Source organism: Grus americana, chromosome 1, assembly GCF_028858705.1.
Source record: "Grus americana isolate bGruAme1 chromosome 1, bGruAme1.mat, whole genome shotgun sequence".
Classification (NCBI taxonomy): Eukaryota; Metazoa; Chordata; class Aves; order Gruiformes; family Gruidae; genus Grus; species Grus americana.
Genome location: NC_072852.1, coordinates 199,286,740 through 199,522,711, shown reverse-complemented (window position 1 = coordinate 199,522,711; position 235,972 = coordinate 199,286,740). Strand labels below are relative to the sequence as shown.

The window sequence follows — 235,972 nt, the reverse complement described above, 5'->3', positions numbered from 1 at the left end:
AAGCTGTAGAGAGTCATGAGGTCACCCCTCAGCCTCCTTTTCTCCAAACTAGACAAACCCAAAGTCCTCAGCTGCTCCTCATAGGACATGCCTTCCAGCCCTTTCTGCAGCTTTGTTGCCATCCTCTGGATGTATTTGAATACCTTCACATCCTTCTTAAGTGGTGGGGCCCAGAACTGCACACAGTATTCTAGGTGAGGCTGCACCAACACTGAATACAGTGGGATAATCACCTCTCTTGACCGGCTGGTGATGCTGTGTTTAATGCCCCCCAGGATGTGGTTTGCCCTCATGGCTCCAGGACACACTGCTCACTCATACTGAGCCTGTTTGGAATCAACTCTAAGAAGTGCATGGGTGTGCTAGAACATGGGAGCACTTACAGGATCAGAGTGGTAAGGAAGGGGGTTACAAAACTGTACATAGTAATGCAAGGGCTGTTAAAGAAAGGGATTACAGGAGAGGGAGAGAGCTGGTGGAACAGCTTGGTCTGGCCCATTCCTAACGGAAACGGCCAGGGGAGGACAGAGCGGGAAGGCATGGGAGGCGTGACTGGTTACATGCATGGAATCTTCGTTATGGGGACTAGTCACTCTAGAGAAGTACTAACGAGGATAGAGCAGTTCAGATTTAATGTGAACTAGGAAAATCTTAGGGTGATGTGCTGGTTAGCACATCAGGGATATTGTTAAAGTATTCCAACTCCTCTAATCTTCATTCTTTTTGCTAAAGGTGTAAAAACATGCAACAGCTCCTGTCATACGCTTTCCCTCAAGATCTCAAGGGAGTTTTAACATTTAGCCTCAAGACAGTAGAAACAGATTTAAATGCTTGGGGTCCAAGTAATGAATATTTGTCCTTTTAGAAGTAACCAATTTTAGCTTTAAAGGGGTATGGAATGAGCAAAAATGGAACCAATAAATTAGTTTTTTGGATCGGAGCACAATATGGGGCAGGTGCAGAAGCTTCATGGAGTCTGCGTGGTACCTTTGCAACCAAAGTAATACTAGAAGGATCCAGTTATATCAGCCTACATATGCTGCAGGTTAGTTTGGAACACTGAACATGTCCAAACAAAGCCTGGCATTAATCCTATAATATATGGGATGAAGTTGGGAATGTCAGAAATATGGAATGAAATATGGAATTGTGGTGGGTTGACCCTGGCTGGAGGCCAGGTGCCCACCAGAGCCGCTCTCTCACTCCCCTCATTCACTAAACAGGGGAGAAAAGGCATAACGAAATGCTTGTAGGTCGAGATAAGGACAGGGAGAGATCACTCACTAATTGTTGTCACGAGCAAAACAGACCGAACTTAGAGAGGGAATTCATCTAATTTATTACTAGGCAAAACAGAGTAGAGGAATGAGAAAATAAAATCAACTCTTAAAACACTTCCCCCCACCCCTCCCATCTTCCCGGGCTCAACTTCACTCCCGGCTTCAACCTTCCCCCCCCTCAGCGGCACAGGGGGACGGGGAATGGGGGTTACGGTCAGTTCATCTCACGGTGTTTCTGCCGCTTCTTCATCCTCAGGGGGAGGACTCCTCTCATCGTTCCCCTGCTCCAGCATGGAGTCCCTCTCACGGGGTGCAGACCTTCAGGAGCAAACTGCTCCAGCGTGGGGTCCCCCACGGGGTCACAAGTCCTGCCAGCAAACCTGCCCTGGCGTGGGCTCCCCTCTTCACGGGTCCACCGGTCCGGCCAGGAACTTGCTCCAGCGTGGGCTTCCCATGGGCCACAGCCTCCTTCAGGTGCCTCCACCTGCTCCGGCGTGGGGTCCTCCACGGGCTGCAGGTGGAATCTCTACACCCCCTCATTCTTCCTCCATGGGCTGCAGGGGGACAGCCTGCTTCACCATGGCCTTCACCACGGGCTGCAGGGGGATCTCTGCTCCGGCGCCTGGAGCACCTCCTCCCCCTCCTTCTGCACTGACCTTGGTGTCTGCAGAGTTTCTTACATCTTCTCACTCCTCTCTCCGGCTGCAAAAGCTCTCTCTCTAAGTGTTTTTCTTCTTCTTAAATATGTTATCACAGAGGCGCTGATTGGCTCAGCCTTGGCCAGCGGCGGGTCCGTCTTGGAGCCGGCTGGCATTGGCTCTGTCAGACACAGGGGGAGCTTCTAGCAGCTTCTCACAGAAGCCACCCCTGTAGCTCCCCCGCCACCAAAACCTTGCCACGCAAACCCAACACAGGAATGTCAGAAATGAATTATTCTGGAATACATTCAGAGCGTGCCTCTTCTGTGCTGCCTGCCTGGCAAAACTTGCCTGGCATACTGAGTGCCTGGCAGACCTCATGGAAACAATACAGAAGGTATGCAGAGAGTCTTGTGTCAGGAGGGCACCACAGGAGTGGTTCCAATTTTTGTCTTGGGAATGGGATGGATCTTCAACAATGGGATGGTGGCTTCAGGACGTATTGAAGGAGAAGCATGAACAGTGGGATATAAAACCTTGCATTAGCCTACCAAAAGTATTGGGTGCGGGGCTACAAGACTGCAGAGTCACATGCATGTTGACATGACCTGCTTTTAGCACGTGTCAGTACCTACCTGCAGGGACAGCCACCACATGTGGTTTGGAAGGAGTCCGACACTGGCAAAGCTGGAAGCTGTGACCTGGTCAGTATTTGTGTCTGGGTCAAACCGATGCCTTAGGTAGGACAGAAATCCAGTGACAGCTGCATAAACCTAGGACAGGACAGATGATTTTTGCCCAGCTATTGTCCAGTAACATTTCTGTGTAATGTTTCCATACTGACAGGAACTGAAGTGAAAATGAATTAAACAAGGACAAGATCAAGGTTGTGAGGTGGCAGGGAACTATTTGTCCCAGATAGTCCCTCCACTGAGGAATTATGCTGCACGAGGAGCTCCTTGGCATAGCTGGCAGGAACCAGTATCCCCCACTTCTCAAAGCCATCTGGGACGTTTCTACAAGGACCTCTTGAGCAGAAACCAGCTCCTTGAGCAGAAGCCAAGCAGGATGGAAGGAAGCTCTGCTAGGAATCACTGAGTACCTGTTTGGCTTCAAATCGCCACACTGCAGCTCGTGCAAACTCCACTGCCTCAGATGTGGGGAGGGACAAGTGATGACACTTGGAGCAGGTGCCAAACAGCAACTGAGAATGCCATGTTGTAGGAATGGCTGCTCACCTCACTCGCATCTGATCCTGTAAGTGTCAAATAGCTAAAAAAAAAAAAGGTGAACCCTGTCCATTTTCACATTTCACACCTCCATTTCTGGCTGCCCACCTGCTTTAGCCACAGAAAGAACTGCATGAGAGAAGTGAAACATTTCCCATTGCAGCCTCAGCACTGGTTAGGGTCTATTGCACAGTCTTCCAGATTATTGTTGGGTTATTTGCAATCAATAGTTGGTGCAGGTTGGAAGGAACAGGTGGCAAAATTTATTGCACTGTAAATTACTGTATCAACCCTTTCAACTTTTAAATTAAAAATACAGCTATACTTGGAAAGGTGTCTTAGAACAAGACACTGCACACTCCAGTTTTTCAGAATTTCTCTCTGTACTATTTAGACCTCATAATTTACAACCATTTCATCTCCATTTTGCTTCTGTATTTTGTTCCTCTCAGAGTAGCTCATCTTAAATTCCAGGAACAAACAATCCCCGGGCAGAAGCATCCTAACAGCCTCTTAGATGGAGACTGATGCAAAATGATAATCTGTCTCATTTGGAATCCTATTACTTGCTCCTGGTAATACCACTCCAATCAATTTTTTGGAGGCTTCATGTTTCTGATATACACATAAACCCAGCTGAGATTGTGTAAGTATTTGCTCTTCACATTCCAGTACAGCTCATGTAATCTTGTATACACCAACTGTGAGCGATTAGTGGCCCTTGTTTGTGTTAGGTCAAATTTCTGAATTGTGAAGACATGCTTTTGCTCAAACAGCATCTTGAAAAATTTAATTTCAGCCATATCGATTTATCCCTTGCTTTCCTAGTGTCCTTTTGTTCAGTGATATCCATGTCTCCTAAATTATCATTTCTTCTAATAGCATTTAAAAGAGCTTTGTTTCTTTTAACTTTAGGACCTGTAATTTAATTAGTCTCCTTTTCTTTTGAAATCCCCTTTTCTAAAGATGAGTGGCAGAGCATCACATTTTGGTATCCTTCCTTTTTAACAGTGAATATAGTCATCTGTCCTGTGACTCAGCTACCATTCCTCTAGGAATTCTGTGCATTATTTATGAGAGGCACACAATGTTTTTAGTAATGTTCACTCATACTATCGATTTCAAAGTAGATTAAAACACAGTAGAATGCCATATAATCTTAAAAAATATGTATCTTGAAAAAAAAGAGGAGAGATTTTAAACACTATTGACAAGTTTTAAAACCAGTTGGGTTTTGGGGGGTGATTTAGAGCTACTAGTTGCTCCGTGTGTTAATATTAAAACTGACAATTTTTCCCTAAAGCAATGGACCTGAGGCATGCAGTATTGCAGTACAACAGTCCTGTAGCTCTTCCTTTTGCCAGGAAATTGCTTGCTGGATGGTTCCAATTTCAAAATGTACTTTCTTAATGCCCAAATTTGTGAAAGTTTTAAACCAGCTCCTTTCTAAGAGTTTTCACCCTTCACATAAAATTGCACTTCAATTTAAAGAAAAATGTCCAAATGCAAGTACTTGTATTCAGAGACCATTAAAGATGATGAAGGCAGCGTTCACAAAGGACAAGTTTAGTCCAGTGAAGCTCATCATGGAGAAAGACAAACTCCTCCAGAAGATGTTTCAGAGCAGTTAGCTGGTGTCTGAAATCACATGAGGAAAAAAAAAAAATCTCTACATTGACTACAGAATATCCCATCCTCCCAAATTTTCAGACCTGTGTGTCTGAAATGGGGCCAACAGAAACCCTACATTTTGCGAGGTTTCCATGTTACTTCCACCACCTGCTCAGCGTGAAGAGGCAGGCCACTCCCAGCCAGGGCCAGAAGAGGAAAGAACAAGCTTCACATTGGGAACGTGGGTGTGGAAAAGCATGCCTTTTTGCTTTTCAGGGCACAAGGCATTCTTTCTAAAACCACGCAGGTGGGCGCACTGTTAAGCGTCTTCCCTCCGGAGGCCAGTGTGCAGGAGCAGCTACGTGGCTCTGAGGATGGCGAGCAGAGCTCTGCGCTAGGGCACTCTGGCTAATGAACTGAAAACATTATTAACTAAGCCAATACCAGCCTAATGGGAAATCTGTCTCCGCATATGTTGCATAATTTTTATATTATTGAACCAACTAGGAGTTATTTAATCAACACAGCCAGCAGGAAACCATCAAATAGCAGGAGAGTGAAGAGACGTGCACTTGTTTGCTGATTAATTTTGTGCATGCTCAAGCCTCTCAGGTTTCCCGTCCTGAATAGGGCTTTCCACTTCCTGTTGGGCCACATCTTCAGTTTCTCTTGGAGGAGTTTCTGTGGTCAGCTGAGGGCTAACGGTGTGTCTATATCCACCACTTTCATCTTCATGCTTCCCTTGAGACCAGCTGCATTACAGGAGCTGTTGCTCGATCAACTTGGATCTCATTAATAATGACCACATCATCATTTGGACATGTATTTTCTGTTCAGAAGGACTTAAGATTTTTTTTCTGCATTGAAGTAGTTTCCTGACCCAGCTGTGACTGTTTTATAGTTAAGATTAAATCTGAAGGCATGAAACATGCTTGCACTCTTCCATGAGAACTCTTGCATGAGAAGAAAACTGTGTTTTTAAATTCTGATGTACATTTATTGATCCATTTCTATGCCTAAGTCAAAGTATGGTCAATATGCCTGAATTTTAAAACACTTCCTCTGAATACCTGGGTTTGTTCCCATTCTAGTTCTTTATTGGGCAGTGATCATCTTTTGTTAAATGTACTGCACACGTGAAGTGCCATGAAACCACAATCCGTGGCCTGGCTTGTTTATCTTATTGTTTTATCTCTGCTTTCAAGATAACCCAAGTGTAATCTGCAAACTTTTCCGAGCCAGGACATGGTCTGATATCTACACCCAAAATTCTATGAGCTCTGAGACACCTTGGAGTCCAGAGACAAAACGTTTATAATTCCTAAAATTATAAAACCCTCACATATTCTCCCCTGAAAGCTTGACATTAAGAATGAACATATTGTTCACCCTTTTAATAATACCTGGTTCAACAGACGAGCCAACACACCCTGATGATACCCGAGTTCAGCTCAGGCGCTGGCATCTCTCCAGGCTCAATCAGTGGCAACCTGTCTGAACCCTGAAAGGAGACAACACACTGGAGGAGATGGAGTAAATCAGAGATTTGCTTTTGATGCAGCCATATAACACCATGATAAAACTTTTATTTTTCAGTTCTGATATGCAGGATATGTGCTCCTCGTTGTCGCTTATTTTGTTAAAACCCATGAACTTGGTTTGGCTGCAGAGGGAGTTTTGCTTTTAGAAGGAGGTTTGCATAAATTGATACACCAAAATTAATTTCTAGAAACAACCGATGAGTTTCTCTTAGTTCTGCATTTTTGCCTTTGCTTCTTTTAGAAATGAAGAATAAATGTTCTTAAACAATTACCTTAAACTAAACAAACTGAAAGAAATTTTACATTGTAAAAATTTTACATTTTACTTTTTACAAGTGTTGTTATGGGGATACAACTAAAATTCTGTACATGAATTATATGCTGTAAATGACTTGTACTCTTGTGTATCCTTTTGAAATATGTTAAATCAATTTTTGAGACTGCTGCAATGTGCAATGTATTCATCTTTATTCCACATAACATTCAGACACAATGTTGGAGATTTTTTAAAAATCCAATTTTATTCAGTTTTTCTACATGTTTCTGTTCAGAGGAAGAGTTCCTAACATTAAAAAAGTCCTAATTGATAAGTTTAACTGATAGATTGGCAGCTGGCATAAACTTTCAACTAAATTGTGTTAAGTGATGCTGATAGACAGCTTGCAAATACTATAAAGTTACTGAAAAGAACTGAAAAGAACATCTAATGCAAAAACTACCATGGATTCCTTAAAAGACAAGGTCAATCTAAACATGTAAACAGCTCTGTCAATCTAAGATATTTAATATGAGAAATTATTTTAAGACTGTTTCATAAAGCCTTTTAGTTAAGACAAACAAAAATAGACTACAGATTAAACACAGTCTGATTCTTCAAGCCTGATGGACAAGTCTTTCCTGGCCTTGACAGTAGTTCCTTCCTGCCTGTACTTTCAGGATAACTTCTTCTAAAAATGTTTCGCAACTGTATTTGAATTCCTAATCAATCATCTAATTTCTTTTTTACTACAGCCACAAAGTTCATCTAAAAATAAGCGTATCTCTTTTCTTTTTCCTCTGAACTTGACACCAAAGCTTTTGCTAAAAAATAAAGCTTGAAATCCCATTTTTAGTAACTTGCTGCCGAAAGCAGATACTGCTGATTGCACAAACTCAAACACAAATGAGCAATGAGGAATTAAACCTCTAGATACACTAAAGCTAAATGAATTGATTTTCCCAAAAGAAAACCAAAAAAGCTTGTAGGAAGCAAGTAATCAGTAAACAAAAGAAACCACAAAAGCAATAAAGAACATCGTAAACCTATTAACATTACACAGAGTCAAATGTTAAAGAATAATCTCCATTCCAAAGTAAAAATCATTTGCCAAAATATTAACAGCAACAAGTACAAGGCAGCCTTGCATTAAAGCCAAAGCTGGAACAAAGCACACTTTGGGTGAACTCACACACTTTTGCGGTACAGATGCGCCTTGATCGATTGTGTCCTTCACTATTTGGTGATCAGTCCCATTGCCCCACCTCTGCTGCCATTAGCTGTCTCTTTCTCACAGCTCCCATCACCATCAGACAGAAGCAACTTCCAGACACACAAAGTAAACCAGCTATCTCATTTCCTGCTGCTCCAGAGCAGTGCATCACTTCCGTTTGAGGCGGGGGGGGCTGAGGCATTTAATACATTTTATTTCATTCTGATTGTTTCCTGGGGAAGTAAAGGGATCCTTGGTGGTCACTGGTGCCTGATCTTCTAGACAGTCTCAGGACACCCACAGAGGCATGCTGGTGGGTTGACTGCAGTTCTGGTGGGTGACTCTGGGTGCACGTCCACAGATGACAAGAATACGAGCATTTTCTCTTTAAGACAATTTAAATTAAAGCTCCAAGTGAAGACCATGGAGGGAAGAGTAGCAGCCAGGCTGCTGCTTTGCTAGCTTCTCACTCTATTTCCGTAGCAGAGACCACCGTGCTGAGGCTCAGGAGGGAGGACTCCTCCTCAGCACAAGCCTGCCTGATGGCTACTGACATACCAAATACATTCTCTGTAATCTCAGTACCCCTTACGTGACATCTTTATGGTCTCCTAATGCAGCCTCTCCTGCCCCTCATCTGAGTGAGGGCTGCTCTGGTATCTGTCATGGAAGGTTCCCCTCTTCTCAAGGCTCCCCCAACTAAAACCCCAAGAAATTACAGCAACACACCTCCTATTGAGCTTATATACAACTTTGAGAATAACACAGCTAGTGTCATGCTTAAAAGGGATGGATACTTCCTCACAGAGTGGTGAGATTTCTCAGTTGTTTTTCTTGAGACATTTCCCCAGTCCACCTTTTGAGACAGTTATCATGAACTCAAATCATTCTACGATTCTATGAACCTGTCTCGAAAGGTTAAGCTTTCACCCCAGCCAAGACAAGTCAGACAACTGGGAGAGGGAAAGAGGAAGAACCTTGAGAGCTTTACAGATAAGTCTGTCTCCTGTATATAGTGGCCAACCAGGAAGACTGACGTGGACCTGGGACTATCAGCTCCTAAGGTTGTGAGAAAGAAAAAACAAGTAACATGTAACACCTGTTGCACACTATGTTATAGCTAAAAAATGTTCATCTATAATTGCTAAATGTTAATTTTGATCTGTTCCTTGGTTTACTGTTCAAGATCTTACATCTAACTTTGCATTTTGGAGTGATAAACATTTTTATTTATTTTTCATTGGACGTCTTATTCCTCCAACACTTGCTTACTATAACCTTGAATTCCTGAGATACTGCAGCATTCCCTGTCACAACTTTAGAAAGATAAAGGAACTATTTGTTACATATTCACCTTCTGCATTACAATTAAAGCAAAATAGTTACGACCCAAATTTTAGCTACCGCTGTTTATGATAGAATGAGGATTTTGCTTCTCATTTATACTATTTGTTGAAGAGGTCTGAGAGACTCAATGCACATTCACAGATCAATGTAAAACATTTAAAGCCTGTATCAACAGTCTCGTATTTCCAGTTTAACATTATCATCATGAAGGTAGACAAACCAGACATCCACACAGTATCCAGTGGAATCATCTACCAGGAACTAGCACACAGGCAGTTCACAGTACTGAGGGTGTGAAGCATGTGAATTTTTCTTTTTGATCTACGATAACTTGATTTGCATGGATTGTGCAAGTGGTTTCACCTTTTGGACCTCTATCCTTGCCAGGGAAAGAGAACTGCTGTGTTAGTGGCTAACTGAGATGATGTCCACTCTTCCAACAGCAGATGATATTGCTGTGATGTTCCTGCCAGTGGCCACTATTAAATCCTGTGTATCCTGCATGCTACAGCGCAGGGTCAGACTCCACAGAGGAGTAAACACCACTATTCCCTAGAACAAGAGTACTTCCGTATGGAGGTCAAAAGTGATAACAGTTCTGTAAATCAAACTGATTGCACGAGAACAATATAAAATTATTGCATTAGAAACTGGGTTAATTAAAGTTTAACGATAGTAAAAAAAAAAAAGAGTGTTTTTGATTCAGCTATTATGTAAACAGGACAGACAAACCCCCCTAAATAACAACATTTATAGCAAAAGAACAATGGACTGCTTTAAAAAGGACTTTTCCCAGTTTGCTTCCACACTTCTTTGGCTCCTTTAATGCTTTCTCTTTTCACACACTTCCAGTAACCTTGAATGCCTTGCTGTTGTGGCACCTGTTAATAAAGTTAAAGTATGTTTAGCATTTACAGAAAAAAGACTCTTATTCGCAGACTGTGTAAATATAATATGTAATGCAATGCTGCTGCTCCCATAGTTCACACGCATAATAACAAGTTGTCGGTGGCAGCACTCCTTCCAGATTCATAAGCAGTAAGGAATCTTCAGTTTAAAATATAACTTCTTTCTATTCACTATCTCTACTTGTGTTTCTATGAGCATTGACAAGATAGTTGTAGCAATCATCTGTGGTATTTAAAAATGGTGATATTAGCTTGTTACCCTCAAGCCTCGATGAATTCGGTTCCTCAGGACTCCAAGAAACTCGCCGTGGCTGAGGCAGTCATCTCCATCCAGATCAAATATCTTGAAGATGGTATCCAAAACATTATCTGAGAGCTCCTGTCCTGTTGCCACTTTCACTGCTCTCTTGAACTCAGCTAGTGAAGACATAATATTACATCATAGGTGACTGTGAACTTGTAAAGAAATTGGAAAGCACATAAATAGCAGGATTCTGGACAATTTACAATGTCTCATGGGTATCCTAACTAGAGGACTTGGGATGTGTGAACTAGTAAACTATTAGGACTCAGTTCACGTGTTCTTGAGCTTGTTTCACCTTTCCTAACACTATCTTTATTCACTGTAGGATAAATTTTTGAAATGCACTACTTCTCCAGCAACAGTAAGAGTGATCATTTTTGCTAGAAAGAGCTGCATGCTGAAAACTTACGTACTTTTGGGTGATACCTGTGCATATGGATGGTAAGCATTTGCCTCACTATGCTCTCATAAAAAATACTACTATTTTATCTCGAACCAGTTTCATGCCAATTCATTCTGCAAGAAAACTCTTCTCAGAGAACAGTATTTTGTTATACGCTCCACCTCAACCCACAATCCCCTCAGCAACACTGTAGAAGAAACACAGACCATCAAATACTCAACACACTGTTTATATCACATGGCTTTATATACCTGTAGTTCTGGTTTTTAAAGAAGTAGGCTACCTTCTTAAATTATGATGGAAGAGTTTACGAGGATTTATGGCAGAAAAAGCTGTCATACCTCTCTGGAGATCTACTTTCCTCTTCAGCTTTTTAGCCTTCTCTCTTTACACTACCATGTGCATTACAGTAATACCTTCTATCCCCACTTTTGGTCTTGGGGTGTAAAGAACTTGGAGTTTTGACTCAAGGAAGATGAGGAAATTTGGGGGGGTGCCATAAAACAGTGGATAGTAAGAGTGAAATTATTATTATAGCAAGTGCAATCACAACATGTGAATTGGATGCATTTTTGAAGGCATCACAGAAGTGTGAATTTCAAGGAAGGACTGGAGGTTATTAAAGTATAGCAGTATTGTAGATTATGACAGCAAGTTGTCCAACTAAGTCAGAAATATAGTAATAATGCGGTTCTGCTTTCATAAACAAGTGCTGTTTATAAATAGCATTATAAATATGATTAGTTTTGAAGCTTACTAGAGGAAAAAGCACTCCTCACTTAGCTCTCATCTTTGCCTCTGAACAATTCCTGTATAAATGCAGTTAATTTACAGTTGGTTTAAATATAATTAAGTTAAAAATTCTGCAAAAGAATATACCATGATTTGAAATGGACATGAAATATGAGATGCTTATAGTAGAATCTTCATCTTGTCTTTAAAAAGATGTTAACTGTTTCAGCTCTTGAAGCTAAATAGAAATCCAGAGATGGCACTGCACCACTTTTTGGAACAGAACATGAAGGAGAAAGATCTTCTAAAATGGTGGAGCACAATAATCTTCAAAGCAAGAAGGACCACCTTATCAGAGAGAAAAGATGAGCTGCTAATTTAGAAGAAAAAGTCTAGAATAAAAGGAAGGACTAAAGGACTGTCTTATTTTTAGCTAAATATTCATATGTGTGTGAATACACACATGTACACCCATGCAAACAGCAAGACAAAGAACTTAGTGAGATTCAGGAAAAGATTAGACGTGTACATGTAACATCCGTGAGTTACCTCAGAAGCTGACTGTTTTCGATCACAGTACGGTTCAGTGAATAAACAGAGTCACAGCTGCCTGTTGGTTAGGAATGAGTTTTTACAAGGAAACATTACCAGAGTCAACACCAACTGTTGGCTGCCTCATTCTTTGGCACTTAAAATTGTGATACTTAATAGAGAAGTGAGTTAAACTCTCATATCTCACTTATAACTATTATTTCACCATTAATTCATCCTCTTTCCTCTCTGCTCTTTCTACACCTTACGCAAATAAATTCTGTCTGCCCTCACAGAAGAAAGATGTCAAACCATACAGGAGGACCACGAACCCAGCTGGGAGCTGGAGCACATGATGGAAGAAGAGAAGGTGAGGGAGCTGGGGAGAACAGAAGTGTAAGGGGGGATCTCGCTGCAGCCTTCAACTACCTAAAAGGAGTTAAAGAAAAGAGCGCGCCATGTTTTTCTCAAAGGTGCATGGAGGGAAGACACATCACTGTAAGTTGCAGCAAGGGTTTGACACAGAGAAGTCTTCAAGATGAGAGTGGTTAAGCACTAGAACAGTTGCCTGGAGAGGCTGTGGAAATAAAACTCTTCCTGAAGGATGGACTAACTAGTGATGAAAATCGCAACTTGTAAACCCCCTCACTTTTGGCCGCCTTTGGTTCAAACCCCATCCAAACATTTCTCTCTCAAGAATACTGAATTCTCTTCCTGTCTTCTCACATCTCTCTCACCTTTTTCACAGGAGCCCATCAAATATTTATTTCAATGAATGTTAACGTCTCATCAAATTTCCTTAGGAACCTTTTACATTACTATTTTTGAGTAACTTACGAGAGCTGTCTTTCAAGTATAACAAGTAACAACCTCAGGATTACAACAAAAAGCATTTGTATGTCCATGAAACTTGTTGCATTGCTCCTATTTCTACTAAATGGGAAAGAAGCAACTTCTCTTCTCCAAATCTTTATTTTAAAACCCGCTTTACTACATTGTTTTTCATAGCCATGATTGCATAATGTTACTTACGCACATGGAGGAGGCAGTTTGGAGGCATACGTAAAACACAGCAAGATGCTAAAGACCCTCCAAAAGAAAAGATTTCTATCATTTAGTTTCCTCAGAAAACTAGTTTCACTATGAGGAAGAAGCTTTGTTATCTTGAACTGCTACTAAAGCATGTAGTGTTTCAATAAATCCTTCCTAATCTAGAATTTAGATTGGACTGAGAGCAGCCCTATGGAGAAGGACCTGGGGATACTGGTGGATGAAACATTGGGTATAAGCCGGCAGTGTGCACTAGCAACCATATCCCGGGCTGCATCAAAAGAGGCGTGACCAGCAGGTCGACAGAGGTGATCCTGCCCCTCTACTCTGCTCTCCTGAGACCCCACCTGGAGTACTGCGTCCAGATCTGGGGGCCCCAGTACAGGAGAGACATGGAGCTGTTGGAGCGAGTCCAGAGGAGGGCCACTGTGCTAGTTTTGGCTGGGATAATTTTCTTCACAGCAGCTAGTACGGGGCTGTGCTTTGGATTTGTGCTGAAAACAGTGTTGATAACACAAGGATGTTTTCATTACTGCTGAGCAGTGCTTACACAGAGCCAAGGCCTTTTCTGCTCCTCACACCACCCCACCAGCGAGTAGGCTGGGGGTGCACAAGGAGTTGGGAGCAGACACAGGCGGGACAGCTGACCCCAACTGACCAAAAGGATATGATGTCATGCTCAGCATATAAAGCTGGGAGAAGAAGGAGGAAGGGGGAATGTTTGGAATGATGGCGTTTGTCTTCCCAAGTAACTATTATGCATGATGGAGCCCTGCTTTCCTGGAGATGGCTGAACACCTGCCTGCCCATGGGAAGTGGTGAATGAATTCCTTGTCTTGCTTTGCCTGTGTGCAGCTTTTGCTTTACCTATTAAACTGTCTTTATCTCAACCCACGTGTTTTCTCAGTTACTCTTCTGATTTTCTCTCCCATCCCACTAAGGGGGGAGTGAGTGAGCAGCTGTGTGGGGCTTAGTTGCTGGCCGGGGTTAAACCAGTACAGCCATGAAAATGATCAGAGGTCTGGAGCACCTCTCCAGTGAAGAAAGGCCAAAAGAGTTGGGGTTGTTCAGCCTGGAGAAGAGAAGGCTCTGGGGAGACCATATAGCAGCCTGAAAAGGGGCGTACAAGAAAGCTGGAGAGGGACTGTTTACAAGGACATGTAGTGATAGGACAAGGGGGAATGGCTTTAAACTGAAAAAGGGTAGATTTAGATTAGATATTATGAAGAAACTCTTCGCTGTGAGGGTGGTGAGGCAGTGGAGCAGGTTGCCCAGAGAAGCTGCGGATGCCCCCTCCCTGGAAGTGTTCAAGGCCAGGTTGGATGGGGCTTTGGGCAAGCTGGTCTAGTGGAGGGTGTCCCTGCCCATGGCAGGGGGGTTGGAACTAGATGGTCTTTGAGGTCCCTTCCAACTCAAAAGTATTCTGATTCTATGGTTTAGTCTGCTGTGAGTGGTTCAGCATATGATGGCACATTGGAACTTACAAATAAAAAAATTTTGGGAACTTTATATTATTATTTCTTCATGAAATAGAATTAATTCAGAATAAAGAGGAGTATAATATTTTTTTACTTCATAGTGCTACTTTGGGATAACTTATTTACATTAATTCTGTACCAAAAATGCATTTTTTCTTTTTTAAAAAAATACATACAAAAGATGTGCAGCACTTACCCCGTTTAACAGGACGATTGGCTACAGTAAACATCTGCATGGCAATAGAAAAGTCTTCCAGGTTGTTTGTAAACTTGCAAAAAGTCTTGAATTCTTCCAAACTGATATTCTAGAGCATAACATAATTCAGATGATATATAATGACGAATACATTCAAACACCAGTAAACCTGTTTATTTAACTCTGGCAGGACCTAGTGTTTAGGTGTGATTGCTTACTCGTCGTCAATATTTGTATTTCTCAGCTGGCACATTATCACTGTTCTTACTGGCATAAAATTCAAAAGCTGCAATAATTCACTTGGAAACAAGTTACATTATGAGATACTAATATTCAAATGAAAACCTGTACATACAAATGAGGAAGCAAACCAAAGCATGCTTTATGGACCAACCTCTCCTGCCTCAATTCTGTCCTTCACGTTCTGCCAGTAAATTTCATTGTTTTCCTCATCGGTGAAGTACAGTAACCATTCTGCGAAGTCTTCTTTTCTCATGACATTCAAACCCTTTGAAAACTTTATGAATTCCATTTCTTGGACTTCTGTTTGCAGATTTTCCATGAATCTAAGTGTGAACAGATATTATCCAACAGTTGATACTTGCATCACTGTCTCACTATTACTACCTTAGCTACTAAATGCAATAGACACTAATGCAATCACAGATTCTATCAACATCATTGTTTAAAACGTCACTAGTTTAATCTTACCTGTACTTGCAGATTTGTTTCCATGGCTGCATTTCAATAATGACACCAGTAGGGTGCTCTCTAAGTCTGCAGTCACAGATTGCTCCTAAGATAATTTACAGGTCCACTTGGCATATAGTTTTTAAGAATGTTTAAAAATGTGCAGATAATGAGATAAAATGATTGGTAAGGCAGTATTATGATGAATAAATGAAAAAAGACATGGTAACTAAAGGCCTGACACATGATTTATCAAATTTCCTATTAATAAGAGAGGATGACAAGGTTGGAAAGTGCCTAGAACAATGAGACCCTAATAATCACAAAGGTGAAAGAAAAGAGGAAACTTGAAATCATCACTGCAGGAAAAGGTGACTAAAAGCCTCAAAGATTATAACTGCAAAGAGGGGTTTGGCAAATCAGTTCTGCACTCACTAGAGGATAGATTAGAGAAGATTACAATTGACATGTACAGAGTTCGGAAGAGCACAGAAAATGATGTTGCAGGTGTTTGGGAAGCTAAGAAGAGAGCTGTCTGAAAACAAAAAGGGTGAACATCAAGGGTTTTAGGAGACACACACTCTTTTAGGAAGAAAAAAAAAAAAGTAGCATGAGAAGCAAGTAACAACCCGCAAGTACAGAGCTAGAACTGTAAGCAGAGTTGTGGCTTTGAGTTTCCTGTCTGGTCTATGAGACCATTATAATTTCTTCTGGCTTGATATGAATTTCAAAAGTACAAGACAATACTGTGCGATCCATTTGGTAATTTCCACTTCAGGAATGGGGCAATCCAAAAACAAGTGATAATTTTTAAATATAAAAGCTAAAACCACAGTGATGCTTGCCAGAATCCCTTCGGTACTTCAAAAGAACCCTGCTTTATTGAGTTACAAGAATTATTGACAGGAGGGAATGAAATGCTCCTACATTGTGACAAAGCAATTAGCTGGAGAAGAGGACAGCTAAAGGTCTATGTAGCAAAGCTCAGTAGAGGCTCATTTGCTCATCAGTGTTTGCACGGCCTCACTGGATTTGAGTTCTTTCCCCTGAAATTACGGCATTTTAGCCCGCACAGCTATCTTTAGTTCTTTAATGAGATCACTTGGACAATTAGTAGCTCGAAGCTCTGTGAAGTCCATAAGGGGTTAGCTGAAGACTGCTGTTGCAGCATAGGATCTCTCCTGTATTTTTCCCTCTAATAATTAGAGCTGCACATGCAAATAAAGGGCCAACAAAATGCTGCATGGCTCAGGACACGCAGGCAAATGAAACCCTGACAGTGGAAGTGATTTTAAGTTTCAGGCTAGAGTTTTATTAGGGTAATACTGAGGAGGGGTATGACATGTTCTCACATTTTATATGGGCATTTTTCTGGTCCAGTAAAGGGGGTTACAAGGGTTCCACAGCATAGGCAAACACTGAGGTATATTCCTCCACAGTCCACCTTAAGACCTGGCTCACTTTCAAGTCCCTTGACTCTCCCTCTCACAAGGGGATGAAATACCAAAGGACCTGTTTGTGCCACCAGTGTGACGGGGAGGCCCCTTGTCTTACAGACCAGTGAGAGCCTACTTGCACAGCTTGCAAACCACTCTTCAGCTTTCAGATGCAGCTCCTGTCCTTGTGACCCAGGAGGTGACAGCTGCCTCTGGCAAGCGCGGGCTAGCAGCAGCAGTCCTGCCGCACCGCCTGCAAGAGCCTCCTCGGATCCTGGGAAGGGAGGTCAAGCTGCAGGGGGAGAGGATGGCATGGACCAGAGACCGACTAGGGCCACTTGGCTGCATTTTGGGAGTGGCCATCAAAGGCAAGGAGTAGATGGTATCTGGGATGTGTGGCTTGTGCTTGGCTGGAAGTCACAGCAGAGACCATGCAGAACTGCATCTTTGACTGTCATTTCCAACCCATGTAACGTCCGGTCTGGGGGAGGAGAAGCTGCTGAAAATGAGGTCACTTACATAAATATGACTAAACCGTGGATGTAGGGAAACAAGAAACCATGTGTTTCATTTTCTTGGCCTTTAGTCTGTGAAAGGTGAAGCCATTCTGCAACAGACTTAAGGTCTGGTATTGAAAGTAAGAGTAACTTATCTTGGGGAGCTACCTCTCAGTCATTTGCTTTACTGGTCAGTAGCCACAGGTGATGACAAATGGCATATTCTTCCATCTTTTCTAAATATTGCATTTCCTTAAGCAGAAACCCCTCGGTGACCTGCCCTCTAGCCATACCCAGTAAAGGCAGGGCAGCTGAAAGACCGAGCATTTCCACATGCTGAGGGAGGAGCAAGTGGCCCAGCCAGCCGCACACATCAGCCAGCTGAAAGGTGCAGCAAAGCCAAAGAGGAAAGCGAAGGGTTTGGCTGTGGCATTTGGGATGTGTTCTTGCTTCTGCACCCTCTTCTAGTCGGACAGCAAATGAAGTGTTATGTTTCTCCAGCCCCACTGTGGGTTTTCCACTGCCTTTTCTCAGGCCTGGGTTCTTGCCCTCTCCAGTTGCTTTGGGGCAATAACACTGCACCCTTCCTGTGGCGCGACAGCCACGCATCTTGCTGCACTATGCAGATAAGGGAGGGGAGAGGGAATTACTTATTTAAGTACAAAAAATTTAGCGGAAATTTAATTTCAACTTGTAAGCTTGCTCCTGGCAAGCCAGAGTGGGAAGATTTCCTGCCGTACTAAATGCTACTTGGAGCAGCAACTGAAATGTGCAATTTAAAATTTATATGTGATAGTCTCCCATATTACAAAAATTAAAATACTATGAATCATCGCATCAGCATTCTAGGTCACTCTTATTCCCAGATGTGAGAGTTAAAAATCCTAATGAGGTTTTTTTCCAAGTCAAAGTTATTAAAAGTTATTAAAAATAACTTTCTGGTTAGGAAGTAAAACTTGATACTTAAATGCCAAGACACCACCAGGGATACTTGCTTTTGTATCTTCTGGATCATGGTGCGATGAGTTTCAGCTGGAAATTCCTTAAAAATTTCTCCAGATATTTGGAAAAACAAGCATAGGAATGAAATTCCTGCTCTCCCAAAGTCAGTGGGAGCTTGGCCGGGGACTTTGAAGGGAGCCAGAATTCAACTACAGGAACAGGATTCTGACAGTAGATGTGCTCTACAATTCAAAAATAATTACACTGGGAATACTCTTATGCTATAGTAGCTTGAAAATAAAAGCAAGCCGTAAGTTTCCAAATAACAAAAAGGAAAGGTAAATAATAAATTTATAAGATGAGGAAAAGGCTAGGAACAGACAGTACTTTCTTTAAGATAGCCTGTTTTATCCACATTCTCTAAAACACCCACGTTGAAGGCCAATGGCCAAATTCGTCACTGTGTTACAACAGCATCCAGAAACCTTATCAGGATTTATCCCTCATTTTGTAATGTGCTCTACTATAGAAAGAGGGAGTCTCTCAAGACTTTTTGGCAACTCAGCTTGAATAGAAGTGAACATGTAATAAAAGCGGGGAGACCTCAGGAATGCAGCTATTCCCCCTCCAACCTGCGATGTTGCAATGAAGTGCCAGCGTTGTATTCCTTACAGCACACAAAGCAGTAGAATGAAACACAAAAGGAAAGGTTAGGGAAAGTTTTCCTTCCTATAGCTCTTGACCTGAACTGAAAGTCTGTGCAGAGCTTTAACACTCTAATACGGAACTGACTAGTTCTTGTCACACTGATTTATAGGAAGGAAACTTAAGAACAAAGATAGTGGAGGATATACCGCCCCAGCATTTGCACTCGGTTTTGGCTCCTCTTTGGACACTGAAGTCCTTTTGAAGACTTGATAACCCTCTCTGCACCAAAAGACTTGCAAATCAGCTGCAAGGTTCCCTTTTTGCAATCTGACTTTCAAAACATAATATAGAAAATCTAATAAGGGCTTGACCGTTAACCTTTAGAGAACATTTAGATCTCTGCCTGTAAATTCAGTTTTGCAAGCAGTAAGACAGTTAATCAATCTCACTACTTTCAGAACTACAGGCAAAACCCTCTTTGATTTACTGTCTCCAATGTTTCCAAACCAAACCACTCCCTTTCATTTATAAGCATTCTGTAGAAACTAATCTATTCCTTTGCTAAGTATATAGGAAAGGAAGGAACAGAGATTCTTCTAAACATCTTTACTAAATACTTGGGAAATATTCAGATTCAGTTACGACAGGAATATACAATCATGAAGTCAGATTTTGTTCCCATCTCCACTTCTTCACTGTCTGATCCTGGTTGCACGACATGTAATCTCTATGTGTATTAGGGCTCTATATACATATACACACACACAGATACGAGTGTAGGTACAGAGACAAATAAGGAGGCAATCATACTCTATTTCTGCAAAGCATTTCCAAATCCCTAGATGAAAATCTCTGAAAAGGTACACATTATCATCACAGCAAAGAGATTCTGCATCCATGCATTGGCACAAACACAGAACAGGACCAGAAAAATGTCAGCACTGGCAGTGTGGTTCAACCTGGATCATTCTGCTTTCTTAAATGAAAGGTTTCAAATGAAACGTACCAAGGAATTCAAAATACTGAAGGAAAGAAACAGGACAGGTAGGGAAAAGGCATGTTTTGTGTAGGGTTATACAATTTGTGACATTCAAGCTAAAGCAGAAAATAAAAAAGAAACCATGATTAAAGAATATTTCTGGTGCAAAATTCTATTAACTGATGAGAAGTTTGGAAGCAACAAATCAGGTAAGAAAATGCCTTAGACTGGATTTGAAATGTTAATTTTCCTTACATGATTAAAAGATGCCCATTGTTTAATCATACTGGGAAGCACAATTTGTAAGCCATCCCAGGGAAAAAAACACAACAATCAGAAAGTTTTCTGAATATTCTTTCCATACTCTCTGCACTTTTACTTTTTTTTTCCCCTTCAAGGAGATTGTGAGAGATTTAAGCTTGCTTGGGGACAGATTACAGAAAAAAAATCATAGCAGTCGTAAACTGTTTAGGGAGTGAATTACTGTCTCCTCTTTTATTTGGGATTAGACATACTTAAACAAGATCAGTAAGAGACTTTTTTCAGGGAAAAAACCCAGTGGCTGTCAAAAAGAAATATTTGCTATACCTAAAAAATAGCATGCACGGTATAGCTGGAAATTAAAGTACAAGTGAAATATTTTTTGGAAAGAAAAGACCAAAAATTATTTCCATCCCCAAAACCAGGAGAAACCCATGCAAAAGAATAAAAAGCCTGGAATCCCGGACCTCATGTTTGTAATCTGACATTCTCTAAGATGGGTCCTGATATTAGAAGATGACATTGCTGTTGAGGTGAAAAACTGAGTAGTGGTCATCTGAAACAGAAACTTGTTCAGATCTTCTGAGAAGAAAGTCTCACCTGGTTACAGCTTCTTGTATTAAATCTACCCTTCTTTGTTACATGATTTTAGGCTTGCTGCATATTGGTTTATATTTTCTTAAACTGATGCAGGAGAATAATGATTCCAGCTGAATTTGACTAGGAGGCAACACCTTTACTAGTGATGTACATAAACATACTCCAGAACAATTTAATTTAAATTTCCTAACTTTTGCCAGGGAAACAAGCTGTCACTTTTGAAGCTGTAAATTATTAGTAGTAATTATCATATTGTCCTTACGTTACGAACAATACAACTGGCAAGAAATCATGTAGCAGTCTGGAGCTGAACATGTGTTCCTTGAGTCCAGTTGTAAGATCTCTGAAACCACCTTGTTACTATGGGAAAGACATGGGATGGTGTGCATCCTGGATTGCTTCCACTTCTAAGCCGTCCCAGGAGAAGCTGCAGAACAAAGCGGGAGTCCCACCACTGCTGCTCAGCAGAGAATGAAAATGAACAGCTTTGGTTGCTGTTTTGACTATGTTCTGGAGGATAGTGAGAAAAGAGCTTGACTGGTGTCACAAAATACCTATGAAAAGGTTACTTCTTCACTTCCATGCTCCCAGCAGCCCAAGAAAGGCTGAAAAGTGATCTGATATTCTGTTTCATGGCCTCATTCTTTATGTCTGGTAAAAGCGGCCTAAGGATTGTCCTTGTGTGCATCACCCAGCTATGATTTCCCAAGAACCATGCAGCAGCTGGAGACAGAGGGAGCACAGCATGCTTAACCATCTTCCCTGCCTATAATCAGTGTGCCTTCTGCGTGCGGGGCAGTGGGGAGGCAGGCACAAGAGCTGGCTTACATCAGCTCCACGCTGCCTGCAGAGATATAGACGGTTTCCATTTTCTGTGTGGCATGTGAATGCAAAGAAAGAACAGGGCAACTGAATTGCCCTGATATATTGACTGTGGCTGTCTGACATTTTTTAAATGTTTGGACTGTGGGCTAAAGGGGTCGGACATCATCGGTGTACATGTAGATACAGATGGTTGCATGCTTACAAAAGGATTTTTTAATGTCAGCCAAACTGAAAAGGAGGAAGCATGATGAAAATATATATAAGTAATGAGGTGAGAACACTAGTCTCGGCTTTCTGAATTCCCATGTAAGTCCAGTGAAATGTCACAGAGAGAGCATTCCTGCCTTGGTTTATTTATTTATTTTTAGTTTCAAGGACTCTACAGCACAGCAATATCTGTGTATTTAACTAATGTGACAAGTTTTAGTGTGTCCTAATCAAACCTAATCACCCCTACTTTCTACTAGGTACTACACTGATCAATGGAAAAGCTTTCTAGGCAAGAACTTGGAAAATGATAAAAGCACTTACCATCATTATTTTCTGCTTTTGACAATGATCTATGTCTGTACAGCTCATCAGTCATCTCTTGTAAAAACAGCGTGGCACTTTGATCAAACAGCCAACAATAGCTTCCCGTGTAAGGTAAAATGTTATGAGAGGCCATCAGATAGAAATCACATTTTCTCTGAACAATAGGAACCCAGAAATGATGTGCTTGATTTACTTGCAAATAAAATCATGTGAAAGCTGATATCTTCACACAGGTTAAAAAACAGTGATCCTTTTATTCACCTTTCTGCATGTTAAACAAACTTCACTGTCATGTTGCAACTGAGATGGAGTGTCTACGCAGTGATAAAGAGGCACATTCCAGCTCCACGAAACATAACTGCCACTGTTGAAAAATTACCTGCATTAAACCTTACACTTATCCCACAAATTTTAAGACCAAGATGTGGGAGTTTGATTTTGATTACAGGCCTCTATCTGTGTGGTAGGCAAAGGTCTTTAACCTACACGTTCTGAATGTACTAGGTACATAGTTTCATCAATGTCATGCCTCATTGGGTCAATGTAGGATTTTATCTAAAACCTGAAGCTTTTCAGTTTACACTGTATATGCAAACACCTTTTACTGGTGCTCTCTGCCTTTTGTTTCATTGAGAGGATCTATGGTATTTATAGAAAAGGGAGCTGGAGGCATCTTAAACTTACTTTACTCACTTAGATTCCTATTGAGTCGAGGTCTTCAAAAGGGAAAGGCTGTTTATTTGAAGACTGGTGGGTGCCAGAGCCAGTGGAGCCAAACACTTAGTGTTAGAAAAATTGCCACTCTTCCTTTTCTACTCTGGCTTTCTCCAAACCTCTACTGATTGCAACAACATTCATTTTTAAGAGGGCCAACACAGATTCTCTGCTTCTGAACATAAACTGAAGTAAAACACATTATCCTAATTTATTTTTGCAGTCCGTAAATTACTTGATTACTTTTGTAGACAAGGTAATACTGATGTAGTTAATCTTCTCTTGATGTCATGCTACAAGACGTGTGTCAAGATTCACACAGGTATTTAGGCACTTAACTTCCATTTATCTCAAAGACAGACTGTGAATTTGGATTCTGAGCCCAAGTTCACAAAGCAAGATGCGTGTGGAGTTCATACTAACAGGAGAAATTGATCTCCCAAGTAACAGAGAGTTTTAACCAGTTAAGTTGTGATGCCGTGTGGGTGGTGGTCATCATTACTGATCGAAATAAACATTGGAAGAAAGAATCCCATTCAATTAAAACACTAACAGCTGATTCCTGGTCGGGTTTTCAAGTCGAAAACCACAGCAGAACTTCATACATGTATATGACAGATAAACTGAACGGTTCCCTACACCAGTCTTAGAACTTTCTATTAACTTCTCATTTTGCAAAGCTTACAGTGAAATAGATGGGTATACAGCGCTACATTTCCAGGAATAATGGCCGCTTGGTATTCCACTGCATGTTCGGTCTGATGTGGTGTTTCCTGTCTGGCTCAATTCTCGGTTCTGACAGAAGTGCCAGGAAGTATCTGCATAGTCCCGTTGCAAAAGTAGTTCAAAGGGTAAAGGAAAAAGCACAGGCAAAGTTTCAACCGAAGCTGGAATCTGCAGCAAGCAGAGAAGTTGCCTGTAGCCTACCATGACAGCTGTAATTGGGAGGGGAGTGTCTCAGCTCAGAAAAGCTTTTTTAATTGATTAGCAGGCACTTTTTTGGTGATTTGATCAAGAAAAATACTCATGCATCATATTGTCTTAAGGTATGCCATCACACAGCTGCCAAGAATGGCCCTCACGGCCTCCAGGCCCATTGCTGCTTTGGAGTTACGGTGCTCAACTCTTCCTGCAGACAGCAGACTCCAGAAGCTAAATGAGAAAAGTAATCATGCAAAATCATGAATAATCTCCTGCTTTATTACCTGCTTAACTTTCTGATTCAGCTCAGTGTGAGGTCAGATTAATGCCAGTGCTGGTGCAAAGTAGAGGGGGTAAGGAACAGGACTGGTTGCTGTTAGGCTTGCCTAGCTGAAAAAATACCTGAAAAACTCAGAATAGCGAAGTTTGTCCTTTCCTTCTTTTCCAAAGAAATGTACCAGCAACATGGTATTAACACCACAGCTTTCCAGTTCTGCTCCCTATAAAACAAAAAAACTGCATGATTAATTATTATGCATTCTATGATTATTAATATCTATTCACCACAAATCTAGAAATATTTATTTGAACTAGAATTTCACAAGAGACATTTGCAATTTAGTTACTGTTTCCAAAGCTATCACACAGGATCTCAGAGCTGAATAATTCTTCCACATCAACTGGTAACAGTGTATTATATGTTCTGCTTCTGAATAGTCTGTATGAAAGATGAGTACAATTTACAATGACCTTCAGTGTATTTTATTATTAGAACTGAGAAGGTTGCTAGTTAAATCTTTACAAACCTTCATGCTTAGGTGAATAGAGGCTTTAAATAAAGTTAACATCTTTGTAAAAAAGTTTTTAGTCAGGTATTTCTGATTTGTTACAGTCCTTTAAAAACATTCATGATAGTGTAAGAAACAAAACTAGAAAAATACAAACATTCACAGTGCTCTGTTATAAAATGGTCTACAAGGCTTCTTGCAAATTTTCAATATTAGTGACTTTTCTAATTATATTTTTTAAATCTGACAAAGAGATTTCTGCAGAAAAAGGATGCACATTATTTCAACTCACCAGCATCTTTAACGAGCCTAAAACCACACATAATGCTGGATTTCTGTTCTATTCTTCTTTCAGCACTACCATACTGGCATTTCTTTGAACACAACAAAACACTAAGCAACATGAAGAGAAGGGTTTTTTTTTTTTTTTTGTAAGTCCGGAGGGATTTCAACAAACTATTCTTATGACATCTAAATAGCCTCTGTGTCTTTTATCTGGTTGAAGAGGTAAGATGAAAGAAAAGAGTCTATTCATAAGATTTAATACTAATGGTTATTTAGCTTTCAGCATCATCAATAACAAGTCCCATTAGTCCACTGTGTGTTTCATGCTTACTGCATATGTGACACAGTTATTTTATAGTTAAAGAGGCAACATTCCTCATTTCTACTGCAAGGTACAATTCACTAAATGCCAGTGATACGAGTTATGTATGAGTGAACCTAGAAAAAAAACCACTTTTCAAGCCATATGCAAACTGTACTTACTGAACTTTTATCACTTAACTGCAGGCAAAGAATATTTAAATACCCACAAGATCCATCCTTCTAAAGTATAAACACTTCAGATTACTGTGAAGACTGATGCATAAACATTGGTATATGCTTTTTTGAAAGTCAAAAGTCAAACATTCATGTACACTTATTTGAAATTCAAACCCAAACTATTTACGTCAGAATGCAAAGTCTTCTAAGAAGAAACAGAGAAGAATCCACACATTTCTCACTGCAGTGAGATTCTAATCTGCTTTTTGTGGGTTTTGCTTATATGTTTAAGGAGACTTGAAAAATGCAAGAAATAAATTTGCTGATATAATTTTAAAAACTGAACTCATGATTATGCAATTTAATGCTTCCAATTTAATTACTCCACATTAAAATCAGTGTTGTATAGAGAACAAACTGAAAAATGAGGTCTAATATAACCTTTTAAAAATTAAGTCTGTGACAGAAAAAGGTTTTTTCTTCATGTTTCTCTAGTTATAAGCTAGAAGAAGACATACAAACAATACCTATCTCACCTTATCTAAGATGACAAAGAAGCCTATCCCTGGATTTATAACAAATATGCACCTACTTGTTGGCTACCCTCTTTATCAGTTGAAATTCCAAAGTGGAATTGGCAGATGTCCAAACACTATGTTAGTGAGAGTTAAATGTATTTTAAAACTACAAGACAGTACATTTTTTTTTAAACAGAATATGCAATAGGAGACCACAGAGACTACAGCTTAAGGGTAAAATTTCAAAAAATTGCTTTTCCTAGAGTTAATGCTATTAAATTAAAGTACATGTTAGTACATAATTCCTTTTTGTCCACAGAATCATTAGGAGCTTTTACTGCTGAACTGTATAAATTAGTACCAACATGACAAATCTTTGTTAGAAAATAATGAGAGCTCTATTAATATTTCCAACACCTCACCCTCCTGAGCTTAGGTAAAAGAATAACTTACATGTGGAATGTCTCTCTTGACAATGAGAATGAAATGGTAACCTAATCCTGGAGCTGTAAAAAGGTCCAGACTGGCAGCTTTGAGTCACAGAGCTACTACCTAAATGGCGTGAAAGTTTATACTTTGGTGTATCTGGTAGCTTCCGCCCTGGGAGGGTGCACCATAGCACCCTTTTGGGCTGTGCACTTTACAGAAAGCTGAGGCACAGAGTGCAGAAAAGACGGTGATGATCTGAGTCTCATCTTGATACAAGCACAGCATGGAGCAGGGACATGTATCTCAACTGGGGAACTCAAACATGTTCCAGGGTCCATTGATTCAAAGAACCCAAAGACCAAGCTCTGACGCTACGCAAATCTATAGGAACTAATGAACATGCATGTACATATTACAAACACAGGCTTATTTTCCTACAGTAATATTAACACCTCGTCTACTTTTCAAAAGCACCATGAACTGCTGAATGATGCAACTCTTCCTTTTTAAGCAAGATCAGATAGCACAACATTTATCCTTTATTACACAGACTGTTAACACAGAAGCCTGATGCTGCAAACACTGAGTCACGGGCACAGACCTACCTAATCCTGTAGCTCCCCACTGAGCTTCTGACACTTAGGACCTGATACTGCAGCAAGCTGCAACAAGTGCCACTGAGAAGAAACTTATCACACAGTGAGACAGGATTTTCAGAATAATGTACCTACCTGATTTTCAAAACTCATCTGAAATGTTAACAGACTTACTGTCTCTAGATCCTTACCACCTTTCATTGCAGAATTTGCCTGAGGCATGACTGGAAAGCATTCATCATGATTAAAATCTGTAATATGTTCCTTGTTCTCATTCTTGCTTCCTGGGAGATGGTATTGGCTGTGCGATGCCTTGTTTTGATAGAAATTGTAAAAATAATACATATTTTGAATTGATTTTTTTTTGTTAAGATAGGAGGAGAATGAATAGATGAAAAACAAGGGCAGAAAAGAGAGGAGGGTCAAGGAGAAAATATCTTAGTTTCTGTTTGCTAGTGATGTCCCAAATCTTTCCAAAGGTAAGACTAAATTTTTGCAATTTTTTCTGAGTCCACTTCTCTCAAATGCTCTTTGTTTTTCAGCTGCTAGGTCAGTCAATTCATCATGCCAGGCTTCTATCCTTGGAGGCAATCTAGACTTCAATCTAAGCAGCCTAGCCTCAAACATTGCTCAAAAGTATGCAGCTTTCTGTCACTTTGAAAGTCTCCAAGATGTTTGGATATATCCTACAATTCAGTTCTGGGAGGAAGGTTTAAAAGATGTATCCATTATGAAATTAATCCTGCCAGGTACAGCTAGTCAAAAGAACTGTGAACAGGCAAGCTAGTGGGACTGGGAGATCCAGGTCTCCAAAAGAAGTCTTTTTTGGCAAAGCCTAGACAGCCTCAAGTGGACGTCAGAATGAACAATATATCATATTATGATGAATCAGCTTTAATCACGTAAATCCATACTAAAGTTTTTAATGTTTTGCAAGGTACTTTCTTAAGAGATAGGATTCAAGAATACATTGGGTCTGATACAGACATGGTAAACTCTGCACATTTTTTTTCTACAGAGGGTATAACAGATAATATCTGAGAAGAAATCAGATGGAGCGTTTTCTAAGCAATAAACAGCTTATATTTGGCATTCAACAACATCCAGCAGTCCCATTACCTGGGGATTAGTTGTTTTTTAATGACAGCTACTGCCATGGAATTGCTATGCTGTACTGTCAGTGCCTCTAGCAAGGAAGGAGATGTAACTTCATGGGCGTCCTCAGCTTTCAGTGTGTTACCCACAGTTCTGCATCAATTCATGAGGAGGTACAGAATAAAAACAGTTTCCAGCCAAGTGGGCTAAAGCTAATCTGGGAGCAGACACTGTAGGAGACACTTCATGCCAAAAATTGGAACAGGTTCAAACTAGTCTTGTTGCCAGCAGGTTGAGAGGGACCAGATCCTGCTGTGTCAAGCAGTCAGGGAATGGCACTGTTGCACTGTGAAGCCTGAGGCTGCCTTCTATGCACAGTTGGGGACAGTCCCTCACAAGAATTCAGGCCCTGCCTCCCTGTCATGCCATATTTGAAAAATGTTAATTTCCACCAAAAGTAGAGAATCTGTAATGAGGACCCCCTTTAGGAGGTATGAGGTTCAGTGAAGCACGCTCTTTTATTAATGTGGACTTGGCCTCAAAGGCAGAGCACACCATTCTCAGCATGCATAAACCTCCTTGCTCTCGGCCCTAAAACCGAGTCAGATGGACTGTGATCAATTCCCCGACTCCGTTGTCCAAACGTGTCCCCACGCAGTCCATGCTAGGGCTGCCATCCCAAGTTTCAGTACCACAAAATACCAACTGAGCATGCTTACGTGCACCATTTCCAGTTTATTCCAATTAATTTTACAAGGTAAGGCACTAGGTAGCCTTCAGAGATTGTGACCAGATTCTTACTCTTTTGAATCAAGGACTAGAGCTGTTAGTGCAAAGCCAAATCACGTGTCTTTCCTGGCCTGTCAGGAGCCCACCTGCTATCTGGCTTCTCTAGCTATAGAATTTGAATTGCTTCAGACTGGGTTAAGTATCAGAGACTAAAGGGGTAGCCTTGCCTCATGCATCTGTGCAATGGAAAGCAATGACCACAACGGGCTTCCAGATGAATTCCTCATTGGAAAGACTTTTGCTATCCAAGAAAAATTCAATGTCCTTGCAGAATAGGTACCTAGAAAGATGTCAGAAAGCATGTTTCTTTGTCTCTCTTGAGGCTATAATGTCAGATCACGTGGAAAAATAAAATAATTTCCTTCTCTGTGAGGTAAACAATGACCCAGTTGTTTTTTAATAGCTTAATATTTTGATGCCACAAGGCTTGGTTCTTAATGGGGTTTACCTGCCTGGAGATCTTCCTTTAAAGCATGCAGGAACACTGCAGTGCTCCTTGATTTAAAGAATCTAAAAGCTTTTCAACAGAATTCAATGTTAATCTGCTGATACAAAACATACATATTTATGTTGGAGAAGACAGGTCAATAAAAAATGTGCATTCCATCTGAACTGAGAGGTAACAAGACTAATAACACACTCTTTTGGGGAGGGACATTAATTTTAGTCTTGGACCAGATTCTTGGAAAATTCGATGTGCTGCACCCTGTTACGAAGTATTACTGCACTAGAAGAGCATAGCTCCCAACCACCATCTTCCTACCTTCAATTTAGGCAGTTCTTAGTTATTCTGGGCCCAGGGCTCTGCAGACTTTGAAGCTATGGATAGAAAACTTTAAACTAATTAGAAATTCTAGGGAGCAGATGGGCAGGTTAGAATGGCCCACACAGCCTCTGTGGCTAAGGAGATGCATTGCAATGCTGCAATGTCTGAAGGTCCAACTGATACACAATCAATAGGAAAATATTCATGTGTGGGTCTGAAAGCATACTGCTTACAGTCAGACTGAATTTTGGTTCAAAAGTTTCTGTTTAAAAAAGATTAATAGCTGTGTCCCAAAGTACTAGTTAAATGTTTAAAGAAAATGTAAATGAGATACTTTGTATGAAAATGTGTTCATTATGGAATCCAGAAGCATGTTTAATCATTTGGAAATGAGACAATGCACATATTATTTCCCAACATGAATTCAATTTTAAGAACAAATATAGAACATTCTGTATTGTCATTCCTTTCCTAACAATAGCTGAAATTAATTTCTAAGTTTAGCTATTTCATAAAATATATTAAATTAGAGTTATTGAATCATAGAATCATAGAATAGTTCGGGATGGAAGAGATCTTAATGATCATCCAGTTCCAACCACCCCTGCCATGGGCAGGGACACCCTCCACTAGACCAGGTTGCCCAAAGCCCCATCCAACCTGGCCTTGAACACTTCCAGGGAGGGGGCATCCACAGCTTCTCTGGGCAACCTGTTCCAGTGCCCCATCACCCTCACAGTAAAGAATTTCTTTCTAACATCTAATAAACTAAATTTACCCTCTTTTATTTTAAATCCATTACCCCTTGTCCTGTCACTACCCTCCCTGATAAACAGTCCCTCTCCAGCTTTCTTGTAGGCCTTCACATACTGGAAGGCTGCTCTAAGCTCTCCCTGGAGCCTTCTCTTCTCCAGGCTGAACATCGCCAACTCTCTCAACCTGTCTTCACAGGAGAGGTGCTCCATCCCTCTGATCATTTTTAGTGGCCCTCCTCTGGACTCGCTCCAACAGCTCCATGTCTTTCTTGTACTGGGGCCCCCAGAGCTGGACGCAGTACTCCAGGTGGGGTCTCACAAGAGCAGAGTAGAGGGGCAGGATCACCTCCCTCGAACTGCTGGTCACACTTCTTCTGATGCAGCCCAGGACACGGTTGGCTTTCTGGGCTGCAAGCGCACACTGCAGGCTCATGTTGAGCTTCTCATCAATCAATACCCCCAAGTCCTTCTCCTCAGGGCTGCTCTCAATCCCTTCTCTGCCCAGACTGTATTTGTGCTTGGGATTGCGCCGACCCACGTGCAGGACCTTGCACTTGGCCTTGTTGAACTTCCTGCAGTTCTCACGGGCCCACCTCTCCAGCCTGTCAAGGTCCCTCTGGATGGCATCCCTTCCCTCCAGCGTGTTGACTGCACCACACAGCTTGGTGCCATCGGCAAACTTGCTGAGGGTGCACTCGATCCCACTGTCCACATTGTCGACATGAAAACTCCTTGATAACTCATTAATCTAAATTGAAGGGCCCAAGAGCAAAGTCCCTGATCTAGATGACTGGGCTGTACAGTAGATATTTGCAACCATTAGCATTGCTTTCACTACCAGAACGCTAATGCACGTGTCACTATTAGAGAATGCTTTTACGGAACTCAGGGCATTAATACAAAAGCAACTAGTGCTGTTCACTGGGCAACATCTTTTTCAAACTACACCAAACTCTTATATCTCATGAATTTTCCTATAATGTTCTACACAACTTTGAGACAAGGAGTCTGCCCATCCTCTTCCGTGAAGCATGGTCAAATGCTCAGCTGGATGTCTCGGGTGAAACAGAACTGTTATGCAGGGAAGCCAGGTGCAGCATTTCCTTTGGGCTATAGGAAGATGGCTGAGGTGAGATAGTCACTGCCTCTGTTGACATCTGCACCATTTTCTCCAATCTAGGTAGAAAGAACCAGGTTGCCAGTCCTGTAAGTCTGCCCGCATCTCTCCTTCACTGTGTGCATGCCCTTGCTTTGAGTAAATCAGACTGCCTGCTCTGCAAATGTCAGCAAACAACTTCCCAAAAGACTGGGCTGGTTAAGGCTGGGCAGATTTTTTGGTTTTTTCTTCCAGCACCAATAGTATAATATTGGAAAAAGAAAATCCCTCACTTGAAATACATTTATCTGGATAACCAAGTCCACTGCAATCCCATTCAAAGGCCATTACTAAGTGGTGAAATTTTGAATTTTAGACGTGTAAGTCAAAGTAAAGAGTAAAAGAGGCAGAGATACAAGCACCCTGGGAGCACAGCCAACAAATTGCTTTTTCTTTTCCTAACACAGTATCTCAATGAGTATGCAGTGGTATCTCCATACAGTAAATGAATGACTGGGATCTCTGTTTACACACTGAACAGGGAACATACCTGGATATACCTGCTGGTTAAATAAAGTTGCAGACCACCATTTATACCATATTTTCATAAGTCAGTGACATTTTCCATCTGGTATCAGAGACTGGGATTACTCTGAAAACCAGCAAACTCTTATGCAAATTGTAAAAGTGTTGTGGAAATAAACAACTATCCTAAACACCAAACTTCTGTTGCAGTATCTCAGCTTTCAAAGAACATAGTCAATTTTAAAAAACCATATTTTTATGCTTTATCTGCTTCGCTTGAAAGTAATACTATGACTACTGTAATTATTAAAAATAAGGGGTAAAAACATATGCACTGACTACCTTGCATAGTCATATTCACTGCTTATAATCAACTACTTTTGTTAGAGATAGAGGCAGGAAAGAAAATAAAAATTAGAAGAGAAGTGATAATTTGGACTTTGCCAAATAGAAATATAGAGATCAGAAGAATTTCAAGATAGCTGTACTCCCCAAAGCTATTTAATTCTTCTTTTGAACAGACTATAATTCCATTTATAATCTGCTAAGAAACCGTATTAAATAATATTTTCTGGGTACAATAACTTCAGATTTTTCTCAATGGAGAATTCTGAAGACAAAATTTGAAGCAAGATAAAATAAAGACATTCAGGCTCAGGTATCTAATTAGCTCCCAGTAAGCTTATGTGTTTATAACTAAATCTGTCCAACTGTATCAAAGTTTCTCTGGAAATTTTATACTATAGCTGTGCATTCATGCAGAATAAAGATCCTTTTTCTTTCACTGTCATGGCAGTTAAGTCTCAGTTGAAATTGGTTTTGAGGACCAGACAATCCTATTAATCCCAGCTATTTTAATCTGGTGACTGATGAAAAGATTCAAAAAAGGAGATGGTTGTTAGTTAGTCAAACAATTTTTAACTGAACTCTGGATGCATACTGAGGGACCAAAACCTTTATGTGTCAGAAGACAGTTTTTGTTTATGCCTAGTACATATTAAAGGTGAAAAAGTAAAGCACACGAGCTGGACCAACTCTTTGTAGAAATTGCTGATGCATGATAGGTTTATACAGCAGAGCTCTCTATAAATTTTTTATTGAATGCTTCCAACACGAGCAGTGGCTGCCCCATGCCTAGTTACCCATTTTCAGTTTATCACTGAAAGCAAGTTGGTAGTAAGAAAAATATCCTTCAGCTATACCATCCAATTTAAGCATGCAACAAAAGGCTTTGGGCAACGTGGTCTAGTGGAGGGTGTCCCTGCCCGCAGCAAGGGGGGTGGAACTAGATGATCTTTTGAGGTCCCCTCCAACCCAAACCATTCCATGATTCTATGAAAAGTAGTGCTGCTGATGCAGGCAGCATCTTAGAGTAATAGATGGAGATAATCCATCTGTACTCTCCCCCTCCTTCGCCCCAGCTCATCAGCTGCTTCTGAGCTGCTTTCAGTATGCTCAGGACTTTCTCCTCTCTGTTTTCAGTCTCATTCAGTCTCATCCAGGCTATAGAATATCTTGTCTCTGTGCTGACTACAGGCTGAAGAAGAGATGGCAGGTGGCAAAGACTCCCCTTGGGGAAGAAGGTAGGTTGCAGTGGCAGGACGCAGGGGAAAACAAACAGAAGAGAGCAGGAATTTACCCACCCCTTTCATTGACGAGATGTATTTGCCGTTTCCTAAAGGTCTGCAAGCCAGTGAAACTTCTAACCCAGTTGGAAGATCGTACTCTAAGATCGTTTCTTCTGGTCTGCATCTAGGCCATTTCTTTCTGGAAGTGGACCTAACTAAAGTAATCCTTGCCTTTCTCACCTCAATGACAGTAATTACATTTCAAATCAACTCAGAATAAGCTGATATTACTACAACAGCAGCACTTAGGTAAATTTAAGGTATCAACTTCTGTTTAGAAAGCTATTTTTTCTCACATAGCAATCCAGAGTTTTCTCTGAGTTTTTCATAAATAGAAGAGAGTTACTCTGAAACAGAGGCTTACAGAAAGTAAGTAACGGAGTGATTACACAGTAATGAAATACATTACTTGCATACATTTCGTCAGGAGATTCAGAAGTGACAAACATTTTTCTTCCCAGTTAGAAAGCAGTTGAAAAAATCACACACTTTCATTTAATTGAAGCACTAATACTAATGCTTATATACTTATCTAACAACTCTGAAAAAATAACAAAGTTCACGGGAAATATGACAATGCTTTTGTAAAGAAAAATGTATCTCTGTATCATACCCGAAATACTGTTTCGTCTCCAGCTGTTTTCAAATCATCTTCCTTCCCAATGATTCTCTGCAGCTGCATTTGTTAAAAAATGAAAAAAGAACACAGGAAAGTGACAAATTTGGTCTTATAAAAGTCTCCCTTCAGACACTTGCATTAATTCCACCTTTTCTTTATTATAAAGTCACTACATTTCTGCAAGGTTCTCTAGTAACAACAAAATATTTGCATACTTAAGGATATTTTGCTATTCGGACCCACTTTTTCCCAGGAATTTCTTATCTAGTGTGGTTACTGTAGCCAAGCAGAGCATATGAATCTATCTCTTGCAGCCCAGCGCTTACTCTATTTTTAGAGGAGATTTTCTTGCACTGGAAGCTTAGCATTCACTCCATAAGATTTTGAAACTCAGGGGTATAATATCAAGGGTAATTCAGGAAATAAAAATTATCCTGTGATTTTCATGCTGCCCTCCTAGACAGCTTTACATAATTCTGCTACAGATACCATCTTCTAGACACGAAAAACATACCTGTTCAAATGAGGTACTATACAGCTAACAACAAAGAATAATTTAATTAAATAAGCAAACATATTTTCAGAACTCGCACTAAGCAGAACATGATTTGAGTTTCCCCTCCACCCCACAAATAAATGAATCTTGAATGTGTTAGCTAAGAAGATTTTCAGAAGTACTGAAATGACTCACATATAAAAACGTAACTTCTACTGTCCCAAGTAGAGCTTTAAGGTAATATAGAAAGTGCATGAATTTGCAGCACCTCAAGTATATCTCAGCTGTGCGGTTTCTTTGTATTTTAGCTTGGGAGGTCAACACTGCCACAAGAATGAGTGATTTAACACAGCATAAGGTATACCTACCTTTCACAGGCATTTGCATGACTCCTCAAAAGGACAGCAAAAATGAAAGAACAAGGGATTTATTACATTTCAGGTATAGATATGGACTTACACTGATCACTCTGGATTTGGAGACTTTAGGAAAGATGCTTTTCAAAGCTGATGGTTTTTGAAGCTGCTGGTTTGCTTCTCAAACATTTCTGAGTGATTCCTCACCCTGCCCATTAAAACTGGGAATACAATCCATGACTGAATTTGCATAGCTATTATTTTGTGGGGTTTTCAAATCTCTTCTTAGGGCTTTATTTTTTTTCCTTTTTTTGTTATGTTGTTCAGAGAAGGAATATGGCCTGGCAATTAATGAGTAGGAAAAAATCCACTAACTGTTCATGTTGCCAAAGGTCTTCCCTTGGCATTCAAATTTTGACTAATTCACCTGTTATGGGTTTTTATAGCCTCAGTTTTTGAGTTCTTCAGGATAGTTCCTTTCTATTATTATTTTTGAATGGCATGCCTTGATAGTATTTATCAAAATAAATACTGTAAAACAAGACAATGAAACAGTACTAGTTCTTCCAAGTTTTTCCAAATTCTTTTTATTTTTGATCACTGAGAAAATAATTGACTAGTACAGTAAAAACATTATGAATTTCTTCATAGCAAACCAGCAATATAGAGCTCTGGATAAAAACACAACTACTTGTCCACATTCCCACTGAAAAATTACATTTTTTCTTACCTGAAAAATCCATCTTTCGCTCACACACAAGAAATACACAACTGCAAATACTTTCCAAACAAGACAAAATATGATTTTTTTTCTTTGGAATTTTATTTTTAAATGACTCAAAAAAATCTGCAGAGACTACTAAAGATCACAGCTACACAGTGTAATTTTTTGTTTCACAAGTATTCTGGAAAATTTAGGTTATTGTTTCTCACATTGTGCTTGAAACTAATTCCAGTAGTTTGCAGATTTTTTTCCAGCACAATGCAGCAACTACTCACAGAGGGAGAAGAACTCTGCCCTTGAGAAACGGACTCTAATACTCAACTGCTCCATGTAACATTTATCTATATTTAATATTTATATCTGTTCATCACTGGAAGATACTAATGGCTAATTCAAAGACAATGAGACCTCTTATGCACAACTGATGCCTCTTTACTAAAGACATACTAAGAAGTAATATTTTCTAAGAAGACAAGAAGAGAAGAGCTGGCAGAAAGGCTATATAAAAAAAAGGTGATTTTGCACCTTCTGGTTGTTTAAGAGAAATTAGTGCTGGTGGATGTTGTGGGACTGCAGAGGTGTTCTGTACCAAACCACCACAACTGCTGACAGTTTCGGGTCGGGTGCTGTTTCTTTCAGCCCTAGATGAACCTCTACAAGTTTTCTGTGGTATCTGCTGTCCACGACCAGTGTATAAAGACAGTCTATTTAGAAAGTCTAAATCACATTGCTCTTGCATGAGCTACCCTACTTCCATTCCCAATAGTTTTGAACTGTCATTAATTTTACTTAGAAATCTTTCATCAGGACAGAGTTAGGGAAATTCCTCACTTGCTGGGGATTTTGGGATCTTTGGTAGCCTTATTCTTGATGGGAGGTCTCAGATTAACATGCATGGGTTATTATGTGCATGTTTGGAAATCCCCCTCACCAAGTCTCACATGAATGTCTTGGAACTGCAGAGTTCACAAAAGTATCTTACTGTCCTCACAAAGATGCAGATAACATGGCTGTGAGAAATAATTCTTTGCAGTCTGGCAGGGGCTGATTAAAAGGTGGCAACTAACATCTGTGAACATGCCATTTCTACCATGTCTTCTTCACCCTGGAGCTGAAGGGCAAAGCAGCAAATCCTTGTGGATGTCCACCTCAAAATACAGATTGCTGTGGCTCTGGGCCCTCATGCTGAAATGTTTCTTGCATTGTGAATGTTTACCACTGAAACATGGATGAAGCAGAAATTAAAAATACAAAGAAATAGGGAGGAGAGAGAACAAGAGCCTGTCCCTGGGAAAGGACAGACTTTTAACTCCTACTGGAAAGGAGGAAAATGTGTAGAAATGGAAAAGCTGTGGAGGACAAGATAAACTCTCTCCTTCAAAACATGAAACTGCATTCAAGATCTCCTCTCCTGAACATTCAGTTATGCTAGTGAAGAGCACCAAATCTACTGGGAAATCCTGCATCTCACACTGCTTCAGTGTCTGATCCATACAGGTCTGACCAGCCTGTCTCCATCACGTGCTGCAGGCACTAAGGACTTGGGTTGTAGAGTCTGCTTGTCACCCTTCTCCCTTTCCTGAATGATTCACTGACACATCAGTGCCTGTTTATCCAGTAACATGTGAGAGTTGAGATATACACAATTCAAAGAATGATGAACATTTTGCAAACAAAAAGGCAAAAAGTTCCTACCTCAAAGAATTTACAGTCTAGATCAACAGATAATGACAAAGCAAGAGCAGCACTGAAATTTGTTTTCCCATCACATCCTGCTTACAGTAACTATCTCCTAATTACTGCCTTTTTCCACTGCCCTTTCCTTACATACGTTTCCTGATATTATTGTCAAATATAGTGTGGAAATAACTAATAGAATAGTTCAGACGTATTTTCCTGAGATGCCAAGTGGGACAAGAGAAGTGACAGATTAGCCACACAATTTAATGATTTATTAGATATACAGAAACTTTCTGTGATGGATACAGAACTAGAGTATACAGAGACTAATGCACACACATTTTTCAGAATGTTACATTCCAAAAGTTTTATTTTTAAACCTAACCTATAAAAATCAAGTTTTCTTTTAGAATAGTCACTGCTTGTAAATTTTAAGTAAAAAGTCATGTGAGAAAACTCATCTTTTGACTAGCTTGCATTTTGTGGGACTTCTTTGACTTTAATGATTCTTGTGAGTTGACATTGCAATTTATATGGGTTTATTTTACCACTCTATTAATTTATCAGTACTGCCCATAAAGGAAATGCAAAGTAACAATCTAACTAGAATAATTTAATTTGATTGCCTCTACAGGAATCAAATTATTTTTAATGATTTGTATAATGTTTTCACCTCTACTTTGGATGACTTTCTGTTGTTCATACTGGCTGATTCAATTAGAATTACCTGAAATGGGTAATGGATATTAAATATATAACATACTGTACATCTCCCAAAGAGAGTTATGCTGTATTTCTCCAAGAATCTCCTTATTTGCTTAACTGACACAGTACCTATTTAAAGGAAGTACTGCTAACACAGCATTTTGGTGCAGAGGCGCTACACGCTGTACATGTTCGCTTGTGTTCATGGACTTACTTTCTCCTGTAACATATGTTTTGTAGATGAACAATACAGTCATAACAGACATATTTCGGTGATCAGGGCACTGCTACTCTGATAACAATTCACTAGGATTGTACCAGGTTTAGTAGGTTAAAAATAAAGGGTTTAGTTAGCATTTGATTTCTCTTTAATCAGCAGAATAATTAACATTTTAACAGAGCAAATTCTTCAAGCTTAAAAAATTTTGTGTAGCAACAAATGAGTGCAGGGTACCTGCAGGCTTAGTTAGGGGCTTCTGGGGACATTGTCTTGGGAAATGGTGTCATTTCAAGTATTATCTTCAAATAATACTACTAAGTCAAAAAGTATTCAAAAATATTTTAAAATATATTCAAATACAACTCATCAATTCTAATCTTGCTAAGAGACAATTCACTGAAAAAATGGCTACCAGTGCAAAACACACGCTAACAGGTATTGTATCATTAGTTCAGAGTTTAAGGCTATGAAAGTACATGTAAATAAATTTTTTGTAATTTCTCTATCAACAGGTGCATCTTTATAAGTTTTAGATTCTGTGGTTCTCTACAGTTGTTTTATTAACGACTATCTTTATCCTAGTGACATAAAATAATTTGCACTGTAGTAGCCATTTCAGCTTCTTATAAAATTGTCTCTCTACTCACCTCCAATATGGATGAAGGATCTGAATTAAGCTGAGGGAGTCTATTAAAAAACGTTTGTTAAATTTCGACTTTTGACATGAAGTATTTCGTTAACAGTCTCCTGTTAAATACTTAAAAGTTGAATAAGCTATATAATTAAGTCTGTTCTTCTTTAAAACATCAGAGCAAGATTTTCTTTGTTTTTTAAGCATCAGCTTTTCTCCCTCATATTTTGTACAAAATATGAGGAAAACCTGTTGTTACCCTACAAAGTGTGAATTGGTAAGAAACCTGTGCAACAGCAAACAAAATTAATAAAAGCCAAGAGGGGATGGTGAATTAAAAAAAAAATTTAGAAAATAAAAGATTTTTCCAGATGATTATTTAAATTAGCTCATGGGATTAAGGGATGTACACCAACATCTACCTTCGCAATGACAGATTTTTAGATACAAGTCAAAGGTAACACTTAGAAAAGTGGATTCAAATATAAGAAGTACTTCTATAGCAATGCTTTGGTATGTGCTTCTTTCATATAAAGTATTTTAGTAATTATGTGATCATAGATTGGACTGAAAAATAGGCTTAAAGATTTTAATGAATCTTAATTTAGCAATTACAATCCACAGAACTATTTAAATGCTTTAAAATTAATATGCATATAAATACACATACCTTAAAGAATTCTTTCTTTTCAACTTGTTCATTGCCATCTGTATCCAACATTTTAAAGGCAATCTGAAACCCAGTCTGGGGTTCTGTAACAAATTGCAAAAGAACTTTATTGTAAACACACACACACACACACTCTAATACTTAAATATTTAATGCACAAGGAATATTGCCTATGGTTCAGTTCTCCATTGTTACGCATGTACATGACATTTCCAGTAAACCATATGTACCTCCTCCAATATAAGCAAACTTTTAAAACACCTTTTTACTACCATTTCAAGGGATAATTAATGCAATGGCAAAGCAAGAAATGCCAGCAGTGCCTAAATAGAGCCACGAATGTCCATCTGATCCCAATGACTCTCAGAGCGTTGTATGTCTTACTGTCCTGGTCCTATATATTCTCTATAGATGTCTCCATAAGCCCATGTCACTTCTGAAGTCTAGCTCTGTCTTGTTTATTAGAGCTCCTTTTCAAGTGAGAAGACCTGGAAAGTGCCTTGAGAAACCAATAATTATTCCCAAACTGCGTGAAAGAGGTAGTGTACTCCTCAGGTACTTCTTGTGTGCATGACTGTGTGCCAGTATTTGCAGTCTTCCCTCGTCTTCCCCAGCAAACAGACTGATCTTGTAATCGCGGCCAGCTCTCTCGGCTCCTGCTCCCGCTGTGTTAGCCCCAGGCCTTTTTTTTTCTTCCCTTCTCCTCCCTCCCTAAACAATGTACTCAAATGTTACTGAGAAGTAATAAACCACTCTTTCTGGCCTTTTTGGACAAAAGCATGTTTTGTATGACTCCCATCAAGCTGATTTTTTCAGGAATTTTATACAATTTTACCCTGCATTTCCTTCACTGAGTGGATGTTTCTTTTCAACACAAAAAAATGTAATGAGTTCTGAGTCTTGCAGGCGCTATAAAAACACAGTGTGTTTTGAGCTCCTTCCCACAATTTCCTGATCTTACTTTACTTACCGGAGGTGGCCTTGCTCATTAGCAAGCCCACACAGGAGCAGCATGCCGCTGAAATGTAGTTACAGCTCACTGCAGTAGCAAGCACTTATCCCAGTAATTTCTGGAGCAGGTGAATTAATTCCACAACCCAGTCAAGTCAGGCATTAATATGAAAGCCACAGAATTATCGTCTCTAGAATATATTCATGTTTCCAAGAACAATGTTAGACTCACGAGGGCAGTGAAGCAGTATCTCTAAAAAATTCTAATGCTTCAGAATTTTTCTTTTGGAAACATATTCTTCCAGCACCATCTTGTAAAGTTTTAAGTCTTGCTTTTTTTTTTAGAGAATTTTTCTGCAAAGGGAACAAGTTAAAGAAATATCCTGTTCCTTTTAAGAGATAACAAGATAGTTGAAGAAAGTACTATTTTTACGTTTTAGAAATAACTACATCTCCAGCAGCCAACTATCGTTCTCTGCGGAGCAACCTTGTGATGCAGGGATATTTTATAAATACTGTTGCAATCTGCATAGCAGAGCCCTTCCCCAGGAACTGGATTGTAATAATCAAAACTGGTTTCCTCTCCATGGAAATGACTCACGCTAAATTTGTGTTACTAGTACAAAAGCAAGAAGAGCCTATCCTATAACATATTTAGAGAATAAAAGTAATTGATTTATTTAATAGTAATTCATACCATCTGTGTTGCAATTTTCAGATAAGAGAGCTGTTACTGAAAATATAGGACCTAAAGCTGCTTATACTGTTCAGAGATGACATACTTATCTGATATGATGTAACCCCAAAGGTATGTGTTCGTAAAATAAGCATAGTTCAAAGACTACCTCAGATATATTTGTATTTAATTAGAATCAGGCAAAATTCCAAAATCTGAACAGAAAAGCTTCATCGTAGCTGTGAGTGCAGGTTAGACTTAGGTGCTTCCCCTGCAACCATTCCTACATTGACCAAGCTGTCAACTAGTGTGACTGGCTAATTGAAACGAAGCTTTGAGTCAAGGTGACAACTTCAGTTCCTGGGCTCCTTCACCAGATGCTCCATTAACCAATTGCTGGAAAGTGAAAATTGGAAAATTGGAAAACTGAAATTCAGTACAGCACTGGAAGAAAAAAGATAACGATGATACAAGGCACACAGAAAAGAGAAAAGGGGATCAGAGGGAACAACATATAGCCTTTGTCTGCTGCAAAACTACATTTTCAAGTTCAGTGTTGTTACAGACGGTGCTTTTGTATGACAGGCAGCATGGTCTGGTCAGCCGTGTCCTGGAACCGGGACTCTGGAAACCTGGTGACTCTTTTCCTGTTTCCCTATTGCTCTGTTGCTGACTTAGAAGTCGTCCTTTAAATATTAATGGCTGCTTTAAGAAATTTCACATTAATTCTTACTAGCGAGAGAGACAGGTTGTGTAACTGGGGGCTGACTGACACGGGATACTTGTTAGGCAAAGACAGAGGCACTAACACTTGTTGACATTTGCTTTCAAACTGATCGGTATGATAACGCTCTGTGTAACCAAAGCAGCGACATTAGCACTGCATTTTTATCCTGCATCAAAAGGTGCCTTTGTTTTTGCAGTTCAATACATTCCTATATAAATTCTGTGAAAAATAATGTTACTTGATTGTCTGGAGAAGTGGAACAACTTACTCTGATACCACTTCAATTTTCTAATTGTTTCAGCCAATAAATCAGCATGAATTTACTTTCAGCTGCCACAGATTTTTAAAGAAATAGAATCTTTGGCACCTATTTCTGCAACTTTAATTAAGTTATTCTTCTGAAGTTATAATGTGGTTGTGCTTTAAAAAAAAAAATCCCTCTTTGAGTTGCAACAAATATTTTTAAATCAGCTTTCTAACTGAGCTAGACTCTTATTTCTGATTTTAAAAAGCATTTGAACACATGGTATAACTCCTGTTCAAGTTGTGTGTAGCACTGGACAGTCACTACTGGTGAAACAGTACATCTGTATGGTACATAGGTTATATTAATTTATATATACTATGTAATATTATGTACTAGTTGAAGTTCCCAATGCAGTTCTGCTGAGAAATGACGTAAGTTGTAAAAGTTCTATCTAAACTGTGCGAGAGGTTTGTACCAACAGTCATTGTCTGTGAAGACTGGACTCCGGAGACCAACACTACTTGTTCTCACTACACCATGACAGAGCGTATTTCTAGAGCAAGGAAAACTTGTTAATTTGGTTACGCCCCTGTGATGCACCTCGCAGCCATGGAAGTGATGAGGCTCAAGCATCTACAGTCCATTGGGATAAGAACGACTGCTTCCTTCTCTCCTTTCCCCATCCACTGATACCATGAGACCGAGCTCACTTCCACGCACAAACAAGAAATGTCTGCTGTTTGCAGATAAAAAAAGTATCAAACAAAAAAGATTTTTAAAAAAGTGTCTGATACAGAAAAAGCAAAGGAGGGGGGGCAGAAATACAAGGAAAATACTTGGAAGAAATAAAATCTAAAGGAACAGAGCAAAAAAAATAAAAAGGATTAAAAAGTCAAACAAAAAGATACCACAGAAGACTGCTGTTTATGTATATCATGCATTGCATAGCTGATCACATGAATAATAGGCAACAACTTTTCAGACACCACAACAGCTTTTTACACCACTGCATGAGCTATAGTGTTAATGTCTCATTGTTCAAAATGACTAAAACTACTATCCAGAAGACAAATTACTGAACTTCCTCCAGTGTTCTTCTTCCCCTTATTATGTGGTCCTGTAACCGACGTCTCCCCTCTCTCAAAGTCTCTTCAAAGACTTTACTGATCCCATGGTGCAGGGATTATCACGATTTTTAAAGTACTGCTATGGACCAATGATGGCACTATGGAAGTAAGTTGCCATCAATTCAAGTTACATCCATTTATATTAATGCCTTATCACTCTAAATACAATAGTTCTTTATGTTTTACTATAATGTAGAAATTCAGAACTTAAAAAAATCAGAAAAAGTTCCTGGAAAGCTGTTAGTAGCTGAGGATTTACACATACGTATTTTAAATATACAATACTTACTTGTAAGGATTGTCAGCAAAAATAGGTACTCCGCATAAGATATCAACCCTGAAATAAAAGAGTTAAAGAATGACTTGCAAAAAAAACCTCACAAAACTTACAGCAAGACTTGAAAGATCAAATCTTATAAATATAAAAAATGTAGTTTAACATAGTCTTAAATAAGTTATTAAAGTAAGCCACATTATTATTTAATAAAGGTTTTACTTCTGTTTTTAGTGCTGTGAAGGTAAAATTCCCTATCCAGAGACTCATCAATGTTCATGTCTAATCACGAAAGTAAGGTTTATTTGGTATTAGTAAAAGGCCTACACTAAATCTTTGGATTCTCACTGAAAACATTCAATGTTTATATAAAAGGCAAATAAATTAAATGTGCTTTGTCACATTTAGTACCTGGGAGGAGAACTACTCTAACGTTACCCCGAAGGATCAAAGTCCTCCATCCTTTGGCAGGCTCGCGAAGGCGGAGAATAGCTTCCCTCTAATTCTCAAGGGGAACATGGCAACACGCAAAGCTGCCAAGCTGCTAGATTGTGCTGATAGTACCGCTGGGCTGCGTGCCAAGAGGAGGCTGCCTCTTTTTTTTTTTTTTTTTTTAAAAATAGGAACATGTCCTTTCTACAAGGTGAAAGTATTTTCCCCCCTTTTGAAGGAAAATTCCAGTGTTTTCCTTTGAAATACCGCCTTAAGTGAAAAGCCTGAACAAACACAAAGATGTGATAGCGTCGAAATAGAGCGTACAAGCTAAAGATAGAGAGTGCATAACAAGGGTGGTTAAACAACAGAATCTGAACCATCTGCCCTGCAATAATGTTTGGAGAAAAAATGTAAAGGGCTTTTTTATAAATCACTTTTCAAAATAACTGAGCTACTTTTAACTTGTGAGCTAAACATTGTATAATGCTGAAGCTGCTTAAAATAATGAAGTTCAAACATGCCTATCTGTGCAAAGATAAACTATTTTTTATAATTTATATTTAGTTAATTGATAGATAAGGAATCCACTTAAGCTTCAGTGATAAACAATTAACTTCTGATAAATTACTGTGCAGAGCCAACAGCATTTGTATTTGACCTCAGACAGTGACTTAACACTTTTAAGTACCAGAGTTTAGAAATATTAAATTGCTGAATGCAAGAGTCTGAAAATCTGAGAACAAGTCTTAGCTAAAGACAGGTCTAATGCTGATCCTGTTGCCAACTCACTCTGGTTCCATATCTCAGCTTTCCTCTCCATCAAAATAAGGCTATTATCCAGCAAGCATCATGTGTAAACCAGCACAGTACTGGAGTCATACAATACACTGGAAATGAAAAATATTTTCATCTCAAAGATTTAGTTTTGCTTATAAGTTTTAGGGTTACTGCCGTTGCAAGAATGTAAATTATTATTTGCATTGCTGTAAAACTTGGAATCGTGTTCCTAGACAAAGTGTCCAGGATTCTACACATTTGAAACCAGAGAAAGAATTCCTACCCCATTTTTTTAGCTTATATACCTAAGTATAAGACAAGATTAAAAAATGGATAGAAACAAATAGAGGAGGAAAAAAAATCAAGCAAATAGTGTGATGGGCAGTGATCAAGATTCCTGCTCCCTAATTTTGTTTTGTGTGTGACACAGCAGAAGAGCGTTTAAAGGAAGAAAATAAAGGAAGACAAGGAGGTAACTTTTCAAGTCTATATAGAAAACACCTCCCAGTCATGGACTGCAATGGTATCAGCACAAAGATCCCTGCCTGAAAATTTAACCAGCAAGTGATGAAGGCCAGCATCACTGGCCAAGGAGAAGTGGGAGTCTGCCTCTTGGCTGTCTTGAGATGTGCTGCACAGGGGTAGTCTAGGGAAGACCTGGAAAGTGAAAACAAACAGCTTATGCTAGATAAAATGGAACAAGGAGAGCCCAGTGTTGGGATACAAAAGAAGAGATGACACATTGAAAGGAGTCATATAAGAACAGCATCGTTATCAAAGCATTTGAAAGGATATTAACATGTCAGATTATGCTTGTCATAATAACTGAGATGATACAAAATGCTGAGTGCCTGGAGAGTTTTAGGTATATGGGTAGACAGGGAACATTGTACCTTATGAAATTTTGCAGAAAGAATCTGCAAAATTTATATGGAGATGGTAGGATGTAAAGAAAAGACCAATTTAAAGACAACACTCTGCTTTTTGGCTCAAGGGAGAAGCATGATGGCTCTATTCACTTGAATTGCAGAGGGCTGGAAAGAAGAGCCTTGCAAGAAATGGCAGAGGCGAGACACAGACTCTGTTTTCATCACCTTATCGTAACCTGATTGAAAAGTTGCTACAGTAAAATAGGTAAAAAGGGAAATATAATGAAAATATGTAAAAAAAATCTTGATTGTTCTTTAAAACCTGTCTCAGTGTCTTAAAGCAAATCTACAGCCTGTCTGACATTTTCTGGCAGACTGATTATATTAAAATAATGTGAGATAACATTTTTTTTAACTTGTGGACCATTTCCATAAAAATTCTTCTTTTAATTTTATTGTCCTTTTACTACCTGTAGTGAATGGCCAATTTACCTTATCCATAAAGTACATTAAATTTTTTGGTAATTTTCTTTTTATTCTACAGTAATCATTGCAAAGTTACTCAAATTAAAAGATGCAATGCAATAAATTTAAATTAAAAAAAATATTAATGTCCAAGCAAAATTTAAAAGATAAAAGCTTCACATGCTGTTGAATGACTCAGCATACTTGTAGCCAAGTATTTGCAGTTAGCATTGGCAAAATGCTGTCATTTTCTAACACTAAATGAACCTTCTCTATCTCCCCCTGGAAATCTCTACCCTCAAATTTTAGAGCAAATGCTGACAGTACAATATTCTTATTGCTGAATAAATCATAAGTATAGCCACAAAATATGACATGAATTTTAAAACTGCCCACTAGAAGGCAGAATTCCCTAGTGTTACATTTTACAAACTGGACTGATGACAGTTTTCCCTCTACTTGATATTTAAATAACAATTTGAAGGTAGTTAAAATAGTCTCGGCTAAACAGTGGAACAGGTGTAGATTTATTATTCTGGTACTTGTAAGAGCAGTATTTAATACATAAATATTTACATTTTTGAAATGTAATAATAATGCATCTCAAAGCAAAAGCATCGAAGTCACTAAAGAGGTATCATGACCAAAAACTGTAAAAACTCCATGTGTTGTGGAGACATGGATGACTGCACTGAATGTTCTTGCGTTGTCTCAGACTCCTCCCTGACCTCTGAAGGACAGAGCATATGGACCCACAGTCCCAAGCAAGGGGAGATCAATGCCTTGTCCAGAATGCAAAAGACATCAGGCTGAGACATCACCGACGCCACTTTCTGCCAAGCAGTCAGCTGGGAGAGGTGCAATAAAAGGAGGCTGCGCTGATTCGCTATGTTTTCACTTTCTGTTGGTGGATTCCCTGTTTTCCCAGGCAGAGTGCTTTTGGAATTTGCAGTGTCAACCACTAGCAAAAGAAAGGATCTAAAAAAGCAAGGCTAGAGAAAGAGTATCCAAGAATTTAAAGACTGAGAATCCTTTAAACCCAATCCTGAGAAGGCACATGATGACTAGTAATTTGAAAAGGCAGCGAATGACTATCCAATACAAAATCCAGCCTTCCCTAGGATAGGAAAAAATTGTTCAACTTGTTCAGAGAAGTTTCAGGGCTGCTGGAGTGTGCTGGGGCTTGCAGGAATGGACTGACAAGCACAGCACCCAGCTGAAGACCCCTCCACATCTGCACAAGGATGCAAGAAATGAACCGCGGTCAGAAGAGACTGTGAGGCCAAAGGGCAGATGAAACACTGCGGGCTGAGATTGAGGGCTGCTCTGCCAGCCATGCCCGTGGATCTGCTGTGCATGGAGAGAACGTGCCTCATGCCTGCCAAGGAACTGCACAGTGCAAAGGCAGCTTTATTTTCCAGAACTGTCCATGGGATAAGGGATTCAGGCTGAACTCTACAATACAGAAAGTTTGTGAATAGACGCTGTCGGTCTTTCTCATTAGTTTGGGGATTTCAGTCTTTGTTACTGGTGAAATGGTTAATTGCTCATCTATTTGGTTTCCTTGATCCTCTTGTTTGTTTTCTCCCTTCAATTAATTTATGTTAATGATGTGTTTGTTTGGTGTTCTTTAACTCCCTGTTGTTATACAAACAATATCCCGGCTCTCAGAGTTTTCTTGATGTAAGGTGGAAATGCTGGGTGAAAAGAAACCAAAGCACATCGGTTCTGTGAAGGGCCACTGAACTCCTGAAGAGGGAGAAATAAGCTCAACTGCTCTTGGAATCAGGGATGCCACTTTACGTAACTAGATACAAATTTTATTTTTATTCTTAGTTTCCATGCATTTAAGTTATATAGTGAAACAGCAGCTTATTAACCACAAGTCTTAAAAGTCCATTTTGTGCTGAAGTCATCCCTTTAGCCTCTTTCTTTTCTCCAAGCAGGCGTTCCGATTTCTTTCATGTCTCCTCCTGCACCTCAGAAGGCTTTGAATGCCCAGTCCTGCCTCTTTACTCTCTCTTGCATAACTGAGAGATTTGCCAAGGAGGCAGCTACTGGCTAGATGGGGATGAAGTCAAATCCATGAAACCTTCTTTATAAATACATTCAATTCATACCATATAATGAGATCAAAAGCAAAATGTATTTTTCAGTATCAAAAGTGCTCATTACCTTTATCACCAAGCTCTCTAAAAAAGGTCGGTCCTGGTTTAGCTTTGGCAACACACAGCAGTGCAGCATCTACCTCCTTTAAAGACACAAACAAGAAAATATAAAGCCAGTTTGAAAGAGAAGTCTATGCAGTTGAGTAACAGAAAGAATGCAAGTTCTTTTGAAGAAGGAAAGGAACATTTTGCTTACCTTTTTTGTCAGTTTCTTGGCTGAGGCTTTACCTATAATAAAAAAAAAATCATTGTCATTCAATAACAAACTGACTTTAAACTTTGATCAGGTTCTGTGGCATTTCTTCAGATTTTTATGGGAAAATACTAAGTAATACGAAACAGAATATTTTGCTGGAGGCAGTTTGTTTCTAATTCCCACAACGATCAAGAAAGGACAACATTTAAAAATAATATGACCAGTCTGTTCAAATGTACTTGCAGCCTAGATGAAACCACAGACCGCTTTGGTATCTATGACTGATTTACTAGTGTGATTTTGCATACTGTGAGCTACACATGTAGTACAGATTCCAAAACAAGATTATACAGTAAGAAACAACTCTAGTATTTACAAAGGGATTTGCATGCACACATAATAACCCATCAAGTGCAGACTGAGTATGCAAGAGCTAAGAAATACTAAAAAAAGAGAAAAAAGAATGAAAATATTGATGTTTCTATTAAGCAGAAGTAAATTGAACAACTCTGCCTCCTGAAACAGCATCAGATGAAACCATGCAAATTCCTAAGTGTTTATTAGTAGGTTCAAGTCTATTCACTCGAACAGGGGAGCCACTGGCAGCAGTATAGGTCGTATTCCTGTGTAAATCACCCGTCTGAGGAGCTGCAGTGGAACGTTTCAGCTGGTTAGGCAAGGATCACAGAAATCCTGCAGTCAGGGACTGGCAGGAGCTGTGCTCCATCCCTTCTCAGTCTATCTGCCCTATCACACCAGTCTGTCTCCTCAGCACTTCTCCTCACACGGTTCTTAAACCTCTGTGTCCTTCACTCTTACTAGTCTCAGCGCATTGCTCCCTTCCTTCACCATCAGCTCCTCTGGATACCAGCCAGCCATCCCCTCCTATTTATTCACGTTGTGTAAGCACAAGCCGAGCTGCTTGCATTTGCTCTGAGGAGCAGTGCCCCTGCGTGCAGCAGTCTGCTTTGCTCCATGCTCAGACTCCAAGGCGTACTCTGCTGCTTCATGGGCATCTTGTATCCGAAGGGTCACCAGCACAGAATCGCTGTGTGGAAACGGCAGCCGGGCGGGCAGCTGTTAACAAACTTCTACCAAGCATTTTCAGAGGCCCATAATTTATCCAGATGGAGGTGCATCCTCAGTAAAACTGAACTTCCATAATGCTGGCAAAAGACATGCCCAGCTGCAGGGGGTCCCCACTGGCAACTTTTGGCTTCCAACAATGGAAGCTGCTGGAACATCTCAGTCAGCCACAGTTCATTTTTCAGCACAGGCAAACCAGTGCCCTGGCCTCTGCTCCCTGAACTGGCAGTAACAGTTTTGTTGATAAATTCCTCTCCCTACTCCCCTCCCCCAAATCAGCCTAAGGCAGACACCTGGCACATAACATTGCAACCCAAATGTTTAAGTTTGACAAAAGTTATAAGCAACTAAAATTAGGGTTTTAATACTGGAGTGTTGAGTGACCCCAGCAACAGGTGTTGCCAGCACCACCTGTTACTGTGGATGAATACATTTTTGTGCAGTGCGTGAACATACATTTACACACGTATACACACATATATAAAGCTACACAGACAGATACCTTCTAGCTCAAAGGAAGTACAAAATCCTCTACTTTGAGATACAAGAAGTCAGACTAATAACAGCCTGGGAGAGCAAGTAAAAATCCCTATATCCAGCAAGGCTGAGTCCTGAGCAGTGAGATGTAACACCACAGTTCAACACTGTTCACTACTGCAGAGCATTTTAATGAATGGCTATTTAGCAAATTAAGTGATTCAGATCTCAGCTTTGAAATGTCAATGGCTCTGTACAGCACATTCAACGTGGAATTAAACTACAGCAGCTGTTTCGGCTCTGGGAGATGCACACAGTGAGGAGCATTACAAGAAGGAATGAGTCAGGCTGTAGGTCTGCGAAAAATAGCATCTGAAAGAAAAAACGGAACCCTCCCTTGCAGTGATTTTCCCTGCAAATGCTCTCCGTAGTTGTCTGTTTTGAAGCCAGCCATGCACTCTTATTTGGTTAACAGTGGCTCCACTCATTCCTTTCTCCTGGTGGCCCCAAGAGCGTTCACATCTGGGACAGCAACTGCTACCGCAGCGCTGTACTGGGCAGCAGCCTTTTGCCAGCATCCAGGAGGATGATGAAGGGAGACAAGCTGAAGTCTGCGAGCTGGTACAGCAAAGGCATGAATAATTGATACAAGGTAAGGAGAAAGCACTGGGAGCTACAGCTGAGACATTAGCTGGCCAGGTTTGTGGGGCTCTACACTTTGTTAAATCCGTGTTTCTCTTCTTCATGTTGTATTCAGCACAGTAACTCTGAAACACTTCAGCTACCCAGTTTTAGGGAACATATCCTCAATGAGAACTACCCATGACAAAAATTAAGAAAGGGAAGGAAAATCTGTTGCAGACATGTGGACCATCAGCCCGCAGTCACAACTGCACCTGCCTAGAGCTCATACAAACGGCTGTGGCAGGCATCAGCATCTGCCCCCCTGCATTCAGCTATGGCCACCCTCCAGAGGATGTTTAAGATGTTGACACACCGCCTGACCCATTTCAGAGATGAAAAGACAGTAACAACAATGGCATCCTTGACTGGGAAATCTTGGCATGGGTGAAAGGACTAGCAGAGGAGAGGAGCACAGTCACATCACCCCTGGACGTGGCGAGGGGCTGAATGAGGCGGGCGAGAGTTGCTCCCTACCACGGCTGACTGCACAAGGGGCAGCTGCTACAATAAAAGAAGAAAAAAGGCAGGAGGGAAAGGGCCAGGTTGAGAGAAAAGCAAAGATATTTCTACTTTTCTAAGTAGTAAATACAGCAGAGTAATAAATGTGGAGCCTTTTAATGGTGCTCTTCTCAAATGGGCTTCAAAATCAAAAGATTTAATAACCTAGTCAAATGAAAATGGCATACAGATGTCAGCAAGCATGTGCACTGGTAGGCCACGAATTTTTTTGAAACAACCTGATATTTGGGACACTAGTGTTGTTTTTCATACAGCCATTTGTGTAAAGTATTAGAATACAATCTTATAATAATGTAAAAATTTAAACTGTAGAGTGAGTTTCCTCCAATAATCATTTTACAATTTTCTAAGAATTAAATCCACTAATATTCTATGGATACCGTCACCACATAAAATCATCTGTGAAAACTCAAATCTCAGTTTTCACTTGGAAACATCGGCTACTTTTATCGTAGCACTCATAATGCTCCTTGAATACCAATTCAGCTCTTGGTGCTTATTCTCTCCATTTATTCTCTTCCTAACAATAAGATCCCTTTAAACACAAATAAGGAAAGCTCTGTTAATATTGCATACTACTATGTCAAATGCGCAGCCCTCTGAGGAACCAGGTCTTTTAAGGCCTTGTCCACAATAATTAGGAAAAGAAGGTTAACTCCTCTTCGCAGAAAATGCACTGCAAAGGTATGAACAGTTTTCTTAGACAGTTTGGACACTGAAAAAAAAAAAAAGCATCTTCCTTTCTATCAATTAAATCTCGGTTCTGTCATTCCTGACATGACTACAAATATATCAGGATCTAAGTCTCTCTCTGAGGAATACAAGCAATGGTTATAATTATTAGGAACTATTTCACCTACTAAGTAAAAGATCTGTACGATGCACTTTTCCATAGTTTTATTCTTTTACCTCGATAGATTCTTACTAATAGGTAAATTAATTACATATTAGAAAACTTGTTTGTAGTAGTAAGAGTCCTACTTTTGTATCAGAAAAAGAAACTTGAAATTTTTATTGTTTTGAACTTGAATGAATGAGAAGAAAACAACTTTTCTTTTCCTACAGACCTGCCAAGACTGTGATGGAATTCTGACTTAAAGGACAACGAGTATTTTCAAGGTTCTCTACATATTTTACAGATGCTATCATCTAATTTTCATCATCTATAGCGGATCCATGAAACAACAACGAGGTACAGACACACCTTTCATGGACAAAAAGCCATTTTAGCTTTTTAAGTTGAATGAATACCAAGTCGACTTAGGAGCACACAAATTCTGCGCTGTTAGCCAAGAAAGTTAGCTGACAACTACAATTAAGAAAACACTGCCAAGAGCAGCTACGTCAGCCTTAATTTGCCCTCAGCAAACCTGGGTATTTTGTCACATACATTTCTTACAATAGAAGTGTTTCCATCATCTATCAGTTTTTTACACTAAGATGTAGAATGGACCTGACATCAATGTTAGGATTAACATTAGGAAAGGGCTGAATTAAACAAGTACCCGCTTGCACTCAGTAACACCCATTTACACCTGTACAGCTAAGGAAAGGCTTAGATCTGACAAAAGACGTTTAGAGTCCAAGAATGAACAAAATCACTACGATCAACCATTATAACAACAATAATCAAATGACAAAGCAGAAAAGTTACTACTATGTGCAAGAAAGCACAATGTTACATGTCTGCAAGATTGCTCTATTTTTGTAACATGGAAATTAAAATTAATTTTTGAATCAATCTTCCTCCACAGCCTTAACTTCAAATGAGAACAGTATAAAATAAGTATCTTTTCCCAGGCGGACAACAAACTCCTGTCCCTTTTATCAGCAAAGTCACTGAGATGGTTTGACCAGGATCTCTTTGACCAGGATCTCTTTTTAGCTCCATTTCAGATAGACACAGTGATCAACAACAACAACAAAGTCTTCTCAGTTTTTTAATTTTAGATGGCAATCACTGCTATCTTTGCTGAGGCTTGGCAAGTTCAAAGTCATACTGGGGTACTAGGAAACCACTAGTTTTTTCATGAAAAATTAAGAATAACATTAAGAATGTCACAACTCAAACTCTGATTCTGCAAAATGTTGAGTGAAATGAATCATTTAAGCTGGATGGGATTTTTCAGCAGTTGTACTCTGAGGATTGGGGCATTTTAAAAACTGCGCGCAGCTCATGCCGCAACCTTTACAGCAGAGCCCAGCCTGCAGCCTTGCCTGCCACAGGAACAAGAATTTGGATTTCTCCATGTTAGCTGGCTGCCAGCTTTCACGTAAGCTGAACTCTGAGAATCCTGCCCTTACACCCCAGCGGGCTGGGTTAGATAAGAATCCTGTGTGTTGATTTCCTTGGGGAGATCCTGTTAAAATTTTTGTTTAAATTAGCCTAAAATAGAAGTTCATTGAAATTCAATAGCTTCTATTTCATTCCCAGCTCTCTCTCAGATATTTTTTATGATACGAGTACCTTATCTCAACAAGGTGTCCTTTGTGTACCTGCCTTATTTACGTTCCGAGCTCTTTAAAGCTCTTCCATGCATTTATAAAGTACTTACTGCTCATTAAACCAATAACGTAAAGGGCAAAAATTTAAGCCAGTAATTAGTTCTTTAAGACCCCCTTTGGAAATACTGGTGATATTAGTGATACTGGAGATAAATCAAGGATAGCAAAAAAAAGTTAAGGCTTTTTGAAAGAATGACAAACCAAGCGGTCAGATTCCTATGATAGCTCCTGGCAAACCAATATCTGAATAATAAATGAGCGCGCTATTTAAATGAATTAAGAATCCACTTCAGCTAGAAAGCTTTTATTGAACTAGTGCATTGCTCCATTGAAAGATAATTGATAAAAGTCATTTCAATCACACGAATTAGCAAATTGAACCACCTGAATTAAAATCCAAGTATGCCCAGTGGAAAAGGCAATTTGCAATAATAGAAGCTTCTGATATGCTTTACAAAACGAGCTTTGCATCTGTCCTTCTTTATTTAGAGCAATCGTTCCTCTGAGGAAATGAGAAATATACAGCACTGGGCTGAGGCCAGCGCTGGCAAATCTCCATTTCAGAAGAGCAGTTGCATCAGAGCCAGTCAATACCGGAAGGTTTCTACGTGAGTAAGGCAGCCCGGGGTAAAAAGGGTGGGATGCTGATGCAGGGAGAAAACATCAAAGGATGACACAGTCTTTTAAGAAACTGAAACAGACTGAAAAATTAAGATAAGCCAGTTTTCAAAACCTGCTGTAGAAACCATGGCACCAAGTCATCAGCGGTGCCAGAACTTCCAAAATAACCACAGGCATCAGGGTAAAAGCAAATTCTGTGGTGCTGGCTAAGGAGCACGCGAGCAGCTCGGTCCTCACTGGGACTACAGCAGCAGCCTGTGGGGATGGCAGGGAGAGCAGGGGAACAACTTTTCCTTAGGTATTATCCAGGGAAAGTGATATGCTCCCAGATCTGCTCTTTTTCTAATAACATATCCAAACTGCAGATAGGAAAAGCTGCGAATAGGTTCAAACTTCCAAGCTCATCACAAGACGTGCACTGCAGTGATATATAGCATACAGAAAGTTATTTCTTTCAGAACACCAGAAAAGCCTAACGTGTAACGCGTAACGGCAGCCCTTGGCTGCAAAAGGAGCATGAGATGCGAGTTCAGACTTCACATGTAACACAGAAGTAGCAAGAAGTCAAGCAGAGAGCGCGATGGCACAGGAGCATCTCCCCGGCAGGAGAGGCCGCCAGCACTCTGGGGTGCTTCTGAGGACTGGAGGCAGCATCCAGAGGAAAAATGTGTCATGTGAAACGCAAGTCCTTGAACTCCCAAATAAGCACCTCACACTTGGTTCCTCTGGCTTCATTTAGATGTTTAAAAATTAGATGCCTAAATCTGAGTTAGTGATCTCTATGGTGCTTTGCTGTAACTATGATGGTGTAAGGACATACGTAAAAAAGGGTTTATAATTAACTTTGAAATCTGCTGCTCTTATTTCAGATCTGAAGAAGAGCTCATACGCCCAAAAGCTCATCTAATTTTTCCAACTTACAGCAGCTGGTCTAATAAAAGATATTATCTCGGTCTACAAACCTCATCCTGACTAATGACCCCAGGCTCTCTTTATAGTCAAGGAGAGAAACAGACACAGCAAAAGAGCAATTTATTCCAGGTTGTGATAGGTGTCTAATACAGGCCTTGGACTTACCTGTTTCCTTCCATTAACTTTGAAGAGACTCACTCTGACCTGACATTCTGTCATCTCCTATTGCTAACAAAGACTAGTTTTTTAAATACTATAGTGTCAGAGCACATGCTAGGTTAAGGTACTAAGAACAGATGAAGATAAACTATTATGATAGCCTCGTAGCACTAGAGGTTTAATTCTGTTCCTCTACTACAGTGTTAGAAGTCATGATCCCCGGCCTAAAGGCTCTGTAATCTAGTTTACGGCTAGAGAAAATAAGTATAAGAAAAATTAGAAGAACAAATAAAGTAGGATAAGGATAAGAACAACAACATTCAAACGACACAGTTAAAAATGTAACTGCATGTACAACTTGCACAAATTGCACCTTAATTGTAAGCAGAGATTAATTTGGATTCAGAATGAAAATGTGTGCAAATTAATCATCCCACAATCAAAATGAAGGAAGGAAAGGTCAATACCTTAACAACACCAGAAATTGACTCTTACTTCACTGTGTAAGACTTGATTTAAGCTTATGTGCTCAATATACAGCCACCATCACCACTGTAGCAACTATCCCTATTGTATGTCATTCAGCCACTTCCTTTCTAATTTGTATTCTTCCACATATCTGCAGATCTTCCCTACCATGACAAACTGCTACTTTTCACATGCATCTTACAAAATGTAAAAAAAATATAATACAGTTAAAGACTACGCACAGGAATATGAAAGATTGTTAACTGTTAATTGTTACAAATTGGATTCACTTGCTGGCAAATGTAACTGCGGTCCAGATGAAGAATTCATCTTTTGAGTGGGAATTTATCACTAGCATAAAGCTACATTACTAACCCTGGAGTAAGGAAAAAGAGGGCATGTGTCAGAGAGGACTATCTTTTTCACCTTCTTGCTTTGATGCAATTTATCCCCTAAGCAGGAACTGCAAATCATATCAAACTGTGTCAAATTATATGAAGTAACTGTATGGTTTATTTATTGCACTTTGATATATAACGAACACTCCAACATGCAAGAATTACAGATAACGAGGCCAGAAACAACTATGTGTGTCACCTACTTTGTCCTGTTGCTCCCAACAGACTTTTGCTCATGCATTATCTCATCAGTTTATGTGTACACAAATACATGTTCACACATTCGAAAGATAGTATTACTACTAAACTGTAGTTTGGGAAATGGCCTCAAGTTGTGCCAGGGGAGGTTTAGATTGTATATTAGGAAAAATTTCTTCATCGAAAGGGTTGTCAAGCACAGGGAAGTGGCTGAGTCACCATCCCTGGAGGTATTTACAAGACGTGTACATGTGGTGCTTAGGGATATAGTTTAGTGGTGGCCTTGGCAGTGTTAGGTTAATGGTTGGACTCAATGATCTCAAAAGTCTTTTCCAACCTAATGATTCTGTGAATTGGGTTCAAAAGACAATAGTGACATTAGTTCAACTGCTTTGTTTATGAAATTGTTTGCTTTTTCTTAAACTTACTCATCCAAATACAAACGTCAGGGTACTGTTGATTTTGCTTATTCCTAGTGGAACAGAAAAGAAAAAGCAATAATTTGATATAACTTAAAAATTGAACCTGGAAATATTTTGTGAAAAAATTGAAGTTATTCATGGTATCAGCATGAAAAATGCAGTTCTGTTACCATAATTCTGTTCAGATGTAGGGCATTTATAGCACTTGTGTCCAAGCTGTAAATAGATGACATATTAGTGCATCAAGCCAATTTAAATTACTGCAGTGGGTAAGTAACTGGGAGCACTGACATTTCACATAAATTGAGTGGGTTCTCAAGAGTCCTGTAAATATAAAAAGCTATTTAGATCCAGTTTATATAGTAGCTCACTTTTTTCCCTGTTTCACCCTATCACATATCAAAATTATTTATACCATCATTAATGCTTTCTTTTTGTTAAAACAGTATTTTTCTTCTAAAGATTAATTTACTTCCACTACAGCAACACACAGTAAAAGTTCTTAGAAACACTGCAAAAAAGTGTTCCAAGAGGTGACAGCTGACTGGAAAACTATAATGGAATTTTGCTAGAAATATCAGTTTGGGAAACTTTTGTTCATCATATCCCAGCAACCCCTAGTCAGACCTTTGGAAGAAAAGAAAAAAAAAAGAGAGATGGCTGATGTCCTTCTGCACTGCTATTGTGAAATCTGGAAATCTCATCAGCAGGATGCTCGATTTTTATTGCTGCACTACTCTAATGATGGCAGTAATCATTGCTCCTGTTTCATTCTCCTAGTGCCTTGTTCTTCCAACAAATGTCTAGAATTTGACTTCTTCAAGGCTGCCCTAAACTAAACACATCCTTTCGAACATCTTATTGTTCTTATTTCCTTCCCCAGTAGGGAAGAAAATTCTAGGGAATATAGCACAAACAGCACCTTTTCGGTGATTGCGAAAGATGGTCTCAGGAGTTTCAGAGAAGCTTGTGGGAAGACCTATGAAGTGAGGCTCCCCAGTGGTTAAGGGAAATTGCCTCACTGATGGAAAGGCTGAAGTTGGAAGGGAGCTCTGGAGACCATCGTGGTAATTGGAATGTCCTTATCTTCTCACAGTGACAACTGGAAAAAGCTCAAAGCAGGGTCAGTCAGGGCAGGTTGTCCGAGACCATGTCCAGTTGGGTTTTGAATATGCTTGCAGACATTTGTTTCTAGAAGGGCTATGAATACAAGATGCCTCTCTAATTTAATATAGTCACTTGACCAACTTCGCAATAGGAAAATACCAGTTTAGGTGTATTGTAACCTTTACTACCACCAAATGCAAGCAATAGTTGGTAGGTTTCATATGGAGTTTTAGGATTTTTTCCCCCTGCTTATATCAAAGGCAACAACATTCTTATGCAGTTGAAGACTGTATCTTGGCTTCAATTCTCCCTGATGACCTATGAAGGAAGAGACAGCATTTTGGCCTTATTTGTCAAGACATGAGAATACTAAGTACTGGATTTAACAGTGAATTTGGGCATTTTATCGAAATGAAACAATTCTATGTTGGTAATTTCATTAATGAGAGCTCTGTATTCAGAAGTATGGTAAAGGCCAAAAAAATTCAGAACCTTATTATACTTATCTTCCAGAATGTAAGCCCCATTTGTGAACATGCAATTTACAGTGATTAGGTGTATGAGGGCATTGCTATTGAGTTTACAGAACAGTTAATTTGTAAAATAGAACCAATATAAATTTGCTTAGGAATGAAAGGATTAAGTGAACACCCACTAGATGGTGTTCAGTTACTGCATAGGGTGACCTGGGCTCGTTACAGCTCTAGCTCCTATTCTGCTTTGCAGCAGACTTTTCTTGATATTCGTGTAAGAGGGAAAAAAGGGATGAAATCACCCTTTTCACTAGAAATTTGGAAATGCTTTAGTAAATTAATTACCACCTATGTTGAATGTGGGTAAGTGGAATTTCTAGAACATATAACTAATCTAAACAAAAGAAAGTACACAAGATTGTTTTGGATCCACTTAATAATATTCTATGGTTTTACTCAAGATAACTTGTAATTATGCAATTGGTGATATTACCCATCTGTTCCTCAACCTCCCAAGCTCTCCTGACATCATCCATTGAAAGAAGAGGGTGAATAAACACTCACCAAAGAAACATTCATTTTGCTATTAGTTTTATTAAAAGGATGAACTGAATTGCTGGGTATCTATTGTAGTAGAACCTAATGCATCACTTCCTTTTTCAGCAGAACTGTAATAATTGCAGCTAATATCCTTTAGTGATTAGTGAATCAGCATAAGGGGAAAAAAAAGAATAAAAGTGCTATTTTAGGGGATGAGACTTTTGGCATAGGTGCAGTACTATAGCACTTCAGATATTTTAGATTCCTGGAGATTACAGGGATGACTAGTGATAAAGGGAATTGCTATTCAGAGCTGAATTAAGCTGATCCTGTCATGTCAGAATTTCCAGAAGGAACTGTTTCCCTTTATAAGGCTCTGAAGTGCAATCTTACATGAAAATTTTAGGAAGGCCATTTGAATGCAGATGACCCCAGTGATGACATTACTTTTTCCAATTGCCACCGTGAGAAGATAAGGACATTCTAATGACCATGTTTGGGAATTTTCCTACAGATGACTCTGCCTACTGCTTTGGGCATTTCACTGATCCTGCGCAGCCCTACTTCATTATTTCCATAACTCTCCAGGTTCAGGCATTGTTGCAATCTCTAGCTTTCCTTCTTTCCTTCTTTCCTTCTTTCCTTCTTTCCTTCCTTCTTTCCTTCCTTCCTGTGCTTAATCAGAGTTCCTTTCAGTGGCTGACTTGCTTTCCTTCAGTTGATGGTCCACGTCATTCTCGCTTTTACCTTTAAATTAGCCAGGAGTTTCTTTCTACTTCTAAGATTAGCTCATTCTGTTATTAGCACATACAGAAGCTCTGAGCAAACCAGTAACAGCCCCCGCCGAGTCTGACTTGTTTATACATCATTAACATCTGTCACATAGCAATTAACAGATGTTTGGGAAGTTTTCCTACAGCAGGGGTTCCAAGGGTATGTAAGTGATAACAGAATGCTCCTGTTTCTAAGCTAAGAAAGGTTTATCCCATTTTTGCCACACAAAAAGACTACTGGAGCAATCTAGTTTTGGCTAGTTTCTGAGAGTACCAGAATGAAGAAAGTTACATAAACCTAATTTGAAATGTTGTCTTTATTCAGAAGATAAGGTGGTAGTGGAAGGAGGAACAGGATCATGGAAAGTCTGGGAACTCCCCTAAAGATCAGAAAGAACTAAAGTAATGAGAAATAGAAGAGCTTAAAACCAGATGTTAATTGTACCTTATTGCAGTGGCCAAAATGGTTTGGTTAATTGCAAGTTAGAAAAAAATAAATGCTGCCAATAGTATGTTTAATAATAAATTACTGACATGATATCCATCAGCCTTCCCTATTAGTAGAAAAGAAAGTCTCGTGCGTGCATTAGAACACCTCCTGCGCTCTAAGGGTTCAACTTTGGAGACTGAATAAGAGAAGCAAAGATAAGCTGTCTCTTGATCCTGTGACTTCAAACTCCTCACATTCTAAAGAAAAAACTTTGGCAGAAAGAAAAAAAAAATCTAGACAAAGAAGATCAATAGTCTCTTCCAAAAACTGCAGTTATTCTTTTCTAGAGTTGTCTTATTTCCCCAGGAAAAAAGCTTTCTCCTCTGAATTCAAATCATCTGATGAAGCAAACCTCAAAAGTACATTTGGCTTTACTCTGGCTTTAATTTTATATTCATGTTTTCTAAAGAATTCTGATCTTATTAAGCACCAGAGGAAACACTGTATTAGGTCTATCAAACCAGAAATAAAACAGGAATATTTGTTCAGTAAAGATAACGGAGGAGACAAATCTAAAAGCATAAATACACTTTACATCAAAATTCCCACTAACATATTCTCATTTAACTTGTATCAGCCTTCAGTATACCTGGCTTCTGTGTCCACTGCCTCTAATTATCCTTGCATTATCTCCATCCTGCCATACTCAGCTTCTCTGACAAAATTAGTTGCTCCTCCAAGAGTAATCTTGGGCTGAAAAAATGATCAACTTTTCCTGTTCTGTGCAAAGGTGTACATTACCTGGGGGCATCAAGCCCTTAACCTCCCAAAAGGATATTCTTTGCCAGATCTCTCTTTTTCTTTGTCCTAATCACAATTCTGTGTTTACATTAAAACTTTCTTCACCTAAGAAGAAAATCATTTGCTCTACTGTATACCCTCAGCGTAGCAGACACATGGAGCTACGAATGAAGACCAAAGCACCTACAGTGCTGGAAGCTGTTCTGCATGTAACAAGTGTAAGTAAAGCACAGGCTAAATGAGTTTAAGTGTTTTGCTCTAGTGAGCATTGCTTTGTACCATTTTTCTCCTTGCCTGAAGCTTCAGTTTGACAATTCAGATGTTTCAGCAACAGTATTAATTTAAAAAGTTCCTGACTTCAATCCTTGTTCCATCCCTTAGGCTGTGTAGTGATTGCTCGCTCATTGTGCTGCAAGCCAGGGAATGAAGCAGGCTTTATAAGAAGAAATCAAATTCAGAAATGCATGGAATAAAGCTACTTACATGAAGCTGTGGAATGGATGGCCTCACACAGGCAGAGGAGATAAAAATAAGCTTCGGTTTGCTTAACCTAACAAGACTAGCACTAAGTGGTAATATAATTATCTATAATGCATCATGGGGTTAAGATTCAAATGGAAAAAAACCCCTATTTTAGGTAATGGGAAATGTTGTCACAAGAGCAAGTGGGTTTAAACAGACAGTGATTAATTTTAGGTTGGATATCAGAAGTTTTCAAGGAACAGAGGAGATGCTGTGTCACCATTTTCCAATATAAGCAGTGGTTACAAATGATTTCAAATTGAGCATGAAAAAATTATAAAAGTTCTATATTTTACATTTTTAAACTGCTAAAATAGAAGTTGACTTTTAGAATATATATGATAAATTTTGACATACTTAGCCACGAAATGCTAAAAACAAGTGCTCACCCTAATAGAGAATACAAATCCTTAAAAACACATTACAAGATATTACATGTTAACTTAGGTGAGCTGTGGTAATAAATACAAGTGTTCTTACAATGGTACGACTAAGCTGATATCCTTTTTCCTCCTTGCAGCAGTACTGGACATAAAGAATAGGGACTGTCCTCCTGAAATCAGCATTTATTGTAACTGCAGAGGAAAGAGATTGAACTGAAATTTGAATCAAATTTTAAGTAGGCTCTTTACAATTCTCAAAGTGGGTGCAAATGAAAAGCAAACAATAGGTGGCTTTCTTTTAGTGAAAGAGTAAAGTCATTTTATGTTGCCCACTGTACTTCTAAATTGACCATACTGGTTTAAGAGCCCCTCTTACGTTTTCAACAGCAGAGACTGCCTTTACCACCATACACATCACAAAAAATGTTGTTCTTTCCTGCTAAATAGTCACTTTCTTTTGCCAATTTGAACAAAGCCAGAGAAGCTGATGAAATTTTTGAACATTAGGTTTTATATTTTCTCTCAAGAAAGTGACAGCAAACCAGAAGTGAGTTCTCACATTCTTATCACCAAAAAATCCATGGAGAAGAAATAATTGCTATGTCAGGATATGGGTGACTGTTCAGAAGTGGTCAGACACAGTAAATAAACACAGTCCCAATGGAAAAGTAGATGTCCATCCACATGAGACAAAATGACTAATTTTAGTATTCTCTATTATAAGAATCTGCCCGGTCAGGCACACAACTGTTTGGATCCAGTCCACAGTTAAGAACAAACACACCTCACTCTTCCCCAGGAAAATCAAAACCAAAAAACATTTGGAGAGGAACAAAAAAAGACAAAAGTCATCTGTTTTCTGGAACTGGCAGTTTCTGCAGTGGGATACGTGCCTGACTTAGCGCTTGCCCATACCAATGCAGCAGCAAGACTCCACTGTCCCAGTAGTTCCAGCAGTATCAGAGGTATTGGTGCAAGGGACATGAATTCAAGACTTGAAAAGAAGACTAGCACTTGGAAAATGAGCTGTATCATACTGAAGACTTCAAATGTCAGCTTTTCTGAAAGACAACTGAACTAGTCTGGATACAGTCCAACAGCAGCTGGCTTGGCCATGTTTTATATTCAAATTTCATACAAGGAGCCCATGTTTTAATTTTTATTAAGCCAGGTAGGATTTCAGCTCTTGGTGAACAAAGTCGGAGGATACAGGTGTTTTCTATATACTGATAAGCTAACTAGAAAAACCAAGAATGGCCAATTAGGATGCATTTGGACCTAGTAATGATGCTGAACTACCTTTTGTTTGGTAAGAACCAAGGCAGAACTTCTTGGAAAACGTGCTATCGTTTGTTAGCTATGGCTGAAAAATCCTTATGCTTTCAGGTGCACAAGCCTTTTCCAGGTCTGAGAGGAAAGATATTTAACTACAGACCTAGCCAGCAGAATGACCAGGTGCTCGCCGGCATTATGGATGGTGGTGTGAGGACCAGAGCTCTCTGATGGACTGGACAACGTTGGAAGATTGATTTGATTACCAAGAGTTGGCTCTCGGCTCTCTGCAGTAACGAAGCCGGTAAGCCCAAGAGAGGGCACTGCCATGTAAGCAGGTGGCTCTAACAAGAGAAACCTGTGTGTTTTATACATGGAAAAAAGTCTTTGAGCTTGGTATTTGCTTTTGTTTCCCCGTAGATGAGAAAGGCTACTGAGCGCAATCTGTGCTATAACCCACTGCAGGTGCAGGGCTGGGGAGTAAAAAAAGAGAGCATAACCCGGGTACTTTCTCCCTCAGGAAATCGATGCCAGTGTTTTCCAAACAGGGAGCAGTGGAACTTCTCAAAAGTCTCCCTGGAGACTCCAGCCATTTGGCAAGTAGGGACAGCTCTTCTCATCTACCAAAGCAGGCTGCACACCTTGCCTCCCATTATTGCCTAGAAGGAAAGTGATTGATATTCTATGGTTCTACCTTAGATATTCTAAAAAAATCCCATAATGTAACATTTCTTATGAGAACATGCAGGGGAAAAAATCAAGTCTATATCAACATTACTCAAAAAAGGATAAATCATATGACTAACATAATAAAAAATCAGCGTTGGCCTAAGGAGAAGCACAGAACCATCAGCACCAAAAGAGTTACAAACAACTGAAAATGTGAGGCTAGAACGCATGCTAGATTTTGGCAGGAGCCTGACCTGCACTCCTGGCACCTGCTATCATCCACTGAGGGTCCGCCAGATCCTCATCAGTTCTAAATATCTGAATGCAATCCAAGGAATTTTAAAAACAGATTGTACTTCTTAGGTACAAACCAATACCTGTCTGTGTTAAGGACATATGTTGCAAGAAATTAAAATACATTTAAGAGTGATAAAAATTCATTGAGTCTGATTTTCACGCTACATCTGTAAAGACTTAATTGCCAGTTAAGCAGGATGTTTCAGAACTGATTAAATTCCACTGAATTTATTAAAAAAATAATACTGAAGTAATCTGTCAAAAAGTATTCAGAACGCGTGGCAGAAAAAATCCCAGAGATATTTTCTGTGGTATGATGACAGTATGTTATAATTGTAGTTGAAATAGTGTGTGGTGTTCTACAAAAAGAAAAAACCTTTACAAATAGGAAAAATATTCAGAGACCAAGAATGATTGTACGAATTCTTGAAATTTGCTCATATGTATAAAAAAAAAAAAGTGACTTCTCTGTTAAGTATTTTAAATATCACAGTAGCATGTCACAAAACTGGAATACTTGACTAAAGCAGAAACTGTTGCAAGACTTCTGAAATTCTAAGGCAGCCGATGTTTATACAACAAGCAGACTCCTGTTATTAATAACGAGATCTTTCCATTACTTGTACTACAAGTATTCTGTATGTGGACAATATATTTTCATTCGTTTCAAGGAATCTGTTTTCCATTCAGATGCCATTAAATAACCAATAACTTTCACACTTTAAATAACTAAATCCTTCAAGATGTGTGTTGAGACCACTTGCCTCTTGCTTGCAACTGTGCTGAAGCCTGACCAGTTTTATTATTGATACTATTTTTGTGCTGAGTTTTAAAAAATTGCTTTCATTCACTGAGAAGTTGCAATATATCTTTTCATTAACAATTGTTTTCCAGAAAGCTAAATAGCTAGTAATGTATTTTCAAAACATAACATCTTGCCAAAGTTTTTACCTAGTCAGTAAGCACTGCAGTCAATCAAGATAAGAACTCTGATTCTGCGTCATTCTCCAGCTAGTCAGCAATGCCACAAAGGGAAAAAGAAGAATTAATCACAACAAAGCCACAAGCTTATTATAGCCTTACTGTTGTCTCATGCAGACATAACCACAAAAATATAACTGTAATTGATACAATCTCAGTATAATTTTAAGGATCAAAAATACATTTTTTCTGTTTGACCTTATAAAGAATGTATCCTAGGTACCTTCAGCACTGTCTTGTAACATGGAAATGGAACAGGGGAAAAAAAGGACACCTTCCCTCTGTGCAATGACATGCTAAAACCTGCTTCTTCTTAAGTCATTTTGCTCCATCGTTCCCTTTCCTCCAAGGAACTCCACCGCTCAGTCCTTTCTCCTGCTCCCCCATCCGACCGTGCATGCTTCCTCACTGCTGCAGCGCTGGAAGCCAGCTCTCGCCTAACACCTCTGCTCTCTTTGCAGCACCTCTTGCCTCTGTTTCTAAGACTCTGGATCTAACAAGTTTTTCTGAAAAACAAGAGCAAACAAATACATCAGTGCAGTGGCCAGTGGTTAATACACCAAAAACGCAGCCTGGCCAACAGACCAGATTTGATTGCTGTGGGGGGAAGACCCCATTTCCCCTCAAGAATCCCATCTCTGATTGTGTTATGTAGTACCTTGTGATGCAACCGCTACAAAAATGCATTAGTCTTTATTTTGATTTCACAACAAAGCTTATGCCCAGACATAAATACACATTATTAAGATTACAGGAATTTCTGCTGTATTTTTACTGTTTCTAGATAAAGAACTATTTCCCTTCAAATAATTTTTTAGATAAACCAGTCCCATGAAGATCACGAGTGTTGTATCAGACAGCCTATGTAACTAAGTTATCAATGTCAACATACTATTGCTGAGGAGAAAAGAAGAAAAAAATATAATCTTATTTATCTTATCTATTTACCAACAATTGGCTGAGGCATAACATTTTATCCAAAACGATCTAACATTTTATCCAGAACATAAATTTTAATGTTGTATTTGGACACTTAAGGGAAAAGGCCAAATGTATACAATATGCTACTTAAAAGACTTTCTTAGGGTTGTGGTAGGATTTCCTAACACTGTTTGGGTGATGACAGATAGCTGAAGATGAAAAATTCACAGTATGGACGGGTTACAGAAGCAGAAATTTTCAGCAATCTGCTTATCTTTGCTTATGTATGCAGATCCCTCAACAGGAACACTACTTTCTTTCACTCATAACCCCACTTTAAGAAAAGAGTAAACAATGATGACTAAGCAGCTTTGGCTAAAAATGGCTGATTTAATTTCATTTTTCCAAAATTCAGAAGAGATTCATATAATGGCCTCAAACCATCATGCTGCTGCTTTGCTGTTGCTTTACTTTACCTTCCATCTAGCACTGGGCAAGGGGTCATCTCTGTCCTGCACATCCCAGCTTGCAGAGTTCTCTACTGTGTTTGGAGGATTTAAGGAACAACAACATATCAGTGCTAAAAAAATACTAAATGCAGAGATAGAGAGAAAATGATCTCTTTGTTAACACCTTAGAAATTCAGAAGGATTGAATTCTGTTTCCAGCTGTGCCAATGGCTCCCCGTATAACATTTCAATCCTCACTTCCCATATGGAGCTTCACCACTTAGACAAGCTTAAATCTTAGTCTTTGACTCTGAATCCTAGGTTTTAGATCTGACACTCATGCATGACTCACATCAGTCTGATTAGTTATTGTACATGAAATTCAGGTCAAAATGAAGACACTGAAGTACAGGCATCTGAACTCCCACTAGAGGCAAAAACTCAACATCCAGAAACAAGACGACTGACTCAGCTCATTCTGAAGTGCACATTTACCGGCTGGTCCCACCGACTGCACCAGCCATGATCTCCACTAAGGACAACGGAGAACTCCGTTTTCTAGCCATCGCAGTCTTGCACCGTATGCTTTCCTCAGATTCATTCACAGTTGTGACCATGCTGACGCTGTAGTAGCATGAAGCCACATGTCTTATCAAACCTGCAAACACACCACAACCTTGCGCCAACCTCATTTTCACAGAAAATTTAACCAACTCCAATAACTTCTCCCAGCAAACTTAAAACACACTAATACTCACTGTCAGGTAGGACTCTACTGTGGAAATACTGCCTGTGGCACACTGATGCCACAGAACACAGGAAAATCTGTTTTACCTTTTGGAAAGGACCACTGGTAAAGTAGTGGTTCAGGATGTGAAGATGCTATGATACATTAAATCTGGACCGAGTACATACAGAGGATCAAGATCTTTATTTACCAGGTACCAATTGTTATCAGACAAGCTAACCTGAATGTATTCTACTTGAAAGAAGAAAGTATTTCTGAAGCAGAATAATCTCCAGAAAAATGAACTGTATTGGGTTTGTGTGGCAAGGTTTTGGTAGCAGGGAGGCTACAGAGGTGGCTTCTGTGAGAAGCTGCTAGAAGCTTCCCCCCATGTCTGACAGAGCCAATGCCAGCTGGCTCCAAGATGGACTCGCTGCTGGCCAAGGCCGAGCCCAGCATCAACAGTGGTAGCACCTCTGGGGTAACAGAGTTAAGGAGGGGAAAAAGCCACCAAGAGCAATTGCAGCCAGCGAGAGGAGTGAGAAGATGTGAGAGAAACAACTCTGCAGGCACCAAGGTCAGTGCAGAAGGAGGGGCAGGAGGTGTTCCAGGCACCGGAGCAGACATCCCCCTGCAGCCCCTGGTGAAGACCATGGTGAGGCAGGCTGTCCCCCTGCAGCCCATGGAGGATGATGGGGAGCAGAGATTCCACCTGCAGCCCATGGAGGACCCCACGCCGGAGCTGGTGGAGACACCTGAAGGAGGCTGTGACCCCGTGGGAAGCCCACGCTGGAGCAGGCTCCTGGCAGGACCTGTGGCCCTGTGGAGAGAGGAGTCCACGCCGGAGCAGGTTTGCTGGCAGGACTTGTGACCCCGTGGGGGACCCACGCTGGAGCAGTTTGCTCCTGAAGGTCTGCACCCCATGGAAGGGACCCACGCTGGAGCAGTTCATGAAGAACTGCAGTCTGTGGGAAGGACTCATGTTGGAGAAGTTCATGCAGGACTGTCTCCCGTGGGAGGGACCCCAGGCTGGAGCAGGGGAAGAGTGTGAGGAGTCCTCCTCCTGAGGAGGAAGGAGCGGCCGAGACAACGTGTGACGAACTGACCACAACTGCCATTCCCCGTCCCCCTGTGCCGCTGGAGGTAGAGAAATTGGGAGTGAAGATAAGCCCGGGAAGAAGGGAGGAGTGGGGGGAAGTGTTTTAAGATTTGGTTTTATTTTTTCATTACCCTACTCTGCTTTGATTGTCAATAAATTAATTTTCCCAAGTCGAGTCTGTTTTGCCCGTGACAGTAATTGGTGAGTGATCTCTCCGTGTCCTTATCTCGACTCACGAACCTTTCGTTATATTTTCTCTCCCCTGCCCAGCTGAGGATGGACAGTGATAGAGTGGCTTTGGTGGGCACATGGTGTTGTGACAGGGTCAACCCACCACTTGAACACAAACACAGTTCGGATTTAATGTCTCGCAAAATCTTCATTTTCTGAAGGATTCTCTATCTGTAGTCCTTTTCTAAATTGAATACAGCTTTTCTCATATATTCTACAACAACGGCACACCAGAGATGATATTTCCATGGAAAAGCTCTAGCACAATATTGGCTGTATAATCTTGAATATGAGCCTAAGTATACACGACTGTTTAAAACACAAATTTTACATGAAGCTGGAAGGGTCATTTAAAAATATTCCTACATTGGAATGAAAATTCAGCATAAGTCAGCTGAGCTTTATCCTTCTTATACCTGCTATCTTAAAAAATGCTAGAATTTCTGATGCAACACAGCAAGTTCATATATTTTATTAGATATTACCAGACATTGAGAAGTTTTTACATCATGATAAGGAGAGCAACAAAACCCACTTTTCCACTAAACTATCATTGCATCAGATATTACAGTTTACATGAATATCCCACAGATTACCCAGAAAAACTTGGCTGGTTTTGCAACGGTTTGCCACACATCCCTGTGGTAGCATTGTTTTAATACAAGATTACGTGGCATATAGCCATGAATCCAAAAAATCCCAACGGTGCATTTATTATGCAGTGCATGAACTGGTACAAAACACTGTCACAGGTGTTTTGTATGGGCACACAAATGCTGTGCCACACCACCACATCTCAGTTACTGTTTGCCACTGTTTATAAAGAGGTGGCTGCTTCCTTCCATAAAATAACTAACGGTAATAGAATTAGGCAAATATTTACAAAGGTAATCCAGTGTGAAACACTGCATGTAAAAGCAAGCAAGTTTTTTTGGACGGTGTCTTTTTTCCTTTAGAGGGTTCTTTACTTTGCAAATATAAAGAACAAAATAAGTCTGTCAGGAAACTGCATTTGTTATCAGCTCATTCTCCTTAGATGGCAGGACTGTAAATATTTTTCTTCATTATCACCCTGACAGTAAATAACTTTGCAGGTGTGATTTAATCAATAGGAATGCCAAGATTTCACAATTTTTGGCCTACCTTAAAGAAAATGAGTAATAGAGAAACCCATGTACCAGGAAGCAAATGAGCAGAACTGGTGAACTAAGGTCTATCAAGCAGGGTTCAAGATCACTTGGGTTGGATGACAGTTGATATATTTGCACTACAGTTCATCTGTTTTCTTATCTGGGAAAGCGTTCTATAATAAATCATAATTTATTGCATGTTTTGCAACCTTGTCAAAGGGCACACCTAAGATTTTTGCTTCAGTAATAAATTCCACCCAACTGCATACAGGAATTCGCTTGACAATCTGGACATAGCTAAAATATTTTGGTATTTTTTAACGTCAGCACTTTTGATCTAGCACCAAGAACCCAACTACTCATCCAGTTTACACAACACCACATTTACTTTCTTCTAAATTGAATTATGCTTAAAAATAAACAGGAGATTTCAAAGTAATTCTCCAATGACAATCACCAGCGAGCAAAAAACCCCAAGGCTGTTGGACAAGGACCCCTATTCCCAACCCATAACTGCTTCTCATCTCTCTTTTTGCTTGCTTTTTGCCCCTTTGGGAGTGTTTATCTCTGAATAGGAATAAAGCAACAGCATGTTGTGATCTACCTCAGCAATACTTCTTGGTGTACACACCTAAATTGCTCATGAGGCTGGTCATATGTTCCTGCCTATTATCTGCAAAAAAGACAACAGAAACAAAACTTCAGAACAGCCTATGGAGTGAGCTAAGACTTCCATATTCTTATAGACAGCAACCAATTGGCAAACTCCATTCATTTGTAAGCAAATATTTGGGAAGATGAATGGTTATTGCCAGGGTGCTTCAAATTTTTCTGAAAGGGGTTTTTTTTTTATTAGTGATTAATCTAAAATAGGTAGAGAATAACCAAATCATTACAGCTTTAATTTCAGCATTATAAGACTCACCATTTGTATGAAGTATCACATCTTAAAATTCTATCTCAGTATGCCAGGAAGTGAAGGACTTTTTAGGATTAGTGGTGGCATTTCTGTTTTCCTTTCTAAAACCACTGTTCAGGGTGAAAGGGAATTAATTCTATGATATAAGCAGAAAGTTTTAAAAAATAATTGCTGCTTTGCTATGAAGTTCATGATCTTGTTATACTCTGAATATACGTGGACAGATGCTTGAGATAGGTCAGTTTATTTTTCTCGTAGGAAACTCTTCTAAACACAATGAACAAACCACTGCCTTTAAAATACTTAAATCACTGTATTTCTCTGCCAACATATGCTATGTCTGTTTGTAGTTATAAGAAAACCTAAAATCCCAAGCAATATGACTTAAAGAGAAGTGCTTATGCTACTGGCCAAAGAACCCACACCAGTGATGTTTAAAAAATTGTTTAGGAGCATTAGATTCAAATACTAACATTTTTCTACGAATTGTCCATGATGCTATTGTTGTAAGCCTGACCTCAATTTGAAATGCTAAATATGCAAAGTGCAAAATTAAATAGTGCAAAGATTTTTTTTTGTTCACGTGTTTTTTTCTTGTCATTATTTTTTCTTTTCTGTTTAACGCTGTTTCCTACTCATATTAGCAAAGTAACTGAAATTAACTTGGCTGCATTACAAATAAATCTTACCCACATACCACTTAATTAAAAATCTGCACGTGTACTATTATAGTTGGAGTAACCAATTAATATGTATGAACTGCTAAGACTGAAAAACACTTATTTCTCTAACCTTGCTTTCACAGACAACTGTCTGAAACCCACACCTTCAAAACTGAAAATTTCAGTATTCGCTGTCTCTCAGTGTTTCAGGCTGGAAAACTCAAAAGAAAATTCCTTCTAGGTTTTTAACTTAATGACCTAAGTTTTGAAGGGGAAAGAACTCTTTCCATTAGCCCTATATTAAAAAAAAAAAAAAGTTATTTTGAGAGTGTCCACGACTCTCAAGGTCATAAAGTCCTTCTAAGGATTTATATTCAGCTTTGTATAATATTAGAAATTGTGTGTCAGCAGCGAAGCCATGTATGCTTATCATCTATATATTTTTGGCAGACACAAGAAAACTTCTTTTATTACAGATTCTTGTGTCCTATTCTTTGACCACCTGCAGCTCAATAAGCTCAGTTCTGCCCCAAGTTTCCCACAGACATCACAGTGTGTTCAGGTCTCTTGTCTCTCAAGTCTTTCCACATTACCTTGAATTCCCTTCTGTATTTCCTGCTCAGTACCCCCAAGTCGCTTGGATGTTTGCTGCTAGCTGGGCAATGGCTTTTGCTAGACAACAGGCTCTCCTGGTCAGTATGTGCAGACTGCAGTAGAAAATGATCAAAGTTTGGATTTCCCCCTTTCCCTCAGCAGACGTATTAACAGAGTATTTGTCCTCTGAATGGCAGCCCCCTCTGAAACTGGGAGAACTTAACCTTTCTAAAGCAAAAAAAAATTATTTAGAAAGCTGTAAAAGCCAAATTTTTGGATAAACAACTTATATTGTTTCTAAAAATCACTCTAACGTGGAAATTACAGAAGATGATACAAAGATAGATAACAAAAGCTTAAGGAATGGGGCAGTTAATGAGGGCAGAAAACCAGAAAGAAAGGAGGACAACCTATGCACTTTTTATTTGTGTGCTGGTCCTATCTGCTCCTCAGAAAGCATGGTTTTAAAAGTACTTTTTAAAAAACATGCATGTGATTTTGATTTGTTCTTAACTAGGTTTTGTATAAACCAGAGGAGATTTGAAACCAGAAACCTAGAGCTGAGCTCAATGTTTTATTACACTCATTCAAGTCACTCCCATCACTGCCTCTTCTAAGAAAGAAGGTCAGAGTACTTACTGGTGAAGTGGGTAGACAGATAACGGGGCCAGGAACGGTATGAACACTAATATATTACAGTCCTACTATTTTCTGTGGCATGTAAGTAATTGAGGAACTACATACTGATCGGAAATGCAAATTATGCAGAGATGTAATGTCATCATCAGGTCACCAGATTTGTAAATCATCAGCCTCACTTCATTGGTGTAAATGGCAGTGGTGCCTGTGAGAATCCGTATGTACAACATTTACAAATTGGCTTCTGCTGATTTATGTCAGATAAAGGATCTTATCTCAGTGATTTGCAAATGACATCTTTAAGGGCACCTGCAATTCTTTTCCTTCACAAATACAATGATGAGAAAACAACTTACGTTCAACTTGATCAAACATTACTGAGAACAAGAAATCTCTTGGTGTCATGTAATATTCTCCTTCATATTCCAATGATGCAAAATGCATGAAGCGATACTTCCGAAGACACAGTCTTTCGTCCCTTTCCCCATTAATGACATCTTCCTTCTGAAACAGAGAAAAAAATCCATGCAGAAAGATGGTTGCATTTGTAGACCAACTCTGAAATTGGAAAGAATCCTATACCTGATCTTGATTAACCTCAATGTTTTGTGTAGCCACAACAAGAGACTACCAGGAATTAAAGCTTTTATTGCACAGTCTTTATGAATGACATGCTTATAGGACATTCAAAGTCTTTTTCGGCTTCACTGAGAGCATGCCTTAACACCACAGCTGGGCCAAATGAATGGCTTGGCGTCACCAAAGGCTGCCCTTGTTTCCCATCCCCTGCTCGTGGCCATATGGTCCTGCACCCCCTCGTTTGCCAGCTCTGCTACTTGTTGGACTCTTGCTCAGCCAAATTCAGCTAACTCAACAAACCCCAGTGACCAAACAGCAAATAGTATCTTGCCAGCTTTGTGACTGGCTCAGCAAAGGTTGAAATGTGCTCTGCATCTGTGCAAATGATCCACTCCTGAAGTTAATTACTGAGTTGTGGAACAACTCCTAAGATGGGAGAATTATGATGTAGTTTAAGTATAGGCCTATCTTTCAGAGAAGTTAGAAAAACGGGAAAAGCAATGAAAACACCACCAACAGTGTCAGAGATTGTGTCACCAAACCCAAAGATTCAACTACTCAAGCGATCAAAAACCTTCCAACTCTTTGCCCCTTAAATATTCAGAGCCATACCAATTGACAACACTCTGATGAGCAGTAACAGCACTTACTGGCAGCAAGAGAGGACACAGAAACAGTGAAAGAGAGATGTTTGCATTTTAGGATTTCAGAGATAGTAAGTGACAACAGGAAAACAAGACACTCCAAAATTCAGAACACGCTGTGTGTATTTGAACATTAATCATGGAACAATTTTACCACCAGCAGCGTCACTCAATTTTAGTACTCTTCAAAGATGTCAGGGAAGGAAAAGCAAGAAAATCCAAGGCTAAGTACCAAGATCCCAACTCAAACATACTTGAAACAAGTCTGTAAATAGCAAAATGGATCTGCAGCTAGGTCAGCGCCTGTGGCATTACTCGGTGTGTGATGCAGATGAGTGGGTACAGCCAAGGGTACGGCCTGCTGAAGTGCTGCATCACATCTTCCAGCAAACTATCACTATTCGTTTATGCAGTTTTCAGTTTCTGGATCATTCCTATGGACTGCTTGGCATTTGAGCAGTCCAGTATAGTGCTGGTGTATGCTGCATTTTGCACATTGGGTTACTCCTGAGGCAGGGCAGTGTAAGTGGCTCCTGGTTACACTCAGACCAGCTGCAGGTGCAGTGAGGGTCTCACCAGTTGACAATAAAACACAGGGTCTGCTGTGCCGAGTGTTTTCATGGGGCAAACTGTGGGACCCAGACAGGCAGACAGGATGCGAATAGAGGAGGGGGGAGATCAGTGGGAACACCTCGCTTGGTTTTGCTGAAGTCAGCAGTGGTTACAGCCATACACAAGGTAACAGGCACCCAGTTGCACAGGGTTTTGTTATAAAAATCAGGAACGTCCACAGATATCTGCAAATAGTGTAGCAGGCAATGGGGCATCTGTGTGCTTGTGTGCACACATCCAGGGAGTGGGCAAGTGAAAAGGGAATGGGACTCTCTGAACCATTTAAAAGCTGTGATCAGATTTCTGACACTTTAGTTTTAACTTGCTATTCCTCCAGGACTGGGACCACTAATTCAGTTTCTGCAGAGTTTGAACAATTGCAGTCAAGCGCTAGCAGTCACGTTTCCTCCACCCAGCTGACAACATGCCAGGACTTTGGTATGAAGTGGCAAAGACAGCAGGGGAGCTAGCTGATACAATGAATGTACAAGCTATTTTGAGACGATAGCTTCTAGGTCTCGGCCTGCGCTCTGAAGTTAGAATAAAAAACATCAGGTTTAGTGTCAGGCTTATGAGGCAGAGCAAAGAGATTGAGAACTGCTATTGATATGGGCAGGTCCAAATAACGGGACCCAGTGTGATCTGAGAGTAATGACCAACCCCTTCGATATGAAGCGCTCCGGGAACAGGAAGGTGGACGTCAAGCTGTGGCCAATACCCAGCCCATTGAAGAAAGTGTGAAAAACCAGTTCAGTGGACAATGAGACATCAGAGAAGAGCATGGAGCATTTCAACTTTGTGTCATTAGGCTTCCTTTTTCTCTACCCACCATGGTCCCTAACCAGATATGAGGACCATACATTCATAGGATGCGGGGATCTCAAGACAATGGGTACAACTGGCAAACCTATAGCTATAGCCTGGATACAATTATTACCATCAAGCATAGCCAGCAGGTTGAGGGAGGTGATGCTCCCCCTCAGCTCTGCCCTGATGAGACCCTACCTGGAGTATTGTGTCCAGCTCTGGGGTCTTCACCACAGGAAACACCTGGAGCTCTTGGAACAGGTCCAGAGGAGGGCCACAAAAATGATCGGGGGATGGAGCACCTCTCCTATGAAGACAGGCTGAGAGAGTTGGGGCTGTCTCCGGGGAGACCTTATTGCAGCCTTTCAGTACTTAAAGAGGGCTTATAAAGAAAGATGGGGACAGACTTTTTAGTAGGGCCTGTTGCATTAGGACAAGGCGTAGTGGTGTTAAACTAAAAGAAGGGAGATTTAGACTAGATATAAGGAAGAAATTTTTTACAATGAGGGTGGTGAAACACTGGAACGTGTTGCCCAGAGAGGTTGTAGATGCCCCATCCATGGAAACATTCAAGGCCAGTTCAAGGCCAGGTTGGATGGGGCTTTGGGCAACCTGATTTAGCTGAAGATGTCCCTGCTTATTGCAGGGTGGTTGGACTAGATGATCTTTAAAGGTCCCTTCCAGCGCAAACCATTCTATGATTCTATGATATGACTTCATGATTATATCATACTAAACTTAATTATAGTTCTAAACAGAAGGCTGGAACTTATCATTTTATCCCATGCCTTGCACCTTTGTGTTAGCATTAAGCACTTGTTAACATACTTCACTAAATGATACGAACACCTTGTTATAGTCAATTTTAGTTTCCCCTTGCAGCTTGTTTGCTTCCCCCAAACCTCGGGTTTCAATGAAGGCGGGGGGGAGGGACCAACAAGAAAAAACCCAAAATGATCATAATTTAGAATTAAAACAGTCATACTATGATATGCAAGGAGAATGAGGGCTACTTCTAAGTATCTGAAGCCAAGGTTTGCTTTGTTTTAGATACAACCATATCATTGTTCAGCCTGGAGAAAAGAAGGCTCTGGGGAGATCTAATTGTGGCTTACCAGTACCTGAAGGGGCCTACAGGAAAGATGGTGAGGGACTGTTTATGAGGGAGTGTAGTGACAGGACAAGGGGGAATGGGTTTAAGCTGAAGGAGGGTCGATTTAGATTAAATGTTAGAAAGAAATTCTTGACTGTTAGAGTGGTGAGGCACTGGAACAGGTTGCCCAGAGAGGTTGTGGATGCCCCCTCCCTGGAAGTGTTCAAGACCAGGTTGGATGGGGCTTTGGGCAACATGGTCTAGTGGAGGGTGTCCCTGCCCATGGTAGGGGGGGTTGGAACTAGATGATCTTTAAGGTCCCTTCCAACCCAGGCCATTCTGTGATTCTATGATTCTATATCAATATCACTGCTTTAAGCTTCTTATGTAGTAGGGATCATCATCATGGCCTACAACACAAGCTTCACTGCTGCTGTTCTCTGATTCAGATCTGTACATTCTGGAAAACACTGTTTAAAAATAAATCTAATGTAATGAGAACTTTAGCTTTATTCTTTTTAAAACTTTGGGGGACAAGTGACTCCATAATTGCTTAGTTAACAAGATTCAACAAACATTGCAGATATCAAATGAGTAGTTCATGGTTGCTGGGTATTAACATGCAGCATTCGTATTAAAATCACCTCCTCATAACAACATGAGCAATTTTTGCCCGACGGCAGATTTAAAAAAAAAAAATGGAAAATTGCTTCACAGTTGTTCTTTAACTAAAATTATGGAATGAAAAGTAATCTTTCTGCACAAATACAAAAGTTTAGACAAGAAGAGCTAATCTTACGATATCTTCAAACCAGCTGAATTTTAAAGTTTCTTAAGTCTTGCATTATTTGAATTCTGTCTAAAGCTAAACTTGTTAGAGATATCAAAGCACTGAATTTCAGCAATCCACAATTTTAATTGAAATATATAGGTACAAGTTCACATACTAACTCTGAAAAGTGCCTTGTATTTGGAAGAGAACATAGCCCCATAAGAATTTCAAAAATGCGTGACTAGAGAGTCATCAAGCCCCTTTTTTTTCATGAAACTAGCATCCCTGATTTGCAAAACAGCCTTGGGAATGTGGGTCATTTCTTATGAAAGTCAGCTTCAAATACTAGCACAAATGAGGTGAGCAAACCTTAGGGGATGAAATGCATCAGCTGTGCCATCCCCTACTTTGTTTTCAAAGCTTTTGCAAAATTCCTGACATCCTGTCACAGTATGAGAAGCTCGGCATCTGCTAAAGGTGCTCTGATCCCTTTGGACACCAGCACGAGCTCAGCATGAGCTACGTTAGAGTTCAGCTGCTCAGGTGTAACTGCTTACTACTTCTGAACAGCATGTGGCCCTCAGATTCAAAATTCATGGCACTCCAATGGCAGTAAAACAATTTATACCAGCTACAAAACTGACCTGCCATCTTTATGCTGACAGATATCTTTATTTCTGCTTTCCCCTCCACATTTTTGTATGGTTACTGTGACAGTCTTCACTACATACCACACGAATGTTAATGTTAATGGAAAAAAAAAGACTATGCAACAATCAGGAGTTCTGAAATATAACATGAAAGCAAAATGTTTGCAATTATATCCTATCTCATTATTTTGCACTTTAATTTATAGAGAAGCACAAGGCAGACCTCAGTGAAAGTCTAGGAGAGAAACATGTACAGACCAAATAAAAAACCTATCAAAATATTTCAAAATATAAGTTTTACCCCCTCAACAGTTACGAGAATAAAGACTGAAATTTCCCCAAGTGACTCTGCAATCTACACAAAACCTAAGAAAAAAAAAATCTGAGAATTTTTATTAAAATCATTTTTACTGCAGAACATCTAGAAGCTGAGGGAACTGGGTTTTTCAACCTGGAGAGGAGAAAGTTTCAGGGGGAGCTAATAGCAACCCAACAGTGTCTACGGGGAAGTTAGCAAGATGACTGAGCTGGGCTCTCCACTGGAGCTTCATACAGCTACACCACCAGCACCTCCATTAAACGTGGTTAATTCAGGCTCCCTTTATAACTAGTGGTGAGAATGGCAGTTCCGGAGTGCAGTAACAGGGACTTTTTTAGTTGTCTGGACAGACAGTTCAGAAGACGCAGGGAGGGATACAGCACCACAAAAAAAGCTGACCTCCCTTCACACCAAACACGTTTGCACAATTTTATTGTATAAGAGAATGAAAATCTGGGCAAACGTAACTGGAGAGTAGAAGCTCAGAGGAGAAGAGGTGGTGGCAGACGCGTTACATGCTTCAGCCAGAGCAGAAAGTGCGTAAGGAATATGGAGATTTTTACTGTCCAGAGTGAAGGCAGGTAGCATCAGTGGCCACATACTCAAACAGCACATCATGATGACGTAAGGCCTTTTAATTGCCATTTTTCTCACAACATTTTCCAAAACCAACAATAATACTGTTCAAATGGGTTTAATACCAATTAAGGACTTGAACCTGCTACATCTGGCATCAGAGACTAGAAATTCAGTCAATTTGTAATGACATCAAAAAAGTGATGACTCTTCAGGTGTAAGCCATATAATTTATAATTTGACAAGAACATTCAATACAGTTATTTCTGCAATTTTAATTAAATTGAATGTAGCTGGATGTTTGCCCTTCAGAGATCAGTACTGATGATCTTATTCTTACTTTTCTTAATTTCTTCCTTAAACATACTGCCAGCCTTTAATTAAGCTTTGAGTGACATCTTTCTCACATTTTGGTCATCACACTTCTGTTAGCCACACTGCCAACTACCACTCTCATACTGCCTCAGTTCTTCATTTCACCACACAAAACCACTCTCATAACCTAAATAAACAATATGAGCATAACACTTTACTATGATTATTCTCCAGATAAAAAGAATAATTTCAGAAGGTGTTCTGGAGCATAATTATCAAACTCTTTGCTTTAACTATATCACTTCTTTCCACTAAATTGTTTGCTCTTTCTGGACTAATTTCAAGTTATTCCTGAAACTGTGGTTTAGAACAGTCCCTAACCCTCAGAAAAATGCAGATCTATTGTCTCAGAAAAGGGGACATGGGCATCCTGAAGCAGGTACAGGCCATGTCATGTAGCTAAGTGTAAAATATAGACAAGTTTACAACAGCAGCTTATATGCTCTTTTAAAAGCTGTATCCCTCCTCCTTCACCATTGTTCTCTTCACCAATATGTATCTCTCCACGTCTTCAGCAAGCAGGGATGCCAGACCCACCGAAAACAGTTGGTAAAGGATGGAAATACATGGGAAGAAGTAGAGAGCTATGGATTTTTTAAAAAAGATTAGAAGCATACTCTCATTTGCTCTGAGGAGGGATAAATGACTGAGTAACTATTCTAATCACTATTGCAAATGCCTAACCAAAGATTGAATAAAAATGATGTTTTGAAGAAAAGACTGATTCAATCACTTAACATTAAGATTGATCTTCTTTTAAAGTACCAACTTAAAGCATGCATAGGGGAGCAAGCTCGCTCTCAGCCATTCAGTAATCTTCTCACTTCAATTAAGTCCTGCCTAATTTCCAAGTACTTTTTCCTGAGTCATCCAAGAAGTCCTTCAGATAAAAAAGATTTGACATTCCTGACATTTCTAAAAACACTGTCAAAGCTCATTTTGCTCATAAAAATGCATGTACAGGGCAAAAAGCAGAGTTTTCCTCTTTAATTCTATTCCACAAAATGAGTTTCAAGTAAAGACAGGTATACTGTAGGAAACAATTATGTATTTAAGGCTGGACTTCAGATATTAAGATATCTGTAATCTAACACCTCAGCAGTTTTCAACAGTGCAAACTCAAAGCAGGCAGGATACAAACATTCAAATTTACTGAGAAGAATCTATTACTATTGCTTGCACAAGATTCTTGCAAGCATAATTTAAAATGACTCTGAGATTGACTTGGGCTTATTTTTGTCTTTAACAGAGCCATGTAAGAAGAAATCAAACCACAAAGAGCTACGCTGCATTAATGTTAAGGGTCGGGCTGAAATTCCATCCTTAACTTGTTCTATTGTGTGTGGGTATAGCCAGGGCTTCAAACGCTGGGTGTTCGTTCCCACATGCTCCACAGCACCTCTGCAGAACCGAGTGAATTAAGAATGAAGTTTCAGCTTTAACTTGGAATTTAGTTGCCTCCAACACCAATTTGAGAATATCCGTGGTAAAGCTATGATAGTTGATGGTAAATTAGAATTGAATGACATAAAAATGGCTCTGGAAGGATGCAAATGTTTTCCTCTGCAGTCGACATGGTAAGGGATCAGCAGCTGACCAGCCGCTGGCGTCTATAAGCATTACCAAAGACTATGGTTTCCTTCTTGGCTTCCTCCACTGAGAAATGCCTACGGGCAACAACATTACTTCTTACAATTAATCTTCAAATTGATATAATTAATTTGTTTATCAGTCTCTTAATTCAGGATGCTAATAAAGAATTCATGGTGTTAAATTTTTGGCTTTGATTATTTTTTTCCTATGAAAAATAGCAAGCTTAAGTCAAGTAAAAACCTTAGATTTACTATATCTTTGAACTTTTTTAAAAAATACATTACATAAAAATAAAGGGTTACATAAATAAAACCTTGATAACCCTTACCTGTGATTTTTTGTAACACTGCTGATCACTGTGATGTGATTTTCTTAACACTGCTAAGCAAATTCTGCATCCATTCAAAATACTTGTGTAAATACTTGTGTACAAACTCAAATATTTGCAGCTGATTATGAGTCAGAAATTACTTAAGCATATACTTATCTCTCCTTTAAATTTAAAAGTACGTCCCTCACTTTCATTCATTTTGCTTTTCATCCCTTTGCACAGAATTCTGTGTTTTGATGTGCCTGCACCTTTTACATGTTTTTCATCTTAATTTTTTCTGCTTATAGTCTACATTTTCCAGTTAATTTTTCCCAACATAATTTTTCTTTCTTCACTCTACTCCTTTCCATATAATCTACTTATTTTGCCTCTTTGTATCCTTTCATTGCCTTTCTTTCTTCCATCACCTATACACCTTCTTCCACTCTCCCTTTCCCTTAAAAAATAAAAAGCTAAAAGCCTTTTTTTTTTTTTCCCCTCCTCTGAAAAGAGGATCAATACTTTTTTTTTCCTTCCCTGATCTGGAAGAGTTAACTTGCACCACTCATTTTACCTGCTATAGGGATAACTAAACCAATGTGTGGGATGTAATTAAAATCCAGTTGGTGCCAGCAGGCCCTCTGGGAGCCTTAGGTTTGGATCCATTAATTCACACTAGATCTACAGATGGATTTAGCAACTCTATATCAAATTTCTGTAAGACTGACAAAAACTTTGCAGTTAACTCGTGTCATTATTGTATCTCAATTTCAACTCAATCCAATCTGAAATGATCAAAATAACAGAAAATGTAACTTAACCTCAAACCCCGCGGCATATATAGACATACCCAGCACGCATGCTGAATGCACAGAGGATAATGCTTGGAGCTCAAAGTTTCATATGATGCAATAATTGATAGATGAAAAAGGGTTTTGACAAGAAATCCGTTTGAGAGAAATATGTGACTTACAGAAAGCTCAAGATTGTCATATTTAAGAAAGCTTGTGTAGGTATGTGTAAAAGTAGTTTGTGCTTTCACAATAAAGAATGCGAGCCACATACGATGCAGTCTCAATCCAATGCATCAGTTACCAAAACCAACATCAAGTTAAAGACATAAGATCAGAAGCAAAATGTTCTTATGAAGTGAATTCATCTGTATGACTTTTTTCAATGTTATATTTTTTGACCTTGCAGATCAAACTGCAAGCCTGAACATAAAGTAAGGCAGCAAAGAAGAGGAAAAAAAAGCACTGATTTCTGTTTGGAAATAAGTTTTAAGTATTTGAATGACTGTTTAGCAATGTGAAACTAAATAAACAACTATGTTAGTAAAACCTCTAACAGCCTTGAAATCCCTAAATATGAAATGGAAAAATATTAAAATACCTTCTCAGGAGCTACTTCTGAGACAGAGAACAGACTGCTAAAAGAAGGACAAGTGGAGAATGAGAATGAAATAGCCTTATGTCTGGCAACTCTTAACACTGCTGAATATAAATACTCCAAAATTAGATGAAGCCCTTTCTTGCACTAACAGGTGCCACTCCCCTTCTTTCTTTCAAATAGCTGCTCAGGCAATTCTGCTGTGCTAGTACTGATCAGTGATGGTTACGTTTGAAGCAGCAGCTGAACAGTTTATTTGCATCTAAACCCCTGACGGTTTTGGTTTTAATTTTTCTCTCCCACTCTTTGGATTTCCCTGAGTTCAGACTAAACTGGTGCACACAGAGCAGATCTTCCACTGCTACTAGAACCCATACCAAATGGAGAATTAACCCAAATATAAGGATAATACAGAAACCAGTCTCCATTTACAAGGTTTTTTAATTTCACTATTCAATTCTAGACATTTCAGCCTTAGTGGAGCTTGTTAAACTTAAGAAGTCATCAGAAACTAACACATTTCCCCTAGCAGAATATAACAAAGGCAGATAAGGTGCCCAAGCTCTAACAAGCCAGAGAACCAGTTCATTTAACAAACCATACATTTACACCTCAACTTGCAAGTTATCACACCGCCCTGCTTACACATTCCCCTACAGAGGCTGACACACTGCTCCAACACACTGGTGCACAAGTACTAAATACATACAGAGCGGCAGGGGGACCACATAGGCACCTCAAAGGCAACGCGCCCAGGAAACATGTTCGTACAGCTTTCTGGGAAAGCTCATCACACTGCTATTGTATTTGACAGTCAGTGGATTTAAGTGAAAAATGTGTTGTACCTACTTCTCACTGATCTTTTTCAGTCAATCACTGCGCATTAAAGTGCAGATAAAATGTGAAGACACGAATACATCTATCTTTAAAGGTAAGAAGACCTAGATATTTTTGAAAGATGCTATGTGCAAATGAGTAATCAATACATGGAGCTTAACTATCTGCCTCTAAAATGCCATAATATCTTTTTTTTTTCCTTCCTCTTCTCAATTCAAATGATGCATGGAGTGTCTCTTGGCACACCTTCTCAGGAGGAGCTGGGAGAGGCTCCAAGCCATCTGAACTTTTTGCTTACCCTGGCCTTGCAGATCTCTAGGACTTTTCAAGTTAATAGGAGTTTACCTCTTACGTGTGCTTGTGCTGTAGAAGAAAACCATATGCCCTTTTCAAATAGCTTCTTGCTTTGTTTGGGTAACTCAGATAGTAGCTCTACTTGATTTGTTCTGAACGACATCAAGAGATAATCCATTTATTACATGGCGGTTCAGTTTAACTGCACGCCCTTCAAGATGGGACTATATATGTCTGAGTTTGAGAAGTACGACTTCAAACTGTGGGAATTTTTGCAGTCCAACTCATGCCAACTGCACAGTGCTGTATATTTACCTGATGCTTTACAGTTTTAAAAGCTTTTTACTGTCATACTGCTTGGTTCTGTAACAACTGTAGAGACAGGGAAAAATGTTAACAGCTTTAATACTAGGTGGTTGAATGCTAGACCAGATTTTGTTCTGAAACAGAAGCCAAATGAATTCTGGACTCAGTGCTTATAAGTAAGAATTTAAAGGAGAAAATAAAGTGTTTAATGGTAGATGTAGTAGACTGACCTAAGCACAAGGACCTAAGAGAATGCATGTCCAAAACCAAGACTGGGAGAAGATGACAAAAAGGGAGGATGACTTTTCCATAGGTAAACTAAGCAGTACAGGTTCAAAAGAAAATTAAAGAGATAAAAAGCTGAGGACAAGGGAGCTAGATTTGATGTAGCAGTATGTAAGAAAACAGTCAAGAGTTACATAACAAAAATCCAAAGTGGTTAAATTTTAATTAACAGATTATTTAATTAATTAATTAAACAGATGTGTTGTGTTAGCATTATAATGGTTGTGCAGATTTAAATATATCCATGTCCATGTATGAATAAGAGACTAGAAGGAAGATGGCTACCATAATCTGTGTAAGCGCTGAGCAAGAAGCAGTAAATACAATGGAATGGGAATTAAGATAGTAGGTAGTTTAGCGATAATGGGAGGAGAAAAGGTAAAAAAAAAAAAAAGCAAAAATATAGCAGAATTGGTCTTAGAAGCTTTTTTAAACAACTTCAAAGTGCCTCTGTCAATGGTTACATACACTTCCAATAGTTCTGTACACCCTACGTTTGCAACAACAGGCCAAAAGCATTCCTGAAAAAGCATTAACACTGGCATGATATTTTACAGACAACATATGTGCTTCAAGGGAAACGCTGTGAAAGAAACTGCCTCCCTGTCATCAGAGGAGACTGTTGGTTGCATGTTTTCGAAACATGTTTCAGAATATCAATCTTGTTTAAGCACTGCTGTTAACATGTTTGCACATCCAAAATGTTTTAAACAGTGGCTGAATGCACGGTGCCTTCCATAGAAGTAGATTTAGAACGGCCTTAGATTTCCCTGTCACTCACTGAAACATGCCACATGCCAAATACAATTACACATTAAAATGCAAATCCTATTAATTTTTAACCTAGGTGCTTTGGACTTGCCCTGCCAGGGAATTTTCATCACAACACTGGGATTGCATTACAAGAAATACACCCTGAGTTGCAGTTGCCGACCAGGCTAATGCAGCACTGAACAAAACCAACCATGCAGCGGCAGAACCTATGGACTTACAGCTACTTCTCTACCAAGGAGAAGCACCCTAAAGCAGAAATATCCTGTGATTTCACCTTCTTGGACTAAGAACTATGTTTCTGTACAGAAGAGTAAATACAACTCAAACCAAACAAAACTAAATAGGATGCCTATGAAAGGCTTAAAAATGCTTATGTTATTTTATGTTATGTTAGATTATCAGAGAATGAAGAAAAAGATGACAATCTTAAATATGCAAGCATCATATATGCTAGCTGTCATCAGTCTCTGTAAATGAATGTTTCTATTCAGTCAGCCTACAAATACTTTAAAAGAAACTTGTAGTTGTTATGAATTTATCAAAATTTCAGTGTCTCCCTTTCTGAAGGCTTTGACATAAAGAAAACTCAGATAGTTCAAAAATGTGGTGAATCTCAGAAGAAAGTTCTGTTGGCTGGTGCTCTGAGACAGGAGCCCTGAATTTATTCTTCATGGAAAGAGAGATCTCCTGGGTCACAAAATCTCCAAGGTGGGGCTTTAAGGCTCATTTTAATCCAGACAAATATTTAACAGTAATACAAATCACTGTACATCATGCCAATGCACCTACCAGCTGTACACTGCTATGATGACTTTACACAGCAAAGCTACATAGAAACATTTACTGGTAAAGGAATTAGGAATTTCACAGTTTGTGGGTTTTTTTAAACAAAAAACCCCAAACCACAACAAAATAGAAGAGAGCATGCAACTACACAAGTGCTTGCTATTAATATTCTGAAATTAAAGCAATAAAAAATAAAAAATTCACTGTTTTAAGTAAAGAATGGCTTAAATACTAGGCAATACTAAAAAACTATTGCTACCTTAAGAACAAATATATAAGAATCCTAGATGTGAGAGACTGCTGGAAAGACAGGAAAATTGTGTTGTGAAAGAGTCAGAATTCCCTTCTGTGATAATGTGAACATTACAAAGCTAATCACATTACTGCTCCCACAGATGCTTGACAATTTCCTGAGGAAAAAAAAAAAAAAATTTCTAAGCTTTTCTCCAGCCCTTTTATAACACAATTTTCCAAGTTAAAGATACATGCAAATGGCAAAAAGAATGGTAGAATGAAAGAAAGAGCCAGACAAGCTCCAGGTTCTTCTGCATAAGCAACAAAATTGAAAACAAAATAAATACTTAGCTGAATCTGCCCCAATACACTCTTTACCCTGGGAGCGGCGGTGAGGGACTCTGGAGCGCAGGTAGTCTTTTTATCGATCCTCCTGGTCAAAGGGAGGGGGTTTGAAAGGACCAGTTGAATCTGGTGAGTCAACAAATGGTTACAGGACTGGTGCCACAGCCAGGGCTTTGGCTGCTTAGACCACGGGACTCGCTTTGAGAAATCTGGTCTACTGGGGGTTGATGGGCCCATCTGTCAGAGAAGGGGAAGAGCATCTTTGGTCACAGGCTTGCCAAGCTGGTGAGAAGGGCTTTAAAGTAAATTTCCAGGGGCGGGGAACCTCAATCCATCCCACTCCTACCAGTTTGATGCCAGTGCCAGCGCTAGATGCCCAGAGCCAGGAGAAGGATCACAGGTCAGCAGGAGAGCACCTGAAGTGCAGCACAAAGGAATTCCAGCCACTCCAGCCAGTCAGTCAGCTTCATTGGGGGCCTGACTGAAATTCCTCTATGCAAACGCACATAGCATGGGGAATAAACAAGAGGAGTTAGAGATGTGTGCACGCCTGCAGGGCTGTGATCGTGGAGACGTGGTGGGATGGCTCTTATGACCGGAGTGTTGGGATGGAAGGGTACAGGCTCTTCAGGAAGGACAGATGAGGAGGGGGTGTTGCCCTCTATGTCAGTGACCAGCTGGAATGCACGGAGCTCCACCTGGGGATGGATGAGGAACCAACTGAGAGCTTACGGGTCAGGATCAAAGGGACCGCAGGGACAGGGGACACTGTAGTGGGGGTCTGCTACAGGCCACCCAACCAGGAAGACTGAGCAGATGAGGCCCTCTATAGACAGATAGGAGCAGCCTCACGTTCACAAGCCCTGGTCCTCATGGGGGACTTCAATCACCCCAATATCTGTTCGAGGGACAACACAGCAGGACATAAGCAATCCAGGAGGTTCCTGGAATGTGTTGATAACTTCCTTCTCCAAGTGATAGAAGAGGCAACGAGGAGAGGTGCCATGCTGGACCTTGCTCTCACCAACAAGGAGGGGCTGGTGAGGAATGTGAAGCTCAAGGGCAGCCTTGGCTACAGTGACCATGAAATGGTGGAGTTCAAGATCCTCAGGGCAGTGAGGAGGGCACACAGCAAGCTCACTACCCTGGACTTCACGGGAGCAGATATTGGCCTTTCCAGGGACCTGCTTGGTAGAGTCCCATGGGACAATGCCCTGGAGGGAAGAGGGGCCCAAGGCAGCTGATTAGTATTCAAGGATCACCTCCTTCAAGCTCAGGAGCGATGCAGCCCAACAAAGAGGAAGTCAGGAAAAAACACCAGGAGGCCTGCGTAGATGAACAAGGAACTCCAGGACAAACTCCAACACAAAAAGGAAGCCTACAGAGGGTGGAAGCAAGGGCAGGGAGCCTGGGAGGAATACAGAGAAATTGTCTGAGCAGCCAGGGATCTGGTTAGGAAAGCTAAAGCCCTGATAGAAATTAATCTAGCCAGGGACATCAAGGGCAACAAGAAAAGCTTCTATAGGTACATCAGTGATAAAAGGAAGACTGGGGAAAATGTGGCCCTCTCTGGAAGGAAATGTGAGGCCTGCTTACTTGGGACATGGCGAAGGCTGAGGTACTTAACTTTTTTGCCTCAGTCTTCACAAGCAAGTGCTTGAGCCACACCACCAATGGCCAATGGCACCAAGCTGCATGGTGCAGTCGACATGCTGGGGGGAAGGGATGCCATCCAGAGGAACCTTGACAGGCTGGAGAGGTGGGCCTGTGTGAACCTCATGAAGTTCAACAAGGCCAAGTGCAAGGTCCTGCACATGGGTCGAGGCAATCCCAAGCACAACTACAGGCTGGGTGGAGAAGGGATTCTCCCTGAGGAGAAGGACTTGGGGGTGTTGGTGGATGAGAAGCTCAACACAAGCTGGCAATGTGTGCTTACAGCCCAGAAAGCCAACCTTATCCTGGCCTGCATCAAAAGCAGTGTGACCAGCAGGTCAAGGCAGGGGATTCTGCCTTTCTACTCCACTCCTGTGAGACCCCACGCATCCAGCTCTGGGGCCCCCAGAACAAGAAGGAAATGGAGCAAGTCCAGAGGAGAGCCATGAAGGTGTTCAGAGGGCTGGAGCACCTCTCCTGTGAAGACAGGCTGAGAGAGTTGGGGCTGTTCAGCCTGGAGAAGAGGAGGCTCCAGGGAGAGCTTAGAGCAGCCTTGCAGTACCCGAAGGTGCCTACAGGAAAGCTGGAGAGGGACTGTTTGCAAGGGCATGTAATGATAGGACAAGGGGGAAGGGCTTTAAACTGAAAGAGGGTCGATTTAGATTAGATATTAGGAAGAAATTCTTTACTGTGAGGGTGGTGAGGCACTGGAACAGGTTGCCCAGAGAGGTTGTGGATGTCCCCTCCCTGGAAGTGTTCAAGGCCAGGTTGGATGGGGCTTTGGGCAACCTGGTCTAGTGGAGGGTGTCCCTGCCCATGGTAGGGGGGGTTGGAACTAGATGATCTTTAAGGTCCCTTCCAACCCAAACCATTCTATGATTCTACGCTACAAAAAGTCTATGAGATTTTAAACCCCATTATTACCTATGTTACATCAAGACATTTTCTCAGTTCTCAGAGAGCCTGGTACTTAAAAAGGTGCCATAAGCGATGGGGAGTTAACTGATTAGGTTGCTATAGAAAAATACTACCACCATGAATCCTCCCAAGGCATTCAACAGCATCTGGGAAGTGTGAAATTCTTCACTTTTAAATACAGTGAACTAACACCATTAGATAAAACTTCCACAGTGGTAAATTAATCAGAGAATAACAATATGCAAAAGAAAGAAAACAGAATCTCTTTAAAGCTTTCCTCTCTTTCTTTTCCTTTTTTTTTAAATTTATTAAAGGTTTAGTCACATAGATGAAAAATGGCTAACAAGTTAAGCTCTTTAGTAGAGGGGTCAGAGTTATGCTCAGAGGATTTAGCAGGTCCCAAGAGGGACCTGAAACAAACATCCATATGTCCTGTAAGATTAATACAACAATAACAACAAAGTCATTGCAACCACAAGAAATGTTTATACTGTAATTAAGTTGTAAAATTATATTTATTTCTCCATAAAGCTGCTGACTTCACTTTTAAACAAATGATTTGTTTTCTGTAGGAGTCACTGATCTTTTGACAATGTTATGTGCAAAACCTGAATGTCTTAAAAACCACTATATTTTCCAATGACCAGACATTTTTTGTAGACTTGCTTATTTTTTTAAACTTTCTACCTATGTGGAATTTTTCTTCTAAAGCATTTTCATTTAACACAGGGATTACACATGGAATAGACTGGAAGAAGACAGACAGCTAAGACAGTTCTGCTGTGCCACTTGTTCAGAAAAACAGAAACCACAGTGAAAGTTTTATCTAAATTCTGGTATTCCCATTTACTAATTAAACATTTTCATCAACATTCTTTTCTAAAACTAAAACATTCACAATAAATTCAAAATTCTTGGAACAAGAATTCAGAAATCTAGAATTCTGCTTATTCAAATTGAGTTACTTTGAACTAAGCACGCATTATTTAATTGGAGATATGTGTAATATTTTAAGTTTTCAATAGATTGCAAAACATCACACTCAAAATTGGTAAGAATGATCATAAAAATTCCAGCACATTGCTGTGTAGATCAGAACTTTTAAAGTCAGTATTTAACAGCCTCTAACGGAAAAAACACAGAGAACTGAACAGATGAGACAAGGGCACCATGAGAAGGTAACAGAAGCTTGAATTGATTAAATGCATTAAATTTATACACATGCTTAATTTGCAAAGAGAAAATATCTTACTACTTCTAAACTGGGCATCAAGGAGATGATTATCCAGGATATTAGATTTACACCAGAGAAATTACATTCAGTAGTTTCAATAACAGTTATCCTGAAAGTTGAAATGAATTCAGTAAGAAACACTGTGAATAAGGTAACACTGACAAATATTTATTTTAATTGGAGCCATTACAGAGTGTAAAACTAGTGTATTCCTGATTACAGCAGAGTTGTAATGACCTTTCATTTTTTACTAGTGTTTATAAATTCCATCCTCTAATTTTGAACTTTCCTTCTATAATGAAAGTTCAAGTATGTTTTCTCAGTCCTCCCTTCAAAGCCCATCACTGCTGCACCTTCAGCAAGACTGCAAGGTCACAACGCAGCACTACAATTTTCTTCTCTACAGCATCTGAATCTAGCAAAAACCTGTACCTCGTAGGTCATCCATTTCTTTGTGCTACATTCCTCTGTACCAGAGATAAAGTTGTTTTCAGTCATCCTGGCTGCAACTTAAATGGCTTTTGTAGAGGTTGTAGTACCATTTAACCAGGTCATCAAGCATCTGCTGATTTTCTTGTTCAAGACCTCGGTGGTTATCAGTGTTGCTTCATTTATCAAAGCTGCCATATTCTTGGAAGCAGACCATGCTATTAGCACAAACATTACATTTCTTTGGGAAGTCCAGAACTCCATCTGATGCAATTCTCCCTTCTCCTCCTCTTCAAAGTTTTTAAGATTATCTTTATCTCAGACTTCTTTTGTGAAATAGTTTGACTACAGCATTTAATTCAAGAAGGATGAAATTGTGTAAAACCCAGATTGAGTCAAATTAATGCTATATTTGTCCAACCTCTTTTCTCTTAATAAAAAATAATTTCTCCTGCATCCTGAGATCTCAGGCATGCCTACATTTTTTAGAGACAGACTAGACTGCCTATTTGTAAATGTTTACAGTAGTAACTAAAAATAATGCAAGCTGGTTTTCCCCTGCTTTGCTGGAGGAGATTCACTAGCCACCACCATAATTTAACGATTTGAAAGCACAAATTGATGACTTGATTTCTAGCTAGTACTAACCATCATCTACAAAAACCAGATTCATTCTGGATCTGTAGCACTGAAGCTGGTAATGAGATGGATAGAAACCAGTTTCAGGGTTGTTCTCACTGTGTTTAGGAAACACCTTGTTCATTTCAAAAGACAATGAAAGAGAAATGCACGTTTCTTAGGTCTCCAATGCATCTAAGGCATGAGTTCAACCAAATTAAAACTCTCCTTGACCTCTGGGGAACATCTGCAGTGAAGAACAGGGTCCCAGGGTACCCTTTACTGCAGACAGACATACAGGGTTGCATAAACTCCGTAGCTAGCTTGAATGTCATCATGTCTTAATATTTTTATTGCTCATGTAAAATAGAGTGAAAAGAGAAGTCAGCCCAAATAAAAGTCGGTTGATAAGCTCAGTGATATTTAGATTTTTTTAATGGGGAAATCTTTGGAGGATATATATTACATTAAAGCTTATTCCATTATAAAATATTCATTTAAAGTAGTTACGCAGATACCCTGCTTCTAACTACCTTTGTCCAAGGCTCTGTAGTGCTCCAGAGCCTTGACTTGCCAGTTGGGATATTTCAATTTTGTGACCTGTTAGCAGACATACAGCTTTCAAAAGCATTTCTATTCAGAAAAACAAATAGATGCACACATACAGTGTAAGATTTAAGGTCATGTTCAGAGCTGAACTCATGCGTGTGTCTAGCCCTATCTTGAAAGTATTTAGAAAACATTTAAATGTCTTCCTGAATTTGGTCAGAAATGGTTTCAGAAGAATGAAGGAATGACTGAGCTGGGTCAAAATGATATCCTTTCTCCTTCCTTACAGCCTGTGGCTGCAAGGTTAGAGCATCTGAATGAGTCAGACGTACTTAAAATCCAATAGCAGTGTGTCTGCATCAATTCAAGCACTGGGCATAAGCAAATGCTTAGGAAAGAATATTCCTCAGTATTAATCTATTTTGAGCTCAGGGACATCCTGAGCTGGATGTGGTTTCTATGTATTTAAGAACCCTTGGTTATATCACTTTCTGGCACTTACCCAACATCTCCTTGAATCCATGCAAACTTTTAGTGACTTTAATGACTTTTGGCATGGAGTTTCACACATCTATTGCCTATTGTGAAGAACTGCACAAGGGATAATAGACCCCGGGAATGTCAAGTTCATGTCAAATTATATGCTAGTTTTGTGACTGAGGCGAACTTAAATATAGCTGATTATTTCCCTCTCCAGGATAGATGTTTAACACACATAAGTTTTTCAGCGTCACAGCAGAGGTGAAAAAACCTCCGTATGTACAGTTTCCACATCACTTCACAAACTGTACTAAATAATAAGATGATATCACCACAATCTTTTTCATTAATGACCTATCCAGGGACATAAAACTTTACTTCTAGGAGAAAATGCTATTTCTCTATTCCACTAACCAGTCCTTTAAGAAAATTCTCTTTTGCAGGCCACCTCTTAAGTCCTTTCTCATCCATTTTAATAAACATTACTTAATAGCTCTGCACACTGCCAAAATCCATTATCTTAAGCTGTAAATTGATAGCTGGAAAAAAATGCTTTAACTTTAGGCTGAATAAAAGCATTGTGCTTGCTATATATTTTGTTTTCTGCAAAACTGCAGCTGCACATTTCAAATTAAACTATACATGTTTTTACTCAAAACTGATCTATCTTCTCACACTTCATTGATCTCATTGATCCTGCTATAGCAGTTTTATGATTGCAAACTGTTTTTAAGGTAACGTCTGAAGCTCTTCAGACCTGAGTCTAATGATTATGCGTGCCGCTCTTCTCTAGCTCTTGGAAACAATCTGAAATGATGTTACTTTCAAAAATGGGTCAAAAGCAATGTTGTTGAAAAACAGGTTTTCTTAATTATTAAAGATTAACATTTTAAAAGGCATCTTTGGTTTAGATTTGTTCTGGAATTCAAACACTGATTGGGAGAGGTGTTAATACTAGAATACCTTTTTGATATCTCAACTGCAGAGATTCTCAGCAGAGTGACTTAAAGACCAGGTTCCTCAGTTACGTATCTAAATGTAGATTAGTAAAGTAGCGTGAATCTCCCACGCAGTACCTCTTTATGGCAAACTTCTGCAAGGCTTTGACTACACTCTGGAGTATCAGGATAAACTCACCAGGGGAACTATATCTAAAGGAGCAGTTCTAATTCAGTGTTGTGCCTGCAAGAGCATGAACAGATTAATATGTTCCCAGAAGGGCTCAAGTCTTCATGTAGGAAATTCTTGTTGCCCAGAGATGTTTTTTAGTTAGAGTAGTGCCGACCAGCACGGGTATGGCCTTTTGGATAGACCTTCCCCAGGACTTGGCAGGGAAGAGGCAGAGCTTGCTGAAAGCAAGGACCCGTATGCAAGGACACAGAAGGCAGAGGAGATCTGTGTACAAATATGTTTGTTTTGTCTCCCCTAGTTGCTTGATTTTTCTCTGTTTAAGTTTCTAGCTTTCATTCAAATAAAGTCAGTTTCCTCTTTTTGTGAAGCCTCCTACGGGAGATGTTGCAGATGGTTCCCTCAGACCATGCTTGAGTTGCTGTTCCATCATTGCATACTAGTAAAGATACTGAATAATTAAAAAAAGGTACCACTGGCTTGACTTTGCTTCTGGCAAGTCACAAAGTTTTTAATGACCTGCTGTAAAGTGATTCTACCTGTATTTAGAAATCCATATTGTAAAAGCTGCTGGTTTAAAAAATGAGAGGAAAAAAATGTAATAGGAATTGGGTTATATTAACTTTATCCTCAATCCTAAAATCAAACATTTGTATATATGAAACTACTGTAAATATGATCTAGTTGCTGAGACTGTCTTAATATGCAGCGCCAAGTTTTCCCCATCAACAAACTAATTTGCTGACAGCCCCTGGGCAGATGACTAAAAGCAGATTTCTGACACGGCAGAGGAACAACACTGGGAAGCAAACCGCTCAGGCTACGGGAAAGTCAAAATGAGCTTTGTACTGCAAAAGTGACACCTTGCTTACAATACAGATGACAATGTCATAAAGAACTTTCTTCATGACATATATTAAGTCTGGGTCAGCATTGCAGAAAGGCAATATATTTGGGTTATCTTTGAGGACTACACTGGCAGTTTAGGAGCCATCACATAAACGCCCTAAGCCCAGCTCTAGCCAATGGTTTTATTAATGACTTGGATGATGGAAAGAGAAAGGGAAATAAAACTGAAAGTACTAAGTATGTCTAGAAACCATGATCTATGAGGAAAAGCTGAAGAGCCTTTACACTGCAGATAGCAAGGTTGCTATTTAATTTTTTAAGTCTTTCAGGTTCTGTTTCTGCATGCTGCCAGGAGCCACCTAAATCTGCCTTGCCATAAGCAAATTGGTGTCTGTGCCAATGCCACTCCACCCCAACTGAGATGAGTGAGAAGGCACTGCCAAATCCCAGCAATCAGAGGAGCACCCGGGCAGAGTTTTGCTGACATACCAGGACTCCCATAGAGCTGCAAGACCATAGCATCATAGAATCATAGAATGGTTTGGGTTGGAAGGGACCTTAAAGATCATGTAGTTCCAACCCCCCTGCTGCGGGCAGGGACAAGATGAAGCAGTTCTATAACCCCACAAGATCTCTTTTAACGTGCACACACATACTGCTGCATGTCAGCACTATGTGTCTGGCAGGCTCTTTGGTGGGCTGGAAGTCAGTGGGAGCTGAGAAGAAAGGATCAGCTGCCTTTCACAGAAGTCCAACACCCAGCGACTTGCTTTAATGAGGCTACCTTCCAGCTTGCACTAAATTATCATTCAGAGTTAACAGCAGAAGCACTACTGCCATTCGCACTGGTTTCATTTTGCTGTCTACAAAGCTTCCAGGCTTCGTAACTCCCCTTCTGAGCTCCTCCACTCCCTTGGCAATGTATATGGAATGTATATGGAATTTGGGCACCTGTATCAGAGGTACTCTATTCCAGTCTCATGAGTATCTATCTAAAAAGTAGAATTACAACATCAAAAATTGAGTGCTGGGCTCCATTGTGTACCTCCACAGAAATCTTGAGAGAGAAATGGCCCCAGCATATTGAACACAGACTACTGCAGAGCTGTCCTTATCACGGCAGCCGTGTGACAACAGAGAAGCAGTTGGGACCAAATAACTCCAAAATTTTCAAAGCAGGGTATCAAAATGGAAAAGGTTCCCAGGAGAAGTTAACAATTCACACCAAGTTTGACAAGTTGCTTTCTCAAACTTCAATCCAGTGACTCACTGAATTTGGTTTAGATCCAAAAATGCAGATAGCTAAGTTCAAATCTGTGGAGCAATTTTCTCCACAGAACTGAAGCCTATGGAATTATCCCGTATATTATTCACATGCTGTCTTACTGCTCCTGCAACAGCTAGCAAGGCATTAAAGAAGAAAAAAAAAAAAGCGCTAAGCATCCCACCCAGCCAAGTGCTGAATCCTGAAAAAAAGGTAGTTTTATTACTTAAAATATTTTAATTGCTTTAGCATGTTTTCTCATCTTAACTATAATTTTACTACTTACATAAACTCTGAATGCCATATTCTTTAATATGCTTGGCTTTCTCTCCCCCAATTTTTCTAATGGAAGAACTGAGGTTGACAAAACAGCAAATGCTCTAAAACACATTTCCAAACCTGTGGCATACTAAGTGCATCCTTATCCTGAAATGGCATTACAGAGGCACTACACAATCAGCCTTAACTTCTGGTTGCAGGACTTTGAAATACAGAAAAGCACAGGCAGAACGAACACGTTATTCCTAATACACAGCAGGAAGAATTTGGGTGTTCCCCAACATACTTAAAAACAGTCTTAGCAGGCACAGAAACATAATTCATAGATACAAACTGTGTGCCCCCCCCAGTTACAAGCTGTAATAAGTCTGAAAACTATGGTCATCCAAGTCGTGAACCTTCAAAAGGAGAGGGAAGGGAAAACATTAATGTGCCTGCCTTCAAATTTTAAAACTCAATCACAGATTTATCACTGTTTGTTACTCCCTTTAATTCTCCTTATGAAGTCTATACAATTTATGTATCTCCTGTATACCAACAGACTTTCTGAAATAATTTATTCCAGATCCTTACCACTCTATGTAGTTCTAAGTTGTCCATTTCTATTTCCCCATTTTTAAGATTAGTCCTAATTTTTAATCTTGTACAGAGAAAAGGATATATGTATCTGTTTTACTAGATCATCTTCCCTGATCTTTAAACATAAAATATTTATCTTTATTACTGCTTTTGCACTGTTTCTCGGACAATATCTTCGTTGTGTGGCATATTATATACAGTATTCCAGATGGAGCCTAGCACTCCTGTAACTGTATCGCCTCTTATTTTGTATTTTATCCCTCTGATACAACCTAGTAACTTACTTTCTTGCAGCTGTGCACAAGCCTCATGGTTTCAATGATTTTTTCCACAATAACCTTCAAATCCTTTTCCTAGTCAGTGTGCTGAATGATTGTTCCATTGCAGCACACACTGTGTTTCCTTTGGTTTCTTGCTCCCAGACTAATTATTTTACATTTTTCCACAGTGAACTGCATTTGCCAGCTGTTGGCCCAGTCACCTAAACAGTTCTAAATCCTTTTATATCTGATTGTATCGTTCCTAATTCACTGCTCTGAATTTTACTACCAAAAAAAAGGTGGTGGGAAGGATAAATCTCTGTGCACAAATATACATTACTTATATGGGGGCCATATGCATGTGATCAGTGTAATTTATCATATGGTTTTGCAATCTATCAGGCAGCTTTGCCCACCTCACTTGCATTTTTCCAATAATCCATCTCTGCTGGGACTACTTTGAACAGTCCACACTTCTGAGCAGCTTCATACAGCTGCCATGAAAAAAACCTGCCACAAACCCCCCCCCCTTTTATTTTCCCAAACGTAATCCTGCCACTTCAAATCACACTTACCTGAAGTTCAATATTCACACTTGAATAGTCAGTGATATTCTGTCTGGGATCTGAGAGAGATTCATGGCTTCTTGTGAACCCTTGAGGATGGATGTGGGAACTAGGTTCACTAAACATCCACAAACTCTACCTATTTAAGCATATACCCACCCATCAGCTCTTTCTAGATTCTAGTTACAAGAAAACTACCAGAATTTAAAATAACAACACTGTGTAAGACAATTTTTAGTAAGATTTAAAAGATTTTAATTTTCCTTCCTAATTATACTACTGATGTAATGTTAAAGGAGTTTCTGCTCATCTCACACCAACAGCAACTCAGGACACTGACCAACTCAGCGTGCGTATGTGGAGAGGACAGATAAATCACATTAATTGGTAGCACTCGTACAGCCTGGTCTTTCTGTACGTTTGCTCCTCCTCTAAGGAAAGTCCTAAATTGCCATATCCTCATGAATTTTTAAACTCTGGAAGCTTGATGCAGAACTTTGCATTGCATTAGTGCAAAAAATATTTCCATTTCAAAGCTTGTGGAGTTACAGCTGATAGTTTAAATGATGCTTTACCATCTCCTACCTCAATGGGCAAGTCTACTGAACTCACCTAGTAGCTGAAAGCCTCTAGCATCGGTGTATAATCACACTTTTGTCCAACGTGAGAGAATAAAGTTGAAGCACCTTCAGGCTATCAAGTCAGCAGCTGTTACTCTCTGCGCTATCAGCTCAGAGAAAGCTTTAACAGAACTGCAAGTTTCCGTGATTTCTTCCATCCAATCCTCGTTCTCTGCCATTAATTCCTCTTTCATAAAACAATATTGCTGTTGTAGTTTTACCTTTGAGACCATCAAAAGCATGTTTTAAAGAACCATAAATGATATGTTTGCAATGCCATTCCTGTGGCACTACAAGAAAATTATTTTAAAAGAACAAATACTAGTTAAATCTAAAACCTGATATAAACTTGTACTGATTTGCTGACAAAAGTGGTATGGGATATGAATTAGCTTTGAAGAGAGCATGCAGTGGAGCATCAGTATCTGGCAATGTGCTAGTTCTATCTGCGCTACAGAAATGCTGCAGAATAGTAATCATTGACTCCCAAATTAAATGCGCTCTGCTTTCTATTTCTAGAAATTTGAAATAGCAGTCTGTGCTTAAACAGACTGAAAAAAAATGACTTCAAAGTTTTTACTTTAATTATAACTTCTGGCTTCTGCCAGAAATCCATTAAGGCTAAAGAATCTCAGCTGTCTGACTATAATTCTTGTCAATTGGCTGATATTTGATGAAGCATTTTTCTTTTCATTTCAAGTACGTTTTGGTTAGTTTTTTTAAACACAGGAAAACATGAGCCAACACTTCCATGTTTTATTAGAAACCACTAAATATAAGTTATCTCCAAACAGAAGAAGTTCAACTACCCCATTATAATAGAGAACACCAATGAACAGAGATGTTGACTGGTTAACATCTCCTTTTCACTCCCTCTCAGTTTACAAACTGCAAAGAGCATTTCCTCTGGCAGGGGCACTGAAGTGTTACATTAGTGCCACTTTTTAAATTACTTGTGGCGTGTTGAAAGGAGTTGAAAGTCATACTGAGGCAGAAGCCTCACTAGAGACAGATAGATAGAAATTAATTTCTCAGAAAATAAGGAAAGGAGGTAGAGCCAGTCATTTCCGGCCACCACAGCAAACAAGGAGACATGAATCAGTATGATTTATTAGATTAAATTTCTCTTTGGATGTCAAAGAACAGTTAAGCAAGGTAGGTCTGGGATGATGGACTGGTCCTTAGCTCAAAGGCCCCAGAATGCTGTTCACAGATCACTGTCTGCGTGCTCATGACAAATTCACAGATCCAGCCTAAAAAGTAAGAACTTGGTTACCTTAGACTCCTCCTGGCTTCAGCAGAGAATGATGTCTCTCCTCATAGTATGCGGACACCTAAAATTTGATTTATCCTCTGTTAAATCTATGTCTGACTTAACTCCTTCCTAATCAGGTGTAGTAAAAAATGAGACAGAGCACGGAAGTTGGCAATAATAATTATACATAGGCTATGCCTCACATGAATAACTCCAACTGCCTGGGAAAGGCAGGAAATCTTTGTTGAGGAAAATAAAAATCCTAAGCACTATCAGTTTCTGGCCATAACTCAGGAAACAGACTAGCCAACAGCTCACACCCAGGTCACAGTAATCACAACACTTGTAGCTCTGCAGGCAGGGAAGAAACTGGGAATGTCTGTTCCAGCCCAGTTCTGCATTAAAAACTAGGTTTGCTTTTCTTTATGGAAGTGTAAATTGAGGATGCATTCCAGAAGCAAGAACTACTCAATTATGAATAAATGTGGTCAAAACCCAAAGGAATTGTATCAGGAATTAATGTTATCCTCTACTTTTCCAATCCCAAAGTTATAAAAAAACCACCAGAAAAACCTGCATTGACCTCTGCACTCATTATCCAGAAAAAACCACAGAGGTTTGATTTTTCTGAAAGGTGTTTTTTGTTGAGTTTTGGGTTTTTTTTTTAAACTATGCTTTTTAAGGTCATATACATGCAAAATTTTCTAAAAGTCTAAAATAAACATATGAAGAATTATATGTCGACCACTAGGATTATTTTGCTTAAAATGAAATAGTAGGTTATTCACTCTTTTGTAATTCAGACGCTTGATACCCTACACCCCTGACTAAAAAGAAAGTTGCCTTCCTTTTCATTACTTTATACCTTTCGTCTGGAACTCAGAGTAAATACAACTTTCTATGATGGTCATCAGCTGCAACTCCGAACAAAGTACTAGACAACTACATGTTTCGTTTCTGACTGCATAGCTGGAAGTGTGAACACGACCCATTATACCACTGTAAAAACACATCTCAGCAGAACACACTGATGATGATTGTCCTTCCAAACTTGAAGATGGCAGAGAACTGACACAATTGGAGCCTGCTGTTACACACAAAATCATTGCACCCTGCTGAGTACTTCCACCCAGGGACCTGGGCAATGAAAGGAAGACAGATCCACTGACAGACAGGTGGTACTACTACTCACTGTCCAACGGGACTCAGCCCCATCTTTGCTGCTAAACAAAAACCATGTCGACTGCAGACACTGGTTTGCACCCAGTGTTTCACACTATGATTTCATAACGATGAACAAAGCAGCTGTAGAGATTTCAAGCTTCACCTATGACTGACTTAAGGGACTTTTCAGGTCCAGCTATTGAGCAAGCGTGCTCTAATGGTTATCTGCAAACGAAGAGACAACATTCTGCTGTTACACTTATGTCACTATCAAAACAGGTGCACTTACAGCTTATTTGGAAAAGAATCAACTGCTTTAAAGAAGATGCTGTTGAAAGCAGAAAACTGGCTTTGAAATACTTCACTTAGCAGGACATTGCCTCTCCCAAGCCTCTAAAAGTACACACAACTATCAAATCATACTTACTATGTAAGTGTGCTTTCACTGGGGAATGTGTTTTAGAATGCACCATAATGATTATTGTAAATAGCATATTTTGTTTGCTTTTTAGCTCATCTTTGATAATGACTGCATTTTCAAATTTTAAAATCTGACAGACTGTGCATAGTGTAGAAAGCATACCTTCTTCCAAAATCCCAAGAGACAAAACTAAAATAGACATGATAATTCTGTTTAAATTCCTTTCTGTAGCCAATTAATGTTTTATAATGGGTGAAAAACTGGAGAGGAACTCTTTCTTTGTTTAGCATAACACCTTGCAAGCACATCTCTGTCTTAAAAACCAAAAACCCCACAAAGAACCAAAGGAGCACAGTTAGGTAAGATCAGGGGGAAAAAAAATCCCACCTCCATTCTACCTTCTGAAGCATTTCTAGCAAAAGGAGAAAAAGAAGAAAAATTTAACAGTGTAGAGAAACAGAAAAATTAGGAGCATATTGGATTGGACAGGACCTCTAAGATCATGAAGTCTAGACCTTTGCTTATCTTTTTCATGAAGTACTAGGTGCATCTGAAGGAAAAGTAAAAATGGGCAACATGGGGTGAGTTTACGTGTGTTCAAAGCACAATTATCTTCTATGATTAAGTCTAGGGCTCCTGGGGACTTCATTAAAAAAAAAAAAAATCATCGGAGTCATTACAGGACTTGCACTCTCTCTAGTTGCTTTGATCAGCAACCACATAGTTATCACCCACACTTATATTTTCAGCATTCAGCACTTCATTTAAATGACTAAAAGACCAACCATTCCTGCAGATTTATGCTTTCAGAAAGTCTAGAAAAATGAAAGATAAGCGGAGCATTGCTTATGTTTATATTTGGAGACTTTCTTCACAGCCATAGGAGATAGAAATGAATGCTATAGTTTCTGCCTTATCTGTGGAAAAGGTGCTTTGACTCTTCATCTGCAAAGACAGAGATGGTGTTATACCACATCTTTTGCAACAAATTGCTACTTAAAATTTAATAAACATTTCACTACTTGAACACGTTAACAAGCCATGACACTATCGCTTTCAAACTTTATTTCAAAGAACTTTATCTGGAGGAGTAAAGAATACTTTACAAACTCTAATGGTATCAGCACTTGAAAATAAATCTCAGATAACCCTCACACTATATGATGTAAGAAGCAATGAGGGTAAAGAAAACATGACGAGGAGGAAAAAAAGATCAGCTACCAGAAGGGGACATTTTCAGAAAGATATGTACTATGATAAGCCCCTCTGCACCCACATACAACTTAAAGCAGTGCTAGGCAGTGAGATGTTTAACAGAAGACAGTGAGCTGCATATTCAGAACTTGTTGGCATCAAGGTAGCATATTTAAATGCTGAATTAGCTCAATAAACTCAACATAGTGCTGAAGGGCCCAACCTGACAGATGTACAGCACAAGTGGTAGCTGGACCATTTGAAGTGTGTAGCCAAAGCTTTTTTTCACACTGGCAGCTACCACCCATCAACAAATGAGGGTGAGTACGGGTGCATGAGTTTAGTCCTGAATTTGAAGGGTAGGATGCTCATGGGATGGAGTAACAAGTCCCTCTACAGGTGCCCACAGAGCAGCAGAAAGCCAGGAATTCCTCCTAAGGGCACTGGTATCTGAGTTTCCATTGGTATGAATTTTGGGAACCCTTCATGTAGTGGAGTATATATTATAAGACACTGGCAGGTCATTACTTGAATATTTTAATGCAGCAAAAAGGAAAGCAAACATTTCTCATGCATTGCAACAAAGGAAATTTCACTCTGTGATAGGAAAGGTAACAGCAGATGATTTGTGATAGATATGACCCTGAGCATGAGTGCTGAGAAAGTGAAAATCAATTTTGCTGAGTTTTGCATACAGTACTTTGAGAACAGACATACAATGTGTCAGACAGCTATTTCAGCTTTTCTATACTGGAGAGATTCTGCTACATCATCAGTCATATATTATGTTTCTCTAAGAACAGTTTCTTTATTAAATTGTTGTGCAACGAAAGTAGAAAACCATAAATTTTATTTTAGCAAAGAGTTAAGTCTTCAATTACAAAACTGGCAATGCAGTTACAATGCACAAAGTCTGAAATAAGAAAGCACAATCTGGAAATAAATTTGAAGCTAATCCCTTCTCTGAGCATCTGTTAGCTAGAAGAGCTCAGATCCTGTCTCAAAAGGTGGTCTGCTCTGGAAAGACAAGAAGATCAAAGTCCCTTTTGTCCCAATTACACCTGATGGCTATCACGACGCTATACTGTGTGAGAGCAAAACTTCAAAGCAGTCTTAAGGGCTCTTACTCTTTTTTCTAATAAATTTAACAAAACTCATTGTGTTAGCAGTTTTGATTACCTCTGGATTTCTCCAAGAATACAAATGAAACAGTTTCATGTTACACATAATCTGCACAATCCTTTACAATGCCCAGACCCTGCACTATGCTGATTTTTTTCTCTATCCATCTTCCTGCTCGGGCAATGAAAGGACCTATCCTGTTATCTGACTGCTCCAAGCAGGGTTTCTCTGTGGGGTTTTCTACAGCTTTATCTCAACTCCCTTATTACAGGACACATTATCTGTATCATATTTTGAAATCTCAGAATTCAACACACATTGCTGGGTTTTTAAACAGGGCACATGTAGTTAAAGTGTCTCAATTTCCCTTTTTAGGAAATTGTTGTGGTTTAACCTGGCTAGCAGCTGAAACGACCACACAGCCATTTGCTCACTCCATCCTGCAGTGGGATAGGGTAAAGAATCAAGAAGAAAAAAAAAGGTAAATCTCATAGGTTGAGATAAAGACAATTTATTAGAAAAGGAAGATGATGATGATGATAATAATAATAATAATAGAATATACAAAACAAGTGATGCATAGCATAATTGCTCACCATCCACAGCCAATGCTTAGCTAGTTCCTGAGCTCAGCTGCTCCCCAGCCAACCCCCGGTTATATACTGAGCATGACATCGTATGGTATGGAATATCCCTTTGGCCAGTCGGGATCAGCTGTCCTGGCTGTGTCCCCTCCCAGCTTCTTGGGCCTCCCCACCTTCTTGTTGGCAGGGCAGTATGAGAAGCTGAAAAGTCCTTGACTGCTTGGCAACAACTAAAACATCATTGTGTTATCAACATTATTCTCATCCTAAATCCAAACCACAGCACTATTACAGCTGCTAGGAAGAAAATTAACTCTATCCCTGCCGAAACCAGGACACATTGCAAACGTTCAAACTAAGAGAAACTCAATAGTTATTTCCTGGATTGGCAAAGTACACAAGCCAAAATTGCAAAGAATTGAATCTCAAATTCCTACTTGATTTTATTTTTTTAACATGAAAGCAAGAATATATCCAATTCCAACATAATAATATTAAAGAAAGCTACCCACTACGTGCAAACTGAAACAGGTACTTCTTAGTAGAAAAGTAGCTAGAGAGAGAAGAAAATTGGGGAGGAGAGGGAGATAACCCTGGAAAAGTAGTAGAACGAGAAGAAAACAGCATATGTTAAACAACGGCATAGCTTAATCAGCACTAGAAAAGCGTATTACATGGATATTCCAAATATAACTAGATGGACTGATAATATTACATCAGACTGAAATAATGTTTAATATAACAATTCATTTATATTTCATTTATCACAAAATCACTTAGGAAAAACTTTTTTAAATATAGAAATGTTGTTTGCGCTGCTAAAATGATTCAAGTTTTTGTGACTTCCTTGGGAAGCATTGCTCTGTTCCACTTTGAGAGGAAGTTAAAAGTTGAAGCCAGCCAAGGTTGATTCACTGTCATTTACTCTGAATAAGCTGAAATTTCCAGTAATTCCAAGTGGGAAGTAATTTCTGTTAACTATGGAAAAGTTGCTGCACCTTTTTTTGACCTACTAGGAAAACAGGAACATACTATGTTGGGATACTAAAGAGAGTCCCCTTCACTCAAGAGAAAAGAAGAAAAAATTATATGTATGTGTTATACTGGATCTCTTTTTATATGTCTCATATGTTAAATATTATATTGAAAAATGCAAATGAAAATCCGTTTTTCTGGATTAATTTAGTTTCCATTACTAACAGTTACATTAGGAAAAAAGCTAGTATGTTTTACCAGCTTCTAAGAGCCCAGTCACCAACTTGTGAATTACTCTCCAAATGACTGTATAGTTTGGCTAACTAAAATTTGAATGATTTTTAAAAACCTATCAAACCAGTGTAATATCCTGCCTGAAAGATTAATTTTTTAAAACTTCAAGTAAGACTGAACTTTACACATAGTGGCACAGTAAAGAAGGCATTCTTTGCAAATAAGAGTTTGATTTTGAGCCGCACACCTCCACGTGCCCCATGGAAATGTGGAAACCTGCCTGACCAGCAGGAGCTCACCCCAAGTTTCTTGTGCCAGTGGTTGCAGCTGTGGCAGGACAGCAGATTTGACAAGCATTGCAGGCCCCACTTTGATCCTTCTCCTGTCCTGTGAGACGAAACCAATCCCAATCTTCCAGTGGTTCATAGCAGACACAGGCAAATACGGCGTATCGGAAACACTGTAACATATTTTTTTCTAATTTATTAAATCCATTCCTCCCAAGCCTGTTGGGCAACTAATTGCTTTCTCATCTATAACTGAAGGTCAACATTTGCAGTTTGTCCTACATTTGTGAACAGGGATATAAAAAGTTATTCTTGTAACATTCCAAGACAGAATGGTTTATTTATAAAACAAGGGACAAAAACCTCCCAGGGACTGATCGAGCCAGGCTTTAATCCCGTTAGTAAGAGATATTGTAAGAAGTGAAAAGGTCCCTCGTCTTGCACACTTATCTTCAGGCTTTCCAAATCCTGGATCAGAGCTAGGCAGGAGATGGCCTTACCCGGAAGCAGGTAACGAGGATGGGCAGAAGCCCCAGAGTAACTGCCCAAGGTGGGGGAGAAGGGCCCTGTGCTGAAAAGGGCACAGGAGAAGAGGAGCCCGACAAGCAGCACACCTCACAGGCACAGCGCCTCCCCCAAATGAGCTCAACACTTTTTTAACCTCCTACAAGCAGGGGAAAAAAAAAAAAAAAGACTGAAAAACTAGTTCTGATGGACACATACCAGAGTCCCTGCTTCTGAAGAATATAGGAAGCTAAGTTAAGTATGAGAGAAGTATAATAGATATTTTTCAAACATATTATGAAAGCAAAATTGATGGGCAAATAAAGATCCAGCTTGGAAAATTAAAAAATAAAAATCAGACACATGTGCCTGACAGACACCACTGTATTTCCTTGTACATATCAAAAAACATAGTATCATTGCAAATAAAGAACTCCAAGCGATTCACATCCTTTCCTCCCTTCCTTGCAAATAATTTTTTACCTGGGAATTGTTAGGACTCTTTTCACACACTACCACTATTTATAAGAATGATACACTGCGCTCTAGCAGAATAAAAACGTACTGAAGTACAAAACCTGGCAAATAATCACACTGCATATGCAATGTATTCTTCTGTAAAACAGAGGAAAAAATATTCCGCTTGTCATCAACAGTAAAGTGAATTTCTGCGCTGATGAATCAGTTCCCACCTTCAATATCTCAAGTTGGCTTTCTGAATGTTTGATAGGAAGTATTTAAAGTGTAAACTTGACACTGCATTAGCTTGAAAAAGAAAGTATGTCTGCTTTAATGACGCATCAGACTTCTAGAAATGTAAGATCTCTAAGAATCGGGACAAAATACACCTCACCACAGCAGAAGCTATTTTGTAATTTGACATTTTAGAACAACACCTTGTGAGAAGCGGATGCAAACTTCCTACGAATGCATCTCACTGAAAATGAACCAAAAAAGAACACTGGTTAAAGTCAGTTCCTTTATGTAGATTTGTGATTTAGTTCATCTTAGCAGGAGTCACCTAAAGACCAGAAGTCAACTGTGTAAGCCCACACAACTGACTCTCTAAAGACAAATTTCTGTACAGGAAAAGGCCATCGAGCTGTCTTTATAATTCACTCAAATTACTAATGGGATATTGTAGCTTCCATTATTTTCAATACCCTACAGCAACATAGTTACTTTCAAAGAAGTTTACTAAATTATTCTGAGTTACATGGCAAGTTAAAAACATACAAGATCCCTCCCTTAAGACTATTTTTTAAGACATCAAAGCACATTTTCAAACACACACTTTATTTTTGCACAGAGGGGAAGAAGCTGTATGTCACAGATCGTCTCCCTTTTCTCAGAAGCATCATTCTGCAGCACAGATCCATCAACCAGTGAACAAACTGAAACAACATTTGTTTTAGGACGATGAAGGTGTGTAAGATTTCTTTCTGGGGCTGAGACAAGGAGAACTGGTTTTAATCTACAATATAAAATACTCAAAATGCATGCTATAAAAGCCTTGTACTTGGACTAACATTTATACCTGTATCATGTTTTATTTTAAAATAAAATTGTGTCAGTGAAGTCCTTTGATCCTTCTGTTATTAAGAGTTAAACTTTTGGGCTGATGCCTTGCATACATTTCAAGCATATTATGACTACTGTGCTATTTAACTACACAGGGATTAAATGGGAATTATTACAGGAAGTTTGATCTTTAAAGGAAAAGCAAAAATTCAATCACCTTTGTAGAATTGATTTTTAAGGTTCAGGTGGATTTCTTTTCTTTAGACAATTTTCAACATACTTTCTGTGAATCTTGACTTAGATTCACAGAAATGATCTGGCAAAACCAACTTTAATAAAAGTTAGTCAAGATTGAGGTATGGTGAAAACTGCAGAGTAAACTTCTGTACCAAACCAAACATTTATGAAACATGACTAAAGGGAATGCCAATGTACAAATTTGTACTATTAAATATTTTACATTTCAGCTTATAGTCACAATTACAATAGAAAATAAGTCTTTTTTTTAGCAGATGCAACACACTATTTAAAAAAACATGTATTCTGATTTTACAGCCTGTTGATGGTTCAGTTTATGCTACCAGGCTGTAAAAACTAGTGGAAGAAGCATGAATGCTATATATATATTTTTTTTTTCCACCTTTAAGACAATGTTAGCCTAATTGTCATTTGTAACAAAAAAGGAAATAATAATCACCAAAAAAAAGGACAAGTGCATTTAAATTCACCAATAACAAGGCTTCTCAAAACCAACTTCTTGTACACTACAGTCCCAAATTAAGGGGGATTGGTTTATTGTCAATTTTTTTTTTTTTTTTTGCAACCGTTGGTCAGTTACTCCAGCCATTGCATTAACATATTGTAAGAATGATAGGATTATGTAAAAAGAACCCTTGGCCCCAGCTAGAGATTAAGTAGTCATGTCACACTCTTTCTATTCTGCCACCTTGAAAACTATTTCAAAGCCATTCTAAATCCATGCTAGGATTTTAAATACAGAGTGCTTTCAAAAGCTGTCTGCAAAAGAAAGCATGCTAGAAATAAGCCAGCTAGCTATTTTAAAAATTTCTGTGATTATTAATCTTCAGACACTCACAAAAGGCTTCAGAAAAGCTCGACTCTAACAGCTATTTACAAAGTAATTAAAAAAAAAATCAGTACTTAATCTAAAGCCATAAGCAAGAATCCAATTTGATAGCCAAAAAAGTAAAATATCAGTTAATGATGTTCACCTGTTCTGAGCTTCACAGTTATCAGTATTTAAATCTTTACTAGAGGTTACTTCATGCCTGAAACTATACAACAGCAGAATCAGTGCTTGTAATCTTGCTCAATACTGATTAATTGGAAAGCAATCCTAGAAGTAAGAGAAGCCTTGCAACTTAACCAAACCTTCCCTGAACAGACAGGAAACAAAAGGTAGATCTTCAGAGTTATCAAGAAAGGAATTATGCTAAAGATATTTCAAACAAGAACAGAGCATACAACCGACTGGAAATACATCGCAGCTTATTCATATTTTTTCCCTTGTAATTTCAGATTTGAATAAGCTGTGTAGTGGTTTATTTTAACTCCAGCAGAGCTCAGAAAATTGAAGTAACTTTATGGTTTCCACCGCACTAGTACATGAGTGCAACTCATGGGTGGGAGTCCAGTAGGACTTAGTGCCAAGCAGACATCCTCTTCTTTTATCACATCCGCAAAAGCCATTCTTCACACACCCTAAGCATAGAAATCAAAGTCCAATCAAAGATAAACAACTGTCTTTTTCTTCAAACTCCAGAACAAACCTGCAATATGCCATTTCTTGATGGATCACCTCAAGAATGACTTTCTAAGTAACTGCACTAGCAAAATTATGTTATAACCAGAACACACAAAATTACTTTCTCCATCACCTGAATCAAACCCACTAACTTCCTCATTGATTTCTACTGCAAAGACATCAACCTCCTCCCTTCACCTCTGATACAGTCCTGCTCTAAGGCACCTTCCTAGGCACCACAACAGACACACACAAAACACACCACCTTGCTACCGCAAGCAAAGAGCCCACAGTCCAACACACTTGCCTACATAAACCCAGCAACTTTATCACTTCTGCTCTGAGTAGAGCCACTCATTACACCCTAACCAGCCTAAGAATAAGCTTTGCCCAACAAAAATACTCCCAGCAGGAAAATATCTTGTCTTTGAACAGGACGCAGATATTGCCTAGTAACCTCCTGCCTCATGTGCTTCCTGCAAGTGTGCCCCTACTTGTCAACCTGCCCCATGCTGGAAACCATACTGGGCAAAAAGCATCAGAAAACAACCAGTACATACTTGGAAAAGGTTGTATAATGGAAGGTATGTTTTCCAAACCCCATTCTTACGACTTCTTCAGTCTTACCTAACTCTTTATCGGTAGGAAATCTCCAGTGGTTTGTGGAATGGAACAAGATCTTGCAAGAATTAACCATTCTTGTCGTCTCCACAATAATCACTATAAATGCCTCCTAATACAGATTCATAATTTGCATTTCCTATATGACTACCTGTCAGATACAAAAAATTGTTTCATGGAGACCAGAAAATAAAACCACTAAGCAATACACTGCAGAACGAACTGACACAAATGAAAACAGAAACAGCCAGTTGCCAGCAGACCATTTCTCAAAAAAAAACCCCAAACCCCAAACCAAACCAGAACCCCTCTGTCTCAACCTTTCAGTCTTCACCTTCAAATAAGATTTACAAGATATTTCCAGAAAGTGAGCTTGCAAGCTAAAATTATAAAATTTTACTAAACACTAAATAGGACAATGTTGATATCAACACTGGTCTTATGACTCTGTTATGGTTGTGTTAACTACAGGTGTAACTCACTCCTTGCTTCTCTGTTAAAAATTGGCCAATAACACTCTCCCTGTCAACATGTCCCTCTGCCCTGCAGGTACCAACCACTCTTATCTTCATTTGTCTAACTGACGTTTTAATGTTATATTCAGAGCAACTGCTCTTCAGTCATCCTTCATTTTCATCAGATCTGAGGAATGTTGCACCATCAGCTAATGCACTGATAAGTACCTACTACCATAAGCAAAATGATATTTAGGAAGAAAAATGGTAAAATCCTCTCATCTTTCTGTACTTGTCAACAGAAAAACTGATTGTCAATTGAGTTAACCATGTAAGGTGAAAATATTGCTGTAATGAAAAATCTGTATATCCCTGGCACAGAAAACACTCCTCTGCTCAAGAGACAAAAGTTAAGACATTTAAATCAATCTACAGTCAGGATGAAAAAGCAACAAATGAGTTGCTTTTAGTGAGGCAGACCTAACCCACAACTTTTGCCTTAGGAACAAAGAGAATCAACAACCTAATGGAGATGGTCACATGTCTTTAACTGGAACGACCAAATGAAAGAGTAGGGTCCAAACACAGCTAACAACAGAACAAAGGATTTGTAACTATAGTATTTAACAACTGGAGTCTGTCTTCTCATTTGATTTGAACATTTAGATTCTCTTACGCAAAGATCTGATCATAGCCTGAAATTGTCTTTTGTCTAAAACAGCATACTAACACATGGAAAATAGAGGTTTCTAGTGTGATGCTTCAATAAAAAGCATTTAGCTGCCAAAACTAGAAACAGAATGTAGTTATCATAACAAAGTATTCTTGAAAGAGAAATGTGAGTTTTAATAGACTGGTTACTCTTTGGAGATATAAATCATATCCCAAAGCCTTTGTGTAACCAGCTAAAAGGTATTCTTAATTATATTGTGATGTGAAGTGGCCTTTGTTCCTAAACACTGTTTTTACCACACAACTATTTTCCTATCAATGATGTATTAACATTTTTGACAAAGCAGGATAGGTGGACAAGGTACAAAGTGATAAAAAGCTATGTATGTAATGGCTGTTCTGTAAGCAAAGGTCAACTTGGGGAGCCTGGAAAAGTCTCAGAGTTTGAGAAGCCTTGCTCAGTACTATCTGCAATGTTAGTTGTAGCGAGTGAGCAGGCTACTGCCTGCAGCCCACTTGGTGAGGTCTGTCCAATATAGGCAAGGTGGACACTTCTCTGTCACTATCGAATTACCATGTCCCTCCACTCCTTTTTAATTAAATACTTGAGCTACTCTTTGTCTATTGTGTCTTCAGATGTCATGGTATACTGATGATGCATAAATTACCTTTCTGCCACTACCCTTGACTAATTCAATCCACAGCTCAGTCCCCATCTCTGATAGCCACTCTTGGATGCCTATCCATCTTCTTACAGGTGAAATGACTCAGACCCAGCTCCTTCTCTTTTTATATGAATTCTACTCCCTACTTCATTCTTTGCACTGTTGTTATCAACTCATTGTTCAAATTTTCAAACAAGGTGTCATCCTCTAGATCATCTTTCATGTAATGCAACTATGTCTTTTTTTCTTTCTACATAGATACACTTTAGAGAGGACTTTATCCTTTAACATTCAGAGGCGCCCAACTTCCCTCCAGGGAAATGACTGCTAAGATCATTAATTGTGCTGCATGCTTCATTTAGTGTCATCTTCTACTCAACTCTTCACTTTCTTTTTAATTTAAAAAAACCACCACAGTTAATTGAAGCTTTGCCCTCAATTTCTGGACTACACATTTCTACTCACTATATTTTATACTGTAACTGGTTTTTATCCTTCCAGTGGCACTATTTTCAAGCAGTCCACTTTGTTGAATGTTACAGCCACAAGATCAAGGACTCAAAAATATAACTACTAGTTCAATTGTAACTTAGCCTTCCTTCTTATGTATATAATGTAGTGATATGACTCTAAAAGTTCTTTCAATTGTGTCAGCACTCTAAAATAGACCAAAACCCCCCAAGTTCTGTTATATAGCATCATCTTTACTCTGTAACTACACTTACTTCTCCCTACAGCATGTGCCACCACCATTAGAGCTGAAGGAGTAATTGGTAGATTCAATAGGATCTTGAGTGAGTGAGGGGAATAAAATCCCACACTTCATATTTTACAGACAGCAAAGGAAGGTACCAAGACCAGACTTCCCAGAACCCAGGCTTGGCAGAGACTGTCCAGCCCCACTTACTGCCCCATCCCCACTGCCCGATCCTTCAGCTGTTCAGTTCCCCCTTTGCTAATCCCTTCGCCGACCCCGCAGCTACCACCTCAGCAGCTGGTTTTATCCTTCCATCTCCTGATCTGGGTCTGCCCCATTCCTGTCTCCTGCACCCAAGACACTTCTCTGAAAGTGCCTGTACCCTCCATTTCATCTTCACTGAGCAGTTTCAGAAAAATTCAACCTGAGGTTGAGTCTTGTCACAGAGAATTTCAGAGTGAGCAGTTATGTTTTGACGATTGTGAACAACTGGCAGCAGGCTTGTAAAGAAAAAGGTTGAGTAACCTTATCTATCAGCAAAGCCACTGGAGCTACCTGGAAATTGTAAGCATCTATGACTTCAGAAGCCCATTAACTTTTACGTTGCCCCATACAAGTCTTGGGGCACAATGGTTGCCCAAGCTCCTAAAAGCACGCATATATGTCTACATATGTATCTGTGTGCATGTAGGTACATAAATAAAATTTCACATTTTATCTGTCCTCTGTCCAAGCTAAATATTTATGGGCAAGAAATGTCAAGTATTTTACCATGTTGTATCAGAACACCAGGGTTTAACCACGGAGGCACTAAAAGTGCATCCCATTCCCATTTCTGTTGGGTGTGATATAAAGCAAAATCATTAAATCACCGGTAAACAGTTATGAGCAGATAAGGATGCAATGCTTTCACAAACTAATTGCTTCAGCTAAACATGGTTTTGTGGGGAATCGCTTCTTTATAGTGGAGAGGTGCAAACATTATGGTGACTATTTCAAGATGTGGTAAGAGTTGTCCATACGGATTCATCCTTCTAGTGTCTGTCAGCACATGATACAAGTGGTTGTAACAATCTCTTTCATGAATCCCCAAAGAGAATTGTAAGTATAATGATTTCAAAGTCCATACAACACTCTTTGTCTGAGCTACCTTATTTAATTAGTTGATAATACAACTACTATTGCTAACAGCTGCTTTACAAGATAATTTCAAGGGTTTATGACAAAACAAAGACGAAGTTCAGCGAAGACCATGCCTTTCAGAGATAAACCTCACTGTTTCTTGGACTGCCACTGTGCACACAGATGGAAGGCTGTTTCAGAAACATCAATGATACAGAGGCAGTTTCAAAATAAGACAGGTGAAACACAAGGTGTTTGCCTGGTCCAGCAAATAAGTTTATTTGTAAAATGCAGGACGCTGAAAATAAGCATCTTTTGCCTCTGAGGGGAGTGTCTGTTTTGGGAGACCAAAAGTAGCCTGCAGTCACTCTAGTTTAGAAAAGTGAAGGCTCTACCCCAAAAGCGTGTTCAAAATACATCTTTTGCAGCAATACATAAAGTGCAATGGCTCACCACTGCCACAGGGTGTCACAAGTTTAATAATGTTTAACAGAATTCAAAACATTGCAAGTGACGATGACAGGGAGAATCCAATTACAGCTTAACACAGGCTATTACCTTAGTTAAATCATCAACAGCAGCTGTGAAATTCATTATAAATTTTAATGATCAACAGCAGCTACAAGCAGGACTAGGAGGCAGCGAAATTACCATGTTTCCAATATGTATCCACTTGAACCAGTTACTTCTACTAAAATATTCTAAATGTCTTACTCCTAGCTAAGCTTTTCCTCCTATTGAGTCCGGAAAATGCTAACATTAAAAATACAAAGATGTGCTTCTTCAGAACAACCACCATTTCTTACTTCCAAAGGTCAAAAGTAAATAAATAACTTATATACTCCACAAATTATTAATACTATTGACAGTTGCATTACTTTTGCAAAGCAATCACCATTGGTTTCAATACTTGCCCTTTCTTGGACTAGATGTATTTCATTTGGTGATACAGAAGCATGAAAATACTTGGGGCTGGGGATGGGAAGGAGGAGATGAAATGGGCTCAGAAGAGTGAATTTCAGTTATTCAAAGAAAAAACCCACATATCCAGTTTGGGATTTTCATGGGTGTGTGTATATATATATACACCCCACCCCACCCCCCGTGTACTGCATTTTGCATATATATACACAGAGAGAGATAAAGAGAGAGGGGGAACATTCAATACAGGTTATCAGTTTGATATTTGAAGGAATAGTATGATTCATCTAAACTTCAAATTATTATAGTTTTTCAAGTTTCTTGTGAATGTAGTCCCAACTACATGCCTACCCATCACACCATTTCTCCAAGCAAGTCAGTAGGACCGTTTGCCCACATCAAGATTCCCCAACAACTCTAATGCTTGTGTGCAATCACAGCTCCCTACGTTTTCTTTTAGAGAAGGATTTAAATGTCAAAGAGGGTGAAAATGATATTAAATTCTTCTATTTTCACTCAATAACTTATTTTGTACTTCGCTCTGTACATACTGATGTTAGATGATGGTAATTTAGCTGAGAAGTGTGAGGGCAGCAGTTTATAGGAATACCACACGCTTTGCCAGGTTTCCATTTCTGCTTTGTAATACTACAAAGGCAGCCTACTGCTACAGACTGTGAAGGGAACGTAAGACATTAAAGCCAAACATCTTTGACCCTACACCTCTAACCTAACAGACCGTGTTTTTATTCGACTCAGGAATACAGGTAAGAGTACTCAGTAGATCACAGCAGATCAGAACATTTAAACACATGCAAAACTTGTTTAAGTCTCTTTCCATTTGAAAAAACACTTGAGTCTGTGCTCAGCTTCAGACATATTTATGCTCAGTTAGTTTAACCAGAACTTAAGCAAACAGGGATTAAGCATAATTTGAAGATCTCTTTTTCAAAAATGTCTTTTAGTCTGCTTTCTTAGCTGAGTTGTTTCACCACATTTGAAAATCAAGTATAAAAAATGATGCGCTGTGTATACACAGATTGGTCTCTCTAAATGACACAGCCCAGAGAAATTCCTAGGCCATTTTTGCATTTTCCCCATATTCTGCATTCCAATGTTAGGTCAGGGAGCATGATTTTCCAACTCGACTTTCTGCTTTTTCATATTTGATCTTCAAAGTGACTATAGGACATTTTGATTTTGTCCCACCTGCCTTCTCCTACTTTTTGCTATCCAGTCTCTATTCAATTTTTCTCTTTAGTAAACCAGGTAAAGCTAGGATAAATCAGAAAAACTCAGATGAAGTCATTGGATTTATCCTGATCACAGATCAGTAATCTATTTCATTTTTATTAATGAAAAAATTACAAGCCTGACTAATTTTGAAGTAGTACTCTGAGACTACTGAGCACCGGTCTTAGCTACAACATACACATTTGGACAAGCACGGATGCTTTTATTTTAATAAATATATATACACACATATACCCACACACATATACATAGACTATTAAGGGAAGATAGAAAAATAATCCTAATAGTCATAAAAAATAAACACATGGTAAATTAATTGTGGATTTTTAAATAAATACTGTAAGCTACTGTTTGAATTAAGGAGGGATTTTTTGCTTGTATTTTCCATGATTAAACTATTCAATTACTTCTAAATTATAAACCTGTTTCTTCGTTAATGCCAAAAATATGGAAGTAAGAAATTGTAAGACTTTTCATAGCTGCCTGCCATAGGTTTCTGTTGCTCTCTAAGAGGTTTCTGCTGATGAGGCCAGCTATTTCACTCTGTGAAGTTACAACTAAATTCTCTTCCCTTGGTGCAGTTTTGAAGAAGCCAGTGACGTGATCAGGCTTGTGTCACTAAGCTTTTCTTACAAAACGCATGAGGCTTTTGGTTTTTTGTTTAAAACAGATTTAGGACAAGTGTTGCACATTCATGGAACAAGAGAAATATTTGTTACTACACAGTAAAAAACTCCTCTTCTACCCTTTACCATTAAGACTAAGAAAAGTCACAGAACGAAAAGCTCCTTGAAAGCTGAGAATATGTACCAAAGCCATGTGAAACACAGGCAAACTTTACGTCTCTAATGTCAGAGACGCTGGATTTCGGTCTTTTTTGCTTAAGTTCTCTGGGGGGGGTTGGAAAATCATGACAGAAAAATGCTGTAACAAAACCTTGTTGCAGCATGGTCAGAAGAGAATAGATTCTCTCTTCCCTAACAATAAATCCTCTCTTCCCCCAAATCATAACCCTAATCAAAATATTGGACTGACAGCTTTCACAAAGAAGGAAGAACAGATGCACAATAATGAATTTCTAATCTCCTAGGAAGCACAACACAACTGAAGAAAGCCAAAAATAGAAGGTCAGGCCATCAAGGTATCACTAGAGATGGTTACTGTTCACATTTACAGCAATCTTTCCCTAGATTCTGTGAAGGACTGAAGTTAATGGAATGCAAACGATGGCCTATTAAATTAAAGATAACTCAGTGAAAAAGGCTTTAGTGATTTGCATGGCCAATAGAAAAGCATGCTTTGGGGAAACTTATTTTTCTTCCCTCAAATTTAGACTTCCTAGAGAGAGTTTATTTTCTATAATGTTTCTAAATTTGTCTCAACTTTGAGGCTCTAATTTTTCATGCTCATCAAAAAGCTTCTACAACACAAGCCACCTCCAGGCAGATATAGGAAGGCATGATTGGCTTTTTATTCTTTTATTCTCTGAGAACTGCCACTTTTCCATGAAGACAAAAATGCAATTACACCATTGTCATTTTCTAATTAACGTTATGGCATCTAAAGCTTTTAATAATCAAGCTGATATAGGAATGCTCAGAGAAAGGAAATAATTGCAACCTCTACAGCACATGATAAATAGTAATATGATCATAAGTTCTTACTTCAAATCAGCAGAAAAGCTTTGGCATTCACTTAAAAAGAAAGTATAATAAATTGAAAAGCCCTCGCACTCCATTAGTTCATCTAAACAAAATATGTTAAATTAAGATTGTGTATTAACTGTTCTTCTGAATTCAACATTTATTTCAAACTGGAACAACATCCATGAACTAGCACAAATAATGCAATAATTGTTTACATGATATTTTAATAGAGAAAGCCAAGGTATTAACAGTCTTTTGTGACAGTAAGGATTTAATGCAGTTCCTTTTAAGAACTATTTTTTTTTCCGATAAAATAAAAGCATAAATAAGAAATCCCTCACAAATAAACCACTGAAGAGATTCCAGCTCCCCACCCCAAAGCATTCTTGCTCTCGAGTCAGACAGCATTTTACAGGGAAGATACAGAGCTTCCCTTTGAGTAAAAAGGAAAGAATGCCAATAATTAGCCACCCAGGAGGCATTTGTTTCACAATATTTTTGTTACTCCATGGCTTCCATTGTGATAGGATTTGTGAAGACTTACAAGCAGGCTTGGAATATAGCTTCTAATTCAACAATGCTGGCTTGCCAGAAGTAACCCTCATTTGTTTGTCAGAAATCATCAAGGTCATTACATTTTCCTCGACACTTTCAATGGCCACAGAAAACCCCAAAATTTTATTTGTGGTGCACTCCAGAAATTTGAGCTAAAACCAACAGCAATTATATAATGCTGTTCTCACTTCCATTTAAAGAGATAAAATTTGTTATTGTTTTCAAAAGCAGAATAGAATACTTATGGCCTACTTAATACTGGCAGATACAAGTAACTGAGTAAAATGCTAATTCTGAAAGCTGATTTTTAAAAAACATATCATAAACTCAGATGCAAAAATCTCATGAGAAATCACCAGGATTCTGTCTAAAGACACCCAAAAATAAAAATTACAGAACTACAGGAATAGGTGAAATGACAGAGATGAATAGAGATGCTTTCTTTCTGGAAGGATGAAAAAAAATGTTCTCATAACCATAACAAATAAAAGGTTCTCTGAAAGGACTATTATCAGTACATTTTTACTGTATTCAGGGTCACAGTCTGGAAACAGAAAACACTGACATCAAAGCACGAGAAAGCCAAGTTATAACCTACTGAAAAAAAACCATGGCACAATTTTCATACAAAAGTTTATGTTTCTAAAACAGGACAGGATTTTTATTTAAACAAAAAAACCCTAGCCCTTTTGTTAACGTTCTCAACAGGAAAGGCAGAGAGGGAGCAGGTAAGACAACCACAATTAGGTAGGTGCTTCCTCCATGGCAGGCACATTACTGGGACAATGTGAAAATGCCATGGGAAATTTCCTGCCTTTTTTTCTCACCAGGTTTCCATGTGGAAGCATCAACAGATATATAAATACACATACATGTGTGTGTGTGTGTATATATATATAAAAGGTTATAGATTTTGCTGAACTGTCTATATAGTACTCAATTTAGTATATGAATGTTCTGAAATAAATCACATCTTGGTTTTGCACAATTTCATTTCAAATATCTAATTTTATTAAAAATTTAAAAAACTGGAACCCTTCACATAACCCAAAATTCTCTATTATATTTGCTAGACAGTTTTGAAAATGCTTATCTGCCCCAGAACAATTTTGGGTTTTTTAATCAGTACACTTAAGAAAAACTAAACTATATCTCAACTATAACACTCCATACCTAAAACTTTAAGAGGATCAAATGCATCCTTACTCAAACTTTTATGGCACTTTCTCCACTACTAAAACTGTAATGGAAATGCACATGTAGCATTACAGAAAAGAAGATAAAATGAAAAGAAAAACCACATGAAATTATCCTAACAAAAACTTGAATTTAATCAGTAGACATTAAATTGTACTCATCAAATCCACAGCTATGTGAAGTGGTAAAAATAAGTTAGTACTGAGTCACAATTAGTAACTCAACCACACTTCTGCAACTCCCGCTAGTCTCCTCAAGCACACACCTTTCGTTCTTGGGCCTAAAACAATTAAGGCTTCCCTAGCAAAGAGTAACTTAACTTCTTACACTGGGCCAGGGACAGCAGTCTCTATCTGATATGATGACCTAAGCAGGTCTGATTTACAGCAATCATCATCTTTTGGAGGGAACTGATTTGCTATGACGATTGCAGCCGCTGACCTAACTGCACTCTCCAAGTACCATTTAGAACAAAAGTGCTTTAAAGAACACAAATCTGTCTTCTGTCATTTCCAGATGATAACATCCCCATACATTCTCAAATAAAGATGTTATTACACTTTAAACAAAGGCAAGGCTTTGACATCCATCACATTAATGACTCAAAAAACCCAGACCACCAAAAAGAGACAAAGAACTCCAGAATTGTATAGACTCCAAAGACAGAATGAGTAGAAAGAAATATTTTCCTATCTATAAATTCAATGTAATTACAGCTCAATATTTGAAAAAGGATAATTTATCCATTATTCTATTTTTAATCTACATACACTTCTTCCAATCATTATCAAAAAAATCTTAGTAACCACACATCTACATTAATATTGCAATGTTTTTTTTTTTTTTAAATAACATAAGTTTCTAAGCAAAGCTACAATTCTGCACACAGGGAGTCCAATTCTCCACCTTAAGGCATCTTCCTAGTTCTCAACAAGTAGCAGCACCTCAACAGAGTTAAGAGGACAATGGAAAAAATCAGTTTTAATAGAGTACATCACTATTATACTGTGTATATACCAGTTTAGGAAGAAATCACACGAAAATTTCACAGCTGTCAAATACCAACACTTCAGATGTATATAATGGCATTTTTTTCAAACACTGGAAGTCATACTAAAGTATGCTTCTAAATTCCCACTTCACAGCCTCATTTTGGAAAGAAAACAATTCAATTCAAAATTATTATGCTTTAATTTGAAATGGTTCCACTCAAAAATAAGCAAAAAAGTTTTGTTTTATATACTGGAGTTAGAGACAAATCTCACAAACTCATTCACCTCAAACAGACAGAAAACTTAGAAAAAAGAATTTTCAGATTTTTTACCACAACATAATGAATTCAGACAATTAACAGGCAAATCAAATTCTCTACAGTAAGACTACCTGGAAGTCCCAAATAAATTATTAGTCATTCCTCCAAAGTCACACAGACTTGCTGGGTTTGACCTAAAGAGCTGCAGAACAACGCTGTCTGGCTAGGAAGCCACGTTCCATGCACTTCCATCCTTCTGCAAACCAGACCGTATCAACGCAAAGGTGGCAGCTGGCATGACCGGAGCGGTCACGGCTTTGCTGAGGCTCAGAGGAGGTCCATGTACCGCCCACCTCACATCCCCACTGATGTTGGCTGGTATGGGAGACGGTTCAGGTGAAAATAGAACCTGGCTTAAGATAGTCCAGAGCGAGCAAGGACCTCAGTTCTGACAAATCTGGAAAGTTGAGAGTCATGAAAGACGTTTATAATTAACGGGGTGGAAAGGGGAAGCAAAAGAGGAAAGAAAATAATGATCAGAAACACAGAAGGAAAGACCGACCCTAAGCTAGGGTACACTTTTATGATGACAGGCTGGGCTTACAAAAACTTAGAATTGATTTTGTTAACTAAACATGAGTTGTCATCTGGTTAGGAGCGAACAGTGCCAGCAGTTCCAAAATTGTGATAATTTTCAACAAGTGCCAGCACTTCAAGAACAGCAACAACTGCGAGTAGATATTTGGGCTCAAGAAACAGATTTAAACAAGTCTGTCTGGAAAGCTCAACTCACAATGCTAGTCACAGAAAAGACAATGACCTGAGCCATTCGGAGCACGGCTCTACCACTTGACTTATGACAGAAGTACAGGTCACATCTTTTTATTCCACTGCAGTTAGAAAATGCAGCTTAAAAGCTACAAAGAGAATTAAAAAGTGGATCTTAGTGGGAGGAAAAGAGGAAAACAAAAGGCCTTTAAGTAACCGATCAGTGTGAACCATGCTTGCAGAACTCTCCTGGAGATCAGCATTTTCTGAGATTATATATGAAACATTCACCTAGGTGTCACTAACAATATCCCATTTATCAGAAAAGATAATGATCAGAACACATTTAAATAGAGTGTTTTTACAGGTAAGGTAGAAGAATGTGCATCTTCCGCACCTGTTGAACATATACAGCATACAAGGTTTTCTAAACTTTTCTTAAAGTCTTAAGGCTGCAGAAATCCTGTGATGATGTGGAAAACTACTTTAAAACCTGTCTACAGGCATCTACTTTTATAACTACTAAATTACTGGACCATTACTGAATTTCTGCTGAAAGTTCTGTTCTTGTCACATCCCACAGGGGTTTGGAATTTTACTGAATCCCACCCAATCTCGACAGAAGTTACTTCAGCAGCATCCTGTTCATACACTATGACTTTTCATTTAAATCTTCTGAAGAGATTTTAAAATACTGACAGCATGGGCAGAAGTTGAAATAATACTGTTTGAGGATTTGATTTTTTAAATTTTATTCAAATAATATCCCACATAGGCTTCCAGAAATTTTAGCCAAGCATTTTAGCTTACCAAAATGTGACCTCTGAAATGAAATACTTACATAACTGGTTTTATAACAAGATTATTCCTTTAAAACCAAAAGAAGCTACAGACTTGCCAAATCCTTTTTCCCAATATAGCCCATAGCAGTTCTGGAGTGGGACATAACACTGAGAGGAAGAGAGGCACAGAACAGTGTCAGGAGTGATGACACTGGGGTGGGAGGAAGGAACCTCACCCCTCACCCTTGAATGGACACAGACCCCTAGAAAGGAAACTGCAGCCCCCCTGGCCCAAACAGAAAGGAAGTGCCTGAATCCTCAGAGAAACCTTTTCCTCACCAGGGAGTTTGTCCTTCAAGGTAGAATTCATGAAAAAGGCTTCATGAACTGGAAAGACGCCTGGAAAGAAAGGGGTAGATTTATGCACTGCAGTAGAAGCACAGGAGGACGCCCAGAGGAGGTGGAGGGCCACCTCATGCCACCAGTGAACACTGACGTGCAACCACGCTGCAGCATTCAAAGAAATCATTTGAGAACTTCTGAACATGTCAGACTCGAATTTCAAATTAAAAGGAGACATTGAAAAGAAAGCAAAAATATATTTAGGTCAAGATTAAAAGGAATCATACTCATTTTTCATTTTGTTTCATGCATTTTCATGTATAAGAGAAACATAAGCTTCGGCAAGTGGCTTTGCACTGCTGGAGCAGTCAATTATTGCATTGCATATCGTGGATTTACAACCTTAAACATGTAATGTAGGTAACCAAAAGGTGCTCTGCAAGGGTATTTCGCATCCCACCAAATAAGAGCTGTGAACTTCACATTGGAGAGATTAAAACCACACATCAGTACCAAACCTTGTGGTAATTTCATAAAGACACAGAGAATTTAGCATGTCTAATTACAGTAATCATTCCTAAACAGGAAAGTTTAAAAACTAATACCTGCACATATATATAGCCATTACTAAAATCTGCAGTTTTTGCTCAATCGATTGTTTCAGTTTCTTTGCAACATAGAAAGTAAAAGAAAATACTACTTTTAAATTTTCACAATGCATGGCAGAAAGAGATGGTTGTAAAATAGGTTTCAGCACTGAAAATTTGATGTCTCATGCAGAGATACCACAAAACAAAGCCAAGAATCAATTAAATTAAATTATTTAATTAATAGCAATTTGTTCTACAACAGTTTAAAATATGGATGAGACAGCCAATTATGCAGCTGCTAAACAGAACAACTCATTAAATAATTTAATTGGATTATTAATTTTCTAGTTTTGATGTAATTTACTTGGATGACATAAGTCTGTCATTTATACTCAAGGTAGAAACTAATTTTGTGATTTGGTTGAATTTTTCTCAAATTATTACTTTGTAGCTGCAAGTGTTTTATACACACTCAGCTTATAATTATTTTCAAGTACTAGGAAGGGCAAACTGACTATAGTACTCACATTAGAGGGGACCAATATGCATGCTGCTTTCAAGTACTTCTTGAAAAAAAAACCTAGGAAGGTTTGAAGTGGGATGTGCCCGTACTGCAATTCTGTTATACAGGGACAAGAAAACATAAGACAACCTCTCATTCATGAAGGACAAATAGCTGTGCCAAAAGCACAAATTACACCTAATTACAGGGTATAACTCTGTCATCTTTCTTTTTATAACCTAGCCGTTTACCCACTTTGATTTTTGACTTCCATTTGGGTTTATTAACATCAAAGCTTTGTCATCACTTATCTGTTTCTACAGACTTTTTTACCTGAGGCCATAAATAAAAACTTCTTTGCATTTCAGCTTTTCGGATGCAAGGAAGGTTTAGTCTACATTGTTCTTATGATGTTTCATGCTTATTAAACTCTCAAATGTTGTTGTAAAGTTTATTGCCCTTGGCATACCAATCTTAAATGTACTATAATTAAACCTACTCTCATTGCATATAAATGCATTAGCACTATCCTACCATAAATTTTATTCTTACTGTTAAGGCTATTTTTCATGTAATTACACTGCCTTGTATAAAAGTGTAATGGACAATTTAGTCTAATGCATTGTTTAGCCTCTTGTCAAACATAAAATGGCAATGAATTTTTAATTAAGCTATACAGGTCTCCTTCTGTATATACAGATTACAGCAAAAAAGCACATAGATGACCACCCTTGAAGAAATGGAGAAAGCAGAATTAGTGTTAGAAGGCTAAAGTAATCTTGACAGTCATGTTGAAGAGATCCCTCTCAAATTCGAATCAGAAAAAGGTGAAGGACAGACTTCTGCCTGAAAGCTATGATCATGCAAACAAAAATGTATTGTCTAAAACTAATCTGAAGATATCAACCACTAGAATTCAAATTCTTACTACAGCATTAAAAAGATATTTCAAAATAAAATGTCTCTTAAATCAAATACATTATGTTTGAATGAAGAGAAGAGTTTATCAGCTTGGCCAATATGAATAAGAATCTTCCTGAAAGAAAGAATATTTCTACAGTTTGGAGCAACTTCCTCCCCCTCCCCATTATAATGAAGACAAGAAGGTGAATTCAAGCAGGGGGCCACGTAAATGTAACTGCTGATGTTATCTTGCCTCAACTTGAATAATTCTGTTCCAGGCAGTCATTCAGTCAGATACTTTTAGAAAAAAAAAAAACAGGTTAAAGGAAACAATTTAAAAAAAAAAAAATGCATTTCCACCTTATTCTCAAAAGTGGGAAAAACTATAGCTACACATGTCTTTAGCTCTTGATAGCCTAACAATGATACAAATTTAAATCCTTCTCATGCAAACTGTTTTATTACTTAATTAATCTGACATTCGGAAAGGTTTCTCTAATACCTCCTTTGAGTCTGTCTTGGTTGAGTTTGAACCCTTTTTATTTATCATGGCCACCACTGCCACAAGAGATTATTCCTTTATTTCTTCTGCAATAGCCTTTTACATATTAGGAAACCACACTCTCCTATGTCTTCTCTTCTTCAGGCTAAACAAATGAAAATGGTTTACTCTTCCTCCAAGGGTTACTTCCTTCAGTTCTGATCACCTGTGATACCTTCGTTCAGCCTCCAAGGGGTCCAAATCTTCCCTGAAATGTGACTCTCCAAGTGGAATACAGTGTTCTAGCAGAGACTCCAATAATGCTGAATTAAGGTGGAGGTTGACTTTGCTCAGTTTACTGGCTATACTTCTAGCTGTACATCCCAGTGGATGGGTTACCTTTTGATACAGTATAGTGCTATCAAATAAAAAAACCTGCAAATCCTTTTCTGAAGGACTGCTCCTCACGAATAAGTGTCACGTCTTCTCATTTCCACTGAGTTTCACCTACTGGTTTGCAGAGTCTTTTTCCAGTTTTGCAAGATCATTCTAAATGTGATCTTGTTTTCCAGCACAGTCCCTTCCCAGTTTTGTGTCATCTGCAGAATGACTCCAGTTACTCTCTAATTTTGTCATTTAGTTCACTAGGTAAAAAGCAGAAAGAATGACCAGACTCCAGGCAGGTCTCTAAAGAAAACCTGCTCAATATACCTTTTCATTTTGAGAGCAATTCATCAACAATTAAGCAATAGCAATACTAATCCAATCAATTTTACACTTACTGTACACTAGTTTCTCCTAGACCCCATTTCTCTGCATTACTTATGAAAATGTTACAAAAGACAGTCCTAGTAAAGCCTTTAAATAAAGTCAAAATACATGACAACTACTGCTTTGTTTCTATTCACAAGTTCAACTGTTTTATCATAGAGAGAAATTAAACTAGTTTGACATTATTTATTCTTGATAAGTCCATGCTGGCAATAATTCATCTCTTCATTACCTTGAAGGTAAATAAAAATAGTTTGATAAACTTTTCTTTTTTTGTGGGGGTGGTGTGTCAGTATTAAGATGACTGCACTCTCACTTCTTGACTCCTCTCCCCTCTTTGACAACTGGTACATTTATCCTTTCCAGTCCCCCAGTATTTAATGCATCCTGCACCATTTATCAAAGATAAGGCTGCTATTAGATGACTTAGAAGGTGATCTGGTTAACTCAAGTAGCAAATGTTGGCAGCACTGCCCCCAGACGAGTTAATATGGCTTTATCCTTCCTTTTCATATTTCCTACCCAGGCACTAACTGGGAAAAATCTCAAGGAAGGGAATTTGGAAGCCAGAACTTTTCCAAGGAGCAGTGTATTTGCCTCCATACCTCCAATAAACCCCCCTGTAAAAATATTGCATTAGTCTGAAGTTATCTAAACACGATAAGTTCCTTGTGTTTTGTCACATATCTCACCTGCACCTATATTCTTAATGACATTTTTCCATTTAAGTTGCTTCTGAAAATCATAAACTGGTGAGGTAAATACAACAGGATTATAGCCACCTGCACCACTTTTCCCACTAAGTTCCAGCATTAGGAGCATCCAGTTAGGTACCAGGGGCATTCACACACAGATTATTCTGGTAGAAGCATATCAAGATCTGAACTTCACTTCCATTTTGAGGGTGCTAATACCTATAGAGACCTTCTGCATTTTGTATCACATATTATGGTATTTTTCTAATCTAAAACTGAGACAAAAATTTTCAAGTCCGTTTTAGCCAAGTGTTTCATTTCAACATTTTAAACATCTCACATCAGCCTTTTCATTGTCTTCAGATAGGAGCATCTTTAAATACTTTTCATAAAACTTATTTGCCTGACACCTAGCATGTCTCACTATCCCCTCTGACCTTCCATGTAGTCAAGCTCCTGCTCTACTCTTTTGGTTTCCGAGGTGCTTATATTTTCTCTTATGTTTGGAGTCCTTCCCTGGAAGTTGTTCTTTCTTGCTTGGTATTAAAATTCCAATTATTTTCTGTGCTTCCTCCATAACCGAGCTCCTGTGCTCTTAAATCACTGCTTTATTTAATTTCTCAAAGTTTGTGTTTGAAATAGAAACAAACCAATACTCATATGCATTTTTAAAAATTTTATTATTATTTTCCATTCAAACTTATTTTTACATCTTTATACTGTTAGTCAAGCCTCTACAATGTCCTCACTGACCAAGATCTAGTCTACAGTTAGCGTATTCCTTTGTGGGCACACAGCTATTTTGTGAAAAAATGTGGCAGCTCTTACACTCAAATGCTGTTAGCATTTGTTTGCCAGTTTATATATGGGGAAAATGATTCTATCGTGACTTCTGTTAGCATCTCTTTCTCAAAGAGATATCTCCATTCAAATCCAAGTCATACCCTGAGGGTCTAAAGCACACTTTCTAATGTTATAGGTGATGAGCTGAGCTCTGACTATGATCAGGAGAAAAAAGAATGTATTGAGAGAGAAATATATTAAAGAAGTTTGGCAAAACTAAAGCTAAAACAGATAAAACTGTTCCATATAAAAATATGAAGTAGTGAGGGAAAGGTATCAATTATTAAGAAGAATGATTATAGGTTTAAAAAATGTTAATGTAAGGGCAAAACACTGACCAGAAAAGGTAGCTTAAAAATAAGACAGTCCCAAACAATATGAAATTCTGAAATAGTCTTCCAAGTGAAAGATTAGGAAAATAAATCTACAAGCCATAATGAGTTAAAATGGAGGTTCAACATTTTGTGTCTTGAATTATATATGATATGCTTACCTGCTACAGAAGGGGTTTAGATTTGAGGTCCCAAAGGATCCTACTCAGCTTAAAGGTTTTTAAAGATCTACTGATCTTTCCAAACTGTTTTACTTTTTCTGCCATTCCCTTTCCTTCTCCCCAGTTTGTGTCTTATACACAAAAGATAAATTCATTTTGTACCCTTAGCAGCTCCTTCTTTACCTGATGCAGTAGCTCTAGTTCTATTTTCTTGACTCTGTGCTTTGGTCTATGGATATTGCGGGTGTCTCTTTTGAAATGGATACAGTGCCATTTCATTAAGATCACAGACATCCGCTCTGCAAACAGATGTCTCAGCTAAAGGAGGCTATTTTCCTTTCCTCTCTTCCACTGTTCATTACTGTTTTATCACCAGTGATATGCACTAATATAGTCAATTTTGCCTGAAGCAAGATGGGGAATGCTCACACAGTTTGGCTGTGGGGAGAGCAATCGCCAGCTGATGAATGGTGAAAAAATTATTAGAGGTGGTCACATTTCCAACAAACTTAGTACAGAAGAGAAAGTCTGCCCATGAAGTAAATCTTACCTACATATTGCTTCTATATTTTCCTTGTTATCTGCGATTTGTGCCCTACTCTCATCTGCTCCTTTACAGCTATATTCTCATTTGTTTTATTTCTTCCTCCAGGATACAAAGACCAGGCAAAGAAATTTCTATGTCTTTCTCTCAAACTTTCAACTTATTCCTTTCTCTTAGTTTATATTGGACCTTCTGTCCCAGAATCCAGAAGCAACTTGCCTTAGGCATTTACTTGGGACACATCCATCAAAGAGTCATCTTCCTCCAACTGCTTTCCAATAACTGAAGAACCCCAAACCTTCGTCAATGACTTCTTGACTTTGTTGCATCTTTACCTTCCTTCTCTAAGATGTAGGAGGAGGACAGAAAGTCACCAGAACATTTGTTTCTGACCATCGTCCACAATCTATACTAGATTTGCTTCATCACTTCAGCAGAAATTTGGCAGTGTCACCTGTCACAGCAAGAGGTAACTAAGAGACTTCCACCCCACACACATAGTACAGTGGTTTTTTTCCATCTTGTGTCCATATATACTATCCTCATTCTGCACAAACACTATCCCTCTCTGATTTTAAGTTTTACACCCATTCACTTCTTCGTATCTCATACTGAAAAGTTTTCTGGCCAGGACTTGACATTTTGATTCAGGGCTTATTATAGATATTTTGCTGAAAGTTATAAATTTAAGATTTTCTGCCAATAGGAATTAAACAAGAAAAATCCTGACTAGGAGTATGGATACCACGTTGCCTTCACACATGAGCTCATGAAACCACAAAGGCTTGAGTTTAATTTTGGAACTCATTTAACAAAAAAATAAAAGCAGCAGATAAGGTTCAAAGACGAGCTACAAGAATGATTCAATCTTGTAAAACACATCTAAAGCTCAATCTATTTCTCCCATCTAAAAAGATCAGAAAGTAATTTATTTTAGTGTTGTTCTTACCTAGAAAAATATTAAAGCTTCTTTGTTTTGACATGTATAATCTACAGGCATAACAAGACTAAGCAACAAGATGATGCAGGTGTCAGATTGGGGAGGGAGTGTAAACAGGTGAAGTGACAATATCTGTAAGAGCAGCGAAGATGGCTTTCTCAGGCTCTACAACAAGCAAGTAAAAAATCAACAGGGTGTTGAAGATGGCAATAATATATACCTTTGCTCTGCTCTTTCATGCCTTGCAGAAATAATTTAAGACAGGTAACACTGGAAAAGACCATCACTGGAACTGGTTAATGTGCTTAAATTCCTATAAATCTAGAAGGCTAACGCACACTAGCTGACCACAACCAGGCATTTGAAACATCAAGCTTCATGCACATAAGCTGATCACTGTACGTAATGTCAATGTTAGATGCGCTGTGTTACTGAGAGCCTAAAGGCTGAACACACACAGCTGGAACCACACCAGGCAGCTGCCTTAAGCCGTACCTGGGAGTATACTTCCCTCCCTCTCACAGTGTATGAGAGACTTTTTGAAGCTTGTGTTTTCTCAGATCTGACAGAGTGCTTATATATGTGAAAATTATTAACATAATATAGAGATGGGACCTCAGGAACTAAGGGCTTGGGCCCAACCTGGGGTCAGAACTGCTTGTGAGAATAAAATGCAACATAATCTCCATTCAAAATTACATGCATGTTAGTTGTAAAGAAATATGTAATGATTTCCCTTTCTTGTGACAAAAATCACAGCTATCTTATTCTGCGTATGTGTGTACATGCACAAACACAAGCACACGTACACAAAGAGCTATAGATAAACAGCTGTACACAGTATTCTGTTAACTGGAAAATAATGGCACTGGTATAAACAAGGAACTTACGAAGTACACAGTGTTAAGTAATTTTCTGTGTAGTTTTTTTTTAATTGAAATTTTTTCCACACAATGCAAAATTTAAAAAAATGGATATTTAAAAATATCTACTTGCCTTCTAATTACCCCTTGAAACAGAGCAGTAAAATTCTATTAGAAATAAAAATTATAGAAGGAAGTGCAGAGAGAGGTTATATTGATACTATTTCTTTATAACTGACATTTGGCAAAACATCACTTGATTTTTAAACGGACTCTACCTATATTGCTTTGGCATACATAGACAAGCAAATTAGATCATTTTTTTCACCCTTTTGTTCAAGGGAACGAGCAATTTCTTACTCCCAGACAATTTGTGTTGAGAATATTTCAAGCTTACAACAGCACCATACCTCCAAGCACCAGCAAACACACAATCCCGCAGAAACCAGTAACCTGGAGATCTCCCTGTATAGTTTATCTGTATTGTCTTCTCCACTTCACTGTAGGACCAGGTAACTTATATATTTTAACTACTACAAAACTGCTATAATCTTACACCCCAAACTATAGACTTACGTATCATTTTCTCCAAAGACACATACACTAAAAATAGCAAATGGGCAAGAAAATATGTTTGAAACATTACTTTTGTTGAGTGATCTGTTCATAACAGATAAGGGTCTAGAAAACAACCACAGTAACAATGACAGACTAAATGTACTTAAGGACCATAAAATATTATATGAAGATACTAAACTGTCTTTTCTTTCTTTGACTTCTAACACTGGGAGTGCACCTATTTTAATGTTAACCACTCTAATTTGATTAAATCATTGTCATTGGTGAGCAGGAACTGCTGGAGCACAGAATTAAAAATGGCAATAACAATTCCAAAAGCTATAAAGAAAAGCAGTAAATCAGACCAAACAATACTAGAAAGAGAAGATAAGTGGAAAAATTAGAAGTCATTGAGGAAGAAAATATACCAAAAATATGAGAACAGATCTTTAGAAGTGTTAGGACAGATCTCGAGGGAAATACAAGGGAAAAATTAATGAATTGCGAGTAATAGGAATAACTGAACAGTAAGATTCTATACAGGTAGGAAACTAGTAGACAAATACATGAACACTGATACATATTTTTCCTTAAAAATTTTAAACACAATAGTTCTAAATTATAAATAAAACACTCAACTGCAACAAAACATTGTATGGCACAAGAGGGATACCAGAAAAAAGAGAATCTGTAGGTAGTGGGTGGCATTCATGGTTAAGGAATGGGACTAGAGATGTAAATGTCTGAAATTTCACAGGTCATAACCCTTACCAGCAACGTAAGCTCAGTCAGGTTCTTCAACTCGGATAATTTTGGCAAAAAACAAGCTCCACACCAGACTGCAATAAGGACACGGGAGTTTGAGACACAGGAATTTTCTAATGCCCCCCGCCGCCCCAAGTTAGGTCTAACTGTACGTCAAGCAAAAAAAAAAAAAAGTTTCTAATAGCTGAAATCCAATATAAATAAGCTCAATGTAGATTAACCAAGGAGGATGGAAGGAAGTCATGCATAAAACCAGACAGAAATAAAAAAGTGCCAAGAAAAGGAGATGCTAAGTGATCTGAAAGAACAAAGAGAAAGTTCACTAGGGGTCACCAATAATACAAATTGCTAAACCCAAGGACTGATTTTAACTTAAAAAATTAATACAGGTAGAAAATTCAAGTTTTTTTATTTTGTTTACTCCTCTATTTAAACACAATAGAGATGTGATACATTATGAAAGTTGTATGCTACCAACTAATCAGGACCTACAAAGGTATGCTATTCTCAAACTGACCGGAACTACTGCAGCACAGCCATGCAGCCCTCAGGAGCTGATTGCTTCCTAGTAAGCTGTGATTCCTTTTCCCACTTCTGATCAAAAGACCCCCTAGTTGAAACAAATCATCCTGAGACACCTGGTTTTAAACAGCTTCAAGTTTTATTCACCAACAAACAAACTGTAGCATAGCAGCAGCCACCTCATAGCTTCGACATTCAACAAAATGGTGCAAGCAACAGCCTGCTTTTGAATACCACTGACAAAAGAAAAGAAAAAAAAACATCCAGGCAAATTAAATGGAAGAAGAAATTGCACAGAATCATGCACAGTCCTCGAGAGGTAAGCTTGAGTGTATTTCCTTCCCTTCACAAGTTATGCCTTGGAATGTGACTGATAATCAGCAAATGCCAGACCAAGGAGTGCCACTGAAAGGGGAAACAGGAGCAATGCAAAAAGCGTGCTTCAGGACACAGAAAAGACGCTTTACAAAATAAAAAAGAGAATACATGGGCTGAAAAAAACCCCAACAAACCAACAAAAAAAGAAAAAAAAGAATTAATGCATTCTGCAAAAGCACTAAGATTGCTGGGTACTGAAGTAATGGCAGGTAAGTTTATAGATGGGTCAGAAGACAATGATAGATAAGTTGTTTTTGTAGAAAAGCTGTTTAAAAGCAAGGATTATTTTCATTCATATAATAATTTTCTAGTATACTGGTAGCCCTAATCCCTATGAGTATGGGTTTTTTTAAATATAGATGGTGACAAACTGGGGAAAAGACGAAATCTTAGCATCAGAATATCAATTTTAACACTAGCGAACATTCATTTCTGAACAAATGAGAAAATTGCTCACAGAAATTTATGGAGAAAGACCATTCACTCAACATCACAAAACCATTAGTGACACTTACCAACATAAGAACGTTATACTCAACAGAGAAAGCCCAAATTCTAAGACACCCTTAAAAATATATTACTTAATTCCCAGCACAGCTTGACAGACTAAATCACTACACTCAGTGTAGTGTGCTCACTGCTGTCCCTGTTCCTAGGGTCCCCTCAGACACAGGAAGGCAGCAGATCATTTTCAAAATAGGATTAGAATTTATAATATATCCTTTTTCACCTAACAATACACAAGTGATCATTTTTGCTTCCCTTACAAGTGCAGGTGCATTAGCAAGGCTACAGCTTAGCCGAGAAAGCTTACTGTTCAGGTTTGGTTAACCTGACTTTAACAAAGGACTAGGTGAACTGTGCTGTGCTGCATGTAACTGCAATCCTTCCTGGCTTTGAACTCTTTACTAAATTTAAGAATTATTTGAGCATTTCTGTTGAAATTACAGTACAAAGTAAGCATAATACTTATGCTTTCAGAAACTACCAGAATCCTGGTAGTGTAGAGCCTAACTGGAACCTGTTACCTGCTTTTACAAAAAGAACATGCTGGCTATTGCGCTTTTGACATTCAAAAATTGGCCAAAATTGGCAACTGCTGCCTAAAGCTCACACGTGGACAAAAGGATCCTTTAATCCATATAGAGAAAAAGGTTTTCAGCACAGTATATAGTACTTCCCCAATTCCAATGCCAGTTTCTTCATTTGTTAAATGCAATTAAAGACAATTCAAACTTCCTCCTAGTATATCTTTTGCTGAAGATTCTTAGCAGGACCAAGCAGTCATGCTGTGGTGATAAAAATGCTACGGATTCTGGGCCATCAGCGAGCAAGTTTAAACTTCACTTCTGCATCTCTTGATTAGTTTGCAATTTTGGGATCACAATGTAGACCAACCTCAAGAAATCCATCATTTTCTCTACGTTGTGTAAAGAACACAAGAAGTGACCTTGTCTTGCAATGGCAATCTGCATTATTTCATGCTCTAAGAAAACTGTTGAAGACAGGATGAAATGACTAAGCACATCATTATGTTTGACCACCCTGTATGGAACAAGTATATTCACAAACAGAAAGGAATGCTGCATAAACATGTGCTGTTGCATATTTCTGCAATCAGTTGTGCTACATTTCTGAAAGATTTCTGTATTCACAATTCCATTAGTTATTACAAATAGGATTCATTATGAAGGGTAACATTCCTGTTACAAAGAAGCTTTTAATTTAACTTTATACTTGTTAATTCTACACTCGAGATACTTTGCACTGTATTCAACACAAATATAGAATTTGGATAAAATATTAAAGTCTGTTTCTAGCTTCTATTTTGATTTACACCTGAAACATTAAAAAGAGGTAGCTGTCCTGGGATACCAAAAGCTCAAAACCAATAGGAGATGGTTCATGACACAACAAGCTGTTAAATGCTGCCATTTTATACTGTAGACACTAAACATTTTTGCATTCAAGTGAAATATGGAGATGTTCATTGAAAAGAAAAAAACCCCACAACCCCCAAAACCTGAAAGCCAGTAAATCCTGAGCCAAAGATGGTTCCTCCTCAGGCTGCCAAACCACAAGTGGCCAGACTGCTAGAAAAAGTGCCATATACATTTGCCCAATTCCTCTGTTCTTCCTTGGCTGAACCTGTATGGCTGCTCTTATGTTTTTATGAGAAAAGGATCACTTCTCAACTGTGAGATCAGAAATGGGAGGGACTTCAGTTAGCAGAGAACAAATTAAAAAAAAGCTTTGATATACTTTAGCTATATGAGTCACTTTCTTCAAATCATCAATAATCAAAATATGTCTTACAGGGAGTTTCAGGTGATAGACTTCTGTTAAGGCAACCAAGAACAACAGTGAAACCCATCTTACTTTTTTATTCCAAGTTTAAGAAGGCTACCATCTAGTGCAACTATAATCAGAGGTTAAGAGAGCTTCCTTAGGAGGCTCTATCATATAGCACCAAATTCCAATTGAAAAATGTGTTTGAGGATATAACAGAGGAAATAATACTGCCTCTACAAGTTAAGAACAGTTCAGACAACAGCAAGTTTTCACTAATAGTCTAGATAAAGTTTCTACATTAAATGAAAGATTAAGTATTATGCGATTTTCCACAACAAATAAAGGTAGGGCTCCTGTGTAGTTGATGTCTCCAAGTTACTTACTGAGATTTAATAATATTTTTCATCACTTTTGCAAGTCTGGAAGTGCCTGAAAGGAATTGTTTTTACCGATACATATTTTCTGTTAAGATTTTGTTTTCATGCCTGTGTTCGTAACTCTCTAAATCTATCTTCTGAATAGCTGGAACATTAACACTGAAATAATGACTACCGGTGGATTCCATAATTCTAAATGTTATTACTCTGCATCAAGACAGATAAGTTGCAAAAACCAAACCCAAAAACCACAGGACCAGATACAGTCCAACAACACTATTAGACTGTACATCTTGAACAGCATTCTAACCCAAGTACTGTGGTATAGGAACACCATCTAATTGCAACAGCAGCAGCCCAAAACATTCCCATGTTTTTCCAGCACCTGCTACTTTTATTTTAGAAAATCCAATGTTAAGAAAATGTTAGAACTACCATCTCAACCAGTTCAGAGTTAAAGGGGCCAAAAATTCAACATGTAAGAGCCATAAAATCCCACTGCACACCTCCACCATATTTGTTACATTTATCTTTTTTTTTTTTAAATATCTGACTAGATCCTCTTTATTTCAATTTATGCCCACTATGACTTGCCCTCTGCACCATTCACCAAAGAACTTGGCTCTATCTTCTTGATGACCTCCTCCTAGGCACTGGAAGGATGCTATCAGGTCCTCTGGAAACTGCCTCTTCTCCAGGTTTAAGAAGCCCAGATCCCTCAGCCTCTCTTCACAGAGCAAGTGTTCCAGCCCCCAACCATTTTGGTGGCTCGCCATTAAACTCACTCCAGCTTGTCGATGCCTTTCTTGTAATGGAGAGTCCAAGACTAGAAGTGGCATTCTAGATATGGTCTAAAGAATGCCAAGTTAAAGGCCATAATCCTTTTCCTTCCTTTAATCTACTGTTAATAGAGCCCAGGATACTTTGTGCTCTTTGCAGCCAGGGCACACTGCTAACTTATGTTCAGGTTGCCGTCCACCAAACCCCTTCAATCCCCTTCCACAGAGCTGCTCCTCAGACAGTATTGCTGCAAGGAATTCTTCCTTTGCAGGTGTAGAACTTTGCATTTGTTTTTAGAATTTCATAAGGGTCCTGTTGTCCTACTCCTCCAGACTATCTAGGTCTCTCCAAATGGCAGCTCTGTGTATCAAGTGGTTCCCCTCAATTTGGTGTTGTCTGCAAACTTGACAAGTGAACCCCATCACCTCCTCTGGTTCATTGGTAAAGATATTAAATGGGACAGGTCCCAAGACAGACCTCTACAGTACTCCACTTTCACTGGCCTCCAGGTCAAGTATGACTCATTAACCATTACCCTCTGAGGCTGATCATTCAACCATTTTTTCACTCATCTTGTCTACCCATCCAGAGTGTAGTATCTTAACTCAGAGGCAAGAATATTGGGAGAGACAGCGCTGAAGGCCTCACAAAAATCTGAAGTAAATGCCTCCCACTGTTCTGCCCTTATCCACAAATCCACAGGAAAGCCAACAGGTCTGTAAGCACGACATCCTCCAAGCATAAGATGAAGAGCTGTACTATAAGCCATGTGACCAAGAGTTAATACAATAGTACACACTAATGAAAATTGCAGAAGTTATGAAAGCAGAAAAGCAGCTACTCAGTAGCTGAAATGTTAGATATGTAAGTACAACACAACTATAAGAACTGTAGTATTTTACATGCCATAAATTATTCCTTCTCCAAGCTGTCATAAAAAGTAGAAACAACTTTTGATGCAGGAGCAAACAGTTCACAAAGGCAGTTACATCCTGAATCAAAGAGCTACTAATAGTAACTGTAATATATTCATATTAAACCTCTTTGGAATAACAAATAATATATCCATTTTTATAAAGTTAAAATTTCACAAAAGTAAGCTACGTGAAAATGAAGAGGCTAGTTATAAGGAGCACCTCGCAGCATAAATGCTTACATGTGACAGGGATCATCTGCAAAATGGTTAGAAGCTCACAGCAAATACACATCACTTATTAATAACAAGCAAGCTAAAATAACAAAAAAGCCCCAGAAAAGCCAGTCTGATTAAAAACAACATTGGAGAAGGCTATTCTAGGTAGAAAAGCATCTTTTTAAAGTGGCCGTTGCTCCAAAATGGTGAAAACGGGGTGGGGGAGGACGCCCCATAAACTTTAGCTAGTTAACTAGAAATTGTGAAAAAGTAGGGCAAAAGTAAGTTTTAAACCCAGCTTTCTAAGAACTCTCTCAATTCAAACCTGTTCCAAGTACATGAAGATAAGAAAGGATCAGTAGGGTAAATATGTGATTGAGACATGAAGGAAGAGCTCAAGCAGAAGTACCAGAAAAACTACACTGATTTTTCTTTTTTTTTTTTGCCCTGACGTTCACTATAGAAGAGCTGATGGAAGTTGCTGCAACAGTCTTTCTCCAGAGTAGAACAGAGAAAGTATTTTAAGCAATCATCAGCAGAAGATAATCTAGATAAAGCCATTAACAAGAAGTCATTAGGATCTGACAGTATTTACCAAAAATTTTCAGACACATTAAAATATAAACAACTGTGGTGTGAAAAACTATAAGACAGCAATGAGAGTCCGATACTCTATACTTTAAACAAAAAAATTAGCTTTCTGGGAGCAGGCAGGGAATTCTGGTACAGATGAGTCAGGCCTGCACCACAACAAACAGTTTAAACTGTAATAAAACCAGCAAGACTAAGCATATGGATAAATACACTGGAAGAGTCAACAACTTTTGTAGAGGGAAGTCATTACTACTAGAAGTAGTTGAAGGATTGATAAGTAGGTGTGTAAGTGTGATTTTAGTCACGCAACAGATCTGAGTTTTTGAATGGTAACAACAAATGGTAAGGAATCTCCTAAAAGAACTGTGCTAACTCAGGACAAAAGAGAAGCTCCTCACAGAATTAAACAACTCCTTAAAACAAAGCAAAATAAGAGCAGAAATAAACAGTTTTTCATGTGAGAGCTTTTACCAGTAAAGTTCCTAAAGGGTCAATGTGGTTCAGTACATCTCAGATCTAGAAAGCCGATTCAAAAAAGTCAAAAGGCTCACTAATTATAGAAAATTATTCAGTGTAATCAAAAATAAATCTGATCACAGGTATAAATGATTGAAGGACAAAATTCCATGTAAATGCAAAAGAAGGCACATAGAAAAAAATATTACACATGATGAATGATACCAGTTCTGTTACTAGTTTAGGGGGGCAGGGGGGAGGAGGACTGGAATCATCATGCATGGTTCTCTGAATACATCAGCTAAAATTCCAACAGCTGTCAAAAAGACAAATCTAAGGCTAGGATCATCAGGAAACGATGAATGAAGAGGAAAAAAAAAAAAGAAAATCACTGTGCCACTAGCGTACCCGCATTTTTGAATACTGTACACAATTCTCATCATTCTTCTTCCACATCTTAAAAATGTGAATGCAGAGCCAGAAAAGATACAGAGAAGACAAAGACTATTACAGGTAAGGGTTAGCTTCTAGATAGAAAACAAATAAATCAAACAGAGCAACATGACAGAAACAGGTTAACTAGGTTTACTGTTCCTAGCTCTGAACCTACAATCAAAAGAATTAGTAAATTTTTAAAAGCTGCAGCCTCAAAATGAGAACATTAACTTCCAGTAATTACCAAAACCAATTCAACCTGAAATGCCAAAAAGAAATCATTAGATTGGACATGTCTCCCAGTTTAGCCATACAGCAAAACAGACTGGACTGATGTGCTCAGAGGAAAGCTTAACATTTAAGTCCACGGAGCAGAAAGCCAGAGAAAATGAACCCAGTTATCAGCGTACCCTCAAAGCATGTGTGCGGCAGGAGGCAAGAAAAGCACAGCTTCCTCCTAATGGCGATGTTACAACTTTCAAAAGTTTATAAACAAATATTTTCATTTATCTGATGCCAACTCAAGAGTTTTGCTAACGTCTTTTACAAAATGGCACTGTCTGGTATACAACATAAGTTGCGCTGTGTCAAATACACTAACACTGTTGTTTTCGGATGACTAAACTGTAGAACTTGTCTTTTCAAGTTCCTAACAAGAAAGTTTAATACACAACTGGCCATAAACGCAGCTTGGGACTTGTTAGGCAGGACCATTTTTATAATATAGGTAACTTGAAAAAGTGATTTGAATATTGATATTTAATAAAGATATACAAGATAAAGCACAAGTCTAATGAAAACAGCATCATCAGGCAGCCAAGCAATTAATATCGGAAATTAAGTGCATTTGCACGCTTCTGCTGAACGTGTAAGTTTTTCCCAATTTCTACTGCTTACATATTAATACAGTTGAAAAATAGTTCTTGCAGCTGGTATGTTGATATCTTTATTGCTACACAGCGGGGTACTAGTCTCTTGCAAAGGTAGACTTCTAGTAAATAGCTGTCAACAAGTCTATGCATGAATGAAGTCAAATTACAAATAGTAAAGGAACAGGTTTTTGAACTTAATGCCAGCAAAATATCATGTATCTAATCCATGAAAGAATTACAGAGCTCAAGACTGCTATTATTTTATTATCCATACCATTTACTTTTTGATCTGCTCCACGGCTCTGAACTTACTAATCAATGGTACTTACTACCAGTAGTTTACCAATAACAAGTCTCTATGTATATACAATAGGAAACATTTTAATTTAAAATTATATATGTATTTTATTATATCTGCAAAAATTATAAATACCTAAAAATGTTACTGGCAAAATCAAATACACCTTTAGTAGCAAGCAATTTGGTTAAGTCCTCTGAAATCTCTGCATCTAATTTTTACAGTTGCTTATCAAGTGCAGGTCTGTTTTGTCAATAAGAAAAAGTACAAATGACTGGAACTGCTTCCTAGGAGTAAAACTAGGAGTAAAAGCTCTTGCATTAAAAAAACCTCCAGCAACAAAACAAACCCACTCCCCACACTGCACAAACACTAACTCATCGCCCTCCAATTCCACAAGTACAACCCCTATTTCATATCCTATGGTCTGCACAAGAAACTCGCAAGCACGCACAACACAACACAACTGTGTCAATGCTTCTGCTTGTCCTTTGGAATGACATGCAGCACCAATTTTGGCCATCTTTCTGCCATACCAGTTTAAAGCGCTGCAATTTTACTCATAATTAAAATGAAACCACCTATATATTAATCTTTATTTAAATTACTTAAGCTACTAACTGCTTAAGAAAACAATCTACACAGTTATTTAAAGGCAATGAAAAAGGCATGTGCTATAATGAAAATTAATCTTTTCATAAAAGCACTATTACACAGAAAACAATTTGTCTTCTAACGCAGTAAGAGGTTTGTAACCAAGGAACACCCGAGAATCACAGTATTGATGATACAGTGCATATATTGATATAATATATATTAATTCTTCCATATTTAATCATAAGCACAAAATATTTGTATTTTTTCCATCTCCTAGCGGTTTTGCATGGATGAGTCTTAGAAAAATTACAGATCACTTCACAGATTCCAATTAAATCCATTAACTGTTGCTAGGAGAGTGAAGTAGAACAAGTGATCATAAAAACAATGTAGGTTTGGGGGTTTTTTTTTAAATACACACAAACCTGATAAGAATCACTGTACTTCAATTACTAAAATTTGTAGGTGGTGTCTGGAAAGCCTGCAATTATTTGTGACTATGTGAAAAAATCAGAAATAGGTTTTGACTGTCTGGTGTGAAAGAATAATCAAATGATTAAGATAAAAACCCAGATCAAGAGGAACCAGGAGTGCTCTGTTAATCCTCCCTGGGCACCACGTTACTCACAAATTCCATGTTCCGTATACTTAAATATGGACCCCAAGTAAGGAATGATCACAGGCAACAGATTTGAAGAAAGCATGACATGGAAGATTAATGATAAGTAATGAAGACTGTGTGAATGGTCTGTGAACGGCCTGGCATAACACAAGATTAATGTGTCAGAGAACAGTATCTTCTCTCACAACTGCTACATGCCATCACATCACATAACAATGCTAATAAAATGTTAGCAATCATCAAGCCTTATCCTTTTTAAGTTGCAGGCATCAAGTACTGGCACATATGGACAGAGTAATTCAAGAAAAGCAAGAACTTTGAGTTTATCCCTGGAGTAAAACCATGAATGACGTAGTAAAAAATCACCTTTTTTTTTTTTTTTTAGAAGCATGACAATACTTAAAAGATTGGGAAAAAAACCCCAAACCCTGGCAATTTACTTCATTTATACACAGAAATTAAAAGCATTCTCCAAATGAAGCAACTTCCAATGGTCAATACATCATTAGGGATGGGGAAGAGGTATCCCCAAATAACCACTCAAGGCCCTGCCACAGTCAGCAGTATTCAAGGAGGATACCTACCAAAAGCGCTACCAGGTAGCACAAAACTCACTTTGCTGGTGAAACACCAGTGAGCGTGACAGCTCCTACTACACAGTGTTGACCCTTACTAAGCTGGGTCATAGTTTTGTTTCCAGTTTGATTAGAAGAAAGTATAGGAAGGAAAGCAAATTAGCTGGGCTGAGCAGTAGCCTGAGTAATTTACTGATAATTATAAGGACCAATTCTTATGGTCTCTACCCAGGCTTTAGATAGAACAGTCATATTGATTACAATCTGTATGCATAATAGCATCTGAAAGCATTATTTAAATAAAATTCAGCCCAGCTCTTTCACTGTACTTTTGTTGTCTGGAATCTCTAACCCTACAGGTCACATGTCAATTAAGCAACCACTTATTAAATCCATTTTTCTTGAAGTAATCTTCAACCAAGTTTTTCTAAGCTATTATTTTTTCCACTTCAAAAGATAGAACACCAGAGATCAGAAGCTTTGGGATGCCACTCCCACATCACTTAGCAATGTCCATTTTTTATAATGATTGGGAAAACCAGGAAGGAACTTCCTAAGTACAATTACAAATTTGGAAGAATACCAAACTATAGAGAGTTAGGTACAATGTGCATGCTTAGAATATTTGTTGTGCTTCTAGTTTTTCCTCAGGTATGAACACTATGAACTTAGATCAATTTGAATATCAACGGAGTGTGCCAATCATGATGCAAGCACTTGATGTTCCAATTAAAGGGCTTTTTTCCACCCTTGTGAGGAACTGGGTTTGGCACAAAACAGAACTCAAAAGCCCATCTAAAGCCCAGCTCTCCCTCCTTCCCCTTCTCCCCACCAATACACACTAAAAGGTAAAAATATTTATTTCTTATAAAACCAAGCAAATCCAATCACAAAATAAAATGAAGTTTCACAGGTTTTAAAATAAGCAATACCAAATGAGGTTTTTTGAACTTCTAGTGTATCTGCTTAGCGAAAAGAGTGAATTATTAATCCAGGCATGATTTCAATGAAGGGTCAAGTCAAATGGAGCCTACACAGAAATTACAGTAATATTTTTCCGTACCCTGTTCATGAAATAAAACCAATTTAGCTTTTTAATTAGCAAAAACCTTTAAAGAAAGCTTTAAAAGTTGATATTAGGCAATGCAAATTACAGTCCTTGCAATTTTATTCATTAATTATTCTAAACCCCACAGCTAATGTTATGTCTAAATATTAATTCCTTAAAAGAAAATGGCTTCAAGCTAGTCATTAAAGCTTCTACTGAGGGAAGCCCAAGCTATCTTTAACACGGTAGCTAAAGAACCCTAACGCATTACAGAAGGCAGCTAAACAGAATGCATGTAATTACTTTCAGTGTGAACACAAAGTAACTCTTAAAAAACCCCACTGCTTTCCAATTAATATTTTGTGCATATTTTCATTATTTATATTTAACATTTTGCACCTAGTTACTAAGATACACAACTGCTCACTATTCATTCTATTATAAAAGAAGTTTGAAGCTTATGGTTCTGTATACTTTCTGACCTGTAAATCATGTAACTCTACATTTTGGTTAGCACAGCAATATCTGTAAAAATTAGTTACAAGAATTTTTAAAAAGTTACTTGGCTTTGGTTACTTGTGCATGGACAACTTGAAACACATTTTTTGGCTCTTTAAAATGGTACTAAGCTATACTACTTTCTGCAGGAAAAAAACAATTCCATTGTTTGTAACTCACTTTTCATAGTTATTTTTTAGTTTCAGAATAGGATACTGCTCTTCCTTCTTCCTCGAATAAATGCTTGTTTTAAATCAAAATGCACAAAAAGAGACTGGAAGTTCAAAGTGGGAAGAAGGTGTCTGAGGATGCTCTTTAAAGGCAAGAGGAAGACAACATAAAAGCAAACTGGAAGAATTAGAAAATCCTTACCAGGAAGACAGAACAGTAAGTCAGAAATTCCAGTGGGTCATTTTCCCACTCTACACTACTGTGGTGGGTTGACCACATAAGTCACCAACATAAGATCCAGATATTTATTTTCTTATCTTTATTTTGATAGGATTATGGAATGAATTGATAACAGAGTTGAGAAAAAGATGACAAGCTATTTCTCAGTGTTGGGGTTTTTTTTTTGACCCTCAATGTACACATTACTGCCTTTGGTTTAGCTTCATATTAATTTCTCTTTAGAGTGTTGAGTATATAAATGCTTGAGAACACTCAGTAAAAGTTACTAGAAAAGTATAGTTCAACAGCTGGCACAAATACGTTCAGCTACAGTAACAAAAAAATGCCTACTATCAGAACCAGAGGAACTTACAAAAAATGAAGCATGACTCTCCTGTTTGCACAATAGACTATCTAGTGTAAGGCATATTTTATACTGTTTCACACTACTATTGCTGAATTACATCTATTTGTTCTTAAAAACTCTGTCTTCTCAAGTGCTTATAGTTCCCCTTTATTTAACAGAGCTGAGCTTAATGTCTGTTCTCCAAAATGTGTGAAACGTGAACAGGGTTAGACAAGGGCTCTAACCAAGAAACAGAGTTCAACAAAATGCTATATTTAAAAGAAGTCTCTCCAGTGTTAGGAGCTATAACCATCACCAGGGTGTAAGCTGGCAGCAGCTGTGAACGGCTATTTAGGTCCCACGCGTAAATAGCTTTGTTCCAGAAGCATGGAGAATGTTAAATGACAGCATCAAATTAAACACGAGTTTTTTGGACCTTGGCTTCTTTCTGAGCAAAGCTGTGGGAATGGAAGAGAACAGCCGTCAGTGCACTACGTTCCCAATGCTAGAGAAGGAAAATGCCATCCCTTCCTACATGCTTTCCACTGTCCAGTGTATCTAGTTCTTTGCATTCACAACTATAAACAATATTATGCAGCACTTAAAGTAGGAAGATTTTCTAAGAAGGCAAGAAAAGTGAAAGGTAAATCAAACAGTTTAATTTAACAAGCTTAGCTTGTAATAGTACATCTTTGAATAAGGATTAATTGCTATCAACACATCAGAAAAACAAGTAATTTTAAAAATAGATTTTGGCCATTAGGCTCTTAAAAAGTGAATATAAACACTCATGCTAGAAATGCAGATCATTTTATATTTTCAAGGCACAGCATCTCAGTGAAATGCAGGTCAGTTACCTCGGGCATATTAATAACTTTAATCTCAGCACAGCTTGACATTAAATTTTTATCTGAAAATTCTCGTTACAAACCAGTATTTCAATAACAATGAAAAGTAGTCATAGCTGTTAGCATAAAAAGTTGATATTAAAAGTGATAATACTATAAACATTAATATTTTGTGAAATGCTTTCATAACATTTCTTTTTTTATAAACAGGTTGCACACAATCAAACATACCAAGCCACAGTCTATACATTCAGGCTCGCTCTGGTCATTCTGTAAAACAAGTGGCCAAATAATCCCAATAGTCAAAGACAACCTTGGAGGAATTAATTTCACAAGATGGTGTATGCTTGTCATCAGGAGATCTAAGGTAACCCATCCTTCTGAGCAAAGGATGGAGCAGGCGGCCAGCCCTGCAAACATTTCTGAATGTCTTTAAAGTTTTTACTCTAGGAGGCATAATGGGGAGTTGCATGCCTAATTCCTCTTGCTTTTAATGGCCAAGAAAATGGGAAAAGGTGGAGAATTAGGCTGGTGGGGAAAAAGGGAATGATGCTTCTCAGAAGTTGCAGGATGTAAACTTCCATCTTGGACACCTTTAGGGAGTGAGTTTTACTGCAGCGTCTGATTACTTGTTGTTGAAATATACAGGTGCCTTCCACTGATGAAGAAATTCTTTTTCCTTCTGTTCTTCCCCTTTGTGTTCACAAAAATGGATCATATGGTTTTTTCCTCCAGAGTTGCTATAAAATAGCAAACAGCTGTAGCATCAGAATAAGTTGCTAACATGACAGAGAGGTTAAAAGGAAATCCCACCATCACTTAATTTTTGCATGCTAACACCAATAGTGCTCATAAATTAAAAAACATAGATTAAAAAGCCATCATCTTAAGATGATTTGCTTACAATCAGAAATCTAGAGTAGAAACAAGATTCTAATACCCTATTCAAAGTAATAGGAAGTTGAAAGATAGTGCCTGCATAGAAGATTCAAATGGAGATACCTGTGTCTAAGCGTTCAGAAGTCAAACACCACCCTGAACTGAAAAAGCAACTACCAAGAAGTTGCACTGGTAACTAAACTACCTAAACTGTATGCCCGGTCTCCAGCACAACGGACCACAGGGAAGACGAATTACGCAGAGGGCTCAGCATGCTCAGGGAAGGGATTGCACTTAATGCCCCGGAATGTGCCTCGGCAGAATGCCCACGTCCGGCACCACTGGCTGGAATCCAAGCAGATCCATTACCTTCCCTTTATACATCAGCTTACCACATGCCTCGCTGACACCACAGATATGCCTTTCCTCCTCCCCTTTATTTTTAACTTTAGTATCTTTAACACAACGGAGATACATAATGCAGGCTATACCATTAAGAGGGATTTTAAACCCAGTTTAGCACTTGGTAAGTTATTGCGTTATCTTTCCAACTCTAATCTAATACTGGTTTCAAAACAGGCAAATTAAACTAATGATACAGTTCACACAGATGCTTACATGAGTTACACTGAACCAACTGTACTTTGAATACGAAGTTATCTGTGTGTGAACCTTTTAAACACTCCACAAAAACAACTATTTTGACTCATAAAAACAATTATTTTCACTCTAAGTCTCTGAAAAAACAGTCCTTCTTCAGGAAGTTCTTGGTAAACTGAGAGGACAGAGAAAAGCTGATGATACATTTCCTTTCAAAATTCATTTGTTTTTTCCTTTGGCTGTATTTGATGTATTCGGTTATATCCAAATCTGGTTGAGAAACAGCGTACCTTTGAAATTCTGTGCCTCTCTCTCACTCTGGCCCTAAAAGAATCATATTTTTATCACAAGTAAACAATACCATAAGAATCTAAATATTTTTACTTAAAGCCAACAAACAAAAAAGACAACTCTCTTGATTTTTTCTTTTTATAAATTGGCCTTGTATATACTTAATGTAAGACTGGTTTTAAGTCCTGAAGTACCTTGACTGGCAGGAAAAGAACATCACAGTTTCAGTACATCTGAGGAATTTTTTTGTTGTTGTTCAACTTTAAAAAAAAAACATCCTAGAACACCTAATAAGTTGGCTGATAAGACACTTACCTGTGATATGAAAGACACAGAATGAGCTTTGTGTTGTGCTCTATCCAGATCATGGATTTGAGCCTAAATATTTCACATCCTAGCCTTCAGACTCTCCTTATTCTGAAAAATTACCTCTCTATTCTCATTCTAGGCAGTAGAAATCTTCCTAATGTTGTCAAAACAGACATATTCCTATGGTGTAGACTACAACCACCTGGTTTGTTTTCAGCGGGGGAAAAAACTAATTGAAGAAAACTTACTACTACAGAAAAGTCTGAGGCTTTCTGTACCCAAATGCAGATGCCCAGAACTTCCTAGCAGAGTTATCATCATGCTCTGAAGTGCAGCCTTGTTACTTTTAACACAAGGCCGCTAAAACTCCATACCAAACCCGGCATTATGAATACAGCTATTCTCATGCTGATAAGGAAGAGAATTTGAAAACAAAACGCCACCAAGAAATGAATTGCAATACTACACCCCCACAAAAAAAAGTGGGGGAGCTTTTACTCCCCCAGCAAACTCAATCCAGGATTCATGGCTCAGGTAACGTAAGCTCTTATCTGTTTCGCTGCAGTGCATGAGAACCCTGTCATTAGCAACGACCTCAACATACAAGACACTGTACAAAACCAACAAAGATAATCCAAGTTTATATTTGCTGGATAAATTATTTCCATGTAATGAAATTTTCTCCCCCTCTTTTTTTTTTTTTTTTTGAACTTACAATTTTCTCAAGTTTCTTCTGTGTGGGAAGTGATCCTTTCCCCCTTTCCATCCGGAAGAACTTGAAGGTCACTAGCCCTCAACTTCACTAGCCCTCAACTTAACAAATCAAGAAAATAAGCCGTATGGAGCAAACATACTATAAGGAAAGGAGACAGGTTATGAAATGAATAATCAACTAGGAATTCCACAAGATGAAAGCAGTCATCCGTTTTTACAGCCTTTTTTCTACTATTATAGGCTTGTTTTTCACTGTGGTAAGTAGTGCAACTTGGCACTTCAATAAAGTTTCTCACCTCAAGATTTAACAAATGCCACCAAAGAACTCATCAAGACTCTTGCTACTCTTGATTCTCAAGTCAAGGGTACACAAAGTGTGCATATATATATACACATTGATCCTGCCACTTAGTTGCATCATGAATACTAGCAAAGTATTTGATATCATTAAAGTCACATTATTGTTCATAATACTGAGAAAGTATCTCAGCTTTCATTGAAAAACTTCTAGCCCTTACAATTCAGAAGTTTCAAGCCTGGAAGTTCAAAACCAGTAAAAAGAAGCCACATGACCTTAAATAAAAACCTTACATTTTCAGCCAGTTCAATTTTAAGGTTTGATTTATGATTTCTGAACACTTATGACCACTACATGAAGTTCAACTTAGACCATTGTCAAAGCATTGTTTCACCATTAACAGGTTGGTTATGTGTTAGGTAAATTGCTTATAAATACATAGAACAGCAATTTGATTACTTTGAATGTCAGACATTTAAGGGACACTTATTTTATGAATAATGGAAAATTAATTATGCTATTGTGTATATATATTGCATAAAATAACATTTTTTGAGACAACTACAATAACATGGGGTGCCTTCCTCAGTGCCTTATGCATAAACCAGTTCCAGAAATACAGTGGAGCAAACTCTGGAGGACAGCAGATCCACTTTCTCCTCCCCTGCTTCCCCTACTATAAAAGTATTATATTAAATAGAAAGATTGCAGGACCAAAACTGAATAAAGGCAATTTTTGCTGCAAAAGCAGAACTGCCTTTATGATTTGCCTGCATGGAAAGTTTCTCACATTCAGCAAGATATCTCAATAAAAAAAAATTATTCAGCTGATGTATAGGCATGACTGCTGCTAGTATGTTAACTTCAAATTCAATGAAACTATTCATTGACTCTTCTCTTCGTGAAGTATGACCTCTAGGACCAATACACTATCCACAATCAAAAGCACATCACTATTGACTCATGGCTACCTCAACATAACCTGATCATCATCAGTACCTCATTATCTGTCTATCACAGAATGAATCACAGAATGATTTGAGTTGAAGGGACCTCAAAGATCATCTAGGTCCAGATCTATTCCAAGTCTATTCCAGATCTACTCCAAATTTACTGACAGAGAAGACACATTCTACAGCTTGGTGTGGTGACCAAAAGCTTGTTTAATCTTCCCAGTTACAGCAGCTGGTCTAATGAAGGACATTGACTCTATCAACTTTGTTTTGCCAAACTCATGCACAGGGACACTAAATGGGCTAGAAGTGTCCCTCAAGCATACAGGGATGGGAAACCTGACAATCTCCAGGTCTGAAGTAGCAAAATAACAGCCCAGGTATGACCTCCAGGATAACAAGGAAGACTATATTCATAAAGTGTAACACACTTCAAAGAACTGCAAGCAACTTTTAAATCCACTTATGGTGGTCTAGTCAGATCAGCTGGATATTTCTGATGGCCAGAAGTAGATGTACGTAGCATGAATTTATTGATGTGATACACAATCACACATATTCTACTGAACCATACCGAAGGGTCTAATTCCATCATATTAACACCACATTCAGAATTTAATCCCTACACAGCCTGGCCCAGAGCCACTGTGTCTACTTCCCATTACCTGCCACCTTCTAACTCTGTATTCAAAACCGAGCCAAGGCCGGCCGCTCTGCTTCAGCAACGGAGTAGAAACAAGCATTGCTTCCAGCTGGCAAGCGGCAGTGCAGAGCAGTCCCTCATGTGGAGTCTGCTGGTCCTGGAAGTGGTGGAGGGAGAGTGACCCAACCTGCAGGCTATGCGAAGGAGAGAGGACCCAGGACCCTCTACACAACTTCATCCTGCAGTGTCTGCTGTGAGGAAGGAGTCCTGCAGGGAAGACTCCCAGATTCCCACAAAGATCTAATTAACAAGCAATTAGGGGATGAAGAAGCAAGAAAGATGCCCCATTACTCCCACAACTACAGTCTCACAAATCCTTCCCCCAAAAGATTCAGCCATGATTGATGACTCTCAGGATAATCATTCCCTGTTTGCTGTCAGTAAGAGTACCCTGCAATACTGGAAGTGGCACCTCCTACCTCTGCCACAGAGAATGAGCGTACACTGCAAAGAGAAAGCTATCTGTAGTGGAATATTATATACTGCTTTAAGAGTTTTGTAGTCAGATTCCTTGGCGTAAATCACTATTTCTGACAATGCATCTTGATCACACCGCTGTCGTTTCAAGCAGCAGTACTGTTGGAGGGACCTCTTCATCACAAATTCTAAAATGAGGTACCCAGGATAAACATTCAGTAAACTGATGGCATATTAACAGTGAAAGTGCATTATTTTTTATAAAAGTGTTCACATAAGGAATCTGGTATTTATTGCTATACAAAGTCTGCTCAATTAACATATGCAACATTTCTGGTGCACCTACATCTTCAGATTTTTTTTATATTTTTCACTTTTGAGGCTGAAAAGAAGTAGCATAAATCATAGAATTAAAGAACAACAATGCAACACCATTTGGCAATATGACATTGTCAGTTTTCCAAATTTAACAGCAGCTGGGAAAAAAGTATGTCAGCAATTTCCTACAATGTTTTTCTGGGAGATTGAGTAGGAACATTCCATACAACAGGCATATTCAGAATAAAGGAAAACACTGTGTTCTAGGAAAGTACTTTTATACACTTTACACTGTTTATTATCCGTGATGGTTCTTGAGCTAAGCTGAAAATTTAAAGTTTTAACTGATTTTTTTTTTAAATCCAAAACCAGAAGACTTGCTTTATTTTTTGCCAGTTTTGTTTTCCATGTTGAGTCCTTCCCATAGGTCACAGCCTAAATGCTGTTACTTATGATTTTTAGGTCTTTAGTACCCTTTTTCAATAAAGTTGCTGGAGAGAGCTCAAGACAGACAAGCACAAATTTCTTTACAGAAGTGCTTAACTACAGCCCTATGTGAAAAATGAACAATTATTTTTTCCCAGAAGGAGAAATACTGCAGCAGTAATACACACACATGCAATAACCACCAAGCTATAAAAACAAACTCCAGCTCTGATATAATACAGAAATTGATTTACTTTGGCAAATTAAAATACACATTTTAACTGCACACCACAAAACAGAGCATGTTTAGCTATTATAAATTAATCCAAATATATTTTAAGATTTTGTTGAGAAGCTTCCATATGGGAAGGTCTGGCTATATCCAATTTAAATGAAAAGAGCTCATAGATCTTAAAAAACCCTGTCACTTCAGAATAAATAGCAGCATGCCCTGCCAGATAATCTGGTGGAGTGTTAGAAGAAAATAATTTCAGACAAAATAAGTCACAGCACAAGAAAAGCATCTGCACATTGTGGAGCTCACCCAACTGAGCAGAAATGGAATCTGCATATTGTTTAAGTAGCTCTATTTCCATCACTCAGTTGTTTCTCACGTGCTTATAAACATCCCTCGCCTAACCACAGGATTTCTGTAGAATCAAAATATGAAAAAGTACGTTTCTCCTACTGCAAACTTACAAAAACACGTCCACATTTTCTAAGTAGCTGCTGTAACTGCATCATTAAAAAAAACCCAACAAATTTCAGTAACACAAAAATTTCAGGAAGACAAACCAGATCTTACACTTGTCTGAAGAACTGAAAATATGTTTTCTCTGATCTATGCATGTTAGTAGCAAAACTCTTTCTCCCCCCACCCATCCCCGCCCCTTACTTAAACAAAACAAGTAACTCTCCGGGATGTTCTGTGGACACCACTCTCTGCAAGAAGTAGAAAAGCTACTCTTAAGTGGAGATGGATCTCATGAAGAACAGTTATGCATTAAGAACCAGAAACCCATCTAATGTGAACAATTAAATCAAGTATCAATTCTCATCATTTGTTCCCTATTGAAAAGTACAGATTTTATATTAACGCTTTACCTAACATAAAAGCATCTGAATTGCTCTGGGAAACCCCGGTTCTAAATTGATGCATGTTTTGTATTGGTTTTTTGTCTTTTGGAGATTACAGTGTTTATTCCTGCAGTTTCACACCTTCAGCAGAAGCTTGTCATGTTTTACTTATTCCCACATACAGCAGTGATACTACTGTATCCCCTTATGCTGAAGACCATCAAGAGTACTTTTCAGTACAAAAGGGTACCAGATGTTTTATCAGTCAGCTTTACTGCATTTCTAAGTAAGAGCCATACTCTAATGCATTCCCCTCAGGTAAACAAGCAAGGGAAAACATTTCACTTTGTGACAATTCCAGGCTACTGAGACCACTGTCACTTTGCACTTAAACAATTTAAGGTTATAAGGTAAAGGTAAAAAGCAGTATCTTAGTCTCCATGCTGAGTATTACTTTGATTTTGCATTTCCTGGAAAAAACACCAAATTACCAGACAAGTCCACAGTTGCTTCAAGAACAAACCTGGAGAGAACTGGTACAGAAGCTGTAATGCAGCCCCAAACCAATTCTTCTGTCATTAAGCTCTGGTGCCTTCTAATTTTCAAAGTTTTAGAAAAGGGTAAGCAGATCATCAAAGAACGTGGTCAATACGTAACCATTAAGACTTCTGTACTGAAAATAAAGTTCATTTTGGCAACTTTGTGAGAGAATACTATACAATTACAAGGTCCATTTCACCATGGTGAGCAATACGACAGCACAGAACTTTCCACTTTCCTCCTTGGCAAGATTTCACATCGGCATGTGCATGCAGTCAAGTTCAAAGCCCAGCCTGGCTCGGCAGCATACAGCCCTCTGCCTCTTACAGGGCCACCAGAAGGAGCCTTTAATGGAACTTCAGGCAGAATGCATCTTTTAAATTCTGGGCATATCTGACAATTTATATTAGAAACTTGCAAAATAAATCACATAACTTCATTATTAATACAGTCTTATATTTATTTTTTATTACTGCATTCACACAGTCTGTATTTTAAGTCGATTTCATACATATGCATACTATTATATCCCTACTAATACATATAAAGTATAAATTTACATTATAGATATATACTTATATAGCTTTATATGCAGTTCAAAGTATTTTATTTTAATATTCTATTATAATTTGGTAATAGATTATTAGTGTAATATGGCACTATCTCCAATAATAGGCATTATAAAAAAATGCCTACTTTTAAAAAAAGAAAGATTAAGAAGAAGAAGGAAATCAGTGTTTCCAGAAATAATTTATTTCATGTAAATTTTTCATCTATGCTAGAGTTAGTGTCTGCAGTTTTTGGAGCGAGACGAAGGAGTTTCTCTGCTGATTTGGCAAAGGAGCAGGGAAGGTATCAGTGCTGATAAGATAATATTTATTAGCTACATCTGCTATAGCTTCTTTTTATAGACTCCATCAGTGCAGGACAGTCACTCTTGAAATTTCTCCTACCCTCAAAGGGACACAAACCTTGAAGAACTACTTTAAATGCTGTTTAAAGCTGACAAGACTCCCTTCTCTTGTCTTTCCATTCATAGTGTAATAAAAACCTTCATGAGTAGCCGTAAGGAGATATAGCCTACTATGTATATTCTGAATGAGCATTTCACATAGGTTTATCTGTCATTTATCTTTGATGATTATTTTAGCTAGTGTCTTTTTGGAATAATATTCAAGCAAAATTAAGCCTCGTTACATTAAGTAACTTTAATATAAGAACCATAGTAAAAAGAAAATTAGACAACATTACAATGTACCAAAATTTAGTGACCTAAAAATACCCAATGTAGAAAATCAGGAGATGGAATAAATAGAGCTAATGCTATTGTTACAGTTATCACCAGTGAGTCTATCTAAGTTTATCCACAGCACACATTAAACTAGACTCTGAGTTATTTCCTCTTTTTCTGTCTATCTTATGTTTCCAAGATCCTGACCCACTTGTAACGAATACCCATATTCAGCCAGCAACAGTCTTTACAGAAAGGTCTGCAAGGAAGTGTAATACAGCACGCTATCAGCAAACACATTTGAAAAAGTACAAAACAGGAGCAACAGAATAGATGCTACTGCTTGTACACAACAGATCATTTCTTACAAAAAAAAAAAAAGGCTAATTATCACTATGTTCAAAGTTTTTAGAACAAGAAACAACAGAGCTTCCATCTAAGAAAGCAGACAAAAAAAGAAAAATTAGAGTATCTATTTTGAAATCATCTAGAGTATTTACTGGAGGAAAAGTCTCATATCCCCACTAAATAAATATTAGTTTCTTCTCTGGGATCTTTGTTAAAAATCAGAAAATTATTCTGAGCAATTCTTTCTATTCAAAAGGGTTTGGTTTTGGGGTTTTTTTTTAAATTTTCAGGCAAGCTATTTTCTTATCTGTTTATGTTTGTCCACTAAGGTTAGTGTTTGAGTCTGTGGCTGTTTATGTTTGTCCACTAACATAAACAGCCAAAGATTCTCAAACACTAACCTTTTTTACACTGCAATTAAAACAGTAGCTAAAACCACAACAAAACCATGCAGCTTAACTCATTCCATCTGTCCCCATGTATCACAGTGCCTAGAAAGAATGTTAGTTAGATTTTACTTAATCACTGAAGTCATATAGCAAGAGTGAATTCAAGTAAAAGGCGACAGATCAGATGAAAGATAGTTAAATTTTAACCTTGACCCCTAAGATTACATTTGACATTATGTTGTTTTAGTATCAGTGAAGACACCTGCACAAAGAATCTCCATGCACACAGAGAAGGGAATAAACGTAAATATTTTCAAAGCCAAAAACTTCAGGATATAAATGTCTCACATTGAAAAAGCTGAAAAGGATACCATATATTTAAAGTGGAGAAACAAATGCACATCCATAAGTAATATTTAAGTCTATAATTAATTATAACATCATGGTCCTACAGATTCCATACTCTCTATACCACATTCTATTTTAGGCACACAACATGACAATGTCTGTATGTCACTAATGCTGAGAATGATGTTTGTGATATATTTAATATCTCAGTTATTGATTTAGACTGCTTGGTGGATACCTGATACATACAATATTTCCATAACACAGTGAAATACAGAATTAAACAAGAGGTAGCTAAGGTTACCCTGGTTGGCTGCACAAGAGGAACAGTTTCAGAAAGACTGAAGTATATTTAAGGAAGAGAAAAAAGATTACAAGAGGCTGAGCTGGCAATCTAATTCCAAAAAGCTCTTCTTGTATGGGAGATTCATATTTACTGACGCTTAAAAACTGGAGGAATGTTGTTTTAACATGCATTTTTTGACCACATACTATTTTCATAATATTTTGGGACTATTAACTGAAACTCATTCATTCTAGATGAATTAGGAGGCAACAATGTTATCAAGGCATTTAAATGCACAGAACCAAACCAATTATATATTGTAGTTTACTTCTAGATGCACGGTAAAAAAAACACTTAATAGGAACATATTGACATGATATACCAGAGTTAGAAGGCATATGCATGAATTGTGTTAAACTCTCTCTTATGCAGCCATAGACTATTGATATCTCAGTTGTGTAATAAAAAATTGACTACCCATTTCCTGTTCAAAAATAGTATTTAATGTGTTTACCTACAGAGTTGACTGCCTTATTATGATCTAAGACAACATTTTTCGGTAATATTTATAGAGACAGCAAATATAGCAGGAAAGATACAGCAGAAAGTAAACCACGAAGTTGGCAGAGGGATGCCACCACACGCCAACAAGAGCACTGCCTGCAGCTCACTGCATTTCTATACCGAGCCTCTCCAGTGCTGGGCACTGCTGTAAAGAAACATCATGGGTTCAAAGCCCCTTGAATCAAACTGGGCCCCCCGAAGGCTGCTAGTTTTGCAGATTCTTCAGTGGGAAGAAGATTTAAAGGCACCATCTTGCAGAAGGACCCAACCTGAAAATGCAGTAACACCTTTCCAACCGTGCTACAACCAGAACAGAAATCTAAGGCTGTGCAGGGACCACTGCCTGGCTCCATGCACTACATCCCGGTTCACTGTACAGCACAATATGTTCTGTCATGAAGAAAGAACAATGGTCAGCAGCAAAATAAGATGCAAAAAAACATAAGGACAACATTTTATGGAAGGGACAAGGTAAAACAGGGGAGAGATTTTTAGAAAAACAATCAAAAAATATAATTCTTACTTAAAAACACTCCAACCCACAACAGCAATGGTAATTTCAATGAATTTTACATGGTCTTGTTTTAATACACAGATTTTAAGCATTAATGATGTGAGCATGTGGTCAGGTTTGCACCAGCAGAATTCAAATATGAGGTTTCTTGGAGGCCTGCAAGCTATCACTGAGTATCATGTCTGATGTGGATTAAAAGCATTTGCATTAAGCTTCAAAAACCTGTCAAAGCATTATGCTGCAAACTTTTACTTTATACGTGCTTAATTTTACTTTGTGAGCATCCTAGTAATCTATTATATGTGCTGCTACATTTGCATTCTCACTTAATTTCTAATAGAATAAAGACTCAGAGATAAAAACACCTTAAAGTATTACGTGGGACACAAAATCTATTCTAGCATTTTTGATCCAAGAAAAGTGGGCATTTTTTTTCTTTTTATGACAGAGTAAGCACAAGAATCTTCCTGTATATTTCTCAGATTAGACTGCACATATTCTTTCTGGTTTTATTTTAGAACCACATTCCTCCCTCCAGGCGATTCCATACATCATTACAAATCCTTATGCAATTTTATCCTGGGTTCTATATTTATCAAGACACCTCATCTTAATACCAATGTTCTTCTCTCAGCATGAACCAGGCTTTTAAAACAGATTGCAAAGACCCTCACAAAAATTCCCATTCTAACAAGATTCATCATTGCCTCACAATTTAAAGCACTTACACATAATTTATAGATTAAACAATGGTTCCTACAAAGAAATACAGGGTTTTTTTCTATTTGGTGACCGAATTAAAATGCCACATGCATAGTTTTTATCTGCCAAGATCAAAAATCCTTCCCATGCAGTTATTATGCACAGCTTACCTTCCTAAATAACATTATCTATTACAAAAAAATATTCAGAAATATAATGAATGAGAAAGTGTGGGCTAAAAGCAGTGTAAGCATAACTTAAATCACAAAGTGGCCCTGGATACAAAGGATGTGTAAAAAACCATGAAAATCCCAGAGTTACGCACTTTTTCCTTCCACTGCTCTGAAGAAATTACTTCAAGTGATTTAAACAAAATGCTGCTTTTGACATGCATGCACCTGATTACATTTGTTTTGAAAGCATATGTATTTTACACATGTTTATGCCAGAAGTTACCAATCAAGTAAAAATACACTAAACAGGTAACATGCTTATTGGAAATGTTATTTTGCCAATCATCTATTGATTTGGGTTGGAAATTTTACCTGAGTGAAAACCACACACAATACAGCAGAACTTGTCTAAAACAACTATATCTCAGCACTTATCTCTTTGAATACACAGTGCACATCTCAAAGTGTCACCAAGAAACACAGATAGGACTTCACAACTTTTAAAACCATTTTTATCAGCTTCCAAGTCTGGGAGTCCAGAGACTTCTACTAACCCCTCGATAAACTTAAGAGTTACATTTAATTTAAGCACTCTCCCTAGATTATCCTATGAACTGTGTGGCACTGAGTTCTCCATAGCCCTAGATTTGTAAAGAAGTCCTCCAGTATATTATTTTGCCTCTTCCATAGCGGCTGAACAAATGGGGTCTTCCCTGAACGAACCGGTGTTTGGGGAATCCTTTACAGTATTCTGGTTTCTTTAAACAGTGTAAGACAATAGTTCCAAAATAAATTTTTGTGGTGGTTACACATGTAGCCCTGAAAAACTATTCTAAGCTCTAGTTTTAATCATTAGAAGTATTTTACTCCCAGTTGCTTGGAATAACAGTTTTCATATCTTTGCAACACACAAAGTCACCACTACCATGTGTGGCTATCTTTGCTTCTCTTAAGAATCAGTAACATTAGAAAACAGTGAAACATTCAATGCAATTCAAAGGGAAATAAAAAATTTAACACAGTCCAAAAGAGGACTATTTCAATAAACACATTTTAAATAAAATGAAATTTCAGAAATATCAGACAAAAAAAACCCAACCACAAAAGGCACAAATGGTTTGTTAACCATTGTTATAAGCATTATCTTAGTATTTTCAGTATGATTAAATACAACATATGTATTTGTTTAAGACCTCCAGGACACGAGTCGAATCTCTTCTAATCTGGAAGAATTGTAGCACGTTGTTGATGCAACACAAGCAGTAGTAGAAAAGGTAAGATAAACAGAACCAGTTAGACTACAATCATGTAACAGAAAGTACTAACAAGAACAAACAAACAAAAAAATGCTGTTAGTAAGTTGTGTTTTCCTCTTTACCTCAGGTAAGCGTTATCAAATATTTAAGTACCAACTAATGCTCCCACAGCCCTAGAAAAAGAATGCTGAAACAAAATCTTGTTTACCAGCAAACAGACAAGACTTTGCACACATATAACTTCATATATGTGCTAGTAACAACTCCAGTCAGTCTCATTTGGAAAACAGTGACTTAGACTCAGCACAAAATATGACACTCCACAGGGATGGTAACTTTTCATGGGTGAATCAAATTATATTCTTCTTTCTGAAGCTAGTGACTAAACATGTTCATAAAAACCTCAGCAGGGGCAAGAAATGCTGCTTCTGGCAGCCTGCTGCTTCTCAGAGTTTTCTTATCATTTGCAGTTTGTGCACGCGCGAGATTGATGCTACAGTTGCTTGGCAAGTTCCAGATCTAGTTGGAGTGGGGAGGCAGGAGTCATTGCCTCTCACAAAATGCTACAGCCTCCCAACATTTGCCATTCCAAATCCACTTGCACGCTCTTTGGCAATCATGTACTTGATTCTTGACCCTGATAAAGGTAACCTACCTGACTGCAAAGGTGATTCATGATAAACGGCAGATTTTAACCAAAGAATTCCAACAGCTTTAGGCCATATAACTCCACATTAGTACTGCAAACTGCAAGCTCTGAGATAATAAAGACACAGTAGACAACACCCCAAGTCTGATCAAGGTTAGAAATCATATACCACAGTGTCATTTGAACTACACTGCTAAAGAAGAAAAGCAGCCTGTACAGTATCACTGCAGTATGGAGTGCAGTGTGTACATTTTTGACCTGGCTGTGTTGGTTAGGATAACAGAATAAACACTTTTAGTGAAATTCAACATAAATCTTCATTCTAAGTTACACTGGCAGAACAAAAGCTCTTACACACACCCCTTCTTTCTCCCCCCTTTATACAAGCTGACTAGCTCATTTAATTTAAAAAAGATTGATCTAGTTTTTCCCAGCACAGCCTATATCTAGTCTAGGATATTGCCAATGTAGCTTCACTGGTAAATAACAAGTGCAGATAGAACTAAAACCTGGTATCTATAAAACATTAGAAAAAGATATGTTAATTTTGCTATTAAAATCTTTGTACGGTAGAGATTTACAATCAACACTAAGGACTTATTCCACCAGATATTAGCTGCACATTTCCTAACAGTAAGTCAGCAAATGAAGATAGAGAATGAAAATAACTTCATAAATCACTTAAGTTCTAAAGACACAGTTAGTATGAAAGATTACATCTGAGGTAATTTTACATTAAATATAGAAAGTTTTATTATCAATATGCTACCCACTTAATGTAAGCTGTCAGAACAGGTAAGTGGTAGTGAAATGCTGATAAAAGAACAGGCCAAAAAAAGTTTTAAAAAACACAAACCTGAAAATTTATTGCCAGAATAAACAACAATTATACTAGAACACAGTAACCAAACATAACCCACTACAAAATAAACCAGATACTATCCATACAACTCACAAAAGGAAAACAGATTAACTGACCCTGCAGGACCTTTGATTCTGCAAAGACTTGTGGATAGGCTGGAGTTCATTCACTCTGAGCAGAAGTCAGAAGTGTCAACAACCAATATGAGCAGGATTAAAGCCACTGCAGCAGCACGTGAGGACTGGAATTAAAGAAAGATTCAAGAAACTAGGTGACAGGTATCAGTCTTTGACTTTAAAATAATAAAGAGCTCTAGAAGAAAAAAAGAATAAATACTGAATTTACATAAATTTTACTTCAATGTGTTGTTTGCCAGCTTCTATAGTCAATTGTATCTCTGAAGTTGTCTAGAAAAATTTCTGACTAGTTTGATAGAGACTAGTTTTATTGAGACTAATGGAAAATCTAAATAGAGTAATCAACTTCAGCTACTAAACCTAAACAGGAAGCATTTAGAGTGAAGAGTCTGATTCTGCAACAAAGCTATTAATGGTTGTTACATCTCGCTTAAGACAAAATGAGAATTTACTCAAGTGGCTCAAAGGATGCCTACACCAAAGTCCCATACATATATGAAATTGGTCTTAATGACAGAACTTTTTAAACATAATGCAATACTGCTGAAAAACATCACATAACTAAACATAAAAGCATATTCTCTTGGCTCTTTACAGCATGAAGATACACTGTCACTTTGTCAAGTATTTTAAATAATTGCCACCCATTTTGCAGCAATTCATTCTTATGATTCAACAGTAAAGCCTATATTACCAAGGAAAACTGGGAAGTACTGTAGCATAATCTCACTGCATTCTCAAGAGCAAATGCTAGACCTGGTTGATGAGATAGAAGTATAAACATTTCCATGACATATTCCTTTATTACCAAAATGATAATGAAAATTATGCTGTTGAATTTCATATACTTGCCTTAACTTATAATATTTCACATAGCTATGTTGCAAGTATTTTCACTATATGACATATGACAACATGAATGAACTGTTCAGAATTGTTTGCCAGCACAATCTCAAGCAAGGCTGCTTAAGATCAGTTATAATGAAAAGGAATATTAATAGAAAACAAAGTTATCCACTGTTAGAATGTAAAAACTATCTCCATTTAACAGGATTGCACAAGATCTGAACTGAAGAAAGAATGTTTCAAAACATAAAATAAATGTGATATACTTGTTTCAACACTGTTGCTTTTGAGTATTTCCTATTTCTGTCAATAAGAAGCCACAAGTAGCACCTAAACTGCTCAAAAGGCTCGGAGCATGCTACTTTGACTCTATCACTCTGTTCCTCATAGCTTTTACAATCCAGTTCCGCTTTCAGTTTATTGGCCGCAGTGTTATGCTCTGCACGGCCAGTTCTTAGGTAGTTTTAAAAAGCTCAATACGTTAATTGCAGCAACATGGAGCACAAGACACACGGAGAACTTTTGCCTATAACTACAACAGTATCTCCAACAGCTGTTTTACTGGAAAACTAAAAAGTTTAACTTGAATAAACTACTTAACATTTGCAGAGTCCAGCAATTTACTGTCTCCAAAAATGAATACATTAAATAAGCTGTAGACTTTTGGAGTTCCCCTAGAGAATTAAAAAGTGTGCTTGTTGAACTGTCCATGCATTACATGGAAGCTATTCCATGAACACATCAGCACCAGAACTAGATTTCTTCACTCAACACCCTTTAAAAATGATTACTTCCTGCATTTGACACTTTTTATATATACCTACATACATGTCTACTTAGGCAAGAATTCCATACATACATGAAATTGGTCTCAATGACAGAACTTTTTAAACATAATGCAATGCTCCTGAAAAATGTCACATAAGTTATTGTAAAATCATATTCTGTTGGCTCTTTACAACAAGGAGATACATTTCCAGTAGGATTTCTAATGGAGTAACAGATGCCTTCCTCACTAGAGGCTGTATACAGAAAACCAAAGTTTTAACATGTGCTGTTCAAGGAATCAGGACTAATAGTTAATTTATTTAGAAACACGCTTATTTAAAAAAATTGGAGTTTCCTAAGAAGATGCAGCTTAGAAATTCTCCACAATTAAGACGGCAATATAAAAAAAAATCCAAAAATCATTCTTTGTTCTTGACTCAAGAATAAAGGTTGCTATTTATCTGCCTGCCATTCAGTCTGTTCAATATCTGTTAAGAGACAAGACATCAAAGCATACAAACTGTTGAATACTTCCAAAATTTCTTAGCTGTAAGTAGATGAATGGTACTGCAGGCATACACTGACTTCTTCCACTCATCCCACCTAAACCCTCTGGCCTAAAAACCATCTAGGTCTTCTAGTCTTGAAATACCTATAACCAAGTCTAATTGACAGTAACTACTTCTCTGAAGGAAGAACAGGAAAAGGTTCACTATCTCCATGAAAAAAATAAAGTTGGGAAGCATAACTGTATTTTGGAACTTGCAAAGATTATTTTGTAAATAACAACCATCTGTCCTTGCACATAACCTTCTGAGTGTGCATCGATACTCCAAGGCAAGCTACATTTTAACATCCATAGCACACATTTTGAAATTACTAAGAGGAAATCATCCTGTTATGTGTGAGGCATTTCAGACAGTATGAGACATAAACCCACTAATTTCGTGAAATATTCTTTTTTAAGGGGAAAAAAGGTGCACGACTGTCTAACAGCACCTGATACGAAGACCAGGCATCAGGGAAGAGAGAGAAGTACTGAAAGTCACCAGCAAAACGAGGAACTCGGTATAGGCCGTGTGCTTGTGCAAACCACACAGGTTCATCAGGTTGCACGACCAGGGCTGTCAAGCGAACGGGGCAAACGCTCGGTGCTAAGGCAACCCCCCGCCTTATTCCACTGAAGAAAACGGCAAAGTTCTCGTCAATGAGGTGAGGTAGGGCCAGTTTAAGTGACAGAGTGCTGATCCCGGCGGCTGCCAAGGGGGCCGGGGACGCGCATTACCTGCTGGACGACTGAGCGATGAGGGCTCCCGCCGCCAGATCCCGCCTCACGGCGCTGAGGCAGACGAGGTCTGACCACCGCGGACCCCGGCCCGCCCGCATGCCGCTCCTCCGCGCCCGCCCACGGCCTCCCCCGGGCCTCGCAGCCCCGCTCCCGCCCCCGGCGCCGTGCCCCGGCCCTGCCCGCCGGTGGGAGGCGAGGCTGCCAGAGCGGGGATGCTGCCGCTTTACCTGAGCCAGGACCGTCGGGAACACGCCCGGCCGCCCACTGTAACACGCCACCAGGGAGCCTCCCCCAACCAGGGCAGCGGCGGCAGCGACTCTCCAGCTGGGCGGGCGACGCTGGCTCCGAGGGGGCCGCAGCCCGGCCAGCCGCCCCCTCAGCGGAGCGCGGGCAACCGCCACCACCGCCGCTCTCCACGCCGCCATCTTCCCGGAAGCCGCCGTGGCGCCGCCGACATCGAACCGGCCCCTCCGCCACCGCCGGTCGCGGGGCGCCGCGGGGCGCATGCGCAGCGCCGGGCCCGAGGCCGCGGGGCCCCTCGCTGCCCGCCCGGCGGGGCGGTGGTAGCGGCGGCGGGTCTGTCCTGTCGCGGTGGTGCTGTCCCCTGCGAGAGCGCAGCGCGCCGGCCCCGCTCCGTGAGCGGGAGGGAAGCTACCCGCAAACCGGAGGGGACGGTCCTGGCAGAGAGGTAACGCTGGCAGAGGTGCGCAGGGTCTCAGCTGTCACCGGCGCCTTCCCGTGTTGGAAACGCTCCCGGCCCCGGCCCGGGCACTCCTCTCAGGGGTGAGGGGAGGCGGCCTGGCCCCAGCTTCAAGCGTTTCGCTGGAAGCAGGTTAAATGGAGGGGCCGGTCGGCGGGCGGGGGCCCTGCGCGGCCTCGCCCGGGCCTCTGGGGGCTGTAGCTGCCCCTGGCCCTCCGGGAAGGGGAAGGGGCCTGGCCCAGGATCGGGCTCGCCCGGCGGGTGCCTGGTGGAGAGGGAACGCGGGTCAGGCGTTTTGTTCGTGTCAAGGAAGGGACCACCGAAGGGTCTTGCCTGTGCGGTAAGGAGTGAAAAGTGGCGATGCTTCTAACGGTCCTTCAGTGCCGAGGGTGCCCCTCGCTGCCTCACGGAGCTCAGCTTCACCTTGTTCACTGATGTGACTCTTCTTCCAGAGCTTTAAGCCACTGCTGAGTACATGAAGAGCAATGGGTCATGAACTGGGTTTGAAACCGTGCAGGAATCCCAGTGGACAGAGGGAGGCAGGTTTGCTGAGAAATAGCAGGGCTGACACGGCGCCACGTGCTTGCAGTAGGGGTTTTCTAGGTGTTGGAGACGTCAGGTATGGATGTGTTGCTCTGCCTGTGTTCCAGATGAGAAACAACAAAAGCATGAATAAGTTTAGAACATCCTTTTCAAGAGCAGAGTAGTTTCTCATGAAATACAGATGACAGAAGATACTGTTTACAGAAACTGTCATGGCAGAGGTTGTAACTGAAAAGCATTACAGATTGACTTTACAGCAGTAATCATTTGTGTCAAAGACAACTGTTCACTGTGAATGCTTTTCAAAGTGCTTTTTTTGTCCACTGCCATAGTTTTAACAAAGCTGTCTAGGCCTTGATTAGATTAATCACACTCAAACATTAGTTGATCACGTTCAAACATTGGACGATCTGGGAATTAATGATACGGTCACATGAAGTAAAGCAGAGTGGAAGCTAAATGTCGTTTGTAGGTCGGCAGTGCCAGTATCCATGTTTTCAGAATAGTTCACTTAGTAGCTCCATGTGAATGTGGGAGAAGACTGGGCAGAGAACCACTGCATGCAATTTCCCATTATTTTGGTCTTCAGTTAAAGGTGTTCAGAAAGTACTTGGTCCACCTTAGCAAACTACATCTTTCACCTCTTTCTGGTATGACAGCCAGTACTGTGTTGTCAGCATTACAAATGCTGTGGTACAAGTTCTGAAACATGGAAATGTGTTTTTGCCCTCTATCCACTGAGAAATGGTGATCAGGCATCCATTCCACTAAAGTAATTTTAGTTCACTCTCCTTCGCTGACCTGAATTCACGGTCATGAATTCAGTTTCATAGATGGTAATTTCAGTCATCTAACTGATGGCATCTCAGAATTTAACCAGTCTTCCATTAGCATGTGTTGTCCACTCAGTGTCATTCTGTGAAGTGTTTGGGACATCTTCAGGAATGTGCCACCTGAGTCCTTAGCAGGATACAAACCCTTCAAAAACACCTTCTCTAAGGAACACAAATGACTGCTTATTGCAAAATCACCGAAGAGTGCAACGTGCAGGGTGAATGGTTTCCATCTCCACAGACAAATGTACATTGCCAAGTCTTTTTTGTATCCCCAGAGACCTAGAAGGTAACTAATATGGGAAAATCCTTTGTAATCCCCAGATACTGTAAAACATAGCAGCAAAATCCCTCTACCATCATACACAAACACACTGCAAAATCCCACTGGTGCTGTAGAGATGTTAAACTTGCAGCAAATTCCAGTCCCCTATTTCTACTTCCCTCCAGACAGACAAAATATTTTCCATCCCAGTCTTATAGTCTGACACAGAATTTTTGCACAAGCACGTTAAGAGTACTTCCCTTTCTGTGTCAGCCAATAACAAGCACTATATGAATGCTGGAAATAGTGCAGAAACATTGTAAAGGATGGCTGAGAGATTTAAGTTCTGAATGCCTGATCCCTTGATGTTGAACACACGACCGTGACATGGGTAAGCAGGTTTAGTTCAGCACGCTGCCGGGCATTTTCAGTTTTTCTTTGAGTAAGAACAAGTAAGTAGGTCATTTGTCTTTCCTCAGATGACGTTCCTGACTGGAACAGATACAACTGCAATGTGAATGGAGAACTATTCTCATATGAATGCAAACACGCAGTGCTGATGGGGAAGTGTCCTTAGCTATCCCTTCGCTCTCTGCAGTAAATTCACCTCGCGTGTGCAGTGTCCAGGAGTGCAAAGCTCCTGCTGCGCTAACATGGCTCACACCTGTGCTGCAGCAACCACGCTGGTATGTTTGTGGGTACTACAGTGTATGTCTAAGTAGCTAGAAAAACTTTGGCTATTAAGACATAGTCCTGTTTCACCTCATGCAGTATCACTGCAGGGGTAGTTTATGACAGAAAGCAAAGATCACTGTAGTCTATAGAAATGACACTGACAGTCTGGTAAATAGAACAGGAGTTTCATCAGAAAAATTGAGCTGCATGGTGACAAATGACATCAAACACTATGCCCTGTGGCACTAAAATGATAGTTCAGAGGGTGCCTTTCCCATCCTGCACAGTTTGCTCTTCCTTGGCTCTTGTAAGCAGAAATCATTACATTTAGCAAGCTGACATACCTGCTTTTTTAACAAGGGCTTTCTACTTGTTGACTTCAGACTTTGTTGTAGAGATGTTTGCATTGCTGAAAATTTTCAAAAGCAAATGAAAAGCCTAATAAAATATTTTTTAAAATGTTTAAGAATGTAATTTTCCTGTAAGATTCAATGTTTCACTGAATTCTTATATAACAATACTTAAATGGAGTCATTTCTTGTTAGGCATAGCGAACATAATGTGAAGTCACATCAGAAGACGAAAACACACTACCATGAAATAAAACCCTTGTGACTCCTGTGATTCCAAGGGAAATCATATTTGGCAGAAACTTCATTTCTTCCAAGTTTCGTTACAAAGTAAAAAGCAAAAATTAAAAATACCAAGTAAACCTACAGCTCCACATGCCTGAAGGTCCCCTTCCATGTCTTGGTGTCTTTTAAGAGCGTTAGGCCAAGTTCCAACACTTCACTCTGCTACAACTCCAATCCCCTCAAGAACATTAGGCTTAGTGCCAGCATTCATTTACTCTTGTAACAGCTTAAATTAACTCCTGTTACATTCAATCTAAACCCTTTCTTACTATTTTAGATAGAATAAGAGTTGAGAGATGGATTCAGTCATCCAGTCTGTGGGCCACCCATCATGCTTGTCTGTCTTTAGGGACCTCAAATGCTGCGTAAACTGGATTGGGGAAGGCGACAAGCAGCCAGTTGTGAATTGAGGGAGGGGCTGGCAAGCCACCTTTTATATACATGACCCCATTTCACGAGACATAGCATGGGGGTGGTCTGACTTATTTACTGTATGTACATTTGACAGTAAGCTCCAACCAAAAGTAAGATTTTAATGGGCTAGGCACTGTGCTAACAATATTTTGAATACTTGCCTGGAGGAACTGAACAGACAAGCTAATCGAAAGACAGGAAATATCACTGCTTGGTTTTGTAGGTGAAAAATTAGACCATAGATTAAATTCTGCCCAAAGTCAGACAGAAGACTGAAATGGAAGGTCTCACAAAGCCAGGCCTTCCTTAGTCCCTTTAAAATTACATTGGTCCTCTTAAGCATATCACTTGTATTTTACTTTAACAGACGTGAGAACAATCTGTCTGCCTACGATTACAAGAAAAACACTCTGAAGCAGATAAGGATATAAGCACAAGGAAGACAAGTTTTGTTAAAAGTGATAAAACAAAATAACCCTAGAGCACTTTGAAAACTACAGTATGATTGGAGAAAACTGGACAGTAGTTAAAGTTGGCTGGCTGATACCTTAATCTCTATCCAGAGTCTCAAAGGTCCTCTACCAAGGTTGTTTATGGTGAAGGTTAGGAGTTAACTTCAGGGATTTCCAAAGCTGCTTCGTATGCTACAGAGACTATTATTCATAGAATCATAGAATGGTTTGGGCTGGAAGGGACCTTTAAAGGTTGTGTAGTCCAACCCCCCTGCAATGAGCAGGGACATCTTCAACTAGGTCAGATTGCTCAGAGCGCCATCCAACCTGACCTTGACTGTTTCCATAATGTCTATACATCCCTCTGCCACAAGAAAAAAACACGAACAACAAACAGATGAGAGAACAGTTTCAAGGAAGCTGAAATAATACCTTCCTCTGATGAAGAAGCCTTAAGATGACAATGTGCTGTTAGTTTATAGAAAGTCCAGTTATTTTATAGGCTTTGGAGATGATGGAAATGGAACTAATTACCAGACAGTCAACATTCATCCACTAGTAAGACTGAAAATAAATGTGAGTGCTTTGTGGCTAGATAACACCATTCAGCTCATAAATAAGAGTTCACAGCAATCTTTGCATTTAGGACCTAGGCCATAAATATAGCTTATCGTCAAATATTTTCAACTTGCTAAAGTTACTTGAAAGCTTATCATGATAGAGTCCATTTAAAAGGAAAAGAATTAAAATTTATCTAAGATATGTGTCCCCAAATACCTCTCATAGCATTAATTTATATTGACCTTTCTAACACACTAACTGTATTCCCACACTGTTCCTATGCAGTTAGCTGAAAAACACCTTGCTGGCATATGTAACAAGTTCTCTCAAACTTCAGAAGAGTTACTTTTTTCAGTCAAGTTGAAAAATCAGAGGAAAAAAAGTTGAAAGCAAAATTCTTATTTAAAAAAAAATAATTGAGAATTAAAGATACTAGTAATGTAATTAGAAAGATTTTAAAATACACTAAGTTAGCAGTGACCTTTGTGTGATAAATATTTCATTCATAAAATAAATGGTACGCAGACTGTTGAAATACTGCTTTTATGTGAGTTTAAAAATATAGGTCAAAACTGATACTCTTGTGAAGGAACGTGCGTTTCTTTGATTTTCAAAAGTATATTCATTATGGCTCTCCAAGTTAGGCTGTAGGTCTCAATTCTGTGAAGAGTTACATATATTATGCCTAATTTTAAGCATTTTGAAAAGTTTTGTGGTCTGAAGCAAGGCTACTACTGCATAAAATTAACTGTATATATAAATCTGTGAAGACTGGGGACTTGCTTGCTATTAGATGAGAACTGTGGTTCAACTGCTGTTTTATCTTTCAATGATAAGATCCCATGGCACTTTTGCAACAATAATAGATGTCCCACGGTCCCCTGAAAACATTTTAAGTAAGAGAATTATATTATGTGTTTTAGTGGTTAATATTTTCCTCATGGCTCCAGCTGAATAAGTTACATTTCATTTTTCCTCCCTTCCAAACATTCTTCTGTAGTATTACCAGCACTGATTAAAAAGATAAACCCATATCTAAATGAAATCCTATCATTTTGACTTTTTACCTATATCTTTAAATACACACATGAATATATACATTTATATATGTATTTCATCTATAATACATTAATTTAGGATTTCCTGAAATCTTATTACTAGCGCTTCCCACGTAAATAAAAAATTTTATTGTGGGGGCCTTACTTTATTTCAGGGAACATTTCTTCTCTTTTCGTTCTTTCTCTGAAATCAGTGTGAGCATTGCCATCAATTTTAATTATACCAGTATTTCAGTTTGGGTTTTTTTAAGTTTTATAGGAAGAGTTGGCAACAATAACTATAGTTAAGGTTGCCTAACACTTTCCACTGTATAGATTTTGTACTTAAAAGGAGAGGGATAGAAATTGTACATAAGGGTACAATAAAACAAGTCAAGATTAGCAAAGTTAATTTTATCTGTATTACTTGAAAAACCAGAAGGATTTATTAGGGACTCAGACTCTATATATTTTTAAATGCAATGTGACTGATATAATTTTAAATAATTATTGTTATGTAGTTCAAAAAATACAATAAAGATGGCAAAGACATTACTTCACAGTATCACTAAAGAAACAAATGTAGAATTATCAGTATTTTAATCTGTAAAATATTTTTTAAATACATGTTTTCTGGAAATATTGAAGTAGAAGAAGCATCGTATACCTTCTTTCTTGTTTCTTTTCCCAGACCGCTGTCTAAAGCTACTGTTAATAACACTTTGTAGTAATACTGTGATTTATTAATGAATGTTATCCTAAATTATAACATCTTTAATACCGCTGAAGATGGTGAAGTGTATATAATTATTTCTTTGAAAAAGAAAGGAATTCTAAAACTCTAAATTACTGTTTTCTGTAATGTATTCCATTATTTTAAGTAGCATTTACTTCTTTAGCTCAGAATACCATTTATGATCTTTGATTGCACCTATTTTTGTATAAGCAGGGGAAGGCATGATTATTTTCCAAATACGTGTGTTTAGTTGTTTAGTAACTAAAATTAGTATAGGGTCTGATCTAAGCTAATAGCATGAGTGTGTGGTAGACACATACCCTCACTATAAAAGGTTCTGCAATCCTTTTACAAAAAAGTTGAAAGTCCTAATACGAAGTTCATTGTGGTCAGCCGAGTCTTTCTGTTTCCACAGATGTCTGCATTTGGCTCTTACAGAGTTGAAAAATATCTATACTATTGGTGTAAATATTGTGGGCAGTCTTGGTGTATTTGCTAGTGAGGAGTTCCTTAGTGTGTAGCTACATCAAAAGGGACTGTTGGAGCCACTCACCAAGGCATAGTAATAATGGCACTACTAAAAATCCCCGAAGAAACTGGATAAAGCTGCTCTTTGTGGAGCGGTCCCCACCTGGCAGCATTGAGGCAGGAGTTGTTGGCTGAGCACCCAGAGAGGATTTCCAGTCTGTTACAGGACCCTCCTCTAGGAAGGGGGAACTTGAGGGAGTTGGCACTCTGCAATATCTGAATTGCATGTGTCCAAGGAGGCATAAGCTATACCAAGAGCAGAAAGTCAAGATACAGAGACTGGCTCGTGTTCACAAGGCTTAGGGGGTCTCCTGTTCACGTGGCATTCATGTTCACACAGCTTAGGGATGGCCTCTCTGTGTCTGGTCTGTAGTGGAGAGGTTTGGTTGGAGCAGCCCAGAGCACAGCCAGGACACCTGTATGGTGCTGGTTGTGGTCCCTGAGCTCAGTCCCGCTCTCTCTTTTATGTAGCACAAAAGATGTGCCCATACAGTATTAGTCAGGATCTGCAGCAAATCAGCTGTACCTTAATTTCTGAGGAAAGGGGACTGGTGAGACTAAACCATGTGCAACAGAAGTTTGTGCAGAATAGCAAAGGTATGTAAGACATGGCTAGGATTTGTCTGGCTAAAAATAAATGTCTACACAGAGGTGTCTGCACCTGAATTAATTGCCTTATGCTCAATGGGAAGAAGTATGCATCTCTGCATCATGATTCATCTCATCCTAAGATAGATTTTTAAAGTGGCTCAGATGAATCTCAACCAAAGAAACAGCCATTTCACTCTTCCTGGCTGTAAGGGGAACTGAGATGATTTTAGTTCAGCGGTAAATATCTACACTGTAAGCTGCTTTTATTTACTGCTTACTGTTGCAGCAGAGATTCTTGAAAATGAACTCTTGCAGATCTCCATATCAAACTTGTTGGGCACGTACGCTGTTGGGGTTGGCAACAAAGGAGATACTTGGACGCGGTTTGATTATGGGGTGCCAGCCTGATGACAGGTGGAAGCATGAATATGTTACTTCAAGGTGCAGCTGAGGGAAGAATATCTTATTGCTGTTGCATGTGAGAAGTTGTGATACTCTACTAAAGTACTAACTTGTTACTAGGCTTATGAACAACTGTATTTGAGAACACTGGAATTTATGTCTCTTTTGTGTCTTGCCTTGTATGAAAAGTATGCATATGCTCTGCCAGTTCAGACGTCACTCCTGTCATCCGCTACAGAGGGAGATCAGAGAGAGCTCACAAAGGCAGATGGTCCAGTGTTGCAGAGGTTACCTGCATACTTGCTGTGGTAGCTGAAGGCACTTAGGAGCACTAGGCTTACCGTGCTAGGCTGCCCCTAAGCTTAGCTGGGTGGGGCTCTATGAGTAGGGAGAGGACAACTGATGAAAGCAAGCTGTTTATTGTTCTCCACAGCAGCAGGAGAGACTGCCATTTTGACTCACAGGACTTGAGGTCAGCCTGGAGCCTCCCACTCCATAGGCCCTGAGAAGCTCCAGGAGGACTGAGCAGAGCCTTTAGGCCACCTGCTGGAAACCAGGGACCGTCCGTGGTGTGATCTTACCCCAAATCTACCCATGGCAGCTGTCTGTTACACCTGATAACATCCCAGAACCCAAAAGAGCCCACTACTCTTACCAGACCTGGATGGACAAAGTGGAAGGCAAGTTTGAGGGATAAGTATTGAATTTTTATATTGAATAAATTGTAGGTTAGCAGTTGGTGTTACAGACTAAGTAGGATCTAAATGACTTAACACCCATGCATTCTGTCTCTGTTCTTTTCTCCTCTTTTTAGTCTACTCTGCTCCTTAATCTCTTTTAATATAATCTTTATTTTATTATAAGTCATACTGTGTGTATTCAGCAAATAGGTTTACTTGCTGATCACCAGAAACTCAACTACCACTGGTGGCTGGGGTGGTACCAGACTCCCTTAAGGGAGAGCAACAAGGGACTCTGCTACTCTGAAGGGTTAGGGTACCTCATCAAGAACTAGGTATTACAGCATCTCTGGAGGGTCACTAGAGGTTGATTGCCTTCTTTTGGTACCATGAAGCACAGTAAGCTGAAATGACTTGCATAGGATGTTAAAGCAAAGCGGTGACAGAGCTGGAAATAATCCCTGAAGGCAAAAGCTATTTGTGACATATTTTCTGCAAATATTGCATTATTTGGATGGTTTCCAGTTGATTATTGCAGATTAAAAAAAAATAAAATTTCTGCATTACTGAACTTTTGGGGTCTATGTTTGATTTTAAATCCAAGAATGTCAGTGTCTGTCTTGCACTACTACTCATCTACTGTCTAACATCCACTTTACATGTATTTTTTAAATTTTCCTAGCTGTAACTCCACTGGTTCTAATTTGTTGTAACTTACACTATGAAGAGACAGGACAGACTATGGTCTAATAAAAGCAAGTAACAAGAAGATGTAAGAAAGCAATGACTAAAGCATGGTGGGAACCTCTGCCATTAACTTTATGCCTTATTTAGTGCACCTTATTCTAGTTCCTTGGCTTCTAAATGACACAAGTTAAAAGTCTCTTATATTCCATAAGACTCTGAGACAATCTCTAAGATTTTAATCTGCTTGAAGTCACTGGCAAAACTATTCTGGACTTCCATCCAGAACTTACCTTTTGTACTTCTACATACACTCGATAGCATAAAATTTAACCCACCTTATTCATTGTCTTTGTTTTTCCCCTAGCCTTAGAAATAGCTTAGCCAGAACAAATAGTGAATGTCCTGCAGAAGAGGTTTTAGATTCCGTTTTTCTCTCCTTTCTGCAAAAATGGTGTCATCCTCTCATGATCTGAATTACATTTTGACCCCAAACTAACAAAACTCCAGATCATTACATAGTAGCATTAAAAAAAATTACTAGGTTGCAATTGCCTCTTCAGGATTATGTTAAACATTTTAATTAGTTAGCATTTCCTTTAGTACCTTACTTTTTTCAAAGGTGTAAACTTGTTCATTAGCCACTATACTACAGATCTGGCTAATTTGGATGTCCACATGTAATAAATATTATGGATATCATGCGACAAGCCAAAGTTTCTAACACTTCTCCAACATCAGATAGTCTTCAAAATTCAGAACAAAGGTTACTGCTGTCTGGATATTTAACAAAATATTTGTTAAGAAAGAGAAGATACTTGAGTAAGATACATTCACATTTCCTGCATCTACCTTCTGAAGTAATTCAAGAGCTAGCCCAAGTAAGCACTGAATCGTTTCCAGGTATTTCAGATATCTTTGAAAACTCATTGAGGACAGAGGAGACAGTAGACTGAAAAAGGAAAACATAATAGCTTTTAGAAAAAAAGATGGAAGAGAACCTAAGGTAGCCAGGTAGCCTAACTAACTTCCACCCCTGGATTCTGGAACAAATTATTAAATAAGCAGTTTCTAAAGGCCTAGAACATGATAAGGTGATAAAAACTTGCTGACATGCCTCTGTCAAGAACACATAATATCAAACCAAACTAATTTTCGTGTTCAATATATTGCTCAGTAGATACAGATGAAGCAGGAAGAATGAGTTGCGTAGATTTTAGTAAGGCTTCTGACTCTGTTGCCTGTTTTTTTTTTATAAGTAACTAAAGAAGTACGGCCTAGATGAAATCACTAGAAAGTAAGGATGGATGAGGGCAACTGATCAAAAAATACTGCGTTGGAAAAGTGGTTACTAATGGCTTACAGTCAATTTGAGGTGGCATTTCATGTAGGCTTTAGGAATTTGGGGACAGTTGCAGACATGGCTGAAAATCATCAAGTGCAATAAATACAGGTTCTTACGCTGATGGAGGAATCAATTGCACAAAAGCAAAACAGACAAAAAAACCCAGATGAGACAGGAAGACTGCGAAGATCTGAAGAAATTTAGAAACTAAATGAGATCCATAAATGCAATCATGTGACCTAAAGCCAGTTCTCCTATATGGTATGTACTGTCAGGGAGATAGAAAGATTGAATGCTCCGCTACAAATGATAGAACAGATCAGGTTGGAAGAGACCTTGAAAGATCATCTGGTCCAACCTTTCATAAGAAAGGAAGCCTAGATGTGATGCTTTCCAGAGGCCTGAACTGGTTCACTGTATCCAGTTTGGGACATGAAACTTTAAAAAATATAAATCAATAGAAGTGAGTTCAGTGAAGTGCAACAGTGTAAGACAAGAGGAAAAACTGCAATTTGGTTTCAACAGTGGAAAATAGAGGGGGGAAGTGCTGACATCTCCCAGTATGGAAAAGACTTTTCTAAGAAGAGCAGTGATCAGTTGTTCTTCAGTGGCCATTTAGGGAAAAACAAGGAGAATCAGTTTAATTTCCAGGTTAGAAAACTCCTTTTCATTATGAATATAGGGAAGCAGTGGAACAAGCTATGTAGAAGGGCTGCGGAACACCCTTCATGGGAATTTGTTTTCTGAACAAAATAAGTAATTATCTCTTGGGACTGTTCTTGACGTATTTCATTCTACCCCGGTGCTGTAGTTTGAGAAAGTGATCTCTTGAGATTGCTCCAGCCCTAAATTTCTGTGATTCTATGAAATCCGTACATAGATGTGCAAATGATACAAAATGGATCTTTAAAGATTTCTTCCCTTATGAAAATGGAATGGGAAAATTCTAGATGATAGAGTCTAGCCCTTAGTTTATTTTCTTAATTTAAATCTTGAAGTATGAAGATTATAATATTAATTATTTTTTTTGTTGCTAGATACAGTTGATTTTTTTTTAATCTCAAGCTTTCTATCTAATTGACATAAATAAAAAGTTGCTCCCCTTAGATGTGCTGTAAGTAATTCCAGGATATCCATAAACAGAAGTGATGCAGCTGGCTTCAGGTGATTGAGTTCTGGGCCAAAAGACAAGTATATAATTATTTGTACTTTACATTTCCACTGTTTTTTCTGAGTCCTTTAATGTGTCATTAAAGTCATCTGCCCTGCCTTCTCCTATGAATTCTGGAGTTCTAATATGGATACTGTACAATATATAACCCTATTGTCACATAGGTAATAATATTATGTGTTAGGCTTATGAATACGAAGTAAGGGTTTACTGTCAACCACATCTTTCATTCTAGCAAATCAGAAAAATGGTGAGATGTTTACTCCCAAAACATATCTTGCCTGGTTTCTCCATACTTGATATTACCTTGGCAGTTATGAAAGTAGAAATTACTGCTGCTGTTTCACACAAAAACAGATTCTGCAAGAGAAAATGTAATGTACTTTGGAATACTTTGTAGTCTCCAGACTGAGCCACATTTTCCCCACCACCTAAATTATTTTAAATTGTAAGTAGTTTTGCAAAGCTGTTAGCATTATTTTCTCAGCCCACCCAAATTTTTTTTGCAAGACATATTATCTACGATGAATCACAACATCTTTTATTAAAATAGTTATAAGAGCACTAAAGCTGTCAGGTATAATTTACAGCTTTTTCTCCTTTAGATTCAGCACTCTTTCTGAAAAGAAGCTAATTTAATAACTAGGGAATCTAAGTTACAATCAAATTTATTATATTTACCAGACTTGAATTTCAGATGAGATACCATTAAAATGTACTTGAAGAGGAAAGAGCAGAACTGCCAGTGGGCATTGAATTAGCACCCTGAAAAATGTCTAATAATGTTGTGATCAAGAGTGTTATGATGATGAGAGAAAGAGAAGGAGGAGTTCTGTTTGTCTTTCTCTGTATCTTCTATGTGTTGTGCAAGCTGCAGTGAAGGCTAGAACCTCAGCCCAAAGCTTCAGTTGAGAGGAAAGAGTGTCCTCTTTTTAGATTTTTCCATGACTTACAGTATGCCTTTATAACCTAGCACTGCAGTTATGCTTACAAATCTCTAAATTACTGCTAGAGAAGTAGATGCTGTTGTTTACTCGCATATATGAGCACTTGCCACTGTACGCTGCGTACCAGATGTCATCCTGTTGAGTTCTGCATCCACAGAATTTCTGCTGAATTCTGGGTAAGGTTTGTGCTTGGGAGGCTTCTGGATCAAGGTTTGCATGTCAGAAAGAGCTCAGTAAAAGGCCTGTTCAAAACCAAACAAACAAAACCCAACAAAAAGCAGCCTTTTTCTTTTCCTTTTGCTGACATTAGTCTTCTCTGAGCCTCAGTCTCCCAACCCCCTTAACCAAATCTGCAACATAGATCATATTTTATTTACAAATATATGTTAACGCACCCTGTTGTTTTGTGATCGCATTAGCTGTATTTGTGCTGTGGATATTTTTAATGCCAAAAGGTGCTGCCAGCTTTTGTGTACACTATTTAAGCTTAAGCAGAGTTTCTGTTTTTCCCAAGGACTTCCACTGACTTACTATCTGTTCAAGAATGTTGGCTGTACTGAAACTAGCAAAGGGCTTAAACAAGAATACAAAAGCAGTATTCCAGAGAACCAGGGTACCATAAAATATTTATTTCCTGAAGGTGCATTGCCACCTAGCAAACACTGAGAATAATTCTCACACAAATAGAAAAAAAGAAAATCCAAAAGGCCTGGGAAATATTGCTTGACTTTGAAAAGCTTAGTTGAAGAAAGAGTTTGAGGTTTGAGCATTCCTACCGAGTTTTTTGCACAAAGGGATGGTCTCTGTGTGGATGTGGCACATCATCGGCAGGATGGAGTAAGGCAACTGTTCACCTGGCTCTGTTGTAGCTCTAACCCTCCGCAGCTGGGAATGTTCATATCGGGAAGGGGAGGAGGAGGATGATACATTAACTCCTTCTGGCATTTCAGGGGATGTGTATGCTACAATGCAGAGCCGTTGGTGCTGAAGGTAGCTTTGACAAAGATGTTATGGCACAGGGGCCATAGCTGGTACGAAGATCAGGGTCTTGCTCTAGGTACCATGTTCATTTAGTGTCTGTTTTACACATGTAGTTCTTTGAGGAATCTCATAGTTTGAGGATGACAAATTTGATAAGAAAAATAGAAGAGGATCAGATTGTTACACGAGAAGAACGAAATGAACTTTTAGTAGAAGGGTAGGAACAAGATGAAATGTAGTAATAGCCAGTGCAAGGTCACTGGGTATTATTATTAAGAGCAAAATACTAGAATTTCTGCTCTAAATGCTTAGTGATTAAGAGCTTGAGGACTCCATACATGAATGAGTATTTCTTGCACCAGTCATCAAACAGCCACACCAAAGCATGACTAAGATGAAAGGCAAGGCTGTGTTGGAATGTGGAGCTGATGAGATAGCTCCATACCAAGAGCGGAACTGGAGATGAAATCAAAGATGACTGAATTGAGTTGACTGCACCTTCCTGAAAAGGTAGAGAAGCAGAGAAGGGTAAAAAACTTTCAATAATTGTAAGAAATCAGAGGGAAGAAACAAAACCCAGAAGACAAGATGTGAAAACAGCTCACATGACGTTGCAATCTTACAGCTTATGCTGTCAGCAAAAAGATATTGGATGGATTTCTGCAGACTTGACAGTAATTGCCATGCGACAGCAATTAGTACTATTGAAATGCTGGAACTGATGGGAACCAACTAGGCTGTGGTGACTGAGAACAGATGTCCTCAGAAGAGCATGAGACTGCGTTCTGCTATGTGAGAGAAATCCTTGCCTGTCAGTTCAAACTGATGGTTTGTTTTGTGGACTGGGACATGTAACTCTCATTAGATAGGAATTTTAGCTTTTCCCTTCTTTTCTGTCAATAGATACCCAGTCTGGTCCTCAGTGAAGCTGGAACAATCTTTTTTGTAAATGTAGCCTAATGGACATTAATTCTTAGGAGTTACATATGTTCTAAATATCAGCATTAGGGTTATCAGAGGTGCCTGCGTTTGTGAATACATACGAGAAGGATTGCAATGTCAGGAACGGTTCTCCAGCTCAGTGTGAATTCATGTTTTGTCATGATCTAGGTGTAACTGACTTTCAGTTGAGCTGTTTTTATTCCCCCTTAGAGTAAGACAGGAAATTGGTTAAATTGACACAGTTCTATACCATTGAGCACTTAGAACTGGAGCCACTTGTGTGAAGCTTCCCTCCGGGAGGTTTGAGGTTGCTGCCTAATGTTTACCTAGCGGACAAAAGTAGGATTTGCATTTGCAGCCTGCCAAGGGTGGCTGAAGTCCTGAGGGTCAAAAGCACCCACATTCAGCCGCAGTCAGGACAAGTCCCTGCATGCACAGTAGCTGCAAGCTTTATGCCCGTGCTGCCCATCTAAAGTGAGGGGAGAGGAGGCAGACTGCTCTGTGTTTAATAGGGGAAGGAGTAAAGACTGTGATCTCTGTGCTTAAATGCTGTTCAAAAGATGCAAAAAAAAAAATCATTTTACAACCTTCTACTCAGAAGTAGTTTGTCTAAGGACTACTTCTGAAAGGAATTGCTAGTAAGGTCAGGCTGGAAGGCCAATTACAGGCAGAATTTAGTATAAAACTGATGTTCTTTACCTCGTGGTGTATATTGCGTACAGGCTTGCTGCTGTCTTGTTGCCTGCACCAGCGTTTCTTCTCAGTTTGCTTAAAAAGAATTACGTGAACAAAAAGGTACTATGAATAAAAAAGTACCATGCTTATCAGCCTTCCTGGCAGCTCATGTCTGTTCTCCATAACCTGGCAGGACTACCCCAGTGACTACCCAAATACTCTAAAGCAAAGATCATAGCTGTATATGCTGTGAAATAAGAAACCTTTAGTGATTTTTGTATATCCTATGAAATAGGAAACCTTTAGTGATTTAGACTTGGTTGACATAATTTTCAGAAGGGCTAAGGAGGTATGAAGTGATGTAAAGCAAGTATTTTAAATTTTCACATGTGAAAAAAAATGCCACAGATTAATGAAAGTGTAATCTCACTACAGAAAGATGAGGCCAGGAGTTTAAAACAACAGGAGCTTAAAATCAGGCACTGCAATCCTTATCCTTACTTAGGACATAAATAAGTAAATAGTTAAAGACATTGAAGAGATCTTAATGGACCTAATTTTCTGTATGTACTTTCTGAAGTTCACTTACTGAGCACTCATATGAGGCATCTTCAGATATTTTGAACGTAATTGCCCAAAAAGAGATACCAAAGAGCAGGTCTGAGAATCCTGGCCTTTCAGTCTTAATTTAGGCTCTGTTTTTTGAATATGTGCCCTTGGCCTTATAAAACACCTAATTTCAAGTCATTTCAGTAATGGCAGTTATTTGATTCTCAGTTCCTGAAGAGAGACTCCACTTGTAAAATATTCTTATAAATGACCGACTCTTTTCAAGCATGTTACCAGTATGCTGTTATTTTTCAAGTGTGGCATTTGTGTGTCTTACAGATTTATTTTTACCTTTTAGAAATGCTAAGAAATAATCTTCATTCTCACTGTTAAGTTAATAGACAGCTCTAATGCCTCAACTTTTTAATAGCTTTGGAATGCAATAAATTTGAAATATTTGATAGACTCTGCGTTATACAGACTTTGCTTACACCCAAGGGAAATTGCAAATATAATAATAGCTACAAGATTCACTCTTGCTGTCTGAATACCGTACAAAGATGTTTAAAATGACTAGACAAAAAATTATGAAAGCAGCATATGACTCAAATTATAAATAAAATATGGGGACTACTGGACCAAAATCTGCATGTGGGAAAAACTTAGTGACAGTCAAATCTACAGAGAGGATTATTCAAGAACATTTACTAAGGACTCAGTCCTCAGACTTTTACCATTGACAGTCAAGTATTTTGAGCAGCTGGACTGCAGTCTTTCCAGAAATTCACTGAGTGACTCTGTAAATGTTTCAGCAGTTCTTAGATCTTTTACTCATTTCCCTATGCTTGGTGTACACGGGCTTTGCTTTCATCTGTCCTTCTATGGTGACTTCCATAGTTTTCCATAATTATGGAAGCTGTGGCCAGGAATGGTCCACCAATTCTGAGGGTTTGCAATGAAGAGCTGTAAGAGGGTTTTTTACGTGAGGGAATAAAAGACCCAAACGTGCTTATCTTCATACCAGTTGTCAGAGCCCTAGCAATGGGGTGCTGCTGTGACAAGTTTACCTAAGCTGAGAATCTGCTCGAGGTTTTTGAGGAACGAGGTTTGCAGTGTTGTCACCATTACCCCACTGGAAGACACAACCAGAAAACATGTCCTCTAAAGAAGGCAGCACGCTTGCAAGCTCTGTGTATCAGAGCTCTCCTTAGCAGCCCTCAGCAAGGCAGCAGAACCAGGTTCCCAGATACAGAGCTGGAACGATCAGATGATTACAAGAATACAAGGTATGAATTCCAGAAAGTTCAAGCAAATTCCTTCTGCTTGTTCATATCAAGATTTATACAAATAGCATAACACGAGGCTTGGCAAGATAATTTTCCTTCAGTTTTGCCATGTGTTTCTTCACAAGCCTGTCCCCCATTAAAAAAAGCAGGATACCTAATACTAGAGGTCTGCCTGATGTCTCAACATTTGCATGCGTAGTTCTGTTGGCTGCAGTGCTACTGCAGCAAGGACAAGGTAGTGAGAGCCAATTTGTCCGTATCTGCAGAAGTGAGTTCTCAGTGCTTGGTTGTGCTATAAAGCCAGTCCCTGAGAATCCCTGACGGTAATTGTAATTCTCCTTCTCAAACCTAGAGCAATGTTTAAAGCGGAGGAAGCACAGGAACCCCCTGAACGATCTCTTCCCCCGTTGCCTGTCAGTGATTTCACTGCAATGCCTAGAAAAAGCAAAAGCAGTTCAGATGGCATCTATTTCTGGTGTGAAATCCTAGTTGTGGATTCCCAGCGCTGATGTGTTTTTCAGACCCTCTGGTGAATTTGTAAGCTCTCTTGCAATAACAGCTGCTGGGAGGGGACTGGAATCCCCACGGTGGATTTCAGGTTCGCAGACTTGGATAAAATCTCTAAACAACAGGGTGGGAAAGCTGGTTTTTATCAAGAGCAGCTATGAAGGCAGAGAAGCAAACTCTTGTCAGTAAAGACCTCTTAATCTCCTTGTCCCGTTTTTCTGAGAAATGAAGGGTAGGATGTGGAAACCCAGTACGAATTTTGAGGGGTGGGGGCAGAGGAGTAGAGAGTCTCTTCTGTTCAGCTCCTCCGTAGGGAGGTATCCCGGGTAGGGATAAGGATACAGCCTGGTACTCAGAAGTGTGTTGCTGACCCTGATAAAAGCAGTGCCTTGAGAGCCAGAGAGAGGGAAGGAGAGTCACATTGAGGGCTGTGTAGTAGCTCAGAACCACTGTTGTTGGTTTCTTTTTCCTTTTCTTGAAAGCCTATTTTTCACATATTTTAAACCTAGAAGAGACCCCTGTTACTGTTGGTTAACTCCCTATGTAACATCAAACATAGGTTGCAGCTGTGAATGGCAAAGATGTGGAGGAGAAAAACTCCTTATCTGAAACACCTTACTAGTTGCTAGGTCACAGGCATTTCCAATTCTTCACCAGCACATGGGATAATATATAAAATACTTTTGGTGGCTCACAACAGCATGTGAAAAGATTATGCTGATGCCAATTTGTACAGTGCAGTCCCTTCTCTCTCCTTTCACCTTGTCAGTATAGTAGTTCACTAACAGTTGGCAGTGTTAGGACTATAGTCTGGCCACAGATGAAAGAGCCCTGACTGCCTTAAGATGGTGAACACCATCAAATGTCAAAAGTCTTAACCAATGTCCTTTAATGGTGTGTGATGTTGCTGTTGTCTGAGGATCAGCACTCCACCATGTTAATGTCTTGACTGCCATTGAATTTTCTACTAGGGTCAAACTTAAACATTTTTTAGTGGCACACAGCATTAGCACAGTTAGCCAAGCAATCAAGACTTGAGATAAGCTTGTGATACAGTCTCCATGGTTAAAACTATATTCACCAGAGCTAAATAATGGTCAACACCTGGATACTTCTCTGGTACACTACAAGATCCATGGTATGAAAGACCCACTGCTTGCTGTATCTGCGATGATGGTCACATTACAGATACTGTTAAGGAATTTAGCGTCGATTGGTTCCACAAAACATTTGACATACTGTACACAAAAGTTAAGTTCCTTGACTGGTTCCTGGACAACTGACCTGACAGTGAGCAAATAAAAGCATGTCCCCGGGACTCTTCTGGCTGAAATGATTTTGATTATCTGTCTCATGTGAGCTGCGCCTAACACATTGCATGAGCCTGCTCACTGAGCCCGTTTCCTATCATCCCTTAGTTTAGTTTGATTACCTAACTTTCCAGTAATGTTTATAATGTTTATTGTCTCCTCAAGGGAAAGTCAGACCCTGCACCTCTTGGGTGCCTGATGAGAGGCTACATAAACTGCAACTTTTCAGTTTGGAGAGGAGAAGGCTGAGAGCAAAGAGTAAGGTGTACAAAATCATGAAGGAAATGGATAAGGTGAATGTGCAACTATTATTCACTTGTTATTCAACAGCTACAGCACAAGGATTAGGACATATTCAATGAAACTAACAGGAGATTGGTTTGCAACTGATAGAAGAAAGTTCTTTTTTACAGTAATGAACTTCCAGATCTGTTGTCATAGGAAACTATAGAGGTGAAGTGAAAGCAGGGTTAGGCAAATTCAGGGACAGCAGATACTAAAGGCAGTATGCAGGCGAGTACCTTCTGATGTCCCTAATCCAGTGGCTGTGGTTGCTGGGGGAGAACAAGGTGAACAGACTGCACAACACGTCCAGGGACACATGTACTCCCCAAATGGTGTTTCCCACTACCGCTGTCCTAGAGAAGGTAGTGGTGTAGCTGTACCCAGGTCTCTTATAACCATGTTCATATGTTCTTATGTTAACTGGACAGTCAAACAGATCAGACACTGTCTCTCAAACCCAAAAGACAGCGTACATTTTCCATGACCTTCCACCCTCTCCAAAATGTAAAGCATTCATTGTCATACTTTTGCCCAGTTCCTTTATAAACTTCTGCAGAATGGACAAACAGAAATACCTTAAACAGAAGATGGCAGTCCTCCGTGGGGAATGGCTTAGTCATCTTACTGTCCCTCAGCTCCCCACAACTACTGTCTTCTCCGCAGCAGCTCCCTTCGTCGCTGTACAAAAGAGAAGGGTCTCCGGTCTTGCTGTAAAGGCGGGAAGTTCGGGAGAAACAAGCTGAGATTCCAGTCAGAGATGCTTTTGTCTTGGCCAGTCAAAAGGAAAACATTAGTACATACCCAGGGTAATTACTTGAAGAAAATGGTTATATTCTTTTCTGTCCCTTCACATTACTGAATCAGAGTGCAGTTTCATACTGTTGAGTTATTGGTGAAATAGCAGCAGAATGATTAAGGAAATCAACAGGCCAAACCACGCAAAATATGTTAGTTATCAACAAAGTAATTGGATAGCGTTTAAGCGAATGAAACAGACACAGGCATGCAAAATATTACAAAGGATTATAATAACTGTAGCAGAGAGTGGAGGTTTCCAAGTGACTACATTCCAAGTGACCCAGCTACATTCGCTAATGGCAAACAGAGGACTTTCTCATCACCACCCAACTTCAAGGAACCACAATGAGAGGGGACGGTCACCCCAGAGGTATCAGGGTTTCCCAAAGAATGGGAAATCATAAATTAGAGTGACAGGAGGAAACTTTAGAGAGGAAGAAAACAAACTCAAATTGTGAATTCTGTCAGATGGCTAACAAGCTGTATTTCATAAAAAGGATAACTTTTAAGCCTGTTGTGGTTCAGTGGTTACAACAGCAGTCAGAGCAAAAATGCAATATATAATACTGAAAATAATTTTAAAAATAGGGAGGGAGCAAAAGTATAAAATTGATTTACAGAACAGGGAAAAGTGATAAAGTCAAGCTGACAACTACAAGAAGAAAGTCACTGACAGGTTTAAAAAGAAATGCAAATATTCTAAAACATATTTATAAAGCAAGAATTCCTAGTGATGGTGTAAGATCTTCTGTTAGATGGAGATAGTACATTTAAAATAATGTAGGAAAGGACAAAGTTTTTACTGATTTGGATCTGGGAAGGAAGATAATGATGGAGATGGTGATACTGAAATATTTTCTAATTCATTAGCAAAAAAGGAGAATTTTTAGCAAACACAGGCTAGACAACTTAAACAACGGGTTTTCCTACGGTATGCCAGAACACCCCACATAAGCATGGACATCCTCCCTTCCCCAAGCACAGCCTCCAGCTCCACTTCCATCCCCACTCAGCTGTGGGCTCACTGCGGAGCTGCCTCCAGGTCCTTTTGTGGCAGGGCCATTCCTGGGGCACCCTTGTGCTCAGTGACTGCTCCCTTCCTCAGCAGCAGCAGCAGCTGTGGACACTCGATGTCTGCCCAGCAATTGGGGTTACGCACCCCTGTGCTCACCCTGGGACCTGTCCATTGCTCGGCTGGCTCTGGTCCTTGTGACGGGGGCATGATCAGCAACCACGACCAGTTGAGGGGATCACACACATCAAAGATGAATGGTGCCTCCGAGTGCCCCATCACGGTCTTGTTCATCAGCTCTTCATGCTACTTGTTGGGGTGCTGACTCCCCCTCCCTGCTGCTGGCTGAGTGGTGGTGGGGGCAGCTCCTACAGGAGCTCTTCATGGTGCGCTCCTCTTGCTGTGCTCCCCATCCACCCCCCGCAGCACAACCGCCTGGGGCTGGGCTCGGCCCCGGCCTGCTGCCGGAGAGGGTGGCTGGGCTGTCCCCGGTACCGGAGCCGGGGCTCCGGGGCGGGCCCCGGGCTCTGGCTTCGCACGGGCAGCGCTGGGCCGGGGCTGTGGCGGAGGCCGCGGGGGGCACAGCGGGGCCGCCCCGCTGGCTTTGCCCGCTAGAGGGCAAGAGAGCCCCGCACAAGCGCGGCGGGGCGGCTGCCCCTGCCCCGCAGCCCTCGGCGCCCGCCTCGCCCGGCCCGGCTACTGCCCCGCTCCCGCCACCGCGGGGTTCCGGCGCCGCGGCCCCGCGGGGAGCCGCCCCGGGATGGCTGCTGCTGCAGCGGGCAGCTCGGCGCGGCCCCGCCGCCCGCTCCTTGGGCCAGGAGTCCCCGCGGAAGTGTCTCCTGGGGGCGGCGAGAGCCAGCGGGCCTGAGGCCTTCATCTGGGCGCCGGGCAATGGCGGAGGAAATGTCCTGGACGGCCACGACGCCGTGGATGGAGCGGTAATCACTTCCATCGGGAAAGCTGGCGAGGCCTTTGGCCGTTCCAGAAAGCAGGCATGGAGCCATCGTGGAGCTGGCATGGGCCATCGCCTTCTCCATCAGGGCGAGGGCACACCAGGCCGCTGCGCCTGCCGCAGCACACGCAGAGTGGTAAGTGGGGGCACGCACCCAGCTCCTGCCGAGCTGGGCAAGCCGAGAGGCACCTTCTCCCTGCCCCCAGGGAGGTGACGACGCTGGTGGCTGGCTGCAGCTCCGGTCTAGCGCTGGTAAGTGGCATCCAGCTGACGGTCTGGGTATGTGCCTTGGTTGGTGTAAGAATGCCACCTCATCTTTCAGATAGCGAGCTATCTACAAAGGAAGTGTATCAGGCAAAGGAAGAACCTCAGGGACACCCTGCAGCCTGCTGGCAAACCCTGCTGAGTCTGCAGTCGCAAATCAGCACCGGCAGTATGGGAGCACCAAGAAGGCAGAAACCTCTTTGATTAGACACTGCGTGGCTCGGGCAGGAAAGGTGCACAAGGCAAAAGGCGGGCAGTGGCAGACCTGATCTCACAGTAAGCAATCCTGCGAGCCGTGCCACGCAAATTGCTTGCTACACGGAGGCCTCTGCGGTCACCTGCACACACGGGAACTCTGATTTCTTCCCCTTTTCTCCTTCCAGTCAATGGCACTTTGGCTTTTGAACTGGAGGGACTTGCAACATCATGGACAATCAATTCATTACTAAAACCAGCAGATAGCAGCTATGTACAAATACACACATGGGAGAAATTTTAAACATATTTGGCAGCTTTCACACTTACATCACCCTGTCTACCTTCAAGTATCACCAACAAGGACACGCATTCCAAAAGACTGTATCAACACCTGTGTCAATGCGCTCAACTGTACCTGGCATCATTATTATTACTTTTATACTTAAGATATCTTAGAACATGTAACCTGATAACTCCCACCCTAGGACGGTAATAAAGATCATATTCTGCCATATTCTGCCATATTCTTATTTAACGTAGATTCACTAATTCCTGTATGCGGCAAAATACCGTAATGCCGTAAGAAATCCATGTTGGCCATCCTGCTGTGAGCGTGTATTGCATGGTGAGACTAATGATGGTGTTTTCTTGGAGTTTTCCATCTAAACTGCATGCTTTACACTCCTCTGGTCTGAAAATTGGGTGAACTGGGAAACAGGTCCTTTCATGTTGTCTTCTAGGATTCTTATAGGTAATTTTTTTTGTCATAAATACTGCCATTTTTTCTGCAGTCTCTGAAGTGAGAAAGCAAATACATTCTTCTAGCTCAAGTTTTCTAAACTCGTAGGCACTTCTTATGTTAATCCAGTTAACCTGAATCACATGGCTAATAGTTTTTCACAAATATTTTATTTATTTCCAGGCAATCTGGTATTTCATAGTCATGACTTTCAGTAACTTTTAGTTGCTGAGATGACATGAGTTTTCTTTGGAGGATTAATTTGTGCAGCTATATTAATAGTTTAGTGCCCTCACCAGCCATTCTGGGGAAATGCTGAATCACATGTATAGTGCAGCAGGTGGGATCCATCCAGTCCTATCTAGACCTCTGTCATGCAGAAGTCTACATCTAATATAGGCTTCCTTCATACACGAGGAAGAATTAAGCATCTTTAGAGCATGAGTCATGTCATCCTAAAGTAGATGCCTAGAATAGGTCAGATGATTTGTGCCCTAAAATTGCTCCCATTTCTCTGCATTAAAGAACAAGTAGTTTAGATCTCGATGTCTCCACTGTAGCAGCCTCAAGTGAGGTGAGATGCATTAATGCCCTTATCATATCCAAGTTTATATCATGCTTCAAAGTACCCTAAAAATTGTTACTTGTAAAGAAAACTGAAAATAGCATTACTTTCTATATTATTCTCGATTTATAAAAAGCAGCTTTTAAAAGTTTGCTGACTCAATACATTTTAGTAAAATTGGCAAATGCCATGTGTTTCACAGGAAAGTCGTAGCACCTCTCTTTTTAATAGTCTTCCACTTCTCCATCTGCAAAGTTGGGAAATAAATGAGTTTTAGATACATTGTAGGTCCAGAATAGGATCCTGTACTTTCAGCGAAATTATGCAATCCGGGGGAATAAAAAAAAAAAAGCCAACCGAAAACCATTTTCTTGTGGCAGGCTGATTTATTTTTTTAAATGACACTCAAAACTTGATGTGTGAAAAGTTCATGTAAAGCTGAACCGGTTGGTAGAGTACAGGTGAAAGAGTTTAAAAAAAAAAAGTCATAATGCCTAAAAGTTGCCAGAGGTGTCACATCAGTGTGGTACATGTGAGAACATATGCAAGGAACTCCTCAAGAAAGGCAGGATCCTTCTGACCAGCTCTGCTCGCAGGAGTTAAAATCCTGCATAAAGCTGATGAGTAAGCTCTTGATGACTCACTGTGGCAGATGCAGTCTTTAATTCCAGGAGGGTATAAGGGAAGTGGGTGTGAATCTTGAGTAGAGGGGAGCTAGGGATGTTCCTGTCTCAGTGTCTTGGGGATAAAAGTGTAGGTTCTTAATACAGCCCCAGCTATCAGTAAAGCCAAACTTCTGTAAGGGGTTTGACATTACACATCACAGATAGATTTTATGTGAAGCAGGGTTGGAACACCACCTACTCACAGATGGGTATAATTTTGGGGATGTCCTGCATAATTCATGTGTGGCTTTGATACTTATGAGTAATTCAGACATCAAAGCCTCAACTTAGATAACACTTTTATAACACTAAACTTCCTACAGCCAATAATCTGTGGGCTTTCATTTAAGTTCCTTTAAAAAAAAGCAACTATACCAATACTTTTGTCTTTACCTTCAGCTATTTTTCATAAGGTATGCTGGTCTGAAATACGAGATAAAAAATACTGAAGCCTGGACTACAGAAAAAATTAAAAGTCCATATAATACTCTTCAGTGGGACTAGAAATGTAAATTTTAAAGCTCTGGAAAGAAGCTGGAAGCCTCTTTCCCAGTTGTTTCTAGACTGAGAGCACATCAGCTACCAGGCCCTTCAGTCACTCTGCAATATTCCCTCTGCTTTGCCAGTGGCACAAACCTTCACTTTCCAGCAGTCCAACTTCCTAACAAGCAATTTTATGTTCTCTTCCAAGTTAGCCATTACACATGGAGAAACCTTCCCATTAATAACCGTAAAGCTCCTTTATTGTTCTCCTTCAAATCTCCTTAAAACTTCCTTCTGACACCAAACACTTGTCATTGGCCAGGCCTGTTGCTTTTTATTCTCAAGGCTGCTGTTCCCTTATCCTTCCCCCATGGGTCTGTAGTATACACCTGTTGTCTTTCATCATGGGTTAAGATCATAAGCTCTTTGGGCATAGACCATCTCTCTTATTACATGTGTCTACAGTATCCGACACAATGGGACTGTGAGCCCTCAATGGGGCCTCTGGGTACTGCCGTCATCCAGTTGATAAAGAATAATGATTTTTGACATGGTGAGTTCTGCAGTTTTTCCCAAGTCATTCTGCAGTTGTTCACGCTGATACAACCAGTGTGTGTGTGTTAGCAGTGTCCTTAAACCCGATATATGGGGTAAATGCTATGGAACTATTTACCGGAAAGCGTTGACTTTCCTGCTTTGGGGTTGGGGGGCTCGTCTGCACTTGCACATCGAAATGCACAGACTGACACGCAGCAACTGTTTCTTTTTGTGGGCTTGTACTGAAGTGACGTGATGGGACCCAGCTCTGAAGCTCCTGCATCCCGTCCTTCAAATAGCAATAAAGACTGATGGAGTCAAATGAAAGGGAGGTGTCTCACACACCACCGGCATGGAGTGTGTCACTTCCCTAAAGGTCTGCGGGGATTCAGGACACAGCCTTTCCCTGCTGCAGTTTCCCCACTAGACATGGAAACTAGAAGTCTCTTTCCCTCCTCTCAAGTGTTAAGTCACGTTGGCAAGTGGAGGGATGCAGAAAGGCTGCACCAGTCAGAGCTGGGCTGCTGGCTTTTGTAGTGGGGAGGGCAAGGAGAGCCGCCCCCTCCACCGCATGCCCGCCGAGCAGGGGGACATGCAGAGAGACAATTACTTTTAATTAACTCCCTTGCAAAATTCTCCTTCTCTGGAGCTCTGTTTCCAGACTCCACTGGTGACCTTCCTGGGCCCCGCCACCTCAGCGATGCACATCATCATTCACACCATGCAATCTCTCCCCCAGCCCCCAAGATATTAGGTTTCTTCTCCTTTTCTCCCTGCCTCTCTCTCTCCCCCCGCCACCCCCAAAAAAGCCTGTCTTCAGGTTTTGCATTTAATTCAAGGGGCTGCTGGAGCCGTCCCCTCCCTCATGCAAGCCTCTGCATCGTGCGCGGTCCTTGAGCTCTGCCCAAGCAACCCTTCTGCAAAGGCAGGAGACCTCTCTGTCCCTTTGCTAATTAATGCAGCTATATCGGAGCGCGGCAAAACCACAATAACATCAATCCTCGGCATCATAAGAAGAAACAGCTCTCCCCCCTCGCCGGGTCTCTCCTGGAGGTTTTAAATAACTTTTTTTTTTTTTTTGGGGGGGGGGGAAACACGTATTTAGCATCGGCACCCCCGCCTCCCCCCATGCCACCTCCTGCCCGCCTCTCCCTTCCCTCCACCGCGCTCTTAAAAACTTGGGCCGAGCCCGGGCGCGGGGAGTCGCGGTTCGCCCCCGGAGCGCCCCGGGCGGCGGCGGAGGCGGCGGCGGGGCCCCGGCACTACCCGGTCCCGCGGCGGCATCCCCGAAACCGCCCCCCCCCGCACCCCGCTGGGGAGCGGCCGCCCCCGACAGCGCAGGGGCAGAGCGGGGAGGGCTGCGGACTGCCGAGGCGGGGGGCCGGAGAGGAGAAGGAAAAAAAATGCGGCGTGGGCGATAACGACCCCCCCCGCCCCCCAAACTTCCCGCGACCCCGCCGGTTTGCCTTCCGGAGCTGAGTTTGAACCCCGCTTGGGACAGCGGCAGCCCGGTTACCTGAGGCGCGGTCCGGCCGGCCGCGGGCTGGGGCCGGGGCTGGGGCCGGTACTGCGCTGCCGGGCGGCCGCGCCTCCGCCTCCCCTGCGGCGGGGCAGAGCGGCGGGGCCGGGGCCGGGCTCCGCTGGCGGGGCGCTGCCCGCCCTGCTCCCCCCGCCAATGTCAAGGGGGACTCGGGCTATGCGGGCATCTCCCGAGGAGTCCGCTTCCCGCAGCGGGCGGGCTCGGTATATTTAGCATCGCGCCGCTTTTTTTCCTCCCCCGAAGTTTCGCCCACTTATTTATTTATTTGCCTGCGTGCGCCGCGCTGCCGCAGAGCAGTAAGAGCCGCTCCACGCCGTGCCTAGCGCTGGAAGCGGCTCTGTATTGCAGCAGGTAGGGCTGAGCGCTAGGACCTCGGAGAATCCTTCCAGCAGCAATCAGGACTACCTTAAACCCAGCCCAATGCCTCTTCCTGCGCCACTCTGCGTGCTGGATGGAGATCCACAGTCAAGAGCTGCAGCTCAGTGCTGGAGTACAACATTTCACAGGGAGCCCTGCAGAAGCAACACCTGTTTCGAGCCAGCCAAGAAAGACACAAGCACTTGTATGTTGCTGCTTTGCTTGTGGATCGTCAAAAATCCTAAACCAGTGGACATCTGCTGAGCCTCCTGAGAATTCTGGATAATAGATTTGGACGTCAAAAGTTTTTTTTTTTCCTTTTTCTTTTTTCCTTTTTTTTTTTTTTTGGATTTATCTCAGCCAACAACGTGAGATTTCCCCCCTCCCCCTTTGCAGGATTCATGCTGATGTATGCAGTCTGTTATAGAGTAAAAACAGCGCATGCCTTTCTGGAGTCAGAATCCATAAATCCTGACGTAGCCTGTGCATCTTAAAAAAAAAAAATCCCTATAACGCCTAGGTATTTAAGTTGCTATGGTCATTCTTATCTTAAACCAAATGGAGAAACTACGGATTTTTTTCTTTATTACAGTTGGATGGGCTGAAGACCGTATTGCTTGCTAAGAGCTGGGGATATATGCATTTATATAGATATACACATCTATATGTTTATAAATATGTCAGTGTGTGAGTATAAAGTGGTGGTTTCTTAGACTAACTGGTTTGACCTTGAACCTGTACCAGTCAAAACAGAATATTACTTTTATTTATGCATTTAATGGATTGAAGAAAGAACATTTTCTCTGTAACTGCGCTAGGGAGGGGAGAGGAGTGGAATATACCTAATCTTATATCTCCTGGGTTTGGCACCATCATTATTGTTTATTCTTATTCTCTAAAAGCAGAATCTTCTGATGGCTCCCTTAGGTGAAGTTGGGAACTATTTCGGTGTGCAGGATGCAGTACCCTTTGGGAATGTGCCCGTTTTGCCGGTGGATAGTCCGGTTTTGTTAAGTGACCACCTGGGTCAGTCTGAGGCAGGTGGGCTACCCAGGGGGCCTGCGGTCACGGACTTGGACCATTTAAAGGGGATCCTCAGGCGGAGGCAGCTATACTGCAGGACTGGATTTCATTTAGAAATCTTCCCCAATGGTACTATCCAGGGAACCAGGCAAGACCACAGCAGATTTGGTAGGTATTATCCTTAACCCTTTAGTGGTCATGTGATGAAATAATGGGGCAGAACTGCGGGCGGGGGGACGGCGGGGGGTGCGAGGCGGGCGGGGAGGGGGGTTTGTGCTGATGGCTGATCCGCCGAGGGAAAAAATGAATGTGTCCGGGATTGCAGATGTACACAAGCGGCACCACCGCAGCGGAGCAGGAGCCCTCGCCGAAGTCGCCGGGTGGTTGGTAGCGATGTTTGTGTAGCCCCAAGTTCTGCTTAGGAGCAGACACGTACTGGGAGGTGGTGGTGGCGGTGGTGGAATTTTTGCTCAGGACGTTTCTGCCGAATGATTTGATTTCGCGAGTTTAAAGGGTTTTTAATCATTAACCACTACAATTTAAAATTCACCGAGTTTCCTGAAGGGAGTGGCTGTCGTCCTGTACGCAAATTAACGAGGGCTTTTCTTTCGTTTTCTCTGCCGATTACCTGCCCTAGTAACTGCCTGAATTCCAAACCCAGCCTATTTCGCTTCTCGGCGAGGGATTCACCGGCAGCGCCCGCCGATCCGCAGCGGGGCTCGCCGCACGCCCGCGCCCGGCCCCGCACCCCGCAGCCGTGGGGCGCTGCCGGTGCCCGGCGCCCCGGCAAGGAGGGAGCGCAGGTGGGGTCCGTGCTCACCCGTAACCCGCCGGGAAGCCTGCACCAAAAACCTGCCTTTCCCGAGCTATGTGGCGTGTCAAGCTGGCAGCGAATTTGAAAGAGCATTCCCTGGATTTCATTTCCAGGGGACGCTATTTGTGACTCAGCAGCCAGGGCTGGAGGGCTCATGGCTTCGGCCACTCTTAAGAGCCTGTGCATGCACACATGCACACGCACACGCGAGTCAAGTGGGCCTGGAGCTTCTTTGCTGCCAGGGAGACTGTTAAAGGCCCGGCAGATTGAATATACGAAAGTAACTAAAACAGCCTGGATGAGCTGATTCTTTGTTTTTTTAAGGAGGGGTGAGGAAAATATGCCAGGTTAGCTTGCCACGCTCCCAGCTGTTGGAAGGAGTTAACTTGTGAGTGAACCAACCTGACAGCACTTAAATTCGGTCGTAAAAACAAAGTCCTGTGGTGATTTTTTTTTTTCTCTCCGTATTTTAATGCCAGATGTTGAACGATATCTAAACTGTATTTTATGGCTTTGTGAAGCTGTTTAGATAATGCCGGTGTTGTAGGAGATGATCTCCGAAGGGCGCAGAAGGGAAGGGGGGGGGGCAGGGAGAGGGCTCGCATGGTCGCAGGTTTATCCTCCATCCCCCGCCAGCCGCTGCTCCCTGACACTCTCACGCTGCTCCCAGGCTCTGCTTCCCTCCCACGCCGCCCGCCCGGGTTCCCCGAAGCGGAGGGGGGGGAGGGGGAGCGGCGCGGCCCTCCCGGGGTCGCAACATCCACGCTTGCTGGCGAGAAAAAGTGCGGGAAGTGTTTTAGGCGGCCGCGCAGTGCGGGGAATGGGGAAATTGTGCATCGAGGCATTTTCCTTGACACGGGCAGACGCCGTGCGTAGCTGCCGAACTACAGCCGCAGGTTTCCCCCTGCCCGCTGCGGGTGCGGGCACACGGAGGGAGGCAGGCGCGGTGCGGGGCCGGCGGGGGAGGCGCGGTGCGGGCCGCCAGCAGGTGTAGGGCGGCCGCGCCGCTGCGCGCACCGGCAGCCGGGGCTGCGGGGGGCCAGCACCCCGCGGGGCCCCGCCGCCCCCGGAGAAGGGCCGCCAGCTGTTCTCTTCGCAAGGCGGCGGTGACCACATTATTCGCGGCGTCTATTTTTAAAAATGGCTTTCCAGCCGCAGTTGTAGGAAGCTGACAATTCCGAGGGGCAGCTCTTCCAGCTCTTGCAGCGCCTTGGCTTTAAATAGATTTTTATTTTTTTTTCCCCTTCTCGGTTTGATCGCCCTCTCCTTCCCAGGGTGCACCCTTGGGATAACTCTTCTCCCATGGAGCGCGCCGGTGATGCCCTTGCTCGGTCCGGGGTTGGCCAGACCGGGCACGGCAAAGCCATGGGATGCGTCGGGGCTCCCGGCTTATTTGGGGACGGAGAGGGGATCTTGGTGCTTTTGTATCGGTGCCGTGACATTGCTGTTGTGTTTGCCGGGAGGTCACCGAATAGCAGATGCTATTTGGTTTTCGGTGATTGTGAAGTCTTCTGATGATCCTGGGAAGGTCTGCATCCCAACTCGGGAGCTGCCCGGCGGGGAGCGGGCTAACTTGGTTTCCTCTGGGCGTCTGCGGGAAACCTGTGTGTGTGTGTGTATGGGGGGCGGGGGGACGAGTCAGAAGGAAGTTTTCCTCCAGGAATAAGGAGGACAAAGAGAAAACCCCGGGGGCTGCGCGTAAACTCCTCGCTGGGCTCTGCCCTGTGGGAATCCCCCTCCGCGCGCGCGCACACACACACACACACACGCACACACACCTCTGGAGAGACATCAGATAAGAGTAATTCTTTTGTGATGCTATGTTGGATGTGTGCCTATTGCATACAATAAACCGAGCCATATTGTGTGTCTATACTCGCCCGGTTCTGGGAGCCCTGGCATTTCGCAATTCCTGCAGCAAGATGTCCATCTCTGAAAGAAAAGCTCCCCGGGACAGCCTCGCTCGGTCTCCCCCCGTAATGCGATCTCAGGTGATCAAAGCCTTATCTCTCCTGGGTGACAAAAGAATTTTTTTTCATGCAGTCTCCTTTAGTCTAGGGCATTTGCTAGACAGTGGAGTCATTGTAAATTCAGGAACTCTGTAACAGCGGAGAGGCGTGCCTCTGTGCGTCAGCACAAGTACTGCATGCACAGCATTAAAAAAATAGGAGCATGCAGGAAAAGGAAAAAAAAAAAAAGCTTGTCAGCAGGTGACCTCCGCTCCCCGGGACCTGCTGCTACAAGGAACCGCTGCGTTCATCATCTGCGGGAGCCGCGCAGCAGCCCGCCCTCCCGCCTCTCCACCTCGCCCTGCCTGCTCCGGCTCCCGGGCTGGCGAGGCGGGTTCAGCGCCGGGGAGGGCGCGGAGGGCGGCTCCGGCCGGGGGGGTGTGGGGGGGTGGTGTCCCTTCTGCTGCTGGATGCGGGGGCTGGGGCTGCCCCCCGCCTCGTGCTGTCTCCGGGGAGATCCGGCAAACCGGAGCGGGGGGTGGGGTGTGCTGCATGCGGAGGGGTCTGGCCCACAAGAGTGGAAACTGAGGAGCAGGTTTTAGGGGGAACAGCCCCCGCAGTCTTCCCCGCTATTGAGCGTCGCAGAGGGGAGGGGACGCAGGCTGGCTGGGGCGGGGGGAACGACACTATGGCCTATAAAAGCCTAAAACTGAAGCAGGGCCCTGCTGCCTCCTTGGGGGGCTGTGGCTGTCTGCGCTCCCGTCTCTTAATTGGCATCATGTGGGGGAGCGGGCGGCGCGGTGACAGCTGCGACAGGCGGGACGCATCCCGGCGGAGCGCTCTGCTCAGCCGAGCGCCGCAGCCCCGGCCGGCGGGCGGGAGGGAGGCGGCGGGGACAGGGGGGTCGCCGGGGAAGCCCCTGCTTTCGCCCCATCACCGGGCTGACCTCCAGGCAGCTTCTTAGCCACGAAGGGCTCTGGTATCCTCTCCCCTCTTCTCTGCCCTGGGTGAATGATTGCTTGCTAAATCCACGGCAGCACAGCTCCAGTGACCGCGCTCTGCCTGCAGGTCCTCCGCCGCTTCCCTTCTCTCTGCTTCCCCTGGAAGTCGTACAAAGAAGTGGCTGGCAAAGATGCTTGTTTTTACCGTATCCATTGTCGTAGATGACATGTTAGGGTGCTAAGTGGAAGCTAAACTGCTTCAATCCAGCAATACAAAGAGAGCCTATATATAGCCAAAGACAAAAATGTGCAAAGGGTGGAACAGCAACAACAAAAAGATCTGTAGTTGCAGAGATGTTCGTTGCTTCAAGCCAAGGCAAACGCTTCTGAAGGTCTGAGAGCTAAACTAGATGAAAGTTAAAATTTCACGTTGTGTGAACGACCCACCTCCTCTCTCCTGTGAGCCTGGCAGGAGAGCAGGGCTGGCCTTCGCAGTCCGGCTCGTGTCCTGCTGCCTTTCAGCATGGTCGAAGGCGGATCATATGGAAGAAGGGCTGATGTGGGCATGTAAAGGAATAACTTTGCCCAAAACTTTCTAACCTCTTTGTGGAGGAGTGGGTCTTTGCCTTGAAGTGGTTTCATTAAAGAAAATGTTCAATGTCTGACAAGACAGTCAGCATCCCATGTACTGAGGCAGTTATTTCCTCTCTCCTTTTTTTCTCTTCCCCATTTTTAGCTATAAATAGGGCCCTAGCTCTTGAATTTTGTAGCTGTTCTGATTTTGGTTTGGTCCAGCCTCATTTTGAAGGGGAATGTCTATTTTAGTACTTAGGACCTGAACCAGATATTATCTGTATGTTACAGAAACTATACAGTGAAAATATTCACAGGAGTATTGGGCCAAATAATGCAATCCTTAAACTGGCAAGACCTGTGTAAGACTGCATACTTGGCCCCAGATAATCTCTTGTAGGACTTAACAGCATGGCACATAAAACTTGCTGTGAATAGGCTTTTGAATACTTCAAATGAGCAAGTCTCTATTCTGAGCTCAAATATGTGGATGCGCTTTGCCAAGTACCTTAAATTCATCTTCTGCACTTACAATAGGATGTGACAGTGCTTTTTTGTTCCTTTGACACACTAAGCAGCATGCACCCAAATATTTGAAATGAGGACAGCAATTAAAGTCTACATTTATACTGATGAGAAAGATGCCAGACTAACTTAGCTGTAGTATGGTATATTACAGACTTAACGTAAGATTGCTTGGTATTCTTAATGTATCAGGTAATATGATAGTTTGGTAAAAGCTTTACAGAAGAAGCGTTAGTAAGAAAGCTGAAAGTATTTCATGTCCAGATATAATGGGAATGTTTAAATTGTTTCAATGGATCGATTGTATGTGAGATACTACATATACCAGATAAACAGCATGCTACCACTTTTTATTACTTAAAAAAAAAAATAATCCAGAATTACAAAATATTTCCTCTAAGTATTTTTGATTTGTGCGCATGTAGAGAGTAATTTAAGATGCCCAGGCCTTAAAACAGGGTTATCAAAACAGTAAGACTATGGTGTTTGTAGTACTGAATAATATATAAGGTAATGATCAATAATCCCTTACAGGGAATACATTTCATCTTTACATTAGCTTGGCTATAAATTTTCCCTATTGGCTTCAACTTGTGCTGTGTTAGATTTATGTGATTCATGCCTGTTATTGATTAGTGCTGAACTATTTTGCGGGAGATGCCAAATTAATTGTTGAAAAAATCCATGAAAGTGCTTTTTTATTGGCCACGTGAGGCACAGCACATACTATACTGCTATTTTATTATTTAATGTAAATATAGTTTCCAATAAGCTTTAGAAATAGTTATGTGGTGTGCTTAGACATGAAAATTCACAAAACATATTGAAAATCCTACTCTGCGCTTTATTTTGTGGCTCAGAAAGTAGCATAACGCAGCACTGTGCTTCTCAGTGTTGCTGGATAACTCCTGTGAGATCATCACCATCTTACACGAATGCTCCCAAATAGGAAGCAATTTCCATTTTTTTTTCCACAAGACTTCTAGGTTTATGCAAGGTTTGGCTGGTAGCATCCTCATTGAAGGAGGTAAGCAATTTGCAGGGAAGGCTGCCAAAAAAACCCCCAAACCCTCAGAACCAGATGAGCTGATATTTGATACAGACAATTACTGTACCGTGCACATTGATGCTGAACCTAGGAGCTTTGCAGAAGCAGTGCTTCTCTGCAAAATCTTCTTATCTCCGATGCACAAATGTCTGTGTGAGCTTGCTGTTATGTGCACAGGAAGACTTAATAATTTATGCACTATTACTTAGGTTTAGAATATTTTAGTTTTCAAATTTGAGATGAGTGAAGAGTAACACACCAAAAAGATGGTTAATAGTATCTAGAAAGAAATGTGTGAGAGACTGGACTATACTAAGGATTTTCATTACTCAAGCCTCTGGAAGATCGTATTGTGAGTAAATCTTTCCGCATATTCCCGATTCATTGATGCCTGGAAGTAGATCTTTTGGTTCCATGTGTAACATTGTTTTCATCTCACAATTCTGATTCAAATGTATTTTTTCAGAATTTATTTTGTAAGCCAAATTTTATAGGTTCTTTAATACTACTAATTTTGGCAATCTAAAAGCTTGGGTTTTTTTCTTTTCTTTGAATGTATTATTTGTTTGCAAATCAGAATATGACTGAGCTTTAGATTTGTGTTTAGAAATGATGAGAAAGATTGAGAATAATCTTTTAATTTGGTATGTTAATGCTGTCTGCAATGCATCATTCTAGCAGAGACTCAAAGGACTTCATTGTCCAAGTAACATACTTTAAGATATATCCATTTGTTCCTCATCTTCCTCCAAACAACTCTGAAAATGGAAAAACACCTTTGAAAATAACTGCTTGTTGCTCAGGGATCAGTCACATCTGAAAAAAAAAATCTTTCAATGGAAACAACATATACATTGTTTGTTTTTTCCTGCATTTTATAGGTATACTGGAATTTATCAGTATAGCAGTGGGCTTGGTCAGCATCCGAGGAGTCGACAGTGGACTTTACCTTGGAATGAATGAGAAAGGGGAACTGTATGGCTCGGTAAGTTCCCGCTAGCCTTGGGCAGTCATGATCCTTACATTCCGTGGGGAAAATACTTGCTAGCTCCTACAAGCCCCCGTTGCACTAGGTGCCATACGAGCACTGTTTCTGCTCTAACAATCTTGCAGTCTAATTCGAAACGAGACCCCGTGGGTGGTATAATGAATACGGGAGAGGGAAAAGGCGGCAAAATCAAGAATGAGTAATAATGCGGACGGATGACCATTTAGATAGAAGCAATGGAGACTGATGGCCAGAACTAGTCACGGAAGACTAAAGGATGTACTGTAAGATTTGTGAATGTGTCCTTTCAGTAGAGACCTAAACTGAAATGAAGTCGTTGCCTTCTGTGTGTAGGCAGAGAGCTTTCTAGGAATTGACAAAAGGAAGTGTGGGGGGGTAAAGGGTGACATGTGGATGAGAAAATGAGAAATAGAAGCAGATAAAAGTTATAAAAAGTGTAAGAATGAGGGCAAGAGGCTTGATGGTCTTGTCCTGAAGGTTCAGCTAGTGCTCCCTGAGTGATGGCAGCAGGAGTGAGTAACGGGTGTGAGGGAGGAGTAAAGCTTGGCATTTCAGACGTGGGAGTTAGGCTGGCAAACCAGCCTACCTGCAGCTGATGGGTGACTGTTCTTGGCAACATGGGCTGTCTTGCAGCAGATGAGTGTGTGTGTGTGCGCGCGCGCACGTGCAATGTGACCCTTACCTGGGAATACTTGAGACATCTGACGTGCACAGGGGTTCACACCCTGGGTAGATCATGGACAGGGGCAATCTGAAATTGAGCAGGTGACTTCTCAAATAGTAGAAGACAACCTCTTGTAGCAGTGAAATTATCAACCTCCAAAGTTGACAAGGACTAGAAAAGCAGTTGTATTTGAGGAAGAGGATGGCAGGTTCAAAGAGTAAGCAAATGTCTGAAGTGAAGGGAGGCTGTGTATTCACTGAGGTTCATTAGAAACACGGAGAAGCAGCTGACAATGGTCGACCAATGGTGTAAATGTTGCAAAGAGAGACACTCAAAAAGGAGTTAAAGTGATAGAGCGTGGCTTTGGGTGTATCTGAAGACACCTGTGTCAAGGGAAGTAACGGTAACTGGGAAAAGGGTGGGGAGGGAACTGAGTGGGACAGCAGTGGGAGTGGGAGGAAACATGAGATGGTGATGAGTGCGCATGTGAAAACAGACAGAGTAAGAGGGCAGTCCAGCTTCCTTGTACCTGATCCATGGAGGAGTGTGAGGAAGTGAGACTAGGAAGGTCCAAGCAGAAGGATTTTTATAGGGGTGTTCAGGTTCACTGATCCCTTTCTAGTTACATTTTGTGTGAGAGAGGGAAGTTAGAGAGGGGAAGGGGACTGTCTTCTGAGCAAGGAGCAGCCTAGGGGAGGGAGCCAGAAGGTACAGATCATGACAGTATATGTGGGAGGCAGAAAAAGAGGTGGTAGAATGAGGGGCAAGGCTGGGATGGAGAATGAGTGGACATGAGAGAAGGGGAGATGCAGAGGTGGTGGGAACCAATGAGTGGGAAAGGGCAAAGGAAGGGGATTGAGCATAAATGAGCTGTTGGAGCGAGTCCAGAGGAGGCCACGAAGCTGACTGGAGGGCTGGAGCACCTCTCCTATGAGGACAGGCTGAGAGAGTTGGGCTTGTTCAGCCTGGAGAAAAGAAGGCTCCGGGGAGATCTAATTGCAGTTTACCAGTACCTGAAGGGGCCTACAGGAAAGATGGTGAGGGACTGTTTATCAGGGAGTGTAGTGACAGGACAAGGGGTAATGGGTTTAAGCTGAAGGAGGGTCGATTTAGATTAGATGTTAGAAAGAAATTCTTCCCTGTGAGGGTGGTGAGGCACTGGAACAGGTTGCCCAGAGAGGTTGTGGATGCCCCCTCCCTGGCAGTGTTCAAGGCCAGGTTGGATGGGGCTTTGGGCAACGTGGTCTAGTGGAGGGTGTCCCTGCCCATGGCAGGGGGGTTGGAACTAGATGATCTTTGAGGTCCCTTCCAACCCAAACCGTTCTATGATTCTATGATTCTAAATGGCAGTGTGGAGGAGGAAAAGGTTGGAGGGATGGAGAGGAAGAGAGAAAGGGAATGGATGCAATAACAGATGTAAACAAGTTACCTGTGAGGAGTGAGTAAGTTGTCATAAATCACAATCTTCATGCAGCTGATGAATGGGATAAAGAACTGGGAAGTCACGAGTACATTTATGGTTCAGTTAGGCAGCAAAAAGGCAGAACAACAACAGTAATATGAATCAGTAATGTTGATAATCATCAGTAAGAGTAATTGTTTAAACAGATAAACATAGTGAATCAGTTACCGTACACTTCAGATATTCAGAAAAAGAAAATGTGGTTATTAATAGAGCTTAAATGCATAGACTTTGGAAAGCAAATGTTACTTCACTTTTCTGTGCAATTTATATTTTGTGTTTGCAATATGTTTGACTGTCAGTGAATTACTCAAAACATTCTTTGCTGAAGAAATATGCACAAGAAATTCTTTGTAAATTACTAAGCTCACTGCGCTAATAAAATAGTTGTTCCATTAACAGCAGTTCTGTAGAAGCCTGCTTTCCTAGGGGTTTGTGTCTCACAGTCCCAGACATGGGTCCCCTTACCTTCTGTCCCTGCAGTAACACAAATTCCTCAGGCTTTTGTGTTTCTTGCATGCAGAAAGAGACAGTGTTAGCTGTCCATGCTCACTGGATTGTCAGTTTGCAGGATTACATAGCTCACCACTCCCAAGTGGGACGTGCAAATGATTTCTCTTCTTTACCCTGCCTCTGATTAGTCGCAAAACTGATAGGAACTTAATTTTCTTGAAGACCTTTGCCTCCTGATTGAAACTGGTTGAAAAGCTAAGGAAGGACAGGCAGGCAGATGGATGTACAATATAATTGGATAACTTCTTTTCCGTAAGAAGTGACGCTAAAAATATGAAGCCATTCATAATGGAGAACTGGCAATCTATAGGGCCAGAATGCAAAGTTCAGGTTAAAATCTGATGGATGATATGGCTTATTGTCAGCCTCCAGAGATGGGACATACTAAAGAGTGATGGTAATTGAATTACATTACTTCCAATGAAATATAACCTCTAATGGCTACTCAGTGTGATGATGCTTTAAAGCCTTGTCAACACTAGCAATCCTAGTGCCTATATTTCAGCAACTGTCAGCTCTCATAGAAACACTGAGATAAGCAGGCCTCAGAGCAGATTTTCGTGTAGAATTGGTTGGACATTTTTAAGTGACAGTGTTTTGCTTTTGGTTTTGGTGAAAAAATGCAATTAATTGAAAATGAAGTTCTCTGAAGGGAATAAATGTTGCAGTTTGAACCAGAAGCAAGGCACAATCCAGCACTGAATTATCTTTCTGGCAAGAGAGAAGATCAGTTTAACTGAGATTAGTTTTGAGACTGGTATGTGATAGACTTAAGTGCAAGTTTTTCACCTGAATTAAGAGGAGTGGTCACTTGAGTTGAACTGTTGTGTAGCACCAGCAAGTTGTCCTTGTGCCGCCTGTGCTGGGAGGTGGGTCCCTCTATCTTGGTTTCTTCACTGAGGGCTGTGAATAACACCAGCTTTGTCATGGAGCAGGTGCACTGGTGAGGCTGTGAACATGTTTTCTAAGGTGGGAAAATTGTTTCCCATGCACAACTGAATAGGAGCCTAAGAAATACCTGGTCCTGTTCTGCATCAGCGTTGTGGATCCAAGCAGGTGTGTTTCTGCAAGCATTCAGTACTGCGGCACTTGACGCTGCCGGAATAGATGCCCTGTGTCTATGACACTATATTCAAATTACTGCATGAAAAATATATTAGGTGTGAATCAAATCAGTGACCTAAAAGACTTCTATCCTTCTATATCTGTGTTTGAAACATTTGGCACAGGAAGATTTTTCCCAGCATATTTGTGGTGCCACTGGAGATGGGACATATGGTGAAGCAGAGCAGCCAGGATGGGTGATCGCTGCCAATTTTCATGAAAGGCAACAGTAAAGGCAGTTTCAGCATATCTTGATCCAGACATGTTCTTCTTGGCCTTCTCAAAGTGCTGCTTTCCTCCTAGATTAGCTGCCTGACAAACTCTTCCCAACTTGCCACTGTTACAGGGAGCAGTTCCTGCTGCACCTTCTGGTTAAAAGAGCACAGGGACTCTCATGCTGCTCCCAGGCAGCGACGTATAACACAGGGTGGCTGTTCTGAAGTCCCCCCTCATCCCACAGATTTAGCCAGGGAAAGCTGAATATGTATGTACATGGTACTGCAGAGAAGCCAGCGGTAGCTACGTAGCGATGACTTGGAGGCTGGTTAGTGACAGCAGCTTTGTCTCCCGTCTAGCTCTCTTCCTGCTCTCCCTTTACCTTGCTTTCCCCTTGCAGCCTGCAGCTATGACTCATCATGTTTCACAACAGCTACTGTGCTTGTCACTGGAGAGGAGGAAAAATCCAAACTACAGATAGGACCTGGTGTTAAGACGAGACACAAAGACCTTTTTCCTTCCCGAGTGCCAAATGGGTCTTGCCAACACCTCTGGCAAGAGTGTTAGCAAATGTGTCTTAGCTGTGCTCCTTGGTGTCATGCCATGGAGTGAGGGAGGTCTTTCTGATCAGTCTCACGACCTTCATGCCTTCGTGGGCTGTCCCCACCCTCATGCTGCCCTGCACTGCTGCCCTTGGGAATATCAACAGTTGGCACCCATATGGCAGGCAGTGATGAGCACCCACATGACAGGGTGGGTGACACCCTCTGAGGCAGTCCTGTGCTACCTTGAGCACAGCAGGACTATGGGACACCATTGCCTCAGCAGCCCTTGCTGTCCCGGGCTCTCCTGCAGTAGAGAGCTGTGCTACATCCTGCTGCTGGCATCCCTGACCCACCAATCTCCTATGGACACGGACCTGCCCCACTCCTCTTCTCAGACTAGATATAAGGAAGAAATTTGTTATGATGAGTGGGGTGAAACACTGGAACAGGTCGCCCAGGGAGGCTGTAGATGCCCCATCCCTGGAAACATTCAAGGTCAGACTGGATGGGGCTCTGAGCAACCTGACCTAGTTGAAGATGTCCCTGCTCATTGCAGGGGAGTTGGACTAGGTGACCTTTAAAAGTCCCTTCCAACCCAAACTGTTCTATGATTCTATGAAATGCTGGTGTCTCCATTGCTCCTTGTGTCCTTGGCAGGTGGCAAAAAGCAGCTCAGGTTGGATGCTCAGGAGGAAAATTGGGACTTGGAAGATCTGGAACAGCTATAAGGGAAGCTGTGCTGGAGGGAGGAGGAGGGCAGGAGGGGAGATGGTGGAGTTGTTGGGGAAGGAGGAGAGGGCTGGGAGTGCTTGGAAGGAGAGGGGAGGGGAGGGGAGGGAGAGAGAGGCTTCATGTGCCCACAGAGCAGCTGGAACAGAGCTGAAGAGCCTAGATCTGGAGCTGAGGAGGGAGGCTCCTCACCTCTGAGTTTTACACTTACAGGGTATGTACAGCAAAGAGAGATTTAGGATTGCTTATAACAGGGTAATAAATTGCTGTCCTTCAAAAAATTCACTGAAAACTTGTTTGTCCCAGTGATTTTGGAACACTGAACCTGCCTTTTGCTCCTAAAACTACTGGGGAGAGGGTGGAGGAGGAGAGGGGGAGAGAGAGAGAGTACTGTCCTTGAAGAAACATGTTTTCCCAGTAAGTGTGTGGGGAGGTGACGATATGCCTCGTTATTGTCCCAGCGGGGCTGCACCTGCAGTGTTTGGTGCTTTTGTTTGGGTGCCCACAGTCCTGGAAGGACTATGCAGCTACAAAGATGGGTGAACACAATTTTTTTTTTTTATTTTGACAAAAGAGGGACAATTTTTCATAGTTTACTGAAAATTGCTTGGTGTAGGTAAGGATTTGTTTTGCTGTATTCTAAAAATATCTTTTATGTTCCCGTGCAAATAAGGGAAGGGAATTGTTCAGCCCTTCAAATGGTAGGTCAAGGTGCACGGAAACAACGTGAAATGAAAAACAAGTTGAAGGTGCATGTTGGGAACAGCATTTGGGCCAAGTATATGGTCACTGCAGATATCTTAGAATAGAATAGATAAAAAAATTACCCTGGAGTATCATTCATGCTTTCCTGTTAGTGTTAAACACCTCTGATCTAAAGCAATTCCATATTCTTCAGATTGACTTTTTTTTAATAATCTGGATTATCTGCCCATCAGCGTACATGCAGGCGCCTGTGGCTGAGGCGAGCCTGGAAACAGGACAGTTGCAGAGCACAATGATTTTTGGAGGGAGAATTAAATGCAATTTCCCTGAGTGAAGGCACAGACTTCTAGGCTGCGAGTGGTCAAATCCCAGGAGGGATAACGGCTGTGGCAGCAGGTTTAACACCCCTCTACTTGTGTGTAAAATAACGAAGTGCCTTTTGGTAAATGGTACAAATGGTGGAGAGGCAGAGGGCAGTTCCTGGGGCGGCTGAGTCGCGAGGAGCGGTCAGGCTTCCCACATGAGCAGCACTGCTCAGGAAAACCTGGCACCCCTGTGATCAAAAACCCAGTGGTGTCTTTTGGCAGTAACAGCAACTCGTGTCTTCCTGAGCTAATCCGCTTTAAGCAGAAGACTTGTAAGAAGCGAGCCTGTAGCTAATTCGAAAGGGTGGACTTTGGGATCTGAAGAGGACCAGTTCGAAAAGGTGCTTATGGCTCTAAATGTGAAGGAAACTTGAAACTTCGTCAGAGATGTAGAAATCCTGTGGAAACAGTATCCCAGCAGGGGCGAAACTGCTGGAAAGGATTTGGAGACTGTGGGCACTTGGCAGATGGTCTGTGAGGAATGGGAGAAGGGCAGGTTGCAGAAAAGCACGTGTCTTAGAGGTGTAGAAGCACGGGGATGAAATGGAAATTGCTGCAATAAAGCTGACCGGGGCCCTGGAACGTATACTAAAATATAAGGCAAAAACTTTTTAAGCTGTATAAATGAAAAGGGAACAGGAGTCTTTACAAACATGGTGTATTCAGGCAGGAGTGTAAATGCAATATAGTCTGAATGTAGCTGCTAACTGGGCCAGCCAGTGTTTCTGACAGACTCCTTGGGGCGGTAACACGGGGCTGGGGGATTCCCTGTCATGTGATGAACAAAGGGAGCAGGGGCAGCTGATGCCACTGCTACAAGAAGTGGCTATTTTCCCTCCAACCATCCATCCCCTCCCTTTTGCTGGCACAAGCGTTTCTGTTGCTGCCTGGTGAAGTGGGGAACTGGAAAACAATCTGGCCAAGCAGAAGGGTTGTCTTCATCCACAGTGGTTCCCTCCCAGGTCACTGCAAGGTGTGGTGCAAAGGTGGGAGCAAACCCAGGTGAGGGAGGGTTTGCTTCTCTCCGAGGCAATGCAGGTGTTTGCCACCCTCGAGTGTTTGTGGACCTCCGGCCGTGTGGTTTGTGTTTGGTGGGGGGCACGATCGAGGGAGCTGGAGGGCTATCGGCCTGACTCGGGTTGTGCTTGGGGCGTAGGAACATGCTTTTAAATGAAAGAGTAGAGGAGGACCTGGAAGTACGTGCAAGATGAGTTTACTGAAGCTGGATAAATAGTTTCAGGCAAGCCTAGTATTTTATTTTTGGTAGGAATATCTTTGTCTAGAAATGGGCAATACGGTTGTGCTAAATCTGCAGGGCTATGTCAGGTATGATCCGCAGAAGACAGCATTTGCTACAGTGGGTAAAATGGGTGTTAGTAGAAGACTAGTATGATAGATGGTGAAAAAATGAAGAGGAGACAGCAATGGGGAGTATTAAAAAGTATTAGATTGGAGTGAAGCTATTAGTGGAGTTTTTAATGGATTGGTCCTTGAGCTGGTTTTATTCCCTGGTTTTATTAGGGACATTAAACATGTTGTCATAAAAAAGTAGTAGTGTGCTATTGAAATTGTTGCAAAGTTAGGAAGTATTTTCACCACAGAAGGCAGCCTCACAGAAGGGCCTTGGTGACCTGAAGTGCCCAAAATGTTTACACATGGGGCTCAGGGAGAGCTCTATCAGTGCCACTGCATTCGGCACTGGTAGGATCCAGTCTAAATGCAAAGTGCAGTCGGTCACTTGTGTTAAAGAAAACGAATTGAAACCAAAACAGGTGTAGAAAGTGCTTACTGGGATGATCGGAGGGATGAAAAGACTATCAAATGATAGAGTCCAAAGATCTTGGCTTATTTAGCCTGTAGAATGAAAACTGAGACGGTACGCTCTTGGTCTCTGTAAATACATAGGGGTTTAACACCACGGAGAGAAAAAGGCCCTTGAAATAGAGGACAAGAATGAATTGGTTTGAATGGCTCACAAGAAAGCTTAGGCCGGATAAGAGGAAAGTTCAGGTCATGAGGAAGTAAGATTTTGAGCTGGCCTTAGGAATTTTTGCAGGGAGGTGGGAGAAGAAGCATAAATGCTTTCTCTTGGTAGGGAACAGCTTTGTAATTGTGGTAATTTTCTTTGTGGAAGCCACAGGTCTGAGAAAAGCCCTGAAGCTTTAGTTACTTGGGAAGGTTTGTCCACAACCTCATCTACTTCCCCTTTGCAGATAGCCTCTCCCTGAATGGGGATGGGCAGCCTTGCTGAAAGCTGGGTGCCGTTAAACGGTGCTCCTCACGGGTACCAGTGCTGGGGATGGGGGCAGAAACTGCAACCCCCTCAGCACGGCGTGGATTCCTCAAAGAAAAGGTTTTTGAGATGTGGGTACCGGTGTAGGAAGAATTGATAGGTGATTCCATACGCTTAACAGACGTAATATGGGAGACAGCTCTGCAAGAAACTGCAGCTTTTGTGGTTCTTTTTAAATTAAGGCTTCAGTCTGTTTTTTAAATCAGAACTTCACAGATTACAACACCTGTCACCAAAGAGGGAAACCTGCTAATAGTGTCCTGTGGGATAGATGCCACACTTTCCTCAGGTCTTTGATTTTCCTCAGAGGACTTCATGCTTACTAGGTCTGAGGATAATTTTATACGAGAGAAAATCCTCAGTGATCTCCTTACTTTGGTCTGCAATTCTGTGCTGAACTTGGATTCTCACTACATGCCTGGGACAGGAAAGTATTAGAGTATCTCCTACATAAATTATATACATGTGTGTATATAAAGCTAAGCTTTGGTAAAGCAAGATCCTATTCAAACTTTAATTTAATGATTTGCTTTCCCCTAATTAAAGATGTCTGAAATTTTGTATTCTTACAAAACCAGGAGATTAGAGGAGGCAGCCAAGGTGATCTAACCCCTTGCAGAAACCCCCTTTCAGAAAGGGCAGTCCTGGTTCCCTGTGTCCGCTATGTCCTTCTGCTTTCTTCCTTGCTCCGGCACCAGCACTCATCTAACCTGTCAGGAGGCTAATTTAGGGGATCAAATGCCACAGAATAAAGCTCGCCTTTTTTTTTGTAGGGTTGTTTCTCTGCTGGTTTAGCTCCCTGAACTGGCTTGTTGCCTGTTTGGGCAAGCACTAGCACTCAGTAGGGGAATCAGCTGCAGTGTGGGATGGGAGAGGGGTCGAGTACCGCACTGTCGGCAGCAGGTAGCTATTAAAGTGGCGTGAGTGTATTGCAAACCCAAATCCTACCCAGCGAGCAAGCACGGGGCATGTTCAGTTTGAACGTCTTCACATTCACTTCTTTGCGGTTGGGTAGCTCCCCAGTCATTGCAGCCCTGAACGTTTCTGGAACTAGCCGTGTTAATGATTCGGAGGTGTGAAAAAGTTCAGTGTCTTCAGTTGATCTGAGAATACTATGTTGAAGTGACATGCTAAAAGAGCATCATCAGCAGTGACATACTGAGATATACTTGGGGATTATTCGCTGTATCAGATAAAGATCTGATGTGCTCCGTTTCTGGCTCAGGAGCCAGTGGGATGTGAATGTGGCACTCTTTCACACTTTACCATTCATCATTTTCAAAGACAGAGTAGAAGAAGTCTGCCCTGCGGGGACTTCATTAGGGATTTTCGTCTAGGTGATATTTGCTTTGCAGTTTGTATGTGCTAAGGCTGATTTGGTGACGTGCAGTAATGCAGTTCATTTGTGTCACATTCAAAAAGCTTAAGAAATAAAGCTTGTTACAGTGCAAATCCATTCCCCCCCCCCCCTTTATAAAGCCATTTGGTTTCTTTTTCATTCCTTTTATAAAGGCAGATCTCTGCCATTACTTTTGATTTGAAGATCAGCTTTTGTATATGTGTTCCATGACTGCTGCTGAAGAAAAACTTGGCTTCTGGTGTGGATGCTGCATGCTTTTGAGATTTGGCCCAGGCTGTGAATCTTTAATCTGCTAAACTTTACTTTTCAAACTTAACACACTTATGGAAGCAACTGTGACTCAGGAGAAATTTTGACTTGATTCAATTATGGTTGAAATGCCATTGACTTCAATGGAATCAGAATTGGACTTGCTCCTGTAAAACCACCAATTAATTTTATGGTTGTGTCAGCAGACCCCAATCAAGATAAGAGCTCTACCGTATTCATCATTTTAAAAACCTAAATCTAGACAGGGTTCCTGCCCGTGAGAGTCTGCAATCTAAAGACAGTCTTTTAACCTGTAATTGTTTATTGCTTTTCCATAGCAAGAGGGATTTTGGCCTGCTGATGCCTTTGTTAGGACAGCATCTAGTGTGTAATCTGGACTCAAAACAGGAGACTTATTGGGGAAGACTTCAGGAAAGTCCTTTGAGTCATTTTTGAATATACAAATGTTGTAAAATTTTAACAAAATCATTAGTTTGGTTTTTTATTTTTTTATTTATACTTTAAAAATCTGAATTCTTCAGAAGGTCTGTGTGCTGCTGGTACCTGATAGACCAACTGCCTGGTCTCTGAGCTCTTCAATCACCAGTTCTGTTGAAGTTGTTATTATATATCTTTTTTCTTTTTTTTTTCCCCTTTTTTCAGACAGATTGACAACTTCTTTCATCAAAGCTGAAATTAACTGCATGGCTAAAATTTGACCCATTGAAAGACAGGTCTACTGATGTGTATGTGTGAGGAGTAGGGGGCACGTGGAGGAGCAGAGCCACCCGACCTCCTCCAGTGTTTCCCAAAGGCTGCATCAGCTATATCACTGAGAACCTAAGTCAGGGCATAGCAACACCAAAGATATGTTGATTTTCTGAGAAATCTTAGGGCAATCTTTTTCGTCCTACTCAGAAAGTGAAATACTAAAAATTGTGTATCTAGATCCATGACTTTATGGTGGGATTGTCTCTGGGGAAAGGAATGGGGGAAGTGTCCAAAGAGGCATCTCTGGAGAGACCGCTTATGAGAAATGTTTGCCAACGGAGGAGCACTGCTGTCTAAAAGGGCAAATGTGACATCTTTTCTTCAGCAGCAACTCTTCGAAATGCTGGCCTTCCTTTGTGTCCAAAAAAGGTGGGAAATTAAAAGGCCTCATTTTTAAACAACTTAAACTGAATATGCAATCGAGTCCTGCTGCGTGAAGGTCTCTGCTGTACTGCCCACCAAAGCACTGTAGACTTTAAAATCGCTCTGGCAAATTTATTGTTTTCCAAGACTCCAGTGGCTGTTTGGCATTTCAGCGAGGAGGACTGGATCTTTCCAAAATGCGATAGCCTGTGATGCTTCGTTTGTCTGATGACCCCCATCCAGAATGACAATGTGGTCAGTCACGCCCCTGTCCGCTGAGCTAGTACCTAGCAGGTAGCTTTACATAAAATCAGTAACAAAGTGTAGAGACAGGCTTTTGTTCATCAATCCTTGACCAAATCATCTTGCTGAAAGAATAAAACATGAAGTACTTTTATAGCGTGCCTTTTTATCACTACGTATGTATTATAATTATGTGGTTCCCGTGTCAAAGTGTTTTATGAAGGGCACTCAGCATTCTGCTTTTTTTTATGATGACACCTTGTAGCTAAGGGATAAGGTGCTTCTCTAATGATGGATAAATCCAGTTTGGGGGGTACTCACTGAGTGTAGAGACTCACGCAGAGCAAGTACTTTTTATCACCCACTTTACAGTATCTTTCAGCGTGTGAGTTTAGCTGTTCCTGCAAAAGGCAGCGCTTTCTGCTGAAGGAGGTCTATCCTGGCATTAATCCAGCATTCTGTGCTTAGAGAACCACAAAACAAAGTAAAAGGTACTGACAAAACACTTGATGCTATGCTCCATCTTAGTTGTATTTACGTAAAGCATATTTTATTTAAAAATGTCTATTCGATTGAAAGTTTAACAAGTATTTCAGGCTACAGAGAGTGTAGCTGTAGGATAACAGCCCTGGTTTGACATACACGTTGTCTTTTGATAGAAGAGAATTTGTGGAGTGAGGAGCCTGGGTAGGTCAAGTTACAGCTTTCAGTAAATCTGAGCGTGCCTGAAATGGTTCTTTTACTGTCTTTAAAATATTTGTTGCCTTTTTATCATTGCAAGCCTGATCCAAGTTCCATTTAAGCTGATGGGAACTTTTCTCCTGTCTTCTTTAAAAATTGGCTCCGGCCCCCATATCAGATTGCATACCACCTTGCTTTCTGATTCTTGGAAGGGTTCAGCCAAGCGTTATGAATTAGATGCTTAGATAACATTGATGACTGCAGTTCTTGATTGTGCCAGGGAAACCAAAAATAAAATAGAGGTCAGAAGTGTGACTAGTAAATGGCACAGTGTGGGCCCGGTCCTGCTGGCGTGGAAGGGAGGGGAACACACCTGCTTGTTTGGTTTTTTTTTTAAGAAGAGTTGACTTTGTCCCAGTCCCGCTCTGTTGTGGCATGGAAAAGGAAGCTCTTCAGCTTCCAGAGAAATGGTGCTGTGACAGCTTATGCAGCCCGGGGCCTGTCCCTGGAGCTTTGTCATGACTTCCAACAGCAGCACGAGCAGACCCTGGGTGTTTAGGTGAAAATGAGTTTTCATCTAATGCACTTGGCTGGGCAGATCTAAATCAAACCTTTATGGACATAAGCATGGCTGCTGGTAGGCAGCCTGTGCTGGCAGATGCGAGCTCAGGCACAGTGGGGTTGCTCTTCCTATAATGATTTCATGGCCAGGGAGGGCATGCTTAAAGCTTGACAGATGCTGCAAACTCGAAATCTCAAAGGAGTGGATATCAGTAAAACCAAGAGGTGTGGATTTGGCAGTGGCAAAAATGGATGGAGGCCTAATTGGCATCTCATCCTCCTGCAGCTCATGTCAAGAGAGCTCTGTGAACAACCCTGGGATAGCGTAGTGCTGGATCCCAGGCTGGTCCCTCCAGAGGAGGTCCGTGATGGTGTGGAGAGCAAGGGAGCAGGAAAAGAGGGACAGTGGGGCAAAGGGAAGAAGCAATGAAATCCCTGCTGCACTGACAGTCCCCTGGGATTTTGTTGTTGATGCTGGAGTCCGCTTGCTTTGTTCTGGAAGCTCTGCTTTTCTGCTGCCTTCATTGGGACGTGGAAGCACCACAGTGTCTGTATCTGTGTAGCTATTGTGGCTTTTGATGATAACGCTCCCAAGGGGTCCAGGTTTTGCTGGATCTTGGGATCTTTACAAGCTTTTTGTATGAAAGATACTAATCTTTAAGAACTCTAACTGCTCCATGGCAGCAGTACAGAACAGTCACACTTTTTTGGTTTTTTTTGTAAGTGGGGGTTTATATATAATAAAAACTTTATACAAATTAACTAGAAGTTGAGGAGGAGAAACTCAGATGAATACTCCATCTCTGTGAAAGTACAAGGTGACCTCAGGTAGGGAGAATGCAATTGCCCAACTGTGGTTTTGCCAGGACACCTTGCCTAATTTCCCTCATCTTATAAAAAGTGCCATGGAACATGAAAAGCATGTGAGTGGCAGCATGGGTGCCTGGCTATTTGCTTGGTCTCCTGGCCCTGCAGGATTTCCTGCTGTCTTTCTGAAGCGCTCATGGAGAAGCACTGATACCAACACAAAAAACCAGTCAGCTAGTCCTTTTGGCAGACTTTTTTTCTTCTTCTTTTTTCCCATGTTCTGTCAAACTGTTAAACAAAGCATTCTGAAAAAAAAACATTGCTTGGAGAAACTGTTCAAAGAAAACTCTGTGACATTCACCAAGTCAGACGTTCAATGTGCAGGGCATGCCTTGCACCGCTGTCTAACTTGGAAAGTGGTGCTGCTCTCACACCAGTATTTGGCTTCTTGTCGTGGCTGGAGGTTGTCCACCTGGCCAGAGATTAGCAGGCTTAGCACGGGAGATCAGACAACACCACAGCAAATGCTAAACTACACCTTTATTTATGACAACTCTGGATGAGTGTTAATTATTAGCTGAACATTGTATGTTCTAGAGGCTGTTTGCATTACAGCATGGGAAGGGCCAGCTGCATGTAAAATGTGTGTGTTTGTAGGCAGAACAGCAAAGAAAACCACTTTGGAAGAGAAGAGGAGGTTTTTTTGGTTTGTTTTTCTTCACTACATATGCAGCTTTTATTAACGCCATATAGCCATAATGAAGGATTTGCATGAACTTATTTAGGAGACTATGTATTTAAACATGACTTATTAAGACAGGGTGGATTAACACGGTGATAACGTGCAGCAGCTATGTAGGAAGTGCTGACTACATCAGATATACTTCTTGTTACTAGTTGTTTGGACTTCTGGATTAGGTGTTTTCTTGTGAAGTGTCTCTGTTGAATCACTGTATCAGTTTGCAAAAGGGAAAACTACACATGGCATAGAACAGAATAGGTTGCTAGACATGAAATGTATTTGTTGTGATTTTAGGAATGATGGCCTAAAGAGGTTTCCTTTCATCAGGTTATAAAATAAATTGGGGTTTTAGCTCTGTAAGGTTATTTAAAAGAAGAGAAAGAGTATTGATGTGTTTTATACAGAACCCTGTACTCTGCTTTCAACTACTAAGCAGCACAAATGTCTTACCGTTCTTTAGAGTTATGAAGCTATTCTCTGGGCAGTTTGCGTGTATTTTGCCTATTTCCACTTATTTCTAATTAGCTGCTTCACAGAGATATCTGTTTTTAAACAAGCTGGCAAATCTTTCATTGTCATGGCTGTAACTAGCTACTTTATTAACTCACAATCTCACTTTTAATCGATCTACCTGGAACTACGTAACATAATTATTTTTCTCCCTGATTAGATGGTGGAGAATGTAGGAAGGGAAGAGGGGATTCTGGGCTTGCTAACATTGCCCAGGCATTAGCAGTCTTCTGAATTAAATCTGCCTCAGGTTTCCACCTTTGTGATATGGGCATCTTTGCACAATTCAATTATTTGAATGTTCTGAGTTAAATAACAGGTTAAAAAAAACCCCAAACAGCAATGAAATGTAGTAAAATGAGAATCAATCACTTTGTAGTGGAGTACTCTATGAACAGTCTTCACAGAAAACATGTGGTATGTGGTGCAACATCTGATTTATATAATTTTGAGGTCACCTCCTTATTTGGCCCCTGAATTAAATGATTTGATCAAGGCAGGCAGCCTCCCCTTTCACAGGAATGCAGGTTACTTTCCATAGCTGTTCCAGTTGGGTATGTTTGGTATTTGTGTCAGCCTTCAACAAAGGTGTCTAGAGACGTTAGGTGCAAGGAAATATTGGCACTGGAAAAATGATAGAGAAGTCTGTTGCTACAATAAAGTATGCAAAAATTACTGTATTCTAGGGCTAAATCTTGCTTTTCGACTGTGCATACAGGGACTTTCTGAAAGTCACACCCAGAAGGGGAAACGCAAACCACATGTGATCAGGAAACACCATCGCCTTCCCATAGTGGGAGGCTTTCAGCAAGACTTTCCCATCCTAAGCTGGTGAGGCAAGAAGGTGCTTGTTAGCAGGATGGACCAGCCTCACCCCTGTGTTATGCTCATTTCTGGCTTGAATAAAAACATGTGTGCTCAAAACATGAGTGCAAGCTAGTGTGAAGTAGTGTTATGGTAGTATGTGGTTTAGTGGTGGAGTTGGCAGTGCTAGGTTAACAGTTGGACTCTGATCTTAAAGGTCTTTTCCAACCTAAATGAATCTATGACTCTACATAGATGACTATCCTAGTGGCTACTGGTTTCTGTCTGTCGTGGTACTAGATGAGCCATTATCGTAAGGATCTTCCAGGGCATGAGGAGAAGGGTATGCTGGAATTTTGGTCCCCACATTATTTACAGGGCTTGATCCAAAGTCACTGACACTGATTTACTCCAGTGGTCTCTGACTACAACCAGGATTTCTAGGTGTCCTAGAAGGAAATGGTTGATGAATTCATAAAGAAATTATTTCACTTCTCTGAAAGTGTGATTGTTAGTGTCCCTACATATCTGAACCTGCATCCTGATTGCTCTGTCAACTTCATGTTGAAGTATTTGCCTCCTGTTTATACATGAATTTTTGAGGATTTTGATGAAGGAAAAACAGATGTAGCTGTGTTTAAGAGGATGAAAAGTAAAAGACAGGATAAGCTTGTACAATAAAGATTGAATTTGTAAGCTTGAAACCCATTGAACTCACCCAGAGCACAGTACAATGCAAACCCCCTTATTCAAGGTCTGCGAGTTAAGTGTACCACAGCACTGTCATGATCCATCAAACCTGCCAGATAAAGAGAGGCTATTTTAAAATTTCTCCTTCAGGGCATGGGGAAGTACTGTTCTTGCAAAGATAGAAATTTATGATGATGCTAAAAAAAAATGCAGATGAAGTGAATAATTAATAAATCAAGACAGGACTGAAATATCTTCCTACAATGTTGCTATTTTTAGCAGGGAGTGCTTCTGCAGTGCTTGTCATGTGATCCTTTGCCTTCTGAGAGCAGGAAAACAATTTGAATTAGTTTCTCTTTCCCCATGGACCTACAGGCCCAGCATATAGTACCCCTTAACATCTGCTTCTGCCTTAAAGCAAACAAAGTGATTTTAAACTTCACGCAAAATAAAACACTAATGAAAGCTGTACTTAAAGACAATCTTTACAGCAGCTGAATAGTTTTTATAGTAGTTTGTACACTGAGGCTGTACAAGGGGGCTACTGCAACGTGTGTAACTTTCCGCTGCTGCCGCGGTTTCTAGCTGTCAAAGGACACAGAGGCCATTATGAATAGGAGGTTGCAGGATCTGGCCCATATATAAGGATTTAATGTCAACAGTGTTGTGCGTCTTTTCCCTTTAACCAGCGTGGAGTGTTGCCGTGTTTGATCTGCTTCGCATACTAAAAAAGTTATAGTCAGAAACGCCTCTAAAGTAAATTGTTATATACAGCTGGCCTGCGCACGTGCTCACGTTTCCACACGCACTGCTCAGCTGGACCCGCAGGGAGGGAAGTCTCCTGGTTGAACCGCACAAGAGGGTACGAGGGATGGGCCTGCCATCTTGTCCTGTGCCACAGGCTGCTCCTGTGACTGTGCAAACCGCAGCCACCCGGGTCCACACAGGGACACGGTCACTGCTGTAGTGAATGCCCAAGTGTTTAACGTCCCACACCCAGTCCTGTAGTGGATTTCTCCTTCCAGAGGGGTGAAGAAGTTCCCAATGCCCATCAGAGAGAAAGTCAGAAGCTGCTTGCTTGCTGCCTTGCTGGCCTTTTGGAGTTGCCACAGGCCGAATTTAGAAGAAACCTCCAAATCCCAAACCTTTAGGCACTTAGAAAGACCCTGGCTTTGCAGCCCAGTACCCAGTTCGTAGGGGTGCAGAGGGGTGCTGGCTTGCTCTCCCCATGTGCGCAGGGGTTGCTGTCCCCACGTGGGATGGTTTCTGAGTGACTCCTGCAAGGTGTGTAGGGCTCCTTGGACTTAGCTGGGACCCTGGTCCCCAAGGCCAGTGGGCTGCAGAGCTCTACACTGGGAGCAGCGTGCTTGCCATGCAAAGCAGCAGAGGAACATCTGGGCTGAAGCACATTGCTTTGGGAAAGGGTTGTGAGCTGAGTCCCGAGCAGCAGAGGTGGCCCCAAAGGCACCTGCAGCCCCAGGGCAAGGTGCAAGCTCTGGAGATGGTGGGTTTTGGGAAGCTCCTGGATTAAGCCATGGATGGTGGCTTCTTGGGGAGCATTGGAGCTTGAGCTCTGGCTCCTTGGTTGTGTTCAGGCACACATTTACAGCTTAGGTGCCATAAATGCTTTGCTGCATCTGGATCTTGGTCTCCATTTTCCCTTCTCTGGGTATTTATCTAAAAGGACTGTTTTAATATTTAATGTCTGTAAAAGGCATGCACAGAAGTCTGCATTGTGTGGAGCCTTGTAATAATTAGAAGTTGATCCTCAGCTGAAAGCTGAGTTTGGTAGATGAGAGTCCTATTCAAGTGACAACTCTTGTTACAAAAAAGTGTATTAAATTATCATTATTATATTTTTATGCCAGCTGAAAAGACTCTTTCCAGGCTTATTTTTCCCAACTTTCCCTCATCTCTCCCATGCTAGAGCTCACCACTTATTTTCCAGTTGTCTTGCTCGGCCACTTGTGTGAGTTCTTCCTAAAATGAATCTGTCAGGTGGCTGGTTTTTAAGCAGACTCCATCTATTTAGACCAAAAGGATGTAGAGGGGTACACACAGAGTGAAGTGGGTGAACTGGAAGGAGTGGGAGTCTGTCGCAGGGGGATCTGATGAGTGGTTGATATCTTCAGTGGGTCCCGTCAGTAGGACAGGACACGAGGACAACCCTAGTAAAGCAAGCCTGGAGGAGTTTCCTCGCCTAACTTCATCTCAGCATATGGGGTTTGTGCTCCTGTTTGAAGGTCTCTTGGGTTGTGTTCCGTGATACAGATAATCAACCAAACCAAGGGTAGTAAATTGTATCTTTTTAAATTAATGAAATGCATTGAGTTCTCCATAACGATGAAAGGACATAGAGATCTTAAGGTCTTAAATTGTATTACAGCCCTGCAAACCAGTTCTAGTTTTCTTTGTTTATGTCTTTCTGTTGGAATGCCTGCACTCACGATTGAAGCAGTTATACAAGTCCAGTAACGTCTTGTGAGCTGCTTGGAAATGATCAGAAATTAAAGTATCTGTTTTCAGTTTTGTTGTTGCTGGTTTGATTTGCGCAACGAGGCTTTTGGAGAATCATTTTTGCTTCACATAGAGTTAGCCACCCTTGTGACTGCTTAATGAAATACCCATCAATACAGCTTTACTTAGCTAAAAGGGGGAATATTGAAATGGTTCATTTTGCAAATTGAGCAAGGAGGTACTGACTACAAGCTGTGAAAATAGTAATTCTTTTAAAAATAGCTTATTTTTGTGGCTATCTATCTCCTTACTGCTTTTTCTTTTCTTTCCGTAGGAAAAATTAACCCAGGAGTGTGTATTCAGAGAGCAGTTTGAAGAAAACTGGTATAACACATATTCATCAAATCTATATAAACACGTGGACACTGGAAGACGATACTACGTTGCGTTAAATAAAGATGGGACTCCAAGAGAAGGGACTAGGACTAAACGGCATCAAAAATTTACACATTTTTTACCTAGACCAGTGGACCCTGAGAAAGTACCGGAACTATATAAGGATATTTTAAGCCAAAGTTGACAAAGACAGACAATTCCTTCACTTGAGCCCTTAAAAAAGTAACCACTATAAAGGTTTCATGCGGTGGGTTCTTATTGATTAGCTGTGTCATCACATCAGCTCCACTGTTGCCAAACTTTGTCGCATGCATAATGTATGATGGAGGCTTGGATGGAACATGCTGATTTTGTTCTGCACTTAAAGGTTTGTCCTCCTGGAGGAGAGCCTATGCCCACTCGCTTGATTTAGTACGAGAGGGAGCGTGAGAGAGTGAGTGCGAGAGAGAGAGAGAAAGGGAGAGCATGAATGGGAGTGAGAGCGCGAGAGAGAGGAGCCAAGGGGAGGAGGAGGAGGAGGAGGAGGAGGAAGGCCTGATGCATGCTGGGGAATAGACACGCTTTTAAATTTTTGATCAGTTGTACTTCGTCATATATCAGCATAGCTGCCATACTTTGATTCATCAGGATTTTTGGCTGGTGGCCTGCTCAAGTGTACGCTGCATTTACAAAGGCATGGAGGGTGCAGTCTTGCTTAAACAAGAGACTTTTCAGTTAATCGCTCTCTGGGTCTCACCCCACTGAGTTTAAAGCAAAGACCTCTTAGTAAAAAAATAAAAATAAAAAGTTAAATTTATTTATAGAAATTCCAAAGGCAACATTTTATTTATTTTATATATTTATTTATTATATAGAGTTTATTTTTAATGAAATATGTACAGGCCAGATAGGCATTTTGGAAGCTTTAGGCTCTGTAAGCATTAAAATGGCAAAGGCCACTATGAACCTGTGGTAAATTCATGCAAGTAAATATAAAGGTGCATGGATAAAAAACAAAAACAAACCAATAAAAAGGTAATAATAATAAATTCTAGTGACCCTCATGTACTAAAGGCGACAATCTCTTTTGTGCCCATATTATTGTACAAGTATGCACACCACTCATGACACTGAGTCCTCACTCTTCTGACTGCTTGTTTCATAGCTTACCCCCCAGAAGATTAAAGAAAAAACTGGGTCTTCAACTTTTTTTCTGTGTCTGTAATATTTCCTCTCTGATAAAGTGACTTCTTACATCATTGTAAACTTCACAGCTGTGGAAAATATAGGGGTTGGAATATATTCTACTTGTTAAAACCTATTGCAGATTATACCAAAGCTAAATGATAAATATGCTTTTTTTTTTTTCCTAAAGCATAATGCCAGAAACACCATAAGTAATATCAACCATTGTACTAATTTTAAGATTCCACAACTAGTACATAACCATTTCAGAGGGCAAGAACCAGGTTAACAGGATCACTCTTGTAAACATGTTTATTTGTGCACTTGACTTATCTACTATGAAATTATACAAGTTCCATAGGGGTCATTGTAACATCTTTTATGGAAAATTGCTTTCAGTGTGAACTGTCATAATACATGATATTAGCACCCTTCCTAAAGTAAAACTTGCAAAATGAAATTAATAAATCTCTATCAATAATGACAATGAGGGGGACAGTATTAGATTTGTTTTTTTTTTTTTTTCCTAAAGTATGTTTAAATATTCATGAACCGTAAGTGAGCTGACAGTGTGTGATATTTAAGGGATTGTAGCATTTTATGTTAAACACACAAACACATTGATTAGCAGTTATCATTTGAGAATTAACCCTTAGGAAGAGGCATTTTTTCCCCAGTACCCTGAAGGAAAAAGAAAAAAAAAAAAGAGAGAAAAATCACATAAGGTCCACATGAGAAATGCATTTTGTAGTTGTGGTATCCCTTAGGATTTGAATCCGGTGCCATTAAGTTGAGTGCAACCTTTGCCATTGGATCTGTTGGGAGCGTGGCTGGTCCTGACACCCCCGGCTGTCCGCAGAGGCACGGAGGCTGAGCACGGACGTACTTTGGAGGAGCTATACCTAAGTTTGTAGCCTATTCGTAATTAAGTAATTTTTGCTCTGAGGCACTCTTGTCCATGTGATATATATTATTTGAAACGCCATTCTGTTCTGGAATAACCTCTGGCTTGGTGTCCTGAAGGAACATGACCTTTCTGTACTGGAGCAGGTAGGAGGTGCCACGTCTCAACCGGTGATATCAGTAATCTTAAGTAAAATGTGGCATTTTATCATAATTGTTTATGATTGATAAAGATACATAAATTACATTAGCTGATTTGTAGGATACAGTTAGATATACTTGTCTAGGGACTGTCACTATCTGGGAATTTACAGCCTTCGACTGCAGCCCATGAGTTTGTTTTTTAACCCTTTGGAGCTGCTGAGACGTCCAGCAGTCTGGCTGCTGTCGGTCAGCCGGGTGCTGCATCATTTGTCCAGGCAGTGCAAAGCCATGCTGGACCGTAGGAGAACAACACGAGCTTCTGGGGAGGACTTAGGGTTCATTGCTCAGTCTTAAATGGATAAATCCTACCGTGAGGAAGGGAGGTTACAACTCTCTGCTTTTTCAGTAAATCTGACATACACTGGGAAATTAATCGCAAAGGTTAAAAATACGATGAGTTGAGGCCACAATACTAGGCCGTGGTTTGAGTCTTAATGTTAAATTGACTTGGATTTTTAGTCGTAGGCAAATCATTACTACTAGTTAACATGTTTTATTTAATTTTTTTTTTTTTGTATTTTTCTAAAGGAAGGATTAAACCCAAGAAAAATGTTATGAGTTTATGGCAGTCCATATAAATAAACTGTAACCGATTTACTCGAATAACCCATAATGGTGTGTAAATACTGACTTTATGTAAATATAGAAACATGTAATTTAACATAGGCATTATTGCGAGACTGGATGGTCTATGAGCTGGCAGTTTGCCACTCCCTGCAGGTTCATTGGGTCAAATTCGGCCTGTTTCGGGTAGCGAACAACAGATTCTGTTCAGTCACTTGTGTAAAATGAGTTATTTCTGTTTGTTTTCTGGCGGGGGATGGACAAAACCATCCTCACTGGGGTGCTGCTTAGCTCCTTTGCCAAGGCGTGAAGGGGTACGGATGCCCTCCCGCTCCTTATGTGATCCTGCTTTAGCAGGGCTGACATGGCAAAGCAGGGAGGCTTGCAGTGCCGCTCCTCCTGTGCTGTGGACAAACAGAAGTCCTCATTTTCTAGTGCTGTCCATCTGGCACCTTTCTTGAACACTAAAATTCACTTGAAGAAAAATCTGAGGGAAAAAAACCCAAAAGAATAATTGGTGTTACTTACTTGATATTCTGTAATGGTGTGTAAATACATACAGAATTCTGTAATTTGTATAAATACATTGCTATAGAATTTTGAAAATTGGTATCATTTGCTTGATGTCCCTGCAGAGCATTTTCTTATAACCGTGCACACGTGTAATAATGGGATTGCAAAAAGATGTCCTTTCTTATTCCTAGAAAGGGTGTGAGAAAGTTCCAGGAAGACCAAAACCATCAATATTTTCTATGTCTTTTTGCTAAATTAGAGAAAAGTGGGGGGATATCTTTTTGGCAAGAGTTGTATTAGCATTTCACCTGAAACAGATCTGTCTGGGCAAGCAGCATGGGCAAAACCGTGATGGAGATTCAGAGCAATGTTACTGTATAGGCTGGTTTTGAGCTGTGCTTGGTTACGTGTCAAGGCAGCGCTCCCAAACTCACGTGGGGTGGATGAAACCTAGCAGAGTTGGGCAATGCGGAGAGTGGAAAGAGAAAAATCAGAGGAAAATTGTCTTAAAGTGTCACCAGTCAGTGCAGAACTTAGACTGCCCACCAACTGGAAGGAAAAATAGACACCTTTCATAAATGACTTGGATGTAATGTGGAGCCTGGAGATGGGACTCTCTGGTGTAAAAAGTCAAGCATTGCTATTGTCTTCCTGGAGAAGATAAATGTGTGTTTAATAAACATGCAAATAGGAGGGAGTTGGAGAGACTGCTTCCAAGGCAGTCTCTAAGTTTCTTTCGAGGCAGAATATGGCAGGAGGTAAGAGAAGATGCATCTGCAGCACATCTTTTGGAGTCCCTTGCATCATCTTCTTAGCTTATGCTCTGCTCTGCATACTCTTGTATCGAGTAAAGAAGTAAATATAAGGTCCCGCTCTGTTGCCCATGATTACAGGTGTAGAAATAGATGGGCTGTGAGCCATGCTGAATACCTTTTTGTGTGAACTCCTGTCCCAGCTAGTGAATTCTCGCAAGGTCCCTGCGAGGTACATTTGCAAACATGGAGACAGGGATATGGCCAGGCTCCTTACAACTGCAGTTTGTTTTGCAGGAATGCAAGGTTCCGGATTCTTTGAAATTTTGATGAAATCTTGGAAACTCAGCCCCTGCTCATGTAGCTGTGTACGTGTAGGCAGCCGTATTTATAGGTAGGGAATCTGGGGGAAGAAATAACCAACAACATCATCCTCAATGTTTTTTTTCCACACGGCATATCATTTACTGATCTGAGAATAGAAACCAGAAGACTTCTGTTTTCCAGACTTTTATCTCTGTTCTTAAACTGTTAGAGCTCTCTAGGGGTTGCTCACAGGTCAGTTCTGTCCTGCCTTGGTGTTATCTTTCACCTTAACATAAAACTACAAGGTGGTTTTGCCATCTGGCCCCTAAATAATTACCAGTAGTATAACCTCATCTCCTCTTGTCAAGAAGCTGGAGCAGCCTGCCCTAGAGTTCGTTGCTGAACAGTACAGTATTGTGAAGTGAGCAGGGCATAGCTAATTAGCATCTTAAATTTAGGATTTATAAAATTTAAGGATAAGAAAGACAATTAGTGATTATAAACAAAGAAATTCTATTGTGCAAGGTGTCCTGTCAGCTTGGTTGCATGAAGTTTGAAAGCAGAAAATGTTTCTTGATGTTCAGGAAATTTAAAATGAGAATAGTAATCAAGTTCCACCTGCAAAGGAGTTTATAAAACCCAGTCTTGCTGCCTTTTTCCCTGGTGGTTATATATCTTTAATAGCTTGTGTGCATTTTCTCCTACCTGATGATATTGGAAGAGACTCTTTTATTTTCCATTCTTTATTTCTGAAGTCCAGCTGTCTTTGTATAATTTTTCACAGTTACTCTGAAGTGAACCCTGGGGTCAGGAAAGTCGCCATGTGATCCTGGGTTAGGACATGCGTTACAAGATGCTGCTGTTGTGCTTAGAGTAGCTGGTATAGTCCATAGGATGACCTTGTCTTATTGTAGCTATCACACGGAGAGCTACAACATTATTTGTGCCTTAATACGTTGTACATTGTTGTTATTATAGGAGAGATCTTTTCACATGATCCTCAAGTCATGATGGCTTTATTAAACCCACGTCTGTCTCTTGAACACATGCTCACAAATATCCTGTTATGGAGAGCAGCTTATAAAGTAAATTTTAGCTCCATATTGCTTAGTAATGCAGAGGGGTTTCACCTTATAGCAAAAAAAAAAAAAAATCCCTTTTTCTTAGGTCAAGGGAAGTTATTTTTATGTGCAGTACTCACAAGTAGCAACTACAACATAGTCAAAAGAATTCTGGAATTAGACTGAACTGTCAACATGTTTCTCACATTTCTGTTTTCTTGAGAAATCACAGACCATCAAATTATGGTGATATGCAAAATATGCCCTGTAGATTTTTTTTTTTCCATGTCCAGAGGGCCTGGATTTATGTATATCTTACTGTTGGAGGCAGTAAGTCTAGGTGAAAAGAGCATTTCTGTAATGTTGTAACTCATTCATTTTATTGACAACCTCCCCCCACAAAGCATAGCTTTAGTTAAAATTATTATTATTTCTATCCTTGTTGAGAGAGTAGATGTAAAAATTGAAGCAGTGTCTTGAAATGTTCCCTCACAGCTGTGCTCTTGAATACATATTTCTTTCTTTTATATTTCTTATGTAATATAATTTCTATTGCTTTTTAGAAACCTTTATGCTTGTTATGAATATCCTACACACGTTGACTTAGTTACAGCCAAATTACGTACCTCTGTCTTCTTTGGTTAAGCCAATTTTCTCTTTCTGGACCTCTTATGTTTTGGCAGGCAAGGCAGTAACTTCTCAGCTAGGACCCTTATTTTTTCTTTTCTCTTCTTCCTGCCACAATCAGTCTTCTTTATTCATGGACTGTAGTTAGTTTCACAAACCTTCACAGAGAACCTACATGGTAAGACTGTGTGTCCAGTCTTACCTTCATTCCAGGGAAGCAGAAGACTTGCTGGTAATGATCCTTCAGACATTGTTTGGTTTGACTCCAGATGGAATCAGTGCTCGTGTCTTCCTCTTCAGGACCATAGAATCATAGAATGGTTTGGGTCGGAAGGGACCTCAAAGATCATCTAGTTCCAACCCCCCTGCCATGGGCAGGGACACCCTCCACTAGACCAGGTTGCCCAAAGCCCCATCCAGCCTGGCCTTGAACACTTCCAGGATGGTTTGGGTCTTTATCTTCCCCGTGTTCCTAATAGGATCATTAGAAGGTTGTTCCATATATAATGTCAGTTTATTCAGATGTGGCATATCCATTTCCATTTCTCCTTCCACAGAGTGTTCTGTGTAAGTCCTTGTTTATTATCCATTAAGATCAGTTCAAAAGAAAGCAGTTCTTCTGGCCTCCTCACTGTGCATGGAAATCGCTCCCAAATGACCAGCTCTCCTGTATTAGCTCTTTTCCTTTTGATAAAAAACCCCAAACCCTCCTCTTCCAATCAGGTTTTTTTTAGCTGCTTCTTTCTATCACCTTAATGTTCCTAGTATTATTTTGTGGTATTTGGGTGTTGAGGCAGATACTGTCAATGAAACCTGTATTTTGTAATTGTTGTGATTGGGACCAATGTACTCTCATTTCTAATCAAGCCAGTCTTTATCCAGTAAAAAAAAATATTGAAGAAACAGTAAAGTAAAAGAAAACTACATGTTGTTACCCCTTATCTCAAGTGGGTTTGAAGGAGACCTAGTGCGAACTTGCTGATGCCAAGATCCCTCTTAAGAGATTTCCATACTCTTAACTGTCTTTCTGGCGTTCTGTAGTGTCCCATTATTTTCCAAGTGATATTATCTGCCATTCTAGCAAAAGCTTTGTTTCAATGTCTATGAAGTTCATGTACAATGAACTCCTTCAATGCTCTGCTAAAAGGATGTTCTTACACACTGCCATGGCCACTGACAATTTCTGTTTCTTGAGATCAGCCTGCTCTTTTCCAAGCCGAATGCCTCCTGCTTGTTTCAACCTCCGTGACAATGTGCCTGCCAGGCTGCTGCTTGTTGTAGAGAGGGAGATGCTGTCTCTTGCTTTATTGTACTGCACAAGGAGTTTCCTCAGGAAGAGACCACCTTCTTCATTCCAGGACCACATGAAGGAAGTCATACTTGGCTTCAGTAGAATTTGCACCTTTTATCTTTCCCACCTTGGCCCATATTCCACACAATTAATGTTTCTATTTTTATGGCCTTATCATCTATATGAAAACTGCACTGCTGGTATATGCCAGAAGGCTGTTCTGAGCAGACTGGTGTGTTCCATCTGGACTGTCTTCATATTGGTAATTGCACACACAGGTACACTGCATCTTCTCCCAAGCATGGCTAGAAACATCTTGTAGCCTTCCTTCTCTTTAAGACAAACAAGCCTGCTTGTTTAGATTAAAATAGGATACTTCATCCCAGGAATACCCCCACTCTCCTGCAGTAGTGTCATGGAAAACAGGCGAAGTTCTTGTTTCAGTTGTCAGTAACTCTGAAAAAAAGATCTAGATGAGCAATAGACTTGAGAGTACGTGCGAACCAGTTTATTTCCGGTTCCTCTCTTGCATTAAGTAACCAATTAAAAATCAGCCAAGATACTCTTGAGCTGAAATTTTGAATTCAAAGCCATGTTACTTGTAGTCATAGTTTCAGTGGTGATAATAGTCAGGTAACTGCTCCACAGCTTATAAAGCAATGTGCAGCTGAACGCCTGTTTCTTTCTTGATGGAAAATGTGATTTGTTCACAGAAATGTGGTCCTGGAGACCATATTCAGCTGTTACATGGGTATGCGGAGCCTCTAATGCACAGTAAAAGTGCTTACTACCCACCTGCTGCAGATGCCCATTAAACCCTCCCCTCAGCTGCCCGTTGCCCAACTGCAGGGTTTGAACTTCCACCGGGGCAAAGTGCTTGCTCAGACAGGCTGAGGCGCTTGTCTGTGCCACAGGGAAGGTCTCTCTGAAACAGGGGAAACCATGTCCCTGTGCAGAGGAGAGGCAGCACAGAGAGAAGTGGAGAAAACAAGGTTCATCTAAGAAGGGGTACAGGGAAGGTCCTGAGTTTGCCAGGGGAAAATTAGTACAGCCTGGAAGCAGGGTACATACGTAACACAGAAATACAAATGTTTCTGTTTCTTCTCCCTGCTTTGCCTGTGTGCTGCCTCTTTTCCCTCAAGCACACCCGCTCTTCTTCACTTTCCAGCTATCATGAGTTGTAGTTGAAGTAACTGGAGCTTCTTAGCAACTTTTGAAGATCATGCAGCGTGCACCTTTAATGAGTGATCCATCTCAAGGGTTAGTTCCATAATTCAAGTGGCACTAAAAAGATTCAGACCATAGAAGAAGGTTTGGTTTGCAAGCAGACGTGCCTTGCTGGGGTTAGGGGGCCCTTCCTCCATACGCTGAGGTCTGTAGCAGCCTCGCAGTTGACATGAGCAGGTGCTGCAGAGCCTGGTCTGCTGAGGTGTGTGCTGGGCTGTGGTGGTGACAACAAAGGTGTTTGCTGAGCACGGGCCGTGCCTGGTGTCAGGAGATGTCTGTGCTCCTGCTTTGCAAAATCCCTAGGTGGCCACAGGTGGCTCCTGAAGGTGTGGGCAATTTGTTCTTAAATTATCTTCACACAAGTGAGTTTAGAGGTAAGCCCTGGCTTGGAGGAAATGAAAACTTGTATGATCAGTATAATTGATGAAACTAAGGAATCAGGCTTAATAGTAAGAGAAGGTAGGATAGCCTTGAAGTTTTCCTTTCTTCCATAGCGTTGCTCATCACAGACATGAATCAATGGTTTTTGTAGAGGTGTTCCTCTTGCTCATTCATTGCTTGGTCTCCAACAGCCAGCTAGGATGTATTACTTGAGTTATTTCCTGCTGTAGAAATAAATATATAGGATGAAAATAACATTGTGAATATCACACAGGGTGAAAATAACATGATAATAAGATACAGTTAGTTCTAGATTGGCCTGAACCAAAAATCAAATATCTGAAGCAGGACATCTTGGTAACCTCAGGCTTCTTCCACCACTGCTGTCCCTGGGACCTGCTGCTTGTCTCTGTGGGTAGCAGCAGGCAGGGTGCACAATTCCCATGGGGCACTCTCCCTGCCCTTGACTCACCCCTCCTGGTGTGCTGGGGTAAGGGCTAGTACAGGAGGAATACGATGGCCTTCTGCTTCAGAGGAACCAAGGACCAGCTCTTCTAGCCTCCATGCACTCAAGCAGTGGCACTGGTGGGCAGGACCAAAGCCATTTGAATGCTGGCATCAATGTCCGAGCTCTCTCGCAGCAAAAGCTCCCTGGATTTCGGAATTAACACTCAGTTTAAAAATGGGTGTTTCTCCTGGAGTTAAGATTTGATTAAGATAAATGGGAATATTTATGTCCCAGTGTTATTTTTTCAAGCTATCAGGCATGTCCCCAGATCAACAAGTTTTTTCCTCTTTTCTTTATATTTTACCCTTTCTAGTGAAAACCAGCCAAACAGCAGCTTTCCATGAACTGTCTCTGCCTCTTCTCCTCACCACTCTGAAACTGAAATATTTGTGTCTGCAGGTAATTAGGGTAGACAGGGCTTTAATCATGTCCATAAGGCTAATGCCTAAATTAGGGCCTTTAAAGACTAACAGAAATCCACTGCAGCATGGTTCTTCTAGGAACAAGGCAGGAGATGTGAGGTTAGAGAAAAAAGCAAGGCACTTTGACTTGCTTCTGCCTCCCCAAAGGGCAGAAAGTCTCTTCATAATCTCTCCAAACACTGACCATGCAGTATACCAGTGTCTTATCACTTGAGGTGGTAAACAACTGGCTATTAAGCTGGAAGCAAAATGCTTCTGCTTTCACCTGTTCCTTCTCAGAGGTGTTTGTTATAATGCTGGGAAATATCAGAAGCAGAGACCTTGTCACCTTTTATGCTTTATAGAAGATCCAGACAATGAATTCACCTTTCTTAAATCAATCCTGCTGCCTGAAGCAAACAAAGAAACTACCGTTTAGACCTTAGCTGACATTTTTCATTTTCTGTTATTGTTTCCTCATCAGGAGCTACAGCTTACATTGATCTTGTAGTACTCGCTACCCGTTTGTTCACCTCCTGTAAGAGTAGGCGATTCTTCACCTATTGAACCTTATGTTGCTGCTCATGCTCTGACCATGAAGCTTCATGCTGCTGTTCCTGCCGTGGCGAAAAGGTGTGTGTTCTCCGTGACGCAGGCAAAGATGTTGCTCATCCAAACAGAACAGCTCCTGTTGAGTTGCACAAGAACCTTCTTCTTCCCTTTCCCCAACATCCAAAGAAAGCCTGGGCCAAGAGTCTGACATTTAAACTGGTGGAAATACAAACTCACTCCACTGAGGTTAACAGCAGGATAAATCAAACTCAAAGACTGAGATTGGCTCAGTGTCTTCTACGCAGCTTGGCTGAACTGGCAGTGTTTAGGAGCTCACCTGCAGCCGTTCTGGTGAAGCAAAGTCACAGCGCAGCCACCAAACTGCCCCACGTGAATACACTTGAAAATAGCGGATTGTCACCCTGCCTAAATAGGCTGTGGCTCTTTGTGTAGCAACAGAGCTGAAGGGCCCCTGTGTCTAACACGGAACGTTTGTTTTGCCAGCAATCTTAAATATATCAGACTATGAGATTTTGAGCAGAACTTGGCCCTGAATTGCTTTGAAAGTCACAGGGGACCACATGCAATTGCCTTCTCCATTTTGCTCTGAGGAGAAAGGATTGCACTAGTCTGGTTCTGGGAAGATGTGGATGGGGACATCTCCAAAAATGTGAAAACACAAGGTGGTTCCCACTTTGTGACTAATGAGTTATACAGGAGTTTTGGAAATAACCTGCACAAACCGAATGATTGCAAGGGGACTGGAACAGTAGTTGATGAGCCAATACCTGAATGCATAGTGTAATTTTGGGAGGCAGCTGTTTAAAATTGCAACCACACAGCCCATATTTGACTGTATGCTTAACGAAAACATGAAAAAACATTATATGCTTAATGAAAACATAGCAGAATATTCAATTTCTGAAGCTAAACAAAATCAATCTAAAAAATTCACCCCAAAATGTGATATTGAAATAAAGAAGCACTGGAAAGAGTTATTGTCCTTTCAAAGTTTTGGCTTTAAAGTTTTTCCTAATCTTTTTGGGACTGAGCATTTAGCGCGGAAACTCTTGTAAGATCTGTAAAAATCAACTTGGTTGCTCCTGAAGTCTCTAAGTCATTAGAAAATTGACTTAAACAGCAACCAGTAAAATGAATAGCAGCTTAGTGAGCTGAAGTGGAAGGGTCCGAATGGCAGTGGCCCTGCTGTTCAGACCCTTCCACTTCAGTTCACTAAGTAGCTATTTTTTTTACACAGTCTTGGAAGCCCCTTGGCTTCTCCTTGACTTATTTTCTGCTCCCCATCTTGGCTCAGATCTCATCGTCCCTGTCCTTCAGGTAGCTGTAGGATGCTCATCTGCCCTTGCAGGTCCTTTGTTGTGACTATCTTGGTAACTCTCCAGTTTAGACCTTCTCTGGTTTCTTGCTATCCCTCTTGAACTGTATGTGTGTGGTGCAAAACTGGGTACAGCATTTCCCATTTTTTACGCACTGCAGACATGCCCCATCTCCTCTATTAAAAAAAAAGGGGCTCCAATGAGCCAAATCCCTTTCATACCACTAGATGCAATTATTGAACCCTCATTCTCTTCCTTGTCCCTGTTTTAAAGTATTAGATTAGAGCATCATGTCCAGTTATTTAAGCATATCAAAAGATGGACATCTGCTGGAAGTGCTTGGTTGACAGGACTAAATCTCTGCACTCGCTGCAGAGTGTGGTGCAGCAGAGTGCATTCTTCCCAGCTCCTTCAGAGCAAAGTGACCTTCAGTAACAAAATCCTTTCTCTGAAAACAAAATCATTCATTTGGAATGTTAATTAATCTGCATCTAGCAGGCTTGGTTTTAATTTCTGTTCATGATAACACATATCTGAGGAGAAGCAGTTGAAAAAGGGTCCATACTTACTATGGAAACTGGACCAGGAGAATTTTTCCCATTTTGTTTCACACGCCTTGTTTTTACTGGAGTGTTTGAACTGCCAGTTTTTAGACTGACCTGTCTGAATTGCGTGAAAAGGTAGCTGAAAAGCAAAGCACAGAGAAATAGATCAAAATATAATTTCCCTTCATGTGACATTTATTGCTTTAGTGCTACAGAAACTCGCTCAGTCCTCATTGCAGCTAGTGGGGAGGCAGTAGCTGTGAGCCAGGGCACACAGCACCGAGGTGGGCAACGCTGCAGCCCACTGACTTGGGCAATACCGCTGCTCTCAGAGCCTGCCTGTGTGAAACGGGCTTATCGGTATGCAGGGAAGGCTGAGGCTTGAGGCCAGCACACAAAGTGGTCCTCAACACCCAGCCCCCCTGGACCAGCAGTGCCCGAGGGGCTGGAGGAGCACAGAGGCAGAGCTGGCAGCTCCTGCCATGGGGATGCAGCTGGGGCGTCTCGGGGGCACTGGGAAGGGTCCCGCAGGCTTGGAGATGGGCTTCAGCTCAGCTCCTGCTTACGGCACCCTTTGCTTGCCCTTCTTTTTACCACCAAAAAATACTTACTGAGGCTGATGATGCAGCCCTGAAAGTCAAACATTATGACAGCTGCCAGGCGTAGCACTGAGTCTCATCTAATGTGCCAGGTTTGATTTTCTTTGACTGCTGCAGCAGTGAGTAAGCAAAAGCGGAGCTCCTGACCCCAAGAAAGACCAGCAGCGTGAGGCAGGATTCGGCTAAGCAAGTTCCCTGCTGTTAGGTAGTTGCCGTTCTGTAAACTCAGCTTCCTCTCCTGCTGGGACAGAAAAAGAGGCAAATTAAGCAAACCGTACAGTTCTGCTGCGGTAGATACTGTGTGTTTTCAGCATTTCTCATCTTTCCCAAAGAGATTTTTCTCCTCTCTAATTCCTGATGTCCTAAGACAGAGATAGAGCAAGATACTCACTGGGCAGCACTGCTCCCGACGGGGTACAGCTTATTGAGCAACCTGAGCGAGCTCAGCCACTGTTTAGTTTTGTTGATTAGGCCAGGGACTGTCATAATTTTCTGTCTCAGATAGCAGTGACCACCCGATCAGGCTTTAGCAAATAAAATACCACAAATACATTCTGAAAAATGTGAACATAATACTTATGAAGGACTATTAATATGTGCAGAAACTATGCAGGCTGCAAATACACCTTTGTCCTGACCTACAACATTCCTCTTACTTTAGTCCTAATGGAGATGGCCAATTATGGTTTTATGACATAGATTACAGGTGAGCGCTTGTTGCTGTTTGTGCCAATCAGAGTTTTGCTGTTGGCTTCAGCAGGGTCTGAGTTTCTCTTTTTTGTATCTAAAAAAAGGGAAGCTATGCAAATATTACTCTACCAAATAGTTTCGTTATAAATATACACAAAGGCCACAATGTTATTTCAGACTAGTGCATAATTTTTTTTTTTTGAACTTGACACACTATATCTGAAAACGTGTACCACAGATGTGAAAAAAAACCTTCTTAGTACATTGTGCAACAACTAGGATTATTTCTTAGTGGATTTTTTAACATTTTAAACCGTCTAAAATGAGAAGAGTCTATCTCAGAGGCATAGGAGTTCTCATTTGCTAGCAGTGGAAGAAAAATCTCTCTTCAGTGAGAAAACTTCAGCTCAGGTAGACAGTTCAAGAGGAGAGTCCTCTGTGGAAAATATCTTTTGGATATGTGACATTTGGACAATATTTAAGTTTGACATTTTCAGTAAGACTGGAGTCTGAGCTCATGGAAAGCCATGTGCGCTACTCTCATTTTACATACCTTTTTCTTTCACAAGGGACAAAACAAGATGGAGAAATTCAAAGGGTGATTTTGGGGGTTCCTGAAACACATGAGGAGGTCTAAAGGACCGAGTTGCAAAATGTTTAATTGTTTTGTCAGTCTTATTATGGCAGACCAGAGGAGTTACTGTGTAAATCTGTGAGTTGCTGTCTGATAACTCTCGTCACTGCTGAGTGATGTTATTTTAAAACTGGAGGAAGCAAAAGGTGGCATTTCCCGCTCACAGGCTGAACAGTAGCATTAAGGTCGGAACGATCTGAACGTGGCAACAGTGTGTCTGATGTGTCCTACTTTGATGGTATTTCTGTTGCAAAAGAGGAAATGCAGGGAGGTGATACCTGCACGTCTGGAGTCTGAGTTACACAAAGGGCTCAGTGCTACAAACAGTTCATTCCTTCCAGCTCCATACTGAGTTGGATTTATCTTCTTTCATTTTTCCATTTGACAGTATCTTTCTACCTTTAGATTATTGTGAGCATAAGTATGGTATTTCCTGTGTGGGATCATCAAGTTTTACTTCAATTGCAACCTCCAGCTAGAGGTACAGAGCGGTGAACATCTGGGGTGAGAGTTCCCCCCGCCTCACCCTGATATCAATCGAGAAAGCTTTCCTGCATCCAGCGCTCACAACACTGTGAGATATCCCCCAGGGGAAGAGTAGCCCTACGACTTTCCTGAAGCTAGTCACCCCTTACTTGTTTGACCTTTCCAATGCAAATGTTCCCCCTTGAGTAGCTGTCCCCACACCACCAGTAACGCTTACGCTTTCAGAAGTGGCCGCAGGTCACTGTTTCTAAGAACACCACACTTGCAAATTCCTAGAACACTTTTGCTCTGTGTAAGTAAGCTGGGAACGTTGTTTTGCTAGACAGAGTATGTGAATGACAACCCGGTGCCCATCTACTCAAGTCCTCTGGAATGTGAATAGATTTCCAGCACGGGGCTGAATATTTCTGTTTGTTAACTTAGTGGAAACCACTTGGCATAGGAACACGTTCGAATCATGATGCAGGCGTTTGAAATTAATACAAAGCACTCTCGCTGGCCGGGGATCCAGCTGCTGAAAGGACCTGTGAAACCAAACTCTTTTTTTCAGGTTTGTTCACTAGAAGAGGTTCTAGAAAGTCAGTGCTGCAGACTTTTCATTTCTCTGTCAAAAATGATCCTGAAAGTTATCTGTCCTGATGTACCGAATTATTTCTAGCCCAGACAGGTTATGCAATGATGAGGCCTCAAAATGCAGGAGATATCTGATTAATCAAAATAATTTCTCGACATTTTTGCCATGTTAAATGGCGTCAAGTATCAACAATTTCCTGGAATTTAGAGAGATGAATAGTCAGAAAGCTGCCATGTTTCCTCTCTCCAAGCCGAAGTGGCTTCACTGAGACCCTGTCACAGGCAGAACCTGTCTGTGTGCAAACGACCACTGAAGCGCAGGTATGGCAAGAGCTTTCACATTCACCTTGCTTCAGGTTCACGGTAACCTGTGTTTTTATGCTTGGCTGGCATAGGGACATAAAAAAGGACAAGTAGGAACCTTCTTAATTTAGGTTTTGTGAACTATTAATTCTTACAACGCTAAAATTCAGCACTGTGTAAAATCTATTTTAATGTATTACCTTCCTTTGTTAAAAGCATACACGTTAAAGTAGGACTGCTCCCAGGTCCCTTAAAGCTTTCAGCTCCTGTTCTCGGTTTAACCCAACTTTAGCTGCCACAGCAGCTACTGCAGCTGATGACTGACCATGATGCTTTTAGTTCTCAGAGTTTCAGAGTACAGTCTTGAAAATGTATTGAGAGCTGAAGCTTGGAGGAGATAGATAGTATGATGATGCTGTAGCAGCATGAGGGTAAAATCTAGTAGTTCATGAACTTCTGGCTAAAATGGATCCATTTTCTCCCATAAAGGAAAAGCATTTCATTTTGCATTGACATAGCTGATCAGACATCTTCAAGGTTTCCCAAGATCTGAATTTTTCTTTAAATTTCAAACAAAAGTGCATGTAATTCCGTAAGTTTTTAGGTAATCAATATAATTTTATATGTGAGCTTCAGTATTATGAATCATGGTCTCTCAGAAAGCTGTTTTTTAATAAAATTCAACTACAAAGAAATGTTACAGATGGATTTTTTTTTTTAAACTAGATCTAAAAATACCTTCATACACAAGTGAATTGATTGTACTATAATTTGAAAAGGAAAGAGAAGCCCAGTGTATGGCATTCTGGTGGGGCTGGCCAGATGAGAAATTAAGGTTGCAGAACTAAGAGTAAGAAAATTATCAGCTCTCTTCTTCTTCTCACTGTCTTACTCTCTGGCTGCATGAGACTAGGGAATTGGAATAAAATGAGAAACCTGTCAATCTGCAGGGTGTCCTATACTTGACATTGGTTAAGACTGAAGAAGGTTATCTGCTGTGCTGAATGAGCCGAGACAGATCACGAAGGGTGTGAGCATCTGAGAATTTTATATCTTGCTTTTCTCCACAAATGGGTTTCAGAATAACTTTGGGGAGACCACTGTTGTCTTTGTGGCCAAGCATGTCAGAAGCTACTGCAGTGGCTTATAGGCATTTTTTTTTCTAAGTGTTTGAAGCAGCTGCATAAAGGAAGAAGGCAAGAAATTGTCTTGGGGGGGAAAAATGGGGTAGAAGTCCCTCTGACACTGGTGTCAGCTGTGGGTTTGGACAAACCCTGTGGGTAAAAGTGGCTCAGCTGAGCAACCTCTGTGCGGCTGCTCCTCTTCTTTGGACACGCTTTCCTGTATCTCCTCAGCACTCTTTCATAAATAATTACAGAAAGAAAACTAAGATGAGTATGTGCTTCTGCAGCCTCAGCTCAGTCTGGTGTTATACATCATTCCCTTCTTCCTTATGTGCTGAACTGTCAGTGTAAGCAGTAGGTTGTTTTTATATTTAGAAAGTAATGTATTAGCTGAGTGGCAGTTCATTTGACACATGGTTTGCTATCTTTCTTTGTCCAGCTTTGGGTAATTTAATTTTAGGAGGCAGCAATTTCCACCTTCAAAAGAACATCTCGGCAACGTTTCCTCCAATTCCCATTTGTTAGAGGTTTTTATCAAAGAAAAAGTCCCTGCTTGTTGTGCACAGCTTGCCCAGTACAAGCTTCCTTCATTGCCTCTAAAAATGTCAGATTGACTCCGGGGGAGCTGACACAGCATCCAGCGTGTCAGGCTGTACCCAGCTGTGGCAACGCTGTCCCCTTTGCCATAAATACTGCAGTATTGAGAACTTCATTAGGGCTCCAGCGAAAGCAGACGAGCGATTGGGAAAACGGAGGTGAGCAATACAATACAGATAATATTTTTTTAAGTGATAACTTTGGAAAAGCCTCATTGCTCCTGGTGGGTGTAACAAGGTGTAATTCAAGCTTAACATGAGAATTAAGTGGCTTTTGCCTTACAGGTTGCTAAAGCACCGGGAGCTGCCAAAGAGGCTTAACACCGCTGGTGGGAAGGGGCTGCCCAGGAAGCCGACACTGGGCAAACCTGTGGTGGCAGCTGCCTGTATGGGACAAGGAATGGAAACGGGAGGGGAGCAGGTGGGGAAGGGGGCAAGGGCTGCGGGTGAGCGGGGAAGCCTGCGAGGGACCGGGGCAGGACACGCTTTGGGGTGCCTTGGGCGTGGGACAATCACTGGGTCAGCGAGCAAAGAAGCCATCTCCTGAGGTTTGAGTCCTGCTGGGCTCAGGGCACCAGGGCTTTATGCACAGTCTTTAAATAAACAGGATTACAGCAGAAAATAAAATATCTTTGTTTGCGTCATTCTCTTCCCAATGGAAACAACATGTAGGACATTGAAATTTGGCTACTTAGTCAAGCTGCAAAAAGGCTGGGTACTAAAGAACAGCGGAGGGAAAGGGGATATTCATAGATGGCAAATTCTTTAGAAATGGAGTGTGAAGCAGAAATACTTGGTGAAACTACAGGAGAGGAAGGGGGATTTTTTCCCATTAACTGTTAACCTTAAAGTAAAATTGAAAATTGCCCCTGTATCTTTTGTACACAGAGGAGATCTGGGACCAAGCTAGTGGCAGAGGATATTCCAGTTAGGCAATTTTCAAACCAGAGATACAATTATTGTGGAGACATTTGTAAGTCTGTAATAAGAAATAGTGTTCATAAGATAATCAGTTCAGCCTTCAATCAGAGCATATTAATTTCCAAAATTAAATATGTGGCCTGTCACAGTGAGAGTCAAGCTGGCACTGTTATCATGGAGAATGATGGGGCTTTTGGAAATAACTTTCTCACACGCATGTGGGTGTAGGTCCCGAGGATGCACAGCTCGAGACAGCTCCGTCTGCTGTGCTGGGCGTTGTGGAAAAGGCAGCAGCGGGGTCTGTGCTCTGCCAGAGCCGGATGGGTTTCCCCATGCAGCAGCAAAGCACAGCAGAGAGCTGCAGTGCAGCACAGAGAAGGCTGCACCACCCAGGGAGAGAGCAAGCACAGGGCATAACGCAACGGCAAGTAACCCGACCGACTTACACTCAGCATACCTGGCACCCATCTCATTTTTGCCCTGTGTGGGGCATTTTTGCCCATACTGTGGTGAGTTAAAATACTGCTATCCTGATGCACTGAATGTGCTGAGCCTGCACTGGGGGGTGAGATGCTGCAAGCCAGGCTGGACCGCTAGTGCTTCCCAGAAAGGTGGTAGCTGACAGCAGGCAGCAGTGCCAAGTGTTATTTCTCAGCCTTTAATAAAACTGTGAGATTCCTTTTACAGCTGTGCAGTCCTGGAGAAGCTGGAGGCTTGCATGGATTTACACGATGGCAGAGTTTGTCCCTGGGTGTATAGGAGGGGGAACTGTTAGCATTCTTGTACAAAGAATATGACCAGAGACAGCTGGCAACCTATTTCTGGTACTCACCACTTCAGTTTCTCAGATGACATCTGAGAGCACCTACCAGCATTTAATTCTCATTAGTACATTCTCGACAATTTTTGTAGTTTGCATGATGTGCGAATTCTGCGCCTCTTTTCCTTCGCTACTCACTAGGAAAAAAGTCATCACAGAAGACACCCATCCAACTGTTTTCTCCAGCCATGTAATTCCCATTGCTGTGTGCTTTGGTTTGCACGCAGCCATCACTGCCTTTAAATAGACAGTGTAAAGATTACTCCGCCTTCCCCTTCCTTTGTTTCTCTTCTCTAAACATAAAGAAGTGAGGAATGAGCCAAAAACCGCCTCTAATGCCACAGTATATAAAGGATTTGTGGCAGCAGTCAATAAACTAAAAAAATCTTGCATGCTATGATTTAAAGTAGTATAATAAGGGATGTCTGGAGTTTACCAATATATGATCCAGGGGAAAAAATAGG

General features: G+C 40.3%; 3 protein-coding genes across 4 annotated transcripts; 2 read left to right on the top strand and 1 right to left on the bottom strand.

Moving 5' to 3' along the window:
• Positions 1-6,797: 6,797 nt before the first annotated feature.
• Positions 6,798-162,104, bottom strand: MICU2 (mitochondrial calcium uptake 2). Its single transcript, XM_054813967.1, has 12 exons — positions 161,698-162,104; positions 72,952-73,099; positions 48,528-48,559; positions 48,339-48,414; positions 43,633-43,680; positions 39,616-39,698; positions 34,128-34,190; positions 24,167-24,264; positions 15,112-15,283; positions 14,718-14,826; positions 10,283-10,440; positions 6,798-9,996 (listed from the first exon to the last, which is right to left on the bottom strand). Exons 1-12 carry the CDS (start codon positions 161,974-161,976, stop codon positions 9,892-9,894), a joined length of 1,371 nt encoding a protein of 456 aa, XP_054669942.1. The 5' UTR covers positions 161,977-162,104; the 3' UTR covers positions 6,798-9,891.
• Positions 162,105-182,791: 20,687 nt separating this feature from the next.
• On the top strand, positions 182,792-184,940 carry LOC129202039 (translation initiation factor IF-2-like). Its single transcript, XM_054814046.1, has 2 exons — positions 182,792-184,506; positions 184,614-184,940. Exon 1 carries the CDS (start codon positions 183,272-183,274, stop codon positions 184,178-184,180), a length of 909 nt encoding a protein of 302 aa, XP_054670021.1. The 5' UTR covers positions 182,792-183,271; the 3' UTR covers positions 184,181-184,506; positions 184,614-184,940.
• Positions 184,941-188,939: 3,999 nt separating this feature from the next.
• On the top strand, positions 188,940-219,747 carry FGF9 (fibroblast growth factor 9). Of its 2 annotated transcripts, XM_054814263.1 has the most exons (4): positions 188,940-189,682; positions 190,220-190,505; positions 197,069-197,172; positions 216,365-219,747. In XM_054814263.1, the coding sequence occupies exons 2-4, from the start codon at positions 190,229-190,231 to the stop codon at positions 216,608-216,610; spliced, it is 627 nt and encodes a 208-aa protein (XP_054670238.1). In that variant the 5' UTR covers positions 188,940-189,682; positions 190,220-190,228; the 3' UTR covers positions 216,611-219,747. The 2 variants fall into 2 exon arrangements, with proteins under 2 accessions (XP_054670238.1, XP_054670147.1); XM_054814172.1 differs by having other exon boundaries at positions 188,940-190,505.
• Positions 219,748-235,972: the final 16,225 nt, after the last annotated feature.

Coding starts and splice junctions, on each gene's coding strand:
- FGF9 (XM_054814263.1), top strand. CDS start 190,229: ATGGCTCCCTTAGGTGAAGTTGGGAACTATTTCGGTGTGCAGGATGCA. Junction 190,506..197,068: donor GCAAGACCACAGCAGATTTG/GTAGGTATTATC, acceptor TGCATTTTATAG/GTATACTGGAATTTATCAGT. Junction 197,173..216,364: donor AAGGGGAACTGTATGGCTCG/GTAAGTTCCCGC, acceptor TTCTTTCCGTAG/GAAAAATTAACCCAGGAGTG.
- MICU2 (XM_054813967.1), bottom strand. CDS start 161,976: ATGCGCCCCGCGGCGCCCCGCGACCGGCGGTGGCGGAGGGGCCGGTTC. Junction 34,191..39,615: donor AAAAGAAAGAATTCTTTAAG/GTATGTGTATTT, acceptor TAACAAATGCAG/CTGCAGAGAATCATTGGGAA. Junction 9,997..10,282: donor GAATTCATCGAGGCTTGAGG/GTAACAAGCTAA, acceptor CTTTATTAACAG/GTGCCACAACAGCAAGGCAT.
- LOC129202039 (XM_054814046.1), top strand. CDS start 183,272: ATGGTGCCTCCGAGTGCCCCATCACGGTCTTGTTCATCAGCTCTTCAT.